The following is a 278,480-nucleotide window of genomic DNA, read 5'->3' as shown; positions in this document are numbered from 1 at the left end:
ATCACAACGCAGTACGTCGACACCAAGGACTATCAATGAGATAATAAAGCAGGCGAACATCACATATGGTTCCCTTCCAGATGAGGACTATTTTATCTGGGCACAACAAACAAGGACTCACGAACTTTGGACAGTGAACTGAAGAACGGTTTAAAGTGCAGTCATTTTAGTGAAGGAAGTGCAACAGCCAATCAGCGCGTGGGTTTCATGACCACAGTATGACAGCAGCCAATCAGCAAGTGGGTTCTGTGGAAGCAGCCATTGAGTACAGGAGCAGCCAATCAGCACGCAGGTGGACGCAGCCGACCGGGTTACACAACATGCATCACTGAGAAAATTACAACTTGCAGCAGCCGTGCAGACGACAAATCAAGATGATGACTGCAGCAGCAGCAGTAGCAGCAGCAGGTAACAAGTGAATAAGAATAAGGTAATTTCATAGCAAAAGCCGTTTTATATTAAGTGATATATAATGAGTAGCATTAACAAACAAGACTGTGATCAGAGACAATGGACAACAGGGTAGTGGTGTGACTGAAACCAAAGCTGTAAAGTTTTTAAATGAACAGAAAGACCTAATTGGGACTGGTTCTGTAGATGATAGTGGCTTTAAATTAGACATGAATGTAACTTTGAATGATAGGGATGAAAGTCCTACTGTAGATGAAATGATAAAAGCATCATCTGCAGTGTACGGTGGGGTGAGCGAAATGGGCGAAAACAGTATTGAAGTGAATGAAATCCTTAAGGTTAAGGGGGAGGAATCTAGTAACAAAAGTCAGCAAGGGCAACTTTTTACGGCAGATGGAAAATTGGAAGCGATGTTAAAGCAAATTGTGTGTATGAAAGAAGACATTAGTAGTATTATAACTGACATGACTAGCTTAAAGGATGAGCTGAAGAAAGAAATTAAAAAGGAAATTAAGGTAGTTAGTGCTGGTCTTTCAGAGTTAAATAAGAAGGTTGAGACAGTAGGGACAGATTGTGATGAAAAGATAAAGAAAATAGTACAAAATAATAATGAGGAATTACCATTAATGAGTAGTAAATGTGTAGCAGAGAGAAAGAAACTTCGCGATGACTATAGTTGGAGAGTAGAGGCTTCTGAAAAACAGTGTAGAGATGAAGTCAAAGCAGACAGGAAATTTTGTGCTGAAAACAGGGCTAAACTTGAGAACCAAATTGATCAGATGAAAAATTATTTTGAGACGGAGGTAGAAACCAAGTGTGCAGTAGTAGTAGAGGAAAAACTGGTAAAAGTAAATAAAAATGTAGATTCAAAATTGACTGAAATGGAGAAAAAGATGGAAGAGGTATAAAATCTAAAGCATAGAGTATTTAGTGTCCCAAACAGTCCTCCATTTGTTAATTGTAAGAAATTTAATAATTTTGAAGCATATGGGGAAGTGCATCTACTGGATTTCATTAGGGAATTTAATGATTTGCCTGAAACATGGAATGACAAAGAGAAAATGTCATTTGTGAGAGGTTTTTTGAAAGGGGATGATTATGGAAGGGCAGCTTAGGTAGCTGGTAGCTGTACTTTGTGGCAAAGCTTCGAGAAAGAATTTTTAGATGAATATTGGTCCAAAGAGAAGCAGCAGAGAATTTTGAGTGTATTGGGGAGGGGAGAGATTTGACTGTAGGGAGGGTACTGTGAAAGGTTTCTATCACCTTTGGATACACAAACTGAAATATTTGGACAAAGAGCTAGGTAGTGAATCAACAATTAAGGGTTTAGAAACTAAGTTGCCTCAGAAAGTTAGAGAATTGCTTGTACCTCCCCCTAGGGGTAATATTAGTGATTTTTTTTTAAATTATGTTGATCAAGTAGAGAGAGTGAAGCTCTCAGTGGAAGATTGTAGAGGGAATTTTGATGACAATAATCAATCAGGGAGAGAATTTCAGGTAAATAGGATGAACAGGACTAATCATAGTAGGCATTCAAGGAGTGGTTGGGTGGAGGATAGCTGGAATGGGCACGGAAATGGTAGGAGAAATTCAAGGAACAGAAATGGAGAAGATGATTTTAATTCTGGATCAAACCATTTAAACTAGATAATGTTCCAGTTTTGACTTGCACTAGAGCAGGTAGTGATGAAGAGCCACTTGCATATAAATGTGCTGTAATCACAGATAAGGGTAATGTAAATGATAATAGTAAGATGAGTGTAATTACTAATTCTAGTGAGATGTTGAATGGTGGTGTTGGTAACAATGTGTGTCCCATGAAAGGAGAGGAGGAACTTTCTATAATAAAATCCAGTTGATGAAACAGTGTGTGTTGCTGTTCCTCAGGATGTCCAAAGTGTCAAAATGGATGGTAAATTTTTAAGAGAACATAAGGAATTGAGGTTTTTGCCTTGTGGTCTAATACTGGAAACAAGAATCAGCTAATTAGACAAGTATTTGAGGGCAATGAAAGTGACAGTGGGTATGATTCTGACATTAGTTGTAATGATGATAGCAATGACGAATCCAGTAGTGACCAGGACGAGGTATTTGAATTTATAATTGATAATGATGGCAATGTGTTGAGTAAAGAAAGAATAAAGGAGGATAATGTTAGGCCTAATGAAGAGTTAGAGTTTGAGAGTGGTAATGACAAAGAGGACCTTGCTGTATGTCATTTGACTGTGTCTTATAATTATTTTGGTAAGTAGGACAATAGTTTTTCCAGGGAAAGGACTAATGAGGTTTTGTTGTATGAAGAAGATCACATGGTAAGTAATAAGGAAGTGTGACACCCTGTAATAACAGCAAGTGTACAAGGTATACATGTTAAGTATTCACTGAACAGTGGTAGTGATTTGAATGGAATTTCACAGGCATTTTTTGAATTTATTAAGACAAAGAGGGTATTGTAGTGATGCATGTTTCCGGAATAAAAATTATTGTTGCTACTGGTAAGCTGTCAAAGAGTGTGAAACAAGAGGTACTATTGGCAGGACAGCTGTTGGAGTGCAATGTCTTGGTGATTCAAAATCTCAGCATTGATGTAATATTTGGAACTAATTTCTTGTGCAAATAGCAAATAGGGGGTTCAAAATTTTTCGTTGGAGTCATTATGCGGCGATAATGCTTACGCCAGCTATCTGTCTCGTTTTTCATGTTTCCTGAGGCAGTCAAACTACTCCTATTGTATCAGTAGTTTATAAGTGAATCAGAAACATTTTATCTCCAACTTTCATTTGATTTTGTACAGCAGGATACTTTAGTATAGGAATATTTTAGAGAATAATGTTGAGTTAGTTATAAGTAATGCAATCATAAGAGGATGGAAGAAAGTAAATTGGTACCATGGTTAAAGAATTTCTGTCAAACAAAGAGGTAAGGTATACAATAAATGAAAAGTGTCAGCATATGTAGAGGAGAAGGTGTAGATTATGTGAGAACTACAATTAACATCTGAAGTAATCAGTTCATGGGTGCAGCAGCAGAGACAATATGCTGTAAAAATTATCTTGAATATTAGATCTTAATATTATTTGTGGTATAATAGAAGTGTTTGTGTTCAGTGCTGTCAGTATATGGAGACACCCATATAAGAATCATGGTACAGACTCTTCTAACATTACGGAAATAGAACTTTAAACATAGTTGCCTGGAGTAATGTGTGTGGAAAGAATAAGCAAGAGTTGTATGTGTATTGCCCTTCAGGCTAGAATCTCAAGCTATTTGATGGAATACAGTGAGATAATGGTTTTTCTGAGTGATAATTTTGTCTGATTGGTAATGAGAGTTAAGTTTGCCTTAGCATAAGGATCTGTTAGTGTGGAGTGTTTATCAGTAGAATCAATGTTGCATTAGATAAGCAGAGCAGGTGTTTATTTATTAGATAATAAAATAAAGAATAATGTTAGGGTCTTAATGGTTAGTGAGCCTGTCTCTGCAGCAGGCATATTTTTTTGAGAATGCACTTCACTAGCTAACGAGGTAAGAAATGTAAGTAAAATAATGGGGCTGACAGACATGATTTATGAAAAAGATACCTGTGTACAACAAATGTGGTGTAACTGTATTGAGGATCTAAATTTTGAACTAGGCAACATTGGGTACTTTGTATGTTGTGCAATTCATGACACTGCAGCTGGGAGTGAGAACTTAACAGAAAGAACAATATTTTAGAGAGTTACAAGTCATATAATGCTGCATCATTGGATCTATAGGTTATCTGAAAACTTCTGTTTGTATTTGGGAGGAATTATGAGCTTAAAGTGGAAAAGAAAATTTGTGGTAAGGCCTTATTGGACCAAACTACTGAAGTCATCAGTCCCTAAGCCTACACACTACTTAATCTAACTTACTCTATGAACAACACACACGCCCATGCCCGAGGGAGGACTCGAACCTGTGACGGTTAAAGTGCTAATACTGGAAGGAAGAAAAGTAATTTTACTGATTAACTGGTGACTGTGGCACTAGAGTGATGTGACTATTCTGACAGTTAAACTATTTGGTAACATTTTGTGAGGATTTAATTTTCTGATTGAATGAGAGTAGTGCTCAGAGTTGAGTAGAGAAGTGGGGCAATGATTTGGTACAACTTCCATCCCCTTAATTTTGAGTTGAGTAGTAATTAAGTTATGTGATGGTGACTCTATTCTTTTTTTCATAATGTAATGATTAGTAAATCCATGGTACTGCACATCTTGAGTATTAATGATTTTGCAAGCAGGAAAGAAACCCAGATCTTCCAAATTTAACCAGTTTCAGTCAGAGTTACAACCTAGTGTAATGTTTTGTAGTGTAATGTGTACTTGATTTGAAAATTTTTTTTAGTTCCCATCTTTCGTACTATAGTCAATTTTAGTGGTAATTATTGTAATGTTATGAGAACTATATTATGTATTTATTTATAAAGTAATGATTATCATTTTTAGGTTGAAACATTTTTCCTTATACTTAGTGTACTAAAGTAAGGTATTTTGTCTAATTTTTCATGAACTGTAATGGAGGAGAACCATCTCCAAGGGAACTCATAGCAGTGCATTTCCTTACTAACAGCCACTTGGACCTGTTGAAGGCGTGGTCAACTTGGTGAGAAAGTGTGTTACAGCTCATTGAAAAAGTGAAAGTGCTCGTGCAAAATACTAAACATTGAGCAAATGAAATTTTTTACCTGAAAGTAAACTGTAATGCACAGTGTAATGTAACTTTTTGCAACCCATATTTTTTTAAGCAAGACAGGACTTGTATACAGTGATATGCATCTTAGAATTTAATCCTTGTTTATCCAAAAAGGACATCACTTATGATGAAGATGCCTAAATTTTATTAAAAATATAACTAATGTATATTTCGTGCCATTGTAGAATACAATATGTGTAAACATTTTGTATGGGATTTTCCTATGGCCAGTGCATATAAGTAGGAATTTAAAACACATATGTACTATAGTTTTGATAAGATTTCTTATGTAATTTTTTGTATGTAGATTGTTAAACCCAATTTCTGGGTCAATTATGGTCGTTGAATTGCCCAGTTAGCTATTTGCAATATCTGTCTGGTCAATCCAGTGAGGGGATGATGTGATGAAACAAGCTGGGATCTTTTTACTTCGTCTCTTGTTTTGCCATCTGCCTCCTTAAATTCATTTTTTTTACTAATTACCATTAACATTCATAAGTATAATCTGCATTTTCAGAAAAGAGAAAGGTTGGCCCTCAGTTTTAAAGAATATAACACCAGATCTAATTTTGTGCTTAGTTTTATGCACGTAATTGATTTTCTAATTTTTTTGACTATTCCTAGTTAATATCTTTCATTATAGGGTGAAATCGGTAATTGTTTCATGACTTGAATTCTATTGTTTACTTACATTCAAATATAAATTCTGTAATAGTGATAAACATTTGGAAAAATAATCAGTGAGATTCTTAAACTATTTATTTATTTATTCATGTCAGAAGCATTTACAATGTATAAAATAATGGACAATATTTACATGTCTTGTGTATATATATTTACAAGACAATTATTTACACTTTTGCCGCCCCGAAGTTAGCAACCTCTATTGCATTTGGCGTTGCGTGTAGCAGGTCTTCTGTTGGGCATGTTGCGGGACATTGGGTACACTGGAGCAGGTGGAAGGTCATCTGTGTTGCTCTGCACTCATAGAGTGGCGGCTCCTCTGGGAAACCCCATTTAGTCTAATTGCTCTTACATTTTGTGATACCCGAGCGTAGTGTGTTGAGGGATCTCCATGTACTCCAATTCTCTGTGGAAAAGGAAATTTGTGGTAAGGCCTTATTGGACCAAACTACTGAAGTCATCAGTCCCTATGCCTACACACTACGTAATCTAACTTACTCTTCCGCTTGGTGTAATCCATGCCACAGTACTGGTAAGCCTTGCATGCCATAATTCAATTCGGCATTGCTGTGGTGCCCAACTAGAGCCTTGGTAGATCTGAGGAAGCTCTTTCTGGATTTTAGTCGTCGATTTTTATTTGGCTCTGTTTGAAAACATGTTAGCAAAGCCAGCTCTTAATTAATTCCAAAGTAATTTCCAGTTTTGTCAAAAGTATTGTTTGTAAAACTAAGTGGTTATCACAAAAGAATAGCTGAGAGATGACACACTTAATACTGAATACACATTTATTGGTCACTCGTATATATAACAGAGAATGGCTGTTACACATCTAAGTTCACACGAGAACAATTAATCCAAAGAAGGAAGGTGCCAAAGGTAGGGCTCTCTGTGTCAGAGACGCCACAGAGCTGCCCCCCACCCCCTCTGCCCCGGTATCCCGGTAGTGTGGAGCACATTGAAGGGAAGCCTCATGAGATGAAGTTGTAATCTTGGTGCCAATGCGGCGGTTGTAGGCAGTGACCGGCACAGGAAGTGGGGGGGGGGGGGGGGGGGGGGGGGGGTGGCAGTTCTGCAGCCCGGTTGTTCCAACGGCTGCATGTGAGAGGTGACGGGGGCAGAGATGAATCGGCTGAAGGCAAGACAGCTGCATCGGGAGGTAGATGATCGTTGAGGGATCATGCAAGTTTAAGTCTGTTGACTGTGGCTGTCTGTGGAGGTGGATGACGAATGTGTTGGTACTGAGACGTAGCACATGGTGAGGGCCCAAATAGGACAGCTGAAGCGCTGCCCGCATAGTATCGTGTCACAGTGTAACAAAGTCACATGTAGCTAGGTCCTTGTGGACAAACACAGGGAAGGGTGGTGTGGGGTCGGGGCGGGGGGGGTGCGGAGGTGTACGACCTGTGTGCGGACGCACTCAACCAGGGCAGGAAGATCCTCGGATGAGGTGGAAGGTGAATCCTCAACAAATTCGGCAGGGAGAAGGAGAAGCTAACCGTACAGAACCTCTGCGAGTGAGGCATTAAGCTCTTCTTTATGACCAGAGGAAATACCCAGCAGGACCCACAGGAGGGTCTTCGTGGCACATTAGGGTGACCTTGAGTGTGCGGTGCCACTGCTTGGCGAGGCCGTTCGACTGTGGGTAGTATTCTGTGGTATGAAACTTGGTGCCGCCGCAGAGTTCACAGTCGTGCGAAGAGTGTGGACTCAAATTGAAATCTCTGGTTGGCGGTGAGAGATAGGGAACAGCCGAAGCGAGCAACCCACGCCGAGAGGAAGGAATGGGCAATGGTCTCAGCTGTGATGTCAGAAAGGGGGACCGCATCGACCCAGTGGGTCATACGGTCGATGATCAATAATATCTACATCTACATCTACACTCCGCGAGCCACCTTACGGTGTGTGGCGGAGGGTACTTATTGTACCACTATCTGATCCCCCCTTCCCTGTTCCATTCACGAATTGTGCGTGGGAAGAACGACTGCTTGTAAGTCTCCGTATTTGCTCTAATTTCTCGGATCTTTTCGTTGTGATCATTACGCGAGATATATGTGGGCCATAGTAATATGTTGCCCATCTCTTCCCGGAATGTGCTCTCTCGTAATTTCGATAATAAACCTCTCCGTATTGCGTAACGCCTTTCTTGAAGTGTCCGCCACTGGAGCTTGTTCAGCATCTCCGTAACGCTCTCGCGCTGACTAAATGTCCCCATGACGAATCGCGCTGCTTTTCGCTGGATCATGTCTATCTCTTCTATTAATCCAACCTGGTAAGGGTCCCATACTGATGAGCAATACTCAAGAATCGGACGAACAAGCGTTTTGTAAGCTACTTCTTTCGTCGATGAGTCACATTTTCTTAGAATTCTTCCTATGAATCTCAACCTGGCGCCTGCTTTTCCCACTATTTGTTTTATGTGATCATTCCACTTCAGATCGCTCCGGATAGTAACTCCTAAGTATTTTACGGTCGTTACCGCTTCCAATGATTTACCACCTATGGCATAATCGTACTGGAATGGATTTCTGCCCCTATGTATGCGCATTATATTACATTTATCTACGTTTAGGGAAAGCTGCCAGCTGTCGCACCATGCATTAATCCTCTGCAGGTCCTCCTGGAGTACGTACGAGTCTTCTGATGTTGCTACTTTCTTGTAGACAACCGTGTCATCTGCAAATAGCCTCACGGAGCTACCGATGTTGTCAACTAAGTCATTTATGTATATTGTAAACAATAAAGGTCCTATCACGCTTCCCTGCGGTACTCCCGAAATTACCTCTACATCTGCAGATTTTGAACCGTTAAGAATGACATGTTGTGTTCTTTCTTCTAGGAAATCCTGAATCCAATCACAAACCTGGTCCGATATTCCGTAAGCTCGTATTTTTTTCACTAAACGTAAGTGCGGAACCGTATCAAATGCCTTCCTGAAGTCCAGGAATACGGCATCAATCTGCTCGCCAGTGTCTACGGCACTGTGAATTTCTTGGGCAAATAGGGCGAGCTGAGTTTCACATGATCTCTGTTTGCGGAATCCATGTTGGTTATGATGAAGGAGATTTGTATTATCTAAGAACGTCATAATACGAGAACACAAAACATGTTCCATTATTCTACAACAGATTGACGTAAGCGAAATAGGCCTATAATTATTCGCATCTGATTTATGACCCTTCTTGAAAATGGGAACGACCTGCGCTTTCTTCCAGTCGCTAGGTACTTTACGTTCTTCCAGCGATCTACGATAAATTGCTGATAGAAAGGGGGCAAGTTCTTTAGCATAATCACTGTAGAATCTTAAGGGTATCTCGTCTGGTCCGGATGCTTTTCCGCTACTAAGTGACAGCAGTTGTTTTTCAATTCCGATATCGTTTATTTCAATATTTTCCATTTTGGCGTCCGTGCGACGGCTGAAGTCAGGGACCGTGTTACGATTTTCCGCAGTGAAACAGTTTCGGAACACTGAATTCAGTATTTCTGCCTTTCTTCGGTCGTCCTCTGTTTCGGTGCCATCGTGGTCAACGAGTGACTGAATAGGGGATTTAGATCCGCTTACCGATTTTACATATGACCAAAACTTTTTAGGGTAGCCCTTGGACGGGGGGAAAGGGACCAACAACGTTGATATGGATGTGCCGGAAAAGTCCCCTCGGGATGTCAGACTTGCCCAGAGGAGGTTGAGCATGCCTGCCAACCTTGCTGCGCTGGCATGGAACGCACGCACAGCTCCAAGTGCAACAGTCATGCTTCACGCCAGGCCAGATGAAGCACTCTGTAACCAACTGCCTCGTGGCTAGCGTCGCAGGGTGAGCTAAGCCAAACAAGGCGATAAAGACCCTATGACGAAGGGTAGCAGGTACCAGGGGGCAAAGTGTGCCTGTAGAGGTGTCACAAAGGACAGGGATCACCGAACCAGGTAGTATATGGGGCTGGTTAGAGAACAATGAGCTGTTGTCTGATTTTATTCACTGTATATCACCGCTGTCAGCTTGTAGTCGGGCGAGTTCCTCCAGATTCAGCGGTGTGGTTAGCACGCAGATGCAGGAAAGGTAGTCTGCCACAATGTACTCCGTGCCGCGGATATAGCATGTGTTGGAAGATTGCTGATAGGTGTAGTCCATATGGCGGAAATGCCCGGGTGAAAGGTCCTTAGCTGGATTAGAAATAGTGTTCATGAGTGGCTTGTGAGCAGTATAAATTGTGAAGGGTCACCCCCCAAGGTAATTACAAAAATGTTTAATCACCTTGTACACAGCGAGTAGCTCACGGTCAAATGCTGACCACTTGCACTGGTGCTTAGTCAGTTTCTTGGAAAAGAAGTGGAGGGGTTGGGTGGAGTCGGTGGTGTGCTGCTGTAAAACAGTGCCCACAGCTGAGTCACTGGCATCAGTCGTGATCAAGTCACAAACCTCAGGGTCAGGCTGGGCGAGTGTGACGGCTTTGGTGAGGGAAGTTTTAAGGTTACCAAAAGTGTCGAGCATTGGTTAGGTCCAACTTCCGTTTCCCAGTAGTGTTTTTGCCGGAGAGAGCGTCGATGAGGGCCATTTGGACAGAGGCAGGCTGAGGAATACGGTGGTGGTAAAAGTTTGTCATACCCAGAAAATGATGGAGCTGAGCATAATCATCAGGGAGAGGGAGTTAAAGTATGATTTTGACACAAGAACTCATCGGTTGGAGGTGTTTGGCAGAGACTAAATGGTTGAGGAAGGTAACGGATGTGGAACACAGTTGAGATTTATCATGGTTGATCACCACGACATTGGCAGCAAGGGCCGAGTGAACTGCATCAAGATGAACTTGATTCTCCTCAGTGGGGGAAGAAAAGCTAAGGATATTGTCTAAGTAAGCATAGGCAAAAGGCAGAGGGAACAAAATGGAATCGATGAACCACTGCCATGTCTGCGCAACATTTTTCAATCCATAAGGCATGTAACAGTATTCAAATAGGCCGAAGAGCGTGATGATGGCCATTTTGGAATATCCAGTGAATGCGTAGCAATCTGGTGACACGCTTTGAAACAATCCAATATGGAGAAAAAGGTAGAACCATGAAGCAACTGCATGAAATCTTGGATATGTAGAGTAGGGTAGCTGTCGATAATGGTGTGGTCATTACAGGATCTGTAGTCCCCACACATACATAAGGTGCCATCCTTTTTGGCAACAAGGTGAATATGGAAAGAACAGTTGCTATTGGAGGGGCGGAAGACGCCTGAAGCCAACAGATCCTGAATGACCTCCTTGGTGCACAGAAGTTCGGAAGCATTAAGGCACCTGCCCTTATAATGAACTGGTGGGCCACCGGTGGTGCGAATCTTATTTGATGGCTGATAATTGCATAGAGAAGTTGGCATGAGGGGTCAATAAAGTATCCACAAGCAATGTTGGTTCACTGATGATGATGAACCGGAACAATGTAGGTGGGGCATCAGCTGCAGCCAGTGACCTGAAGGTGCGACACAGGAGTGAAGCGGCGTGAAGAATCAGAAGAGGCGCATGCAGGTGCATCTTGGAAATTCATCGTGGTGGAGTGCTTGATGCTGGAGCAGGTTGGTGAGAAGACTCTGTACGGGCGTGTGTTGGGCCGCATCCCTATGGGGCTTCAGATAGGTGATGTATAGTATGTCGTGCATGTGACAATTCAGCAGAGGCAGAGGCAATGCGGATGTGTAAGTCATCATTCTGTGTGCGGAGTTCATCAATCTAGGAGTGCACGTATGACAGATCAGGAAGCCACGGTGTTATGCGCTCGACCAGGGAAGCACACGTGGAAAGCGTAGCCAAGGAGGGAGAGAGCGAAGTGGTGCTGAACTCGAGTGTGCACGGAACTATAGAACCACACGCGGAGTGCGGCGGCCTGCAGATGTGGTGAAAGTTCATAATGGTGTAGAAAATCCAACCCGATCACAGGTTCATCCATGTTGGCAGCGTGGAAGATCCAAGAGAAGGTGTGAACCGGTGAGAGATGAAGCGACATCTTGATGGAGTCATGGACCACAGTGGGAGAATGGTTGGCGGCAATCAAGGCGAGGGTACAGGGGGATAGCGCATCGACAGCATGCTTGGCCGGTATGATGCTAACGTCAGTGCCAGTGTCGACAAGAAAGCAGATGTTGGTTGGGATAGCTGTGGCATAGGGGCGTTGCGCCGCTGAAGCAAGTGGTGCAGCATCGGAAGATAGGCGCCATGAAGGTACATGGTGCCTAAACGCGCCAGCCAGCCTCATTTGGGTAGGCGCAGGGCACACGGCAGTTGCGGGTGGCTTCCCTGTAAGTAGCACAGAACCAGAACAGCAGGTAGGCTGATTGACAGGCCGGCGCGGTGCAGGCAGGGGTTGTGGCTGACTGCGACGGGGCCGGTAGCCGATTGGGTCGCTACTCAGGCGAAGTCAGCAGATGTCGGTAGCCCGCTGGCATCCTGTAGGCCCCTAGGTGGCTGTTCCAGATGGGCAGCGTAGGCGCTGAGGCGAGTGTGCCGGCCTGTGTAACAGGGTGCAGAACCAGAGGCACAGGTGTGCCAGCTGAGTAGGATGGTGCAGATGTCATTCGTGAGAGGTGGCGTCGGTGCCGAATGATGGCATAAGCCCGATCCACCATGCTTAATCGAACCTTGAGAGGGTCAGCGACATGAGACAGTAGATGAAGCTGCGTATCCGAAAGCATTTTGACCATCCACAGCATCCATAGGGCAACGTCAGGCAGTGCTTGGTTCTCGATTAGAGCATGTAGATGCCTCCAAAGTTGTGAAGGGATGCGGTCATCAAGATGCTCCTCATGAATAATGAGATGGATCATCTCCACCAAAAGACAGGAAAGGCACTCGATAAGCAGTGATTTGGCCGTCAAATATTTATGCGAGGTGGGTGGTGAGAGGAGGAAGTCCCTGATGAGGTCCATATGTGCATGGAGATGGCTCTCCAGGCAGACAAAACAGGCACAGGCTTTGGAAATGCCATGGATGTCCAGGAGGTATTTTTCTCCATATTGGATTGTTTCAAAGCATGTCGCCTAATTCCTATGCATCCACTGGATATTCCGAAGATGGCCATCATCACTCTTCGGCCTATTTGAATACTGTTACATGCTTTATGGAGTGAAAAATGCTGCACAGACATGGCAGTGGTTCATTGATTCCATTTTGCTCCCTCTGCCTTTTGCATACACTTACTTACTAAAGCGAATCAAGTTTTTTGATTGTCTTTTTGCAATGCAGGTAGCTTAAGGAACCTGGCTGGTTACTCTTGTTGAGGCAGCACCGACAGGTAGAGATCGGTGCGGGCAGAGGACACCTCCGAGCCAAAAGTGCGGTAGCGGTGAGTCACCCGAGGTCTGGGTGGGGAGGTGGTTGCAAGCAGCACACAATACCGAGTGGACGGAGGAGGCGACGTGCATATAAGCCGGCGAGCTGTGTCCAGTCGGCAGGCCTGACGAGGAGCATTACGTGGGTGTAACAACTGGTGCCGTAGCAATAGTGGGCGGGGGGCAGTCGTAGTGGAGCTATGGTGCGGTGGACCTGGTAACTGGCATGGGCGGAACAGCCGGAGCTGTTAAGAAAGCGAGCAAAGGTGGTCGTGGTGCAACCATGGTGTGACGGTTGTGGAAACCGGCACAGTCAAGGCAACCGGCATTGCCGAAATGGCATGCAGGGGGAGGGAGCAGCGACATTATGTAAATGAGAATGTGCTATCCCGTGCATAGAAATGTTCGATTCACACTTCTGGAAATTTGGTGGCATGTCAAGCCATCCCAAAGGTAACGACGAACATGAAGGATAAACCACAATGTCTTTAACTGGAAGGTCCTCCATGTTATGGTTAGGCGGTGGGCACTGTCTATGTTATTGCTGTTGTCGTGCTGCTGTACTAGGCAGCGGCCATGTTAGAATGGGTAAGGTTAGATGACCAGGCATAAATAACTGTTCACTTTTAACCAAGTTCGAAGGAGGTACACCTGTCCACTCATGGTCCCAAGTGGCAGAGTTGTACCAAAAGTCACAGGTAGAACCATTGTGGCATAAATAATGCAGTCCGGCATGCAATGTGAGTGAGTGACAAAAACAAGCACAAATAACGCTGGATGAGACGTCAACGGTGTCGGGGTCACCTCTGTGGTTATCACGGGAGATTAGCTGACAGATAACACACTTAATATTGAATACACGTTTAATGGTCACTCATACATACAGGGTGAATCTAAATTTGCACACTCAGGCTTGGCAGTCCGATTCCTCACATGCCAGCAATAAAAAAAAGGTATGTCACAAAATTTTGTCCAGCTAATACATCCGGCAGGAAAAGGATGTTAAAGCGTGGCAATCTGGCAACACTAACCACAAGTATAGTAACTCACTCTGTCAGCTCGCGTATGTCGCGCTGTACAGTGGGTGCAGTGGATATAGTTTTGGATTAGCATGCAGGAGGTCAAGGCTTCGATCCTGGGTTGGGGCACATTTTTTTATCTGCTAATTTCATTCTGACATTTCATACTGTAATATACACAGTTTCTTAGTTCACATGTATCCTAAATTTACAACATTTTGTATCACTGAACACAACAAATATGAAGTTACACAAATAAGAAATAGCCAGTTGAAACAAATGATCTGTCATAGGACAGAATAACTACAAAAACATTCAGTTTTGAGATGCTAAAGATGATAGCACAGTGCAATAACACAACATCTACTTGTCATTTATACTACATGTAATATGATCGCTCAGACGTCGCACATCAGCAACCAGTGATGGTAATAATGCCCATATTAATGACAATATGACCTTCATAAGAGAATACGTTGTCCTCAGAACAATAGATGCTCAAAGCGACCTCCCTGCATGTCCAAACGTTGCCCAAAAGCCAGATCATACAGCTCTGGACCCTTCACACCAAAGCTGCGCCTACAGTAACGAGCAACATGAACACGCACTACCAATTCTTCCATATTCTTTGGCGGAGTAGAGTACACATGCTCCTTCAGGTGTCCCCACAGGAAGAAATCCACGGTATTTAAGACAGGTGAATGCGGTGACCATACAATTGGACCTCAACATCTGAGCCATTTCCTTATAAATGTTCTGTCCAAATACAGTCACACATTAATTCCAGACTGTGGAGGTGCACCATCATGTTGGAACCATATCCTCTGCCGAACATAAGGTGGAACATCTTCCAGCGCATCAGGCAGATAATTTGAGAGGAATCTGTGATACCTTCATGCAGTCAACTGGTCAGGGAACATGTTGGGGCCCAAGACCTGCCATCCAATATTCTGGCCCAGATGTTGATACCGAAGTGAACTTGATAGCTACGATCGTGGGTTACGTGCGGTTTTACCTCACACCAATGGTGGGCCTTGTGCATATTGAAGACACCCTCACGGCTGACTACTGCTTCATCCGACAATATTACGGTGTTCACAAAGTCATCGTTGGCTTCCTATGTTGTTGGAACCATTCTCAGAATTGCATCCACTGATGGCGATCTGCAAAATGCAGGTCTTGCATGAAAGCATAATGATAGGGGTGCAGTCCATGCTATTGCAGCATTTTAACGGCTGTGCGCTGTGAGATACATAGTTGCCCTAATATGCTATGTGTTACATGTACTTCGCTGGGGTTCTTGGTGTATGACCTCAAGAATAGCTTCCTCAGTAGCTGGAGTTCGACAAGTCTGTGGTAGACCTCTGCCACGTGATTGTGGAAGGAGAGAACGTGACTCCCAAAAGTGCAGCTCCAGATGACGAAACACACATTTAGCTGGATGGCGTCGGCGAGGTAGCATATTTACGAGTTGCAACACCAGCCCAGTTATCAAATGCACCAAGGACCAGAAGCATATTCACATATTCATCGTTTATGTGTGCCATACGTCTGCCACACTGGATTAGAGGTTTACAATGAGAAAATTCAATACGTGTACGCATGTATGTTGGAGTCTGTCACAGGCGCGTTACTCCACTTGCAACTGCTCCCTGTCTGGTGGCCAGCGCATACAGAATAAACATGTCATCAACACTGCACGCTGCTGCACCTAATGTGCATTACCCCTCTGACAGATATTATTCTGCATGATTCATCCCGACACCGCTAATTGTGAAATGTTCAGTTTCGAATTACACTGTTTCCCTAACAGTAATAGACGATTGAATAATAACAACAATAGCAATTCTTTGAGATAAGTACTGAACAGCATGTGTTAATGTGTTACTGGACTCAATGTTGAAAGGCACAATTAGTGGGACCATAGTGATAACACATACAAATAGTAACTGAGTTTGGTCATTATTTGCAAAGCATGTTGCTAGTCCTACTGGTAACATAGGCCCTAATGAAATGTCATGCACCTCAATGAGGCAAGTCTATGGGACCATTGGAGAAGGGTACAAAAAACAAGAGGTTTCGCATCTAGTAGCTGAAGTGGTGCGAAAAAATTCTTGCCTATGGTGTGGAAAGGGCTTCTTTCAAAGTTGATCAGTCTTCCATTTCTTCGATTGTAGTATGTAAGTGCAAATGTTTTCTAGAGGACCTGCTGCAATCACTGTTGACAATTAAGATGCCAGATACCGTACAACCTGGACTACATTTACCAAATCAAAAACATATGCCTCAACCCAGGATCGAACCATTGACCACCTGCTTGCTAACCCAAAATGCTATCCACTGCACGAACTGTACAGCACACGTAATGTGAGCTGACAGAGCTAGTTACCATACATATGGTTACGGTGTTGCCAGATTGCCACTCTTTAACGTCCTTTTTTTTGTCAAACGTACTAGCCGGACGAATTTTGCGAGAGACATGTTTCTGTCACTAGCATGTGAGGAAGCGCACTGCGAAGCCCGAGTGCACGAATTCTGCTTCATCCTGTATAACAACGAATGGATATTACACATCTGTGCGCCAAAAGTTCACGCAAAAACAACTAGTCCAAAGAAGGAAGGTGCCAAAGATAGGGCACCACGCCAGAGATGCCACAACTATATCTGTTAATTTCATCAGTTAAACAAATAATTTGGCGTAACACTCGTGGTAGAAGAAACTGTTAAAAAGAACCAATTTTTCAATGTATTCAGTTAATTTAATGAGTTGATGTTTTAATTGTAATTTCTGTATATTTAACATCAAACAATGTATAGTTTCAGTACCTATTATTGTGATTATTTATAAAGGCCCAATTTTGGGTCCCAAGACAGTCAGTCCATGGCCGATTTTCAGACAAGGAACCCATATTGGTTAGATCCACAACAATGCATCAACTTAACTCTGAAATAAGTATAACACAAATTGGCTGTGTGTTAAAACAATGGCAATGTCTGTTCTGTATGTACCACATTATTCTCCAAGAACTGTGAACTGTGTGGTATGGTTTTTACTGCCTATAGGTATCAGCATACTGCTACAATAGTTACTGTTTAATATTTGCCTGCAACCTATTAATGAGGCTTATCAAAAATTGCCAATAGTTAACTGGCCATATTAACTGTGTGTATTGTAGGGTTGTGAACAGTGAAAGTAGAGAACTGTAAAACGCAACTGTATACCTGTCAGCTACATTATTTACAGTAATCAGTGTCGTACTTCAACCTCCTCCTCCCCCCCCCCCACCCCCCCCCCCCCATTTTTCAGCCCGAATCACAATGCAGTATGTCGACACCAAGGACTGTCAACGAGATGATAAAGCAGGCAAACATCACAAGCAGACAACTCTTCTATTGTTACATGATCCAGTCACCCTATTTTCAGATCCTCAGGGAACAAAAATATAGATTGTTAGTTACCGTAAAGATAACACTATAAGTTGCAAATAGGCACAATTGAAAGACAGTTACATGTAACCTTTTGGCCACAACCATCATCAGGAAAAGAGAAATACTCATCATTCATACACCTGAGGAGGAAGTTCGTGTTGGTTACAACAAACACTACTCCCATTTTACAGTAGTTCATATATTCACCTCTTTACACAAGGAAGGCTTACACTGAATAACTTGGCGGAACTGCACAAAGATAATGTTTAGCTTAGTTCAAAGACGATACTCAGATCAATACTGGTGTTCACCTCATTGGCACTACGTAGCCCCCCCCCCCCCCCCCCCGGCAGTACGGAGTACTCTTGAGTGGCCGGAGGGGGGGAGGGGGGGTGATATGGCGTCGGCAGGGGTGGTCCGTGGGAGCCGGACCACGGTCAGCTCGACAGCGTCGTCAGGGAGCTGTGTCGGTAGATGTTGTGAAGGAAGGTTCGGCCACCGAACCTGGAAGTCATTGAAGCGAGCCGGGCGTCATACTGGGCATGCTGGTCATGCGGCGACAGGTGGGCCGGCAGTTTGCGGGTGGAATGGAGCAATGACGATGATGTCTCCGGTGGGTGTGGCGAACACATGAAGCATGTCCAGGTTGACATCGGGCGAGAGGAGAACACATTTCACCAGGTGGCAGGGAATGGCGGAGGTTGTCATGAGCCCCGGATGAGGGGAAACAGACGACAAACAGTGTATCATCGCGTAGTATTATAGAGATGTTGTGGATTATGCCCGGGGGGACAGGCACAAACACCTCGAATGAGAGCACGTTCAAGATGGGGGGGGGGGGGGGCGGCATGAGAAACCTCGACAGGGTGAGGCAGGCAACGGGGGAGAGCTCGAAGGGACTGATGAAGAGCCCGGCAGCGAGGGCGTGAATCATAGGTAAGCTCGACGTGGGGAGCATGGGGACACTCGACGGAGTGTGTAAGTCCAACATGGAGGGAGTGGTCGGAGCGTCGTGAGCCACAACAGTGAGTGGCGTGGTTGTGGCCTGAAGGGGGGTAGAAGCGGGCTCGACATGAGCAGGCTTAAGTCTGTTGAGAGAGACTGTAACAGCTGAATCTTTTATCTGGATGACATAGGTGTTGGCTGAGCACCGGAGAACTTGGTACGGGCTGGTATATGGAGGTTGGAGGGGAGCACGGACAGTGTCATCTCGGAGCATGATGTACTTGCAATTGTTCAGAGATTTCGGGACGTGAACCTTAGGGCGGGAATGGCTGGTGGGTGGAGGGATGTGGAGGTTGATGAAGTGGCGTCTTACGCGGTCCACGAAGGAAGGTAAGTCAGACTGAGGAAGAGAAGCAGTAGGGCTCACAAGTTCGACAGGGAGAACAATGTTCTGGCCGTATATGAACTCGGCTATTGTGCCTTTGAGGTCTTCCTTATACATCGCACAAATGCCGAGTAGCACAAGGGGAAGGGCCTCCGTCCATAGAGTCGCGGCATCGAAGAGCCGCCTTGAAAGTGTGGTGCTAGCGCTCAACTAACCCGTTACTTTGCGGGTGATATGCTGTGGTATGGGTGCGCCGGATGCCACAAATGTTACAAGTCTCGTTGAACAGGGCCGACTCAAATTGTCTGCCCTGGTCAGTCGTGATGATAGCTGGACACCCGAAACGTGATACCCATGACTTGACGAAAGCTCGAGCAGCGGTTTATGCCGTGATATTGGGGAGGGGCAGCTTCTACCCAGCGAGTTGTTCGGTCGATATACGAGAGAACATAACGAAAGTCATTAGAGGGGGGGGACAGGGCCGACAATGTCAATATGAATATGCTGGAAACGCCCAGGAGGGATTTAAAAGGCGCCAAGGGGGGATGAAGTGTGCTTGTGTACTTCGCAGCGTTGGCACGCGACGCACGAGTGTGTCCATTGCTGGCAGTCCTTGTTGACATTTTTCCACACAAAGCGCTCCACTATGAGGTGGGCGGACACACGAACACCGGGCTGGGCTAAATTATGCAGTGCGTTGAAGACAGCTCGACGGAGCATGGTTGGGATGAGGGGGCATAACGTGCCCATACTGTCGTCGCACCAGATCTCGCCAGAAATGCCAGGGAAGGTGGTACGGACGAAGTGTAGTAAAGAGGTAGAGTCTGAAATCATGTTTTGCGTGTCCTTGTCGGCGGGTTGGTGGTTAGGCAGTTCAGAGAGGTCTAACAGCGAATAAACGGCGTCGGCTCGTGAAAGGAAATCAGCAACTATATTGGCAGCACCCTTTATGTGTCTGACATCAGTGGTGAACTGAGATATGAAGTCCATATATCTGAAGTGGCGAGGAGGCGGTTCAGCTGGCGGGTTTGTAATGGCTGCAGCCAGGGGTTTGTGGTCTGTTAAAATATAGAAAGGGCGTCCCTCAATGTCAGTCTTAAAATGTTTGATCGCTTCGTAGACCGCGAGCAACTCCCTGTCAGACACGGAATATTTCCGTTGTCCATTGGTGAGCTTGCGCGAGAAGAATTGCAGAGGCGAAGCTTGGTCATCAACTATATGGCTAAGGACAACGACGATGGCAGTATCACTCGCATCTGTGGTGATGAAAAGCTGCGCATTGGGATGAGGATGTGCGATGGTGCAAGTCTCGGCAAGAAGAATTTTGAGAACAGTGAAAGAGGCCGTCATAGCAGGGGTCCATGGAATGGGCCAAGATCCAGAAGTGTTAGTGCCTGCCAAGGCGTCCGTCAGTGGAGCCTGAATCTCTGCAGCCTGAGGTAGATGTCGGCAGTGATAATTAACCGTCCCCAGAAAGCGCTGGAGCTCTTTGAATGACGAAGGTCTGGGTAGGTTTAGTATTGTTTGTACTTTCTCAGGGGGCAGTGAAATGCCGTCGGCAGAGATCCAAAAACCAAGAAAAGTGACAGCGGGTTGATGTAGCTGCAATTTGTTCCTGGTTGGTCAGATGCCTGCTGCCGCAAGTGTGTTCATAACAGTTTGCACATGTCGAATGTTGTCCTCGAAGGAGGAGCTGAACACAAGAATGTCATCAAGATATGCAAAGCAGAATTTTAGTTCGAATAGCACTTCGTTGATGAAGCGTTGCCAGGTCTGGGTTGCATTTTTCAGACCGAAGGGCATGAATCGAAACTGAAATAACCCGATTGGGGTGGTGATTGCTGTCTTCTCGTTGTCTTCAGGAGCCATGGGGATTTGGTGGTAGGCCCGTTTGCAATCAGTGACAGAGAACGTGCTCGCACCTGCAAGGGAACTGGTAAAGTCGGCAATGTTGGGTATGGGGTAGGTGTCCATAATTGTTCGTGCGTTTAGTCGACGGTAGTCTCCGCACATGCACCAGGACCTGTCTTTCTTGGATGTCATATGAATGGGTGTAGACCAGCTACTGGCAGAGGGTTCAATGACGCCGGAGCTTAGAAGCTCGGGACAAAGTCGACGTGATTTACTGGAGATCGGGGGGCCTGGCGTGAGGCGAAGCTTGCGAACCATGCCGTTGGTGACGACGGAAATGTTGCAGGCGGCACAGGAGGTGGTTTGTTTACAATGTATGGTGGGCAGGGCAGGCAAGGCGTAGTCGTGGTGTTCGGAGCCACTTGGCGGATACGACAGGAGCCGAGGCGGCGAAGTGTCCCAGGAGTCAACGTGACAAGATAGCCGGCCCAAAGCAGTGGCACCATGGTTGGGTGAGCTCGATAGAGCTTGTGAAGCATTAATGAGTCCATTGTCTGAGGGTGCGGCCCGTGGCAGCATGGTCGCGGGCGAAACGCTTGGCGTGAGTGCACTGTTTGTGTTGTCAGTGGCAGTCACACGGCGGTGCGCAGGAGCCAAAGTTCCATTGTTTGAGGTGCTGTCCGCGAGGGGTGGTGTAGGAGCTGTCAGTTCAGGAACACGTGACACTGGTCGCGATTGCACACTTGTGTCCGGCCAAGTGTCAAACGCTACCGTGTTAGGAGGGTGGGGCCCTGTGGAACTGTCATTACACATTATGGCAGTCTTGATAGCACAGTTGCGAGGGGTAGCGGGAGGTAAACACACGGAAGCTCGATTGCTGGGATTGCAAGCAGATTCGGTGCACTTACTGACCTTGCTTTGTCCTTGTTGTAGTGTCTGTAATTCCTTTGCTGCATCGGTGAGCTGGAGCTGTGTTTTGTGGAGCCGGAGGGAGAGCTCGAAGTTTTCCTTGCGTAGGTGAGCAACGTGTTCAAGCTTGACAAGGCACTTATGCGTGGTTTCTTGTAATGTCGTTGACAGAGACAAGCATGTACGGATGAGATGAGCCTGGACCGATGTGTCACGGGGTGGGTTGCTCGATGGAGCACAGGGGAAGTGAGTCTTGGACGGATGGTGAAACACAGTGTTTCGCACTAGGTCTGGTAAAAGTTTGTGGTGTCGCAAGAAGTCAATGCCTAGTATAGGTTCGTCAATTTTGCACACTAAAAAAGTTCACTCGAGTTTGCAGAGAGTGAGACGATGTGTGAGTTTGAACCCGAGCTTGCAGTGAAGTATGATGAGGGCAGATGTTCGACGATGCTAAGGGTGTGGGCAGCAGTGAAACATCGGCGCCTGTGTCCACTAGGAGAAGGTGTCCCAACAAAATGTCTTTAATGTAAAGTCGTCCACAATTATCCGGTCGTTCCCGGACAGAATGGAGCACTGGGGGGTGCCTTTCATGTTGTGCACAAGAGGCAGCACCCGAACCTACCTGCGATTGGCGTTTGGGAAGTAGCAGGGTGCTGCCTCACTAAACCATGTTTGGAAGTAACAGTACGGGTAGTGCGGTTGCATTTCCTGCAGAAAGTTCGTTGACAGTGGCGGTGGCCGAGGTTTGGCAGCCGCAGCAGGTTCGGTTGCAGGAGGGGGCGTGACCGTGGGAAGAGCCGGTGACGTCCCAGTTGCTTGTTTAGTGCTTTCCGGGGCGAGCAGAACAGTCGGCACAGTATGGCCCTGGCCACGTCCGGCCGCAGGGCAATGAGCCTGAACCTGAGACTTCTCAGGTAGGCAGTGGCTGGCGAACTGGAGCTGTGATGCATCGTGTAGCTTGTCAGCAATCGTCATTCTTTGGTCGACAGGTTCAGGAGGCCTTTGAGCCAGAGCAAAGCCGGTGTGAGGAGATAGTTTATCTGAGCAGATGGCGAGGAGATCTGTGTCAGATACTAGATCAGTGCTGACTGGGGCACGTAGCCGTCTCCAGAGCTGGGAAGGTTTGTCGTTGCCTAGTTGCTTGACGTGGAGCACTTGCCGTATTGCTGCCTCAGTTGAGCATGCAAGCCGACGTAGAACTGTCTCTTTGGCTGGAGTGTACCGGGTAGATGAGTCCTGGGCGTCGACCAGGTCAGCAATCAAGTCCTCCCGGTTGTGCAGATGGGTGATGAGGCAAAGAAACCTTGTTGACTCGTTGAGTTTGTAATGGTCGAACACTTCGTCCACAATTTTGAACCAGGTTGTAGCTCTGTCGGACAGTGGCAGCATCGGTAAGTGTTGTAGAATGTTCGGAAGAACAGGTTGAGTTGAGTTCGTTGGGGCACTGCCTGAATCGAGCTGTTGTTGCTGTAGTATTCCAGAAGAGTGTGCCTCCAGAGGATGTGGCAACGATGGCTGTTCGGGTGGCAGCGTGAAGGTGACACGTTGTGGTTGAGTGCGATCCGTCGTGACACGGAAGGCCGACGCGGGTGAGACACCGTAATGCGTCGATTGCGGTTTTGGAAGCTCAACACGTTGCGGGTGTGCTCGAATTGACGCATTGCGGAAGACCGTCGTGGATGAAGCACCGAGATGTGCCAAGAATGGTAGCGGAAGCTTGACTGGAGCCGGCGCATGGGTGACAAGTGAAAAAAAGTTCAAAGTTTTGTCCGCAGAAATCTCGACGTTTGATCAGGGCCAGGGCCGCCTGTGTTGCAGGGAGGCTGCGGAGGTGCAGGCTGTCCAGAAGCACAGTGTGGGAAATTATGTCGAATGTAGGATGGAATGTGTGAATGTTCACTGTTCATAGTCACTTCACTCAAAACGGTGTGCGGATAAGGTGAATGTTGTGGCACAAAACACTGAGCATTGCAGTGGGACAGAGGTGGAAGTCAGGCACAGATAACAAGTTATTGTTCGTGTTGCAGTCCGAGGTATCGAAGTAGGAAGGCATGTGCTGATGCTGAACCAAGGCAGGCGCAGGCGTGGTCAGATGCTGAGGAGGTTGACCTGTGAACGAAGCATTTCCGGCCAAGTGGCAGGTATCCGCGTGGTGCAGCACGGATTGCGGCATAGCAAATCGTTGTCCTGGCGGTGGTATGTTGTCCAACGAAGCATTTGCAGAAATCGGCATTGGTCCCGCACTGCACGGAGATCCGTAAGAGGTAACTGCACAGACGATGAGGGAGGGCACATGTGGAGGGAACAAAGGCGTTCGATAGCCAGAGTCATGCACACTCCTAACCTCACTTATTGTTGTAGGCTCGAAAACGTCCGGCAAAATCGGCGTAATCGTCGAGTGAGAGGCATCGTGTTACAGTCCTGGCGGGTGTACATCGCTCGCAACACGATGCATATTGATCACAAAATCCGGCGTTAGGCGTTGGGCCGAAGTCATTGTTTGAATGTTGTGTTGAGTAATACCTGCGAAAATAACCGACGCGGAGGCCGCGGACACAGTAAAATGGCAAAAACGGAAGATTTTACAACTCGGGGTCACCAGTGAGGAGGAAGTTCGGCTCGGTTACACCAAACAACACTCCCATTTTACAGTAGTTCATTTATTCACCTCTTTACACAAGCAAGGCTTACACAGAACTAAATTGGCGGAACTGCACAAAGATAATGTTTAGCTTAGTTCAAAGACGATACTCAGATCGATACTGGTGTTGACCTCATCGGCGCCACACATACAAGCAAGCCCACCTCACACACACACACACACACACGCACACACACACACACACACACACACACACACACACACACACACACACACATGGCCGTCACTCCAGCACTGCATGTCAAAATCCAGCTATCACGAGGTTGGTAACAGCACTCTGGAGGGGGTGGGGAAGAGGAAGGGATAGTACCGTGCAGGTGGGGAAAGAGAGGAGCACTATCTGGCAGAGTATGCAGGGACTAGAAGACCAACAGGCACAGCATCAGGAGGTTGTGGGGCAGGGAGGTGGGAAAACGGAGAGGAGCAGGGAAGACGGGTGTGTGCATTACCAGAGGGTGGCAAACAAATAGTGTAGGAGATGGGAATGGGGAGGAATGATTGGATAAAAATGGTGAGAACTATTGAGTGGAGGATGTGGAGACAGTGTGCTACCGTAGGTTGAAGCTGGGATAATTATGGGAGTGGAGAAAGAAAGCTGGTGGTGGAGGGGAGGATCCTGATGGCTGGGGTAGTGAAGCAGCCATTCATATCAAGGATGTTATGTTCTGCTGTTTGTTGTGGTGCAGGCTGGTCTACTTTGCTCTTTGCACAGTTTTATGCTGGCTTTTCATCATGGTGGACAGTTGGTTGGTAGTCATACCAGTATAAAAAGCTGTGCAATGATTGCAGTAGAGCTGGTAAATGACATGATTGCTTTCACAGATGGCCTGGCCCCTGATAGGGTAGGATAAACTTGTGACAGAATTGGAATAGAAAGTGCTGGGTGGATGGACTGGGCAGGTCTTGCACCTTGGTCTTCCACAGGGATATGATCGTTGTGGCAAGGTGTTGGTACTGGGAGTGATGTAGGGATGGACTAGGATGTTGCAGAGTTTAGGTGGGTAACAGAACGCCACTTTGAGAGGGTTTGGATGGACCTCAGGTAGGATGTCCCTCATTTCAGGGCATGATGATAGATCATCAAAGCCCTGGCAAAGGACATGGTTCAGTTGTTCCAGCGCAGGGTGGTACTGGGTGATGAAGAGACTCTCCTTTGTGGTTGGTTCTTGGGGGTTTGTGGGAGGATTGGGGGTTCTGAGAGGACATGGCATGGGAGATATGTTTGCAGACTAGGTCTGGGGGATACTGCCTATCTGTGAAGGCCTTGGTGAGAGCCTCAGCTTCCTGGGCAAGAGAATTCTTTCGTTTGCAGATATGCTGTGCTCGGGTAGCCAGGCTGTATGGGAGGAATTTTTTGGGGTGAAAGGGATGAGAGCTGCCAAAATGCAGGTACTGTTGTTGGTTGGTGAATTTAATGTGAACAGAGGTGTGAGATAGAGCCACTAAGGAAGAGGAGGACAACATCTCGGAAGGTGGCAAGTTGGGTTGAGAAGGACCACGTGAATGGGAGAGAAGGTGTTGAGATAGTTGATGACTGATGATAGGGTATCCTGGCCCTGAGTCCAGACCATGAAGATATTATTGATGAACCTGAACCAGACTAGGGGTTTGGGAGGCTTGGAAGGTCTCCTCTAGATAGCCCATGAACAGTTTGACATAGGAGGGTGCCATGTGGATGCCCGTGACTGTGCTGCAGATTTGTTTGTATACTTTGCCTTCAGAGGAGAATTAGTTGTGGTTTATGATAAAATTAGGTTGTAGGATGCCCCTCGATAGATCAGTGGTGCACTACACACAGGAAACTGCTACATGGGTAGCACAGTACTTGTGGCATGCACATGGGGTTTTTTTGGTTTAGGTTCCTCCCTACGGGAAACAAATCGGTGGCCTGAAAAATTACCAGTTCACCACACTGATGTGGGTGTGCCAAAAAAAATTGTTAGTTTGCCTAAACAGGTCATTCCAAAGGATCTAAATATGCTAAACCTCATGTTAGTAAATGGTTGAAGTGTCTGTAGCAAAATCCCCGAGTTACTCTCTAAAATAAACTGTAGCAATGCCAATATTGTATTAGGTACCAAAAGCTGGTTGAAACCAGACATAGATAGCAGTGAAATTGGAGAATGTTTAGGAAGGATAGGACTGATGCTATGGGAGGTGGTGTGTTATTGCAGTTAAAAGCTTTTATTGCAGTTAAAAGCTGTTTAAATGCAGTTGAGATCCATACTGGGTCGGACTGTGAAATAGTCTGGATAAAGCTGTCAATCAGACAAGGATTAACCATTGTATTAGGATGTTTTTGTAGACCATCAGCATCTGCAGCAAACATCGCAGAATGTTTCAGGGAATGTCTTGAGTACATAGGAAATAAATATCCAAATTATCCGTTAGTTATGGGTGGAGACTTTAATCTGGCATTCATTGACTGGGAAAATTACACGTTTATCACAGGGGACAGAAGCAAAGACTTGTGTGAAGTTATTCTAGGAGCGCTCTCAAGATACAACTTTGAGCAATTGGTTAGAAAACCAACTAGTGATGGGAGCAGATTAGATATCTTTGCAACAAACAGACCTGTTCTTTTTGAGGAAGTTAACCTAGAAGAAGGTATTAGGGACCATAATGTCGTTGTGGCTTTCATGTCAGTGGAAGTTGCAAAAAAAAACAAAGAAACAGCATAGTGTTTTCTTGTTTGGGAACGCAAATAAAAGTGTCATTAATGAATATCTTCATAGTCAGCTCCAAGCATTCACCGTGGGTCACAAAGATATTGAGCATCTTTGGTCAGAATTTAAAGGTATTGTCCATCACGTGCTAGAGAAGTATGTGCCTAGGAAAAATATAGGGGAGGGAAAAGATCCACCTTGCTACAACAAACATATTAGGAAGTTGCTGAGAAAGCAGAGAATTTCGTGCAGTAGTTTTAAATGTAGTCACTGCCCCACTGACAAACAGAAATTATGCGAAATGAAAGCAGCTGTCAAAAGGTCAAAGAGAGATTCTTTTAATGAATTTGAAAGCAATATTTTATCTGCAGATTCTAAAATTAACCCCAAAAAATTTTGGTCTTATGTAAAATATATGAACGCAACAAATAATTAAATACCTTTTCTTGCTGACAGTACGGGTAATGTAACGGATGATGATAAACAAAAGTAAATAATTACTATTAAAAACAGTCTTGATCACAATTTATTTTATAAGGTGACCGGTTTCGACCACTACTGTGGTCATCTTCAGACCTACAAGATGTATACAAAGCATTAATTAGAGGGCTACATGCATTAATGAAAATACATAGAGTTATACGGCTATAAAACGTTGAATTACCATTGAGTGGAAACCCCTCTCTGTTGGAGAATCACAACTGGAGAAACCAGTGCACGTCTTACTTTATATAATGGAGTTATATATATCAGCTACAGATTATTGTAGCTTACTCTTTTCGTTTCAATAAAGACAAGTTGCTGCTCAATAATACATCGTCTGACGCCACAACTTCATTGGAAAGAAGCCTGCTGCCACATCTTTGCATTGGCGTTTGTCCTCACCATGGCAACCACTAGTTCAACTATCGACTCTACAACAACTTCAGTGGAAATAGCTTGCTCCTTCATCTTTGTAACGGCGTCTAACTTCACCATAGCAACCAGTGGTTTCAAATGGTTCACTGACAGGCCACGAGAGGGCAACCCATGTACTGCCAAACTGAAGTTCATTTTCCTACATTTTTAAATATTTTTAACGCTTTGTAATTGACAATAGCTGTTAAATAAGCAAAGTTTAATGTATATTTATTTTTAATTCTTGACAATGTTCTTTTAACTAAGAAATTTTAAATTGTAATTCGACTTATAACTCATTGGTTAATAATGACATCATGCAGTCAGAAGTGGGTGGAGCCTCCATTATATAAAGTAAGACGTGCACTGGTTTCTCCAGTTGTGATTCTCCAACAGAGAGGGGTTTCCACTCAATGGTAATTCAACGTTTTATAGCCGTATAACTCTATGTATTTTCATTAATGCATGTAGCCCTCTAATTAATGCTTTATATACATCTTGTAGGTCTGAAGATGACCACAGTAGTGGTCGAAACCGGTCACCTTATAAAATAAATTGTGATCAAGACTGTTTTTAATAGTAATTATTTACAATTCTATTGATCACTGCTGTTCCCATAATGCATTCAAAAGATAAACAAAAGGCCGAAATTCTAAACCTAGCTTTCAAAAACTCATTTACGTTAGAAGACTGCAGGCACCATTCCCCCTTTCAATTATCGAACAAATGTAAGGATGACTGACATAGTGTTTAGTGTATCTAGGATTGTAAAGCAGTTAAGATCCTTAGACGCCAGGAAGGCATCTGGCCCACACTGTATCCCCGTAAGGTTATATGTTGACTATGCTACAAATATAGGACCATTCTTATCCATCATCTATCAGAGGTCACTGGTACAGTGGAAAATTCCACAGGACTGGAAGAAGGCCCAGTCACAGCAATCTATAAAAAGAGTAGAAAATCGGATGCACATAATTACCGGCCAATTTCACTGACATCGATTTTTTTTGTAGAATCATGGAACATATTTTGTGTTCAGACATAATGACCTTTCTAGACCCCGAGAAGCTCATCTGCAGAAACCAGCATGGTTTTAGGAAACAGCGGTCATGCAAGACACAGCTGGCCCTCTTTGTGCGTGTTATACAACAGGCTCTAGATACCGGCTCTCAGGTTGATGCCATATTTCTTGACTTTAAAAAGGTGTTCGACTCAGTTCCGCACTGTTGCTTGCTACAAAAAGTGTGCACTTACAGTCTGTCCGATGACATATGCAGTTGGATAAAAAGTTTTCTAACAGACAGAGAGCAGTATGTTGTCCTGAATAGGGTGACTTCAACAGAAACAAGCGTAACTTCAGGTGTGCCCCAGGGCAGCATAATAGGTCCACTGCTTTTTACGATTTACATAAACGATCTGGTTGATGGTATTGACAGCAGCATTAGACTGTTTGCCGATGATGCTGTAGTCTACAGGAAAGTAGTATCGCACCTAAGTTGTGAACGAATTAATGAGGATTTGCAGAAAATAAATGCGTAGTGTAATGACTGGCAGTTACCTCTCATATTAGCAAGTGTAACCTACTGCATATAACAAGACAAAAATTCCCATTAATGTACAAGGACAAAATAAATGCCCAGTCTTTGGAAGCAGTAACATCTGTCAAGTATCTGGGTGTGACTATTCGAAATGATCTCAAATGGAATGATCAGATTACACAAGCAACGGGTGAGGAGAACTCCAGATTGTGGTGTATTGGTAGAATCCTGAAGCGATGCAGTCCTTCAACAAAGGAAATTGCTTACAATATGTTAGTTCGTCCAGTATTAGAGTATTGTTTGTCTGTATGGGACCCTTACCAATTGGGTCTGATTCAAGAGATTGAGAAGGTCCAAAGAAGAGCGGCAAGATTCGTGACTGGTTCATTTAGCCATCGTGAGAGCGTTACAAATCTCATAGAAAGTTTGACGTGGGACACACTTGCACACTTGCAGATAGATGACACACTAAACAGAAGGGGCTTTTCACTAAATTCTGAAATCCGATCTTCGTCGAGGATGTAGAGCATATATTATTACCACCAACTTTCAAATTGTGCAATGATCACCATTCAAAGATAAGCGAAATTAGAGCTTGTACTGAGGCATTCAGACAGTTGTTTTTTCACTCGCGCGATCCGTGAGTGGAACCAGGGGGGCAAATATGACTTTGGCGCAAATTTTGCCCTCCACCACACACTGCTTAGTGGCTAGCAGAGTATATATGTAGATGTAGATCTTTCATGAAATCCTTGCCATCAATTTAGCCTCACCATCCTTTCCCAGATTCCTTACTCAGAACACCAACTTTCAACAGCCATAGACAACCTCAAAACTAGTCCTGACCCAATCATCCTTCCTACAAACAGCTGTTGTTATCAATCACACTGACTATCTGGCAGAAGGCCTCTGCCAATTATCTGACCCCTCCACCTATAAACTCTGCCCAAGTGATCCCATCCCAGAAGTCCAACACGAACTCCAATCCCTGCTTAAAGCAATAGACTCTTCCCAGAACATCTCCCCTGAATCCATTTCCCTCCTCACCCCTATGACATCCTACACTCCCATATTCCACATGCTCCCCAACAATTCTGCACACCCCATTGTGGCTGGTTATCGTTTGTGGCTGGTTATCGTGCCCACACTGAAAGAATTTTGGCCTTCGTTGACCAACACCTCCAACTAATTGCCTGTAATATAGCCACTGATGTCAAAGATGCCAACTATTTCTTTCACCGAATGTCCACCATCTCCACCCCTTTACCTCCTGGATCCATACTCATCATTGTTGATGTTATCTCCCTATACACCAACATCCTTCATGCCCATGGTCTTATCACTATTGAACACTACCTTTTGCAACATCCTTCAGAGTCCAAATCCAACACCTCATTCCTTGTACACCTTACTATGTTTATCGTAACCCACAACTACTACTCCTTTGAAGGGAAGGTGTACAAAAATATTGTAACACAGCCATGGCTACCTGTATGGCACACTCCTATGCCAACCAGTTCTAGAGGAGACCTCCAAGCCTACCAAACCGCCAAACCTGTAGCTTGGTTCAGGTTCATTGATGATATCTTCGTGATCTCGACTCAGGACCAAGACACCCTGTCATTATTCCTTCATAATCTCAACACCTTCTCTCCCATCCACTTCACCTCGTCCTCCTCAACCCAACTTGCCACCTTACCAGATGTTGACCTCCTCCTCTCTGTTGGCTCTATCCCACACCTCTGTCCATATTAAACCCTCCAACCACCAACCTGCATTTTGACAGCTGTCATCTCATTCTCACCAAAAAATCCCTTCCATACAGCCTGGCTACCCGGGGACTGCATACTTGCAGTGACAAGAACTTCCTTGCCCAGGATGCTGAGCATCACACCAAGGCCTTTACAGATAGCCAATAGCCCCCAGACCTAGTCTGCAAACAGATCTCCCATGCCAATTCCCCCTTGCACCTCCAATCCTCCCACCACCCCCAAGAACCATCCACAAATGAGTGCTCCCTTCATCACCCAATACCACTCTGGACTGGAACGGCTGAACCACATCCTTCACCAGGGCTTTGATTATCTATCATCATGGTCTGAATGAGATTCTTCCCTTAATGTCCAACACAACACAACTTGCACAACTGAATTGACTAATAGTTTGTTCACTCAATTCTGAATATTTGAACAAACATCTTAAATGTACTTGGAAAGTCTTCCAGATTAAACACCACACATACATTTCTTCCGTAATTCTGAAATGGCATCAAAGGCTAGACTCTATAGTGGAAACAAAAATTAAATTCTGAAACACCGCTAGTCCACCCGTCTTTAATGCTGAGTTCTTGTATGAGTACAGGTGATGTCAAGTTAAATTTCCATACTACAATCCCTGAAATGTCCTGCTCCAGACCCATCTAGCTGGTAGTATCTGGTGTCTGGTAGTGTGATGTCTTGGTCAGAGGAGTGGCAGTGAACAATGGACTAGATGATGACAGCTGTAGTGGCTGCTGCTCTGGTGGTGATTATCAGTTCCAGGCAAGCAATGTAAATCTTTCTCTTGCTTCAGTGAGAGCTTAAGTCCTTGCTTTGTGGGGGATTGCTTCATTTTGATTGGCTGTAGAGCTGGACCATGGAAACAGAATGTAGTGCCGATCTGCTCGTGGAAGTTCTAGCTGTATGCAATGATTGTGGTGTTGGCGTGTCTGCCAGAGTTGCCCTCTGCTGGCTTCCCTGCTGGCTTTCTTGCCCTGCCACAGTACGAGCGGAGCCATGTGCATTTAATATTGTGGCCAGCTGACATTTGGCCACTGGCACTCCATAATAGGCACACTATAGCAGTTCCCACCCCTTCTAAAGTGTTGTTCCCTTTCCTTCTCAACCTCCAAAACATCATAGTCCATCTCTATGCCACTCCCAATCCCAGTCCTTTGCCAGAAGGATCCTATCCCTGTGGAAGACCCAGGTGCGCAAGGCCTGCCCAATTCACCCACCCAGCACTCCCTGTTCTAGTCCTGTCAATGGTTTGTCCTATCCCTGAGGAACTGGGTCACATGTGAAAGCAGCCATGACATTTACCAGATCTGCTGCAGTCATTGCACACCTTTTTATATTAGTGTGACTACCAACGAACTGTCCACCTGGATGAATGGCCACAACCAAACTGTGGCTAAGAATAAAGTATGAGGTCTGTTAAAAAAATTCCAGAACATTCTTAATTTCATGTCAGCTGTGTGTTGGGGCAAAATGCTGTTGCTGCATTTAATGTGCAACTGCCAGAAGTTTCATTGTTGTATGTCTGTTATCTATTTTTCAGTTCTTTATTGAGTAGAACATTGCATCCCACATTTTGCATATTTTGAGATGGCGGAGTTAGAGGAGCAACATGTTTTCATTAAATTTTGCACGAAAGTCAAGAAAACCTGTACAGAGACACACCAAATGATGCAGGAAGCCTACAGTGATGAATGCTTAAGCTGTACTCAATGTTACAAATGGTTGAGACAGTTTAAAAATGGTTCAGATGGAAGTTAAAGATGACCCTCATTCAGGACGCCCTTCGACATCTACTGACAACATTCATATCAGGAACATCAATGAAATTTTGCATGTTAATTGAAGACTGACTGTCCGAGAGATTGCAGAAGAGTGTAACATTTCAGTTGGATCATATCATGAAATTTGGACGCAGCATCGTGGAATGCACTGTGTTGCCACCAAATTTGTCCCACAGCTCATGAGTGAAGACCAGAAAGATCTTTGTGAAGAGCTTTTGGATCATGCAAATGAGAATGAGTTGTTGCTTAAGAGCATCATAACTGATGACGAGACACGGGTGTAGGGTTATGATGTTGTGACCAAGTTTCAATTTATACAATGGGACGGGAAAGGTTCTTCAAGACCAAAAAATGCCCATCAGGTCAAGTAAAAATGTCAAAGCCATGTTGATGTTTTTTTTTTTACTTTGAAGGATTAGTTCTTCATGAATTCATGTCACAGGGACAAACTCTTAATCAATGGTGCTATCAGGAGATGATGTGACACCTGCAAGAAAATGCGAGAAGGAAATGTCTTATGTCCTTAAATGTGGCGAGACAATTCATAGCTATTGCATCACAATAATGCACTCACACATTCAGCCCTGTTGGTAGCTGACTACTGCACAAAAAACAAAATCTCTGTGCTGCCTAATCCTCTGTACTCTCCAGTCCTGGCCCCTGCGTTGTTTTTGTTTTATTTCCACAATTGAAAACCCCGTTGAGAGGACAAAGATTTTCGATGATAGACAAGATAAAAAAAATTTGCAGACAGTGCTTCATGCAATCTAGCAAGAGGCATACCAAGACTGCTTCCTGAAGTGGAAACAGCATTGGGAGCAGCTCTTTAACTGTGGAGGAGAATATTTTGAAGGAGAACATGCAAAATAGGTAAATGGGAAGTGCAGAAAAATTTTGTGGACAAAGTTCTGGAATTTTTTGAACAGACCTTTTAGATCATCTTGTGGCTTAACATGCAACTAAACATATCCTTGATTTTGATGGCTGCTTCACTACTGGAGCCATCTGGGTCCTCCCCTCCACCACCAGCTTTTCTGAACTGAACTGCACATATGTCCTTACAAGACATCCTCTGCTCCCATAATAATCCCAGCCTCAACCTATGGTGACATATTGCCCCCACACCATCCACCCAACAGTTTCCACCCCTCTGTCCTATCACTTCCTCCCCATTCCTGTCTCGTGCACTCTTTGTTTGCCAACCTCTGCCAACACATCTGCCCATCTTTTCCCACTTCCCCTGTCAGAGTTGGCAGTCATGTGTGCATGAGATGTGCTTGTCTGTGACAGACAGCTTATGTGTAATTGTCATTTAACTGTCCCCATCTGCAACTTAGGGTGTTATCTTTATGGTAAGTAGTAATCTATTTTTTCTTACATTGTTGATATTCCTACCTGGAATTTCCATTGTTTGAAAGCCCAAATTTGGCAATTCCCAAAAAGAACAATAAAGAGATGTTAGATGTAAAGATGTGAAATGATGCAAAAGTTGAACATTTGCCTCCCTAACCATAGTCAAACCCCAGTCTTTATTAATGAATAGCAAATTTATGAAACACAGATCCAGGATGTCCAAATGTAACACAGAATACTCAAAGAACTAGCATGTACTATGAGGAACCTGATCTTGTCTCCCCCTCCTGATCCCCTCTTCCGTATCCAATACTCTCCACCTCCTCACAAAAACTGAAAGATGCTGGAAAAACTATGGGTGAAATATTAGAATGACTCCTAGCAGTTACTTCAAAAAGAGAAAAAATATCATAGGCACTGAAGTGTGCATTCGTACACACGTAGTAAGAAATGTTACAAAGTTACCACAAACACCTTCATACAAGTATATGCTACTATGGTCCTGGTGGGAAGAGAAAAGCTGGAAGCACAGTTGCCAGTATTCAGCATGAAAGTGCAGTGGGCCAGCGATTGGCAGGGTAGAGAGCTGGGTGACAGACATTCCCCTCCCACCCTTTGGCAACATGGCAGCGATGGCTACAGAGCTTAATAATGGTGCATGGTTCATTGCAGCATTTTTGTTGGCAGCATTCTATTGAGCGAGGTGTTCCTTGCTCAGTTTCTTTTCTTTCCTACCATTCACTAGCAGTGTTTGCCTCCTTACACAATCACACACAAACAGATTTTTGACATTATCAAGATAAAGCAAAATGCACAAATGTTATTTGTAAAATATCAAATTATGATTTACCTTAATTTTTGTGTGGGAGAATGGAAACCCAAAGATCTTATCACGACCATACAGCTGCTGCTGCTGTCCTCATTGTCTGATATAGAAATTACAGTATTTTGTAGGGGTTCCTCTCTTACACCTTCTTCTCTTTACCATGTAATCTCTTTACCCACATGGTTCACAATGTTCTTCCAATTTTCTGGAGTTATTTATGTGACAGTTTCATTTACCATTTTCTCTGTGTCTCACAACGTAAATGTTTAGTTTTGCTCCACAAGAATGTATTTTATTTTGTTTCATGATGTCAGCTTTTATTTGAGTCCAGACAAGTTAGATAGCATTGTAATGGCAGTGGTATGTTGAAAGGCATAAAACTTTGTGACCTTAATTCTCAGCTAATGTCTCAATTACATACTACATCTTCTGTGGCTCACATTGTTTCACTAATTCCAAAAGTTCTGCTTTTTGCATATTCTGTTCAGAGCCTATTATATTATATTATATCTCTCCCCCCATGAACCATGGACCTTGCCGTTGGTGGGGAGGCTTGCGTGCCTCAGCAATACAGATAGCCGTACCGTAGGTGCAACCGCAACGGAGGGGTATCTGTTGAGAGGACAGACAAACGTGTGGTTCCTGAAGAGGGGCAGCAGCCTTTTCAGTAGTTGCAAGGGCAACAGTCTGGATGATTGACTGATCTGGCCTTGTAACAATAACCAAAACGGCCTTGCTGTGCTGGTACTGCAAACGGCTGAAAGCAAGGCGAAACTACGGCCGTAATTTTTCCCGAGGGCATGCAGCTTTACTGTATGATTAAATGATGATGGCGTCCTCTTGGGTAAAATATTCCGGAGGTAAAATAGTCCCCCATTCGGGTCTCCGGACAGGGACTACTCAAGAGGATGTCGTTATCAGGAGAAAGAAAACTGGCGTTCTACGGATCAGAGCGTGGTATGTCAGATCCCTTATTCGGGCAGATAGGTTAGAAAATTTAAAAAGGGAAATGGATAGGTCAAAGTTAGATATAGTGGGAATTAGTGAAGTTTGGTGGCAGGAGGAACAAGACTTCTGGTCAGGTGACTACAAGGTTATAGACACAAAATCAAATAGGGGTAATGCAGGAGTAGGTTTAATAATGAATAAAAAAAATAGGAGTAAGGGAAAGCTACTACAAACAGCATAGTGAATGCATTATTGTGGCCAAGATACACAAAGCCCACACCTACTAGAGTAGAACAAGTTTATATGCCAACTACCTCTGCAGATGACGAAGAAATTGAAGAAATGTATGATGCAATAAAAGAAATTATTCAGATAGTGAAAGGAGGTGAAAATTTAATAGTCATGGGTGACTGGATTCGATAGTAGGAAAAGGAAGAGAAGGAAACGTAGTAGGTGAATATGGATTGGGGGGAAGAAATGAAAGAGGAAGCCGCCTGATAGAATTTTGCACAGAGCACAACTTAATCATAGCTAACACTCGGTTCAAGAATCATAAAAGGAGGTTGTATACATGGAAGAAGCCTGGAGATACTGCCAGGTTTCAGATAGATTATATAATGGTAAGACAGAGATTTAGGAACCAGGTTTTAAATTGTAAGACATTTCCAGGGGCAGATGTGGACTCTTACCACAATCTATTGGTTATGAGCTGTAGATTAAAACTGAAGAAACTGCAAAAAGGTGGGAATTTAAGGAGATGGGACCTGGATAAACTGACTAAACCAGAGGTTGTACAGAGTTTCAGGAAGAGCATAAGGGAACAATTGACAAGAATGGGGGAAAGAAATACAGTAGAAGAAGAATGGGTAGCTTTGAGGGATGAAGTAGTGAAGGCAGCAGAGGATCAAGTAGGTAAAAAGACGAGGGCTAGTAGAAATCCTTGGGCGACAGAAGAAATACTGAATTTAATTGATGAAAGGAGAAAATATAAAAATGCAGTAAATGAAGCAGGCAAAAAGGAATACAAACGTCTCAAAAATGAGATCAACAGGAAGTGCAAAATGGCTAAGCAGGGATGGCTAGAGGACAAACGTAAGGATGTAGAGGCTTATCTCACTAGGGGTAAGATAGATACAGCCTACAGGAAAATTAAAGAGACCTTTGGAGAAAAGAGAGCCACTTGTATGGATATCAAGAGCTCAGATGGAAACCCAGTGCTAAGCAAAGAGGGGAAAGCAGAAAGGTGGAAGGAGTATATAGAGGGTCCATACAAGGACGATGTACTTGAGGACAATATTATGGAAATGGAAGAGGATGTAGATGAAGATGAAATGGGAGATATGATTCTGCATGAAGAGTTTGACAGAGCACTGAAAGACCTGAGTAGAAACAAGGCACCTGGAGTAGACAACATTCCATTGGAACTACTGACGCCCTGACAAAACTCTACCATCTGGTGAGCAAGATGTATGAAACACGCGAAATACCCTCAGACTTCAAGAAGAATATAATAATTCCAATCCCAAAGAAAGCAGGTGTTGACAGATGTGAAAATTACCGAACTATCAGTTTAATAAGTCACAGCTGCAAAATACTAACGCGAATTCTTTACAGACAAATGGAAAAATTAGTAGAAGCCGACCTCGGGGAAGATCAGTTTGGATTCCGTAGAAATGTTGGAACACATTGTAAAAAGCTTTTTCTAAGTCTACAATGCTGGAAACATATGTTTCACTTTCCATAACCTATCTTCCAAGATAAGTTTTAGGGTCAGTATGGCTTCTAACAGGTTTTCCATTTATTTGTAAAAAATTCATGTTAGTATTTTGCAACCATGACTTATTAAACTGATAGTTTGCCAGTTTTCATACCTGTCAATACCTGCTTTTTTTGGGATCGGAATTATCATATTCTTCTTGAAGCCTGAAGGTATTTCATCTGTCTCATACATCTTGCTCACCAGATGGAAGAATTTTGTCATGGCTGGCTCTCCCAAGGCTGTCAGTAGTTCTAATGTAATGTTGTCTACTCCTGGGGCCTTGTTTCAACTTAGTTCTTTCAGTGCTCTGTCAAATTCTTCATTCAGTATCATATCTCCCATTTCATCTACATCCTCTTTCACGTCTTCATCTACATCCTCTTCCATTTCCATAATACTGCCCCCCCAAGTACAGGGTGATTATAATTAAACTTCCAAACCGCTGTAGAAATAACACCACTGATCAGAACAATGTCAAATTGCAATGGAATATTATCATCGTAGGGGGAAAATGTAAGGCAGAAGTAAAATAAATAGTTACAAAATGTAGCAACAGATGGCACTGTAAGCATCGTAATTTAATAGTGGTCAACTACAAATGTCAAATGAATGGTACAACAATGCCTAAAGTGTATGTTCGACATTAAACAAAATTGTGCTACTCAGTGTGCATGGGTGATTGATTGATTTCTTTATTAATCCATGTAACAATTTACATTGTGTGGTGTACAGGTTTGACACTGTTAGTTACGAAAGCCCATCCACCACGGCAAGGTCATATCACATCGGATGGAAAAAATCAGTTTTTAATTGTCCTGAGGCCGAATTGGCGTAAAAAGAATCACTCACATCAATTTTTAATTGTCCTGAGGCCAAAAACCGCATCATCATAATTTTTTTGCTATATTAGCATCTCCTTTACCTCTCCATTTTCTGTGATCCATTGCTTCCTTCTGAAGGCTGCTGTATGTTGTACCATCCATCATATCATCCAGTATCTGAAATCTCTTCCTTCCTCACTTCCTTTTCTTTTCTACATAACCCCAAAAACTGATTTTATCAGTTTGTCATTCTTTTGTAATACATGCCCAATCCAATTTCTTTTTCTTCTTTTTATTACATCTAGTAACTGTCTTTTCTCTCCCACTCTTCTCAGTACCTCTTCATTTTTTACTCTGTCCATCCAACTTATTCTTTCCATCCCCCGCCATGTCCACATCTCAAAAGCCTCCAGTCTTTCTCTGCCTTTCTTCCTCAAAGACCATGTTTCAGTGCCATACAGAAGAACACTCAATACAAAACATTTCTTGAGTCTTCTTCTCAGTTCTCTGTCCAGACTGCTGCATAAAATGCTCCTTTGCCTATAAAAATGCCTCTTTTGCCATTACTATCCATTTTTAATTCTATGCTGCACTCCCAGTCGGTGTCTGTCCTGCTTCCAAGAACTTAAAATTATGCACCTGTTCTAATATTTCTCCACTCAGCATAATTTTTATTTCTTTATTTCCTCCTAGTGCCAATACTTTTGTTTTCTTTATGTTCATTTTCATTCCATAATTTTTTCCGTTAGCTTCAATGGTGTCCACTAAATCCTGTAATTCTTTTTCCCCTGTGGCTAGTAAGGATCATGTCATCAGAAAACCTCAAACACCCTACTCTTCTTCCTCCAATTTCCTCTCCTTTGTCATCTAATGAGCATTGGTCAATCATATTTTTCAAGTAGAGGTTGAAAAGGGTAGGCGATAAAACAGCATTCTTGTCTTACACCTTTTCCTAGTCAAATCCAGTTTGTCCTTTCTCCTCTCACTTTAACCGAGGCTTTCTGATTAAGATGTAATGAATTTACAAGTCTTCTGGTTTTCCAGTCCACTCTCTTTTTCCTATTATAGTCACCAGCTTGTCCAAGCCACATTGTCAAATGCCTTTTCTAGACTGATGAAGCACATATACGAGGTGTGGCTAGAAAAAACCGGACTAGTACTGGTGAAACAATAAAACGAATGCAATAAGGCTGAAAGTCGCGTGGCCTGTCACGTGACTCTCGCTCTGCCTACTGCTCGAGTTTCATCTGCCTCCTGCACTCAGTCTGCCCGTGGCGTCTGTTTTAAGTAGTTGACGTTTTGTCTGTGCGTCGGAAAATGTTGAGTGTACAGAAAGAACAGCGTGTTAACATCAAATTTTGTTTCAAACTAGGAAAATCTGCAAGTGAAACGTTTGTAATGTTACAACAAGTGTACGGCGATGATTGTTTATCGCGAACACAAGTGTTTGAGTGGTTTAAACGATTTAAAGATGGCCGCGAAGACACCAGTGATGACACTCGCACTGGCAGACCATTGTCAGCAAAAACTGATGCAAACATTGAAAAAATCGGTAAACTTGTTCGACAAGATCGCCGTTTAACAATCAGAGCAGTGTCTGAGTTAACAGGAGTTGACAAGGAAAGTGTTAGGCAGATTCTTCATGAAAGTTTCAACATGAACAAAGTGTGTTCAAAAATGGTTCCAAAGTGTCTCACAATTGAACAGAAGGAACGCCGAAGAATGATTTGTTCTGACATCCTGGAAAACATTGAAAGTGATCCCACCTTCTTACAAAATGTTATTACTTGCGATGAATCGTGGTTTTTTACTTACGATCCCGAAACTAAACGCCAATCGATGTATTGGAAAACTCCTGGTTCTCCACGACAAAAAAAAGCACGAATGTCAAAATCGAAATTCAAGGCAATGATGATTGTTTTTTTTGACATCAAAGGGATTGTGCACATTGATTGCGTACTGGAGGGACAAACAGTGAATCAGCATTACTACATTAGCGTCCTGGCTACTCTACGTGAGCGAGTATGGAGAAAACGGAACGATTTGTGGAGAAAAAAGTCATTGATCCTTCACCAAGACAATGCCCCAGCTCACAGTGCGTTGTCAGTGAAGACGTTTTTGGCAAAACACAACATTCCCATCTTAGATCATCCACCCTACTCATCTGATTTGGCCCCCTGTGACTTTTTTCTTTTCCCTAAAGTCAAGTCAGCTTTGAAAGGAACTAGATTTGAGACTGTTGAAGCAGTAAAAGAAAAAGCAACGGAAGTAATGTATGGACTTACCGAAAATGATCTGCAGCATTGCTATGAACAGTGGAAAATTCGTATGGAGCGGTGTAGAGACCGAGGAGGAGAGTACATTGAAGGAGATAACATGAAATTGTAAATAATTGTAAATAAATGTTTTTTCCAGCATCAGTCCGGTTCTTTTCTAGCCGCACCTCGTAGAGGTATCTTCCTTTTTCAATAAACCTTTCTCCCAAGATTCATAGGAGCCCTATTGCACCCCTGGCGCCTGTATTCCATCTAAAGCCAAACTACCGCTCGCCAAGATTCTCCTCCATTACTTTTTCAAGTCTCTTATTAACTGTTCTTAACATAACTTTCGCTGCATTTGAAATGAGGCTGATTGTCCCGTGCTCACTGCATTTCTTGGTTCCTTGTTTTTTCAGTAATAGAAGCATTACTGTTGTCAGAAAGTCCTCACGCCATTCACCACTGTTGTATATTTTATTACATAACCTCAATATTTCTCTTATTCCATCTTGGTTCAAGCATTTTAATATTTCTCCCGGTATCATACCTGTACCTACTGCTTTGCCATTTTTCATTGCAGCTATGACAGACTTCTTCCATTACGATGGTTGGTCCTTTCTTGTCATCACTTACACTGTTGAGTGATTAAAGTTCCAGAGTTTCTGGTTTGCGATCTGTGTCATATCGCTCTTTTAGATATTGTTCCCACCTCTGGAGGACATTGTCATGATCTTCGTATACTACCTCTTCGTCTTTACTCAAAATTTCCTTAGTAGCACTTCCTGCTCTGTTATGATCTCATGTCATAGTCTTTACTCTGTTGTAGAGTAAGTTGTATCTTCCCTTCCTGTCACGTTCTTTAATTGCATCACATTCCTCTTTTATCTATTTTTTTCCTAGCCTGCTCTGTTTCTCTTCGCAGTTCATTATTTAACCTTCAGTACATCTTTCTTGCATCTTCAGTGTTCTTGTTTTTAAATTTTCTTCTCTCCTCCATCTTGGAAATCATTTATTTTGTGACCCATGTATTTTTTACCCTTTTCCCCTTTTACATATCCTATATTTTGCTGTCCTGCTTTAATGATTCCTTCTTTCAGCATATTCTAGTACTCGTTGGTTTTTTGTCTCGTAATGTTTTAGAAACTCAAGTGACAGCACTTCTGTAATTTGTTCTTTGTTGGATCTTATCCGCTCTAGATCCCACTTTTTGGCCATGGTCGCCTTGTTCAGTTTTTTCATTCTTATTTCTATTTCTGCTATAAGTAAGTTGTGGTCGCTATTAATATCTGCACCTGGTAATGTGTGCACCTTCTTGATTCCATTCCTGTATTTTTCTTCTACCAGTATAAAATCAATTTGGTTTCTTTATTTATCCCCTAGTGATTTCCAAGTGTAGAGCCTCCTCTTGTGGTTCCCACTATCAGGTGCCTTTCCCTGCAGAAGTCAATTAGCCATTCACTTCCATCATTTCTCTTTCCAAGACCACGACTGCCTACTGTGTTTCCTTCTTTCCCTTTTCCCACCATGCCGCTCCAGTCTCCCGTTACTATTTTGCAGTATTTTTTATTTTTGTCCCTTATTGTCTCTATTACATTGTACGTTTCCTCTACAATTTAGTCATCCTGTTCTGAAGTTGACATATACACCTGGACAATCAGTAAATCTTTTTGTGCTTCTTACAACCTTACACCAATAACATGGTCATTTGCATAGTCCACATATTCCACACATTTAGCCAATTCCTTTGTCATAATCATTCCTACTTCTTTCATTCCTTTTACTTCTTCTCCTGTATAGTAGAATACATACTCATGTGACTGTAACTCTCCACATTCTTCCATCTTACCTCAGCAACTCCTGGTTTTCCAGTTTTCCTGCTTGTAGCAGAATTCTGACATTCCAGGTATCAATTCTCATTTTGATTTTTTGCCTCCTTTCAAGCTGGTCCCCCGTGCAGAGATCCAAAGGGGGTACTGTTTTACCTCCAGATACCGATTTAACATGAGAGGAAGCGATTTTTGTGCATAAAATGGAGACTGCGTTATGCAGGAAAGATAATTTGCGGTGGTATTCCGTTGCCTTCCACAGTTCTGGAAGCCACCCTAACTCAGGATACAGATGCCTTTCACAGCCACCCACTCTGGGTCAGACACTGGATGAGAAGTATAGGTTGGGAAATGAAAGAACCCTAGTCCTCAAAACCTAATAATGTCAGGGTCAGAAAAGAACAAGAGTTGGCCGAGCATGGCCAGATAGGAAAGATAAAAGAAACTGCATAAAAAGCATCAATCACATCGGTTTTTAATTGTCAGAAGGCCAAAAACTGCATAAAAAGCATCAATCAGCTCGGTTTCTAATTGTCATAAGGCCAAAAATGACCTTAAAAGCATCACTCACATTGGTTTTTAAGTGTCCTGAGGCCAAAAACTACACAAAAATAATCAACCTCATCAGTTTTTAATTGTCCTGAGGCCAAAAACTACACAAAAATAATCAACCTCATCAGTTTTTAATTGTCCTGAGGCCAAAAACTGCAGAAAATCATCAGTCAAATCAAATCAGATTAATTTCCGTGTCACTGGCGCAAAACATGTTCAATATGTTGCCCACCGTTTTCTGCAACAAGTTGAAATCAAGAAACAGCATGTTCCACAACTAATCGAAGTGTTTCCAGGGTCACGTTCAGAATGCGTTGCACAATGTGTACCTTCAATGCAGCTAAGTTTGCATTCAGAACACTGAACACAACATCTTTCAGATAGCCCCACAGCTAGAAGTCACACAGATTAAGATGAGGTGATCGGGACAGCAGGGCTGCAGGGAAATGATGACTGATAATTCTAGCATTTCCGAAATGATGCTTTGACAGCTGCTTAACTGGATTTGCAATGTGTGGAGGTGTGCCATCTTTCATAAAAATGATTCCATCCAGACTGTTGGAGAGCTGGAATGATGTGGTTGTGCTAAAGGCACTCATACCGCTTACCAGTGACAGTGCAGGTAACAGGACTGGAAGCACCTGTATCTTCGAAAAAATATGGCCCTATGATAAATGATGCCGCAAACCTGCACCACACAGTGACGTGTTCAGGATGAAGTGGTAATGGTTGATTCATGTGTGGATTTTCTGTTGCCCATATTCGACAATTTTGTGTATTGGCATATCCTGTCAGATGGAAGTGAGCTTCATCTGTCCACAAAATCTTCCCCGGCCAATTCTGAAGCAAGAAATTCTGAAACAAAGGTCTCTCTTGCAGGCAGGTCCACAGGTAGCAACTCGTGCTCATGGGTAATTTTGAATGGATAGCAAAGAAGGGTGTTTCATAGGATTTTAAGCACCATTCTCAAGGGTATGTCCAATGTTTGGGCAATTCTCTGTGCACTACATGTTTGCACACTACCATTTGTCTCCTCCTGCATTGCTGTGGCCACTGCTTCCAGTGATGTCAAATCAGTTCTCTCCCACCCTGTACCAAGTTGCACACCAAATGAACCCATCTTTTTGAATTTCTGAATGATTTTCTCCAGATACATGGCAGTCATCAGACCAACACCTTTTTTCAAACCCTTCAGTGTCCGGAACTACTGCAGTGTGACATGAGCACAGTCATCATTCTTGTAACACAGCTTTACAAGCATCATCATTCTTGTAAGACAGCTTTACAAGCAAAGTGCGATCCTGCATCGAGACAGTCATGGCGAACGTCACAGACGCAAAAGGAAGAAAAGCCATGTACCTGGCGTGTTTATAACAACTTCAATGGGTCGTGCTCATAACAGACATTTTCATTTACATTTTCTGACACATACACCGCCATCTATTGATCAATTTTCACACTTTTTTTTCCTTCTACCATACGTTTTCCCCCTTGTCCGATAGTATTCCGTTGCAGTTTGACATCATTCTGACCAGTAGTGTTATTTCTACTGCATTTTAAAAGGTTAACTTAAATTATAATCACCCTGTACATCGCCCTTGTTTGGATCCTCTGAATACTACTTCCATGTTTCTGCTTTCCATTCTCTGTGTAGGATTGGTTTTCCATCTGAGCTTTTGATATTCATGGAGCTGGTTCTCTTTTCTCTGAAGGTCTCTTTAATTTTCCTATAGGCAATATCTATCTTACCCCTAGTAATACATGCTTCTACATCCTTACATTTATCCTGTAGCCATCCCTGCTTAGCCATTTTGCACTTCCTGTCAATCTCTTTTTTGAGATGATTGTATTCCTTTTCGCCTGCTTCATTTACTGCATTTTTATATTTTCTTCTTTCATCAATTAAATTCAATACCTCCTCTGTTACCCAAGGATTTCTACTGGCCCTAATCTTTTTACCTACTTGATCCTCTGCTGCCTTCAGTATTTCATCTCTCAAAGGTACCCATTCTTCCTCTTCTACTGTGTTTCTTTCCTCTGTTGTTGTCAACCGTTCCCTAATGCGCTCTCTGAAACTCTCTACAACCTCAGGTTCTTTCAGTTTATCCAGGTCCCATCTCCTTCTATCTTTTTGCGGTTTCTTCAGTTTTAATCTACAGTTCATAACCAATAAATTGAAGTCAGAGTCCACATATGCCCCTGGAAATATCTTACAATTTAAAACCTGTTTCCTAAATATCTGTCTTACCATTATATAATCTGTCTGAAACCTTCCAGTTTCTCCAGGCATCTTCTGTGTATGCAACCTTCTTTCATGATTCTTAAACCAAGTGTTAGCTATGATTAAGTTGTGCTCTGTGCAAAATTCAGGCGGCTTTCTTTTTCATTCCTTACCCCCAGTCCATATTCACTTCCTACTTTTCCTTCTCTTCTTTTCCTACAATCGAATTCCAGTCCCCCTTGACTATCAAATTTTCATCTCCCTTAACTATCTGAATTATTTCTTTTATCACATCATACATTTCTCCAATCTCATCATTATCATCTGTGGAGCTATCTGGCATATAAACTTGTACTGCTGTAGTAGGTGTGGTCTTTGTGTCCATCTTGGCTACAGTTATGCATTCACTATGCTTTTCATAGTAGCTTACCTGCCTCCCCCCTTTTTTTATTCACTATTAAACCTACTCCTGCATTACTGTTATTTGATTTTTTACTTACAACCCTGTATTCACCTACCCAGAAGTCTTGATCCTCCTGACAACGAACTTCACTAATTCCCTCTATATCTAATTTTAACCTATCCATTTCCCTTTTTAAATTTTCTGACCTACCTGCCCAATTAAGGGATCTGATATTCCACGCTCTGATCCATAGAATGCCAGTTTTGTTTTTCTTGATAATGATGTCGTCCTGAATAGTCCTAACATCCTCCCGAGTAGGCCCCACCCGGAGATCCGAATGGGGGACTATTTTACCCAAGAGGACACCATCATCATTTAACCATACAGTAAAACTGCATGCCCTTGGGAAAAATTACAGTTGTTGTTTCCCCTTGCTTTCAGCCATTGGCAGTACCACCACAACAAGGCCATTTTGGTTGATGTTACAGGGCCATATCAGTCAGTCATCCAGACTGTTTCCCCTGCTACTACTGCAAAGGCTGCTGCCCCTCTTCAGGAATCATACATTTGTCTGGCCTTTCAACGGATACCCCTCTGTTGTGGTTGCATCTTTGGTATGGCTATCTGTTTCCTGAGGCACGCAAGCCTCCCCACCAACAGCAAGTCCATGGTTCATAGGGGGGACCTGTTCCATACATCTGCCATTATCACCTATTGCAGACCTGTCACAGGCATCTCTTATTTCATCAAAGGATGAAAGCAGTCATGAGGTTTACAAATTAAACTGCAACCACTGTGCTGCTTTGTATGGGCATGACAACTAACAAGCTATCTATCTGCATGAATGGCCATCACAGAACTGTGGCCAAGAGACAGTAGGATCCCCCAGTTACTGAACATGCTGCTAACATGATACGCTTCACTTCAAAGACTGCTTCACACCCTGTACAATCTGGATCCTTCCTACCGACACTAGCTTTTCTGAATTATGCAGGTGGAAACTCTCCCTTCATTCCTGTAACCGCCATCTCGGTCTTCCATCTTCATTAGTTGCTGCCTTCCCTCTCTCTACACCTTTCCCCTGCACCCACTCCAGCACTACAAATTCCACGAACACACCTACAGTCTCTCTCTCTCTCTCTCTCTCTTTCTTCCCCCCCCCCCCCCCCCCCCACGCCCCAGCACAGCCACTTGACTCTGCAGCTAGCAGCCCATCATGTCCCCACCAAGTCCCTGAATGCTCTTCTATAAGCAGCCTTGCCCTGTTTCCTTCCCCACCACCCACTCTATGCCATCAGACGTAGGCACAGTCCACAGTTTTGTCTGAATGTTTGTCAGTCTTTTCATTGTGCCTGTCTGCAGGTCAGTGGCTCATCTATGTGGTGAGTAGGAATCTATTCTTTCCATAATATTGTTGAATAGCACATCTGTCACTTTTAGTCACTGTGTGGCTGTGTTGTCTGTAGTCTACAGAAAATGTCCACTCACCTTTAAGTGACTTCTCCTGCATGCAGTGGCTCTTGTTCCAGGGCCGATGCATTTTTCCTAGCTGGGGGCGATGATTTAAAGCGAGTGCACAAATACCCCACAGGTACTTTCATCTCACCTCTTAAGACACATCACCCCTCAAGATGACAGCAAAACCGTGCATAATGGATGCAATTTCCTCGATATTAAATCACCATGTTGTTTTATAGTTCACAAGTGTCATATGTCATCAATATAGACATAGGGTTAAACGTCACTCTTCTTGGATGGTATTCCTTCTCATCCTGTATGGTAAGTCTCCCCTGACCCATGGTTCTGGGTGACTGCCCCAAAATCTACCCCTTTTTCCAGACCTCTCCAGTACTTCTCTTTCACCCTTCTTCTTTTCCCTTCTACCCTTCTGCCTGAAGAAGGAGCCAGTGGCTCCAAAAGCTTGCTAATCACAACATCCTTTTTTATGTGTGTGTTCTTCCATTGCTTGGTGAGTAGATTTTTTTATGCATCCAGTTAAATTACTTTTGAGATGATATGTAACACCATATTTTCCCTCCTCAGTTGAATGATCTCAGAACAAGTTCATAGGCTAACTGTTTCCATAATCAATAGTCTTGATTATTGGTTTGTTTTATCAGCTATCTAGATACGGCATTTCTCTTAATTACAAATAAATCAATCATTTATAGGGATTCTATATATCCACCCAATGTTTTTCTAACGTAATTTACATCCGAACTCAGTGTGTATCCCTTCTTTTATTTAATTTATATTTTAACGTCATCAATTATCATAACTTTTTCTCCTCCAAGCAATTGCAGCATAGTTTACCTAATGCTCTCTTATTAGCTAAGGATAAGATTATAATAACTTGTTATACCTTTTTGGTCTAAATAACCATACAGGTGGAGTTACATTTTGAGTACTGAATAATCTTTAGTGCTTCTTGCAGTTGGTATACTGTGGTATTTTAAGACATGCTTTGGTGAGGATCAACGGTTGACAGCATTTGTAAGAGTGAGAATTTTGGTGTTATCACCTTGATCACATAAAGAATATAAACCTACAGTAGCTAAACTCCAACCTCAAGATGAACTATGCTCCAAAGAACTGAATGACTGCTGAAGTCAAATGGTTACTCTAGAAGCAACCACTGAGTTTCCACTGTAATGTAGTGGAGTTAGGCTTGCTCTGTCATAGGGTGCTATACTTGGGTTGACTGTCTTTCACACACTTGGTTGTGAAACTAAAATTGCCCGTACCTCTCTTAATCAAACGTCCTCCAGTGGATTGCTTGGGCCACCAGTTACACCTAACAGTAAACAGCCAAGAGAGCTTGCAGGACTAATAAAACTACTCCAATATTGGATGTTCTCCATTGACACTGCAAAAGCCAAACCAACAGTATAACAACATTTGGTGAATAATCATTTACAGTTTGACACAATACCAGTTATGCCAGCATATGTATTGCCTCATGCCATCTATCTCGAATTTTAAAAATTCCGAATGCCTTAGATTCAACTGTGTGTTTTAGATTTGTGTGCCTGTTAGTGTTACTTCTGTTGCTCCCATGTCAGTGCTTGGTAAACAGAGGCTCTTCTTTGGTATAAAGTATTGTTGATGTTGTGTTCAAAGCTGATACGGATATACTTACTTTCTAACAATTTATTTTATGTGATCTGGCTTTTGACTAGCAGAGAATGTAGACAAAATCATTCAACATTAAGGTTATTTTAGCAACATTGGAAGTGTAATTATCATTGTGGTCATTTACTAAGTAGTGTGATACAGCAGTTAACATCCAAGACATATATTCAGAAGATATGGTTTACAAATCTCCATTTGAAAGTCCATTTCTAGGCTTTTTGTGATTTCCTCAACTCATTTAAAGTGAATTCTGGATAAAAAGTTAATGCTGGGTAGGATAGTTCTTTCAATTAAGTGCGGTTAGTTCAGTTGGTAAAAGCACTTCACACAAAAGCCCAGGGATTAGGTTTCGATTCCCACTCCAGCACACTGGTTTATTCTGTTGGGAAGTTTCAAAACAAATGTTTTTGATGGTGATGATCTGTGTAGATAATGACAATGTGACTCAACACTTGAACTCATTACAGCAAAAATCCATCCTCTCAGAACTTGGAATTCTCAGAATATCTAAGAGTTTTATAGTAAAATGACTGAATCTTCATTTGGCAAGAATGTTTTCAAAAATATTACCATAGGAGTCTTGAGCATAGAGCAGTGAAAAGCATACTAAGACAATACTCAGGAACATTCTTAAAATTCACAGCTTATTACTGTAATGACACAAATATGAATAAAAATACTTTGATTGGAGGTGAGCATTGCATTGCTTGTTTGTGATTGTTACATAAACAGTTAAGAAAAAACAGATATAATTGACTTATGAATTGTACAATGTATTTCATTATAATAGATTTTTCAAGAATGGATTTGAAAGAAGGGTTGGATTAAACAAAGTTTCTCCATCATTGTTTTTGATGGTTAAGGATCAGACAGTGGGCTAAGCATGATCATCCAGCAACTGAGGATTATGAGCACTAAAGATGTCCAAACCATGAGAATGGAGCAAAAGTTCACTATACTGTACTCAGTTACCGCAATGAAAGTTACGTGAGATCACTAATATTACAAAGATCTTCACTGACCACTTTCTGCAAAATTTACATACAAGTTTTGGCTGTGACATTTTTCCTCTACAGTTAGACAGGACACCACTTTAAGGTATTTAGACTTGTTTAATGTAATCCACTAAATCCTCCAGTATTTCACAACAGCAGAAGAAATATGCAGCTCTCATTACATGCAAAGGATCATTTGAAACAAAGGATGACGAAAGGAGAAACTGCATCAAAGAAAGCAAAAATGTATCCACTGGGAAACAAAGTAATGGCCCTAATTTCTGTGATTCTTGAGCTTCAGAGCCTTCTGATAACTCCCTTAAGTGCATGCAGAACCATCATCCTCAAATATAAGAGTTCACTGCTGAGAGAACTGAGTAATTTATTGAGGCTTATCTTTCACAGTTTGTGAAGGAGAAAGTTCTCTTTTGTCTTGATAATGTGCTATCACACGTCTCAGACTGTTGTTACATTCAATGGGTTTCACTTTCTGTAGTTACTTTTTGTCCCAAAACATTAAAAATGTTTTTTGGATGAAGTCCCCCATTAGATGTTGTTGCTTAAGCTTATTTTGCACTAGAGGATTAAATAATATTTTAATTAAGAAGTTAGAAAACCATAAAACTAAATATATTCTATAAGGACACTATGTTGGAAAAACAGCATCTATCCCTTAACACAAGAACTATGGAACTTTTTATATACCTGAAACCACAGCAGCGATGAAATTGACTGCAATGGTAAATCTATCCTTTTTCTATTTTTATGCTATGTTAATTGGATGGGAAAAGTTTTGTTCATGAAAAGAACATTCAAAGTGAAGTCTCACATTAATTCCATATATAGTTATCATTTTTATATGCGAATAATTTCATTTCAGAGTAATGATGTGATAGAAACTAAGACTGGGTTTTCTTAGCGGTCCTGAAAGCAAAAGATGCATTACCTTAAAATTGCTTCCATACATTTTCCACACACAGGTTTATTAGAAGTGTTATATGTCAGTTGTCTTATTCTTGCATTTTAACACTCTGGACTGCACTTCATCACAGAAATTTCTTACAGTGGTGCTTTTGACATTATTACTGTTTTTGGTATTGCTCTTCTTGATCAGTTCACTGTACTCACTCTAAGCTTATACTCTTACCTTCCAGTATTTTAACCAGATGCAAAGATGTGAAACAATTATCTGCTGTCACACATTCCTTCAGCTTCCAAGGAATGGTGCCATGTGCTTCATGACAGTACATTTGAAAATGGTTGGATTCTCTAGTCAATTTACTCCTTAAGAAAGCAAACTTGTCTGTTTTGAGTCTTTTGGATTTTTGTGCTTGATATCTAAGTTTAAAACTTTCCTAAAAAACCTCTAAAGCAAACAAATACTGAGACCTGAGTAACAAAGTTCACCTCTAGCAGAATAAATTACATTATACTTAGTAAACATATTAAGTTAAAAGACAGTGTCATGTGCAGAAATATTGATTTTCAACACTTTGGCCACAAATGTCAGTACACAAGTATCTCAGATATGACAAAAGTTGTGGAAAATAAATTATTTCTAAAGGATCATAACATCAGTGCCGTAAAAATAGTGACTGAGGATTAGGATCTGATTTATCAGGCTAAAGGGTCAGAAAACAAATTAGCCAAATTCTATCATATTACGCTAAGACATTTTGCTTTTGCTGCCCATAACCAAGATGTATAAAATCCAGGTTGCCACTTCCAGCAAATAAGATTAAACTCGGGTAAAATATTGAGGACCTGGGTGTGCTACAAGAGTCAACAAAGCTGCAGAATTTCAGGGATAAGTGTAATGAATCCAGAAAAAAAATCTTTCAGAAAGAGCTTATAAATCTAAGAAAACAGATGTACAGGAATGAAATAGCTCTATCAGCCAACATAGCCAAGACTTCATGGAATGTAATAAATAAATTTTGCAAAGTCATTCCAAAACCAGGAACTGAAACTGTAAACACTAGATGTGAAGGAAACACAGTTTAAGATCTAATAAAGTATGCAGTGTTTTAGTAAATATTTTATATTTGCAGCTGTCAATCCAGTTAATACCACAAATGTAAGTGTTAAAGCAAAGCTCTGCCCCATGCAAGAGTCATCTTGTGAATTCCAAGAAATGAGTAAACAGGAAATAGGCATGATAATAAATTACTTAAAGAGTAAGTACTCATCAGGTGGTGTAGTGTTGTGATTAAAGATGTAGTTAAAATAATTACTCATCTGATTAACTATAGTATCAGAGAACACACTTTTATAAAATACAGTGAAGTGTAGCACAGTTAAACCAGGGCACAAAAAAGGATCCAAGGAAGAGGTTTCAAACTTTAGGCCCATAAGTTTTAATACGCATCTGCCGTACAGTATTTGAAGTTGTACTGCTGACACAACTTATTGACTACTCCTATTTCTCAAAAACTAAGTTACAAACAGAAACACAACATGGCTTCCTAAAAGATCACAACACTATCACAGCAATTACGGAGTTCCTTCATAAAGTGTGTGGTGGTATCTTTGATCAAGAGGAGTTTCTTCATAAAGAGTATGGCGGTGTCTTTCATCAATGAATGTAAACACATGGCATATTTCTAGACCCTGTTAGCCTACAATTTGGTAAACCATGATTTACTCTTAAGTAAACTTGAGGCATACATTGTACATGCCATACCCACGTAACTGCTGACTACATACCTAGCTAATCGTAAGCAGTGTACAAAGCTGCATTACAAAGTAAATGAGGTCATAAACTTCCAGTCCAGATGAGAAACAGTCACACAAGCTGTATCCAGGGCTCACTTCTGGGCATTTCCCCCTTCCTAGTGTAAATAAATTATATAGAGCCACCTCTCAACTCCCAATTGCTAAACTACTTAGACGATGCCTCACAACTATTTGTTGGCAAACAAAATGATGAGCTAACATTGGCAGCAAATTTGAGGGTCTAGGTCAAATAACTACTTATTTCCATGATCAGGGTTTGAAGATTAATCTCAGTAAATCTCAATTAATTGACTTTTAAACTCGCAAATTCACACTAAACTTCTGTCACTAACATAGGCAAAATTGAAGCAATAGAAACAGATGAATATCAATTTCTAGATATATACCCAGATGAAAATCTACAATAAATAAACAATATCAGTTTTATATGTAATCGAATCAGTAGTTCACTAACCTAATTAGCCAATCATCAAAAGTAGTCTCTAATAAGACATTATAAGCAATTTATTATAGGACAATTTTTGCACTGATTAATTCTGGGATAGAGACATGGGACTGTGCTGCTGACATACATAAGAACAGAATACTAACCCCCACAGGAAAGAGCGGTCAGGAGTATCCATGGACTAGGGTACAGAGACCCCTGCAGGGAAATTTCCGTACATAACACATGACCACAGTTTACTTGTTGTATCTTTACAAATTAATTACATTTTTTGTGACACATCAAAACAATGCAACGAAGTGCTCTGATATGCATGTCTACAATATAAAAAAGGAAAGACTGCTTTTATAGACAAACAACTAAACTAAAAACAATATGTGATGGTCCATGCATTGATGTCCAGATATGTTATTACAAACTGCCTAGTTCTTTGTCACAAAGGGAACTGAAATAATTCCTGATAGATAAGTGCATATACTCCCTGAATGAATATTAATATTAAACTAAATTGAAATCTTTTTATATTCTGTTCTGTAAAATCTGAATATACATAATAATTATGGTGTATCACACAATTTTGTGGTCTTATTAAGTACACTGATGTCTGTATTATGCATATATAAAATGTATGTATTCTCTGTTTGTACAAAACATGTAAAAAAATTGCTATGGAGTTTGCAAAAGCCATCAGTTGGTGGCTCCATGCAAAAAATACAATAAATAAATAAGCTACTGCTCAACAGTTCATGTATACAATGAATTCTTTTCTAGGCACATTAAATTGTACTGTATGAGGAATTTTCCATTATGATTATGACAATTTAATTACTAAATGTTACTTTCTTTGCATATTTTAAAAATATGAGATGATTTTCCTGTGCATAATATGATTCAAATAAGAAAATATGTAGAAAATAATTTCATATTATATTGGAAAGACAGTCACAGTAAATGCTATGACTACTGGTAGAAAACACGTACAATGAAAGGTAAATCATAATTTTGCTTTATAAAAGCAAAATTGCTACAATTAACAATGTGAGAAATGAACATGTGTAACAAATCAAGACAGAAAAATCTCGCATCACTGGAAATATTTTAAAAATAGTTTTAGTTAAAAAATGAGAAATTTGTGATATATTTACACTCTATATACAATGACTGGAATTCAGTGAAATGTCTCATTTTATACTGATTATTTCCCACATATGTCCTCACATTTAGTACATTATCACAGACTATAATTTAACTTCTTAAAATGTGCACCCAACACTTCCTGTAAGGCCTACTAATGAAAGACTTCTGTTTCATAACGCATTAGTTTTATGGGATTTCACTGGTTACTGCCAATGTAAAGAATCACATGTTTCTCCTGCAAAACTCCCAGTCACATTTAGTTTCTTGCGGTGTCATCTGCTGTTGAGTTTCAACATACATACTGCAATCATTGTTTGCACTCACTATCCTGTTCTCTGGTGTAGTTTTGTCCTCTTTGCCGTTGTATTGACCGCCCTTAACTGAAGGTGATCGGATTGTAGGAACTGTTGCCAAAAGACCTGCAATGCATAGATTACACATACCAAGTTCAGACATCAGTTCTCTGCAATAAGCTTCCCTTCAGCTGTAAACAGTTTCCCCTCATGCAAACTGTTTACAGCCAAAGTTTCAAATAACTAATACAAAAATATCACTTCTTTAAAAAGTATTTTTTATAAAAATATTAACAATTCTAGAATGAGGAAAAATTATTCTATAATCTTTAAGCAGTGAGTATTAAGACTTTGCTGATGAGCGAATCATTTATTCATTTTTGGTTAATGGTTAGATTTGTCTCATATTATTGGCATTTTAATAGACCTCAATTTCACCTGCATATGATCAAACTGAGGCTGCCTTATCGTGTAAGTATACCTACTTTCTCCTAATGGTCACATATGCGTTTTTTTTTTTTTTTTTTTTTTTTTTTTTCCTTTTGGGGTTGGGGGGGGGGGGGGGTGAAGATTATAGTATTGGACTACAACTAACTGCTCTTCAGTTTACAAGCTATTATCCTGGTATCTATGGCTGTTATTACTTCCAAAATGCTTCTAATGTATTTTTAAAGCTACATTAGACATTCTACTTAACTGTATCTCTGTTACACAAAATTGTTAAGGCTTTCGTGGCCACTTGTTGACAAACTGCCTATTGGCTTCTGTCTCGGGTTCTTCGGCCGACGCTCATCTAATGATTTTTCTGACGTTTTGCCAGCACGAGTGGCTGGCATTGTCAAAGCTTCACCCTCCATTGCCGGTGGTGAACTGGAGCCGAGTTCGCGGCCGCAGACTATATGTACCTGGTGCACCAACGTCTGAGGGCTTCTCTGCAGTCATGTCCGGTGCGGTTCTCCTCTTGCTACCCGCGACGGTCATTCGCTGCAGTACGGGAAGCCAGGATCCGTTTACCTTAAGGCTTTCCTCTTTCTTGTTGAAACTGTTCGCGTGTTTTTGTATTTCTACAGCTTCTCTGAACAAGCGCGTGTGATAGTGCTTCTCTACAGCCAGAACTTCCGTGTCAGCGAATTTTATTACGTGGTCAGCCTCATTCAGTGCGTGTTCTGCCACGGCCGATTTCTCCACCTGCCCCAACCTGCAATGTCGCTTATGCTCTTTGATCCTGGTGTTAATTGATCGTCCAGTCATTCCGACATACACTTTTCCGCATGTGCATGGTATACGGTATGTTCCCGACATTGCAAGTGGGTCTCTTTTCTCTTTGATCTTCCTTGTCGGTTTGAAAATCGTCTTTACACCATGTTTGTGCAATGGTGAAAACCTGGGACACAGCGCGTATCGTAAACCAACTAACATGGACCAATACCTGCACAAACTGTCAAACCACCACCCAAGCCAGAAAAGAGGCATGATTAGTACACTCGTAACTAGAGCAGGATGAATATGTGAGCCGCAACACCTCAAACGAGAAATGCAACACCTGGAAACTGTTCTGAGGAGCAATGGGTACTCCACAAATTATATTAGAAGTGTAACAGAGCCAAACACTCAGCGAAGTAAGGAACCAGAAAAATAAATGTCGGGTATGGCCTTTCTGCCATACATTCCCAGAGTGATGGACAGAATCGGCCGTAAAGACGATTTTCAAACCGACAAGGAAGATCAAAGAGTGTCTTAGATCGGTAAAGGAGAAAAGAGACCCACCTGCAAAGTTGGGAATATACCGTATACCAAGCACATGCGGAAAAGTTTATGTTGAAACGACTGGACGATCGGTTAACACCAGGATCAAAGAGCATACGCGACATTGCAGGTTGGCGCAGGTGGAGAAATCGGTCGTGGCAGAGCACGCACTGAATGACACCGACCACGTAATAAAATTCGCCGACACGGAAGTTCTGGCTGTAGAGAAGCACTATCACATGCGCTTGTTCAGAGAAGCTGTAGAAATACAAAAATATGCGAGCAGTTTCAACAAGAAAGAGGAAAGCCTTAAGGTAAATGGATCCTGGCTTCCCGTACTGCAGCGAATGACCGTCGCGGGTAGCAAGAGGAGAACCGCACTGGAAATGACCGCAGAGAAGCCTTCGGACGTTGGCGCACCAGGTACATATAGTCTGCGGCCGCGAACTCGACTCCAGTTCACCGGAGGGTGAAGCTTTGACATTGCCAGCCACTCGTGCTGGTGAAACGTCAGAAAAATCATTAGATGAAAGTCGGCCGAAGAACCCGAGACAGAAGCCAATAGGCAGTTTGTATTTCTGTTGATGTGCCTGATTTTTGTAGATCTAAATAGTTTACTTAATTATAAGTGGTATATTATGTCTTATTTCCAAGTAAGTAAAGCATACAAGATTATAACAGATCCCAAAGACAAGATGTGGGCTTGTTGGTGGTAACAAGCAGACAGGTGATAATGAGGTGGTTGACAGAAACCACTACACTACAATACTTCACTCTACATTACACTACATTACAACCATTGCATCTTCCATCCCAAGCACTGGAACACTCAACTGACACAATAAGTGAGATTGGCAGATACATATTAGCAGCAAAGTTTAGCCTCCAGGAAGTACCTGAACACAATTACAAAGTACATTACAATAGCTGTATTCCATGAATCTTGTCGACAGGGTTCTCTGAGATGTGGAAAGAAGGCAAAGACATACATGTAATTTAAGTGTGTAAGTGCAATGCAGTGAAATAGTGCAGAGGTACAATACAGTGAAATGACTCAATATTACAAAAGACTAGTATATTAATGTGCTAATATCAATTTAAAATAACTCAAAACATCACATTTGAGAATTTCTGTGAAGACACTTCTCAGTGGTACAGAGTGAGTTGTCCAACAAGAAGTTCCTTAATTGAGTCTTAAACTTCACCATATTATGTGATACATGACATTTGATGTGCTCTAATAGGCAGTTGATTACATGTTTGCTCATGTATCTGACTCCTTTGTGTACTAATGTTAACTCTTTGAAATCTTTGTAGAGGCTGGGTTTTGTCTTTGTGTTATATTCACACTTTTCATATTTTTTTTATATATATAAGGAACTGGTAAAATACCAAGTTCTTTTAAGCAATTTCTGCAGGATATTCTAGAATGATCTCTGTATACAGTTTTATAACATGCTTCTGCATTCTGAAGTAATGTTCCTAAAAGTTGAGTTTCTAGACAAAATTATTCCATTACTAATCAGGAACAGAAGTAGGCAAAATAAAATAGTTTCTATGTTTATTAAATCACCAATACCATTGATCATGCATATTGCAAACTTCGCTTAACTAAGGCCCCCCATTAATTCTTGTCAGTGAGTTTTCCAATTAAAATTGTGATCTATCTCCAGTCTCAAAAACCAACACCTTCTACTTCTTGTATTTCATTATTTCAGAATACTCTTTTTATAGCTCGACATGTCTGTGACAAATACGGAACTGCATGTACTGAGTTTCATCAAAATTCAGTGACAGTTTATTTGCTCTGAAGTACCTTCGATGATTTCGAATATTTTGTTAGCTGCCTTTTCAGTAAGAGGATTGATACTACTTTTTATTCCCATACTTCTATCATCTGCAAAAGTAGAAAATTTGTGTGTTCTGAAACTATGAATGGAAGATCATTTATAAATATCAGAAACAAGAGAGAACCTCAAATAGAAACCTGTGGTACATTATGTCTGACAACTCTGAAAGTCTATTATGTGGTTGACTTGGGACTGATACACACTGCTTTCTGTCTCAGATAAGATAAAAATTATGAACCTCTGTTGAAATGTTTTGTTGTCATAACAGACATGTACAGCCACATTTGTGAGAGATGTAAACACAACAGCCAATCAATATACAAGTCAGCATTTCTGAATTTTCAAAGAAAAAAAACATAGCAGATTAAAGAGAAATCCAATAAAGAAAGAAAACCTTTCTTCCAATGACACCACATACTGAGAACCATAGTTCAAAGTACAGGCTTCAGGTGACTAATATTTTTACAGACAGACACCAAATAGGGAGGAAACACAAAGACACAAGAACATTACGACAGTCATAGAAAATGAAATAGAGAGTATGATCATGTAGTGTGTCCACTTCTGTAGCTGAGTGGCCAGTGGACTGACATGCAGGGGCCCCGAGTTTCATCCCCCTGTACTATCAGGAATCTTTCCTTGGTGGGAGGACCGTAATGAGGACCCTACATCACATGATGCCAACTGCGAAGCTACATGAATGAGAGGTAGTGGCACCAAGCTCTGCTGAACTGACGACAGGCAAGAGAGCAGTGTGCTGACTCTCATGCCCCTCTATACAACATCCACTTCATGCCATGGAGTAGATGATGGTATGGTAGTCAGTTGGTTCTGATAGACCCATCTGTGGTCAGAATGGCAGTGCTAATCTTGCTAAGCATCATGTAGAGTTATGATGAACAATACTCAATTGCCATGCACCTGACAAACATTGTTAGTGATTAGTAATGAAAACTTCATAGAGACACCTTAAACACATTAGAGCAAGGTGAAGACTGGAACATGAGATGCAACAACAGAAATAAAATGGAGACAGGTACTAAGGAGAGGAAGAGTCAGTCTGGTTTATAAGGATATAAAATACAATGCAGGTGTCTGGTACATGAGCATCGGAACACACACTGCTCAGTTATGTAAGTCTCAAGGGAACAGTGTTAGCAAAACCACCAATTTAATATAGTTTTTCTTATGGAATCACATCCCTACTTGAAGGGTGTAGTGGAGATTCACAATGTGTTTAACTAACTTTGGCAAGCTCACAGTAGGGAAAAAGAGCAAGGTCAAGGTGGTACAGTGGTCAAATATAATGGACCTGCATTTAAGGGGAAGGATGAAAAGCTCCTCCTTTCAGATGAATTTCCCTGTAAATCGCTAGGAAACACAGTGGAAATCCTTAAGGTAGGATGGATATTGCTTTGGTCAGAGTGGATGCTTCTGGCATTTAGCTGACCAAGTAGCCTCTTACTGATTTTGTGTAACATTTGCACAATATCTTATAGTTATTGGATAACTTAAAATTAGTTTACTACAGCAGTTTCATTTGATAATGTGAAACAACAAGTGGCCAACAACCATGAAGGGTCTTCTTTACAATGTCACCTATAAAACTCTCTCTTTGTCCCTGTGAGTATTTATTAATTAATTAATTTATTTTTGGTGTGCCACACAGGTAAATCCAAAATAATTCTTCTATTTATATAATTACCATTTTTTGTAGCTGTTCTTTTATTTTAGTGCGATGCCAAATTAATCCATATACTATGAGCAAAGAAATTATATATCAGAGGTTTACATGAATGTGGTGATGGAGCAGAGATGGTTAGAAATGTGCACTGATATCAAACTACTGCAAGTCTGCCAGTCCCATTTAAACTGAAAAATATAGCATTTAACTTGTACTGCCACAGTTCCACCTTAATTTTTATATCAGATGTTGAACCTTAATTATTGTTCCTTTCTTTTAATTTTTATTGCCATGGCTCTTATTTTACTGCTTTTAATAATCCGGTGAGTTCAAATCCCTGCCTGATGAAATATCCGACAGCAGTAAATTTCTGTTTTTGATCATTTTTTAGTAATAACTTAAGAAAGAAATGCAAGTTATAATTTAGGTGCAGTACAAAAATGATTTTCTTTAGAAAATTACTACGAATTCTACTCTTGAAAAATTAATACAATTAAAAATTGAAATAATTAGTTTGTCAGTGTCTGCTGCAAGTTGCATACATTTATTCACATGATCTCTTATGAAAGCAGATGCACAGAAATCTCCTTGCAACAAATAAAAGTAAAGTAGATGTCAATAGAGCTTCAGGGTGGTTTGTGAATGGATTAAAATCTCTTCAATATACACTGAGTAGTTATAAGTTATGGGAAGGCCAAGGGATATTATAAATGCTCATCATTTGCTGAAGCCTAGGCAGTGCATTTGTCTCCATGCTGTTGTGATAAAGATAGATTCCTGATGCCACAATTCAAACTGGCTGTGATCTCATTAACATAACATTATCGATCACCTGATATGGCTCCAAATAGATGACATGAAGTCAATCAGTCAAACACCTGTAGTCACCCTAGCTAGTGGTTTACATACACTGATGGGAAAAAAAATCACAACACCAAAAAATAATTAATGTTGAATAACAAAATTTCAGGAATAAATTTGTCTAGGTGACATATTTAAATGATTGACATTTCAAGATCACAGATTAATGCAAGTGTGAGATAAGCCACTGCAAATGTGACATGCTGGCACATTAATAATTGGTATAACTGCTAAAATGTTGAAAGCAGGCATGGAAATATACATGCATTGTGTTGCATGGGTGGCCATAAATCAGTTTGTAGGATGGAGTTCTACATCTGTTGCGCTTGGTCAGTTAATACAGGCATTGTTAATGCTGTCTGTGGATGATGCTGGAGTAGTCGTCCGATGATGTCCCATACATGCTCGATTGGGGACAGATTTGGTGAAGCAGGACAAGGCAATATGATGACACTCTGTAGAACATGCTAGGTATATGGACAATATTTGCATTCGGTGTGGGGCTCTGGCACATCATACTCCATCTGCACCAGCAATTTGAGCAGCAGTTGCCACACAGTGCCACAACGAACTGTTACAATTCAACTACTTCAAGGACAGTTCCGAACCAGACACCCTGTAGTGTGCATTCCACTGAACCCAAGATACTACCATTTGTGATAGAGAACATCCTCCTGACAAAATATGGGGAAATTGTTTTTCATGTATCAACAAATCCAAATACATGATGGCAACATACAGTACAGTCAAAGACTGTAGGTCTCACAAAAATACTTTTTGTGATAGCAGTATTCCACATAAAGACAACATATTGGTGCAAGCTAAACAAGAATATGATGCCACGATGAGCCATTATATCAAGACTACTGTGGCCAAAAGAATCTTGCATTTGTCAACCTTGCTTTGCTGTGAGAAAGGACACATTACAGAAATCAGCTGGATGCAAATGACCATGAGCTCTTGGCTGCTCATCTGCAACTGATGGACTCACCCTCAGCCTTAGGCTGGAACTTAACTGATCTGGCCACAGTAGAGCCTCAAAAGTCTCTTGGAAGATATCCACAACAGAAAAAATATTCAGTTGACCTTTGCAACCACAACATGGCGCACAACATAATTCATTAAAACGCTCCATACATTAGCTTTATCAAAACAATGAACGGTGTGGAACATGCAGTTTACAAGATGCTAAGATGACAATGAAATTTGCTGTAAAATGAGCCGGATCCTTTCAAAATCCATACAACCAGCTCTCAACTTGACAGGGGCTGAGAGCAACAAGTCTCTCTACACTATTCAATAATCCTCCATTGTCATCCAACCAGCTAACAAGAGCATAATTTTGGAAAAAGTTGAATATGACCTGAAGATCCAGTTGGTACTGGAAAAGGTCGTCTATCACAAATTGCCATATAACCAAATCTCATGGATAATGTGAGAGACACTAGAGCTACTAACTGGTGATCACTGGAAGAGTATGTTATTAAGAATTTTCTCCCTCACATCTTGCTAGTGTCTTTACTTAAAATGTGGGCTACTGTACATGACATATAGAATATGGGTGATTTTATCAGCCATATTAAGCATCTGCTCTCTTAGAAACTGATATTGTGATCAGCTCTGATGTGTTCCCATCAAACACCTGATATGGTGGATCTGTTCAAGCATACCCTGAAATTGTCTTATTTTCATAAGGCAGAAAGTACGAGTCATTCAATCAGATGTGCAGTGTTCTAATGGAGCCCCTGTTACCTCCAACTGTAGCTAACCTGTTGATAGAAAACTTTCAGGATATTGCCCTGGACACAAACTGCATTGTTTTCATTGCTATGTCAACAGCACGTACATTGTTTTTCCCCCCGAGGGCTTGAAAAATTGGCAGAGTTTCTGGAACACATCAATAGCATCCATGACCACATCAGGTACATGATGGAGGTTGAAAAAGATTTGTGCCTTGCCCAGCCGTGACATTCTTGTCTACCAAAAACCCAATGGATGCCTCAGCTATGACTTAAACAAAAAATCCATTCATACGGACTGGTATTTTCATGTTTTAGCTATCACTACCTGGTCCAGAAGCACATTGTTCTGAGGACATTGGTTGATTGAGCAAAAGCCATCTCTGGTGTCAAAAGCTTCTCATAAGAACTGAACCATTTACAAAAAGTCTTTTATGAGAACAGCTACAACAACAAATAAATACTACAAGCAATTCCACAAATTATACACAAGCAGACCATGATCAAGTAGAGGAATAAAAACTGGTATTTTTGCCTTTCTTTGATTCAGCTCCTGTAAAGGCATAAAATCAAGGCAATCTTCAGGCCTTTAACTAAAATACACCAAATCGTGAAGGCTGTGAGAGACAATGTATGCCACAGGCCTGCTGGCATGCAATATACCAGTCAACTGCAAACAATCGGGCATACCATACGCATGACAGAAAAAATACCAGGATGAGCATGAGAGGTGTCTGTGACTACACTGTCCAGGGAAATCTTTTTCTGGGATAGTGCAATAAAAGAAGCTATACAATATGGAACACAGCCCTTGTTAGATTACAGTGGGTGTAGCAGATGCAGGCAGAAAACATTGCCTTATAAGACAATGGACTGAGCACCAGTAACACCACAGCTAGTACAGCAGCTGAGGGACATTTGGCCAGAAACTTGTGCATGTGTAACCACTTGATTGAGCATGAACCCTGAGAATATTTATTGAAGCTCATTTTTGTTCATTGGAGTCTGTACAAAATAAATGCACGATGAAAATTTCCAAGTAGTTATTAATAACTAATGATATATTGTATGAGTGTTAAGTTGCACATTAGAACATAAAATTAACTCCCCCCCCGTCTCTCTCTCTCTCTCTCTCTCTCTCTCTCTCTCTCTCTGTGTGTGTGTGTGTGTGTGTGTGTGTGTGTGTGTGTGTGTGGTGACTCTGAAAGGGCAGATTATTACTAGGCAGAACCTGTGAATGGTTATCTTGAAAACAGTAAGGCTGGTCAAATCTACACGTGCTACAGTCATAAGCCTTTACGGAAAGAGGTAGAAGAACAGTAGAACTACCAATAGGTGCTAAATGGTTGGACACCTACAACTCTTCACAGAACATGAGGTTCAGAGGCTTGTCTGCTCTGTAAACTAGGATAGATGGTGATTGTGGCATCTCTGCTGAAAGAGCGTAGTGCTGGTGCACATACGAGTGTTTCGGAGCAAACCATTCACAGCACACTATTGACCATGGAGCTCTGCAGCAGACCCCCCCCCCCTCCCCCCCTCCAAGTGTTTACATGCTGATACGACGACATCATCAATTATGACTACAACGGACTGAGTACCAGTAACACCACAGCGATGGGAAACACATCAGCTCTTCAGCTGAAACACAGTTTTTGCTAGAATATATTGCTGGTCATCTCCAAAAACACTATCATCGAGGTGAACGGTGGCCCAAACGTGCAGTGCAACACAGACATAGGCTGGTGGGAGCAGTATTATGCAACGGGAGATATTCTCCTATGTTTGCGTGGGACCTGTGATAGTAATCGAAAACATGCTGTCAGCTGCAAACCACCTGCATCCCTCATGTTTGAAGTCTTCCCCAATGGCGATGTCATCTTTCAGTAATATATTTGCCCATGCCTCAGAGCCAGAACCATGCTATAGTGGTTTGAGAAGCATTCGCTGACCAAATACACCTGATATAAATCGTGGGGAACCCATCTGGATCATTATTGTGTGCCATCACCACATCCGCTAATCAGCAGCCCATTATTTACATGAATCACTGTGACTTGTGTGTGGACATCTAATGCCACATGCCTCCACATGCCTACCAACAAACTGTTGGATCCCTGATACACAGAAATAGTGATGTACTTTGTTCCAAAGACGTATAACAAGCTATTAAGCAGGTGGTCATAATGTTTTGGCTCATCAGTATAGATCCATCACCACTCTTTTAGCAGATTCTAAAGGGAACCTCCCCATCGCACCCCCCTCAGATTTAGTTATAAGTTGGCACAGTGGATAGGCCTTGATAAACTGAACACAGATCAATTGAGAAAACAGGAAGAAGTTGTGTGGAGCTGTGAAAAAATAAGCAAAATATACAAACGGAGTAGTCCATGGGCGACATAAGCAACATAATGGACAATGCGAGCTTAGGAGCGCCGTGGTCCCTTGGTAGCGTGAGCAGCTGCAGAACGAGAGGTTCTTGGTTCAAGTCTTCCCTCGACTGAAAATTTTACTTTCTTTATTTTTGCTTAGTTATTATCTGTCCGTTCGTTCATTGACATCTCTGTTCACTGTAATAAGTTTAGTGTCTGTGTTTTGTGACCGCATCGCAAAACCGTGCGATTAGTAGACGAAAGGACGTGCCTCTCCAATGGGAACAGAAAACATTTGATCGCAAGGTCATAGGTCAACCGATTCCTGCACAGGAAAACACATCTGATATATTCTATACGACACTGGTGACGGCGTGTGCGTCACATGACAGGAATATGTTGTCGACCCACCTAACTTGTACACTTGGCGAATGGGTAAAAAGATTCTTCTACCTTGCCCGATTTAGGTTTTCTTGTGGATGTGATAATCACTCCCAAAAAAGTGATGAAAACATAAGAGTTTGTCACATAAACTGAAAATAAAGAATTAAACTTTTCACTCGATGGAAGATTTGAACCAAGGACCTTACGTTCCGCAGCTGCTCACGTTACCACGAGACCACGGCGCTCCTGCCTCCCCATCCTCCTTAATGTTGCCTATCTTGCCTTGAACTACTCAGTTTGTATATTTTGCTTATTTTTTCATAGTTCCACACAACTTCTTCCTGTTTTCTCGATTGATCTGTGTTCAGTTTTTCAAGGCCTATCCACTGTGCCAACTTATAACTAAATCTGAGGGGGATGCGATGGGGAGGTTCCCTTGTAAGAACTATATGAGAACAGGAAATCAGAGATCTATTGAACTGATTAAGAGACAAGGTGTCTCTAACAGCTGTAGTCTCAGTCTGGTACTTTTTCTAAAATATGTTGATTGGAAAATTAAGGCATGTAGCATTATAGTTACAAAGCTGACCACCAAAAATTATGAGATGGAACTGGCTAAATAGACCAGCTTGGAGTTTCTGCAATACCTGATGATAGTAGTCTCTACTTAACAATACCTCCAACATAACCTCAATGTTTGGATGGAAGTATTTAAGAATAAAGGAATGTAGGTAAATATCTGAAAAAGCAAAGCTATGATTATAAATAAAAAGGATGAAAGGCATAACATTATATGATTTAATGACTTGGGAACCCACAGCTTACATACATGATAGAAATACTTTTTTTTTTTTTAAACTATTAAAATCTACTAATAAAACTTTTTAGTAGCTTCATTAGCTGTTCACAGGTATAGGATCAAACACAACTCATAGCATCTTCAGATGTACACATATGTGAATAAATGTAATACGAATTAGAAGATATAATAATGGTAAAAATAAGGCAATTAACCAGAAAGACACCAGAACAAATACTCAATTAACTAATTTAACATTGTTTTGTTAAAAATACATGGTTTCGAACCTTCAGGTGGCATTCGAATTGCAGAACTGCCTAAATTTGATGGTTACAAGATGAAACAATCAAAATTTCAGTGGGTAGTAGGCACAGGTAGTGCACATGAGCACTGCAAGCCACAAGTATGGACCTACACCCAAAGGGGTTGAAATAAGACCCCAGAGAAAAAATTTTTGGAATAAACCCATTTTTGGAGATAAAAATATAATGACTCACCAGTGATGAAAAAATCAACAAATTCCCACAAATGCCACATGATGAAGATGTGACTATGCATGAAGTAGCTAGGAAGGCCAGGCCACCCAAAAGTCCAGCTGATGTAGTATTATTGAAATTCCCAGCACACACTGTGCCAAGAGAAGCGGCCAACAAGCATTATGGAAAATGTCACTGGAGCATGCAAAGATGGAGGCAGAAGAAACACTATTATGTACCAGCCAAAGGCTGCAAACTGTTGCAAAATAAATTAAGGAGGAACAAGTCAGTGAGAAACATAGCAAATACGTAGAGGGCAATTACAGGGCGCAAGTACTACACAAAAACTTCCTGTGATAAAATATGAGTAATATAAAGATTAAACAGTGACCTATAGAAATTGTTACAATAGCAACAAAACTGATTAGGAGAACATATTAAATGAAGACTAGTAACTTTTGCATAGCCTGTCCACATATGTATACGTACTACCTATGTCTGATATCATGTTATGAGTGCAGAATGGTTACTTGTCTCAGTTTAATGTTCCAAATGGGTTTTGTTGCTACTGTAACTATTTATAGGTCATTATATTACTATTGTTTTATAACAGGAAGTTTTTGTATGGAACTTTTAGTTTTAATTTTATCTTAGTGACTCTTACTGCACAACCTGTAAATGCCATTTGTTGTATTACTTGATGTCTCATTCCTCCTCAATTTATTTTGTAGCAGTTCCCAGCCTTCAGTTGGTATGTAATTGTGTTTCTTCCCTCTCCAGCTTAGCAACTTCTCATGACATGTTTCCAAACTTCTTGTTGGCTGCACTGCGTGCGGTTGTTTCAATAACACTATGTCAACTGGGCTTTTGGGTGGCCTAGCCTTCATACTTCAGGCAATGTCATATCTCTACCAAGTGGCTTTTGTGGACATTTTTTGGGTTTTCATTATTCATGCTGAATTTCCTCAAAAAGAGAGATATATCAAAAGGCACAAAAGTAGCAGTACATAGATGAACTTATGTCTTGACTTTGATCTATGATTGTGAATCTTAGACAATTTTGTTGTTGTTGTTCCGGTCTGAAGACTTACTTGATGCAGGTCTCCGCACTACTCTATTGTGTGTGAGCTGCTGCTTCTCTGCAGAACTACTGCAACCAATATCCATATGAGTCACTGAATCACTTACTGCACTCAAGCCTTTGTCAACCTCTATGATTTTTACTCCCCCCCCCCCCCCCCCCCTCCACAGACCATTCTTCCATCACTATACTGACTAGTCCTTGTTGCTTCAGGATGTGTCCTATTAACCATTATCTTCTTTTAGTCAAACTGTGCCATAAGTTTCTTTTTCCGCCAGTTTGATTTAGTACCTCCTCACTAGTTATTCGATCTACCCATCTAATTTTCAGATTCTTCTGTAGCACCACATTTCAAATGCTCTTTTATTCTTATTGTCTGCACTCTTGATCATCCACTTTCTGCTTCCAAAAATGACTACAGTCCATACAAATGCCATCAGAAATGACTTTCTAAGATTTAAATTTATATTTGATATTAACAAATATCAGTTTTTTAGAAATGCTTTTCTTGCTACTGTCACTCTGCATATTATACTCTTTCCCCTTTGGCCATCATCATTTATTTTTCTGCCCATATAGCAAAACACACCTACTACTTTCAGCGTCTCCTTTCCTAATCTAATTCTGTCACAATCAACTGATTTAATGTGACTATTTCCCACAACCCATGTTTTACTTTTGTTGACATTCATCTTACAACCTCTTATCCATCCCATTCAATTGCTCTTCCAAGTCCTTTGTCAACTCTGATAAAATTTCAATATTACTGACAAACCTCAAAGTTTTTAGTATTGGATAGATAGTAAACAAATAAAAAGTCAGTAGTAGAAATGAGACACCACTGCAAAATAAACAAGACAAGGGCAAACATCATCTGAAACACAGTGATTTGGGAAAATTTAATGCAGTGCCTGCACAGATGAATATCCAATAGTAAAAACATAAGTGGCTTGGACACATCCAGAAAATTTCAAAAGACAGCATGCCAGTGTTAGTGTGGGGGGGTAAAGGTGAATGGCGAACGACTGGCAAGGACGGCCAAGAAAAACATGGGAAAATGGAATCAAAGAAGTGCTGAGAGGCAGTAACCATGGCTACAGACAGAAAGAGACAGAGATATCTCGTATTCTGTACAATGTGAAGTAGTTGAGGACCAGGTAAAGTAAGTATTACACATATGTTCAGAAAAAACAGAACACCTTGCACAACTAGAGATAGGATGGTCATATTCATAGGACATGCACATTAATGTCTTTTGCAGAAATGATTAACATTTCAGTCACCTCAGTTGTATGGCCATCCATGCTGCATTCACCTGGTTCCAGAGTTCATCTGTTGTGTTTGGCACTAGATCACAGTGCTGCACCCATCATTTCACCATATCCAACACATTTTCAATTTGTGACAAGTCTGGCAATCTGGTGGGACAGGCCAAAAGGCTGACATCCTATGACACCAATAAGGCACATGTTCATGCAGCAACAAGTGGTCATGCATTGTCTTGATGAAAAATAGTACCTGGGGTGGTGTGCAGAAAGGGTATGGCTACAGGTTGCAGAATGTCATTCATTCACATAGGTCACAGTACCCTGGACATGTGCCAACTGTGATTTGTGGTTGTACCGAATAGCACCCCACACCACAAGGCCTTGAGCTGGTGCTGTATGTCTTGTGTGAATGCAGTCACTGTGATGCTGCTCCCCCTGTCTGCAACGACCCAAAATACGGCCATCATTTTCAAACAAACAGAACCTTCCATATACCATGGCTGTCTAACATGTTTCCGCATATTTTTAAGAGGCAGGCAGAGAAGTGGACAATGTGCATGAAACCCATGTCATAATAAACAGTAACAGACTGTCACATCTGATAGTGTACAATGTGTTACACTATTCCACTGTTGTGCCAGACCCAAGGAAGACACAGATCTGTTCTGCAATGCCATTCAGATGAGGTGTAGATTACATCTTCATGGGGGGGTTCTGGGTGGTGTGACCTGACCCATCTTGTCGTGTTCTTCGGCCTTCTGTGAACCATTCTGCACACACCCATTACACTGCTGAAACACTTTGTCCCATATCAGCAGCATTTTCCTCGATGGATGCACCACATTCTCTCATGCCAATAATGTCCCAGCTTTCAAACTCACTGGTTTGATAGTATGGTTTGCACTTACGACTGCGAGGCATCCTGCATGTCTGCTCATTGCATACCAATCCATTACCTTCCGTTTAGAGCAGCAACAAGAGCTGCAGGCACGTTTTACCAGTAGGTGGTGTTGTGCTGCGATATTGATGTTGACCTGGAACCCACATGACTCAAATGCTAATCACTTCTGCAGAGCATACTAATGTACATGTCCCGTGAATATGAACGTCCTATAGCTAGTTGTTCAAGGTGTTCTCTTTTTTCTGAGCACGAGTGTATAATCTAATGCATTAACATAGTACTACTACAGAAAATTATTGGTTCCATTACAAATAGTGGTGCGTGACAGACCATTGATAACTGTACAAATTGAGCATTGAGCATTATATAGACACAAAACCAAGTAGCACTGACCAGGATATAAACACACAAGGGAGGGGGAGATGATGTGTTCCATCATATTACTATTATTACTTTTAGTTTAAACAATGCATGATTTAGACATGAAGACATGTCAACTTTAAGTAACAATAATGACTTTAGTAAAGAGTAAAAACAAACTGACAAACAAGCCATGAATCAAAAAGACATTCACCCCTCTTTGAACCAAACTCTACGAAGTACACAGCTTATTACTAGTTCCTTATTCGGGGAAAGTGACAACTGACACGAAAAACTGGTAATTTAGTACCTAAAACACATAAAACCAATCATTCTGGCTCTCCAATTGTAGCAAACTTCAAAGTTCCAACCAGTGCATACCGTTTCTAACACATAATGCTTGTAAATGCGGAAACCATTCAAAATAGCGTATCTGTTCATATGAAATTTTTCGCTTCAAATACTGACCATTCCTCCTTGGACACCTTGAATATGAAGTGGTAAATTATAGATAGTCACTTTATTAACTGTTTTTTCAAAAGTAATAGAGACAGTCATGAAACACAGGGTAACAAATTACCTTGAACAGTTCAATCTTTTGTCTGTAAATAGACAAGCTTTTTACAGAGGAATGAGTACAGTCACTTATTACTCAGTTCCCTAAAAATATTGATAGAAACAACAGTGTAATAGGAATAAACTTGGTCTTATTGAAGGCATTCAGTACTGGCAAACATGATATTTTACCACATAAATTAGAGGCTATTGTTATATGTGTAGTTGTTAGAAACCAAAGTGCTGTTTACAAATCTGATATTCAGACTGCACCAAGAGAGGTACAACAGAACAGTGTTGTAGGACCTCTCTTTTTACTTATTCATGTAAATGACATTAAGATTTAAATCTGTGGTATTTACAGAACTCAGTTTGCTGATGACACAAATGTTATTGTAACTGGTATAAAAGTATTCCCAACATCTGCAGCCAGAGTTCTGGAATATATACAAAACTGGTTTGGAATGAATAAGTTAACCTTGAATCTTTCAAGAACTAATAATATTCATTACAAAAAACAAACTCACATCATAACATGGACTGCAGAATTCAAACTACACAAATTGAGAGGGTAGCTGTCACCAAATTTTTAAATGTGCATATTTACAAAAATTTGTACTGGGAAGTCCATAGCCTCTACTTCACTAACAAACAAAGTTCTGCTTGCTTTGCATTACAAGTAATTAGTATTGTGTGTATTAGACAGTGTAGCAGTACTGCCTACTTTGCATACATTCATTCTGTTATTACCTATGACCTCACAGTCTGGTGTCATAATAAGACACACATGGAACCGAGCTGTTAGAATAATTATAAACAGTTCAACACTAACACCCTCCAAACAATTATTTCAACAGCTAAATATTCTATCCTTGTCATGCCTCTATATACAAAAAGGTGTAATTTATATAAAAAGGCACACTAAGAATTTCAGAACTAACTCAGATCTTCTTCTCACAGTTCAAGACTGTGAAATGACATCCATATACAAAGAGAAAACAAGGCTTCAGCATAAAAGCAAACTGTCAGGTTACTAGTGTTCACAAACTTCCAGCATAGATTTAAAAAATTTAAAAATTCTTCATTTAAGGTAGCAGTACTCAAAATTTTAGCTGGTTAGTTAATTAGTTACAAGTTCTATGGATAATTTTGCACGATAGATCATAATGATGTGGAATGAGTCATAATAAGACAAACCTGGAAAAGAGCTGTCAGAATAATTACCAACAGATCAACTGTTGTTCTACTTGCAGTAAACAAACTGCAACAAATTTGTAGCAAATAACTATATTCATTTACTTATATATCAATAGTGTTTCTAGTCAAATGCTTCCTATAATGTGAACAGATGTTTTGAACGAAAGTGATACAAATGAGATTTTATTTTTACATAAATATCTACTATGTATTCTGTATAAAATACCTTTTTCATACAATCTAAAATCCAGGTTGGAATAATGGCAGTATTATAAAAAGGATAGATTGCTACTCACCATACAGTGGAGATGTTGAGTTGCAGATAGGCACAACAAAAAAGACTGTCAAACAAGTAAGCTTCTGGGCAAAAGAAATTTTACACACACACACACACACACACACACACACACACACTTTCCGATGAAGGCCCTTCACACACACACACACACACACACACACACACACACACACACACACACACACACTCTTTCCGATGAAGGCCCTTCTGCTCAGAAGCTTACTCGTTTGACAGTCTTTCCGTTATGCCAATTTGTGACTCAATATCTCTGCTATATGGTGAGCAGGAATCTAGGCTTTTCATAATAATAGCTTTTTCACACATTTCTATAATTCATTACAGTTGTATATGTTATTTTGAATGTGTTATTGTGTATGGCACTATGCATCCTTGTATTATGCGGGGGACTATACACCCTTGTCTCCTTTACGCTGTGAGTTTTCTCACAAAATTCATGCAATGTATATAGTCTCTGGTTCAATAAACTACTACTACTACTACTACTACTACTACTACTACATACCATGGTCATAATACAAGAAGGAAGGCTGACCACCACTGTGATCTCAAAAATCTAACTCGAGGTACATGAAGAAGATGAACATTATTCCAGTATTACAATATTTAAATCATTGTCAGAATCAAAGGTCTACTTAGTAATAGCAGCACATTGTTTAAAAATAAATCAAAGATGTATTTACTTGATAAAACTTTTCATTCACTAGATGAATTTTAACAGAAAGGCACATACTTTTACTGTTTGCTTGTTATGTACTGTACAACAAGTGCTAATTATTATGTCTTCTTTTCACTTTACTTCTGTTTTGTTCTAGTTTTATGTCTTTATTTTCTCCACAACTGTTTTTGTAATATGCTCTATATAACCTGTACTTGTATATCCTTTAACTCATTCCATATCCTAGCGTCTCAAACCCTAAAAGGATCTACAGAATATGTATACAGATAAAAATAAAATAAAATCACAATAGATCCAGATGATGTTTCAATAAATCTGTTTAATGTTCTCCCATGAGGTGCACTGAGCAAGGTGGCGCAGTAGTCAGAACACTGGACTTGAATTCGGGACGACAATGGTTCAAACCAGCATCCTACCATCCAGATTTAGGTTTTCCATGATTTCCCTAGATCAACCAGGCAAATACCAGGGGCATTCATTTGAAAAAGGGCACAGTCACATTCCTTTCCCATCCTCAACACAATCTGAGCTTATGCTCCATCTCTAATGACATCAATGTCAATGGAATGTTAAACCCAATCTTCCTCCCTTCTCTCTCCCCACAAGGTGCATGCATTTATTGAGATGAACCAAGATGGAAGTAAATGAAATAAAATTCAACTTGTGAGAAATAACTGTCAATCAAATTTTATGAAAATAGTGATTCACAGTCTGCGAAGAAGCTCACGTGAAACAACACTGTTCTCAGGCACTGCAAACTTTTGACAGTAAATGACAAAAAGGACAGAAACTGTCAATATTTAAAGTGATAAATTTGTGAGATAATGGAAAATTCGAACAATAAAGTGTTATAACTGTGAACATACTAATAGGAGATTCTTGGGACGCTCTGCATATGATTCATAAAACCTCAACCTCAATTTTTTTAGACATAAGATTTTTATTTTGGTAAATTACGCTAAAAGATAATACCAAAACGTGTGATTTGTAATGCCATCCGAACAGGCCTTGGAAGGCCCAATGGTATCAACCAACCACCATGTCATCCTCAGTCCATGGGCATCACTGGATGCGGATATGGAGGGCATGTGGTCAGCACACCATTCTCTGCTGTTGTCAGTTTTCATGGCTGGTGTCACTACTTCTCAATCTAGTAGCTCCTCACATCGTCTCTCAGGGGCTGAATACACCCTGTTTGCCAATAGAGCTCAGCAGAGCCTGACAGTCACCCATCCAATTGCTAGTCAAGACAACAGTGCTTAACTTGGGTGATATGATGGGAATCGGAGTTACCACTGCGACAAGACTGTAGGCTATGAATACTAGCAGTGGAAGTAAAAAGATCTTGTAACAATTATGTCACCAATATTCAATGTCCTTGTAGTTACAAATATGGCTGAAGTCAATCTTTTTAAGGTCTGTAAGGTATGAGGTGAGACTAATATCTACATTTGTAACATTTAAGAATTTTGTGCAGTACTCTCTTTGTATCTGTTTACTATTGTGGAAAATAGGTATCTCCTACGGGCTTCTGTGATCAGCATAACGCTGAAGAATGTATGTTTGGCTCAAGTTTATTGGTAGTGAATTTACTTTGAACAAAGTAAGTTTGTTGGCATCACCTCTGTGTCAGTGGAGAATTTGTTGTCCCTTATAATACTAGTGTCAGCAGCAAACATTGTAAACTCACAAGTTTAATAGATGAAAATTAAAAGGTACTAGTTGTTAAATGTTTTTTGGCTTTGCTGCAAACGTCACAGAATTCTCGCAAATATTCCTGCATTTAGATATATATCCCTGTTTGGTTTCAACTATAACAAATAAAAATAATTTATATTATTGTATATAAATAAGTGTATAACATATGTAATAAAATGTACACACCACTTGCAGATTAAGCCTTAGGCCTGTTCCGACTGACCAGCTGCTGCCTACAAGGCACTACGAGGAGCAACCTATGATTATATTATGTGTAATGGAAATAATTTTTCCAATATAGAATAGCACTTATAGTCCCAGTAAAGCAACAAAATAAAGCAAATAGAAACTGACCCTATGAGAGAATCAGAGATGGGCTGCTGCTCTGTGGTGACAGTTGTCACCTCAGCTTGCCTATATCTGATGTGATTATCTACAACAAAGTGATAAAGTGAGACATTGAACAAATTTTGGAATTAGTATTAACTGTATCATGTAACTGTGTAATCAACAGCAACTGGTCTATATGTAAATAACAAGTTATACTTTCAGTCATGTAGTTAATTAGAGACACATTAAGTCCTCAAGTAACTACAGTAGCAGAAATTACCAATATCAAGAATACAATGTTCAATGAATGCTTAAGTGTTGGCAAAGTAAAGAGGAAGTTTCTATTAAGTGATTAAATTATAAGAAATTGGTATCAATCCACTAACTGGACAGTTTTCAGTACATATCCCTCATTAATCCGGATGGTACATGGAAGGCCTGTGAGATAAGTCTGACATCAATACCAGACTTTTACACAATAGGGTATCTAGTCAGTGACTGGTACTCACCAGTCAGAGGATGAGAAATCCTGGACAAACAGAATTAAAATTCTGGGATGGAAACAGTGGTTTTTGTTTTAAAGAGTGGTTATAAAATTTCAAGGTGGTTTTTAAAAATTATACTTCGCTAATTTGTTTGAAAGCCTATATTTCAGCCAGTAACTGAATCTGTGCAAAATGTCACAGGCATAGCCATCCACTCTTCAGTTACGTCTGCATATACAGATTTAAGAAGTAATGGACTATGTTGTTTATGTAAACTGTTAATTAAGGTGCAGTGCAGAAAACATAGTGCAGCTCATACAGTTGTGTCAAATTAAGGAAATCCGACACATTGCAGCACAATTGACAGCTTTCAACTGCATATCACAAATGGTTGTAGGCAAAAAACAGTATCCATCTATAGAGCTATGAAGAGGCATTACCATAGCGATGTTTGCAAAATAACATTGTAGAGACATGGAGCAGCCGTGCTCATTATAGACACATGGGGTACCTGTGCTCAGCTACCTAAACTGTCCGGGATCATGTTTCTTAATTTGGATACTGTACTTATACATTTCTACATTATGCATATTTCTTTGTACGAGTGTCACAATTTCAAACATGATTCAATGAATACACAGAAATGAAATTTTTTCAGTGCTTCACTACAAACACAGTTAATTTTCTTGTTTTCATATCTAATAAATAAATAAATAAAATAAAAATTAAAAAAAAAACAGGAAAATTTAATTCCTGGGCAATGCTGGGTTTGGCAGCTAGTACTAATAAAAGTGTCAGAATTGATTCCATGCTAGTTTAGATGAAGAAAGATAACAAAGAAATAGCTATTAAGTTAGCCCAATGCAGCACAGCATAATCTGTAGAGTCTATAATCTTCTGGCTTTTTCACAATGAAAAACATTTTACAGAATGAATATAACAGTACATACTGCAGTAATTACAGTATATGCTTCTCCCATGACAACATGTCATCTATTATCAAAATATGAAGAAAATAGTTTGGGGAAATGATTGTTCATATTCAGCCACTTGATTGTAATTTTCCTGCTTTTTAAAATTTATATAATTTCATGGTTCTACTCTGTTGTACACCAAAAGAGAAACTATTAAAAGTGATTTCCTCTTATCATCCTGTTATCATAAAAGTTATTCCTTTTCTTGTTTTGCACCATGATTCACAATGAAGTAACCTCAGATGAACAAGATCTGATGTTCAGTTAAGAAAATCTTACTACGCCAAGGCACAAGCTATCTAGAGCTGGAAGCTCATAAAAAGTAAATGTCCTCAGACTCGTAGATAAATTATTACTTTTTGCTCAACCAATTCATTAAAATTTTTAAAAATAAAACTGTATAAGAGGGTGCACTCAATCCATTTTACAGGGCAGGAGCATGTGGAGGAACTGCAGCTGAGGTTTAAAAGAATAGTTGACCATGCACTGGATAGGTATGTACCCAGTAGAAAGAGTTCATTATGGGAATGAACCTCCGTGATATACGATCACTGTAAAAAAACTTCTAAAGAAACAGATATTACTGCAAATAGATGTCAAACAAAATGTAGGACTCTAGATAGAGAGATGCTGAATGAAATGTGTTTGGCTGTCAAGAGAGCAATGCATGATATGTTCAATGACTACTGTAGCAGCATATTGTCAAGTGATCTTTCACAGAACCCAAAGAAATTCTGGTTGTATGTAAAGGCTGATAGTGACACCAAAGTTTGTGTCCCATCCCTAGTGAATGAGACAAGAAACGGAATTGAAGACAGCAAAGCAAAAACTGAAATGCTTATCCATCATAGACCCTTCAAAGAAAAAACCCTGCCCAGTTCTTGGAAAGAGGCACAGGTCATACCTGTCTACAAGAAGGGTAGTAGAAGTGATTCACAAAACTACCATCCCATATCTTTAACATTGATTTGTTGTAAAATCTTAGGACATATTCTGAGCTCACCTCCTCAGTGCCAACTAGCATTGATTTCAAAAACATCAATAAAATAAAACCCAACTCGCGCTTTTCTCACATGACAAACTGAAAACTTTGGATCAAGGCAATCACATAGATGTTGTGTTTCTTGCTTTCCGAAAAACTTTTGTCTCAGTACTGTAACTACTCTTATTTTCATACGTATGGTCATATGGGGCATCAAATTAAATTCGTAACTGGATTGAGGGCTTTTTGGTAGGGAGGACACAACATGTCATCTTGGATGGAGAGTCTTTGTCAGATGTAGAAATAACTTCAGGTGTGTGCCACAGAAGTATGTTGGAACCCTTGCTGCTCATGTTGCATATTAATGACCTTGCAGACAATATTAATAGTAAACTCAAGCTTTTTGCAGATGACACAACTGTCTATAATGAAGTTCTATCTGAAAGAAGCTGCATAAATATTCAGTCAGATCTTGATAAGATTTCAAAGTGATGCAGAGATTGGCAACTTGCTTTAAATATTCAGAAATGTAAAATTTAACACTTCAAAAAATTAAAAAAATGGTATCCTATGACTATAATATCAGTAAGTCACTGTTGGAATCAGGCAACTCATAGAAATACCTGGGGGTAACACTTTTTAGGGATGTGAAATGGAATGATCACATAGGTTCAGTCATGGGTAAAGCAGGTGGTAGACTTAAGTTTATTGTTAGAATAGTGGAGAAGTGCAATCAATCTACAAAGGAGATTGCTTATAAATCACTCATGCAACCCGTTCTATAACATTACTCAATTGTGTGGGACCCATACCAGACACGTCTAACAGGGGATACTGAACATATACAGAGAAGGGCAGCATAAGTGGTCACAGGTTTGTTTAACCCATGGGAGAGTGTCACAGAGATACTGAAGGAACTGAACTGGAAGGCTCTTGATGATAGAAGGCAAAGAGTTTGGCTTTACAAATGTCTGCTTGTGTCTGTGTATGTGCGGATGGATAAGTGTGTGTGTGTGTGTGTGCGAGTGTATACCTGTCCTTTTCCCCCTAAGGTAAGTCTTTCCGCTCCCAGGATTGGAATGACTCCTTACCCTCTCCCTTAAAACCTACATCCTTTCGTCTTTCCCTCTCCTTCCCTCTTTCCTGATGAAGCAACCGTTGGTTGCGAAAGCTTGAATTTTGTGTGTATGTTTGTGTGTCTATCAACCTGCCAGCACTTTCGTTTGGCAAGTCACATCATCTTTGTTCTTAGGTATATTTTTCCTACGTGGAATGTTTCTCTCTATTATATTTATATCAAAGATAAAATAATATTATGATATCCATTTATTGACTTAGGTTTTTAAAGTTTTAAATATCATCACTGCTTGGCATAGCCTACTATTGTGCTCCAGTATGAAGCCAGTTTCATGGTAAAGTTTATAAATTAGTTCTAAAAAGTAAGCTTTAGTTGTGAGAAGGGTAAATAACTCACAGAAATGTTTGATACAGCACTGAATGGAGTATATCTTCAAGTTTTATTCCCCCCTAACACTATTGATCCCCTACATTCCCATAGTTGGAAAATGTGAATGAGTTATTCCAATAGTCATCATGGAGTCATATTACTGTGCAGAGCATGCACAGTGTTGTTTATGGTTTCATGAATCCAAATCTGCAACCACAGAGACAGTTCCAGACTAAATAGCACAAACCACCAAAGACAAACTGTTATTAATTGGTACAATCGTTTCACTGAAACTGATTGTGTATCACATAGGATGCTGCATCAGGGTCAGCCAGCAGTCTCTGATGCAGCAATTGAACAAGTCTGTGCAGTCTTACATTCATAGTCCAGGTAAATCAATGAGACGTACTAGCTTAGAACTGAAAATGTCTAGTGTTCAGTGTAGAAGGTATTATGGAAATGCCTATTATTCAGACCCTACAAATTGGAACTGTTGCATACTTTAAGAGAAAGCGACAAAGAAAAAGAGCTAAATTTTGTGTAGAAAATTTTAACAAACTGCATACAAAATGCATACTGATGATAATTTTCTTAATAAAATTGTGTTTAGTGATGAAGTCACCTTCCATACCTGCAATAAAGTGAATCGGCATAATGTTCAGATACAGAGTGAGCAGAAACTATGTCACATAATTGAACATGTATGAGATTCACTTAAGTCCTATTGTTTTTTGCTGAGTCAACTGTAACTGGCATAGCATACCTGGACATAGTTGAACATTATCTAATACCTCAGTTACAACAGGATATGGGCATAGAAACAATTTTCCAGCAACATGGCGCACCACCACAACGATATCCTGACCACCACGATCGCCTTATTTAATCTCAATGGATTTTTGTATATGGGGTTACATTAAAGACAGAGTATTTATTCCCCTGCTTCTGGGAAATGTTGATGAACTATGATAATGGATAACACAAGCAGTTGCCACCATACATCAAGACTAGCTTCAGAGAATTTAGCAGGAAACTGATTACAGTTGGGACATTGATCATGTTACAAAAGGCAGCCACATTGAACACTTGTAAATAAAACTTCAATGTATACTGCATACAGTGCTGTATCAAACATTTCTTTAAGTTCTTTACCGTTTTCACATTTAAAGTTTACTTTTGTAAAACTATTTACACATGAACTGTATAAGTTGTGAATAAGGATTCCTTCCTCACATTACAGGGATTCACTAATAAATATGTTTTCTAAATTACTACAACAATTGTAGGACTAACCAATATCAAGATTTCTCCTTGGTATGTTTCTTTAGTCCTGTGGATGCTGTAGTAGGGTAGAAAGTATATTTATTACTGTACTGGCTTCATAGAAGATTAGAAGTGCTGAAATATTAAATTAAATAGTATGCATGAGATTTTGGAACTGCATAGAGAGTGACATAACAAGCCAAATCATGGTAAACATAACTGTTTGGGGAATGGCAAGTGAAGATGACACATTCTACTGTGAGTTGGAGATGAAGCACAGTGAAATTTATAGACCATTTAAGGGCTATGCATTCAGAAATCAGATATTTGAAAACAGGGTGGGCTCTTGCAATCCATGAACTACAAACAACAGATAGCCACATTGATAGGCAACTCAGAAGGAGAGGAAACACTAGAGCAAATATAACAAAAAACTGACATATAAAAACATGGCAGCAGAAGGGAGGTAGAAAGTGAAAAGATACTGACCAGAATCATAAAGGAAAATGATAGATTACTAATAATATCATTTCAGAAGTATGGACAGTGACGAAATACTTAAAAAGCAAATGAAGACCTGTTAAGAATATCTTCATACCAAAACTATGGCTATCTGATCTAGGCACACTTATTAAATGGAAAACACTTTTAAATTAATTTAGTCATGAACATACATTAATAACAATGTGTTCAGAGAATTGCAGATGACAGAATACCAAAAAGGACAATTAAAAGAAGGTTTCATTGCAACAGAAGAAATGAGTGGTCACAGGTAAGAGGATGTGCTGACTGAGACTCACTAGATGAGACATGTGAGGACACACAATAGAGCAAAGAACAGATACAAAACAGAATTGAATTGAATGAAATTTTATTGTCGTTTAGCTATTACAGCAATTGACAAAGTCAAGTTACATACCAGGTGATCAAAAAGTGTGTCAATTTTTACCTCTCTATCTACATTATTCTGTGGTTTATTAGGTTTTCAAATTTATACTGACTTTTTGATCACTCGGTATATGCAAGTTATACAGCATATATACATGGGTTGACGATCAATATGTCACTATTGGTTTTCCATAAAAGACAATATTTAAAATCAAATAATATGAAAACATTGCATCATAAATTACTCAGTTAAAGAAATTATGCTGTACTCTCCAAACCGATACCACTATGATATTTTACAGTCATAAAATTCCTGAAGTGAGTAGCAAGGATTTGCAGCTAACCAACTGAATAATTTGTCTTTAAATAAATCAAATGGTGCTTCTACCCATTCTAGTGGCAGTTTGTCAAACATCTTCATACCCACCACTTCGTAGCTGTTCAGTGACTTGGATAATCTGTAGTAAGGTATGTCAAGATGGCTACTATTTCTGGTTCCATGAGAGTGTACATCTCTTCTATGCTAGTATTCTGATAAGTTGCTCTTTATATGCAATAGGGCAGTGTAAATATACATGTTTATGACAGATAATATTTTTAAGTTGATAAACAGTGGTTTGCAGTGGGCCAGTTTATCACTGTTTGTGATAATTGGTATTACTTTCTTCTGAAGTACCAAAATGCCCTGAAGGTGTGAGCTATTGCCCCATATTAAAAGCCCATAAGATATAATGCTTTGAAAAAAAGCAAAGTAGGCCGATCTTACATAGGCCGCAGGTACATGGTTTTTTAAATTCCTTAACAAATTCACCACTCTAGATAGCCTTGCACTAATGTATTTAATATGTGGCTCCCAAGTCAATTCACTATCTATAACAATACCTAAGAACTTAACACTATCCATGAAGTCTGCTACTGGCAGATCTCTTAAACTAAATACAATCTTTTGAGTTTTACTCTCATTAAGCAGGAACCCATTAGCTCGAAACCAGACTGATGCTTGTGATGTTGTGTCATTTGCCACAGTTTGGAGCAAATCCATGTCTGAGCTGATATTGAAAAAAAGTGGTATCATCTGCATAGAGAATGGAGTGAGTATTTATGTAAGATGGTAGATCGTTTGTCATTAGGATAAATAGCAGAGGTCCTAATACTGAGCCTTGTGGCACACCGCACTTAACTTCAGCTAGCTGTGATCTCTGTTTACCAATACAAACAATTTGTTTACAGTTGTCAACTCCACTGTTTGTGATTCCGTAATAAACTAGCTAGTTGATGAGTGAAATATGCTCCACACAATCGAAGACTTTGCTAAGATCACAAAAGGTAGCCTGAGCAAAATTTTTTCCTTCATAAGCATTAAACACTTTTTAAATCAGGGAGTCAATGTCATGGACTGTGAATTTGCTCTTCCTAAAGCCAAATTGTACCACAGTAATAATGTTATTACATGTCAGATAATCACACAACTGGGAGCTGATGGTGGATTCCAAAACTTTAGATAAAATAGGTGTCAGAGATACTGGGCAATAGCGGCAAATTGCTGAGAAAAACAATGTATGGCAAGGACTGCTAAACAAAGGTAAAAGAAGAATGAGTGTCCCACATGCTGAGAGAAAACTTACTTCGCAGTAAACATTTTCCTGTTTTCTGATATAAACTTCAGAGGGCTTCTTCCTTCCCTTATTTACCTACGTCCCTGACTATTTGTTGCTCCCAATGAAGATCCTATTTTTATAGATCCCTAGTTCAGATACAATCTTTGCTTTTCAGATCCAATTTTTGCTTTTCCTGTTTATATGCATATCAGCTTCATTCCAGTGTTTTTGTTTCGACAACTCCGGAGCAAGCACCTTTCCATAACTTCTGCACTTTGAAATAAAATAAAATAGACGCTTTATTTTGTACCAGACATAACTATCACGTTCTGCAGCGCAGAAGGTGTCAGTCCATTTGCTTAAGTTTCAAACAATGGCTCAAATAAAAGATCATTTCTATACACGATGATATTCTTACTCTTCATTTATATGCAGAGGCTGCAGAAAGTGGCACATTGCCATAAGAGAATGCAATGTCACATTCAGGCACAGTGAAATGATACCGACAATTTGACAGAAGCCACAAACAAGTGGGTGATGCTGATCAGGATGTCCAGATCCTGCACCATGCAATTTCCATCTTTTCACACCAGTACTATGACCTTGTTCTGTGCTCAACAGGTTTAAATCCATTTACCAATATTTTTGGTATCCTGAAAGAACGCCGGGGGGTGGGGGGGGGGTGGGGGGGTGGGGGGAGGTTGAGAAGAGATTTTCCAGTGATGAGGATGTTCACACAGCAGCGACAAATTAAGTGACTGGTAGTTCTGACCACTGTTTACAGACAGCTCATCATTATGTTCAAAAATAGTGTCATTTATCTCTGTCACTTTGAAATGTAGTGGAGCACTCAATGAAGGTTGCTTCTCCTGCCATAATAAAGTGTAAATTACTTTTTGAAGTCCCTCTTTATATCATATTATCATTTGCTTTGACTGCGAAGTAGTTCCAATTCTTTGTTGTGGCCCAGAATTCAGGACATGAGGAATCAAGCTTGAAAATAAAGCACAAGGATATAATATGGTAGTACTAATTTTTTAATGAAATAAAAATAAAAATTATTTCATTCATTTGTTCACTCATCGTCTTACACAAATCCCATCATGAAGGAGCATCTTTAAGGATGTGGAATGTGTCAAATTTTACGTTAATTGGCAGAAGCAACCACTGCAGGCTACATCTATACCTTATACTGATAGCAAGTTATGACTACTGCTAGTCAGCTCACATTGATAGCTGTATATATAGTAACAGAAAGTACTGGTGGAATTTAAATAATTTAGGGAGTAAATGTAACAATGGATTGAACAATAGAGGAGTTAAGTCATCAAAAGGTACACAAAAAAGCCTGAAGATTCTGCTAGCTTTGGGACAAAACCTTTTTTAGTACTATAGAGTGCTTGTGCATATGTGAGCGTGTGCCCCCCCACCCCGCTCTCTCCACACACACACACACACACATCATTTAAAGCCAGTTCTTGAAACTTTTAAGTAGGCTGTTTTGGGATAGTTTATGTCTATCTTCAAGAGTCTGCCAATTCAGTTTCTTCAGCATCTCTGTGAGACTTTCCCATGGGTCAGATAAACCTGGGAACATTCGTGCTGTCCCTTTCTGTATACACTGAATATTCCCTGTTAGCCCTGTTTGGTATGGGTCCCACACACCTGAACAGTATCCTAGGATGGCTCACACAGGTGATTTGTAGACTGATTATATTTCCCCAGTATTATGTCAATGAACTGAAGTGTACCACCCATTGTATGCATGGCTGAGTGTACGTGCACATTCCGTTTCATACTCCTACAAAGTGTTGCGCCCAGATATTTGTATGAGTTAACCGACCCCAGCTGTGGCTCGTCAATACAGTAGTTCTAAATACCATGTTTTTTGTTTTGTTTTTGTTTTATGAAGTGGACAATTTTACATTTCTGAACATTTAAAGCAAGTTGTCAATTTTCACAGCACTTTGAAATCTTATCAAGGTCTGGCTGAATGTTTATGCAGCTTCTTTCAGACTGCACTTCATTGTTGATAGCTGCATCACATACAGAAAGTCTGAGGTTATTATTAATATTGTCTACAAGGTCTTTAAACTACAAGGGGCACAACACACTTCCCTGGTGAGCATCCAAAGGTACTTCTACATATGTTGTTGACTGTCCATTCAAAAACTTGCTGCACCCTCCCTACCAAAAAATCCTCAATCCAGTCACAAATACTCCATGTGATCATACTTTTGATAACAAGTGTAGCTGTGGTAATGAGTCAAATGCTTTTCGGAAATAAAGAAATTCTGCAACTGCCTGTCTACCTCAATCCAAAGCTTTCAGTATGTTATATGAAAACAAGTGAGAAGTGGTTTCACAGGTCAATGTTTTCAGAATCCATGCTGGTTGGCACGGAGAATGTTATTCTCTTCAAGGTACCTCAATATGTTTGAGCTTGTAATGTATTCTAAGATTCTGTAACTAATGAATGTAAAGGATGTTGGACAGTAGATTTGTCAGTCAGTTCTACTACCCTTCTTATACAGGCTGTGACCTGTGCTTTCTTCCAATTACTGGGCACATTTTTTGTTCAAAGGCTCAACAACAGATTGTTGTTAACAGAGGGGCTAATTCAGCTGGAAATTCAGTATGGAATCTGACAGTGATTTCTTCAAGTCTAGCAGATTTCTTCAATTTTAATGATTTCAGATGTTTCTCAACATCACTGACACTAACATTCATTTCACTCATCTTTCCAGCTGTACAAGGATTAAACTGGTGAAACTCTACTGGGTTTTCCTTTCTAAAGCAGTACTTGAAAACAGAGTTAAGCATTTCTGCTACTGCTTTGCTACTCTATGTTTCAGTTTCTCTTTCATCTATGAGTAATTGACATTAACTCTGGTGCCAACAACAGCCTTTACGTGTGACAAGAATTCCTTTGGGTTTTGTGAAAGATTGTTTAGCAATATTCTTCCATGATAGTCACTGAAGGCTCCATGCACTGCTATCTTGACAGCCAAATGTGTTTCCTTTAGCATCTCTCTATCTACAGCCCTAAGATTTGTTATACTTATTAAGCAGTAGTCCCTGTTTCTTTAGAAATTTTCTACAGTGATTGTATATCATGGAGATTCCCTTCATTTATGAACTATTCTTTTGGGTATGAGTCTACCCAGTGCATGGTCAACTATTCTTTTAACTTTTGAGACAAAATACTACTGTTTTATCTAGTTTGTTGAACAGATACATCTTTCTTCTTGTATTAGTTGCCCTTTGTATGAGGGCTATTCAGAAATTAAGGAACAGTCAGGTGAGAAATGGTGAAAATCAAAACTGTTTTATTTGGAACAGTAAGCTACACCTTCCAGCTATTTCTCTACGAAGTTGCCACTCCTACTTAAGACATCTGTCATAGCATTGTATCAACTTTCCAATGTTCTCAATACAGAAGGCAGCCTCCTGTGCTTTCAGACAATTTTCTATACTGAACTACAGCTTGTTGTCTGTGCCAAAATGTTGTGTTCACAGTCAGCCATTCATAGGAGCAGAGATGAAAATCAAGGGAGCCAAGCCCAGGCTGTATGACAGGTGATCAAACACTTCCCACCATAAACATTGCAGGAGCATCTTCATTGCCCCTGCAGTGTGCAGCCGAGAAGTGACATGAAGATGAAATTCGTGCCAGTTACGTTATGTGGGGTTGCATGAAATTGGGTGAAATTGCCTGGCAGGCATCCATACTTAGCAAAGACACTATTTTCTAGGCGTCTTATGTGCTCACTGTGTGCTCAGAACTGAGAAGAGCACCATGATGCTATCTAGGCCCGTACTAGAGACACTGTCCAACACTTCTGTACAAAGTTTCATCACATTTTCATTGTGGTTTCCATTTTGCAACCGATCATTCTTTACTTTCCAAATAGACTTTGTACTTTGGTAATCATTGTTGCCAGAACTGCCTCATGGTCACTGATACCATTTTTGATGTGGGCATCCTCAAAGAGGTCAGGTCTATTTGTTACCATTAGATCTAATATATTTCCATCGTGAGAGGATTCCAAACTATCTGTTATAAGCAGTTTTCAGTAGAGGAATTTAGTAACATTTCACAGAATCCCCTGTCAAGCCCATCACTGAAAAAACTGTAATTTTACCAACTGATCATTGGATTTTAAAGACTCCACCAATAATTACAGTATCATTGGGGAACTTATCTACTATCGAACTGAAGTCTTCTCTAAAGTTTTCAGATACATCAGAAAGTGAGTCTGGTGATCAACAGAAGAATCAAATTACAATTTTACACCCACTGCTGCTAGTAGTCTTGCCTAAACAGAACCCTCGAAGTCTCTCTCTCTCTCTCTCTCTCTCTCTCTCTCTCTCTCTCTCTCTCTCTCTCTCTCTCTTTCATGACAACATGGTGAATGATCTTGCCTATGTATATTGCAGATAAACCTGACACAAACTAAACTTTGTAAGAAATTAACTGTTTGTAAATGCATTTTGGATGGGTTTTGTTGATGTAGTAGTTCATTTCTAAGAGAAAACTGCCAGTGTCAGTGTAAACACAATATGCCATGTACTTGATGAGAATAACAATATTTCTACTCTTGTTTGTCCAAACAATGCAGTAGCTTATGTTGTTTATGTACTACAACTAGTTAGAATGATAACTTCCAGATGATTACAGAGAGATTATCATCTTTTCAATTACAGATGAAAGTAATAAACAGTAAAATATGAGAATGCAAAACAAAATATGTCTCAAAATCAATGATAAATAAACAAATAACATAACAAAATAAAGATTCTGGGGATACATTATTCAGGTTAGTGAAAGGACATACTGGAGAGTTTTGAATACGACAAAAGATTACTCATAAAAACTAAGAAAGTTGTTTCACATTTAGCAAGCTTGATAGAAAAGTACTTATTATATTGATATGAATCTAGGTGCATCCCTTTCCTAGGAAGATATGTAGGATTTTTGAGAAGATATTGATGACATGTTGGATAAATCTTTTGCTCACCTAAAACCTTACACGCGCTTGAAGTAATATCTTCCTTGCCTGCAAAATTGTTGAAAAATTTCATTTAAAACAGTGGTTGATCTGCTGCCATGAAAATTTTGCTGAAATGTAGAGGAAAAATGGCTGAGATTAAAAAAGTGATTAAAAACAGAAAATAATGAATCTTTCTGCAAACCTTTCTTTAATCTCATTTCATTTTGTATCTAGTTCCTTCAGTAACTAACACAATATGGTTCATATTGAATTACCATAAATACAATGTAAGTCTAGTTGCTGCAGCAGAGATTTTCGATGTGTTATTGAAAACTTCTATTTTTTCAGTGTACTGTATGGCAAAACTGCATGTAACAGTACTCAACCCTCACCTGCATGTTATTTAAATATTTTATAAAATCCCCAATTAGATTTAATCATCGTTCATGGTTACTCTTATAGTGTCCAACCAGTCCATTGTTACTTTTATGAATTTGTGATTATGAGCGAAATAATACAACATATGATACTAAAATGGTACAGTAGTTTATTTCCTTTTGTTGCTGAATCACATCTTGTGCAGTTAACCTTACACACCCTTCAACATTTTGGTGTTCTATGATACAAATCTACAAATGTTTTCAAAAGTAATTATAGTTCAGAAATAAAAGTTACAATATATGCTAGATAACTGCTATGTAACTGAAACTCCGTACACTATCAGAAACATTGTTGTCTTCCTTGTGGTCCTTAAAAAATGAGAAAAGAAAGAAAATAGATTAAATGAAGGAGCTACCGATGTGAAAGGACATAATTTAAAAGAGCACTTGAAACATAGCAAGTTGTATCTATTCCTGTTTCTGTTGTTATACTCCTGTTAATAATTATTTTTTTCTTAGTGTTTAAGCTGATTGTACTTCTGTAAGTAGGGCATCTGCCAAGTACATATTCAAAATGATTAATTTCTTATTTATGTAGTATTTCATTTAATTTCATAAATTGTATCAGAATTTACCAACTGCTAATGATAGAGGTATATTTAATTTACTGAAAACCATGTTAATTACTATAAATCAGTAATCAAAGTAATTACAACATATAAGGGGCATTCAAATGAAACCTAGTCACAAGTGTAAAGTAACGGTAATGATTTTATTAACTCAAAAATGTAGTTATACACAGTACACATACTCAAAAATAGTCACCAAAACTGTTGGCACTTTTATCGCATTGTGACACTAACTGGTCGATTCTATCCTTGGAGAAGCTAGCAGGCTGCTGTCGGATCCAGGCCTGGACCCAGTCACACACTTCATTGTCCTTTGTGAATCAATGTCCACGAATAGCTTGTTTTAGACATCCAAACATATGAAAGTCAAACAGTGAAAGTTTGGAACTGTACGGTGGATGTTCCAGCATTTCCCACCGAAACTGCTGCAATGTCATCTTCACTACATTGGCCATGTGTGGGCGGGCATTATCATGTAGGAGGATAACACCATTGGACAACATGCCTCGGCATTATGACTTGATGGTTCATCTAAGGTTCTGTAAAGTGGCTTGATAAAGCTGGGCATTGATGGCGGTTCCCCATTCCAGGAACTCAGCAGGCAGTGGGAGACATCATGACCTTACCAGAACTGGTGTGCATGGCCTTTGATTTCCTTGGAGGTGGTGAAGTCGCAGGTTTCCACTACTTGCTCTGATGCTTGCTTTCCAGTTCAAAATGTTGACACCATATTTCGTCACCTGTGACCATACGCGACAGAATGCCTTATTGTTCCTCATGATAATGTTGAAAATGACTCAAAGACAGTGCCATTCAAGTATTGTGCTGTTCAGCGGTCAGATAGGGGGGAACCCACTGCGCACGTATTTTTCAAAAGTTCAAGTGTTGATACATTGTGGTGTGGGCAGTGCCCATGCTAATACCTAGTAACCAATGGATCTCATCCACAGTGATTCTGCAGTTGTCCAAGACTGAAGCATTCACTTACACAACCACTTCGGATGTGATGACACAATGAGCCTGTCCACGACAAGTATCGTCTTCCAGTGACTTGCGCCTCTCAAGGAATCATTTGCGCCATCACACAACACTTGAAAAACTCAGACTGTACTCATCACACACAGCCTTCATCCGTCGATACATTCCACAGCCTCCAACTCCCTCCACTGCCAAAAATTGAACCACTCCTCATTGTTCTTGCTTATTACTCACCTGCATGTTCAGTAGTGGACGATAACTTCTGTAACCACATTTTCTTCGTCGTGAAACCACAGTGGCTCTATGCAACATCAAATGGTGCGCACACATCAGCCTCTCTACCAATAGATGGCGCCATCATACCCACAGTTACATGGTGCCATCTTACGTGTAAGGCAAAAGTAGATGCAATGACCAGGTTTCATTTGAGTGAACCTCATATAATGGTGAAATTCATGTGAGGTAATCAGCAGTTCTGAGTAAATTGACACCACTCATTAGAAAGTTCTCATTTCATTCTTTCTTGTGTCTTGTTTCTATTTTCTAAAAACTAATTAACTTACAAGATATTCTTAGTTAAAGAGCATTCACACCCAAATTTACTTTTACCAGCTGAGCCATTATGCTTGTCATATTCCAGGATTTTACTTTATATTTTTATTGCTCCACTCTTCCTGAGCCAGATAATGCCCTTCATCATTCAATTAAAACAAAATTTTCAATGTGGCAACTTTACACAAAAACAGATAATCCACCGCAGAGGCATATAGTGTGCTAATCATATAATACTGAAAATTTTTATACTTATCTATCTCGCTATCTTCTAGTTGAAGCAAATCACTGCTGCGACATACAGTCATCTTCAATATTAAATTTTCACCCTCAAGCTTTATAAAGTATAATGTGACAACTGTTATTTGTGCAAATGTTTAAAACATCTGATACAACTGTACAGTTACTTATTGACTGAAGTCTTTACACTACCAGGTTTCAGGGACTCAGCTCCATCTTCAGGAGTATCTATAAATAGTAGGTCGAAGTGTACATGTCAAAGCTAACTTACAAGCCAACTCATTTGCCATACAAGGCTCATCAGACTGAATACCGAAATCTGCCCCTGCAACAACCACTTTTCAACTGTAGTTGTCGTAAGTCACCCTCATCCTGAAAGGGCCGGCGAGAGGCCACAGAGTGAAAGGACCAAGTGAATAAATAGTTAGTGCTGTCGTTGGAAGGCAGCAAGCACATAAAAATATAACAAATACTCACACAGAACTAATGTGTCCCACTTGCCAACAGAAAGAGAAATTGTCTCACAATGAGAAGAATGTATTAACAGTTGTGGAAATTATTTTTGAGATCATAAACAGTTTACTTACTTTTCTTCCACATGTCTTGTTTTTATTTGACTGCCCCTAATAGTAACAAAATTAGTTAAAACAATGCGTACTGGTGAAATCTGTGTGAGCTAATCAGTAGTTCTGACAGAATTGACACCTCTTGTTAGAAAGTCCTCATTTCATTCTTTCTAGTGACCTCTTTCAGTTTTGCAAACACTAATTAACTTAAAAAATGTTCATAATTAAAGATCAGACACACCATTATGCTTGTTAGATTCCAGGATTTGACTTTATGTTTTTTTGGTCTAAATTTTCTAAACCAGATAACAAGCTTCATTTTTCAGTTAAGCCTTTATCTAAAAGTTTACACAAATTAACACAATTTTAAACAAGGCAACTTTACCTATGCTAATGAAATAGTACTGTGAACTTTTATGAAGTGTGACAATGAAGTGATGAGACTGTTTTCCTCCTCCATAGGGTGGCAACCATGCAACCTGCTACTGCAGGCAGTGTGTGATGTTTGCCTTTCCCCACCACAGCCACAAGTGGCATGCACCTACAATGTTTCAATCAGGAGTAGTGGCTTGAAGAATGAAGTCCTGTGTTTGCTCCTCATCACAACAATGACAACTTAACACATTGTGCAGCAGTGTCCCAGCTCTTCATGTGTGAAACTCAGTGAGAATGCTGCTGTAACATATGTGAAGTTTCAGCAGGCTTTTGCTTTTGGAAATGAGGTTTTATCAAGGGCAAATGTGTTTTGTTGGTACAAAATGTTTTCTGAAAGTAGAAACAATGCTGAAGATCAACAACGCATTGGGTGATCATCAACAGCATGAACAGGTGGCAATACAGCCAGAGTGAATGGACTTGTTTCAATTGATGGAAGATAAACTCTGAAAAAGATTGCAAATGAAGTGAACATTAGCTGAGCAAAACTGTTTACTTGAAATTGACTGGAAATCTGGGAATAAGAAAACTTCATGCCAAAATGGTTCCCAAAAATCTCACACAGCAACAAAAAAATCAACAGAGGATTGTGGCTGCTGATCAGTTGGAGCAAGTGGAACTGAACCCAGAATTACTGAACCAATTTGCCACTTGTGATTAAAGTTAGTTTTTCCAGTGTGATACTGAAATAAAACATCAAAGGTCGCAATGGTGTTTGAAGGAACTGCCAAGACCAAAGAAGCTGGTCATGTTGAAGTCAAAGGTGAAATGTATGCTTGTGTGTTTCTTTGTTTCCATTGGCATTGGCATATGAGTGGTTACCTTCAGACCACACAGTAAATCAATATTACTACCAATCAATTCTTAAAAGGTTTCAAAAAAGGGCCCTTCATGATAATGCACCATCCCACACTGCATTGTCTGTTAGACAATTTTTGGAGTCAAAGTTCATTGTGTGGCTTGTGTGATTTTTTTAATTCCCAAAACTGACATCAGTTGCTAAAGGACACCATTTTGGAACAGCACAGGAGATCCAAACAGCTTTAACTAGGGCTTTTACTGGTATATCAGAAGTTGAGTTCGAGAGATGCTACCAACATTGGAAACACCAGTGGAGCAATTGTGTGCAGATACAAGAGAATTACTCTGAAGGTGATATAGCATAGTTGGTTAAAAACGTAAGTAAAGCTGTTTTTCTAACCAGTTTCATTATTTTACTGTTGTATTTTGGTTACTTTTCTAACCAGCTATCTTTTACTTAAAGCTAATCATTGTCAGAACCTGTAAGTCATCTATATTACAAAATTTTCATCTTGCAGTTTTATAAACTGCAATGTAATTATCAAGATTACAAAATACCATTACGCCAGACTTTATATAATACCCCCAACCCAAAAATCTTCAGTCTGCTCCCAGTAATCACACAAGTAAGACCTACACACAACAAATCTGTCGCCAGCATATGTACAGTCAACATCATTTGTTAAATATCTCTATAAACTTTTGCAGTCAATACACATATGAACTGTGTCTGCCTGTCTGCACTTTAAGTACCTTTACTGTTTTGAAAGTGATTGTTGACTCATACCAAGAACTGTGCATAACTGACTATTGTTCAAAGAACTGTGATCTGTGGTAGATTAATGTTTACAAAACTTGTTGCCACTGAAATTATCAAGAAACGTAAGCACTAGCTTGGTGTTGATAGTATGTAAACAGTAATGTAAGGTTCAATGTCAAATTTGAAAAATGCGAAATCATGAAAAATTTTGCTCAAATGTCACTGAACTGTATGATCACCAACAAAAGAAATTTCAGATTATGGAACTATAATTCTGCATGTGCCAAAGAGGAACTTCAAACTACAACCAGGTTAGTACATATAAAAATTCTTAGTGTTTTGACACACTAAATAACCTCTACATCCTTCTGTTAATTCTGGAATTTTTCTGTTTTTTTTTTTTGTTAACTTTCCAAACACAAAAGTGGCTTTGTGGCTTTGTAACACCTGAGTTTCACTGCCTTTCATATGTCTTAATTTGTCTCATAACTGCCAAATTAACCAAGTAGCTCTGTTTACTATGAAATGTAATATGTATTCATTTTCTGAAACCCTTTAGTCCAGCTTACAGTACTATCTAGCAAACATAAAAAGTGCCATCAGTTAGGAAAAAAATAAAAAACAGAAACAATGGTCTACATCTTCATCTACATCATATTCCACTAGCCATCTGATCAGTGCGTGGCAAAGGGTACTTCTGGTACTACTAACTGATCCCCCTTACCCTGTTCCACTCATGAATGGCGCACAGGGACAATAATTGTTGGTAAGCGTCTGTACTGGCTCTGAGTTCTCGAATTTTCTTGTCATGGTCATTATGCAAGATGTATGTGGAAGGAAGTAATAAGTTGTCAGGGCTCTCTCGAAATTTCAACAGTAAACCTCTTCATGGAGCATAACACCTCTCTAGTAACACCCATCAATGGACTTTGTTGAGCATCTCAGTAACACTCTTTTGCAGAGTAAATGACCCCATGACAAAATGCACCACTCTTCCACTGAATCTTCTCTATCTCTCCAATCAGTCCTATCTGGTAAGGATCCCATACTGATGAACAATATTAAAAAGTCAGTCAAACAAGGCCTTATAAGCCACTTCTTTGTGGATGAGTTACACTTCCTTAAGATTCTTCCTCAGTCTGACATTTGCTTTGCCTATTATTTGTTTTATGTTGTCATTCTACTTAAGGTCACTTTGGATAGTTACTCCTTGATATTTTATGGTAGGATTGTTTCCAGCAGTTTGTCACTGATAGGCAGTTGTAAAATAGTGGATGTCTTTCCCCATGTATGCACAATACCTTACATTTATTTACATTTAGGGTCAACTGCCACAGCCTGCTGCATTCACATTCCTCAGCAGGTCATTCTGCAAATTGATAATGTCTTCTGGCACAGCTACTTAGTTATAAACAGCTACATCATCTACAAACAGCCTTAAAGAGCATCCAATGTTTTTTTAGATTATTTATATACATTGTGAGCAGTAACGAACCTATCACACTTCCTTGGAGTACTCCAGAAATTACCTTTCCAAGTGTCAATTTTTTTCCATTAAGAGTGACATGTTGAGTTCTATCTGCAAGGAAGTCTTGAATCCAGTCGCAAAACAGGTCCAGTACTCAATAATCTCATACTGTGTCCCACCCCCCCATCCTTCCCTGTCTGGCAGTGTGGGACTGTGTCAGATGCCTTTCTGAAGTCAACGAACACAGCATCAACCTATCAACCTCAGTGCTGTGGTCTACATTGGTCTGGATCTCATGGAGAAACAGAGTGAACTGAGTTTTGTTTGTGGAGTCCATGATGATTTTTATACACGAGATTTTCGTTCTCCGAGAAAGTCATAATTCTTTAGCATAAAAGATGTTGCATAATTCTACAACATATCAACGTCAAAAATTTAGGTTTATAACTGTTTCTGTATACCCATGGGATTATGAAACAGACAAGAAAAATAAAGGTTGGAGGGATGAAAGAGATGATGAAATGCAGAAGAAGAGGAGCGAACAAAAGAAGATGATTAAGGTAGTGGTGGGGATTACAAAATCAGGTCCCTGTGCTGGCAAATTTTAGTTTGAGACAATGAAGCTATGTTTTTTGCAGGAAACTAAATGGTTACTCATGGTTTCAGTGAGTAATTCTTGTCTGATGTATTTTGTAACAGTGAAATTGAGATTGAGGAAACAATTATGTGAAAATGTTATTTCTTTTTGTTAACAGTTATTGCCACAACAGGCAAATGCCTAATGGTTGAAGTGTAGAGGAAGCAAATTAATAGAGTCATTTTGGACCAAAACAGGTGTTTCAGATTACTGACTGTGTAAAGTGATCTATACAGTAAGAATTTACGGAACAATAAAAGAGTGCAAGTGCTATCATTAACACTTTTGGTGAAATTTAAAAATCATCCAGGAATTAATATTAAATTCAAAATATCACTTAACAGATTTTTTTCACTATTAGAAGTAAATTTCATAATAAATTATTAAAAAGTATGTAATTAAACTTTATAAAAGTCTACAAATCAGTAAAGGAATTTATATGTCCTACAAGTTAAAATAAGAAATTTTTATAATGACTAGGACAAGTTAGTATGCCATGAATTTGCAGAAACATAGAAATTAGTGCAATCTATTAAGAAACATGGCTAAAGAGCAAAATCTAATACATTAATAATGCAAATTAAAAATCTGATTTGCATCTTATGTAATGAAATGAGAGACAAGAGAACAACTCATTAAGCAGGAAAATATCTCCATTAAAACGAGTTGGTTTTTTTTTTTTCCTTCACTTGGGGAGGGGATGGTAAGGTGCTACTAATGTCAACCACATGTAATTATCTTTTATTCTATACAGAATGTGATGAATTTTTTCCCCCAGAAAAAACCTGTGTTACTATTATAATCAGTCCTAAACTGGAACCAACAACTTTTTTTTTTGCAGGGGGGGGGATTCTTTCAACCTAGAGGTAACTACATTTCTATACAGCACAGAATCTATAATACTGAGTGACTATCTAGGAGCCCAGAACCTGGTACCAGTTGAATGTTGCCTATGTTATGGCTTCTAGGGCAAAAAAATTTTGTTTAACTATCAACCAAATTTAAGAACTTATAATGCTGTCATAATCTACTCATACATCACTGAACATATCTGCAAAATTGTATCACCGTATGACACACAGTTCAGGAGCTATGAAGTTATAGACATTTACATGTGTGAAAAACTGCCTTCTGCTTAAAATGGTGTGCAGTAAAACTTCTACATCAGGCATGACATTTTAATTTGTTACTTCTTTATTACTAACTCCATTCGGAACACATTTTGCAGGCAGTAGCTATTTATATCACTGAATGTACCTGCAAAATTATATTATTGCAAAATGGAGTGCAAATTACCCAGGCTATATTCATCCAGTGTTTCACACTGAGAACACTTAGTGACTTCCAACAAACTTTACGCATGATTTTAAACACTTTCTAATTTTTTTCCTCACTTAGGTGCTGAATGTCAATTACTTAACATCCCCCCCACAGCCTCCCGACGCTGCACCCGGCAGCCTTGTCTTGTCACCAACTAGTCCCTGCATGCTCTGCCAGGCAGTGCTTACTTCTCTCCCCCCACCTGACCCTTGTATCCCTCCCTCTTCCCCTCTACTCCGGGCTGTTGCTTCTGTTTGACGCAGTTGCATTCTGACCAGAGTGACCAAAGATAGTAGTCATGTGTGCATGAGGTGTGCTTCCTTGTGTGAAAGTGTGTGTGTTTCCTTTCCAAGATGGATTTGGCAGAAAGCTCAGAGTGTAACAATCTTTTCATTGTGCCTGTCTGCAACTCAACATGTCATCCTTATGGTGAGTAGCAATCTATTCTTTTCATAACATAGTTGACATTGCAACCTGGATTTTCCATTGTTTAATTTAACACATTAACTCATTTGTAAAGTAATCAGACATGTATGAATAATCAAGCTCTTTATCATTCCCGCTTCAAGTCAATGCCATGAAATGAGTAAGATGGCATATTTTGCCATTTTCCATCCATCAACTGCTTGTCACAGGGTAACGTGAGATGATTCTTCAATTAACAGTAAGAAAAAAAACCTTTGTTGTCAAAAATCCTTAAGTTGTAGGGCCCTCTTTAGGAAGTAGGCATATTAAAAATGAATTCACTACAAATACTTTCATAACACACTTATTGATATGAGGTACAGCAGTTTGAAGACCATAAAATGGTAACACTACGAAGGGAAAAATGCTTTCATCACTTTTCTGTAAAGCTGGCTTTGATTCAGATAGGGCCCAATTATATATGCTCATGTTAAAAATCTGCCCACTTCCCTACTGTCAAATAACACCCAACATAGAAGAACGGTGCTTTTAAAACACCACCTTTTTTGCTTCCTATATGACCTACTGCACAAAATTATTTATGTTACAATAATTGCCACAATTGGCTTCCAAGTTCATTTCTACTCATACAAAATATAAACTTTATGCTATTCCTTCTGTAGGCTTCATATAATGTGAATGATTTATGGAAAAGGAACTAACTGACAGAGAAGAATAATGCAGCATACAATGGACCAGAAGACATCCAGGGAAATGGGAATCAACTTTATGACAGTCCACATACTCAGGAACTTGCAGTGCCACTACTAAAGTTGTATGCTATAGCAATGGAATTCACCAACAATAAAAAAGTAAGAAATTATCATAACATAAGCATCAATTATATAAACTGATCACAATCATTAAGAATTTGCCCCCTGGGATATCACATATGAAGCAGAGACCTGTTCTTGACATTGCAGGAAAAATGTACAATAATTCGTGGAAACACAGCTTTTTTGTAAATGTCTTTTCCTTACAATTATTCTGGGTCAGGGACTTGAGTCACATTACGAAAGAATAGTAAGTTTCTGATTCTCTTTAAACCTCATTTTCTTTACTTTTTTTAAATTTATCATTGTCTCACCCAAGACTCCCCCAGTTCCATACGTAGTAACCAGAAGAGTAGTAGCTACCATCCACATTACATTAATCTTCTCCACAAATTTAAACTGCCAACAAAGCCCAACAGTACAGCTTGGTTTTGTATAATTTGAACAGATGGTCCCAGTTTTAGCATTTCTGTTGTTGCTGATACAGTTTTCAAGAACCAGATTCAAATGACTAATAATCACTGGATATTTTTCTTTTCATTTCTTTCCCTCTGAATAATGCTGCCTGCCTGTTGTTTGTAACTGGTGTCCTATAAATACAATTTAACTTAATAAGGTAAATGTTTTAAAAAAATGGTTCAAATGGCTCTGAGCACTTTGGGAGTTAACATCTGAGGTCATCAGTCCCCTAGAACTTAGAACTACTTAAACCTAACGACATCACACACATCCATGCCTGAGGCAGGATTTGAACCTGCGACCGTAGCGGTCGCGCGGTTCCAGACTGAAGCGCCTAGAACTGCTCGGCCACACCGGCCGTCGGTAAATGTTACTTTCACTTCTAAATTTAATAACATTTATGTGAACTAGCTGCAGGTATGTGGTCAATCTTACAGACACCCTGGGAATTATACATAAATGTTACCAAACAAAGTGTGGAACAATGGTTCCTGAAGTAAAAATTGTTCAAGTAAGGATGTATGTCATATATCAAACACTATTTTTAACAAAACATTATTGATATTGATAATGATGTAATGTAAATCTGTGAATAAACAACTGCTTCTTGATAAATGTCTTGTGATCATGACAATAAACAACTTACCACCCTATCACGTGACATCAACTTCTGCACAAATATGTGGGTTAAAGGAAGTGACAATGTTTTGGGATAATTCACACAGGACATAGTGCAAGCATGTACTGGTGCACAAAAAACAGAATTGCTCACTAAGTTAATATTTTTTATAGTTCTGTTGGTATGAGGAACTACTCACAAGAAATTATCACACTGTCACAAACTATTACCCGCTGCAAGTGCAACCACTTTGCCACTGAACATGGGCCCTCACACAAGCAAGCACCAACATTGTCCACACAATAGTTTGGTGGGGGTGGAGGGGCGCAAATCGAGGAGATATGAAGTATTTTTAATATTTTGGAAGGTGAATGGCAGTTAGTAAAAGGCAACCACTGAAATCACAGCATTTGTCACAGCACAGGCTAGCACTGATGGCACTACACAACTCGTCACTCAGGAGACCACTGAAACTGCAGCACCATGAAGCTCTGTCAGGCACCTGTGTGTAGCTATATACTGTTACAGTTAAGTTTCAGCAGAGTGAACACAATAGATTTACACTACTGTTGGTAGGAATTGTATGCAGCACTGACAAACTCTATCATGGGGTTCCTGTATTTCTGCTTTTATGTCAGCTGTCTCACCCGCATACTAGTCATGCACTGCTGTCATCGCTGCTGTAAGCCTGCAGATTGGCCAAGGCTATTAGCAGCCCTGCATTGCGACCTGTGCTGTTAAGTCCACACCATCGCCAAAAGATGGCAGTACCGTGGCTGGCTGTATTTGGCTGTCATGGATGGTAGTCACCACACAGACACCTCCCCAGGAATAGCAGAGCACTGAAGCAAATTGAGCTGGTAAGCACAATTGTCACCCAGAGCAGGACTGACTGTCTTGAATCGATGGCCATGCTGACTGGGGAGGTGGTGGTAGCAGTGGTGTTGGCGGCAGTGGTGGTGGTGGTGGTGGTGGTGGGGTGGTGGTGGGGGTGGTCGGCCATCTGAGAGGGGTGTGTAGGGGCAGGCTCAGGTGGGAAGATGTGGCCAGCTTAACACTGTCCAGTGGCGCTGTATATTCCCACTGATGGCAAACTCCAGTGTATGGTAACCATGTCCAACAATTATGTGAGAACTGGAGTATGGAGATTGACGATCAGGTCTGACCTCTTCACACCGGACCATTATCTGTGTGGCAGTAGACAAATGTGTACGAATGAATGAAGGTGAGGTGCCATGCTTAGAGCTGGCTCAAGAAAGGATGTGTGCAATGTCGGAGTGCAGCCCATCCAGGAAGGCTGGTACATCAGAGACAGAAGTGGCAGCAGGGAGCTTGACAAATTCTCCAGGTATCTGAAGGGGCAAAGGGGTTTACCACAGACCAGTTCCATCACTGAGGCATTGAGCTCCACCTTAAAGGTGGTGCACAGGCTGAGAGGCTGAGAAGGACAATAGGGAGTACAATATCTCATGCTGTGTTGTGACAAAGTAGAGCAGTCTTCAAAGTTTGATGCTATCGCCTGATTATACCATTGCTGGCTTGTTGGTATGAGGTGGTGATAAGTGCCACAGAGTCAGGCAAGCTTGTTGGACTGCTGGGATCAAATTACCTTCTGCGATCTGTGGTGATCTGGAATGGGAAACCGCTGGCCATGTGAGGTGGGGAGTGGACTGACATTGTCAATGTGGATCTTGGTAAACCTCCCTGTATTCTAAGGGAAATCACCAAGGGGAGCATAAAAATGCTGGCCAACCTTACTATGCTGACAAGCAACACAACAGCAAGACCCAGCTGCGGCAGTCTGAGCAGATACCAAGCCACACATAGTGATGGATAACAAGCATTGTAGTGGCCTTAATGCACAGGTCTTGGATGCCGACAAAGGTCTGCCAGTGGAAAGCAGCTGGTAGGAAAGCTTGTGGCTTGCCAATGGAGGTGTCACACAATAGTTTTGTGTCTATGCCAAGGATAGAGACAAGTTTCAGTCTGAGGCCAGTGTTTGGGTCATGGGGTCCAGCTCCATATTGACCTCTTCTGCTGCAGTGAGTGTGGTAAAACCAGTGATCACGGTGACTTGTGACATATGATCGGTAACACTACTTTCCATTCCTGAGACATGCCAAACGTCTGCACTGAACTGAGCAGTATATTCCAATACAAAGAACTGGGTTGGTGGGCAGAAACAGTCTGTCTGCTGGAAGGCTTATATCAGGGGTTTGTGGCTGGCAAATATCATAAAGTTCCTAGCCTTCAGTAATTGGCGAAAGTAGCAGATCATCTCATCTCATAGAAGGCAAGGGACTCCACTTACGTTGTATAGGCATGAGCTTCTTTGAAAACAAGGCCAACGGTTGTCAGGAACCAATGAAGAGGTGCTGAAAGACTATGCTTAAGACTGCTGTCTGGCATCAACCACCAGTGCCAGCACGGCATCATGTGCTGGGTGAGACAGAAACGCCCTGTGGCAAGGCTGTTTCGGCAGCAGTGATGGCGATTCCTATTTGATTCATCCAAGGAAAGAGATCGTTGCTCTCAGTGTTAGGATCAGCAAGAACATCTACCAGTGGCTTTTGAATGGAGGTTGTGCAGGGGACATAATGATGGTACAAGCATCCTGAGGAACCAGTGAAGTTCTTGGAAAGTTCTTGGGTGCTGAGTTTCACAAATAGTCTGAATTTCTTCAGGAAGGGGGAGTGATACTGTCTGCACAAATCTGGTGGTCCAGGAATGTCACCTTGGAGGCACTGAAGATGAATTTGGAGGGATTAATGATAACCCTGAAGTCATTTATCTTTTGAAACACTGTTGACAGGTGTTCATGGTGTTGCTATGGTGAAGAATAAAACACCAGGTCTTTGAGATAGGCAAAGGAAAAGGGTAGGTCATGTAGCACACTGTGGATGAATTGCTGCCATGTCTGTGCAGCTTTTCGGAGACAAAATGTCACATTAAGTGATTCAAAGACGCCAAAGGGCATGCTGTTGGCTGTCTTCCACGGCAAGTGTTGTCAGCATGGGTGCCTTCAAGCAGTCGATGGACTCACCACCAAAGCACCACTGAGGACATGACTGAAATGGTGAAGGTTTAGGACCAGTTACCTGTCCAGGATGGTGTGATGCATTCAGAGCACGACAGTTGCTGCAGGTTAGCAGGATGAAGCCTTCTTCAATGTGAGGCGGGGAGCAGAGGGCCAGGGTTTGTATGAATGGTGAATGATGCCATCCCAAAGCACAGCCTTAAATTCAACTTTGGCTGCAGCAAGCCACTGGATGGCTAGGCGTGATACAGATGTGATGGACTATGCTATACTTTACCTCTTGTAGAACTCCAGGTGGCATGTGATGGCTGGGAAATGGTCAAGAAGGTCTTGGTACTGCCCTGTGTCAATGGCACGGATGAGCTTCAGCACAGAGTTCTGCACAACATGGCGGAACTCCTTGTCAATGAGATGAGAGCTGGCAATGTCAGGGAGGAGTTAAAATGTGCTACTAGATCAGCACCAATGATTGGCACTGTGACATTTGTGCAGTGGATTGCCAACTGAAGGTGCGGTGCTGTCCTAGGTTCAACTGCATCAGGTAGATACCATAGTTAGCAAAGGACAAGCTGTTGGCAGCTGGCAGCCAAAATGACATCGTTGGTCAACACCCAGGAATCAGAAAGTCAACATGTGTGGATAGGCAAACAGATTGGAACCAGAGTCTATAAGTAAAAGCATGCAAGACCAGTCGGAGATGAAGAAGTGCTTTGAAGTAGCATGGCATCCATGTGTGCTCACTTGCAGATGCCATGGTGATTGTGTGGTTGCATGGTGGGTAAAAGTGGGAACCTTGCTAATCAAAGTTAATCTTCGGCATGTTGATGGTCCCAGTTGTGCTGGCAAAGGCATGGTGACTGGGTACAAAGTGCAGATACTTGCACCAAAGGGTGCAAATCCACTGTACTGTATCTCAGTGTAGTCGTTGTGTTTGAGGCAGCAGCAACAAGTGTTGGGGTAGAACATAGGGCCGCAGTGAGGGACCATAGTGTCAGCAAGGGCTGCTAATTGCTGCAGCAAAAGTGACTGCTGAGTTACAAGGATTGCAAGTGCCTTGCTGGGCATCCAGTTCAGCCTGGGCAGCCAGTTCAGCTAAAGCACACAGAGCAGTTTGTCTGGAACTGTGATGCTGTCGACCATGCTATGGAGGTGGTACAGGAGCTATGATGGAGTCCTGTCACCACTGTTGTTGCCAGAAATCAGCCAATGTATGCTCACAGCTGGAGATATGGAGAGGTGGCATATGAGTTCCCTCTTGAGGCACTGGTGTGGCTCATTGGGTGGTGTCACGTGATGATGTTGGCAACATTGGCGGTGTAGCACTGGTCAAGCTGGCCGACAACATAAGAGTGTTTCGTATGTTCTGACATTAAGCCATTGTAATGGAAGATGGTGTCAAACTGCATGAGCCAGAGCACGGCATAGGTCGGCCAAAAAGGTGGTAGTCACAAGGCAATTGATCTGTGCCAACCAGGTATCATCACTTTGGCATGTTATGGCACATAAAAGACACAACTGCTGACTAAGTTAATGTTTATTAATAGCTCTGTTGGTACAAGAAAATAGTCACAGAAACGGTCACATGGTCACAAAACATTATCCGTCACAGGGGTGACCACTTCGTCACTGAAAATGTCCCGCTGGATGAGCAACCACTCAAACCACTCAGGAGATCGTCATGACTACTGGCATATTCTATCGCACAGGGACCTCTGAAGACACTATACAATCCGTTGCTCAGGTGACCATTTAAATCATGGTGTATGCCATCGCACAAGTGACCACTGACATCACCACACAATCCACTGTTTGAATGACCATTGAAATCATGTATGTGTGTGTGTGTGTGTGTGTGTGTGTGTGTGTGTGTGTGTGTGTGTGTGTGTGTGATTATTTATGGGTCCAATGAAGATTCAGCAGGCAGAACACGTTAGATTTCACTGCTACATGATTGTGCTGAGCTCCTAAAACTGAGAATGACACTGTATGTTTGCATGTTGGCTAAGACCAGCACTGTATTGTGGACTGTGCTGTAATTTTGCATCTTGGGCAACAGATAGTGGTATTGTGGTGGCTATGCTTCACAATCATAGCTGATAGGCACCAGCAGTATAATTGAAAAGCTCACACAGCTAACTTGACTGATGATCTCATTATTGCTAAGTGGAATATACACGTCAGGATACAGTACTGATAAGTGGAGTGGTATTTAAATTATGATGATGGTATGTGCATTTATTAAGTGTGATGTATCCGTGGGGGCCATACACAAAAAATAAACTGTACCAGAAAACACTCCACGTTGAAATAAGATACTGATTGAGTAGGACTGAAAGCCAGATAGAAGGAAAATAATTGTCTTTAAATGATGTATAAGCTTTGTTCTTTTCATAAGAAAACATATCATTTTTGGCCATTACTACATCAGTTATTGAGACCATAATGGATATCTATTGCTTTTCTGCAAACTAATTGTATATTTCTGGAAGCTGTTTCCATTCTCAAAATTTCAGATCTTCTGGGAAATTTTACTGTACTGCACATTGTGCTGTAACTGTCTTAATAAATATTAGACATCTCATTTCTGTATGGCAGAGTTGAAGTAGAGTCTATTAGTGTAAACTTGTCACTATTGTTACAAGCTGTGCTGCAATGCTAAGAATATGTTTTCACTAGATCTGAAGGATGCTTGTTGTGTCATTTATAGGCTAGGATACCCTTAAAAAGATTTCATTTCAAACTATTTTTACAAATTTCACTATACTGCCACAGCAATAAAAGGAGAACACACATAAATCTGGCCAGTCTTCAAAATTGAAAAAGTCAAGTCTATAATAATTTCTTTTTAAAAATCATAGTTCCAGAGCTGTACAGCTGAGTGATTGTGTTAATGCATTACTTTTTTCAGCCCTGAAAGTTTGTTAGACTGAGAAGACCTTGAACCAAACATGCAGCTACTCTTCTCAAGAACTGTTATTTTGGAAAAGGATTAAGTTGACCCCATAATAAACAAGCAAAGTATTATCTGTACCTTGAAAGTATCACACTCCATCAAGCACGAGAACAGAGTTAGCTGTCAATTTATATGTGGCACTACTGAAACTCATACAACATTTCTCACCTGCTGCAAAGAAGAGTGCCACAAATTCTGAAACATGCTTTAGTGAAACATGAATAGGTGTACCTCACTCACAATGTTGTGGTCCATACAATTTGGCATATATTATAAAGCAAATTGAACACCATTTGAAAATCTCTGGGCAGCTGTGTTAGTTATTTATTATAATTAAGTGTTAGTGAGTAATAATTAACGCTGATCTATAATAAATATTATGAAATATAATGCCTTTTAGATAGCACACTATTTTAAAGAAAACTTCAGTCTTAAGAATCCAAGATCCTTTCTGTACCTGCATATAAGGTTACCATCATTTTGAATTACTCAATCAAGCGTGTAAAAACAGAAAATAAAAACAAAAAAGGCCGTAAAGTTGATCACAAACAGAAAAATGTGGTATTTGGACCAAAGAAAACAACTTCCAAAGGGTTGGCATAAGCTGACTTCATAAAGCTTTAAATACACATATTTAAGGCTGAAAGTAGAATAAGGAAGAAAATAACACAAAGTTTGTACAAAAACAGCAATTAAGACTGGTACAAAGGCAATCACAATTGTCTCTCTAATGCAACAACATGTAATGCAGATGTTACTTCTTAAATGAATTTTGTCAAATTGTGCAACAAATGAATATGAAATAAAGCACTGGTTGAAATGACAGTGAAGAGGATGTTTGCTTTATTTACATGTTGGCCCTGAAAAATAATTTGTATTTTCTCAACAGTGCGTTACAGATGCTGTGAATGTCACAGTATAGAAAAAAGAAAGAGCAAAATATTTATCCATTGCAGTCTCGCAATGTCGTGCATTAACAAGTACAATGCAGAGCAATACAATCTACTCACTTGTCCCTATTTTCTAATTTATCAGTACCATGTGACAGGTTGGAAGAACTTACTTTGTCCAGATTGACGCAAGAATTGCCTTACGTGATGAGGTTATTTGTCTTTCAGAGAATATATTAAAGCAACCATTACAAATTATATTCCAATGGACAAATTCTATTAACAGAAGTACAGTTCATTTAACTGTGCATATGTCAGCTGCATGACAATTTAAGGCCTCAACAACACAATGGTGTAGCTCTTCTTCAAATGCATAGTGTGCCTACCAGTTATTGTATTCACATCGTGACATTAAGTTCAAAATAGAGAAGCACCACTTTCAATTATTAATCATTCCTAAAAAACTAAACTAAACTCCTCCTGAACAGGCCATGAAGGCCCAATGGTACTGACAGGCCGCCGTGTCATCCACAGCCCGCAGGCATCACAAGGATGTGGATATGGAGGGGCATGTGGTCAGCACACCACTCTCCCGGCCATATGTCAGTTTCCGAGACTGGAGCCCCTACTTCTAAATCAAGCAGTTCCTCAGTTTGCCTCACAAGAGCTGACTTCACCCTGCTTGCCAACAGTGCTCGGCAGACCAGATGGTCACCCATCCAAGTGCTAGCCCAACCTGACAGCACTTAACTTCGGTGATCTGATGGGAACCAGTGTTACCACTGCGGCAAGGCATTGGAATCATTCCTAACGGTTACAAAAAAACTTGTCCAAATCATTTCTTAGAAATAAAGTGTTTCATGTTACATCTTGTTGCTGTAATAATTATTATTATTGTATGAATTACCTACCATTTAAATATTGTTTAATTGAGGTGAAGAAGTAGAGGTGCAAGATCACCTTTTCTGGTGAATGACTTTGCTCACACAACAGCATGACTGCAGAGAGACTCTCCTGCAAGATTTGCTTTGTTCCTTAGAGCTGGTAAGCACAAACTTCAGAATATATTGTATATTTTCTTTATAATTTACTGATTTATCTATATACTGACTTTTGACCAATCACTCAAGTTTAACTCCATTTATTTATACACCTGTTTTTTACACCATATCTTCTACCCAGCAATTTCTGCATTCTGTGTTCTAAATTCTTGCAACAGATACTGCATCTGCAGGGATTGTCACAGGTCTAAATTGGTGTCTTCTGCTTAGATGACAAAAAATTGTTATGCTTATTTCACAGTAAGATTACTGAAGAAAATTTTCCATTGCAAAATGACCCAACAAGAAAGACAACAACACCTATCACAATATTAAAACTTCAGTTAATATTTACAAAAAATAAGGAAGGAAACAAGCAACGAGGGCAAAAAGGATATCACTATATTCTTTTCAGTTTAGGGAAACCCTAAAAACCTTGAACTGGCATTGCTATTAAGGAGTAATTCACTGGCTTAACCTCGGTTGCTGTGTAATTTATATTTACACAATATTCAGTGTCTCTAAAGGTTATTCCGAAATATCTATAACAATAGCAGGATGTCCTACACATTCTTCAGCTTATAAAGAGCATGAATGTGTCCATACTACTAGATTTTGAAAAGTACTAGTTTTTAGCTAACATTTAGTGACATTACTGATATGTATAAACATTTACTTCTTGTGATAAAGAAAGTACTTTGTTTTAAGGATTTTTTTCCCCAATGCACATAAAAAAGGGAGTTAGAGCCAATATCAAGTGATTCTCTTTCTTTCAGTTTTTGGACAGTGCAGAACTGAATGTGTGGCCTTACCTAAAAGACAAAAAGCTGTCAGGATGTACAAAAACCAGTATGACCAATGAGGTTGCAATAAAAATCCATGATGATGTACTTTATGATCTAAATTTGGCTTCCTGTGTACTTGAACTGTTCAGGAATGATCAAATGAATGCAGATTCATATCAAGTGGTGATGTTAAAAGTGAGATAGATGCTTATTCTGCACAGTTGGACAAATAGTATCTTTATGAGGATGATAAAAAATTGGAAAGTCATTGGAACAAATCTGTTGTCTCTCAAATTTTGTGTTTTATATACCAAGCTGAATACTTTTCAAAAGTAATTCTCAAATACATAAGTACAAAAAGACTCACTGTGATGTATCTGAAAACAGCTTGTTGAACTTCATCATTAAATTAAGATCATCTGTCATCTGTGTGCCCTGCAGTAGTCAGAGCAGATAAAATCACTGGAAGCATCTGAATGGGTAAGTGGACAACATCCCCGATAGATATCAAGGCTTCACAATAGTAATCAGTTTGAAATGGATATAGGTTGCAGTTGTAGTAACACTGTTCACGTTTACGTCGCACTTCACTTAACGTAGACCGGGACTGTGTCCTATGCATGCCTGATGTTAACTGACTGGGCATGGCCCGTGCTGCCTGAGTTGTTGTTGTTGTTGTCACGCTGGCAGAGGTCGCGTCCGAATTCTTGCATGCCCTCTGGTGGATGGGACTCTACTTGCAGCAACTACCGTCCGTGATGCGCCGTACCAATGTGCGCCTCCTGCGATCTTTCTGGTGGCTACTGCACTCCTCCTCCTTCGGGGGGGTGAAGCCACTGTGAACCACTGCGTTGGAAGGTGGAGCTTCGGGCAGGAGCGATGACTTCCACATCCATTGGAAGGCCGGAGTCGAGGGGATCTGCCAACCCTCGAGCCGGAACCTTCGAATACGGCTGGAAGTGACCCACACGAAGAGGCCCCCGTCGTCCCACCACCGGAGTCCGGGACAGAACGGGCGACAAGCTGTCGAACTCCGGATCCCGTTCCACCTCGGGAGAGACAAGACCCAGTGGCGGTGGCGATGGGGAAGGGACGACCACAGGTGAACCAGCCTCCTGAGAAACCGGGCCTGCGAGGGGGGCCGTTCTCGCTGGGGCATCTCGCACGATGGCGATACTGGGCTGGAGCTACTGGAGGCTGCCAAGTCTGAGAACCATTGCAGTGCGGCAGAGTCACAGCGGGGAGAGGCGGTAACATCCCCTGGGAAACCAACACGGGTGCCGGCAATGGGGAAGCCGGTGTCCGAGAGGTTGGAGGGTGGGTGCCCAAACGTGGACGTAGCTGATTTTGGTGACGACGTACCACCCGGTCCCCCGCCTGCAAGGTATAGAGCCGGCGGCCATTCCTGCGCAAGACCACTGCCGGTATCCAACATGGACTGCGACCAAACCCACGTGCCCAGACCGGCATACCCAGTGGAAAGCCAGGTACTCCGTTTTGCGAAGACTGGCGAGGACCAGGCCAGAGGAGGTGCAGCAGAGTCCTAGGTTGGCGCCCATGGAGGAGCTCTGCAGGGCTGCGGTCTCCCATTGGTGTGGTCTGGTATGCCGTCAGGAAAAACGTCAACACCTCCTCCGCAGGAAAGTTGTGCACATACTTTTTCATCTGCGTCTTAAATGTGTGCACCATGCGCTCGGCTTCCCCATTCGATTGGGGATGGAAGGGGGGAGAGCAAACGTGCCGAATACCGAAGCACCTACAAAAATCCTGGAAGGTCTGCGAAACAAACTGCAGTCCATTGTCCGAGACCAGGGTGATTGGCAGACCTTCCACAGAAAAGATTTTTGCTAGTGCCTGGATTGCAACTTCTGAAGTGGTTGAGTAGCAGCGAACCACATATGGGAATCGGGAATAAGCATCAATGACAATGAGCCAAAAGCCATTGTGAAACAGGCCCGCAAAATCGATGTGAACACGTTCCCATGCGTGGGTTGCCGGCGGCCATGAAGAGAATGCTGCCCTGCAAGCCAAGGTTTTAGTACGGGAAACACCCCAGTGTCCCGCATGTAATAACGTGAGGACCTCCCATCGTAAACTTGCAGGAACAACCACACGAGGAGCTGTATCATCAGTAGCCAGAAGGAGAACTCTGCCCAAGACCGAGAGGCGGTCTCGTAGAACAAAATAATTACGAAGAGGGTCTCGTAGAACAAAATAATTACGAAGAGGGTATGAGGCCCGGCCTGGAGAGCGGGATGACCACCCCTGCTGAATGAGGCGAACTACCTGCCGGAGAACCGGGTCAGCTGCCGTTTCCCTGGCGACTCGAGAACTAGTGATCGGGAAGCCGTCAACCGCTTGGCGGGATGCCACATCCAAATGAAAACACATAATCTCCTCTCGATCGAACGTAGGATCCGGGTCCACTGGAAGACGGGAAAGAGCGTCGGCGTTGGCATGCTGTCCGGTAGGGCCAAAATGAATGTCATAATGGTACTTAGAGAGGAACAAGGCCCAGCGCTGAAGTCTGTGGGCCACCCTATCCGGAATCTGAGAGTCAGGGCCAAATAACAATATTAACGGCTTATGGTCAGTGATTAACTGAAACTTCATGCCATACAAGAAAGGGTGAAACTTGGTAACAGCGTAGACAATGGCCAAAGCCTCTTTTTCCACCTGGGAGTAATGGGCCTGTGTGGGACTAAGAGTTTTAGACGCAAACGCCAGTGGTTGCTTGGAACCATCTGCGTTGCGATGGGCCAGGACCGCCCCCACCCCATACTGCGAAGCATCGGTAGCCACGACCAATGGCTGATGGGGGACAAAAGTAGCCAAACAAGGCGCTGATGTGAGGAGGCCCTTCAACGAGGTGAACACTCGCTCGCATGCAGGCGACCAATCAAAAGGAACACCCTTGCGCAGAAGGCAGTACAGGGGGCGGGCTACGGTGGAAGCCCTGGGAATGGACCGGTAGTAATAGGCTATCTTGCCTAAAAAAGCTTGTAACTCTTTCAGCGAAGCGGGCCGAGGAAGGTCGACGATACCTTGGACCAAACTTCCTAGTGGCTGGATGCCGTGCCGAGAGATGGTGTAGCCCACATACTCAATGGACAGTTGGAAGAAGTTTGACTTATGCAGGTTGCAACGCAAGCCCACAGACCTGAATTTGAGAAAGAGGGTGCGAAGGTTGTGCAAGTGTTCCTTCGTGCTGCAGCCTGTGACAATTATGTCATCCAGGTAATTAATACAATGAGGGATTGTCGACATGACGTGCTCAAGATAACGCTGGAATATCGCCGGGGCACTGGATATTCCGAAGGCCAACCACTGGTATTGGTAAAGGCCAAACAGGGTGTTGACGACCGCCAGCCGTTTGGAGTCCTCATCAAGTGGTATCTGATGATAAGCCTCCGAAAGATCGATTTTCGAAAAATATTGGCCTCCCGCCATGGCGGAGAACAATTCATCAGCACGAGGCAAAGGATAGGTGTCCACCACCAATTGGGAAATAATGGTGGCCTTGAAATCGCCACAAAGACGTAATTTTCCCAAGGGCTTCCTTACAATAATGAGAGGCGAAGCCCACTCATTAGAAGAAATGGGAAGAACAACCCCTAGGGCTGTCAGCCGGTCTAGCTCTTCCTTTACCTGAGGGCGGAGAGCCAAGGGGACCTGCGTCACGCGTAGAAAATGCGGGCGAGCCGACGCCTTCAACGTTAAGTGAGCTTCAAAATCTGAAACACGCCCCAGGCCCTCCTCAAAGATATCGGGAAAGTCTGAGATCAAAGATTCCAATGATTGATAGGGAACGTCTTCGGAGACCAACTGTATGGTGTCAGCAATAGAAAAACCGAAAGCTTGAAAGGCATCCAGGCCAAAAAGGTTAGTGGAGCTCGCATCACTGACAACAATAAAAGTAATAGGCCGAGTGACTGATTTGTAAGTCACGTCGGTAGTGCATTGACCCAGTAGGGGAATGAACTGTTTACCATAACCGTGTAGACGCCGATAAACTGGCGCCAACGGGGGCGATCCAAGGTCGGAATAAGTTTGGGCATTCAACAACGAAACTGCCGCGCCCGTATCTACTTGCAGTTGTAACCGGCGCGACAGAACCAACACCTCGATAAAGAGTTTGCGTGCCGATGCGTCGGGAGCCTGGCCCCATGAAACTTCCTGAATGTCAACGTCCATGTCCTCTGTACCTCCTTCCTTCGACTCTTTTGAGGCTGAGCGGCAAACTTTAGCAATGTGTCCTTTTTTATTACATTTGCGACAAACGGCCGAACGCTGGGGGCACTCTGACCGATCATGATGTATATAGCACGACGCACAGGATGGCAACGGGGGCCGGCGGCCGGAATTTCGTTTACGCGCTGTGCGGGAGCGGCCTTAACGGCCGGATTGTACCGCTCGCACGTCGTCCACCCCGGACACAGTGGACGCGGCCACGCCGCCCTGAACTGCCGCGACGTCGCACCACGCTTCCAGCTGTTGACCTGTGGCGTGAGAGACTTCATACGATTGAGCAATGGACAGGACTTCCTCAAGGGAAGGGTCTTCTAACTGCCGGGCCCGTTGCCGGACCTCCCTATCAGGGGCCGAACGAACAATGACGTCACGTACCATAACGTGGGCATACGACTCTCGCGACTGCTCCGTGACAAAATGACACTTGCGACTAAGACCGTGCAGGGTAGCGGCCCACGCCTGGTAAGACTGATGGGGCTGTTTCTTGCATTGATAGAACTCGACCCTAGCCGCCACAACATGCGTGCAGTGGCGATAATATGAAGACAGCAATGAACACAATGTGTCAAAAGACAAGGACGAGGGTTCCTGCAATGGCGCTAGCTGCCGCAAAACTTGATACAGCGAGGGAGATATCCAAGGCAAGAAGAGAGCACGACATACCTCCGCATCGGCAACATGAAACACCTGGAAATGCTGCCAAAGGCGATGTTCATATGCGTCCCAATCCTCCGCCGTCTTGTCATACGGGGGAAAGGGGGGAGGGAATGGCGCTGGAGCAGACGGTGTGGAGAGCAACGCCGGAAGCACTTGTTTCATGGTGGCCATGAGCTCCGTCTGCTGCTCAACCAAAACCCGCACTAAATCCTCCATGCCATGGAGAAGCTGCGAAACCAGAACAACGACGCAATACGCGAAAGAACGACCCTACTCGTCGCCAATTGTGTAGTAACACTGTTCACGTTTACGTCGCACTTCACTTAGCGTAGACCGGGACTGTGTCCTATGCATGCTCGATGTTAACTGACTGGGCACGGTCCGTGCTGCCTGAGTTGTTGTTGTTGTTGTTACGCCGGCAGAGGTCACGTCCGAATTCTCGCGTGCCCTCTGGTGGACGGGACTCTACTTGCGGCAACTACCGTCCGTGACACGCCGTGCTGATTTGTGCCTCCCGCGATCTTTCTGGTGGCTACTACAGCAGTGGTGACAGAGAGATGTAGAGGCTTGCACTAAATAGATTACTGATGATAGCTTAATCAAACCACCCTATGAGAGTAACAAACAGCCCATAACATGCAGCAAATGCTGGTCTCAAGAGAAGAATGGCAGGTTAATGAAGCAACAAAACAACAGTTCAAAGCCCACAGGAATTTACTGTCTCAGAAAGTTATTTCTATGAAGGTCGTAGTATCAGCTGTTGTTTACATGTATTTAATTTATTTAATTTTGCATGATTGGTCAATTTCTCTTTTAGGTTTAATGCTTGCACATATGTGCTCACTTTCAGAACTGCCATATCCACTGCCAAATAATAAGATATATTATGACATGTTGGCACCTACAGCACTTAAGAATGACCTGTAAGGCCAAATTGGCCAATAATGCAAAATTAAATAAAGTGAATACACATAAACAACAGCTGAGGTGAAACCACAACTACAACCTTCAACAAATATATGGCTGTGGTACAGACATGAAGAAAATTATTGTTCTTTCTATGATTTTCTCTGATCTAACACAGTTCTGGATTTCTTTAAAAAAACTTGAGTTTTGCTTCTCCCTTGTCATAGTTGTATGGTACATAATGGATGCCAGCTAGGGAGGAGCAGGAAGAGGCTGAGAAAAACAAGACAGAAGCTGGTTTCCTATGCTACAGTACAATACTTGATCGAGACTCTCATACTAGTGTATGTGTAATCTTCAGTCACTTATCTGTGTTTCACTCTAACACTTTATGTTTCATACTGTCTAAATTTCTCATAGAGTTGTTCAGCTCATTGACACTGATTCAATTCAACAACTGATCACTTTATATGCATATCTTCAATATTATGTGTATTTTAGCTGTGACAAACAACACTTTTTGCACAGACTGTAAATCACTTGTTCACCAATGATGACAACAGCCTTCCCCCTGTCACCTTGAGTTAAGATGATCATCGTTTACCTCAAAACATTTCAAATACAACATATGACTACACTTGAGATAGTATGTACAAAAAGAAGTTAATTTTCTCCCATTTCCTACACAATTATGAAAATACAGCACTATAAATATAAGGTATAACTATCTTACACTATCTTACTAACTGAACTGGCCTTCCTGTACTCAAAGACAAATCTACAGATTTCTAATGAATACATCACTATATTGTACTTATAATAATATCATGGAAAAATGCAGACAGCTAGGGTGGTGGGAGCTAGTACTAAACCGAGCTACACATTTCTCAAGCACAACATTATGTAAAATACTGATCCAAATTTAAAAGTTAGTTCACAGTCTATAACTGGTATTACAGCTCACCTGGACCTCGATATTTGCTTAACTGTTGATACACTTGCTTCATTCGTTCTATGTTTATTCGACTTGCGTATTGGTGGTCCACTACAGGCAAAGGAAACTCCTTCCCAATGATGCACTTCGCTGTTATCTGTACTGATTCAGGGGCTTTCCAAGGTTCATGGATATACCGTGTTGGAAAGTTCTTCAAAATGGGCAGGTACTTCCTGTTTGCAACATGAAAAAAAAATTGATTTTACGAGATGATTCAACATTCATTTAAACACAGACTATATGCAACTTTAACAACAAATATACGAAGATATGCTATGTCATAATCATAATATTTCAATACCTTATGAAGTCCCCATTTGGATCTGCCTTGCGACCAAACCGGACAGGACAATAACAATGGAAGAACTGCTGAAAGAAGGATGAGCAAGACAGCCACATCCACATTCCAGCATTAACAGACCAGTCAGCATCAAGCAGTAGTTCATCAAACACCTGTACAATAAGATAATTCTGTAATGCATTAAATGCTTCCAACAAGAGAATGTGGATATTACTGACCATAGAAAAATGTGTCTTGATGACAGTAAATATGTTGTATATTCCATAAATCATAGTGAGGAGATTATGAGAAAGTTGAAAACATCAGAAAAACAAAATGCAGGGTGCATATTTTATGCAAGAATTGATATATTTAGATTTACTCTTCATTCTGCAGATCCAAAGTGAAGTGTTGTTTAAGATGTGGAGGAGTCAAGCTATACCTTAACAGACAGCAGCAACTTCTGCAGACTACTGTTGTAAAGTATGCAATCAATAAATTACGATTAGTGCTAGATTTTCTAACTATGGGAATTAATTCTAGATTATTTTAGAGGTGTAAGAGCTACTTTGAAGTAAAAAACTCACTGTTCCTCTTCTTATATTACCTATCTGCTTTTTTTAATTGAATATTTAAAACAGCATTTCTGTACCCTTACAAAGAACACTATCAGCTGTCAGTATACTGGATATGTCAAGATCTGTTTAATGCCAGCATTAGAGTTAAATTATAATTACTTCCTTGTGTTTTGATATTCTGATAAATTTTAGAAGGAAGCACACTAATAATGTAATCATTTATCTTGTTACTTTAATATATGGCAATTTTCAATTTTATCCCTGACATCTGATTGCAACCTGTTTAGACTTGTACTAAAACATAAAATTCTGTTGTGAACAGTAAATATGGGTGCATAGTCTACACAAATTATTTTACTCTTAGTGTTGTGGTTGTGAATGGCAACAGTTCAACTTAAATTCACTCTTATTACTGTACATTACCATAGAATGAATACAGTATTTTTAAGAGTTTACCAAATTGCCCCAGAAGATAAGGTTTCAGTCATTAATGAGTGGAACAATGCAAATTGGACTAGCAATTCTGTTTTTAGATCAATGCAATGACAGGGATTTCTAAGTGCACAGCAGGCAGGACTCAGAATTTTAGCTAACTTATCCCTTTGTGGTCTCAGCTCTCTGAGACTGCAGATGTGTGTGCAAGTTGCATTTATGTGTGTGTGTGTGTGTGTGTGTAGTTGTGTCTAATGCTGACAAAGGCCTTAATGGTCGAAAGCTTTAACTGTGTGACTCTTTATATTGTGCCTATCGTGACTCAGCATCTCCACTATATGGTGAGTAACAACTTTCCTTCTCTGGTATTGTTACATTCCATCCTGGATTTTCCATTGTTTGATTTATCCCTTTGTTTGTGCCATCTCAGTTTATTATCTATCTGCAGGCTCTCAAATAATTTTTTGCTGCTGCTTCTTTGTGACTGGTGGAAGAAATCTTGTGTTTGCTTTGCATCCATATTCTCTCTTTCTTCTTTTCAGTAAACATAAATGTAGAATGATTAATTAGTTTAGTGAATAACTTAGTCCACATCAACCTATTTCGTGATGCACCATTTATTTTACCAAACCTGATACAAAAACTTGGGTGCACCTCTCTTTGCATCTGCTCAGTTTCACAACTCCTAGGGGAAGACAAATAACATCTGCCTCTCCCACTTTTCTTTTATTTCAAGGCAAATGAAAATGAGATGGCAACACAGAAAAAATGCTATTGTGTGCACCTAACTGATAATAAAGAATTCTTGACAAGAAAAATAAAGACAAGAACGTTACATATGTCGCAGCTATGAGAGATATCATATATTTATAGGCTTAGGAACTTCACATATGGAGCCTCATCTAGTGTATGCCTATTGATGTTTATTTCTTGAACCAGTAAATTTATTTATTTATTTATTTTTTAATTGAATAATATGTGCCTTCAACAAACAAAATATTTTTTTCAGAATCCTCTGATATCCCAGATAAGTCATTTACATATGGCAAGAACAGGAGTGGACCAAGCACCAAAGGTTACAGTGGTGGTACCATATGTTAATGTGAAGCTTCATTTTCCCTTGTTAAGATATGATTCTGTCCAGAGTTTCAGGAAAGGTACATCAATTCATCAACTAGTTTCAAAGCAGAACTCAAGGGTGGCACAACCAAGTTAGCACAATATTTTAATTCTTTAACTGAAGCATGCAGCTTTACTGTATGGATAAATGATGATGGCGTCCTCTTGGGTAAAATATTCCGGAGGTAAAATAGTCCCCCATTCGGATCTCCGGGTGGGGACTACTCAGGAGGACATCGTTATCAGAAGAAAGAAAACTGGCGTTCTACGGATCGGAGTGTGGAATGTCAGATCCCTTAATCGGGCAGGTAGGTTAGAAAATTTAAAAAGGGAAATGGATAGGTTAAAGTTAGATACAGTGGGAACTAGCGAAGTTCGGTCGCAGGAGGAACAAGACTTTTGGTCAGGTGAATACAGGGTTATAAATACAAAATCAAATAGGTGTAATGCAGGAGTTGGTTTAATAATGAATAAAAAAATGGGAGTTCGGGTAAGCTACTACAAACAACATTACTGTGGCCAAGATAGAAATGAAGCCCATGCCTATGACACTAGTACAAGTCTATATGCCAACTAGCTCTGCAGATGACAAAAAAATTGAAGAAATGTATGATGCAATAAAAGGAATTATTCAGACAGTGAAAGGAGGTGAAAATTTAATTGTCATGGGTCACTGGATTCATAGTAGGAAAAGGAAGAGAAGGAAACGTAGTAGGTGAATATGGATTGGGGGGAAGAAATGAAAGAAGAAGCCGCCTGATAGAATTTTGCACAGAGCACAACTTATAGCTAACTCTCAGTTCAAGAATCATAAAAGGAGGTTGTATACATGGAAGAAGCCTGGAGATACTGCCAGGTTTCAGATAGATTATATAATGGTAAGACAGAGATTTAGGAACCAGGTTTTAAATTGTGAAACATTTCCAGGGGCAGATGTGGACTCTGACCACAATCTATTGGTTATGAGCTGTAGATTAAAACTGAAGAAACTGCAAAAAGGTGGGAATTTAAGGAGATGGGACCTGGATAAACCGACTAAACCAGAGGTTGTACAGAGTTTCAGGAAGAGCATAAGGGAATTATTGACAAGAATGGGGGAAAGAAATACAGTAGAAGAAGAATGGGTAGCTTTGAGGGACGAAGTAGTGAAGGCAGCAGAGGATCAAGTAGGTAAAAAGACGAGGGCTAGTAGAAATCCTTGGGCGACAGAAGAAATACTGAATTTAATTGATGAAAGGAGAAAATATAAAAATGCAGTAAATGAAGCAGGCAAAAAGGAATACAAACGTCTCAAAAATGAGATCGACAGGAAGTGCAAAATGGCTAAGCAGGGATGGCTAGAGGACAAATGTAAGGATGTAGAGGCTTATCTCACTAGGGGTAAGATAGATACTGCCTACAGGAAAATTAAATAGACCTTTGGAGAAAAGAGAACCACTTGTATTAATATCAAGAGCTCAGATGGAAATCCAGTTCTAAGCAAAGAAGGGAAATCAGAAAGGTGGAAGGAGTATATAGAGGGACTATACAAGGGCGATGTACTTGAGGACAATATTATGGAAATGGAAGAGGAGGTAGATGAAGATGAAATGGGAGATATGATACTGGGTGAAGAATTTGATAGAGCACTGAAAGACCTAAGTCGAAACAAGGCCCCAGGAGTAGCCAACCTTCCATTAGAACTACTGACAGCCTTGGGAGACCCAGTCCTGACAAAACTCTACCATCTGGTGAGCAAAATGTATGAGACAGGCGATATACCCTCAGACTTCAAGAAGAATATAATAATTCCAATCCCAAAGAAAGCAGGCATTGACAGATGTGAAAATTACTGAACTATCAGTTTAATAAGTCACAGCTGCAAAATACTAACGTGAATTCTTTACAGACGAATGGAAAAACTGGTAGAAGCCGACCTCAGGGAAGATCAGTTTGGATTCCGTAGAAATATGGGAATACGTGAGGCAATACTGACCCTACGACTTATCTTAGAAGCTAGATTAAGAAAAGGCAAACCTATGTTTCTAGCATTTGTAGGCTTGGAGAAAGCTTTTGACAATGTTGACTAGAACACTCTCTTTCAAATTCTGAAGGTGGCAGGGGTAAACTACAGGGAGCGAAAGGCTATTTACAATTTGTCAGAAACCAGATGGCAGTTATAAGAGTCGAGAGACATGAAAGGGAAGCAGCGGTTGGGAAGGGAGTGAGACAGGGCTGTAGTCTCTCCCCGATGTTATCCAATCTGTATATTGAGCAAGCAGTAAAGGAAACAAAAGAAAAATTCGGAGTAGGTATTAAAATCCATGGAGAAGAAATAAAAACTTTAAGGTTCGCCGATGACATTGTAATTCTGTCAGAGACAGCAAAGGACTTGGAAGAGCAGTTGAACGGAATGGACAGTGTCTTGAAAGGAGGATATAAGATGAACATCAACAAAAGCAAAACGAGGATAATGGAATGTAGTCAAATTAAGTCGGGTGATGCTGAGGGAATTAGATTAGGAAATGAGACACTTAAAGTAGTAAAGGAGTTTTGCTATTTGGGGAGCAAAATAACTGATGATGGTCGAAGTAGAGAGGATATAAAATGTAGACTGGCAATGGCACGGAAAGCGTTTCTGAAGAAGAGAAATTTATTAACATCGAGTATAGATTTAAGTGTCAGGAAGTCGTTTCTGAAAGTATTTGTATGGAGTGTAGCCATGTATGGAAGTGAAACATGGACGATAAATAGTTTGGACAAGAAGAGAATAGAAGCTTTTGAAATGTGGTGCTACTAAAGAATGCTGAAGATTAAATGGGTAGATCACATAACTAATGAGGAGGTATTGAATAGGATAGGGGAGAAGAGGAGTTTGTGGCACAACTTGACAAGAAGAAGGGATCGGTTGGTTGGACATGCTCTGAGGCATCAAGGGATCACCAATTTAGTATTGGAGGGCAGCGTGGAGGGTAAAATTCGTAGAGGGAGACCAAGAGATGAATACACTAAACAGATTCAGAAGGATGTAGGCTGCAGTACGTATTGGGAGGTGAAGAAGCTTGCACAGGATACAGTAGCATGGAGAGCTGCATCAAACCAGTCTCAGGACTGAAGACCACAACAACAACTGAAATACTATCATAGCCAGAAGAAAGACTCCTTTTGAGTAACCTAATGATTTTTGTGATGTCTTTTACAATTGATTTGGCAAAACTGATGTCTACTGGTGAAATATGCAATGCCTGTCACATAATTCCAATGAAACTGCTTTCAGTGGTGCCTTTTTTGTCCCTGTGTTCTCATCTGTTGGTGGGAAGAATTTATTGAATTTAATGACCAATAGATATTACATGAATGAAACAGCACTGACCTATTAAGTAATTCATTAAGAAATTCAGAGAAAACGTGAGGTTTATCTCACATTCTAAACCATTTTTCCTCTATAAATCCAATTTTTATGTCCTCTTTTTCTCACTGAACTGAACATCAGTTATAACAATTATTGTTTTGAAATACATACCTTCATGCCTTCTTCCCATGAAATCCACAAATCTCCTCGTGTAAGGAAACACGCCACAGCATGCCTAGCTAAATAATGTATCCAACCTTCTTCACGCAACTGGATCATTATAGCATCAATCCACGGATAACCTGTTTGGCCCTGAAATATTAAGTAATAATTATTTCACAAAAGTGTAACAATGATGTGATGTTAACTTATTTTGCAATATTATTTTGTAGCACATGACAAAATATTTTTGCTTGCAGTTTTTCCAATAATGTGTCATCCTGGATAGAATATAAGCAATCTTATTAGATACAGAAGAAGCACTGTAGCCTACAGTGAAAGAGCACATAAATAAGATAATGATGGTCATAGTCGTTAAGCATTTCTTCACTTTGATCTGAATACACACACACACACACACACACACACACACACAAGCACGATACAAAGTAGGCCTACCAGAATTCTACATCATGAATTTCCATTTCATCTGACAGGGCAGTCAATTACAAATTAAAAACTGTAGTTCAGCAGAAATAACTTTAGACTGTTTTTAAAAAGGATTTCATTTTTCTCCAGTTTTATGTAGTCAGGCAGGTTGCTGTAAATTGTATTTCACTATAGGACACTTCTTTTAACAGGAAGATATTTTGTATTTTGTATTATGGTCTGGGAGATGTGAATGTATTTCATCAGCTTCAGGATTCATGATTGTGATCAGAGATGTTTTGTTAAGAAACATCAGAAGTTCCTGCATATTCTCTTACAATGGATATTAATACTTATTGTTATATACGCTGTCCCCACAAACCATGAACAATGACGACGTGGGATGACTTGTGTGCCTCTGCGATACAGATAGCTATAGAGCAGGTGCAACAACGTATGATGAGTATTTGTTTGTAGCCATTATAAACAGTAACTATCAAAATTTGTAAACAAATTTATAAATACTTTTTAGTTTGTGTATTATATTTTGCTTCAATGGTGCAATGATGTTTAATGACATTTGTAATCCATGTATTGCTTGTAAATTCCTAAATTACTTGATATTTCATTGTTTATATTGGTGCAGTGGCTACATTAATTTTAATAAAGATGCTTCTCCCCATCCCTGATATGTCCCCTTCTCCTCATACCCTCTCATGAGTATGCACTTTTTTTTATGTTATTGGTCCTTACCCTTATGACTTCCACTATGATGCTCCTGCCTTCCCCCTCCTGTTCTCCTTTCATCCCCTTCCCCACTGCCCATCAAATGAAATATACAATTTATTACGGATAACCAGAAAGTAAGGTTACAAGGCCCTTTGCTCTACCAGGGAACTGAATTTTTCATAGTTGGTGCCACTGTTGTGTATGGTAGAGTACACTGAAATGAATGTATGATAAGGGTCATCAAGAGCATTCTGATTCTCACTGTGGTGATGGTTAAAAATGAGTCCCACCAAATGCTAAATGTGTTCTGTAATATGCTACTTGAATGCGAAGTGCATGAGTGCCACGGTGATTCATCACAATTTTGTGTCAGTGAGTGGGGAGGGTATTATGTCATGGCAACATGTGACCAAATGGGTACAGCATTTCACTTTCCTGGAAGAACAGAAATTCATGATGAAGAGAGAAGTAGATGCCCGACCATGGTGAATAATGAACGGGTGCAAAATGTGAAAAGCATATTTGTTTTGATCACCACATGATCACTGATGACCTGCATGAACTGTGTCCTGAAGTTTCTTGAACCGTTTTTCATGGAGTCGTGATTGATCGACTAGAATATCATGAGCTCTGTGAACGATGAGTTCCGAACATGCTTACTGCAGAACGCAAAGTCAACAAAGTCTAGGATATGCATGAGAGTTTCTTGGTCATTTTGCAAGTGACAACGAGACTTTTCTCAGCTCCATAGTGATGTGGGAAGAAACATGAGTTCACTAACATATCTCAGAGAACAAGCAGCAATCAAAGCAGTGGTGCTACACTCAATCCCCTTCAACAAAAAAAACTTCAGAAGTCAGCAATCAGTTCAAAAAGTAATGGCTACCATTCTATGGGACAGAAAAGGGGTTCTGCATGTCAAATTCTTCCCAAGAGGTGAAACAGTCAACTCTGCATGATACGGTGAGACCTTTAAGAAACTCTGCAGAGCCATACACAAAGAGTTGCTGATTTCATTTCATTGAAATCTTTTAAACCACTCCAATCACAGTCCTGGTCTTGCACCTAACTTACACCTAGCAACTATCATTTATTTCCTAAATTGAAGGAATATGTGGGTGGAAAATACTTTTCCCACAATGAGGAGGTGCAAATCAAAATAGAGTTGGTGGGAGATATTTACAAAGCAGGAAATAAGAAGCTCATCCTGCAGTTGGCAAAAAGCATGAATGGTGATTATGTGAAAAGATGATGTAATACCTATGCTACTGCTCCAATATGTTTCATTGAAATATATGCATTTGTGTACATTTGAAAAATCTTGTAACACTACTTTCCCGATATCCCTTGTATAATTGTATTTTTATAGGTACAATTTGAATTATTGCATTTAATTTTACATTTAGGTCTCCATCCATATTTTCTTTATAATTTTCAAGTACTGTTTTGGTATCAATTTGCTCACTTATCTCTATGAATGCTTTTAACACCACTGCTATCATACAACCAGGCCCTCTTCTGGCATGTTTTGATAGTTATCCTTTGTAACAGTGACTCGTCATTAGTTGAGCAGCTGATGGTGAGGGCATACAAATGTGATGCTATACTTTGTATGAAGACATTTTGTATGATATGTGTTTTTATTTTTAAAGGTTTTTGTAACATCTGTACTCTTAATGGTTATTGAATGGTAGACTTGTGCTTTCATGAATTTGTATTTTACTTGGCTGGCATTTTAAAGATTGTCTACACCCAAGACATATCAAATATTGTTTGTAGAACAACAAGTGAACTGTTTATTTCCAGCAACCCATTCAGCAGTGATATAAGAAGTGCTCTGAAGTTGTGTATGCTCATTACCAATTTGGAAGAAAAAACATTTTATTGATAAAAGGTAAGTTTTTTTTTCTTTGTAAATATTACATTATGTTTTGATCACCTTTAGGTAGAGTTTCAGCACTTGGCTCAAAAACCAAAGAAAGCAGATGCAAATGAATGCTGCATTGTGCAGTGAGAAAATTCAGGGTTGTACACCAGGCAGTTTCAAGTGTGGAAACAATGCAAAAAGTGTCTTACTTCATAATTACTATTGATAACTTACAGTTCATTTGGCAGCTGAAATTTTGTAGAGAGCAATTTTGCAATGTAGTTAACAGTGGGAAAGAAATTGAATAGGTTGACATGACACGTCTGACCATATCCTTGTGAGGTTACCCATAGGTTTAGTCATTCGTGAAGTTTGCCAGTGCAGAAAAAACATGGTAACCCATCTTATTGTCCATGAGATAATTAGTACTTTTAATCATTTAGCCAGGCTTCTTGTAATCTTGATCTCACTCAATATATTCTGCATTCTGCTTAGCCATGCTTTTTCACCTATAAGCCACAGGAAATTTATGATTTTACTCCCTACTAAGACCCCTCATAAGATCTATAAGCACAGCATATTGTAGGTACTTTCAGGGTACAAAGTCATTCACAAATGGGCTCAAATTTGCAGATGATAAATATGATGACATATTAATCTAAAGAAGGTATGGTACCACACATTTGGAAAGAAAGTCCAATGTAGATTTACAAATGTACAGAAAGGCAAATAAATAGTAAAACAATGCTTACTGTGGCCCACTTGGCAAGTGCTTCTGGATTCCTGTCCCATGGAATTTGTACACATATTGGGTTTCCATACATTTTATCAAAATATGGATTTTTTGTTGCTGCACAGTAAAAAAATTCCCGCCATAACAGCTGTCCATGTAAAGAAAGAGGCGGGCATGCCTTTTTTATCTGGAACACATTGAATAAACAATAACATCTGTGAGAAAATATTTAAAAAAGTTATGAAAGAATGCACACTGAAATAACTATCCAATTTTTTGCACAATTGTTATAAAAAGTATTTTGCATTTGACTCTGAGTTCACATTTAACTATCAGCTAATATGTCAGTTAGCTAATGGTTAAAACAATTTCTCAGTTCAAATCATATATAATATGTCAAAAACACTGTCAACAGAGCCCTGATTAAGCAATTAGAATAAAAAAGCCCTACTCAGAAGCTATAACCAATGTCTACGAAACAACAAATAATAACTGTAGAAATTGGAAGTACCACTATGTGCTTACCTTTTTGTAAAGATCAGTAAGCTGGTAATAGAAAAGCCTCGTAGACAAACAGCCAAATCTTAAATATGGACTGAGACCTGTTTGACTGGCAAGCAATGACTGTGATGTCATTCTAGGTCTTCCAAAGGATGCCACCCATGCCTTTCTTTCGAGGTGCCTTTCCAGCCTCGCAAGTGCCTCAGATTCTCCTCCCTGCCACACAGGAGGCATCAAGCCATCAGTATCAAAACCTAATATAGAAAAAAAGAAATAATTAATAGTGTAAAATACATTATTACGACAAACAATATAAAATCCAGGATGGATTACTGATGATATTATGAAAAGGACAGATTGTTGCTCACCATATAGTGGAGATGTTGAGGAGAAAGGAAAGAGGAGAAGGAGATTAGTGTTTAATGTGCCATTGACAATGAGGCCATAAGAGATGGAGCACAAGCTCAGATTAGGGAAGGATGGAGAAGGAAAGCAGCTGTGCCCTTTTGAAGGAACCATCCTGGAAATTGCCTTAAGTGATTTAGGGAAATCATGGAAAACCTAAATCAGGATGGCTGGATGCAGGTTTGAACTACTGTCCTCCCAAAATCAAGTCCAATGTGCTAACCACTGCGCTACCCTGCTTGGTGAGATATTGAGTCACAGACAGGTGCAACAAAAAGACTGCCAAACATGTGATCTTTTGTCCAAAAGTAATTCTTCTAAAATAGACAAAACATTCACACACACACACACACATATACGCATTTTGTCTTCTTTACAAGAAGGCCTTTTTGGCCAAAAGTTCACTTGTTTTTGTTGTGCCTGCCTGTAACTCAACATCTCCACTAAATTATTATAATAAATATAAAATTTACATTGTACCTTCAAGTTTCCAACTGGGAAACAAAAACAGTTCTTGCATTTAAATGAGTACGGTAACACCACTTTGTATCATAGGAGATTTTGTAAGTTTTCTAAAAATGATGTGTGATATCTGCATGGAATAATTTTCCCACAATGCACAACAAATTTAATGCTCAAAGTGACTAATTAACATCCATTATATTGCATGAATACTAACTTCTAATGGAATCATTAATGTTTCCTCTACCAACCTCCCAACAAAAAAGCGAATAAGAATAAATAAAACAAAAAAGAGTAATACATCAAATCAATAAGCAAGAAATTCCATGTTGAAATACTGCCCTCTCCCTCTTTTTCTATGGTTTCCCAGCAGTCCCAAGATGTACCAAGGCTACGATAAACTGGTGATGGAAAACATAGGGTTATCCACAAACTGCTCTGTACACCAAATCTAGAAAACATTTTGAAAAAATATAACCACAAATGGGGAATGACCCTCAAATAAAGAACACCTTTAACTGTCAGTCAGCAGCGATAAAACTCCCATGTGGCACTATGTTGCTGAAAAATCTGTGGAACTAAATTCCCAGTTGGTCACACTTACCCACAGCTGAGTCAAGATTTCTGCACACTCATCACTTGTAAACCATAGTACTGAACAGGTGTAGTCATTGTTATTCCATCCTAATCCATCCCTTAGGAAGGAAGGATTATCCCAGGTATAAAAAGGAGGAAAAGTGGGGGGGGGGGGGGGGGGCGTGCCACCCCTTTTAACAGACTAATGGTCTTCTACTCCTACCAGCTCACTCCTCAAATCTAGAGGCCAGGCAAGGGAGCTCTTCACTTTGTCTTGACACTATAAAGAGAGAAGCAGAATGGAGTCACGGGCAAGGAAACAGTGACACTTCCACCATTTGGGGTCTCATGACCCAGAACTACTTACTTGCACATCTCCATCCATACTTGTAGGTACCATTCCTCAAGGTAAGTGCGTCTCCATATTCACTGCCATGATTCACTTCATAGAGTCCCATGCAATAGCCCGAAGCTACTACAAAATCCTCAGAAACAGGTCTACAACATCTTAAATTCTTTCGACAATGCTTACTCTAGAAAATATACGGGGTGACTTTTTAACAATATTGTGAAAAGGATCGACTGCTACTCACCATAATGATGACACACTGAGCTGCAGACAGGTACACCCAAAAGACTGTTACACATTGAGCTTTCATCCAAAGCCTTCTTCAGAAAGGGAAACACATACACATTCACACAAACAAGCACACCTCATGCAGATATGACTGATGTCTCTGGCCGCTTCAGACAGATCCGCCCCGAGTGGCCAGAGGTAGTGGTTATGCAGGCATGCGATGTGCTTACTTGTGGTTTGCTTTCCGGAGAAGGCTTTGGTCGAAAGCTCAGTGTCTAACAGGCTTTTTGTTGTGACTATCTGCAACTTAACATGTCATCTTTAGGGTGAGTAGCAATCTATCCTTTTCATAATATTGTTGATATTCCTTTCCAGGGTGACTTTTTGATGCATACAGGAGTGTCACTTGTAGAAGTGCACTTAATTTGCAAAAAAATATTCCTCTTCCAGTTTCTGTTTGTCCTATTGTTTAGCCAATAATTAATATCAAAGCTTTTTGTTTATAGGAACAACCTTCAGAAACTGCCTGTGGTCACATCAGGCACCAGGGTGATGTTACTGTAACAAGCAGCTGTGTAGGACACTTCTTGGATGAGTTGACAATATGTAACAAATACACATAAGGAAAAGTATGCCACATTCATTCATGGCACTCAGAAAGTAGTTCTTCTGGCTGTGTCATGCAGTAATAAAAGTTTCCACAGTTGTGACACTCTTTCACTTGGATCATTACTGAAAGTTTTCTTGTATCATGCAACCAATGTGGTTCATTTACATGAATGAGTTTCACGAACTCTTTATATTATGCTCATTTTAGAAACAAAATATTTAGTTTTCCATTGATCCAACTTGTTGCTTTCAAGCTACAGAAAAACAACAAATGTAAATGTTAGTGTGTGTGAACTGCGGTATATAATTTTTCAATTCCTTTCAGCGTTATCTGTATGGAATTAAATAAAATATGTCTGCTTGTGTCTGTATGTGTGGATGGATATGTGCGTGTGTGCGAGTGTATACCTGTCCTTTTTTCCCCCTAAGGTAAGTCTTTCCGCTCCCGGGATTGGAATGACTCCTTACCCTCTCCTTTAAAACCCACTTCCTTTCGTCTTCCCCTCTCCTTACCTCTTTCCTGATGAGGCAACAGTTTGTTGCGAAAGCTTGAATTTTGTGTGTGTGTTTGTGTTTGTTTGTGTGTCTATCGACCTGCCAGCGCTTTTGTTCGGTAAGTCACCTCATCTTTGTTTTTATATAGAATTAAATTTTCCTTAACACATTCAAAAGTTATCCTGTATATTTGCTTGTCTAGCCATGTTGAAGATTCCAGTTGATTCCACAATATTTTGATAGCTGATTTAGTTGTCTTCATCACACAATGAGAGCAATTGCTTTAGAATTTCCTACTGCTCAACTCCAAGCACTCTCGTAGAAACTGAGGTACTGAGCATGGTTAATTAATTAATTCATTCATTCATTTGTCCATACTTCATGTTCCATACATCACTTCATGAAAGAGAATCTTCATAGGTGTGAAATGGACCAGCTTATACACTATCGAAGACAAATTGTTTTTAAAGATGGCATTAATAATTAACTGTTGTTAAACTCCCATAAATTAGTTGTGCACATAACAAACTGTTAAAAAATGGTTGCTTCTGTCTCAATTAGTTTCATTAAAAAGCTTCTGCTTATAGCTTATCATTTTCATACAACAGTTATCAACATTTGTAGCAACATAAATTTGTTTACAGTGAATATTGCTACTTTTCATGCAATGAACAGAAGTATTAAATCCTAATACCACACTTGCAGTACCTGATAAACCTGACTAGGTCAGTCGTAGAAAGATTGTGCACAACAATGTAATTGTTTTACTTCACATCTTGAAAGTATCTGTAGTCCATTAAAGGCATTAGTCTGGAATCTTAATCTCAGCAGCTAGTCCTTGTTACAGCCAAACATTTCCAATTACCTTCTGACTAGCATCTGAATAGGTTTCAGTAATGTCTACGCATCCTAATCCTCTTCTTTCTTGTTTCATTTCTTTTTTTTTTTTTAATGACTCAGTTACTTTTTAAAAATCTGGTTCAATAATGTCAAACAATGGAAAATCCAGGATGAAATGTGACAATACCACAGAAGGAAATTTGCTACTCACCATATAGCGGAGATGCTGAGCCGCGATAGGCACAACAAAAAGATTCACACAAGTGTAGCTTTTGGCATACAGACCTTTGTCAGCAGTGGACACACATACACACATGCACACACACACTCATGCAAACGCAACTTGCACACACGTCTGCACTCAGAGAGCTGAAACCACACTGCGAGCAGCAGCACCAGTGCATGATGGGAGTGGCGACTGGGTAGGGGTAAGGAGGTGGCTTGGGCGGGGAGGGGGAGGGATAGTATGGTGGGAGTAGCGGACAGTGAAGTGTTGCAGTTTAGATGGAGGGCAGGAGTGAATGTGCGGAGGGGGGAAGTGGTAAGTAGCGGAAAGGAGAGAAATAAAAAGAAATTAAAAGATGGTGTGGCGGTGAAATGACGGCTGTGTAGTGTTGGAATGGGAACAGGGAGGGGGCTGGATGGGTAAGGACAGTGACTAATGAAGGTTGAGGCCAGGAGGGTTACGGGAATGTAGGATGTATTGCAGGGAAAGTTCCCACCTGTGCATTTCAGAAAAGCTGGTGTTGGTTGGAAGGATCCATATGGCACAGGCTGTGAAGCAGTCATTGAGATGAGGGATATCATGTTTGGAACATTGAGATGAGGGATATTATGTTTGGAACATGATATCCCTCATCTCAATGACTGCTTCACAGCCTGTGCCATATGGATCCTTCCCACCAACAGCAGCTTTTCTGAATTGCACGGGTGTGAACTTTCCCTGCAATACATCCTACATTCCCGTAACCCTCCTGGCCTCAACCTTCATTAGTCACTGTCCTTACCCATCCAGCCCCCTCCCTGTTCCCATTCCAACACTACACAGCCGTCATTTCACCGCCACACCATCTTTTAATTTCTTTTTATTTCTCTCCTTTCCGCTACTTACCACTTCCCCCCTCCACACATTCTCTCCTGCCCTCCATCTAAACTGCAACACTTCACTGTCCGCTACTCCCACCAAACTGTCCCTCCCCCTTCCCGCCCCAGCCACCTCCTTACCCCTACCCAGTCGCCACTCCCATCATGCACTGGTGCTGCTGCTCGCAGTGTGGTTTCAGCTCTCTGAGTGCAGACGTGTGTGCAAGTTGCGTTTGCATGAGTGTGTGTGTGTGTGTGTGTGTGTGTGTGTGTGTGTGTGTGTGTGTGTGTGTGTGTGCGTGTGTGTGTGAGTGTCTGCTGCTGACAAAGGCCTTTATGGCTGAAAGCTACAATTGTGTGAATCTTTTTGTTGTGCCCGTCGCGACTCAGCGTCTCTGCTATATGGTGAGTAGCAACTTTCTTTCTCTGGTATTGGTTCAATAATGTTTTTAATTTGTGTGCCAGTCAGTAATGTCCAAGTTATCTCTCTGCAGTGCTCTTCTTTGTTGCATATGTTGTTAATATTCAATCCTTGCTTTCATAATGAATAGTTCATTAATAGGGATAGCAACAGTTTTACATGACTGAAAATCTAGCAAACCATTCATGCATCATGATCCAAACATTCCAACACAAAGAACAAACTAACACTTGAAAAATGCAAAGGCCTCAAATACATGTTTGAACATTAAAAACACCACACACATATTCTATCATATTCTTAACTAGAAATGTAAAAGAGGTCTAAACAAAAAAAGTTTTACTGGCATTCAACATACGAGAAGATCGATAAGATAAGTCTCTTTCTTATCAGTTAGGGATGACTAAGTTGAGACAATGGGAAGAAGAAATACTGGAGCTAACACCCCTTTCCATGCATACACACACACACACACACACACACACACACACACACACACGTAAAAGATTATGTATATATCCAATGTGCAGTGCCTTCATTACAACTTGCATGCCAATTCTGCAGAGTAAAGAAAAAAACACATTTAAGGTACTTAGCCAATTTACTGTAACAATTAAAACTTTAATAACAATGTTACCTAATTCCTCTAAGGTAGGAACACCAAATCGTTCATCATGGTCATCAGAAATAGGGGTAAATTTATCTTTCACACATGCTGGTGTGATACTGGGTTCAGCTGGAGGTGGTGAGTCCATGGAAGCCACTATATTTTGAAACTGGTGGTAAGTTAAAGGTGCTTTCCCTCCATTTTTTTCAATGATCCTGTAAAAACATATATTACATCAATCTACAAGTGCAAAAAAGGGATTTTACTTTAACACAATGTTTCTGGTAAGGTGATAAACCAGAATTTGAAATGATCCCAAAAGTGGGCAATCCTGGGAGCAGGAGAAAAGTGATGGTGCTTCAGAACTGATGGCAGCTAGAACATAAGAAAAACTAGAACTGATGTGGAGCTTGTAGAAAGTTGTTCTTCCCAGAAATGGAACAGGGAAGGGGAAAATAATAGTGGTAGTGGATGTATTCTCCATCACACCCTGTAAGTTGGCTTGAGGAGCATAGAGGTACATGTATAAGATTATATACAAGATGATATACAGACTGTAATATCCCCTGTAACATTTTAGTTGTAAGAAGATTTATAGAGAAAAGTAAAGTGAAAACAGAACTGAAAAGGGGGTGGGGGGAGAAGATTATAAGAGAAGATTAGACAGGGGGTAATAAGAATAGGGGCACCATTCTAGGTGAGGAGGAAGATCTGTTATTTTCTTAAGAAAGACGCAAGGGGTAAAGATCTAAGTGGCAGAACAGTGGAGTAAAGCGATAGCAAAATGTAAATTGCAGTGTTGCAACAATGAACACAGCTGGAACAATGTAGCCACAGAGGTCTGTGTGTGCGAGTGTGTGTGTGTTTTTGGTACCAGTTAGTTCTGAAGAAGGACGTCATCCAAAAGCTTAGCAACATTTTCAGTCTTGCTTATGACTCTATCGACTACCAAGTGCCTGAACTACACAGTGAGTTGCTTACCTTTACTCCTTACATTACTTAAGTGAATCAAATTATAGATAAGGAATGCATGGAAGGAAGAGGTATGTTAGAAGCTGAGAGAGACCAGTAAATTAATGCAGAGTCATATTAGTGGTAATAATTTCTACAGATTTTGCCAAGGTAGAGATGGTAAGTTAATTTCTGCAGATGTTGTCAAACTGGTGATAACTTCATTTTATCATCTACATTTTGTAAGTTTCTCTGAAGTTCTGAAGCAAATATTTAACTACTCTTATTACACAAGAATCAGTCTATCACTTTTGTACGTCATAAATTCCATTAGCACATTGAAATACAGTATGCAAAACAATGAAAAGAATGTAGTCTTAAGAAGACAAGCTGGTGCACTGTGAGGTAATTGAGAACAGTGGAAAATAGATAACGTGTATGAAAGCAATGAGAAGCACAAGGTAGTAGGAAGACATGTAAGGTCAGTACCAGTATGGAAGGCAAACTGAGCAGAAACAGAAAGGAAGGAAGTGTTAAATGGAATTTAGTACTTGTCTGAAAAACTGTTTTCATTTGCTGGAATGATCACTTGGATTGGGCTTTTGAAGGGACAATCATACTTTCAGCATCTGTTTTTCATTTCTCTGCTCTCCTGTTATGTGCTTTCATAGATATACAAATATTTCTTCACTGCATTAAAATATACAATAGTCTGCCATCAGAAATAAAAAAAAAACAGTAAGGCCCTGACTGAATTTAATAAAAAATTAAAATCATTCCTACTTGATCATTGTTTCTACAGTGCAAGTGAATTTCTGCTCCACATGGGTGGAAAGAAACATAAACAAATTGCAGCAAAGAATTTTGTCAAGAGTAAAACATTAATGCAAGTATGTGCCAAAATCTTGCATCTATATCATCTGCTACTAAGCAAATTAAGTGCAGAAAGAATATTCAACCAGGTACTGTTGTGTATATGTGTGAGAGGAATAAAACACTAAAATACAAATGTGTAACTGAGTATGTAATTTGTGTATTCATAAATTTGTGTGTTCATAACTTCTCAGAAAATATGTATGTACGCTCATGTTTGTGTAAACTTTCGGCATATTACTTCATGCCAGCAATTATCATAATGTCCAACATCAAATGTATGTTTATGCATCACCATGTGCATGTCATGCACAGTATTGATTCAGAGGACAATAAATATATAAATAAATAGACAAACATGCATAAAATAACACTTAGCTACTGTTAATAATAATCAAAGTGTTTCTACTTTTGCTTAGAAGGCTACAAATGATTGTCTTATACAATTACCAAAAAGACCATTACTGTGAAAAAATCTAATTTTAAGAGAAATTTTGTCAGTTTATCTTAAAAGTTTCAACAATAATCACAAATATTACGCATAGTGACAGAAAAATCAGTAGCACCAAAGAACAAAATATAATAACTGAAACAACTCTGACAACTAAATTAATGAATCACAAAATTTACTCACGTATCAAGACTGTACAGTGTGTGTGAAGCTATGGAAATTACTGAGATTCCCATTTCTCTACACATTGCCATTATGTTCTGATCACGCACTTTTCCAAATGGTTCAGGATCTTCCTCAAAGGTCAAGTTTGTTGTCCCCCATTCCTGCTAAAAAGATTAGCATCTCTGTTTTATTCATCCTTCACATCAAGAAAAATTTTCATCTTTATTAAATTTTTGTAGAATACTGACCACTAATAAATCACATTAAAACACCAGGTCACTCACTATATATTGTAATCATCACTAATTCTAATTGTGAGGAAAATCTTTGTTTCTACAGGCTTTACTTTCGAGTTCCAGGGACTTTATACACACAATGGTTAACTTACTCTTAAATACAAAACTTATCTGCCCTTCTCTGTTATTTCAAATTCAGTTATACAGCATAACAGAAATCTTTTACTGACAATTACATTCCATCTGAAAACAGAGTGAAAGTAAATTACTGTACTTGTGAATGATGCAACAACCATTCCCCAAACTCATTCACTCCTGCTCGCCCCTCCCTCTCCTCTCTCTCTCTCTCTCTCTCTCTCTCTCTCTCTCACACACACACACACACACACACACACACACACACACACACACACACACACAATTGTCTTAAATATGAGCAGTTAGTTCAAGTGTCTGATCTAAATCACAGGAAAGACATTAATTTGTTTGTGTTGACTTTTTAGTTGTGTTACTCGATAAATTACAGATGAACAGATGTCTATTGATGGCTTTTTTAAGACTTATAGTGCTCCTTATAATTAACAATACCACAAGTCATCAAAAATACACATTATTTAGCTCACAAATAAACAAAACTATTGCTCCTGTAGAACAGGTAAGTACAAAAAAAGACAAAACACTTTGGCTCTTGAGCTACTGGAGTAATAGTCAAGTAGGAGACAGCTATTAAAACGGAGTACACACAGTGGGGAAAACATGCTCAAATTATTTGAAAGGAATAACTTCTTTTGTATTTTGATCTGTTACTTCCTGTAATTTCTCTCTCCATTATACTCATTCTTGCTGATCACCGCTGAACACCCCCCCCCCCCCCCCCCCCTGCCCTCTTCATGTCTAGTTAAATTATTTTGCACCCTGAAAAAAGTAGTTATTCCTTTTAAAAACTTGAGGTCTGCTCTCTCTCTCTCTCTCTCTCTCTCTCTATCTCCTCCCCCCTCCCCTGTCACTCCAACTCTTTTTCCCAGTTCTATTAACTCTGCTCCACAGTTTCAGTTATTCCACAACAGTGTTGGTGGTAGTAGTAGTACTGGTAGTTTTGTTCATCAATCAGCCACTTTTGCAAGTCTATTGGACATTTCATGGTGTTATGGTTGAAGAAAAAATGACACAATTCAAATATGCATGCATTTACATTTGTTCACAGCCAATCACTTTTACAATGATACTGTAGATTTCACAACATTATGGCTGACAAACAAAAAACATAATTCAGATATACATGCATTTACATACTTATAGGTCTTGCTTGACAAGAATGCGACTTGTAGACATCCATGGTCTTACAGCAGAAAATATTCCAGCATTTGCTTAAAGTAATTTAGGGATATCAGGAAAACCTAAACCAGGTCACCTGGATGGGGATTAGCAACTCCATCCTCCTGAATGCAAGGCCGGTCTGTAAAAACTGCACAAACTAAACTTACAGAATTTTGCCAAAGGAATGGTAGTGATGTTGCACTAGGCCTATGTTATGGTGAATAAATGGCAATATTTCTTTGTTTTCTACCCCCAGTGTAGTAACAAATCATACTGATATCTAAATATAAAATAATTATGAAAAGAATAAATACCACCTATGACAAAATAGGACAAAGGTTCACATCACTCTGTGTGTCTGTCTCCCTCTTTTTAAAGGCAGAGAAGTTTGTCATTGGAAGCAATAAAGTGCTTTTTGTTCATAGATCCTTCATTATCCGATATCTTTCATTACAAAAAAGCACACAAAACCAGCAGCATATTTTATATTACTATAAAAGAAGAGATGTAAAAACCATAAAGGTATTTGAAAAGCTATACTGTGTCTTCTGATTGCTATAAAAGCAAATGAATTTTAAATTCTCAGAACCATATTCCCAGTAGACAAACATAATATGTTTTTGTATGGTATTCCAAGATCCAAGTAGGTGGTGACACAGTACCTAACTATATAATTTATATAAAACAAATAAAATAAAAATATCACAAACAATTTATATGAAAAGTTTGTAACTGTGAAAAAGTGGAAAGAGAAAATTAAGGAATACCATAAGGCATTTTGGTCATGAACCAAAGGAAATGTAACCTGCATTTGCATATGGTGGTTGACAATCAGTTAGTCACAGTTATCTAAATTGCATTAGCAATGCAACCAGACTTTGATGAGCTTGTGAGCAAATACAGACAGCTCCACCTTTCACACTATATCAAGTGACTGTAATTGTTTATACTCACATTTGCACTTGCTTTTGTCTCAGGTTGTTATGTATTCATTTAGATTAGGCATACACAGCGGGAGGTGGGAGGGGAATAATCAGCTGTAACCCCTCCACCTACATAAGCCAGAGGTCTTCCTCTGAAAGACCATATTTTCTTTTTCTGATTGTGAGTTTCTGTAGTATACCATATCTAGTTGATATCTGATATCCTACAACCCAATCCCCCCCCCCCCCCCCCCAAATCCTACTTTTCTAGGATGAAGCTGCCTCCCTGAAAGGTTCATTTGCTGGGTGTATGGAGGGAGGGGGCAGGGGCATTATCTAGCATGAGCTGCTCCTCCATGCTAGTGCTGTGTAACTCCTGTAGCTCATGGTTTCTGCTCATAATGAACTGTTAAGCGGTTTTAACAGATACAGATTGAAGAAACAAGCCAGCAGTCATCCTACAGGAAGTCAACTATATCTTGAGGAAATGCAACCACTGTTCAGGTATAAATTGCATATTTCAACAAAAATTTGTTTGTCATTGCACATACCAGTTCCAAATTTGATTAGATAGATTAAATCTCTATTCCCAAACCTCAACCCCTCAGTAAATGACTCTGTAAATTCATAACAGATTTAAAGTGCAAACCTTTAATAGTATAAAATAAGATATGCTGAAAAGAAAATTACATGCCATAAACTTTCATAGTATAAAATAAGATAAGCTGAAAAGAAAATTACATGCCATCCTCATGCAAAATTGTTATTAGTCAGTCACAGAACATTTAGATAATGATAAAGCTAGAGTACTGCAATAAACTTGTAATGACAGTTGTAAACTAAAATTATTTTCATTTTTCATATTGATGAAACTCAAGTAAATTAAATCAGTGATTTTTGTAGACCTATGTATGTAATATTACTAAACAATATCATACTTTTATTGTTTTGTCAACATTTTATATTCCACAGATGACTAATGAATGGTTGAAGGATATATCAGTGAGAAATTGCTTAGCAATTGTATCAGTGAATAAATATTTGTCACAGTAGTGTCTATTACCTTACCCTATCCTATGTTATCCTTTAATTTTCTTTCCTTCATTCCAAGCAGCAAAAAATTGAATTTTTGCCACAAGAATGAAACAATATACCTGGCACTTTTAAGCTTTTAATAACAGCATGGAAATAACTTGCCTTAAACAATTTTGGAAGGGCATCAGCTGGCTGCCCTCTAATGACGAACAGTCGAGAATTGAGCTTCCGCAAGCTAGAATCGAGGTCTTCAAGACACTGGAGCAGAAACCTGAAAAATAAAATGAAAAAGTCTAGTACAGCAATCTGAAAAACTAAAATAATTAGCGGGAAATATATTCTAAAACGTAGGAATATCTGTGGACCAAGCATAGTGTACTGCACGTATCACCAACATCCCACCAGAATTGTCATCTAGGACACTAATAGAACTCTACTTGTTTACATTTTGCACTAAGTGTAAGACCAAGCAATTAATATTATATGTATTTGTCCTGTATTTACGTATTTATTTATTTATACTTGCACAGAAGATTGACTTACTGTTTTTATACTTCATGAAGCGAGCAACTACCGGAAGGAGGGCTCATTGAAGAAACTCTGCGGTGTGCAACAATCATTCTACATGTTTATATTGTTAACATAATTTGTACTGTAAAACAGAGAACAGCCACGTGTGTACGAATACTAACTAGATTTGCCGAACTTTTCTGGGAGATTGTGTGTTTGGATGCGCAACAGTGAGCTCACGCAGGCTTACGAACTATTTGTGTGCGGGCAGTCTCGACCAGTGTCATGTCACGGTGGAAAGTATCACCATTTTCAAATCCGATTACAAAAATGCTCTTCATGCACAATTTAGAACAGAAACCGCAGGAATAACGACTGACATACGGCACAAATGATTTTAATACTGGTCATTTCGTGCTTGTGCACGGAAAAATGCGAAACAATTGCCGTCTTTCTAGACATTAAGTGTGAATAACTTCTGGTAAGTATAACTGTTTATGCTTTTACTAAATGAGATCAGGTATCTCACTCACGCGAGTGTGCTTTACTCATCTGCCATCAAAATGTTGTAAACTGTCTGATATTAACGTACCAAGAAAGCAGGTGTTGACAGATATGAAAATTACCGAAATATCAGTTTTATAAGTCCCAGCTGCAAAAAACTAACACGGATTCTTTACAGACGAATGGAAAAACTGGTAGAAGCCGACCTCGGGGAAGATCAGTTTGGATTTCGTAGAAATTTTGGAACACGTGAGGCAATACTGACCTTACGACTTATCTTAGAAGAAAGATTAAGGAAAGGCAAACCTACATTTCTAGCATTTGTAGACTTGGAGAAAGCTTTTGACAATGTTGACTGGAATACTCTCTTTCAAATTCTAAAGGTGGCAGGGGTGAAATGCAGGGAGCGAAGGGCTATTTACAATTTGTACAGAAACCAGATGGCAGTTATAAGAGTCGAGGGGCATGAAAGGGAAGCAGTGGTTGGGAAGGGAGTGAGACAGGGTTGTAGCCTCTCCCCGATGTTATTCAACATGTATATTGAGCAAGCAGTAGAGGAAACAAAAGAAAAATTCGGAGTAGGTATTAAAATCCATGAAGAAGAAATAAAAACTTTGAGGTTCGCCGATGACATTGTAATTCTGATAGAGACAGCAAAGGACTTGGAAGAGCAGTTGAACGGAATGGACAGTGTCTTGAAAGTAGGATATAAGATGAACATCAACAAAAGCAAAACGAGGATAATGGAACGTAGTCGAATTAAGCGGGTGATGCTGAGGAAATTAGATTAGGACATGAGACGCTTAACGTAGTAAAGGAGTTTTGCTATTTGGGGAGCAAAATAACTGATGATGGTCGAAGTAGAGAAGATATAAAATGTAGACTGTCAATGGCAAGGAAAGTGTTTCTGAAGAAGAGAAATTTGTTAACATCGAGTATAGATTTAAGGGTCAGGAAATCGATTCTGAAAGTATTTGTATGGGGTGTAGCCATGTATGGAAGTGAAACATGGACGGTAAATAGTTTGGACAAGGAGAGAATAGAAGCTTTCGAAATGTGGTGCTACAGAAAAATGCTGAAGATTAGATGGGTAGATCACATAACTAATGAGGAAGTATTGAATAGAATTGGGGAGAAGAGGAGTTTGTGGCACAACTTGACAAGAAAAAGGGACCAGTTGGTAGGACATGCCCTGAGGCATCAAGGGATCACAAATTTAGCATTGGAGGGCAGCGTGGAGGGTAAAAATCGTAGAGGGAAACCAAGAGATGAATACACTAAGCAGATTCAGAAGGATGTAGGTTGCAGTAAGTACTGGGAGATGAAGAAGCTTGCACAGGACAGGGTAGCATGGAGAGCTGCACCAAACCAGTCTCAGGACTGAAGACCATAACAACAACTGTGATTACTCTGTAACGGAAACGAGCGGTTAATGACGAACAAAATACTTTTCTGCAGCTCTGAATACTGAAATAGTTAACAATCGGAGATCTGCTTCAGTTTCTAAAAAGAAACGGACTAGACAATCAAACAGTAGTTTCCAAGTGGATGAAACGCATCATTTGCTCTGCCTATAAGTGATACTATGCGATCGGCTGCTTCACGTCATTAGACTTGTTACCCTTCTCCCGTCCCACTTATATATGTAACACGTCCGCTCAAACATTAGTGTTTCGCCAGTCCTTGCACAAGGCTTATAGTGAGCGTTTTAAAACGAAGGGTCACTTATAAATTACTTGTCAAACTAGAAGAAAATTTCCTATAATGATATGTCTGGAACAATGGCGCTCATACGCTAGTTTTTTTAAGGGGAGCCTATACTTGGGGGTATGTGGTATTTTTAATATTTTGGAAGACGAATGGGAGCCTGTAAGTAGCCATAAAAAGTTCCAATTCCGACCAAGCAAAAAACCTGCGTATTAACGACTTTTTAAAAATTCTTTTCTCGAAATAAAAACACCTGAATAAACTAGGTTTTTTTCCCTTTCGATGAGAACAAGGCCGCAAAGGTGGGGGGGGGGGGGGGATGGTCGCTGGCCACGGATATGGGCGCCCTTGGTTCGGAAATAAATACCAGTTGAGAATTGAGATATGGGCCGCTGAAGATCCGCAGTTCGCATGCTGCATTTTATTTACAGATGAGGAACGATTCACAAGAGATGACACAGTAAATTACAACACGCACGTGTGGGCAAAACCAAATCCTTGGAAATCACGGGCATGAGGCATCAGGGTCGTTTCAGTATCAACGCAACGTATGGGCAGGAATTGTCAACGACATACACATTGGGATGGGGCCACATACGTTACCAAACAGATTAGCCTGTGCTGTGTATCACGATTTCTGAGCCATGTACTGCAAACAATATCGATAGCAGAAACGGAATTTTGGCGTGGAAGAAGAAGACCCGAGTACATACATGTTTGGCCAGAAGAGCGCAATATGGAAGGCCTACTGAAATAAGTTATTTGACGAGATATTTGAGGCGAAGTCCTTAGGCGATAAAAGACTGAATGAGGTAACATAATCTATGAAGCGAAGTCCTTAGACAGGAAACGATAAATTAGATGATAGAATTAATGAAGCAAAGGGTTAGACAGTAAAGGATAAATAAGGTGGCATAATAAATTAAGCAAGGTTCTTCGGTAATAAAAGGGCAACAATTGAAGCAGAGGGAAAAAAAGAAAGAGGGAGCGGCTTGTGTTGGAGACTACGCTACGTCATGAGGAGCCAATGGCTTTCTACCCTCTCCTCTCACTCTTTGAAAGATTTCTGGAGAATAACGAATCAAGATATCCAATGAGGCGGTGTGAAGCCTACGACGCCGCGTCATGTCAGGGACTAGTGGGATCGAAGGCGAAGGCGGACAAAATGCTAGGAACTGGGGTCTAGGATCACAGAAACATGTAGAAAGAAGTCGGCAGAAGTGAGATAGTAAACAGTAGCAGTTCGAGTTACAACCTGGAGTTAGATAGCTTCAAGGCTCTTCAGATCTTAGATTTACACGAGGATTTCAGTTAGCAGTCGGAATAGCGATAAGCAGTCACTGTCTCTGCATAAGGAACTGACTTTAATGTGGAGGCACCTCACTTAGAAAAGTCACTCCGCAAATTGAGATTCAGAATAAACTTGAAGGTTAATTGCACATTCTGAATGGTTATTCTCCTCAAATCATCTATATCCATCTCAGGGAATTCACGCCTGACAATCAAATCTCCCTCTCACTCAGGTCAACAGACTGAATTTCCTTCGACAGGAACACCTGTCGCTCAGTCCCTGGCAAAATCCACGCTCGGGACTCGACAATGAAACAGTACCTCACTGTAACGTTTCGTGGTTCAGGAGGTCCGGTCCCATGGCCATCCCCTTCACCAGACCTAAAGTAGTTGAATTTCTGGCTATAGGGACTTTAAAAAGGCTCAGCGAATGCTCAACGCATCAACAATGTGCGGACTTTACAGGAACGTGTGACCAATGCATGTGACGAAATACGAATATACACTCCTGGAAATTGAAATAAGAACACCGTGAATTCATTGTCCCAGGAAGGGGAAACTTGATTGACACATTCCTGGGGTCAGATACATCACATGATCACACTGACAGAACCACAGGCACATAGACACAGGCAACAGAGCATGCACAATGTCGGCACTAGTACAGTGTATATCCACCTTTCGCAGCAATGCAGGCTGCTATTCTCCCATGGAGACGATCGTAGAGATGCTGGATGTAGTCCTGTGGAACGGCTTGCCATGCCATTTCCACCTGGCGCCTCAGTTGGACCAGCGTTCGTGCTGGACGTGCAGACCGCGTGAGACGACGCTTCATCCAGTCCCAAACATGCTCAATGGGGGACAGATCCGGAGATCTTGCTGGCCAGGGTAGTTGACTTACACCTTCTAGAGCACGTTGGGTGGCACGGGATACATGCGGACGTGCATTGTCCTGTTGGAACAGCAAGTTCCCTTGCCGGTCTAGGAATGGTAGAACGATGGGTTCGATGACGGTTTGGATGTACCGTGCACTATTCAGTGTCCCCTCGACGATCACCAGTGGTGTACGGCCAGTGTAGGAGATCGCTCCCCACACCATGATGCCGGGTGTTGGCCCTGTGTGCCTCGGTCGTATGCAGTCCTGATTGTGGCGCTCACCTGCACTGCGCCAAACACGCATACGACCATCATTGGCACCAAGGCAGAAGCGACTCTCATCGCTGAAGACGACACGTCTCCATTCGTCCCTCCATTCACGCCTGTCGCGACACCACTGGAGGCGGGCTGCACGATGTTGGGGCGTGAGCGGAAGACGGCCTAACGGTGTGCGGGACCGTAGCCCAGCTTCATGGAGACGGTTGCGAATGGTCCTCGCCGATACCCCAGGAGCAACAGTGTCCCTAATTTGCTGGGAAGTGGCGGTGCGGTCCCCTACGGCACTGCGTAGGATCCTACGGTCTTGGCGTGCATCCGTGCGTCGCTGCGGTCCGGTCCCAGGTCGACGGGCACGTGCACCTTCCGCCGACCACTGGCGACAACATCGATGTACTGTGGAGACCTCACGCCCCACGTGTTGAGCAATTCGGCGGTACGTCCACCCGGTCTCCCGCATGCCCACTATACGCCCTCGCTCAAAGTCCGTCAACTGCACATACGGTTCACGCCCACGCTGTCGCGGCATGCTACCAGTGTTAAAGACTGCGATGGAGCTCCGTATGCCACGGCAAGCTGGCTGACACTGACGGCGGCGGTGCACAAATGCTGCGCAGCTAGCGCCATTCGACGGCCAACACCGCGGTTCCTGGTGTGTCCGCTGTGCCGTGCGTGTGATCATTGCTTGTACAGCCCTCTCGCAGTGTCCGGAGCAAGTATGGTGGGTCTGACACACCGGTGTCAATGTGTTCTTTTTTCCATTTCCAGGAGTGTATTTCTAAGGGTGCGTGATTCTCTGAGAAGATGGACTGAAATACATTGGTGTCTAAAATTAAAGCAACAAACCGCGCTATTTCCCCCCGTCGTGTGTCTAATTCATGACATAATCATACCAACTGTCAACCAGATGTCCGTACGATCGTGTTATGCACGGAAGATGGAATTCCGGTCAACTGACAACCATGCCAACGATGACGTCAGGGCACTTATGAAACAAGGTAGTAACTCCACATCTACAGGGTGTTTCAAAAATGACCGGTATATTTGGAACGGCAATAAAAACTAAACGAGCAGCGATAGAAATACACCGTTTGTTGCAATATGCTTGAGACAACAGTACATTTTCAGGCGGACAAACTTTTGAAATTACAGTAGTTACAATTTTCAACAACAGATGGCGCTGCAAGTGATGTGAAAGATATAGAAGACAACGCAGTCTGTGGGTGCGCCATTCTGTACGTCGTCTTTCTGCTGTAAGCATGTGCTGTTCACAACGTGCAAGTGTGCTGTAGACAACATGGTTTATTCCTTAGAACAGAGGATTTTTCTGGTGTTGGAATTCCACCGCCTAGAACACAGTGTTGTTGCAACAAGACGAAGTTTTCAACGGAGGTTTAATGTAACCAAAGGACCGAAAAGCGATACAATAAAGGATCTGTTTGAAAAATTTCAACGGACTGGGAACGTGACGGATGAACGTGCTGGAAAGGTAGGGAGACCGCATATGGCAACCACAGAGGGCAACGCGCAGCTAGTGCAGCAGGTGATCCAACAGCGGCCTCGGGTTTCCGTTCGCCGTGTTGCAGCTGCGGTCCAAATGACGCCAACGTCCACGTATCGTCTCATGTGCCAGAGTTTACACCTGTATCCATACAAAATTCAAACGCGGCAACCCCTCAGCGCCGCTACCATTGCTGCACGAGAGACATTCGCTAACGATATAGTGCACAGGATTGATGACGGCGATATGCATGTGGGCAGCATTTGGTTTACTGACGAAGCTTATTTTTACCTGGACGGCTTCGTCAATAAACAGAACTGGCGCATATGGGGAACCGAAAAGCCCCATGTTGCAGTCCCATCGTCCCTGCATCCTCAAAAAGTAATGGTCTGGGCCGCCATGTCTTCCAAAGGAATCATTGGCCCATTTTTCAGATCCGAAACGATTACTGCATCGCGCTATCTGGACATTCTTCGTGAATTTGTGGCGGTACAAACTGTCTTAGACGACACTGCGAACACCTCGTGGTTTATGCAAGATGGTGCCCAGCCACATCGCACGGCCGACGTCTTTAATTTCCTGAATGAATATTTCGATGATAGTGTGATTGCTTTGGGCTATCCGAAACATACAGGAGGCGGAGTGGATTGGCCTCCCTATTCGCCAGACATGAACCCCTGTGACTTCTTTCTGTGGGGACACTTGAAAGACCAGGTGTACCGCCAGAATCCAGAAACAATTGAACAGCTGAAGCAGTACATCTCATCTGCATGTGAAGCCATTCCGCCAGACACGTTGTCAAAGGTTTCGGGTAATTTCATTCAGAGACTACGCCATATTATTGCTACGCATGGTGGATATGTGGAAAATATCGTACTATAGAGTTTCCCAGACCGCAGCGCCATCTGTTGTTGAAAATTGTAACTACTGTAATTTCGAAAGTTTGTCTGCCTGAAAATGTACTGTTGTCCCAAGCATATTGCAACAAACGGTGTATTTCTATCGCTGCTCGTTTAGTTTTTATTGCCGTTTCAAATATACCGGTCATTTTTAAACACCCTGTACAATCACTGTGTACACAGTCACAAAATGGTTCTGAGCACTATGGGACTTAACATCTGAGGTCATCAGTCCCCTAGAACTTAGAACTACTTAAACCTAAGTAAGGACGACACACACATCCATGCCCGAGGCAGGATTCGAACTTGCGACCGTAGCGGTCACACAGTCACAGACGGTGCGTTATGACACAGAGAAGATACCTACCAGACTCTCGTAGTGGAGAGCCATAGAAAGAAAGAAAGCAGGGCAGTCGCAAACTGATATGGCCCGATGGCTTAATGCGAATCTTCTGTTGTTTCTCGGATGTGGCGTCAGTTCATAGAGACTGAAACTGTATATCGAAGCATCGATCACGTATGATTTCTGAAGAGAGGAGCGTTATTTGGCTGTAAGGGCACGACAATACCGCCTGAGTACTGCAAGGCAACTGGCGTGTGAGCTCGCACCGTCTACTGGACGTGTTGTATCGACACAAACGGCGTGCACAAGGCTTTGGCAGAGTGGCCTTTATTGTCGGAGACCTGCTGCATCTACCGCTGACACATCTTCACAGAAACGAACGTCTAGAGTGGAGTCATCGACATTCCACCTGGACGGTCGAAGAGTGGGCCAATGTTATTTTCACAGAAGAGTCTTGGTTTACTCTGGAGAGTGATTCTCGCTCAATTCGCATCTGGAGGGAACGTAGAACTTCGGGACCCAAACATTGTGGAAAGAGACCGATGTTGAGGAGGATCCCTAATGGTGTGGGCAGGTATTATGTTGACCACTCGGACCCCTCTTCATGAAACTGTACAGGTGAATCGGCAAGGTTTAGCTGCTGTCAGGTATCAGACGAGATCTTGGGAGCTCATCTGCGATTGTTGCGAGGTGCTGTGGGCCCAAGCTTCGTATTGATGGATGATAATGCTCGATCTCATGGAGCACGGGTGGTTCTTCTTCAGCTGCTCTTTCTCGTCTTTTGTCGTCTCTGACAGAATTACTATAAAGTTATTACACGAAATAAAAAAGAATCGCTGTCATAATTCAGCAGCTATAAATATTAAAAATTACTCGTATACATCAGACAGTTCGCCACACTGCTAAAACTGCATTTCGATGTACAGGGCGTCGAGAAACAGTCTGAAAAGCTTGTGAGGCCTTTGCAGCATAGGTTAATGATTATTAAGAAAATGCTTGATACGTTGAGTTGTTTCCGAGTTAATAAGTATTGAAGTTGGCCAATCAAGCCGTTGCACGCGAATTCAAGTGGTCCGCCAGATACCGTTTGTGTCAGTTGTTCCCACAGAGTAGGCGCTAGCGCACGGGACTGCTCAGCCTTTAGTTCGAGATTGATCATTACTACCGTCCCACGTCCGATTTTCGTATCGCGTTCTTGTTCGGTTTTAGGAAACCAAACGAAGAACATGTTTGGCGACACCTACTCTGGCGGGCCGCATAAATTTCGGCGCGCAACGGTCTGATTGGCTAACTTCAATGTTAATTTACTCGGAAACGGCACAAAGTATAGATTTTTCTCTTCGCAACTATTTCTGAGCACAAGCCACCCTGCAGCACCCTTACAAGCTTTTCAGACTGTTTCTGACAACCCTGTAACTAGTCGTTGTGGATATGTTTGTGTTGGCCTGTCTTATCTGAGTCATCCCGTAATTCCGAGAAGAATATGAAACGTCAGTTAGAAAAAACTGAAAATCTAGAACGCTGATGCGAAGCAACACGTGAATGGCACAGACCAGAAAATCGGTCAAATGCTTACCCCGCCATTAACTGTACAGTCTACAGGATGGTTGTAATTAAACTTCCGCTGTTTGAGAGGGGCCCCATGAGAAACCAGTGGTCGTAGGACAATGAAATGTAATTCATCCACGAAAGAAGTAGCTTACAAGGCGCTTGTTCGCCCGATTCCTGAGAAGTGTTCATCTATTTGGGATCCCTATCAGGTAGGTCTGATAGAGGAGATAGAGAAGATCCAACGAAGAGCGGCGCGTGTAGTCACGGGATCGTTTAGCTGACGAGAGAGCGTTTCGGAAATGCTAAACACTGACAGACGTTACAAGAGAGGCGTTGTGCATCACGGAAAGATTTGTTATTGAAATTTCGGGACAGCACTTTTCAGGAGGAGTCGGACAACATATTACTTCCCCTCACATACGTCGCAAGTACTGATCACGAGGAGAAAATACGAGAAATTAGAGCCAATACAGAGGCTTGCCGACAATCATTCTTCCTACGCACTATTTGCGACTGGAACAGAGTTGGAGGGATCACATAATGGTACCAAAAGATTGCTCTACGCTGTCCGAAACAACGGCGGATCATGGAATGTTCAGATACCGTGGCACATCTCGTTCACTGCTTTAAGATCACACATTGCTTCCACTATTCTCAGCCGTGGAAACAATAATGTCTTCAACAATTTGTGGCGCAGTTGGCCGTAAACCATCCCAGGAGTAGTTCGCAAAACGCCAGTTAATTCCAACGTATAGATCATGTGTTGGCCGGCCGAGGTGGCCGAGCGGTTCTAGGCGCTACAGTCTGGGACCGCGCGACCGCTACGGTCGCAGGTTTGAATCCTTCCTCGGGCATGGATGTATGTGATGTCCTTAGGTTAGTTAGGTTTAAGTAGTTCTAAGTTCTAGGGGACTGATGACCTCAGAAGTTAAGTCCCATAGTGCTCAAACCCATTTGAACCATCATGTCATGAAAAAGCAGTTTTACGAGTAAAAAAGCCCTGCTGACTTTGCCAAGACCCGTGTAACTGTTAATGGGCACTCATGTGTTTCAACCAGTGGCGGATACGTAAAACCCTCAAGGAGGAGGGCGCTAAAGATATCTTGAGCTACCTTTACTTTTACCGTAATAAAAAATAATCAAGTCACATGCAAAGTTTGTGAAAGTTTTATTTAAACTGATTATACACATACACAAGACAATGCCATCTTATGGTATAAGAAAGTTAAAATTGTGGTTATCCTCCTTAAATGATGATTTTTATGCTCCTATTCTTCCTGGCAAATTGCTTAATTACATCGTCAATAGGACAACCAATGTCAGGTGGAGTGTTCAAAAAGAGATCCATTAAGTCGATCCTCCTTCATTGTCGACCTCCGCCATGTCTTTGTACGCCGCAATGTTGAAAAACTTCTTTCTACTATAGCAACAGATGCAGGTAGACAACCAAATATTTTGTACAGCGTGTGCAAAATAGGACAGTCAGATCTAGGACAAACAGACAACTTGTAACGTCCCCACAGAAAATACCCTCTACCACGCACCAATTAATCATGGTCAATCAAACCATCCACATTCATTCACTTTGGAAAAGTATCTGACCTGATTTTCTCGTAACATATGCGGCGACAGCTAGACGACGCAGAAGTATTTTCTAGCGCGTTTATTCTTTGAAATAACAGAATGCATATATGAATTCTCCATGGTTGTTAGAGTGGTAACTAGGACAGCTTCTGGAGTAGGGATTGAGGAATTGACGTATTTCTGAGAGATACATAATCTGATTTTCTTCTCGCTAAATCGAGCGAATTAACTTGTGTGCCACTAGCGGTTTGTTTGAATAGAAAGAGAGTGTAAACGGAAAATAATTAAGACGTGGAATCACTGGAGATCTGGACATGTAATGGAGATGGATTTAATACACAGTTTCCTTCATAAATAAGGTTTGTGACTTTTTGTTCCGGAGTGAATGAACGAATGAGTTTTTTTCTGATGATGATCACGTTGATCACGTTGGCCCTGTAATTAGTGGGGAAGTTTCAGCTGTGTCGAAGAGAGCCTGCAATCACTGAGTCTGTGTTAAATCGTCCAAAAAGGCTTCGTACACATCTGGAATTCGCAATCTTTCGTAAAAGGAACAAATTGTCCACACGATTGATTCTCCCGACTGAATACAGTGTTTAACAGTAATAATAAATGTAAAGATCTTTTACAGCAAGCCAGCCGCTGATTACCAAGACGAAGGACTCCAACAAAGATCCTATTTGGCTGATTTCACGTAATGAAATATTATAATAAAAACTGTACATAGATAAAGGAGAGAAAGAGAGAGAGCGAATGAAAATAGAGATAATATTAATAATCCTCCATTAGTATAACTTTTCGCCTGTCGTATCACGGTTCAGCCAAGACACGGGAGGCCCTTACATTACTGTATAGATTTATGTGTGAAGGTGAAAGGGTCTTAAAGCCAACAGATACACGTCTATACAGACAAGACATTACACAAAGTTAGCGGCTAGCTGCATTCATCATCTATTCATAGAGAAAGAGACAACTTTAATATTATCATGTTAAAAACGCTTGCATGACAGACTCACGTTTCAGCTAAATGGGTTGAATCTAAATACATCAAAGACTCACGTGATGCAGTTCAAAACCAAACAGTCAAAATGTGAGCAGATTAAGATTGTACACAACAACCATGGTATAGAAGAAGTTGACTCAATCAAATTCTTAGGTTTAAACGTAGATAAAAATTTGAGCTGACTGGCTCACATTGAATACTTGGCAAAAAAAGTGAGCAGCTTTGAATTTTGCAATGCACATATTATCAACTTCAAATGACATGGACACACGAAAAGTGGCATATATAAGCTACTTCGTATCCATTATTAGGTATGGTATTGTTTTTTGGGGTAACTCGACAAACATAGTGGGGATACTAAAAATAAAGAAAAAAAATCATTCCAAATATGTGCACTGCAAATCACAAAGAACCATGTCGACCATTATTTAGAAAACTTAAAATATTAACTCTTCCATCCTTATACATATATGAGATTATTATATTTTTGTACACCACACATGAATTATTTGAGGGAAACCAGTTTGTCCATTCACATGATAATAGAAACAAATAGAATTAAATGCTCCGCACCCACCGCCTCAGACTGTATGCCCAAGGACCTCAATACATGGGAATGAAAATTTGTAATAAATTAAAAGGGAACAAGTTGATGCAGATCAATTTAGGTTCACTGAAAAGAAAGCTATATGAGGTACTGACTCTGAAGTGTTATTACTCAGTGGATGAATTCATGCGGAACGAACTGGAAATCTGAGCTGGATACAATGTGTTACACATTCCAAGAAATATCCTTATACAGGGTGAAAAGTGTTTAAACCGACAAACTGTGGGACGCTGTAGGGGACATCAAAACAAATATTTTTCCCTAATGTCATTTTTTCCTATGAGGATTATTTAAACCGGTGGAGGCCGTATTACGCTCTTCAGTTGTTAGAGGCGGTATTAGGCTCTTCAGTTGTAGGCAACTGCTGTCCACCAGTGCAGTAGTGCAATGTCTCTGTTTACTAATGTAGCGATAGACCTGGAGTGAGTACACTGATATGGTTGGTGCGTACTACGTGGTGCACCACAACGGACGAGCTGCACAGCGGGTTTATCAACAACAATATCCTAATCGCCGTATCCCGCATCGTACGACCTTTGCTGCTGTGTACCAACGTCTGCGTGAGACCGGGTCATTTAGCAGATTACCTGGACAGGGACGCCGTCGCACGGTAAGAACGCTGCAAGTTGAGGAAGCTGTCTTGCAGCGTGTGGAGCGGGATCCTTGAATCAGCGCTCGTGAAATTGCGCCTAAGATGGGGACGAATCAGACGAATGTAAGAACAGTCCTTCGAGAGCAATTGTTATGTCCATTTCACTTACAGCATGTCCACAACCTGGAACCAGTTGATTATCCACCCAGAGCACAGTTTTCGCAGTGGTACCTGGAACTGTGTGAAATGCAACCTACACTTCCATCCTCTGTGTTGTTTACCGATGAAGCAACGTTCGGGGGTGATGGAGTCTTCAACATGCACAATTCGCATGTTTGGAGTGAGGATAACCCACATGCCACAGTTACTAGCGCTCACCAAGTGCGGTTCTTCGTTAATGTGTGGATCGGTGTTGTTGGGGACTGTTTAATTGGGCCGTATCTGCTACCTAATTGTTGTCTTTTGGTCGTAAAAAATGGAAAAGTGTTTGTTGGTTTAATTATCTACCGCCAGAGAAATCTTCCTCTACCGGTTTAAATACTCCTCATAGGAAAAAATGACTTTAGGGAAAAATATTTGTTTTGATGTCCCCTACAACCTCCCAGACCTTGTCGGTTTAAATACTTTTCACCCTGTAGTATTATTATTTATAATAGTGCTATTATTTATTAATGTAAAAATCATTGTAACTGTTTTATAAATTTCTGACATGTCTCCTGTACGCAAACCAAATGGATTGCAAATGTAAGCTATGAGATAAATAAAACACAATACACAATTAAGGGCGTCTATGCTCGTTTGCTTGTATTGAAAAATCTCTCCCATTAGTCTCTTTTTAATCACAAAGAGTGATACTTCTTCAAAGAACGGTAGTTCAGTTAAGTACTGGTTCAATTTATGTGCCACATCATTAACGTCATGTTTCAGTAGTTGTGAGGGCAAAAGTATATTGAATTTTAAATGATAAATATTTTCTACAGCAAAACTTTCTCTCATATCAGTCGTAACACGGTACCAGTACCGACGCCTAACGGCAAGTGATGATACTAACAGCCTAACACCGCTAACAACGGAAATCCCGCAGCGCACAGTCTGAACATAAATCCTATGAAGTTGGGAACTCTTGCGGTAAAATAGTTTTGCGTCTACACGGGCTCGAGTAGCCGAAGTTTAATTATAACCACCCGGTATACGCGGCGCTCGGCGAGGCCCGTGATCGGTGGCTTATAGCACGGCGGCGGGCGGCCCAAGACTCGCGCTGCACGTGGGGCCCGCGTGTCACGTTGGCCCACAGGCGCCCCGCTCAGCCGCACACCCACCCACGTTGCCCGCTGTGTGCGCCCGTGGCCACGCGCACCAACGCGCCCTCGCTTTATTTTCGATTTTCCTGTCAGCCGCACGGCCATGCGTTTTTCCTCTCGCTCTTCCCTGTAATCCAGTGGTTCCCAGTATTTGCGAAACCATTCCCTCTGGACGAGGTCGTATGCCATGCAATACCCTATACAAAGCCTGGGACCTAACTAAACATAAGACTGCAAGAATTAACATTCCTATTTTGAAAGAGAAAACTTATATAAAAATTATACACTACTGGCCATTAAAATTGCTACACCAAGAAGAAATGAAGATGATAAACGGGTATTCATTGGACAAATATATTATACTAGAACTGACATGTGATTACAGTTTCACGCAATTTGGGTGCATAGATCCTGATAAATCAGTACCCAGAACAACCACCTCTGGACGTAATAACGGCCTTGATACGCCTGGGCATTGAGTCAAACAGAGCTTAGATGGCGTGTACAGGTTCAGCTGCCCTTGCAGCTTCAACACGATACCACAGATCATCAAGAGTAGTGACTGGCGTATTGTGACGAGCCATTCGCTCGGTCACCATTGACCAGACGTTTTCAATTGGTGAGACATCTGGAAAATGTCGTGGCCAGGGGCAGCAGTCGAACATTTTCTCTATCCGGAAAGGGCCGTGCAGGACCTGCAACATGCGGCCGTGCATTATCCCTCTGAAATGTAGGGTTTCGCAGGGATCGAATGAAGGATAGAGCCACGGGTCGTAACACATCTGAAATGTAACGTCCACTGTTCAAAGTGCCGTCAATACGAACAAGAGGTGACCGAGACGTGTAACCGATGGCACCCCCTACCATCACGCCGGGTGATACGCCAGTATGGCGATGACGAATACACACTTCCAATGTGCGTTCACCGCGATGTCGCCAAACACGGATGCGACCATCATGATGCTGTAAAAAGAACCTGGATTCATCCGAAAAAATGACGTTTTGCCATTCGTGCATCCAGGTTCGTCGTTGAGTACACCATCGCAGGCGCTCCTGTCTGTGATGCAGCGTCAAGGGTAACCGCAGCCATGGTCTCCGAGCTGATAGTCCATGCTGCTGCAAACGTCGTCGAACTGTTGGTGCAGATGGTTGTTGTCTTGCAAACGTCCCCATCTGTTGACTCAGGGATCGAGACGTGGCTGCACGATCCGTTACAGCCTTGTGGATAAGATGCCTGTAACCTCGACTGCTAGTGTTAGGAGGCCGTTGGGATCCATCACGGCGTTCCGTATTACCCTCCTGAACCCACCGATTCCATATTCTGCTAACAGTCATTGGATCTCGACCAACGCGAGCAGCAATGTCACGATACGATAAATCGCAATCGCGATAGGCTACTATCTGACGTTTATCAAAGTCGGAAACGTGATGGTACGCATTTCTCCTCCTTACACGAAGCATCGCAACGTTTCACCAAGCAACGCCAGTCAACTGCTGTTTGTGTATGAGAAATCGGTTGGAAACTTTTCTCATGTCAGCATGTTGTAGGTGTCGCCACCGGCGCCATCCTTGTGTGAATGCTCTAAAAGCCAATCATTTGCATATCACAGCATCTTCTTCCTGTCGGTTAAATTTCGCGTCTGTAGCACGTCATCTTCGTGGTGTAGGAATTTTAATGGCCAGTAGTGTAGTTGCTGTTCAGATAATTGAAACTCACACGTTTTTAATCTTCGTATATCTATAATTAAAACGGACGACTTGGGACGCCAACTGGTATAATATATCTTAAAAATGACGTAATTCCTCCAGCTGTATTACGGTGTTGGTTTTATTGGCAACTACTTTCGATGTTGTTACAACATCATCTTCAGGCCCATGCTTGTTGACAGTAATCGTATGTGTCTAACACTAGTAGTCAGTGGTGAGATAGGCGTGTTCCATGGAACGTCACGGCCTGGACAGATGACTCCCGATTTCAGTTGTTAAGAGCTGATGGTAGTGTTCGAGTGCGGCGCAGCCCCACGAAGCTATGGACGTAAGTTATCAAAAGGCACAGTCCAAGCTGGTGGTGACTTCGTAATGATGTGGGCTGTGTTTACATGGAATGAACTGGATCCTCTGGTCCAACTGAATCGACCATTGACTGGAAATGGTTACGTTCGGCTACTTGGAGACCATTTGCAACTATTCACGAACTTCATGTTTCCGAACAGTGATGGAATTTTTGTGGATGACAGTGCGCCATGTCACCGGGCCACAATTATTCGCGATTGGTTTGAAGAAAGTTCTGGACAGTTCAAGCGAATAATTTGGCCACCCAGATCGCCCAGCATGAATCCCACTGAAATTTTACGGGACATAATCGAGAGGTCAGTTCGTGCACAAAATCCTGCACCGGCAACACTTTCGCAATTATGGACGATTATAGAGGCTGTAAGGTTGAATATTTCTGCAGGGGACTTCCAACGACTTGCTGAGTTTATGCCATGTCCAGTTGCTGCGCTAGGCCGGACTAGAGGACGCCTGACACAATATTAGGAGGCATTGCACGACTTTTGTCATATCAGTGTATATTGCAGTCTACCGAAATTTAGGCAATGTCGAATTTTGTAAACAAATTAGTTTAGAGTTGTCACTAAATCTTCATGGAACCCGTTTTCCTTTTACCCATTAGAAATTTTCTTTTTACCTATCAGGGGGTAATTATGCTCAAGTCGGGTGCCACTGCCGTAATCGAACATCGGCCTCTTCTATAACTCCCAAAATCGCACGTCGCGGGGCATCACTCACCAAATTACACAGCTGGGCGAAAGCACTGCATCTTTTCTGGAGAAATGTAACTTCAAAGCGGGCTAACTCAGCTGACAAACTTTCAGGGTCTGAGATGACATGCGCCCTGTGAACCAAGGTACGAAGTGCCCTTTCACGTTGAGCCAAATGGTTGCAACTATCCAGCTGAAACACAAATCAGTCTGAGTTGGCTTCCTATAAACATCAAGTCCCAACGTTCCATCCTCCTTTCTCTGATCACTATATCAAGGAAGAGAAGACAGCCTTCTTTTTCCACTCCATAGTGAAGTGAATATTGAGACGGATTGAATTGAGATATTCTAACAAGCTGAGCAAACTCTCGTCGCAATGAGACGAAATAACAAAAGCATCATCTACGTATGTTATAACGCATGCGGGTTTCATTGCCACCAATTCCAGAGCACGTTCCTCGAAGTCTTCCACAAACAAACTGGCAACAATAGGTGACAGAGGACTCCGCAACGAAACTCCATATGCCTGCTCATAAAACTGGTCACTGGATAAAAAGTAAATGATAGTCATTGTCGAAACAGATTATTTAATGCAACACCAAACCTAATGTAATTAAGCATGACGAATCGGTCGGAGGAACGGCAGTAAAAAGAGACAGGACATCAAAACTAACTAGAATATCAGTATCAATCAAACACCGTTCATTTGATCGGCATATGAGGGCTTCTGAATTTCTAATGTTATAGACACACTAACATACTAATGGGCTTAATACAGTAGAAAAGTGTTTTGGTACATGGTACGTCGGAGCACCTATAATACCGACAGTAGGTCTAAGACAAATCCATTTCGGAAGTCAGTATAATCTAGGTGGGACAGCACAGTAAGAGATAAGACAAGGGACTTCTTTGCAGGAGGATGTTTGTCTTCCTCTCAACCCTTTTTGTCGGGTCAGCACTGAGCCTAAACGGGCTACTCGTTTTGCCTATTTCATCCTCTGCTGCCTTCACTCTTTAATTTCTCAAAACTACCCATTAATCTTCTACTGTATTACTTTCCCCCATATGTGTAAATAGTTGCCTAAAGCTTCCTTTGAAACTCTCAACCTCAGGTTGTTTCAACTTAACCAGTCCAATCTCCTTCATTTCCTACTTTTTTGCAAGTTCTTTAGTTTTAATCTTCATAAACAATAAATAATGATCAAAATATGCACTTAGAAATATTCTACAATTTAAATTCTGGTCTGTCTTATCGTTATATAATTTATCTGAAACCTTCTGTTGTTCTCTAGGTCTCCTCCGATTTATAACTTTCCTTTATAATCTCAAACGAAGTGTTTGCAATTATTAAATTTGTGCTATGTACAACATTATACCAGGAGGCTTCCTCTTTCACCCCTTTCCCCCGGTCAGTGTTTTCAAGGTAGCAGTAAACGCAAATAAATATTCATTAACAGCCATGGTCTTAGTAAGGGAATACAGGCTTTCTGGGCGACTTACATTGATGAGATCTTCTCAGGTTATCAGCCGAATAGTGGCATCGGCAAGTCGCAACGTTTCGACTGGCTTACTGTTCGCTATCTTCAGGCAAAGTTTTCAGTTTCTGCGGCAACACGACGCCATGCGCGTCTCGGCTGATAACCCGAGAAGATGTCATCAGTGGTCATAATACTTAGCTACTATAATAGGTGACCAGCGAATCGCATTAACCGGCGAGTAAGTTACCTCCGATACTACTGTAGAAGCCGACGAGCAAGCGGAATCCCGCTGGACAAAAACTGAGGAAAGTCATTTGACACATGTGTAGCTAATTAGCGGATCATGTTAATAAGTGAGTAAATCGGAGCTTCCAATTAGTGCGATCTCTCTAGCGACAGTGCTATCATAGAAGGCGACGAGAAAACAGAGGAGGCGGGCATTAGACGGACGGCATTAACGCTCTATGTTCTAATATACTTTATTTCATGCGTGATACAGAGAAGCAGGTACGTTGAGGTTTATATAGTTTCGTAGATGCTAGCTCCACAAACGATGAAGAGACTGAATGATTGTATGATGAGATAATAGAAATTATTTAGACGGTTAAGGGAAGTGAAAATTTAATTGTGATGGGGTAACGTAATTCGATAACATGAAACGGAATAGAGAGGAAACGCTAGAAGAACAAGGAATGGGAAAAGGAATGAAAGAGACAGGTTTTTGCATAGAGCATAGTTTAATCGGAGCAAATATTTGATTTAAAATCAAGAAAGGGGGTTGTACACGCGAAAGACCCGAAGACACCGGAAGGTTTCAGATAGGTTATATAATGGTAAAACAAAGATTTCAAAACCAGATTTTAAAGTGAAAATATTCCCAGGAGCAGATAGCTGAGCAGCAATTGTTAGAAGACAAAAGCAAAGTTATAAAAGCATGCATAACTAGGGGAAAAGATACATAGCACACATAGGAAAATTAAAGAGATCTTAGGATAAAAGAGTAGCATCTATATGAACTTCAACAGTACATATGAGAAGTCAGTACTAAGCAAGGAAGGAAAAGTTCACATGTGAAAGAAATATAGAGACGGGCTGTACAAGGGAAGTGGACTTGAAATCAGTATTACAGAAAAGGAAGAGCAAGTGTATGAAGATGAGGTGGGTGATACGATATTTCGAGGAGGATTTGACACAGCACTGAAAGACATAGGTCGTCACACGAGCCTTGGAGTAGATAATATTCCCTCAGACTTATTGAGAACCTTGAGGCGAGCCTGATATGAAAACAATATTTCACGTAGTGCTGAAGACACATGAGACTCGAGAAATAGCCTGAGACTTCAAGAAGACAGTAATAATTCCAATTGCAAAGATGGCAGATGCTGACAACTGTGAATATTACAAGATTTTCAATTTTAAAACTCATGGTTGCAAAATAGTGGCGCGAGTTATTTACAGAAGAATGGAAAGATTGGTAGGAGCCAACCTCGAGGAAGATCAGTTTGTTTCCGGAGAAATGTAGCAACTGACTAAGCAATACCTAACCAGCGATTTGTATTAGAAGATACGTTAAAGAAAGACAAATATATGTTTATGGCACTTATAGATTTAGAGAAAGCGTTTGACATTGTTGTCTCGAATACACTCTCTGAAATAAGTACATGGAGTGAAACGTTATCTGCAAATTGTACAGAAACCAGACTGTAGTTGTATTAGTCGGGCGACATGTAATAGAAGCATTGGTTGAGAAGGGAGTGAGACAGGATTGTAGTCTATTCCCAAAGTTATTCAGTCCGTACATTGACCAAGCAGCAAAGAAGCCAACGGAGAAATTTGCAAAGGGAATTAAAGTTCAGACAAGAAATAAAATATTTTCGGTTTGCCGACGACATTGTAATTCTGTCAGGCACCCCAAAGGACATGTAAGAGCAGCTAAACAGAATGGATAGTATATTGAAAAAATGTTGTAAAATTAACACCAACAAGTGCTATGGTATGTAGTAGAATTAAATCAGGCTGCACTCGTGGAATTAGATTTGGGAGTGAGACACTACAATCAGTAGATGAGATTTGCTATTTGGGCGCCAAAATAATTGATGATGGCAGAAGTAGAGAGGATATAAAATGCAGACTAGCAGTAGCAAGAAAATAGTTTCTGAGAATGGGTCCACCTTGAGATTTCTCTTTCGTATTACACACGAATTTGTGTTATCTTTTTCAGTTGTACGCGAAATATTTTGACCTTCTTTATAAATTTTCAACTACGTTCTTGGAAAATTACCTAAAATTTAACTGCTTACCGGAGAGTTTACTCCATGTCTAACACACAACTCTGACAGTTAAATTGTCTTACGTTTCACACATCAGTATAAATTTAGACGATGTTTTTTGGTGTTTCTGTCAAACACTTTTCGATAGAACGTGAAATAATTTGTGAATTTTAGAATGAAAATGTTTCATTACTAAACTAGAAACATAACAAATTTAATTTTTCCATCATTTCCACCCGGTATAATAGACAGCACATTTTATTGATGCTGGAACAGTAGTTCAGTTCTTTCTGCTTTCACTAAAAGCTTTCGAAGATCTCAGGAACTACCTTAAGCGGAAATGAACTGTTCTTTTAATATTTATCACTGCAATAAGATTCTGAAATTTATTTCTGTTACAGAGGAATGTACGAGGGTTGGAACTTTAATGGTGGCAACTATTTATTTACAGCTCGTAAAAAATAGATACGTGTTTCAAAGTTTTACTGACCTTCTAAGTAGTCACCAGCATTGTGTATAGCTTGTTGCAAGCGATGTGGAAGTCGTAGGATACTCTTAGCAGTGCCATTTTTGTTGACAGTTCGAGCGGCGCGGTCTATTGCCCGACGAATTTTAACAGTTCTGAAAGCGAAGGGTATCCTACGACTTCCACATCGCTGGCAACGGATTATACACAATGCTGGTGACTACTCTTAAGGTCAGCAAAACTTCGAAACACGTATCTACTTTTTACGAGCTGTAAATAAATAGTTGCCACTATTAAAGCTCCAACTTATTTTAAAAGGAAAAAAAACATTCCCGCTAGCTATATTTAGATTTATTTTTAAAGACTCTAACAAGAACACTAGGAAAAAGCAACTGAAGTGTGAGGAGGACAGGGGCGAAGGCGCCAAACATGTCCCTTGTGTGGGAGAAGGTTCCCAAACCTCACTACATCTATGATTCGAGGAAGTGAAGCTACCCCGAGACTCACTGAAGCGGGCTGTTTGTGATCCTCTCTCGTTGGCAGTCTAAATGTTCAGCAGGTACAACGCATAGGCTCCAACTGAAACGGCGAGAAAACCCCGCCGCCGGAAAAATCGCTCCGTGATCGTCAGCCACTATGGCCACAAGTAACCTATAGTCATAATGTCTGCAATATTCTTTCACTTCATTGTTTCTTCGATGCACCAGTTAACAACAGTAGCGATAAGTGATAAGCCAGCCCTACACTTTTTGCTATCGGGAAAGAAGCTACGAAGGTCATGTTCTGATATCTCGTCATTGTCGTCGTCACTGCAGACGGAGTTCCAGCTCGAATCGGACATGGAAGAAGTACTTTATGTAAAGAAATATCCCGTCAGCCACGGTTAAAATGCTGTACATTGGTACAGCCGGACAGGGATTTAAACCCTGCTTCCCCTGAATCCAGGTCTCAGTTGTTTTAGCCACCGTACCGCCTCGTTCGGTATGATCACGAGCTAAAATACCTGTATATCGGAATTTCAAAATTTTCACTGTACTTCATATCCAGGGCCTTAACAAGGGAATGGCAAACGCATTACGTGATATGGGTCCTCATTAATTTAACAGGCGGAAAAAAATGAAGAAATGCGAAAGAAAGGGGGAAGAGATAGGGCGAAGTATGGGGACAGAAGGAATTGCATTAATAGTAGTAATAGTAGTAGTAGTAGTAGTAGAAGAAGAAGAAGAAGAAGAAGAAGAAGAAGCAGAAGAAGATGATAAGAACAAGTCGGAGGGCACTAAATAAGAATTAGGCGGAGATGCACGATAAACCATGAAGAGATGTGGACTGAACTGTTTTGAGCAACAATTCCTTAAGATCTGTCTGTGCATGGTCGTGCAGCGACTCTCGTTATGCCACGTGAGGACGTAGAGTACATTGCATTTGTTGCTTCATTTGTTTCGAATTTGCACTGATCTGCAATGAAACAATGAAAACAGGATGAGCCATGAAGCATTTGTTGACTTGAATAACAGAAATGATATGATTGTATGGCATTATTGTCTGGGAGAACCTGTCTGAGGCTGTTAAAGTCTTTCTATTTCACGCCACTTCGGCAACTTGTGCATCTTTGTGGTTAAGATGAGGGTATTATTAGAACAATACAAACACCCAGTTCCCGAGCGAAGCAAATCTCTGACCCAGCTGGGAATCAAAACCAGGACCCCATGATCTAGATGCATCGACGCTAAACACTGAGCACGAACTGCGTATTTCACTCCATTCCAAATTCGTGTTTATCTGAATAAACGTGTAAACAAGCTAAACAGCGCGAGCACATGCATCTTCATGACTACTCTGCAACTCAGACTTAAGTGTTTGGCAAAGGGTTCTTACAAGGGAACCTCCCCATCGCACCCCCCTCAGAATTAGTTATAATTTGGCACTGTGGATAGGCCTTGAAAAACTGAACACAGATCGATCGAGAAAACAGGAACTATGAAAAAATAAGCAAAATATACAAACTGAGTAGTCCATGCGCAAGATATGCAATATCAAGGCAAGTGTGAACAGAGGAACGACGTGGTCTCGTGGTTTGTGTGAGCAGCTGCGGAGTGAGAGGTCTTTGGTTCAAGCCTTCCTTCGGGTGAAAATTTTAATTTTTTATTTCCGGTTTACATGACAAACTCTTATGTTTTCATCACTTTCCGGTTTACATGACAAACTCTTATGTTTTCATCACTTTTTTTGGAGTGACTATCACATCCACAAGAAAACCTAAATCGGGCAAGGTAGAAGAATCTTTTTACCTATTCGCGAAGTGTATAAGTTAGGTGGGTCGACAACATATTCCTGTCATGTGACGCACATGCCGTCGCCAGTGTCGTATAGAATATATCAGATATGTTTTCCTGTGGAGGAATCGGTTGACCTATGACCTTGCGATCAAATGTTTTCAGTTCCCATTGGAGAGGCACGTCCTTTCGTCTACTAATCGCACAGTACTGCGGTGCGGCCGCAAAACACAGACACTAAACTTATTACAGTGAACAGAGACGTCAATGAACGAACGGACAGACCATAACTTTGCGAAAATAAAGAAAGTAAAAATTTCACGCGAGGGAAGACTTGAACCCAGGACCTTCCGCTCCGCAGCTGCTCACGCTACCCACGGGACCACGGCGCTCCTGAGTTCTCACTTTCCTTGATGTTGCACATCTTGAGCATGGGCTATTCAGTTTGTATATTTTGCTTATTTTTTCATAGTTCCACACAACTTCTTCCTGTTTTCTCGATTGATCTGTGTTCAGTTTTTCAAGGCCTATCCACTGTGCCATCTTATAACTAAATGTGAGGGGGGTGCGATGGGGAGGTTCCCTTGTTAGAACCATTTTCAGTCTATTTCTCGACAGTTCCATTGTCGAATAGCAAGTGGGAAAAATCAACACCTAAATCCCGTGCGAGCTCTGATTTTTCTTATTTTATTACAGTGAGCATTTTTCCCCTGTGTAGGTGTACGTCAACAAAATATTTTCGCATTCGGAGGAGGAAACTGGTGGGCACCTTCTAAGAGTACTGCCAGTAAAACTTAATCTTTGGTTCGCCTTCTCCATAACATTTTTTATGTGATGGTTCCAATTTAAGTTGTTCGTAATTGTAATCCCTATATATTTAGTTGAAGCGATAACCTCTCAATTTGTGCGATTTATCGCGTAACCAAAATTTAACGTGTTTTAGTACTCATGTGGAGGACCTCGCACTTTTTACTGTTTACCACTTTTTGCACCATATAGATATACTGTCTAAATCATTTTGCACCATTGATTTTGTTCTTCTGATTACTAGATGGTAAACTGCAGTGTCATTGTAAGCAATCAAACAGGGCTCCTGAGAACGTCTTCTAAATTGTTTATACAGGGTGTTAGGTGTATACTTGCAGATATTTTTGTTAGTGACTGAGGACAGTGCACTGAATAGCATTACATCAGTATTTACTGCATTTGAGGACTAATAAGTACAGCGATTAGTAGTACGTTTTTAGTTTGGTTAATACAACCAAGCACATGATTAATACAACCAACCACATGTGGCAAAAGTAAGCTATTAAATGCTTATTTTCTGCTGGGCGGCCCGCATCTCGTGGTCGTGCGGTAGCGTTCTCGCTTCCCACGCCCGGGTTCCCGGGTTCGATTCCCGGCGGAGTCAGGGATTTTCTCTGCCTCGTGATGGCTGGGTGTTGTGTGCTGTTCTTACAGAGTGTTTCAAAAATGACCGCTATATTTGAAACGGCAATAAAAACTAAACGAGCAGCGATAGAAATACATCGTTTGTTGCAATATGCTTGGGACAACAGTACATTTTCAGGCGGACAAACTTTCGAAATGACAGTAGTTACAATTTTCAACAACAGATGGCGCTGCAAGTGATGTGAAAGATATAGAAGACAACGCAGTCTGTGGGTGCGCCATTCTGTACGTCGTCTTTCTGCTGTAAGCGTGTGCTGTTCACAACGTGCAAGTGTGCTGTAGACAACATGGTTTATTCCTTAGAACAGAGGATTTTTCTGGTGTTGGAATTCCACCGCCTAGAACACAGTGTTGTTGCAACAAGACGAAGTTTTCAACGGAGGTTTAATGTAACCAAAGGACCGAAAAGCGATACAATAAAGGATCTGTTTGAAAAATTTCAACGGACTGGGAACGTGACGGATGAACATGCTGGAAAGGTGGGGCGACCGCGTACGGCAACCACAGAGGGCAACGCGCAGCTAGTGCAGCAGGTGATCCAACAGCGGCCTCGGGTTTCCGTTCGCCGTGTTGCAGCTGCGGTCCAAATGACGCCAACGTCCACGTATCGTCTCATGCGCCACAGTTTACACCTCTATCCATACAAAATTCAAACGCGGCAACCCCTCAGCGCCGCTACCATTGCTGCACGAGAGACATTCGCTAACGATATAGTGCACAGGATTGATGACGGCGATATGCATGTGGGCAGCATTTGGTTTACTGACGAAGCTTATTTTTACCTGGACGGCTTCGTCAATAAACAGAACTGGCGCATATGGGGAACCGAAAAGCCCCATGTTGCAGTCCCATCGTCCCCGCATCCTCAAAAAGTACTGGTCTGGGCCGCCATTTCGTCCAAAGGAATCATTGGCCCATTTTTTTTTATCCGAAACGATTACTGCATCACGCTATCTGGACATTCTTCGTGAATTTGTGGCGGTACAAACTGTCTTAGACGACACTGCGAACACCTCGTGGTTTATGCAAGATGGTGCCCGGCCACATCGCACGGCCAACGTCTTTAATTTCCTGAATGAATATTTCGATGATCGTGTGATTGCTTTGGGCTATCCGAAACATACAGGAGGCGGCGTGGATTGGCCTCGCTATTCGCCAGACATGAACCCCTGTGACTTCTTTCTGTGGGGACACTTGAAAGACCAGGTGTACCGCCAGAATCCAGAAACAATTGAACAGCTGAAGCAGTACATCTCATCTGCATGTGAAGCCATTCCGCCAGACACGTTGTCAAAGGTTTCGGGTAATTTCATTCAGAGACTACGCCATATTATTGCTACGCATGGTGGATATGTGGAAAATATCGTACTATAGAGTTTCCCAGACCGCAGCGCCATCTGTTGTTGAAAATTGTAACTACTGTAATTTCGAAAGTTTGTCTGCCTGAAAATGTACTGTTGTCCCAAGCATATTGCAACAAACGGTGTATTTCTATCGCTGCTCGTTTAGTTTTTATTGCCGTTTCAAATATACCGGTCATTTTTGAAACACCCTGTAGGTTAGTTCGGTTTAGGTAGTTCTAAGATCTAGGGGACTGATGACCATAGATGTTACGTCCCATAGTGCTCAGAGCCATTTGAACCATTTGATTTTTCTCCTGGGCAGCAGGTCAGGTGCTGAAATGTACTTGACAGGCGTAGCCCACTTTTGTGGTGCAGTTACGACCATGCAGAAAACATCAGGCAGTAAATTATGTGAGATGTTTGCAGGAAGACTGTTAGGCCTAGATAAAAAACAGCTAACGCACTAAAATAGGTACTCATTAAAGTACCAATGATCACAATATCTGCATTTACACTCCTAACAAACTGTACAGATTAAGAACAACAGGGAGACTATAACACTTCCTTGAGGAATCCAATACACGACATCTGTTTCATTAATAATTTCACGTCAATTAAATGGTTCAAATGGTTCTGAGCACTATGCGACTTGACTTCTGAGGTCATCAGTCGCCTAGAACTTAGAACTAATTAAACCTAACTAACCTAAGGACATCACACACATCCATGCCCGAGGCAGGATTCGAACCTGCGACCGTAGCGGTCGCTCGGTTCCAGACAGTAGCGCCTAGAACCGCACGGCCACTCTGGCCGGCTCCCGTCAATTACTGTGGCCTTCATGAAACAATCACGAAACTGGCGAGATGTTGATTGATGGGGAGAAGAGGGTGGCAAAGTTCGCCCTGGGGGCAGTGACTCGAGTTAAGCCACTGTTGCCACCCATTCTACTTTTATTCGACTTCATTCCTCTGTAGCGACAAATGTTACAAGAGTCTTCCTCGCCCGCCATAATTTTCCTCTCGAGTGTAAACAAGCGATCGAAATATCTACTGTGCCTGCTGAAATTACTGCCGTGTGATCACGAACAGAGTAGCATTTTAGTACTATTGAGACACTGCGACTCAGGATATTTTAGACGACAGTTTTCGTAGCATGCGTGTGCCGTAAGACGTTTTCTCGGGCCTGTTGCTTCGCCCGGCTGTGAGCACAGCAGGGCCGAGTTGACGTGGCAGGCCCCACCTGCCACCTACCGGCGTTCAAGTGCCGAGCCGCTCAATAACTCAGCGGCCCAGGCGATCAGAGTTGTCGTAGCCACAGCAGCCGATCGAGAAGCGATACGCCGATGGCGGCCGTGTATTACGCTTGACGGCACGTCAGCATCAGGTGCCTTTCTCACAGGAGGCTGGATAGCGAATGCGCAAAAAAGTAAAAGAAATTCCGAAAAAAATCAACTTTTCACTATTCCCGTAAAAGATAAATTTTCAGTGTCGTTCAATTAAATTCATAATTAAAAACTACTTAAGTTTTGCAACTCCGCGTTTATTGTATACCATCCTGCGTACATAACTATTGCTGCTTGTAGATGGCACTATATCGAAGACTGTGGGTTGACTCTGGCAGTATTTACCCCCTGACGGGTAGAATGAAATTTTCTGAAGAGTAAAAACAGAAAGGTTCCGTCAAGAAACTAAATTGTTTTTTAATGATAGTTACCGTTATCACTATTTCGTAACACTGTAATACTGATTACATAAGATACCAATAATATTAATATTTTTTTTCAAATTCCAGCATTCATGCATGACACACCGTGGTGGGGATTATAACTTGCGACAAGAATGTATGGACATCTTTTCCTCACATAATACACCCATTACAGTCATACTTTGTACTTTCTACCATGCCCATGGTACAAAAACTCAGGCATATACATATACACTGACGGAAAAAAAACTCACAAAACCAAAAAAATAATTAATGCAAAGTAATGAAATTTTGTGAATACGTTTGCCTACATAACATATGTAAGTTATTGAATTTGCAAGATCACAGGTTAATGTAAGAGCGAAATAAGCCACTGCAAATGTGAAATGATAATACATTAACAATTGGTGTAACCGCCAGAGGGTTGAATGCAAGCATGCAAACGTGCATGCACTATGTTGCACTGGTGCCTGATGTCAGTTTGTAAGATGGAGTCCCACGCCTGTTACACTTGCTCGGTCAATACAGGGACGGTTAATGCTGGTTGTGGATGACGCTGGAACTATCGTCCGATGATGTCCCATATGTGATCGTGATGTCACGCATGTGCTCGAATGGAGACAGATCTGGTGATCGAGTAGCCCAAGGCAACAAGTCGATACTCTGTACAGCATGTTAGCTTATTATACGGTGAGCGTTATCCTGTTATCTACATCTACATCTACATCTATACTCCGCAAGCCACCTGACGGTGTGTGGCGGAGGGTACCTTGAGTTCCTCTATCGGTTCTCCCTTCTATTCCAGTCTCGTATTGTTCGTGGAAAGAAAGATTGTCGGTATGCCTCTGTGTGGGCTCTAATCTCTCTGATTTTATCCTCGTGGTCTCTTCGCGAGATATACGTAGGAGGGAGCAATATACTGCCTGACTCCTCGGTGTAGGTATGTTCTCGAAACTTCAACAAAAGCCCGTACCGAGCTACTGAGCGTTTCTCTTGCAGAGTCTTCCACTGGAGTTTATCTATCATCTCCGTAACGCTTTCGCGATTACTAAATGATCCTGTAACGAAGCGCGCTGCTCTCCGTTGGATCTTCTCTATCTCTTCTATCAACCCTATCTGGTACGGATCCCACACCGGTCAGCAGTATTCAAGCAGTGGGCGAACAAGTGTACTGTAACCTACTTCCTGTGTTTTCGGACTGCATTTCCTTAGGATTCTTCCAATGAATCTCACTCTGGCATCTGCTTTACCGACGATAAATTTTATATGGTCATTCCATTTTAAATCACTCCTAATGCCTACTCCCAGACAATTTATGGAGTTAACTGCTTCCAGTTGTTGACCTGCTATATTGTAGCTAAATGATAAAGGATCGTTCTTTCTATGTATTCGCAGCACATTACACTTGTCTACATTGAGATTCAATTGCCATTCCCTGGACCATGCGTCAATTCGTTGCAGATCCTCCTGCATTTCAGTACAATTTTCCATTGTTACAACCTCACGCTATACTGCACCATCATCCGCAAAAAGCCTCAGTGAACTTCCGATGTTATCCACAAGATCATTTATATATGTTGTGAATAGCAACGGTCTTTCGACACTCCCCTGTGGCACACCTGAAATCACTCTTACTTAGGAAGACTTCTCTCCATTGATAATGACATGCTGCGTTCTGTTATCTAGGAACTCTTCAATCTAATCACACAATTGGTCTGATATTCCATAAACTCTTACTTTGTTCATTAAACGACTGTGGGGAACTGTATCAAACGCCTTGCGGAAGTCAAGAAACACGGCATCTACCTGGGAACCCGTGTCTATGGCCCTCCGAGTCTCGTGGACGAATAGCGAGACTTGGGTTTCACACGACCGTCTTTTTCGAAACCCGTACTGATTCCTACAGAGTAGATTTCTAGTCTCCAGAAAAGTCGTTATACTCGAGCATAACACTTGTTCCAAAATTCTACGACTGATCGACGTTAAAGATAAAGGTCTATAGTTCTGCACTCTGTCCGACGTCCCTTCTTGAAAACGGGGATGACCTGTGTCCTTTTCCAATCTTTTGGAACGCTACGCTCTTCTAGAGACCTACGGTACACCGCTGCAAGAAGGGGGGCGACTTCCTTCGCGTACTCTGTGTAAAATCGAACTGGTATCCCACCAGGTCCAGCGGCGTTTCCTCTTCTGAGCGGTTTTAATTGTTTTGCTATCTCTCTGTCATCTATTTCGATATCTACCTTTTTGTCGTCTGTGCAACAATCTAGAGTAGGAACTACAGTGCAGTCTTCCTCTGTGAAACAGCTTTGGAAAAAGACATTTAGTATTTCGGGCTTTAGTCTGTCATCGTTTGTTTCAGTACCATTTTGGTCACAGAGTGCCGTTGCTGCTTAATAATGTGAGGTTGAATTCTTAACGTATCTGTGCTTTTTTGTTTGCCCACAGGAACGTATCTGTGCTTTATTGTTTGCCCACAGGCAGATGAAACATTCAAAAAAGATGACTTTGATGGCGTTGCTGCGGCGTACATGCAGAGTATGGCGCGACTTCGACGCGGGTATATAGGCACCGACATGTAGGCAGGGGATTACTGTGGTATTCGTGTTTTTCCGACGTGCGGGCGATAAATGCGGAAAAGTCAACTATGGCGACGTTATTACCGAATTCGTCCAGAGCCAACGTGCTGCTATTCTTTTCTCGGCTGCCGAAGGACAAACGCCAGTATAGATCAACTGGAGAGCGAAGAATGTGTATGGGGTAGCACCCCTGTCAAAGACCACCGACGTCGAATAGAGCGCCATCTTCATGATAGTGCACGTCTCCACATCGCATGTTTTGTAGCACAGAAGTTACGCTAACTCCACTGGGAGATACTCGAGCACCTGCCCTAAAGACCTGATCTCTCTCCACGCTGTTTTCACGCCTTTGGCCCCTTAACAAAAAAGCCTTGGAGGGTCGATGATTGCTGTCGGACTAAAACGTGCACCACACAATTACGGTCATATGAAGATAGTAACTAAAATGGCTCTAAATGGCTCTGAGCACTATGCGACTCAACTTCTGAGGTCATCAGTCGCCTAGAACTTAGAACTAATTAAACCTAACTAACCTTAGGACATCACACACATCCATGCCCGAGGCAGGATTCGAACCTGCGACCGTAGCGGTCACGCGGTTCCAGACTGAAGCGCCTTTAACCGCACGGCCACACCGGCCGGCAAGATAGTAACTGCTCTCGAAAGAACAGATACCATTGATGACCGTGCAGCTTCTCTACAATAAATGATAGTTAATTGAAACCCTCAGCTGCCGACAGGTGTTGTTGATATACCTCGATGGGGACAGCTGAAAACATGTGCCCCGACTGGGACTCGAACTCGGGATCTCCTGCTTACATGGCAGATGCTCTATCCATATGAGCCACCGAGGACACAGATGAATAGCGCGACTGCAAGGACTTAACCCTTGCACGCTTCCCGTGAGACCCGCATTCCCAACTGTCCACAAGGTATATCAACAACATCTGTCGGCAGCTGACGGTTTCAATTACTTATCAGTTACGGACTTCTTCAAGCACCAGGACACGGTGTTTTACTAAACGGGTATCTTCAGTAGGTTGATTGCGTCGATACTCACGGCGATTTTGCCTGATTGGCATCCCGATCAACGATCGGTAGTTTCATTTTCTTTCGTAGTTAATTTAATATTCTTGAATACTGCTACACTCTTTTATAATCTGCTTTTAGCACATGTGCGAGTGATCGTATCAGCTTCTGTTGCCAACATTCGTGTAACATCGTATGGACGAAATACGCACGGATACAGGCAACATGCAGGAGCAAGGTGAAGTAGTGAGTTAGGCAGTGAGCGGAACTCCAAGGTCTCTTTTTGTGCATTAAAAGAAACGTGTAAACAGGCACTTAAATAATGAGGCTGCCTGCAGTGTAGAGACTGCAACAGCTCGCCAACACTGTCGCAAAGGGAAGCAACAGTGGAGAGATTGATGACACTCGTAAAATTGCTTCGCTCGAGTCCCGCTTATCTCGGGCTCACTGCCAGCGCCGAGCTATCTTGTAAACTGGTGCAGTAAGTATTCTGTTATGGAACAGTGACAAACAGCCGGAAATATACTGTAACTGCCAACAGGTCTCACTTCGAGGAGCCCACCGGCTGCATCTGAAACAGGTCACTTAAGTGACATCTCTGCAACCTTTTATCCTTCTAGTGATTCGCACTTTGCTCGATAATAGGCAAAATTTAGCTACATTACTGCCCTTATTGCTGCCTCTGTGCATTGCAGATAACAATCAGCGACGTACTTCCTCATGACTTCTCCTCTCTTCCTGCCTGTTCCCCAGGTATTCTAACACCCCTCGTCTTACCTTTGCCATGTCATCGACAGGAAATGAAACGAAGGAAATGTGGAGTCACTGGTTCGAATGAAATTATACATAGGGAGGATATATATAAATTCTGGTAATTGGATATAAGCAAAGCAACGAGGGCTTGTACTGCGCTGCTCAAAACAAATAGCCGCGCCTGATTAGCCGAGAGGTCTCAGGCGCTGCAGTCATGGACTGTGCGGCTGGTCCCGGCGGAGGTTCGAGTCCTCCCTCGGGCATGGGTGTGTGTGTTCGTTCTTAGGATAATTTAGGTTAAGTAGTGTGTAAGCTTAGGGACTGATGACCTTAGCAGTTTCGCAGGTTCGAATCCTGCCTCGGGCATGGATGTGTGTGATGTCCTTAGGCTACTTAGGTTTAACTAGTTCTAAGTTCTAGGGGACTAATGACCTCAGAAGTTGAGTCCCATAGTGCTCAGAGCCATTTGAACCATTTTTGAACCTTAGCAGTTAATTCCAATAAGATTTCACACACACACACACACACACACACACACACACACACTCAAAACTAATAGGGGAACATGACTTTGGGAGTCAGCCGTACTCTATTGAGCAATCATTGGAGGCTGGATATTTTATCAAATCATACTTTTATCTTTGACAAATTAACTACACAGCAATAACAAAATATTATAATTCCTCGATCATTTACATAAAAAGAACTGAAATGTCCGACAGGTGCCGAAAACAAAGTGGGAACAATAATTCATCCTGTCATTATAGGTGCTTTTCATTGGACTCTGAGAGCTTCAAATACATCTACGTGCGCCATGAGCGTTTATCACTATCTGACACCTACATGGCATGCTCCTTATATGTCTATGGAGGGTCACCCTGTGGTATCCGTTCCCATTCTTCGGTGAGAGCCCAAGAAAGTTCTTGGGAGATTCTTTGGTGGAACAGAACGACCATGAAAACGTTTGTCAAGCAAGAGGTCCCCGCAGATGCCCGTCACATAGGCCCTGGGATCAGAAGGAATTCAGGGCCACCACTGTACGCAGCAGCCACCACATCGTCCAACAGGGTCAGTTCGATGTACTGCCTGGCGGTTAGGCGACCATGGGCAACGACCAGATCCGACTGGTTGTCAACACAAAAGCCTTCCCACAACATTACAGAACCTCGGTAATCTGTCGATTTCTTGAAGTTGCCAGTTGACTTGGAGACGATTGAACCGAAGGCGAACCGCAAGATAGTGCCGTGTCAAGTGGGGTTCTTGAACATCTACATCTACATTTATACTCCGCAAGCCACCCAACAGTGTGTGGCGGAGGGCACTTTACGTGCCACTGTCATTACCTCCCTTTTATGTTCCAGTCGCTTATGGTTCGCGGGAAGAACGACTGTCTGAAAGCCTTCGTGTGCGCTCGAATCTCACTAATTTTACACTCGTGATCTCCTCGGGAGGTATAAGTAGGGGGAAGCAATATATTCGATACCTCATCCAGAAACGCACCCTCTCGAAACCTGGCGAGCAAGCTACACCGCGATGCAGAGCGCCTCTCTTGCAGAGTCTGCCACTTGAGTTTGCTAAACATCTCCGTAACGCTATCACGCTTACCAAATAACCCTGTGACGAAACGCGCCGCTCTTCTTTGGATCTTCTCTATCTCCTCCGTCAACCCGATCTGGTACGGATCCCACACTGATGAGCAATGCTCAAGTATAGCTCGAACGAGTGTTTTGTAAGCCACCTCCTTTGTTGATGGACTACATTTTCTAAGCACTCTCCCAAAGAATCTCAACCTGGTACCCGCCTTACCAACAATTAATTTTATGTGATCATTCCACTTCAAATCGTTCCGCACGCATACTCCCAGATATTTTACAGAAGTAACTGCTACCAGCGTTTGTTCCGCTATCGTATAATCATACAATAAAGAATCCTTCTTTCTATGTATTTGCAATACATTACATTTGTCTATGTGAAGGGTCAGTTGCCACTCCCTGCACCAAGTCCCTATCCGCTGCAGATCTTCCTGCATTTCGCTACAATTTTCTAATTCTGCAACTTTCCTGTATAGTACAGCATCATCAGCGAAAAGCCGCATGGAACTTCCGACACTATCTACTACGTACGTACGGTCCTTTCTCTTAACTTGTTCATTCCAGTCTGATCGGGCACAGCGGCTGCAGTGGCCCTTCTGAGATCGTCTTGCAGTGCTCTGGCGGTATCCGTTCGACGCAGCAGTGCATAGATGCTCAGATATCGGTCTTCACATGGGGTTGCAATGCGTCGGCGACCTTGTCCAAGTCGTCTCTCTCCTTGTAACGAGACCACAACCTACAGATGACCCATGGAGAGGCATTGGCATCTGCACCAACATGAACGAAAGTCCATCCTTTTTGGATCAAACAGACCGCACTTGTAACTTGCACTGCATTAAGATGTCGCATTGCATGTGCTTGATTGAATACAACGTCCACAACAGACAAATGTCATCTGTGTATCTCACTACGAAACACTGAAACGCCGGTACGCGGTTCCTTCTGAGAAATCACCTGACACAGCCAACAGATGGAGAGTGATTTTAATTGTTGCCTATATTGAAAGCGAAGACCTCAAGCCGTGCAAAAAGACCTATACCGTCTGTATCAAAATAGATTTAACATACCGCACATTGATACACATATTCCCCTAATTCTTTTGAACAGTGTGTTTACTTACGATTTCCTAAAAGGTTTTAGTGCGATCTTCAGCATGATAAATGAAATATGTGCATATTGATCGTCGTTTAAGCTAATCATTTTTGTAAACGGACCAAATGAAATGGCGCTGTTGATGAAATGCAGATTTTCGTAATATAAGGTAGCCTCGGTTGCGGACATCATCATTATTTCTTAGCTTCCAATACTTTCGATAAATCATTTCTGACTAAAGTCATTTAAGGTGGTGAAGAAATATGCAATGTCCTTTAAATGCTAGACAAGCGCAATGGCTAAGTGCATTGCCGTCTTGAAAGACGCCACCGCTGTTTAGAGAAGTATTCAGTACAAGTACATCGAGAACAAATCGGGAATCCGGAAAGTAGTCGTCCGTTCCTTTACAGAGTTGGGTTCGGTGGTTTTTGGGGATATTTTACCAGACAGTGAGGTCATCGGTCTCATAGGATTAGGGAAGGGCGGGGAAGGAAGTCGGCCGTGCCCTTTCAAGGAACTATCCCAGCATTTGCCTGGAGCTATTCAGGGAAATCACGATGGCCAGACGCGGGATTGAACCGTCGTCCTCCCGAAATCGTGTCCAGTGTGCTAGCCACTGTGCCACCTCGCTCGGTCCCTTTACAGACATTTTAGGTCAAAGTTGTTACCATGTAAACATATCCCGACATCATACTACCGCCATACAGATCAGAGCAATGCACGATTGATGCGGCTGAAGGCAGTGACCATTCCTGCCGGTCCATCTTTCTGGTTTGTTTAGGTTAGGTTTATATGATGTGTGGTATGGCGACTAGAATATCCAAGGGTCCCGTCAAGCTTGAAGAACCAAGCCTTGTAACCAAAGGAAACACTTTCAGTGAAGTGAAAGTTCGTTTTAAAGAGAGTCTAGATGACTGTGCCCTGTAAGGCGACATGGTAACACAGCAGGCCCAGTAAACTGGTTATATAACATACCACAGCACACATTAACAGAGAAACGCTCTTGAAAATATGCCTCCATAAAGGCATGTGCGTTTTCGCCTCCGCCCTGGAGTACAGATTCTTTATTCATAGCCGCGCGGGATTAGCCGAGCAGTCGAGGCGCTGCAGTCATAGACTGTGCGGCTGGTCCCGGCGGAGGTTCGAGTCCTCCCTCGGGCATGGGTGTGTGTGTTTGTCCTTAGGACAATTTAGGTTAAGTAGTGTGTAAGCTCAGGGACTGATGACCTTAGCAGTTAAGTCCCATAGAATTTCACACACATCTGAACATTTGATTCATAACAAAATTCTCACATACTTGTAATTTTCTTGATTCTGCAAAACCTCTCGTTTAGCCAACTGTAGAGTTATGTGTTTGATCGCAATGAAATAATATAAGGTGGCGCACGAAAAACCGGTCCAGAATAAAGTCTGCTCGCCAATTACGCAGGATTTGTTGACCTCTACGAGCAGAACAGATAAACGTGTAATAATTAGGCAGTGAAGAAGTAACTAATAAGCCAATGCAAACAACAACTTCGAAGCAATAGATGATGACTGGTACGCGACAATGAGCAGTCTAGTACTCTGGGCCGATTTTTCGTGCACCACCCTCTACCACTGAAATAATATTGTGGAAGTTATCATATTCTCTTTGCAAAATGTGACACCAGCCACTCGACTATGGAACGTGGATTTCATTCGGTTGTAAGTCAGTCTGCCTTCCATAACAATGAACTTGATCTTTTACCTCGGATTTAAGAAAAAAAAGAGGAAAATGGCCACTCGTGTGTGGCCGGCCGATGTGGCCGAGCGACCGCTACGGTCGTAGGTTAGAATCCTGCCTCGGGCATGGATGTGTGTGATGTCCTTAGGTTAGTTAGGCTTCAAATGGCTCTGAGCACTATGGGACTTAACTTCTGAGATCATCAGTCCCCTAGAACTTAGAACTACTTAAACCTAACTAACCTAAGGACATCACACACATCCATGCCCGAGGCAGGATTCGAACCTGCGACCGTAGCGGTCGCGCGGTTCCAGACTGTAGCGCCTAGAACCGCTCGGCCACTCCGGCCGGCAGGTTAGTTAGGTTAAAGTAGTTCTAAGTTCTAGGGGACTGATGACCTCAGAAGTTTGTCCCATAGTGGTCAGAGCCATTTGAACTCGTGTGTGCCGTGCCGACTTCCTTTGCATGTGTAATAAAAAAATCATGCCTTTTTACAAGTATTTCGTCTGCTGTTTATCGATATAGTGAAGTAAACTGATATGCCGTTTTGTTACCTGAAAAGATGTATTACATACCACGTAATTTTATGTAATTTACGTAATTATAAATTACATTTAATTACCGTTCATGGACGCTGAATAGAATACGAAAAGAACCAGAATTCAGAGGTCAAAAAATAAATGAAACAGATCTACAATAGACGTGCGCAGCGAACGAAACGAACAACTCTATACCGAACGATGAGCAGTCGGCATTGGAACCGCGACGAGTGGCCACGCGAAGGAGGACGAGTCCGGCCGAGCGAGGCCGAGACAGATGGGAACGGGACCGAGGCTGGAACAAGACCGGCCGACGTGCCGTTGCGGGAACTAGACCGAACGTTTCCCGTTCCCGGGGACTATAAGTAGAAAGCCGCGACCGAAGTGAACTATGAAAGACCGTTCCTTAGAATTCGTACATTGCTCGTTCCGTTCATCTCGATGAACCGTTCCTTTGGACCCGTTAGTTCGCGAAAGACCCATCTCTACTGAGTACTGTACAAGTCTTATGCAGTTTAGTGAAAACATGAATGACATTTGTGAGTATTAGATGGGAAATGTTGTGTACTAAGCAAGAGGCACATAACAAATATCGGTTAGAGGCCACCATCACAGAGTTATAAAAAGGTGTCTCACACTTCAGTTTCGTGCAGCAGCCTCCAGATGATGCTCATAAATGCAGACCTCTTCCTGCTTCCGCACCTTTTCTCCAGCGCGTCGTATACGTCTGCCGATAGTACGGACAGCAGTCGTATGGAGCACTGTCAAATGTGTTTACATTGCTTTCGCCTCATACTGGCGGACATGTAAATCCTTCCGCTGACAGGTACCAAAACACGACGCGCTGCAGACTTTCAAATATTTACGAACCCGCAATTAGACAGTTCAGTCCAGCCTCCAGTCAGCTCAGTACAATACTGACTACCTTCGAACTTGTCGCTATTTATGGAGATCATGGACCACTAATAGACTGTCTGCAACATTACATTCACTTAGAGCGGTAATATCATAGACTGCCAAAACAGCTATGTTATTGCTATAAGACATCAAGGCCACGCAGCAAAGTTAAGTAGCATTTTGAGACATACTCTTAATTAATGTTATTAGTGATTTCTTATCGTGTTGCCACGTCTCTGTTATAGTCATACAAGTGTTTAATAATCATTGCTCTGATGACTACCTTTACGGAACTGTACCTGGGAATCTTTTTCTACTATCATGAATGTTTGCGCCGGACTAATAATAGCTGTAGTTACTACATTCAAAATAGGAACCAGACCAAAAATTTTGCATTCCACGTTCATTTGTGATAACTACAAAGATACTTCGTACTCAAGTTAGTAGCGGTTTGCAATCACACATCCAGAAGTATCTCACAAAAGGCTCATTTGAGGTTTCATGTTTACTGGAACATTTTTGCTTCTCATATCGCGTATTTCAACCCGTGGCAGTTTTCGCTGTCAAATATTGTACACCCTGTATAATTTCGTATAGAACCATCAGAAGAGAGAGCAACACTGGAGGTATGTTCCATCTGGTTCGCATTCGGTGCACCACTTCTGTGCCACCTGTTATTATTTATTGACGTAAAAGAAAACGAGCCGGCCGCTGTGGCCAAGCGGTTCTAGACGCTTCAGTCCAGAACCGCGCTGCTGCTACGGTCGCAGGTTCAAATGGCTCTGAGCACTATGGGACTTAACTTCTGAGGTCATCAGTCCCCTAGAACTTAGAATACTTAAACCTAACTAACATAAGGACATCACACACATCCATGCCCGAGGCAGGATTCGAACCTGCGACCGTAGCGGTAGCGCGGTTCCAGACTGTAGCGCCTAGAACCGCTAGGCCACTCCGGCCGGCCGGTCGCAGGTTCGAATCCTGCCTCGGGCATAGCTGTGTGATGTCCTTAGGTTAGTTATGTTTAAGTAGTTCTAAGTCTAGGGGACTGATGACCTCGGACGTTAATTCCCATAGTGCTTAGAGCCATTTGAACCATTTGAAAAGAAAACGATAAACGTAGCCAATTAGTTCACTATGCTCGACTTCGGGTTTATCACCAGTCAGACCTCTTCAAGCGACCCAAATTTGCTTTCTGTAGCTAGCCTATTGACAAAAGGACTTTTTATCGATGCCAAATGTGTTTCATGCGCCCACTGAGATTTCTCGGCGCTGCGCCTGTTGTACCAAAAGCCGCTTGGGCCACTTAGAATGTTTTACGCCAAAGCCACTGAAGTTCTATTTTCCGGTCTCCGTATCGTGTAAGCTTATTCATCTGTTGTTCGTTTAGACTTCCGTCGCCTGCAATAGCAATGTCGATCCATACTTCATTTCTCTCCACGATTGTGTTCCAGCGTTCAGTGAGCGTATAGGGAAGTCCCACAGTAGTTTGCTTTCTTCATTTTCGGCGATATTGTCTCGTCTTTGATCCCATCAGCTGTTCTCTACTGGTTGACGACATTACTGACAAGATCCAATGTATCACGAGATTGTACCTCTGTTTGCAATCCGTCTGTGCGGTTCTTTTTACAACAGCTCACTCTGCACTGTGGACCTTTTGATGATTTCTAACCTCTGGCTTTAATAACGTTCTTCCTTATGGTCTGCTTCTGTACTGCCTGACAGAACCGCTCTGTTTTATTTTCGGTTCCACTGATCAGCCACAACCTGGCTTTTTCAGTGTCTACTTTGACTTCTATCTTCTCCATGACTGCGATAGGTTTGTTAAAATGGGTAAACCTTCAGGTCAGAGGCGTATCGCAAACTGGGATTTCAATCCATTTAGTATAATTATATGCCGCTTACGACGTGAGTTTAGTAAGGCGCTAACGGGGCATTCTGTTCCGCACTCTTTAGCACTTCCTATGTCGTCCATTTGATGACGGGACAAGTGGAGGGACTCATACCTTCTTATACCAGAAAGAGATATTCAGTACAGAGAAACAGACTGAGACTGTGCCACTGCTTGTCGTATGACAATCCAGACGGATATTGTGGGCAAAATAATGTAACATAAAAACCTTCATTAAGAGGAAACATTTATTTTCTACTCTCGTTCTATTTTCTTCTTTCCCTCAATTGCGCTTTACTTTCAGACAGCGGCGTACACCACACCGTGGCGGTCTGAGAACACACCAACAGTATCCACACTCACATTCCAGCTTGGGGACCTGATCCATGAGCTCGATACGCCTCTGAGCTGAAGTTTTACCCATTTTAACAAACTTACCGCAGTCTTGGAGAAGACAGAAGTCAAAGTTTTACTGCATGAGCAGTGAAAACATAGAAGGAATAAATTTTTTTTCCTTTCATTGTTTTGTATATATGTGTGTGTAGCGGGGTCCGTCAGCTTCAAATACCTTCTCTCTAAAATTACTCAGCAGGGTTCTTCGAAATGATTGTCTTCTTCCCTCCAGAGATTCCCACTTGAACTTCCGAAACATACCCGTAACACTTGCATGCTGAACGAGTCTACCGGTACCAAATCTACCAGCCCCTCTCTGAATTGCTTCGATCTCTTCTTTCAGTCCGACCTGGTGCAGATACCAAACACTCGAGCAGTACTCAAGAATAGGTCGCACTAGCGTTGTATATGCTGTCTCCTTTACAGACGAACTACACTTTCTAAAATTCTCCCAATAAACCGAAGTCGACCATTCGTCTTCCCTACCACAATCGTCACAACCCAGTGCACTTCGTATCGCTTCGCAACGTTACGCCCAGGTATTTAAACAACGTGACTGTGTCAAGCGGGACACTTCTAATGCTGTATCCGAATATTACAGGTTTATTTTTCCTATTCATCCACATTAACTTACATTATTCTACATTAAGAGCCAGCTACCATTCATTACACGAACTAGATATTTTGCCTAATCATCTTGCATCAACCTAATCACTTATCTTCGACATCTTCCTGTACACCACAGCATCATCAGCGAACAACCACAGACTGATGCGCACCCTGTCTGTCAGATCATTTATGCATATACAAAATACACTACTGGCCATTAAAATTGCTACACCACGAAGATGACGTGCTACAGACGCGAAATTTAACCGACAGGAAAAAGATGCTGTGATATGCAAATGATTAGCTGTTCAGAGCACTCACACAAGGTTGGCGCCGGTGGCGACACCAACAACGTGCTGACATGAGGAAGGTTTCCAACCGATTTCTCATACACAAACAGCGGTTGACCGGCGTTGCCTGGTGAAACGTTGTTGTGATGCCTCGTGTAAGGAGAAGAAATGCGTACCATCACGTTTCCGACTTTGGTAAAGGTCGGATTGTAGCCTATCGCGATTGCGGTTTATAGTATCGCGACATTGCTGCTCGCGTTGCTCGAGATCCAATAACTGTTAGCAGAATATGGAATCGGTGGGTTCAGGAGGGTAATAAGGAACGCTTTGCTGGATCCTAACGGCCTCGTATCACTAGCAGTCGAGGTGACAAGCATCTTATCCGCATGGCTGAAACGGATCGTGCAGCCACGTCTCGATCCCTGAGTCAACAGATGGGGACGTTTGCAAGACAAGAACCATCTGCACGAACAGTTCGACGACGTTTGCAACAGCATGGACTGTCAGCTCAGAGACCATGGCTACGGATACCATTGACGTTCCATGACAGAGAGGAGTGCCTGCGATGGTGTACTCAACGACGAACCTGGGTGCACGAATGGCGAAACGTCATTTTTTCGGATGAATCCAGGTTCTGTTTACAGCATCATGACTGTCGCATCCGTGTTTGGCGACATCGCGGTGTACGTACATTGGACATTGGAAACGTGTATTCGTCATCGCCATACTGGCGGGTCACCCGGCTTGATGGTATGGGGTGTCATTGGTTACACGTCTCTGTCACCTCTTGTTCGCATTGACGTCACTTTGAACAGCGGACGTTACATTTCAGATGTGTTACGACCCGTGGCTCTACCCTTCATTCGATCCCTGCGAAACCCTACATTTCAGCAGGATAATGCACGACCGCATGTTGCAGGTCCTGCATGGACCTTTCTGGATACAGAAAATGTTCGACTGCTGCACTGGCCAGCACATTCTCCAGTTCTCTCACCAACTGAAAACGTCTGGTCAATGGTGGCTGAGCAACTGGCTCGTCACAATACACCAGTTACTACTCTTGATGAACTGTGGTATCGTGTTGATGCTGCATGGGCAGTTGTACCTGTACACGCCATCCAAGCTCTGTTTGACTCAATGCCCAGACGTATCAAGGCCGTTATTACGGCCAGAGGTGGTTGTTCTGGGTACTGGTTTCTCAGGATCTATGCATCCAAATTGCGTGAAAATGTAATCACATGTCAGTTCTAGTATAATATATTTGTCCATGAATACCCGTTTATCATCTGCATTTCTTCTTGGTGTAGCAATGTTAATGGCCAGTAGTGTAGCAACGGTCCTATCACACTTCCCTGGGGCACTGCTGACGTTATCCCTGTCTCCGATGAACACTCGACGTTGAGGGCCACATACTAGGTTTAATAAGTCTTCGAGCCAGTCACATATCTAGGGGCCTGTTCCATATGCACGTACCGTCGTTAACAGTCTGCAGTGCCGAATGCTTTTCGGAAATCTAGAAATATGGAATCTGCGCTTTTTTCCAGTCGCTTGGTACTATGCTCTGGTTGAGAGATACACGATAAATGCAAACTAAGTAAGGGGAAAATGACATAGAGTACTCTTTGTAAAACCGAATTGGGCTTCCATCCGGATCTGACGACTTATTTGTTTTAAACTGTTTCTGTTGTTTCTCTACGCCAGAGATACTTATTGAATGTCATCCATACGAGACTTTTGTGCGTGGTCAAACGGCGGTACGGTTGTACGATTCTCCTGCGTCAGCGTTTACTACGTCCAGAGACAAAGGGCAAAGCAAGCAGTAAAAACATGTGAATTCATCGCTGCCGAGAAAGGCGAAGATCCAACCATCATTGAGTAGGATGATGCTGTTTTTTGGGACAGTCGTGGTATTGTGCCGATAAATTAAAGCGTGGTGGTAAGTTGCCCAACGGGGTTTTCCTGCTCTACAACACCCCGAAGCATTCTGCAAGGACATGGATATGCTGCTTCTTTCGGCTATTAAGTCGGCTTCACCCCCGTATTCTTCTCATACGGAATCCATTGACTTCGTCCTCTTTCCTCGTACAAAGAAACCATTGCTTGATAGGCATTTTCAGAACGACCACTTAGTGATTTTCTTGGTGTAGCGTTCCCTATGCAGCCAAAATTCATCCTCTTACAACCTAGGTATCCATTGTTGTGAACTACGTATCGCATTGTAGGGTAACTATCAGAGGAGGAGCTAGTTTTATGGGTGCAGCTTAGTTTTCCTGAGGTGATGATAACACATCTTACTCAGTTGTTTCGAGCATCGTAATAGGTTAGGAAATGTAGGGCGATAGGACAATTTCGTTAAACGTAATTCACGTAATTATTGCACTTGCAGAATCATTATGGAACTTTGGTTTATGCATGTTTATACAAACTGCAAAATCTTCTTTCATTACTTTTCTTGTCCGAACGGGTTTCCCCATATTTGTGCCATTTTCAGTGTGGTCATATGTTACTGAGGAATGAAACTGCACCATGTTTTACAGGTAATTCATAGGTGAAAAACAAGGCATTTTTAATGCATTGTAATCTTTTACCTTAATTTCTATTAGGTTATGCTTTGTAAGAGCCTCATTAAATGGTCAGATAACTTGTCATCTGCAACAACGTTTTCTCTGACGGTAGTTGGAGACATTTAGCTTTAGGTTAGGTTAGTGTTGTTTTAACGTCCCGTCGACAACGAGGTCATTAGAGGCGGAGCGCAAGCTCGGGTTAGGGAAGGATGGGGAAGGAAATCGGCCGTGCCCTTTCAAAGGAACCATCCCGGCATTTGCCTGAAACGATTTAGGGAAATCACGGAAAACCTAAATCAGGATGGCTGGAGACGGGACTGAACCGTCGTCCTCCCGAATGCGAGTCCAGTGTGCTAATCACTGCGCCACCTCGCTCGGTGAGAAATTTAGCGATAGCATATTGGGACTACGAACGGCTTAACAACGTTATCCATTACGGCTATGTTGAGATTGTTAGTTGCAAAGGAAAAAAATATACATAATTCTGCGTCACTTATAAAGTTCTTACTTGAACCACTGCGCGTTTCGAACGTTAAGCCATAATCATCAGGTGGAAGAGAATTTTTACGTAGAGGTCACTACTTGCAGTAGTATGTAAGTTGGCCATGACGTTTGGTGCAAAGAGAACAATACATTTACTGCATACTCGCGTAATGTTCTCATTGTATCTGAATCACACGGTGTTATGGTTCGATCACAAAGAAGTCACCGATCACAACTTTCTATGATTAATGAGCTGCACAGTGAGAAGCCAACATGATTTTCCAACAGGTGGAAGCAGCATGAAGTAGTATCTCTTACGATAAAATCCGATGCCTCTGTGATATCATGCATGCACTACTGCACACCTTTCTTGTAACTAGAGGAGGCTACACGACTTACTTAAATTTTGTTCTTCGTGACATTCTGACTAGAGATGATGGATACTACGATAACAAAATACAGTGCGCAAACTTTAATTATTTAGCGTATGCATGTATATATCGAATTCACAGTAATATTTACATAATGAGGTACAACGGGAATATGCAAGAGCTCTGGTACCAGTTGATCTTACAGAGTTATGTCAAGAGAGAGTATCCATTCTAAAAGGAGACATTGATGATATCCCTCCAGTCTCCACTGAAACATCTCTTGAGACAGCTCTCTAAATGAGATCAATGGAGTGCTCTGAAGCTTCAGAGTCACTTAATAGCGTGTCAGTGAGTACCCATTTGTACAGGAAGGACTTAGTTCTTCTGTGTCCACATCACCTGACACCAGGTTCTTCTAGGAATCTGCAAGTCCGATATGTGGTGTCTCGAGGTCATGACTACGTACGCTGCTGTTGTTTTTCCATATCTTCTTCAACGCATCTTCATTCTTCAGTGATTGCATCTCATGAGCTGTCCAGAATGTTTTCTCAGACTTGTGACGCATGCTGGGTGGACTGAGCAAAGTTTGCTGGACAGGTAGCCTTTGAGAAAACTCTTAATTCCCACTCTCGGATCAATGCTTGTTGTCGTCTCAAATGTGGTGGAACGATGTTACTGAGAGCAGACCGCCAAGATAGAGGAGTTGATCTCAAGATGCCTATTATGATTCTCATGGCTTCGTTCAGATGACCAACCAGCTTACTGACATTCACAGTCTTGTACCACACTGGAGCGCAATATTCAGCCACAGAATATACAGGAGACAAGGCGGCTGCGCGAAGCTCCAGCCAGTTTGCGGGTTATCTTGTTCCTGGTCTTTAACTTTTCTGAATGTGACGTGGTCGAATGGCAGTGGTCGATCCGATGTGAATCTCAGATTCCAAGGGGGAGGGTTATTCTTAACTGTTTTCTTATGGAAGATGACATTTAGCGACTGGTCTGCTAAGCGGTTGTTAATGTGAAAAGCTTTCACTACAGTTTTTGTAGGGTTAGGGCACAATAACCAATTTCTATAATAATCACAAAGTACTTCCGGGTCTGTAGTCGAATTAAATCGGATGATTCTGAGACAATTAGATAAGGTAATGAGACGCTTAAAGTAGTAAATGAGTTTTCTATTGGGGGAGCAAAATAACTAATGATGGTCGAAGTAGAGAGGATATAAAATGTAGACTGGCAATGGCAAGGAAAGCGTTTCTGAAGAAGAGAAATTTGTTAACATTGAGTATAGATTTAAGTGTCAGGGAGTCGTTTCTGAAAGTATTTGATGGAGTGTAGCCATGTATGGAAGTGAAACGTAGACGATAAATAGTTTAGACAAGAAGAGAATAGAAGCTTTCGAAATAAGGTGCTACAGAAGAATGCTGAAGATTAGATGGGTAGATCACATAACTAATGAGGAGGTATTGAATAGAATTGGGGAGAAGAGAAATTTGTGGCACAACTTGACTAGAAGAAGTGATCGGTTGGTAGGACATATACTGAGGCATCAAGGGATCACCGATTTAGTATTGGAGGGCAACGTGGAAGGTAAAAATCGTAGAGGGAGACCAAGAGATGAATAAACTAAACAGATTCAGAAGGATGTAGGTTGCAGTAGGTACTGTGAGATGAAGAAGCTTGCACAGGATAGAGTAGCATGGAGAGCTGCATCAAACCAGTCTCTGGACTGAAGACCACAACAACAACAACTTTCAGGTCTAGTGTGAGCACATTTTCTCCATCCTCTAGGTGCTTGCTTCGAAATGCAATCTGCTTAGAAGAATTTCTTGGAAATAGTTTCTGGCATGTCATTTATATACAGGTTGAACAACAGTGGAGTCAGGACAGATCCTTGTGGTAAACTGTTCTGTATGTGACTTGCTCGTTTTGGCTTAATGTGTGAATATAACATCATTCATATGGGATCATTATTACAATATTTTAATTTTTCATTGGGATCATTATTACAAATTTTTTAATTTTTCTTTTACCACTAGTGAAGATATTAAAAATAAAATACATTCTTTTCTTGGGAACGTTCAAACATGAGTCTGTTTTATCATGTGCAAGAAACCATAAATTTGCAGCAAATTGTAGTAATCAACAGGAACTGACGTGATATACTCAGACATTAGGCATAGATTGTTACGATCTGTTTCAGCTGTTCTGCATTCTCTTGTGCAAAAGTTACAAGTGTAGCTGAAACGTCATACTGGTTTCGTCATAACTGAATTGCTTGGCCTTCGTGCAAGTTACATCATCGTAAATGTGTTTCAGAAAAGAAATATGAGTGACGGACTGCTAAGCATGTTGCGTTCGGAAATTTCATCACATTGGTTGGAGCACCGTGCTCATCTTCAAGAGAGGCAGAGTTCAGATCGCCGTCCGGTTATCTTTATGCATCGAACAAACTTCGAAATAAAAGAAGAAGTTTTAATTCACTAAACAAGAAGATTTTAGTTAAACATTATTATTTATATTTATTTATTCTCTACAAAAATGAATACATCGTGAAGAAAACAATTCCATTCAGAAAATTTGTTTTCTTTAACAAAAAATGAAAAACAAAAGCAAAAAGGCAGCATGCATAGTTTTCCGTGGTTTCCCTAACATCACACCAGACGAATGGCGATATTATTCCTCCCATACGGCCAATTCCTTTGCCCATCCAGTAACAAGGTGTGTTATCGTTTCTAATGATCCCGCCGCTCTCAAAGATAAGTTCAAGTCGGATATTCCTGTAACAAGAGAAAATACGAAACCAGCAAAAATTAGTCAACTGATAATGTTTTTATATGTAACAATTTTCGGGGGTAATCCCGTCTTCAGACGGAGTTGCACGTTATTAACGCAACTATGTTCGTCTATCATGAAATGCCAGTGTCATTTTGTTTAAGGGGACCATACCCTACCTATCTAACCCATGTTAATTTAGGCAAGTATTTGACCCATTTCTGAAAAAAACTATTTGATGCAGGACCTTAATATTTTTACTGTATGTTACATGATGCTAATAGAGTCAACGGTACTAAAATCTACTTTATCCATTTTATAGTTTTTAAGAAATACTTTTTTAAATTTATTAACAAAAAATATTAAGTTTTTTCTAGAAAATATTTTTTTGTGAACTTTCTAATGGGGGAATATTAATTAATGTAGTACCAGAGGTGGTTTTTTATGTTATGCAGTGTCCCTGAAAATTTCATTCATTTATCTATGATAGTTTCTGATATAATGGGGCATATGTACTGAAAATTTTAGTTTGCGGGAAATTGACTTTAAAGAAAAAACTTTTGAAATTTGTTGCTTACAGTTAATTAAAACTGTCCTGCTGCATATGATGGCCCTTCTGTGGCCTCTAGCAGGTCTTCCAGCTTCTTTTTCACCTTCCTGGATGTTTGTCTTGCTTTCTTGGCCATATTAGATGCAGACCGGTCTGCATCGGCTATCCTCATTTAATGACAATGTTGCAGCCCAGTGATCATATTTTCACCAGGATTAATTCCCAGCTTTATCAGTACCCAATACTTTCCAATATTACCACAACTGAATGTAATAACAGCATCATGAACTCCTAGTTTCATTGTATGCATGCCTACAAATATAATTTTAGGAAAGCGGTTCCAAATTATGCTGTTGAAATATTCATTTGGGTTCTGTGTTTGCCCATGCAGACATTTCCTTAGAAGGTCAGGATGAGCCAAGTCTCTGAAAATAGGTTTAATTGCTGTAATAACAGCAGCAGGAAGAGAATGCTGGTGAGAATAAGATTCTCCAGTTGCCTGAGTCCTATTGTATTTGCACCACGAATTTTCTCCTGATGGACACAATCCATGACACGGCTTATCATCAGTAGAGGACTTAAGGAAGAATATGGCCCAAACATCTCTCTTCATTGCCTCCAGATTTTCTTTACTTCTCCTAACTGCCTGCCCATAGTATACCCGCAAGTTTTCTATAACAACTACTCGCAATCAAACTTGAACAAAACTAACCGCGTGTTTGAAAGCGTGTTGTTTACAAACAGCAGAAACAAAATAATACCGACCGTTGCATTCCAAGGATAGCCAACACACTCGGGAGTAAAAAAAAAATCCCTAACGTGCAATGTAGGGGATATAAAGATCTAAAATATACGCAGAAAAGTGGGTGACAGAAAAGTGGGCGTGGCACATAACCACACGTGGTAGGAAAATGCTCTTTAAAAGCCCGAAAAAAAATTTTTTCAGAAAAATCCTTTTCAGAGTACTCAAATAAATCCTTAATCTATCGAACTATAATGAAAAACTAAAATCGATTTTTTTCGACCTGAACACGGTGTGGTCCCCTTAAAAATTATCCACCGCCACCTAAAGATGTATTTAGATCTAAAATTAGTTAAACATGAATATTTCGTCCACTCTAAGAACTGTATCTGGTAGCAGTTCATTTTTTCTTTTCCTGTATTTCTATATAGTCACAGAGTTTCCAATCACTCGTGAATGGAAAATATCTCCAAACTGAATTTTCGCTCAGCAGCGGAGTGCATGCTGATTTGAAACTTTCCAGCTGATGAAAATTGTGTGCCGGGCTGGCACTCGAATCTGGGACATTTCTCTTTCGCCAGAAAGTGCTCTACATACTGAGATACCCAAGCACGACTCATGACCCGTCCCAAGAGATGCAATTTCTCCAGTGCCTTTTTTCCTATCTTGCAAACTGGCAGAAGTAAAGCTGTGAGGACGGATCGCGAGTACTGCTTGGGTAGGTGAGCTCGTAGAGCACCTGCTGGCAAAAGGGAAAAGTCGCTGCTTCGAGTCCCAGGACGGCACACAGTTCTAATCTGTTACAAAGTTTTAAATCAGTGTTCACTCCGCTACAGTTTGAAGCCATTTTCCCGCAATATCCTATCTTCCAGGAGAGCTAGTCCCACTAGGTATACAGAAGAACTAGTGTGAGCTTGGAAAGCAGGAGAAGTAGTACCGCCCGAAGTAAAGCTGTGAACGTGAGTCGTGCTTGGATAGCTCAGTCGACAGAGCACTCGCTCGCGAAAGGGAAAGGTCCCAGGTTCGAGACTGTTTTATTCAGCCACGAAGTTTCAATAAAAATTATGTTTAGAGTATCTGATTACTGGCAGATAATAGATTCTAGCCAGAGCAAGAAGTCAAGCATCCCTCCGTGGTCCACTCGAAGTTTAGAGGGAAGTTAAACCTCCAGTCTGAAACATCGCAATGCTGCCCACTGCAAGACAAAACATCAATCGGCTTGAAACCCACTATTCTCTGGGCACCAACTCTCATCAAACGAATGGATCTTTGTTCCCCATTTCCTATTGGCTACTGCTGCGTGTGGACGCGTCACTGGCACCACTTGGCCACAGATAGGAGTTAAGTGGTTTGCAACGCAGTTATAATTCAGCATGTACACAACGAACGTTCGACAGCGACTAACCGGCCTTAAAAATATAACTGGTACTTTGGCTGTATGGCGTCCAATATTTAATGATTACTTCAATACTCTACCTGACTATAGCCCTTAAGCAGTCAAACTAATATTTCTCTCAAATATTATTTCTACTGACGGCCAAAGTAATAAATTTATTTGAAGCTGAATTGCGAAAAAACACTGGTACTTTTATGTTATGGTTTTAAATCAGCTGGGCAACGGCCTTGCCGCACTGGATACACCGGTTCCCGTCACGTCACGGAAGTTAAGCGCTGTCGGGTGTGGCCGGCACTTGGATGGGTGACCATCTGGGTCGCCATGCGTTGTTGCCGTTTTTCGGGGTGCACTCAGCCTCGTGATGCCAACTGACGAGCTACTATACCGGCTCCGGTCACAGAAAACTATCGTAACGACCGGGAGAGCGGTGTGGTGACCACAAGTCCCTCCTATCCGCATCCTCAGTTGAGGATGACACGGCGGTCGGATGGTCCCGATGGGCCACTTGTGGTCTGAAGACGGAGTGATTTAAATCAGCTGTTCACAGTAACGAAATCTACCAGTTAATAAGGATAAAGCGAATTTTCAATACGTGGGTATTCTGCCTTTCATTCAATAACGTAAAATTTAAGTAATGAATGAGGCAATAATATTAATATTGCAAAAAAGAAAGCGCAGTTCCTCGAATTTTAAACAGAAACAACCGAAACGACACTACTTGGTTTCACGAGAGTTACAGGGTAGTAATGTAAGGGAGATTGTCGGGCGTCAAACAATGTTGTCATGTACTTCCACAGCTTGGACTCATAGGCGATTTAAATTTGTCTCTACATGCAGATGATATTTTTCTCTCAACTAGGTGACTCCCAAACTAAAATGTCTATCAGATCAACAAATTACATTTGCGCAAATCAAATACCATCAATTTGTTGCTCAAAGTATTTCAAATTTTGTGAACAGTGCAGGTACAGAGATTTCATATTTTACAGAATGTAACTGCACGATGCTTTTCAAGACCCCATGGTTCTGTATTCGAGATTCTACATCAACATATCTGCATTAACACAACAGAAGGTGCAAGCAGTTATGGTTATATTAATAAGTTAATACACCCGTACTGCTTCGTGTTGTGTAAAGATTACGCTTTGATTTGCGTCATCAAGTTTCTACATACTGAGGAGCTACTTGATTGAGAAGTAGCGGCTCTGGTCACGAAAACTGACAACGGTCAGGAGACCGGTGTACTGACCACATGCCCCTCCATATCCGCATCCAGTGACGCCTATCGGATGAGGTTGAAACGGCGGTCGGTCCCGTTGGCCCTTCCGAGGCCTGTTCGGACGGAGAGTTTTAGTGTAGTCCTATTAAACACAAACAATATCCAATCTTTCCCGATGCTCTATTTACTTTAGATGACTCTCGGCGCTGTTGCCGACCGTCGAAAAATGATTTCAAAAAAATGATTCAAATGGCTCTGAGCACTATGGGACTTAACATCTGAGGTCATCAGTCCCCTAGAACTTAGAACTACTTAAACATAACTAACCTAAGGACATCACAATCATCCATGCTCGAAGCAGGATTCGAACCTGTGACCGTAGCGGTCGCGCGGTACCAGACTGATAGCGCCTAGAACCGCTCGGCCACACCGGACGGCGCGAAATGATTTATGTGGGTTATGTACAGACGGACGCTTCTCCTGCTAGAAACTCCACGTGATACACGAATCGTACCTAATATTCTGGAAATTTTGCCAGGTTTTGGCTTAGCTGGTCTTGCTACTGATCGACGAAGTCAAGAAAGGCGAAAACAGTCGTCGCTTATCGCCGAAGATACCGCCGGTCACGAGACGTTGGCAGCTGACAGACATGACGCAACGACGCGTCGGCCTGCGGCACGTAAATAGCAGTACAGAGTCAAACATGCTAAATCAGCAGGTTTGATCACAGTCAAGTGTTTGAACGGCGGCAGCTTTACAGCTGCGTTCAGAGCGGGTTCTGCAGCTATGTTTGCAACCAAAAATGTGAAGAATTTGCGGTACCCAAAGCCATTACTGACTGCCCCTTTTTAGTGCAAATTATGTAAGGCCAAAATAATCATTACAAGGAGAATCATCAAAATTGCTGAAGCCATCTTAAAATAGCAGCGATCAGAATTCAGCAGAAGAAGGAGCTGTACTGATAACGTAATTAGTTTAAAGCAAGTTATTGAAAGACACAAGGAGTACACTAAGTAAATAATCTGCGTTGACTGCATTGTATCTTTTGATCTTGCTAAAAGAAGCAAGCTCTTCCAGGTGCTTGACAATATGGGTTTCTCTAGACATTTCATAGAAGCCATACAAATATGTAACAAGATCACATACATATTCACTATGACACAGAACTGGAGCGCTATGCCGCTGATAAAACAAAACACAATTACGACACTCCGATGTTTCATTAAGAAGAAGTAGGTCTTGTACAATAGCTGGTGCGGGAAGCACGTATATTTTATTAACTGGTACACCGCCATATTTGATGTTATATAAGAACACTGCGAGTTGCAATCTCACTAGGCACTCGACTCTGTAAAGATTCTATATTTATGAAAGTAAGTTGAATTATTTAACTGTAGGCTTATTCGTTGAATATATCTGATTTAACTAACTGTGTAAACTTTTTTATGTTTAGTAGACAGTCACCTCTGTACAACGTATTGACATGGCTGGCAAATTAGTCTAATATTGAGATTTTGAGTCCGCACCTACCGCAGCAGTCTTTGGAAACGATTTAAATGCGAGGTCCGATTATTTGAGTTACATTTCACGGTCAACTACGAATAACATTGCATTTACGTAAAATCCATTGTCAAGCGTCTGATACCAAATAATTAAACGTCCACGTTCTAGATAAGCAAATATTAATTGCAACCAATCACTATCATACATATACAATAATTAATATTTTATTTTATAAAAGGGCAGTGCATTGGTGGAGCTATCGTTTGTACTCTGGTGATTCAAAAGAAAAAGTTTCCGACCTGACTACGGCCGCACGAAGGGTATTAACAGACTTTGGACGTGGAATGGTAGGCACATGCGGCAATCCATTTCGGAAACCATTAAGGAATTCAGTATTCCGAGATCACCAGTGTCAAGAGTGTGCCGAGAATACCAAAATTCAGACATTTCCTCTCAACACGGGCAGCACAGTGGCCGATGGCATCGATTAAACGACAGAGGGCAGCGGCGTCTGCGTAGAGAGGTCACTGCTAACAGACAAGCAACAATGCGTGAAATAACCGCAGAAATCAATGCGAGACGTAAGACGAACGTATCCGCTGGGACAGTACGGCGAAATTTGTCGTTAATGAGACCAGTGCGGTGAAATTTGGCGTTAACGAGCTATGGCGCATACGACCGATGCGAGTGCCTTTGTTAACAGCACGACATCACATGCAGCGCTTCTCCTGGGCTCGTGACCATATCGGTTGGACCCTAGACGATTGGCCGGCCGCGGTGGTCGAGCGGTTCTAGGCGCTGCACTCTGGAACCGCGCGACTGCTACGGTCGCAGGTTAGAATCCTGCCTCGGGCATGGATGTGTGTGATGTCTTTAGGTTAGTTATGTATAAGTAGTTCTAAGTTCTAGGCCGGCCGAGGTGGCCGAGCGGTTCTAGGCGCTACAGTCTGCAACCGTGCGACCGCTACGGTCGCAGGTTCGAATCCTGCCTCGGGCATGGATGTGTGTGATGTCCTTAGGTTAGTTAGGTTTAAATAGTTCTAAGTTCTAGGGGACTGATGGCCTCAGAAATTAAGTCCCACAGTGCTCAGAGCCATTTGAACCATTTTCTAAGTTCTAGGGGACTGATGACCTCAAATGGTAAGTCCCAAAGTGCTCCGAGACATTTGAACCTAGACTATTGGAAAACGGTGGCCAAGTCAGATGAGTCCCAATTTCAGTTAGTAATAGCTGATGGTAGGGATCGAGTGCTGTGCAGATACCACGAAGCCTTGGATGCAAGCTGTCAACAAGGCACTGCGGAAACTGGTGGTGGCTCTCTAATGGTGTAGGCTGTGTTAACACACTGGTCCTTTGGTCCAGCTGACTGGGAATGGCCCAGCTACTTGGAAGTCATTTGCAGCTATCCAACGACGGAATTTTTATGGATGACAGCACCCCATTTCAACGGGCCACAACTGTTCGCGACTGGTTTGAGTAATACTCTAAATAGTTCGAACGAATGATTTGGCCACCCAGATCGCCCGACATGAATCTCATCGAACAATTGTGGGACTTAATAGAGAGGTCAGTTTGTGTAAAAAAAAACCTGAACCGGCAACACTTTCAAATTATGGACGGCTTTAGAGGCAGCATGACAAGAGTATTTCTGCAGGTAGAGGCAGCATGACAAGAGTATTTCTTCAGGGGACTTTCAACGAGTTGATGAGTCCATGCGGCGTCGAGTTGCTGCAATACGCTGGGCAGAACGAGGTCCGACACGATGTTAGGAGTTTTCAATGACATTTGTCACTTCAGTGTAAGGCGTGTAATGCAAACTAATAATCTACTAACAAACGAACTTAGAACGTGTAGTTCACAACTGACAGACGAGGAGAAACGGTGGTTAATGCTCAGAGACATCATAAACAGAGATCTAGATAAATACACAACCAACTAATAAAAGACAGACAAGACTCACCATGTTGAATGGTAGTATTCGGAAAATGCGGTGTAAACAAAGACAGATACTCTCTCGCTAGAAAACAGAATGTACAGAAACTGTTAGAAAAAAAACATTGTGATTCTATTTCCTTGTCAGTGTGGTATCGATACCTACGATGCCACTGCTTAGGTTGGCACTACGACAAGACACAGACGACAGCGCCCTCTAGCCGGTGCTGTCGGGTCTACGAGCTCCGCGACTGCTTCAGCCCATTTCATCAGGTGCAGACAGCCAGGACACTTCGCTTTGACCAAGCGGTTCTAGGCGCTACAGTCCGGAACCGCGCGACCGCTACGGTCGCAGGTTCGAATCCTGCTTCGGGCATGGATGTGTGTGATGTCCTTAGGTTAGTTAGGTTGAAGTAGTTCTAAGTTCTAGGGGACTTATGACCTCAGCAGTTGAGTCCCATAGTGCTCAGAGCCATTTGAACCATTTGAACACTTCGCTTCAACTTCGTACCACTTTGCAAGTTATACGTTTGCTTATGTTATCCGCTAGTAAAGGTGCTTAAACCGTATTTGCAGTACCGAGAGATTAGTACCTTTTCCTGTTCCTTACCCACGCGCCGCCTCCTAGGCGGGATACAAAAGTCAGGTGTTATGAGGAAGCGAATAGGCCCTCGGAAGTGGCGGCGTCTGTGAGAGCCTCGTACAATAGCCTGTTGTCCGGTCGTGACTGCGGCGTGGAGCGCTCGCGACGTTGAGGCGTATAGGGGCAACGGAGACTGCACGCTTGCCCGAATCTCGTACATCAAGACGAGTTATGCGAGAAAAAATGGTTCAAATGGCTCTGAACACTATGGGACTTAACATCTGAGGTCATCAGTCCCCTAGAACTTAGAACTACCTAAACTAACCTAAGGGCATCACACACATCCATGCCCGAGGCAGGATTCGAACCTGCGACCGTAGCGGTCGCGCGGTTCCAGACTGAAGCGCCTAGAACCGCTCGGCCAATGCGGCCGGCAGTTATGCGAAAAGCATACGGTCATTTCCACAGTCAGATCTTGTCAAAATTCCGTTTCAAAAAATCCTAGAAAATTCTGGTCATAAGTAGTCGTAAATTAAATTATCGGTTCTAAACCTTCTAAATAGTGCCTCTTACATCAGTCTAGCGCTGAAACTGATCAGTCTACCGCTGAAACTGAAGACGACAGGACACCGAGAATATCTCGAGCAACAAATATTCCCGTGTGACTGGAAATCTGCGGAGGATAGTCCTATTAACAAGCATGGGTACAGAAAAACCAAGTCACTCGTATGTGGAAAAACAGCTTGCTTTATTTGCACACTACATTTTGTAAATAGTAAATGCATGTACACACATAGACCATGTCATCTTAACTTTCTGAAAGGCGTTTCTCACTGCATCACCTAGGTAAAGAGGGCAACCAAGTTTACATCCTGGGTCACTAGTATCTACCATATCGACTATCATTTCTTCTTCTACAGCGTCATGAGACAAGTTTTCCCCTTGTAGAGGCCTTCTCTGTACCCTTTCCACCTACCCACTCTCTCCTCTCCGTTTAACAATCCAATTGCCATTAAACGCTTTAATGTTTCCGACCTTGCTTTTAACTTCCCCGAAAGTTGTTTTGATTTTCTGTATGCTGAATCATTCCTCCCTACGACCATTTATTGAGAACAACGTCTGGTGGGTTTCGTGTTCCCGTTGGTGTTTAACGTCCTATCATTTCGCCCTAGTCCATTTAGATTTTTACTGCTACAATTACGTTCGTGGTGTCACTTCACATATGTTGCATTGTGGTTAGCGACTTTGCTTCTGAAAGTGGCCCGCACGCCCACATCTATAAGGGGTGGTCAAAAAGATCCCACTTGAGGGCGTTGCTGCAGCGTATATGCAACGTAGCGCGACCCTGATGCGGGTGTATAAGGACCTACGTGTAGTATGATTTAGGGAAATCACGGAAAACCTAAATCAGGATGGCCGGACGCGGGATTGAACCGTCGTCCTCCCAAATGCGAGTCCAGTGTGCTAACCACCGCGCCACCTCGCTCGGTGGTAAATACGGAAACGTGATCTATGGCGACTTTATTACCAAATGCATCCAAACGGGACCAACGTGCTGTTGGTTTTTTCTTGGCTGCAACAATGGTAGACATCCACTGGAGAACGGAGAATGTACATGGGGCATCATGACTGCCCCAATGCTTCAGCGATTTTGCCTGATTGGCATACCGATTCTGTACTGTACAACCTTCGAACGGAAAATTTTTGATCAAGAAATGGTTCAAATGGCTCTGAGCACTATGGGACTTAACTGCTGTGGTCATCAGTCCCCTAGAACTTAGAACTACTTAAACCTAACTAACCTAAGGACATCACACACATCCATGCCCGAGGAAGGATTCCAACCTGCGACCGTAGCGAATTTTTGATCAACCCTTACATAACACCTTACGTCTGCAGACAAGACACCTCTTTTGTCTCGTACCCAAGCCACGTCTATTTCTTCCAGCGCCGTGTCTAATGTAATAGCAGCAGTAAGGTCCTTTGGGTTTTCTGTATGCACAGTCCTTGACATATAGGGTATGCATACAATGCTCTTCGTTCTACTTCCTGAAGAATAACTCTGTTTGTCTCGTCATTCTCCGACAACTCATAGGTACGAGTCATAAATTATCCCAATCGAGAAAAGTTTCCACCCATTCATTTCGCTCTGCTGCACTCCACTGAGCTGCTTACAAAAGAACCTCACACTACACAGTTTCTTATGGCACTACACGAACCCTGTCTTAAGCTGCTGAATGTACATACAAAGTCCCCATGATACATCAAGTAGGGCTTTCCTTCACCTGTCACACTAGTGATCGGAAAAACCTAATGAAAACAATCAATTCAATCGGTTGTAGTTTTACACATCAATTGCATTATTATTTATTCATTCTTTCCAAGTGAAACTACTCTATGGGAGCAATCAAATGAAACAGTCGTCACATTCTGTCGTATTTTTTCATATCTTTTCAAATGAAACCTGTTTAGCTTTCTTCAGGAAGCAGAAGGAAGAGCATTGGCTGCATTCCTGAATGACCTTCTACCATAGTAGGGTGCATATACAAAACACAAAGGATTTTCCTGCCGCTAGCAGTGTAGCCACATATCTAGAAGAAATAGATATAGTGGCAGGAGTACAAGAAAAATGGGATGTTTTATCTGCAGACGTAAGGTGTTACCGATGTGGGTGTGCGGAGGCACATTCAGTGGCAGTGTTGCCAGCTACAACGCAACAAATGCGGAGAGGCTGGGCACTGGGAAAATTACTGTAGAAGTAAAAAGCGGCATGGGCAAGGACGAAATAATAACACCAACCGAAACTCCAAATCCACTAGCTGGCGTTCCCAATACGTTCCAATGCTATGAAGACATTTGCAGAAGCGGATTGTTAGTCAAGTGGTGTAACAGATGGTAGAGAGGATAAGTTATTATTAGTCACAGGACCCATGTGTCTGTGGCAAGTCAGGACCTCTTGGGTAAGAGGACTCTGTAGTCTCTCCGTTATAGATTATGTGCGTACAGGAAATAATGATGTGACATCGCTAGGTTCAGCAGTGCTTGGGTATCACTTTGGAGCAAAAGAATTCCGAGGGAGTATGGTAATTTTGCCCCATGTAGCTGAAGGGTATTGCACAATCCTAGGGTTACATTTCTTAAATAAGCATCATGCAAAAAAGTTCTCTCACAACGTACCATGGAACTCAGTGGGGTTTTGTTCTGACTGGAGGAAACTGTTGCCAACAACACTCTGTCGGAAGGTTCTCCTGTCATAAAGGCTGAACCAATTAAACTGCATACAAAGTCATTTAAATTCAATTTGCGTGATAAAAGTGCCGCAAGGCATAGAAATATATTGCTATGGATGAGTGTAGGTGCAGAATTACAAACCAGTCTCTTATGTGTACTAGAACTGTTGCAGATCAATGGTCAACCAGATGAACTTGATGTTTTATTCACAAAGTGTTGTACGTGTATAAGAAGAAGATGGTAAACATATTGTTCCTGCCAAAGCGGATAAATCTGGCATCCATGAAGTGATTTCGGCAAAAGGATTTTTAGTTGTCAGTTAGTACATCCTGGATGAGAACAACTTAGACAAATCAAGTATGGTCCTTAATCTTAACCAAAGTGCAGTGCAGCGCATTACATGCAAAAGTTTAGCATTTGGAAAGAGAAGACAGGATAGACATGGAGAAGTCTTCAGCAGAATTCAAGGACCTATTCATTCCCTCCGAAATATTGTCAGCAGAATCCATAAGACATAATAGAATTCCAACAGGAGACAAATCACCTGTATGCCAGAAACCTTGTAGAATGTTCCATCACATACAGCCAATAATGGAACAGTTTTTTAACCAGCAATTAAATGATAGCATAACAGAAGAAATTACTTGTCGCTGGGAAGCATCAGTCATTATCGTATCCAAAATGTCGTCAAACAATACAAAAAAAGTTTAGGTTCTGCTGTGATTATCGCTACTCGAACGCTAGAACTATTATGGATTCATATCCAACAGCAAATATTATCGAGATCCTGGATAATCTGGATTAGTGCAAATACTTTTCTATATATACTAGTAAATGAAAAATGGTTAACATCAATTAAAAGTAATGACAGTCGACTGGCCAAAAACTGTTGGCAGCCTATTGGTGCCATTGCCAATATTGGCGAATGCTCTTTGGTTTAAAGAATGTACCTGCTCTATTTCAATGGTTTCTGGATGGATTCCAAGAAGTTCAAAGCCATGTCAATGCACTGTGTACCAGAGTGACACAATTGTATTTTCGAAGGGTATGAAGGAATTTCCACAGTAATTGAAGTTTTTAAAAGGTATTCTGCACGCCTGATCGAGTATCGTGGAGTGTCATTTTGCATTAACAGAAGTGATCTACATGGGACATGTGATTAGCCAAGATGGTGTAAAAATTGATGTGAGATTAATAAATGCAGTTCACCAGCACCAGAGGGGAGTTAAGAGCGTCAGTCTTCCTTGGGATTAGCTAACATGCGAAATTTGTTGTGGGATCATAGGATATTACAAGACTACTGACACAATTATAAAAGAAGGGTGTAATGTATCAATGACTGGCAGACTGTCAAGTTGCGTTTGAAAAATTGCAGGTGGCACTAACAACTAGTCTGTGTTAATATCCCCAGAAACTACACATCATGAGATCTGAATAAGGCTGTGACAAATTACTGGATCAGTGAAAACGAAATTTTAGGTTTTTTATGTGATATCACTTACTTCAAATGTTGCCTAGAAAGAAAGAAATTTGGTATTAGCAGACCGCACACAGTTAAAACGGTTGTTAAGTCTAAATGATCCATCAAGCAGGCTGACTCAGTGGACATTGAAACTGAGTGAATCCGGATGTAACGTGATTCGCAAACCGGGTAATAAACATGGCAACACACATCGACTGAGCAGGAAGACTGGCGTAATATGAGCGCTTGGTCATGGCCTTGAGAGATGGCAGAAGGCACAAACCGCTGACATAATCTGCGGGGCATTCAGAACACTGCTTCAGTTTGCCATTGACAATAGATTGTTCTGTAGTATGGGCAACACATCACAGTGTCTGCTGTGCCAAGAGATAAAGTGTTGAAGCACATGATCATGTGTTACCTGGACACACAAGACACACGCCAACGTGTCGCAGTGTGGCCAAGTATTATTGATGGAGGACACAGAAATGATATATTGACCAGAATGTGAAGAATTGTGTGCCATGTGAACAATGTGCAGACTTAAGTCATCAGCAAATACCGTTTTACACGTTACCAGAGACAACCAAGCCATTTAAGCTGTTTGGGTGAACATCTTACACTTTTTTAGCCAGACAACACATACCAGGTGATCAAAAAGTCAGTATAAATTTGAAAACTGAATAAATCACGGAATAATGTAGACAGAGAGGTACAAATTGACACACATGCTTGGAATGACATGGGGTTTTATTAGAACCAAAAAATTACAAAAGTTCAAAAAATGTCCGACAGATGGTGCTTCATCTGATCAGAATAGCAATAATTAGCATAACAAAGTAAGACAAAGCAAAGATGATGTTCTTTACAGGAAATGCCCAATATGTCCACCCTAATTCCTCAACAATAGCTGTAGTCGAGGAATAATGTTGTGAACAGCACTGTAAAGCATGTCCGGAGTTATGGTGAGGCATTGGCGTCGGATGTTGTCTTTCAGCATCCCTAGAGATGTCGGCCGTTCACGATACACCTGCGACTTCAGGTAACCCCAAAGCCAATAATCGCACGAACTGAGGTCTGGGGACCTGGGAGGCCAAGCATGACGAAAGTGGCGGCTGAGCACACGATCATCACCAAACGACGCGCGCAAGAGATCTTCTACGCGTCTAGCAATATGGGGTGGAGCGCCATCCTGCATCAACATCGTACGTTCCAGTAGGTGTTTATCAGCCAGGCTGGGCATGATGCGATTCTGTAACATATCGGCGTACCTCTCACCCGTCACGGTAGCAGTTACAAAACCAGAATCACGCATTTCCTCGAAGAGAAAAGGCCCGATAACGGTAGATGTGGTAAATCCAACCCACACCGTGACTTTCTCGTCGTGCAATGGAGTTTACACGACAGTTCTAGGATTTTCGGTAGCCGAAATTCTGCAGCTGTGGGCGTTGACAGACCCTCGGAGCGTGAAATAAGCTTCGTCGGTCCACAACACGTTACTCAACCAATCGTCATCTTCCGCCATCTTTTGAAACGCCCACACCGCAAATGCCCTCCGCTTCACTAAATCGCCAGGTAACAGTTCATGAATCCGATGGATTTTGTACGGATAGCATCGGAGGGTACGCCTCAGTGCCAACCAAGCAGTAGTGTATGGAATGCCGGTGCGACGTGCGACTGCACGAGCGCTGACCTCCCCGTGCATAAATGAACCCGATACAGTCTCCATTTCTTCCTGAACTGTCTCAGCAGCATTACGCCTTGTGCTCGGTCGGCCGCTACGAGGTCTATCGTCTAAACAACCCGTGGCGTCGATCTTCGAAATCATTCTCGCCACAGCTGCATTTGTCAATGGACCTTTACCCGTCCGAATCCCCTTCCTATGGCGATAGGATCGTAACGCTGAACTAGTACATTCCCCATTCTGATAATACAGCTTCACTAAAAGCGCCTTTTCAGGTAACGTCAACATGCTGCGACTGCTGGCACATCTGATTCTCTCTCTCTCATTACAGCTCCTTTTAAACACGATTGACATGCACAGTCACTGACGTTTAGCTGTCCAGCGCCATCTGTCGGACATTTTGTGAGCTCTGCTTTTTTTTGTTCTAATAAAACCCTATGTCATTCCAAGCATGTGTGTCAATTTTTACCTCTCTATCTACATCATTCCGTGGTTTATTAAGTTTTCAAATTTATAGTGACTTTTTGATCACCTGGTATATTCTATCAGAGATCTTTACTCGAGATATGTTGCAATGATTGCCATTCCAAATCAGCTAGCAAGCACAGTTCCGCATATGATGGTGCATAACTGATCGTTGAAGTTTGGCGTCTTTGAGACTATAGTCATGGCTCAAGGCCCCAACTTCTTGTCAAATGGAATGAAACAGGGGAGTCACCTGTTAAGTATCTATAAACTGTGAATTAGATCATTGCACCCACAGGCTAACGAGAGGAATAAACTCATTCACCAAGGGATCAGTAAGATGCTTAGCTATTACAGTATTAGTTACCATAATGACTGGGCTCTTTACTTATAAGTCATGACGGCATGTAATTGAAGGGTGGATAATAGCATTGGTCTCTCGCCATATGAAGTAGTGTATGAGATTATTAAGAAAGATCGGAAAAAATGGACAACTTTCACAGAACATCACTAGAACATTGCAGGATGTATGGAAGTGGTCACAGAAGGTGAATACTTGGGCACTCGAATGTCAGGAGAAAATGGGATGATGTAGTGATAAACTACCAGAATATCAGATTGGCCAATGGATGAAATTAACTAAATACGCAGAAAGGTAAGATGGAGAAATTTATCACATGGTATCAGGGACCATACCAAGTTGTCGAAATGACACTGCCAGTAAATGTTAAATTGCAAACTGCAACAAACAAGAACAACTATTGTCAAAGTGGGCCATATTTGCCCTTTAAATATGTTCCAAATGCCTTCCCGCAGGTACCAGCACCACTGCCTGAGAAGAAAGTAAGGGGCTAAGCGAGGGGTAAGGATATGGAAGCTCTCGCAAAATGCCATATGCATTGAGGTCGCGAATAAAGATAGGTAGGCTACCATGTGTATTGAGGGTATTCATTATAAGTGATTAGTTATGTAGGATGTAAGGGATGCATGGGAAATGTAGTGGAAGGTTATGTTTTGTTCATATGTTTTTTCTTGATTTGGCTTTGGTTATTGTTTGTTAATATGCTGAAATTTATTTTATTTTCGTGTATTTTGTAGCCACAGGCATGACACAGAGTTTATTTTGCAAGAAATGATGTATGACCAAGGTGTGTTAACATAACAGAATAATTTATATATTCATAATGTGTATGTTGATGGATCACAAACATCCAGTCTTTCCCGGAAGGTGAGGGGGAGGGTGAGTGATTGTGGCTTCCTTTCCCCAGGTGACGTCACCATCAAGAACGACCGTAATGCATGTCATACTTCTGTGAGTACTACACCCCTTCAGTGGTTAACAGGTAGGCATCTTGCAGAAGCAACTGGAAGTGGGGGTAATGTTCTGCAGGCAGGAGGATATCATCCTACCCAGCCACGTTTGGACGACTGACATGCAATGCATGGCAAGTGAGGAACGAAGTACAGAGGCTGGAGGAGTCATTCACTGAGTTACAGCTTGAGGTTGCTGACATTCTAGAAGTTGCTGACTGGGGCTTCTGCAAGAAGACGTTGTGACACCACTACAGTAACACCACGACTGTGGAGCTGCTGACATAAAGAGAAAAATGGAGCAATGATGCCACGGTTGCTCCTCGACTTGGAGGGCATAATCGCTACCACTACCATTTCAGAAACAACAGTAGACCAGGCCAGTATATACAGTGCCAAATTTAGACAGTTTCAGTGATTGCCAGCCGCGAGGGGAGAGCCGTGCCAGTCTTGAGTTAAGATGAGTCAGCAAGCCACCACTGCCAGACACTGTCTCCGGTAACTGCAGGCCGCCAACTGCCCTATGTCTGAATGGTGTCGACTTGTCACAGTTCCACCGGCTCCCATCCACCATCTGGATGACCGTCACGTCCTGTTGGCTGCCTTCCTGGTGGCCTGCAGTTCGTGCATGGGTCATCAAGCTGCCCAGCCTTCACCGCCTTTATGGGCAAATACTGTCGTTCTTCACCGCTCTGGGAGGGCACACGCTGCTGCTATTAACCATCGCTCTGTGCAGGTACGCATCAACACCATCGTCCATCCTGAAGACCACAGTCTCATCCCCCCTGTCCCATTCGACTTCATGCTGAGCGACGAGGGCAGCCAGGTTCTGCGAGCTTTGGGCACTGTCGTAATCAGGCCACTCCACTCCATGCCATTTCTGAATCAGGGCTATAGACACGGTGCTGACATCATCACGTTACCGGTTGCCACCAAGGCCTGAGTGGGAAGACTCAATGGTCCATTTGCTAGGCTGCTGCTCACACTAGGACGCTTTGCTAGTCGAGGCAAGCCTATGTCATGGCGGGCACTGGTTGCATTCTCAGTACTATCTTCGCTGCTGTAGCTTGTTTTGAAATAAAGGGATTTTATTAGCCTGTACTGTTTACATGACGTAACACCACCTAACGCCTGCCACCACACCACTGCAGCCAAGCCCAGGGCGGTGAACTGAAGACATTCTGAACTACCTCAGCCAGCATTACTCACAGTTGCGGTTGTCATCCTGGCTGCTACAGAGCAGTTATTCACTGTGAATCACGGATACTGAGTTTCTACAACTGTGGCAGCAGCAGCTGCAGCTGAAACAGAAACAACTGCAGCAACAACAAGACAAGCAGTTGGAATCCCAACACCAACAGGAATTGTTGTTACAACCACCACGAAACCAACAACATTCTGCAGCTGCAGGATCACTCCCTCCCCCTCAATCATTCACTTGCTTCGAGAAAGCAAGCGAGGGTTATGAGGTCTGTTTATTTTGTTTTGTCCTTCACTGCAAGGCAAGTCAAATAGCTGACGCTGAATACCAGAGTGCACTCTTTCTTTCTTTTAGAGCTAAATTCAACGAATTTGTGGAAAAACTACGCCCACTCTCGGTTCCCTGTAGTTCGAGCTTTCTTGATGTTTATGGTTTGCCGACGAAATATTACGGTCTCCAAACTCACCTGGTTGAAACTACGCTCAAATACAGTCAATGTATAGTAACATAAACAAACCTAAACAACACGTGCTGCTGCCTTACAAAGCTTAGCTTGCAAGTGTGATTTTTCCTGTATAGAGTATGGTACATCCTAAGCGGAATCATTAATTTGTGATGTACTTATACGAATAGCTGCTAATTACTGATAGATAAAATGGGGCGAAGGCTTTAGAGTCGTCTGATCCAACCCTGGGCGATGTGTTAAAAATTGCCAAAACTTACGACGTCACAGCATCAGTGTACGCATTTCATGATATTTCTGGTGTCCACTTTCTTGGCAGTAGCAGTCGCCATTATGGTCTAAGATCAACTGATGATAAACAAACGACTTCGTGAGCCCCTCCGTTATCGATCACAGAAACTGCTTGTTTGTTCCACCGTCTCCGCCAGTGCGAGTGATCAAAAAGTGTGTTCTCCCTACTGCGAATACGATGCAAAACTTTCATTACCTTTACTCCTATATCCCTCATGGAGCCAACCTCTCCTCTCCCTTCTCTCTCTCCGACCCAGTGTCGCCGGAAATTGACGTTTTGGTTCCCGTTATAAACAAAACACTGCAGAAATTACAATTTTATCATCGCAATCGATACAGAAGCCTTTATTTATCTGGTGTTGCATTCACCTAAAGGTTACTTACTGACGGCGACGACGAAATACGAAGAAAAATCGGCATTTTCAGCAGCGAGCTGTGCCCCGCTGACTTCCCTGCAGATAATGAGACTCTGAAGTCAGAGTAGTGCGGCAAAGGGGCCGTACTCGCTCTCTTGCTGGAAACATAAAGAATTCTTCGTCTTCCTCAGTCACAAAAAACTACAAATCTGAATTCTAGTTTATGGTAACAAACCACCGGCGTACCCAGGAGATGTGCTTGGGAGGGGAGCACTCAGTTTCATGGAGGGAAGCGAAATTTCTTATTAAAACAAAACAAAGATGTTGGAAAACTATGTTTATTAATTATGAAACATACTAGTGTTGCCACTTTACAACGCGTATGGAGCGAGAGGAAAATGGCTATAAGCTTCGGTACGAGCGCTAGATTGTATCTTATTCTCATGACTCCACGCGAGGTATAGGACTGAGGCAGTACGACTGTCGCACAGTATTTCGAGAATACTTTACATTCACTCAACATGACTTCACAAGAACAATATCGTCTTCCATTTCCACATAAATTCTATGAGCGTCACTGCCACACTTCCGCACTGGCTACATTGATCTTTTACGATCCTAGAAGCGCGCTTCTAAACTTGTTCGGCACCTACTGTCACCTCTACTCGGTAAAAACTCGAAACTCGAGAATAATATCAAGATTTAGTCGCAATGGAGCCCAGTTACTGGTCTCCTTTAGACATGTACCACGCTTTCCAAGAAGCCTTACAACAAATCTCTGTCCCATTCGCCTTCCCTAATGTTCATCCCACGTTTTCGAACCATTTAACATCGCTTCGTAGCATTACGGCCAAGTATTTGAACTATATGCTGTGGGACGAAGTTTGCAACTAATTTTGTAATTAAATACTACAATACTTTGTAATATCCACAGCTTGTGTTTATAATATATTAATTCTATCCCCTAGTTTTATCGCAGTAAAAAATGAAGGCCTAAATAAAACACAATACAGAGTTTAACATTACGCAGCTAAACGAAGAAAATAGTCACTGTCTCTGAAAGCGGTCAATGGCCGTAATCAAGTGCTGATAACGATTAGAACAAGAACTTACTGTGCAAACTGTTATCAGCAGAAGATTTCTGCGTGCAGAGGCACAGTGATAATACGTAGAGACTTCACACAACAAACGTTGGGTAAGCACTCTAGGACGGCCAATTTGTCTGCCTACAATCACGTAATCTAATGAATAAACATTCAGGCCCCTCCGCACAGTATTGCTTATTGACGAGTTTACGCGTGTAGAGTAGCAGGCAGTGCCAAGCTGTGATCGCTTGTTATGTGGTCCTTTTTAGGTTCTAACTAGCCAGTAAACCCTCGTTCACCTTAAAAGGACTACGGGGCAGCGGACGGTGATTCTGTTGGATCGGTCTGGACTCTAGACGGCCGTACATCCCGCACGAAACTCAACGTGACCTTGAAACCCGCTATCTCTGCGCTCTGCTGCAGCTTCACGTGCCGCACTCGTCACACGCTATCTTGACTCCTACGCTGTGCAAGGCAGTTACCTAAATGATCCTTACAACACGTCGTAAAAACACATCTCGCAAACGTGCATCAAAAGCATCGCTTCAACTACAAGAAGACATAAAAAAAGGCGAAAAAAATCTCATTTCTAAAGATTTTCAAGACCTAGTTTAAATGTACATCGTGAAGCGCAAACAAATGCATGCTCAACACAAACGTAGCTAGGGCGAACGGTGCATAAAGTGGTGTTAAAATGAGATGAGAGCTGTCGTGGGATACCTCCTAATATCGTGTCGCATCTCATCCGTGCGGTCTAGGGCACCCTACCGTGGTTCGCGCCGCTTTTCCCCCGTCGGAGGTTCGAGTCCTTCCTCGGGCATGGGTGTTTGTGTTGCCCTTAGCGTAAATTAGTTTAATTTAGATTAAGTTGTGTGTAAGCCTAGGGACCTATGACGTCAGCAGTTTGGTCCCATAGAACTTACCTCAATTTCCCCCCCCCCCCCCCCCCTCTTGCTCGGGGTAGTGGCATGGACTCGACAAGTCCCCCGTAGAAGTATTTAGCCATACTGCCTCTATAGCCGTCCATAATTGCGGAAGTGTTGGCGATGCAGGATTTTATGTCCCATAAATTTCCGATGGGTTTCATGTCGGGCGATCTGGATGGCCACATCATTCGCTCGAATTGTCCAGAATGTTCTTCAAACCACAATTGTGGCCCGTTAACATAACGCACTGTCATTCATAAAAATTACATCGTTGTTTAGGAACATGAAGTGCATGAATGGCTGTAAGTGGTCTCCGAGTAGCCGAACTTAACCATTTCTATAAAATTACCAAATATGCAGCAACCAGTCGCAAAATCATGTTCTATTTATTCACTTCTGCAAATCGATTTCAACTGATTAACAGCCATCATCGGTGCTTTCAACCATTATGTTCCCTGAGTAGTAATACTGTCTTAAGCAGAGGTCAAACAAAGTTTTGATCCCTGCTTAAGACAGTATTACTACTCAGGGCAAATATTGGTTGAAAGCACCGATGATGGCTGTTTATCTGTTGAAATCGATTTGCAGAAGTGAATAAATAAAACATGATTTTGCGACTGGTTGCTGCATATAAGGTAATTTTATGGTTTACGGTGGCTGCACGACTTGGGAACAACATGGAGCCCAACATTCTTAACCATTTCCAGTCATTTGGACCAGAGGTTCCAGCCTATCCCATGCAAATGCAGCCAACATCATTGTGGAGCCATCACCACCTAGCACAGTGCCTTGTTGACAACTTAGGTCCATAGCTTGTGGGGTCTGCGCCATACTCGAACCCTACCATCAGCTATTACCAACTGTAATCGGGCTCATCTGAGAAGGCCAAGGTTTTGCAGTAGTCTAAGGTCCAACCGATACAGTCACAAGCTCAGGAAAGGTGCTGCAGGCGATACCGAACTATTAGAAAAGACACCCGCGTCGATCGTCTGCTGCCATAGCCCATTAATGCCAACGCACTGTCACAACGTCGTACGTCCGACATTGATTTCTGCGGTTATCTCACGAAAAGCTGCTTGCCTGTTAGCACTAAAACTCTACACAAACGCTGCTGCTATCGATCGTTAAGTGAAGACCGTCGGCTACTGTGTTGACCGTGGTGAGAAGTAATGTCCGAAATTTGGTATTCTCGGCACAATCTTGAGGCTGTGGATCTCGGAATATTGAATTCCCTAACGATTTCCGAAATGGAATGTACCCATGCGTCTAGCTCCAGCTACAATAACGCGTTCGAAGTCTGTTGATTACCATCATGCGGCCATAATCACGTCGGTAACCCTCTAGACATGAAGTACAGAACTCTTGTGTTGCAGTTGGTCACACTGTTACGAAGAGTGCTTCACGCGCTGTGTAAACAAGCGCACGCCGCGCTGAGGCGCTCAGTCTTGGCTTGGCAACCGTTGGGAATGGTGCTCCTGTTGGATGTTACCGCCAAGTGCGAATTGCGCGCAGTTACTCGGTTTTTGAACGCTAAGGGCACTGCGCCGACTGAAATCCGTCGCCAATTGACGGAAGTGTATGGTGAGTCGTCCATGGACGTCAAAAATGTTCGTAAGTGGTGTAGAGAGTTTGCACCTGGTCGGACCGAAATTCACGACGAACAAAGGAGCGGGAAAAAGTCAATTTCTGAGGAGACAGTGTTGAAGGTTGAGCAAAGCATGCGTGAAGATCGGCGGATCACCCTGAATGATCTCTGCACGTTGGTTCCTGAGGTTTCCCGAAGCACCGCTCACAGAATTTTAACGGAGACCTTAAATTACCGGAGGGTGTGCGCAAGATGGGTGCCACGCATGCTGACTGAGGACCACATGCGGCAACGAGCTGATGCTTCCCGCGCTTTTCTTCACCGCCTTGCGGCCGAACAGGACAACTTTCTGGACTCAATTGTTACGGGTGACGTGACGGAACCTGGGCATACCACTGTACACCTGAGACCAAACAACAATCACGCCAGTGGCGGCCTCCTTTTTCGCCAAAGCCGCGGAAATTCAAACAAACACAGTCTGCCGGGAAAGTCATGACAAACGTTTGTTGTTTTTTTTTTTTTTTTTTTTTTTTTTTTTTTTTTTGGGGGGGGGGGGAATCGGAAAGGGGTATTGTTGGTCGACTTTATGCCCACTGGGACCACAATTAACGCTGACAGGTACTGTGAGACTCTGAAAAAACTCAAACGGGCAATTCAGAACCGGAGAAGAGGAATGTTGAGCAAGGGCGTACACATTCTCCATGCTAACGCTCGCCCACACATCGCTCGGCATACCATTGCTCTCCTGCAACAGTTTCAGTGGAACATAATCACCCACCCACCCTATAGTCTTGACTTGGCGCCCAGTGACTATTAACTGTTCCCTAAGATAAAAGAACATTTGGCCGGAAAGCGATTCAGCTTCGACGACGAGGTGAAAGAAGAGATTTATAACTTTCTGAACAGCATGGCGGAGAGCTGGTATGACATGGGCATACAAAAACTGCCACAGCGTCTACAAAAATGCATCGACAGAAATGGTGATTCTGTCGAAAAATGACTAAATGTTCAAGCTGTAAAGTGATCTAAACCATTGTAGAAATAAAAGGGTCTATGTACTTATAAAAAATGGGAGACCTTACTTTTGGGATTACACTCGTACCTTGTGTACGCGATACCATCGCCATCTGTATATGTGTGTGTTGCTATCCCACGACTTTTGTCGCCTCAGTGTAATAGCCAATGCACAGGTGCTGAGTTCGAGGAAAAATGTGTTTTGGCTGTAAAATAGCAGCTATTTATAGGACGGATTCAATAGTTCTGTAATAATTGATTTCTTCTCGTCTCAGCGATGCGAATTCTCGAAAGCAATCCCATGCTGCCGTCCAAACGCCTTGTTGACGCACGGGGAAGCGCTACTGCCGGGGAAACAAATTGGCAGGTTCAAGGCAGGTATCTGTTGTGATATATTAGTTCAAATGATTCAAATGGCTCTGAGCACTATGGGACTTAACTTCTGAGGTCATCAGTCCCCTAGACTTAGAGCTCCTTAAACCTAACTAACCTAAGGACATCACACACGTCCATGCCCGAGGCAGGATTCGAACCTGCGACCGTGCGGTCGCGCGGTTCCAGACTGTAGCGCCTAGAACCGCTCGGTCACCCCGGCCGGCGATATATTAGTCAAACAGTTTCTGAGAAGAGACGCCAGTATCGCTTAACTCATGAGATAGGGTTAAAAACGTGGACGTAACTGATTACTGCCCAGTAACAATCAGAAATATACATGTAAGTTACGGGGAGAGACGGATAATATACAGTATTTACGAGCCCCAATGAGAATGAGTGACCAAGAGAGAAGTTCTCGGATTAAAAAGGGTGTAAGGCAGGGATACAGTCTGTTCAATCAGTATATCGAAGAATTTATCAAGGAAATAAAAAGTACAGGAATACGGTTAAAAGTCAGGATGAAACTATATTAATGATAAGGTTCGCTGATTGCATTTTTATACTTTGTGGTATGTGAGGAACAATCACAGGACCTTTCATTGACCTGAAGAGTCCTAATGAGCACAAAATATGGACTGAGAGAAAAGCAAAGAAGACGAAGGTAATGGGGAGTATGAGAAACGAGATTAGCGATAAAATTGGGGGCAGCGTAGTAGAAGTAAAGGAGCTGTGTTACCTTGCAATAAGGAGGATATGAGAAGCAGCCTAGCACAGACAAGAGGAGATTCCTTGCTAACAAAGGTATACTAATTCCAAAAATAACACTTAATTTGAAGCCGGCCCGGAGTGGGCGAGCGGTTCTAGGCGCTACAGTCTGGAACCGCGCGACCGCTAAGGTCGCAGGTTCGAATCCTGCCTCGGGCATGGATGTGTGTGATGTCCTTAGGTTAGTTAGGCTTAAGTAGTTCTAAGTTCTATGGGACTGATGAACTCAGAGGTTAAGTCCCATAGTGCTCAGAACCAGTTGAACTTAATTTGAAGCCGTAAATTTCTGAAAATGTACATCATAAGTACAGCAGTGTATGGACGTGGGTCATCAAAAAAATAGGAAAGGGCCGAAGCTTTTAAGATGTTGTACTGAAGAATTACAAAAATTAAATGGCCTAATAATAAATGATAAGTTTCCCTGTACAATCTGGGAGGAAATGTTGTAAACACTGATTAGAGCACTGAGAAAAATCCCACAATTTGCCTACTGGGTTCCAAATACGCAACTCGAACAACTCTTACTCAACCTCCAACTGGCTCTTTGCCACGTCCACTGTAATCTCAGCAAAGACAACGTCTCATAACAAGACGTCAAAGATGTTAAAGTCACAAAAGTCAGAACAAAATCAAACGCTCCAGTTTCCTAGGAAGCAACACTGTTTATTCTTATTCAAATAAACCTCGTCTCATCGCCGGCCAGAGTATCCGAGCGGTTCTAGGCGCTACAGTCTGGATCCGCGCGACCGCTACGGTCGCAGGTTCGAATCCTGCCTCGGGCATGGACGTGTGTGATGTCCATAGGTTAGTTAGGTTTAAGTAGTTCTAAGTTCTAGGGGACTGATGACCTCAGAAGTTAAGTCCCATAGTGCTCAGAGCCAAACCTCGCCTAATCATCTTCTTCAATAATGACCCTCTCCAGCTATTACCCACCCATCTGATACAAAACTGTCACCAAATAATAGCGACAGCTCATGAGGAACTATTGTACTGTTGACTTTGAGAGGTACAACAGCCGATCAGTAATTACTACCGCAAAGCTGCCTATGTATCATCATGAATCTTCAGGACTAGTAGTAGCTTCGCGTGCACCCTGACGACTATTACTGTTCAAAATGCATATACAGGGCGTATCGAAACTCCGCCGACAAACTTCATCGATGGTATTTTCGGGCCTGGTTGCTAGGATTATAGCAGCCGCGGAAGTAGACGCCAAACTCCTGGAATTTTTGAGCGTATAAGAACGTCGACGGTGCGTCGCTGTACACCCTGCCGTGATCATGGTGGACTTCTAAGGGAAGAGTTTTGCATTTGTTACATGCTATACCACACACTGAAAGAACCTAGTTGTCACATTGTAATAAAAGTGTATGTGTGTTGTCTGAGGGTCGTTGCATCACTCTGTGTTTTGTGTACGTTTGGATTATTGCATATTACAGGCTTCTTCACTGTTGTGAAAGTATTTTCGCAGGAAAAAGTGCGATTGTGGTAACAAACCGAATAAATCATAATTATTTGGGAATGCAGGCTATTTCGGCGAATTTCGATGATGAAGTCTTCTCGGCTTTTCAGCTGAGTCAAGGCGTCGTTCTGTGGTAAAGTTTCGACAAATTTCCTACTCGTAATCTTCATGCTATGTTTTGGATTCATGCCCATTTCGTATCTTTACAGCCGTTGGATCGCAGGCTCCTCTGCCTCGTCCGCAACGGCTGGGACAATCGCGCGCTTCCCGAAGGGGGGGGGGGGGGGGGGAGAGGACTCCCAGCATGTTGGAGTGTCCTGGCGTTGCGTCCTGGAACTGCCTGTTAATTCCATCCGCTGCCTTCGCCCCTTTCACATCCCCTGAATATGACGAGTAGGAAACTTGTCGAAACGTCGCTGAATGGGCCTTGACTGATAAACCAAGAAGACTTCAGCATCAAATCATAATTACATTATTACTCCATAACAACTCGCGGGAGAACGTGGGTTCCTAACATCAAAATACTCGCAAGATATCCCTGAGCAACCTCTGGAACTTTGTCGGTAGATTTCTTGTTCACCCTGTACATAAAGAATCCTGGCCTATCCTAATAGTGTTAAATTTGCTAATTTCACGAGCCATTTTCTCAATAACTACTCCATGCAACTTAAAGAAACTTTTGCAGCTTAATCATACATTCTTCGCATACCTTGTCATCAAGTTAGTTTGACGTTTCTATTCTAGGACTTAATACAGAATTTTTGCTGTTGTATTTTTTATTACATTAAAATTCACATTTTAATAGAAACAACAAGTAAAATGAGGTAGCGCTGATAGTCTTTATCATCTTCTACCCTATCTGAATGCATCCTCTTCAGATCTTTCCTCGTTGAAAGCTTTTTGAGGATGTAGTTCAGCCTAGTCGACTGGTTCCTTTGTTCATTTATCCCATTCTTGCGTGGGTATTCCAACCAGTCTTCACTCCCAGCTCCTCTAAGAGCTTCCGTCTACCAGTATTACCGTACTTTAATGTGATAACAACATCATACACACCAAGCTTCAATGTATGGTAGCCTACAAATACATTTTAGGTACTCTTGTGCACACGACATTGTTCAATGCCTCAGTCAAATCTTGTGTTTTTCCTGTCCGACATTTCTTAAATAGATCTAGATTTGCGAAATCTCCAAAAGCTGGCTTTATAGCCAACGTAACATGCAGAATTCTTGTGGATGAACTTATATGAAGTTCCCCCAGATGATTCAGCTGTTTTATAGACAACTGTTTGGAAATGTAACACCAGCACCGACAGCCGTTATCAGAATGAAATTTATTCCACCGATTACGGACACAACACTACACAAATGATTATCATTGCAGACCTGCGACTGAGGAAATTCAGTAGGAGTAGCGCCACTACATTGCTGCAATCAGAGCTGCTATATGTCGTGGCATGGAATCAAAGAGCGACTGGATAGACATCTGGGGAATACTCTGCCACGCGGTTTGTACTCGCGTCTACAAATCAACTGTGGCTGCAGGAGGACCTGAATGAACAAGTTGCGGTCAACCATATCCCAGACATGTTCGATAGGCGTCACGTCAGGCGAACAGGCAGGCCATGAGAGCAGTGGCATCAAGCATTCTTTGAAGAAGGCTTGCACATTCATCGATACACGCGGCCGGTGTTTGCCCAGCTGAAATATGGCATACGGAACGGCCATCTGAAGGGGCAGTGCCTCGGGCTGTAAAACTTCCCTGATGTAGCGGAAGCTGTTTAGATCGCCCTCAAGGTGTAGAAGGGGATGATAATACGTGTTGTAGGCAATGGCGCCCCAAACCGTCACACTTGGCGGCTATACTGCTCAACAATACAGTCTACGCGATTGCGTTCAGCAGGGCGGAGTCGAAAGCGTATGCGGCCATCACTGTGGGACAAGCTGATGCGCGCATTACATTTTGCCACTCAGCACGCCAGTGTCGGCGTTCACAAGCTCATTGCAGTTTGCGGCATTGGTGGATTCTGGTTAACGGAAGCCGACGCAACGGCATGCAGTCACCAGTCCAGTCCTCAAAAGACGGCATCGAACCGTCGAAGCTGACATGTCCACACCTGTTGCACTGCTCCATCGCGCCTACAGTGCGGACAAAGTCCTGTCCGTTACGGCCAAGCGGACAATGGCGGTAATCTCGCGGTGTGGTCGCACTCTGGGGCGCCCGCAGGGGGGGGGGGGGGGGGGGGGCAGTGGGGGCAATTGCCCCTAGTGAGAATTCAATACCTGAACTTTGTGGCTCAGTTATGTATGATTTAAAATACCTGTAAAATTACCACTAAAATAACCGGAAAATATCGATAAAATTACGTAAAAATGATATAAAACATATGTAAACAGAATTAAAGGATGAACTAGAGCAATGAAAAACTTTAAAGGAGAATCGAACTAAAATTAAAAAATGATGATAAATTTAAAAATTGTGTGATTTTCTTTAAGAAATATCGTTCGTTGAAGATGTGCAAAATTGTTATATATCCGTCTTACAGCTACTGCCTACGAAGTATCTTCATTTTTATTTCTACACCCACACGTGGTGGATATTAACAACAACAAGTGAGGCCACAATGGGAATAATCAGATGAACCAGCAGTTTATTGTTAACTTTTACAAATGCATTCTTGAGCAATATTTAAGCGTTTTTCCTGAAGGCACGTCCATTGTTCGTTCTTTACATAATAAAAGAATCAGTTGTGTCATAAAGGGACGTTAAACACAAACGTAAAAAAATGATATCTTCCTTGAAAAATAATCTACGATACAGTATCTATATGACGAAAAATACAAAATTAAAGATAAATATCTATAGCCGGAATATTCGAGGTTTTAGTAAATGTAAACAATGCATATCTGATAAGGAAAGACCGTTTACATGTTAAAAACTCTGGGCATTACTAATAAGCTATAAGAAAATAAAGCGAATCTGCCGATCGACAAACTACTACATGTGTACGTGGTCCCATTAAGAATGGTACCCATGGTGAGAGTTCCATCTCGAAAATGCTCACTTACAGGGTACTAAAATGCCACCCTCTCTGTTCCCACCTCACTAGGTACAAACCTTTTCATAAACCTCAACTGGCAACACAATACAGTTGCACAACAAAACACACTCGGCAAAATTTTGTTCTTTCAAATTTCAAATAATGGTTAACAATTGTCAGACGCTAATTTAAATTAGCGTATTGTATTATGTTCCTTTTCGTTTGCTGAAGAAGTGTTCGAGGGTACTGGGTGGCCACTAATATCGCTACTTGTCTGTAGAAGTAGGCAATATTCGTCATTGGAACTACTGTCAACGAACGTGATCTAGCAGGGTGTGGCGTGAGCTACCTTCATTTCCGGAATGTTCTAGATGAGTCTTGCTGTGTTCTAATAGGAACATATCGCATAAATATTTCCACATCCATCGCAAGAAACAATTATTAGTGGTAAGAAAACAATGTATTGGCAGAATACGGTTCAGAAACATAAAATCTGGGGAATATATATATATATATATATATATATATATATATATATATAGGGTGTTACAAAAAGGTACGGCCAAACTTTCAGGAAACATTCCTTACACACAAATAAAGAAAAGATGTTATGTGGACATGTGTCCGGAAACGCTTAATTTCCATGTTAGAGCTCATTTTAGTTTCGTCCACCTACGCTCAATGGAACACGTTATCATGATTTCATACGGGATACTCTACCTCTTCTGCTTGAACATGCGCCTTTACAAGTACGAAACAACATGTGGTTCATGCGCGATGGAGCTCCTGCACATTTCAGTCGAAGTGTTCGTACGCTTCTAAACAACAGATTCGGTGACCGATGGATTGGTAGAGGCGGACCAATTCCATGGCCTCCACGCTCTCCTGATCTCAACCCTCTTGACTTTCATTTATGGGGGCATTTGAAAGCTCTTGTCTACGCAACCCCGGTACCAAATGTAGAGACTCTTCGTGTTCGTATTGTGGACGGCTGTGATACAATACGCCATTCTCCAGGGCTGCATCAGCGCATCAGGGATTCCATGCGACGGAGGGTGGATGTATGTATCCTCGCTAACGGAGGACATTTTGAACATTTCCTGTAACAAAGTGTTTGAAGTCACGCTGGTACGTTCTGTTGCTGTGTGTTTTCATTCCATGATTAATGTCATTTGAAGCGAAGTAATAAAATGAGCTCTAACATGGAAAGTAAGCGTTTCCGGACACATGTCCACATAACATATTTTCTTTCTTTGTGTGTGAGGAATGTTTCCCGAAAGTTTGGCCGTACCTTTTTGTAACACCCTATATATATATATATATATATATATATATATATATATATATATGGTGAAAATGTTTTGCCCCTACTGACAAGGGAACCTCCCCATCGCACCCCCCTCAGATTCAGTTATAAGTTGGCACAGTGGATAGGTTTGAAAAACTAAATACAGATCACTCGAGAAAACAGGTAGAAGTTGTGTGGAACTATGAAAAAATAAGCAAAATATACAAACTGAGTAATCCATGTGCAAGATAGGCAACATCAAGAATAATGTGAGCTCAGGAGCGCCGTGGTCCTGTGGTTAGCGTGAGCAGCTGCGAAATGAAAGGTCATTGGTTCAAGTCTTCCCTGGGGTGAAAAGTTTACTTTCTATAATTTCGAAAAGTTATGACCTGTCCGTTCGTTCATTGACGTATCTGTTCACTGAAATAAGTTTAGTGTCTCAAAACCGTGCGATTAATAGACGAAAGGACGTGCCTCTGCAATGGGAACCGAAAACATTGGATCGCAAGGTCATAGGTCAACCGATTCCTCCACAGGAAAACACGTCTGATATATTCTATACGACACTGGTGACGGCATGTGGGTCACATGATAGGAATCTGTTGTCGACCCACCTAACTTGTACACTTGGCGAATGGGTAAAAAGATTCTTCTACCTTGCCCGATTTAGGTTTTCTTGTGGATGTCATAATCACTCAAAAAAAGTTATGAAAACATAAGCGTTTGAGACATAAACTGAAAATAAAACGGTAAACTTTTCACCCGACGGTAGGCTTGAACCAAAGACCTCTCGTTCCGTAGCTGCTCACGCTAACCACAGGACCACGGTACTCATGGGCTTACTCTATCCTTGTTGTTGCATATCATGCGCATGGACTACTCAGTTTATATATTTTGCTTGTTTTTTCATAGTTCCATACTTACTTCTTCATGTTTTCTCGATTGATCTGTGTTCAGTTTTTCAAGGCCTATCCACTGTGCCAACTTATAAGTAAATCTGAGGGGGGTCCGATGGGGAGGTTCCCTTGTGAGACAAAAACCTGCGGGCGCCCCTGGTCGCACTGTCATCCAGAACCGTCTCTGCGCCGTGTATGGCCTTCCTCCCTCCATTTTTCCCTATAGGCCTGGTGAAGCAGTATGCCCGGTACGAGCTGAAATGTCACGGAACGACAAATCCGCCTCCCGGTGCCCAATTATTCTGCCCGTTCAAACGCAGTCACATTCCGAACTTCCAACCTGTGTTGTCGGTGAGGCAAGAGTGGCACGTTGCGTTTCCACTGCGTACGACGGCTCCGTACCAACTAAGCGTTGCATAACATTAACCTGTCCGACCAGACAGAAGAGGGCGCTGCTGGGCCTATGTGCACACCACCTCTGTCAGTGAAACCACTGTTCAACACGTCCTCTTATCCCTGTGTTTTGGAGACCATTTCTTCTGAGTGTTTCACTTTTTACATACAGTAGTATATTTATACCTCTCGTCTAGACGAAGAGTGTGCACCGATTTGTCTTTCTTTTATGTAGAAACGTTGCCCACACAGCCTTTATCGTGTCATCTAAGTTATTTTCCGAGCTTGTTATGACTTCCGAGAGTTGACTGATGGAAATGTCTAGTAGACGACTCCTAATAGTCTTGTCATCAAACAGTGATGTCAACAACCCCTGCTCCTACATTATATCAAGGATATCGCATGCACAACGTAAACAAGAATCACAACTGTTATGCCAGTCCTACCAACATATGCAGAAAGGTTTCCACTAGAATTTAAATCATACTACCGAATTCTAGACCCTGTGATTCGTGATATATTTTTAACTGACCAATAGTTTATGCAATCTTAAAAATTTCCGATCAACAACTTACATTAAATTTACTTCTAGTCAGCCAAATTTAAGAAATTGTACGACAAATTCCAAACATTATTCCTGCTTCAAACCAAAGATTAAAATTTTTCAACAAACCATTAATAGTCCCCTTCAAGAAACGTAATTCATCCACGAAATAGGTGTCTTGCGAAACATTCGTTTCACAGACGCTAGAGTCTGAGGCCCTTACCAAACTGGTGTAATGCAGAGGTGGTTTTGAAAATTACAACATTAGAAGGCATAGTAAACAACGAAATTTACCTTATAGAACGTATACAGTATAGTAGGTAGACTAGATGATTATATTTATAGGTGACTGCAGTGAGCATACAGGCCCGAAACTTGTTGTACCGCGCTCCCACCGTACAGACGTTTATATTCATAAAAAATGAAATAAAAAATAAAAAGTGATCCAAGTATGACGAGCCCTGATAATGGCACACGACTCCCTGAGCACTATGCGACTTAACTTCTGAGGTCATCAGTCGCCTAGAACTTAGAACTACTTAAACCTAACTAACCTAAGGGCATCACACACATCCATGCCCGAGGCAGGATTCGAACCTGCGACCGGAGCGGTCGTTCGGTTCCAGACTGTAGCGCCTAGAACCGCACGGCCACTCCGGCCGGCTATCAAGAACAACCTATACGATGTGGACTGGCGGGAACAGTAGTCTATAACTGCGTTAAGTAAAGGGAAGTCTCAAGGCACCAGAGATCTAAATTCAATGTAGACACATAAAAAAAAATCGAATGTAGACAGGTAAAATGAGCTACTCGACACAGAATGTACAAGTAGAAACTATTCAAATCATCCGCTGCAGTGGATTTGAGATTACTGCTGAATGCATTCTCTATAGGTTTCATTTTGCTTCCTTTTTTTTTTATAAATCACCCCATTGCAATCTGAGAGAGAAATCACGATGATATTCTCGTTCCTTTCGGCACAAAGGATAGCTTTCGTTTTAATTCTTTAGTTCGTCCGGCATGTGCCACTTAGTTTCCTTTCCTTGAGCGTCCCACCAAAAGATAACCTATGATTATTTTACTGAATATGTGACGCAAGTTTATGACAACAATAATACGTCGATATATCCCAGGTACGTTTCGTTGGTCCTGTGAATTCAAACGCCGTGCGCTAGCAGCAGATGGCCTGAGTATGTTTCCGGCAACAACTACTTCGGCCTTCCTACGTTTCTTACAAAATCTTCAGTATGACTGTAAAATTAATTTGTGACCTGAACTGTCTGGAGAGATTAGTTCTATTTTCAATGACTCGTTATACTATTCCTATAGAGTTGACGTTAATGATAATTTAGTATATTTTGTAATTATGAAGTGCAGTCATCACGTTGCGAAAAAGAAGCTAACTTCGATATTTATTCAAAGAGCCAGGCATTAGAATGAAGTGTCACTTGTGTCGAGAGACAGACTCAATTAGAGGCGTCTCCACAACAAATATCAAGTAAATAATAGGCAGCCCCACAATCATCTAGAAAAAAGAAAGAATAAAGAAAACCTGAAAACTATTCCAATGAAATTTTACGGAAAAATGTCCCAACAAATAGAAAAGTGTTTGAATAAATCTAAGGTTAGATGTGGTTTTCCAGTTAACAACACTCTGAAACTCCGTGTAAAACATAGTTTGAGTAAAGACTCTGATAAATTTGACGGTTCTGGGGTTTACAAAATCATTTGTAGTAGTTGTGACAAATTTTACATCGGTCAAACTGGCCGCTCTTTTAAAATTTAGATTCAGGGATCATTTGCAAGCACATAACAAAACTGCATTAGGAATGCATTTAGCAGAACCCGGCCACACTGTAGGTAATATCGAGAGTTGTATGCGTATTTTACACACAGCAGAGAGGGGTCGCGCTCTCGACTTATTGGAGATTTACAAAGCCAAAAAGCATGAGCCCACTACAGTACTCCAGGGACAAAGCGATTTTGTGCCCAACCCCGTACTTTGGTTTATTTGATAACATACTACGATAACCAAATAATGCCTCGCATATTTATACCTAGCGTTACTTGATGAGTATGTTAAGAACAGTAGGCATTTGCCTTACATCCGTACATTAGTCGCTCTAATCCTGTAACTGATTATCTCCTACCTATTCATGGAATGTATAGCCAGACTATATAATTTTATTTATTGACAGCTTATATGTTGTTTAAACGTTTTCTGTGGGAGAGATGTCACGGCGTATGTAAAGGCCTCTAGTGGTTAAGTTCTTACGATCGTCGCGCGCCTACATAACATCCTAGCGGCCGACCCAACAGGGAGCGCTGATCATTGATCTGTCTCTTTTTCAGTTTTTTTTCTTTATTGATTTTCAATTCCCCCCGAAAGGGGCGGGCTGGCAGCAGCTTACTACGCTGCTCTACAGCCTACAGACTTTTTTTAAATAAAGGAAGAAGAAAGAAACAAGGAAAAACAGGCGATAAAATGGTGATTTAAAGTGTAAAATGGCGTAAAATTGCGGAAAGTTCTTTTTCAGCTGTCATATAGACGTTTTATCTTTCATAAGCAATTTATAGGTTGCCACAGGCAATGTATTACGTATATTAATTGTTGACCGTAAATTCACCATAATAAAGGATCGGACCTATTCTCTTCATATATTTCCTTTTAATAATTTTATGTGGGTAACTGCATTCATCTTTTAATGTATCACAATTGGTTTCTATGATAGTCATCAATTTCAATAAGTCTGCTACATGCATTTTACCTAATGTGTTTTAATCAGATTATGTTTTTTGCGTAAATGATGACTCCATCTACGTAAGCCCACAATAGCGACATCTAGGGAGGATGTAGGCAAACAGATTTCTGGTTGCTACTGTACTTCAGTAGCCAGTTGCAATAATCACTATGTGGACGACGTGGCCTATTCTACACCTTATTGTACATCCATGTGACGATGCTGTGCTGATTATATTTATATGTTTTGACCTTAGGACTTGGTGTAAAAAAGGTACATTATACCTTATTTTATCTGCACATTTCCCTGGTTGTAAGACAGTATATCGTGATACATATTGCTGTTTTATGCTGAAAGACACACTGCTCACTAGATGTATATATTTATATGTTTTAGATCTGTGGGTGGTCATTACGGACTGAAACGGGTCATCGTCTAAAGAATTGATATTGTGATCAGAGACTCGAATAAAAAGCATTTGAAACATCAAAACATACTCGTACGTAATGACATTCAGTAATGAAAGTAACGAATACTTTTTAACGGATAGGTGTCTCGACATTACCAAATACGTAAGTTACAAAATTTAGTCGTTACTTTTTCATCACTAGTAATAACGTAACGTCCACAATAGCGACACTACTAGAAACGCACATGAAGATACACAGGAGGGGAATTATAAAACACGCGTTGCTCTCTAGTTTTGCGAGATGCGTTTCCTTCGTCACGACATTACGGCTAACGGGGTGATAACAGTTAGCAGGAACTGCAATTAACTTTTTCAAAAGACGAAAAAGGTTGAAGTTCATTCAGGCAGGAAAATAACAGACGCGGCGTTAGATGGGCCATTGTACGCTGGTTGTCGGGGCATTCTCGATGGCGTACCGTGGGAACTTGTTACGAAAAAAAAGAAGACACGGCGTGCCGGGAGAGGTTACGTTTGATGCAGTAACCAGCGGCGGTGACGAGTCGCTGTCAGTCCAGCGGTCGCTGACCGTGGGCGGCCATTGCGTAACGCAAGCGCGCGAGGAACGTGATGCCTGAAGTCTATCTGAGATGCACCCAGCTCCTGCGTCAGGCTCCGATGCACGATACAAGAGGAGGAAATGGTCACCCATTTAGCGTTTTGACCAGGGCCGGTTTAAAATAGCGTGAGGCCCATAGTCAGTAACTATGAGGGCGTGATGAAAAGAAATACCTCCGAATTTTTTCTATGAAAACTCTTGAAGCTTTTTAAATTAAACTTCATTAACATTATACCTATTCATGTCTTCATTTTTAGTTCCCAAAATAGTCATCCTGGCGAACAACACATTCCTCCTGCCGAGAGACCAGATTATTAATGCCGTCACTGTAGAACGTTTTGACGGAGCCACGGCCAGCTCTACTTACACCGCCTCGTCACTGTCAAAGTGAAGTCCTCGAAGGTGTTCTTCAAGTTCTGAAAAGACATGTAAATCGGATGGGGGCAAGTCGGAACTGAGGTGCTTTCAGTTTTCTGCGGGTCTCTCAAGTACAGACATAGCTACGTTTCGCACAGTCACGTTACACAATTCGGAGTCTAGAGGCAGAGGATTGCAATTTGCGTCGGCGAAGCGGGACAGTCGACCGAGTAATAAGTATGACATGTAATACCTCAACCGAAAATTCGGACGCATTACTTTTTTAGCTCACCCTCGCACTTTTTTAAATGCGTTATTTTACTTTCTTGTGCTATGTGAATATAACGTCCAATAAAATTTTATTTCATTAATTTAAGCACCATTAGATGATGTGGTCCTTTGACCATAGATGCATATAAATGGCGTTTCAGGAGGAGTAGCCAATATCTAGGAGTATTTCAACAAAGATAAAAAGTCAGGCGTGAGTTGCACAAGAAAACCTTTCATTGGTTCACTTTACCGGTTTCAACAGTTTAAACGGTCATCCTCAGAAGGCCGGCCGGAGTGGCCGAGCGGTTCTAGGCGCTACAGTCTGGAGCCGCGCGACCGCTACGGTCGCAGGTTCGAATCCTGCCTCGGCCATGGATATGTGTGATGTCCTTAGGTTAGTCAGCTTTAAGTAGTTCTAAGTTCTAGGGGACTGATGACCTCAGAAGTTAAGTCCCATAGTGCTCAGAGCCATTTGAACCATCCTCAGAAGGCTCAAATCATTGGTAAGACAATAAGAATCGAGCGGTAGCGTCTTCTTATTTTTACGCTGACAACGGCCTTGCCGCAGTGGTAATACCGCTTCCCATCAGATCACCGAAGTTAAGCGCTGTCGGGCTGGTCTAGCACTTGGATCGGTGACCATCCGGTCTGCCGAGTGCTGTTGGCAAGCGGGGTGCCCTTGTGAGGAAAACTGAGGAGCTACTTCATTGAGAAGCAGTGGCTCCGGTCTCGTAAACTGACATAAGGCGGGGAGAGTGGTGTGTTGACGACATGCCCCTCCACATCCGCATCCAGTGATGCCTGTGGGCTGAGGATGACACGGCGCCCGGCCTGTTCGGGTGGAATTTTAGTTTTCTATTTCGACGTTGGCTTACCAATGATTTGAGCCTATTTCTCTTCTGAAGAAGATAATTAAAACAGTTGAAAGCAGTAAAGTGAACCAAACAAAGATTCTCCTCTGCAGCTGACGACTGACTTGTTATCTTTGTTGAAATATTCTGCAGCTGTTCAGTAACAGCCATGACCAAAATCATAACTCAGGAATATGATGGGAACGATCATTCGAAGCAAAAAAGTCCAGTAAACATGAGCTCTAAGATGCTTACCTTAAGAGGTATATAGTATCATCGAACAAATCTCTTCTACTGGAAGCTCTTTGCTTTTCATATTTTGAGAGGAGCATTTAGAGTATGGACCAAAGCAACAAAAAATGTCCAGTAAACAAGGGTTTTCTGCATATGTCGTCCAATAGTTTGACACTATGATTAGGTAAAGACATTAACGTGTCATCATCAGTAACAACTAAATTCAAACTCGAAGTGCTGAGTGAAAGGGGGAAACTCCGCAGATCGAATAAAAATAAAAATAAAAAGCGGAAGAAATTTAAACCGCTAAACTACTGTCAGTTGCATTTAAGCCTGACTAGGGTTTAAGGCCGGTAACGTGAAATGTACAATATGCTAATCTTCCAGGTCTGTAGAGCCCTTACAGACGGCAGCTTAAACAGGGTAGATTTGTGCTTGATATCTGTTCCACAGTTTAAAGGCGCAGCAAGTAACTCGGTTGGAGAGAGAGTAACCGCGAACTTATAGAATGATTTATCTCAATGTGAACTCATTTACAGAGACGTCGGTAAGCTTGTAAATCCAGATGATCGAATTGGGAGTTTAAACTCAAAAACTCTCAAACAGGAGCAAGGGGACTAGCACGTTTGTTCCCGAGGCTGACCTTCATCCCAAGAACACAGCTTGCTTGGAAAAAAGTACAACATAGTCAATTATTTACGACTGAAACAAGTGAACCCCGAATGGAGACATGGCACACGACACAGGCAGAAGGCTTTTTGGCAGCAGTTTAAAGTTCAGGGCCGGCGCGGCAACGGAGCAACACAAAGAATTTTTACGAAAGGCTTATATATATATATATATATATATATATATATATATATGGCATGAGTACATATTTCTTTAGCATATATTTTACTTCAATGTGACGCATTTCAACATGTTTCGGTCGATCTAAGGTCAGACGTAGTTGTACGTTCGACGTATACTTTTTGTCCTTCGTTGAATTGTACTCGACACTGTAGTTCCTATGCACCAATAAGATCAATGAGGTGGCGACAAAAACACAAGAGGAAATAGCTTTCAATTAAAATTATGAAAGTTCATAAGAAAACCACACTCCTCAGCAGAGTTAGACATTCAGTCTGAAAACATTATCCGCGGTATGTTTCCTCTCAGGAGTCCTAGTAGGCTACGCAAGAGTACCGGAGTTCCTTTGTGGAGATTCGAAAGCGGTCTAGAGGTACTATCAGATCAAAGATGTGGGCCTTAAGCTTCCTTAGCGGGCGCAGTCACCACTCACTGACTTAAGTCCGTGTCAGGAAACTGATAAAAGAAAGCTGCATAGTTAATTAAAAACGTATTTCCCGACAGAATGCAAGAGACAGTGTAACAGCGTTCCTATTCTAGAGTGTCTCCAAAACGGATACAGGACTTGTTAAAATGCAGCTGACAAACCACTGGTGGCGTGATGAGAAATCTACCGTTTTAGGCCTTCGAATTTATGAAGGGAGGGCGGGCATTGCACAACGTAGTGAATCACTTAATACGGCCGTTCTGGATTTGGTACTGCAAGCGTTATAATTCTAATTATAATAACAGATCTGTCACATACCTACCTAAGTAAACGAAACTACAGTTTGGCGGTAAAATGTTTCCCTTTGTTCGTTAAACTACAAAAATAGTATTTGTTCTTTATCCCATGACACCTAATTGCTCAGTGACGACCATTTTTGATCTTGCTCTCATCAATCAACATCAGTGGACTGTCACTACTCTAGAAATGTCTTCGAAACTTCTTTATTTCAACACATCCCGCGCGCTACAGGTAAAATTACAATCTTTTAGTTTGCTTCTCATCAAAGCGGTCAACGGCATCACGAAACATCGCGTGCAGTTAAGCTCACAGTCCCAAATACAGCATCGTAATCGTCAGCTGTCACACTACTCACCGCTCCTGTCAGTCGTAAATCGGACGTGAATGAATTTGCTATCCCAGTAGCTTTCTTGATAATACAGCAGGATAGTTGTGACGAAATGAAGAATAATGTAAACTACCTATTATAAAAGCACGTCCTTACGCCAGTCGCAATTCTACCCAACTTTCTGATTCTACTGATAATGACGGAAACATGTTTGTGTTGAGAGTTGAAGCTGCCTCTCGCACAGCAATGGCGCCGCAAATTGTAAGTAAGAAATGCTTTGATACAACGATTTATTCATCGTAACAGATTCATCTTCAGATGGATACATTAATTGCTACATTAAACAAAATGTTACTTACTGTCGTCCCTCTCCCATGGTTTCATAATAGCTAACATTCATGGAATTCTACAGTATGATTCAAAAATATTCAACCGATTTCGCAGTAATATATCTTATCCGTGAATGAAGACAGAAATTTGGGGTGAATTTTGACTCATACATCGAAACTACAAGAGTTTACCAGGGCGCCAGTTCGTTACCCAAAGTGAGTCGGGTCGAGATGCCCACAACAAAATGGGTTTTGCGTTTCCCGTTTCAACAGATGCAATTCAGTTACAGCTGTAAGACATGATTTCCGCTGAGATTGTCGCAGAACACCTCCTACAAGAGGAAGGCGCGAACGGATTTCGCACTGCAACGCTTTAGAATGTCTTCATCTACGTGCCTCTCCTTACAACTTTAGATGAACTGTGGCGGCGCATGGCAACAGCAATGGATGCAATAACTCCACACATCCTCGTAAAAGTATGGGGCGAATTTGGCAATTGACTGAATGTTTGCTGTGCGTCAGGTAGGGGGCTCATTATATACTCTAAGATTCGGCCAGAAGAGCATCTGTGAAGTTTGGAAAGTAGGAGACGAGGTACTAGCGGAAGTAAAGCTGTGAGGACGGGGCGTGAGTCGTGCTTGGGTAGCTCAGATGGTAGAGCACTTGCCCGCGAAAGGCAAAGGTCCAGAGTTCGAGTCTCGGTGCGGCACACAGTTTTAATCTGCCAGGAAGTTTCATTGATAGAGTTGTTAGATGTCTTTCTGAGGATATCGTGCCAAATTCTGTCCAACTGCCGAGTTCGATCGTCAAAATCACGAGGTGGTTGGAGGGCTCTATCCATGGAGCTCCAAACGTTCTTAATTGAGGAGACATCCTGCGACCTTGCTGGCCAAGGTATGGTTTGGAAAGCTCGAAGACAGGTAGTAGAAACACTTGCCACGTGCGGGGGGACATTATCTTGCTGAAATGTGGGCCCAGGATGGCTTGCCATGAAGGGCAACAAACTGGGGCGTAGAATATCGTCGAAGTACCGCTGTGCTGTAACGGTGCCGCGGATGATAACCGAAGGGCTCCTGCTATGAAAACAAATGGCACCAAAGACCATCACTCCTGATTGTCGCGCTGTAGGGCGGCGACAATGAAGTTGGTACCCAATTGTTCTCCGGGGCGTCTCCAGACACGTCTTCGGCTAGAATCTCACTGAACGGAGTAGAATTGTCTTCAGTGACGAGTTCCAACAGATCTCCGATGACCAGTGAAGACCTGTCTGGAGACGCCCCAGACAGCGTGTTGGGATCCAACCCGACTATCTTCCGCCATATGGCCCGACAACCATGAGTGACGGTCTGGAGTGCCATTTCTTTTCATAGTAGGACCCCTCTGGTTGTTATCCACGGCAACCTTACAGCGATAAGCTGACGATGTTAGCCATGGTTTGTCGCCCTTAATGGAAATCCATCCGGGGCTTATATTTCAGCAAGGTAGTGCCCGCCCGCACACGGTGTGAGTTTCTGCTGCTTGTCTTCGTGATTACCTGTTACCTTGGCCAGCACGGTCGCCGGATCACTCCCCAATTGAGAACCTTTGGAGCACTATGGGCAGGGCCTTCCAACAATGTCTGGATTTTGACACTTTAATGCACCAATGGGGCACAATTTGGCACGATATCCCTCAGAGGGCCATCCATCAATTCTATCAACGAATGGCAAGCCGAGTAACTGCTTGCATTAAGGGCCACAGGTGGGCCAACGCATTACTGACTCGCTGAATTTGTGAAGCTCTTTCTCTTGAATACATCGTCCAATTTTTCTCAAATTATAATTATTTGTTTATCTGTACATGTACGTCACTCTTCCAGATTCCATACCATTCGGCCAATTCCTTCGTGGTGCGTCTTTTTTGTTTTGTTTTAGAGCGTACATTTGTGAATGGTAACATAACTTTGGTCCTAAAAACAATGTACTCCAAGATTGTATGTACATGCATGAAAAATATGTGTGGCAGTTAAATAAAAACGAGGCAGGTACAAAAAAGCAGCTCTTCTTCCGAAGCAAACAGAGGGTCACGTACTGCCAAGATTGTTTCGAGTACGCTGCAGAAGTTTCACTAGGAAACCCTTACACTTCTTCTGTACAGTCCCCATCTCTCCTCACGCGATTTCCATATCTTGGAGCCATGAAGGAAGACAATCATAGCCGTTGATTCGCTTCGGACAAAAAGGTGCACGTCTGCGTAGAATCATGCTTCTCTCCATCAAGGCACTGAACGTCTTGTCTCACAGTCGTACAAATGTATCAACAATTAAGGCAATTCCTTTTGAAATAATAAACTGTTTACTTACTTTTTTCTCTGTTTCGTTTTCATTGGACTGCCCCATATGTACAACCTCCTAAAACTGACTGGTTTACTGGTGAGATACAACTTAATAGTCCTATGACTAAGTTAAAGTTCACGCAAAGTTCTTCATTCATGGAGAAGATACAGTCTTGTGAAATCGGATGAACCTTTTGAAACAGCCTGCACATTCGCCACGGAAAAGCGAATTGAGTGCACATTGGACAGGAGCATTTAGAATGCCGGATAAGATTACAATGTCGTCATCATCGAGCTTCCAATCGGTATGTCGTTCTATGCGAACCTTGATCTATATACTTAATATATCTACGATACAGTCCGCAGCAGTGATAAATTTGTGTCATAACAGTTTTCCTCATTTCCCGCTGCAGACTGGAAATGAAAAAAATGGCGATGCAGAATATTAATCCACTGATACGAGACTTATCTATGATAAAGCTGCGTCCTATCAGTTAAAAGACTGCAGAACACTTAGTACTTCCCCAAATGCAACCGAAGACTTTTCATCTGGTTTAAGCTGCTCACCAACCGTACTGCACATATCATTGAAAAATGTGTAGACTATTAAATATTGTTAACATTGCTTTTTCACGGTGGTGGTGGTGGTGGGGGGGTTAACCACGCGGTCTAAGGTGCCTTGCCATGACTCGCGCGGCTCCCATGTGTGTGTGTGTGTGTGTGTGTGTGTGTGTGTGTGTGTGTTGTCCTTAGCGAAAGTTAGATTAAGAAGTGCGTAAGCTTAGGGACCGATGGCCTCAGCAGTTTGGTCCCATAGGAACTTACCACCACATGCTTTTTCCATTACACAGATAAATAAAAGTTCCGCTACTGTCAACAGACAGTCCTCCTCAGATAGGACTTCTCATCCCTTGGTTGCTTTCTTCGCAACTGAACCAAATTTTAGCATAATGAGCTTGCGACAAAATTAGGAGTGCAAGTTCGCCATGAGATTATTCGGAAATTTTACGGACAAGCTGCATTTGTTATTCCCTTGAGATAAGATATCTGCATCCGTATTTTGCAAATTACAGTGATGCGCACGACAGAGGGCACTTCATCGCTTATTATGGTTGCTTCCCATTCCTGTCACGTCTGGAGCGCGATAAAAATGACGGCTCAAACGCCCCTGTTCGGAATGTAATTACTCTTAACTTGTTCTCGCAGTCTATACGGAAGCGATATGTAGGAGGGTTGTGCTATACTAGATTCCTCAGTTAATAATGGTTCATTAAACGTTGTAAATGGTTTTCGCGCCTGCCAGTCCAGATTATTCAGCATTTCCGCGAGGCAAACAAACTTGTGACCATATGACCTGACCTTGTTGCTATATATTCAATATTTCCTGTTACTCCTATCTGTCACAGTTCTCACACACTTGAGCAATATTCCAGGATGAATCAAACAATTTCTTTTTAACAACCTCCTTTCTAGGCCGACTTCATTTTCACAGTTAATCTACCAGTAAGAAGAAATCACCTTCTTTACCTACGATTGAGCCTGTTGATAATATCCATTCACCCAGTTGCAACAAATGACGAGTTGGAATCGCATGAAGCTGCTATGGCATTTAAATCGTATGATGACATCAGTTTGCAGATGCGCCCTTCTTTATATGAATGTTTGAAATTTAATTTTTTTTTTTCAGACAACTTTCAACAGCATCGATATACTTAGGGAAATGCATGATAACACACTGTGCCATCTCACAATACATTTATTCATTGCCGGTTTCCATCATGGGCCATCTTCATAGTGGAAGAATACATGCTGTGACAGCATCACATGGCGTACATGCTATTTAACCAGGAACGTATATGCCATTGCTGACATGAAAACGTTAGAAAATTGGTATTTAACGCCATAATACAGGCTCAACGAAGCAGAAAACATCTTGAAAACAAGTAAGACCAGTAAGTGCATAGCACCATTATTAAGGCACAATCATGATTCTGTGCACTTACATGGTTTCATGTTTCTAATGTTGTTTTCTGCTTGGTTAAGCCTGAATTACGGCGTTAAGTATCAATTTTCTTACGGTTTCAAGCCAACAATTGCCTATACTGCCCTGGCTATACAGCAGGTATGCCATGTGAAGATGGTCCATGAACGAAACCGGTAATGAGTAAATGTATTGTAAGACAGCACAGTGTGTATCACGCAATTTGAAATTCAATTTCTAACCAAAATGGCTCCTAAATGTATCCTGAAACGAAGCACAGCCATGTGCGTCAGTGGTAGCTGATCTTAGTAAACAAACAACAAGGCGATGAGAGTAATTCGTGGTGATGATGAGGGGGTTTACAGAAGCTTGATGATATTATTTTCAACAGTGATATGGAAGTAATTTGTATATCAGTGATTCAGATTCTGAAGACCTGCAAGCAGTAGTTTACAGTGCCCTTCGACATAATTATGGAGTGGATGGCATATATAGACCTCCAAGACCAGATGACAGATCCCTTTCCAAACATGCGACGCACGATGAAGGGGTGTAGAAAGATGATATGTGTATTTTCAACTGCTTGTTTGTGTATCATAAGGTAAGTGGGAAGAAAAAATCTGCTACGATAACCTATGTGATCGTACTTTCGTTCGTATATCACTTCCGCTATTTGTCTTGTAGATGAGCATGACCTGCGATTTCTTCCAACCACTGGGCACAGTTTTTTGGTAGGAGAGATCTACAGTATATTATGGCTAAGAATGAGGGTAGCCCAGCTATAAATTTTGTGTAGAATCTGATAGTGATTCCTGCAGGTCCCAGTTCATAATTTCATTTGTATCTCAATCTCACTGACACAACTACTATCACTCACCTTCGAAGTGATGCAACAATTAAACTGAGGCGATACTCCTTCATCATCCTTTGAAAGGGAACACTTGAAAACGGAATATTCTTTCTACCCTCAATTTCCGTTTCTGTGTCATCATTGAATCTGGACCCTAACTCTGCTACCACTAGCAGTTTTGATATATTACCAGAATTTATAAACGTTTTTTGGGTAGCCTTTCGAGAAGATATTGCTACTGTCACAGAAAGTTTCGTTATTGCCCCTCTGGCAGCCAACGCGCCTTATTTGGCGTCCCTCTATGGACTTGCGTTTTGTTTTGTACCTATTGTGCAGCAGCCGCTGTTTCTTTAGAATTTCTTTACAGACACCACTCAGCGTTCCTCACATTATGAACTTATCTACTAGGTACGTACCCATCTAGTGCTTGATCAACAATTGTCCTGAACTGAGCTATCATACCTCTGGAGGCACCTGTCCAGTGCTCAATGTCTCAAATTCCTCTGTGAAATATGAAACTACTGGCTTTTTATCTAGTTCACTTAACATGTAGAATTACTATTTGTTTTAGTTGCCCTTTGTTCTTCAATAATATTTTTTGCTACATCTGCTTCAGAAACACTGCTAGCAGTCTCAATGCGGACATTGTAAAAGAGATAGGGTCTGTTTGTTGCCATTAACATCTAATAAATTTCTGTCATGAGTGGACTTTGCAAAGTTTTTACTTTTCTGTGAACACTTAAAAATGCAAATTCTTAAATTATTTCTGAATTTCGTTTCTTCTACACACTAATCCTAAGATATTCGCGATGGTTTGTTCCGCAAGTAAAGATCTGATATTCCCCTACAATGTCTTGAATCCCGTCATTTCTCATGTATTGAATCCAGTCATTTATCATGAGGAGTCGTACACCAACCAGAAGCATTTCTGGAGGCACATCGACATACACAATCGCCAACAATACTTTCAATTTTCAGAACAACCACTGCACAGTAAAATATTCATCAAGAGTACACGCTCACAGGCGGACATCATTTCATACATGAAACAATTTACCATATTTGAGAGAAATATCACACGTCAGTGATAAATAAACAGCCAAGGGAGATATTAATTACTAGAATTAAAAGCCCACGCTCGTTCTGTAAACCTTTTCTCACTGACAGCTTCGTACTATTGCCCCACCCTTTCGAGTGCGATATTATGTACACAATAACAAAAAAAATCTGCTGAGTTACAGAAGTACTATTACTGTGACAAAAGGTAGACGTGATAGTATCTTTCTTGGAATGTCTCTTGTGTTGCAACAATGACAAATGATGCTGCGTTACCTGGCGTAGCTCCCCACCTAGCCCCTCACTCGCGCTGTAGCGGACGCAAACATTAAACGGTGGGCGACTGGAGGTGATGACTAATCGCCACGGAGCGCCATTACTGAAATAAATTTTGAACACGAAGAAGTGACAGCCAACTGATAGGTGTCAACAGGACACCGTAAAAGGTACTTCGTACTTATTATCTTCCGGTATCCACTTACTGATCTGACAACTACTATTCGGTCGCTGTAACACTGAATGAATCCATTTCAACGACTGTTTCTAGTGATACAAAAAAAAAAAACATGTTGGTGGGTAAACAACTACAATATTAGGCACATCCTTTCAAACACAATTGCGTTTCTGAGCACAGACTTTCACTTCTTGTAATGGAATACACTTATGAAGGTCAAACCATCCAGCTTGAGCACTGGCGAACAACACACTTGCAAGGAAAATACACTGAGAAAAACCAACGGTTATCGCCAGTTACGTCACAAGAGAAGAAATGTTTATTACAGATTCACCATACGTATGCAAACTTAAATCTAGCATTCACACAGCTACAGCGAGGGAGAGAACTGAACAAAGCGTTACTGCATAAAATACAAATCAGGCAAACAAACAGAAGGCAAAAAGAGTTTATAAAACGGAGCATCTTAAGAACATGAAAATTAACTGTTGATGTCAGCACTCGAGAGAACTGAACAAAGCGTTACTGCATAAAATACAAATCAGGCAAACAAACAGAAGGCAAAAAGAGTTTATAAAACGGAGCATCTTAAGAACATGAAAATTAACTGTTGATGTCAGCACTCACCTCCACTTGTTAATGCCGACATTAGATGAACCCGCGAACCAAGGGTCCAGGATGAAAATACACCGAAATGTCGTCGCACCTATGAGTCCCGCACGCAGACTAGGGTTGTCATGTAGACGAAGTCCCCTTCTGAACCAATGCACGGTGTGTTCCTGAGTGGTTTTTGCACACATAGTTGATTTATCCCGGACACTGATTCACTGGATGCGAAGCGAAGCTCATCTTGGCATTCTTCACGAACGGCGGGCAGTTGTCGACGCTGCGTTTGCTCTAACAAAACTTGTGACGCGGGTCAGGGACACAGCTGCTCGCTGCCACACGTTGAACACTTCTCGAAACGTACGCGGTGGGCGCCCAGTGGCGGGCGAAGTCAGCACGCTGCGTGCAACGTGACATTGTACGTCAGCCGCTTCGCTATTGGAGCCAGTGGTCACGTGGTACGAGAAGTCACGTTGAGCTCGGCGTGGCCATCGACTGCGCGAGGCGGCGGAGGTGGGGGACAAGCGAGCGACGTGTGTTGCGAAGGTGTTTACCGCAGCCGTTAAAAATACGGAAACGGCACGTTTTGGCAGCGTCGCTCCTTCGATCTGTCGGCAGCGGCATCCGGTTAAACAAAAGAGAGCGCTGTCGCTCGTTGGTGATGCTGTTGTCTCGCAGATATCTCTCTACACCATTTCGAAAGATCAAGATGTATACCAAGGATCATCATTTCACTTAATGACACGAAATATACGCAGAGGAATAAGTAATTTATGCGACCAGATTGTTGTCGCCTCGTTAAATCTGATGCTCTCCATAGAAGATGTGGTTACGAAACGTTCTTTCCTGGACCGAAGAAAAAGCCTGAACCTCTGACCTTTCTGCTGCTGCCCGGGAATTAACACAAGGCTACGACAACAAGGTGAAATTTCTTAGCTTTCAAAGAGAGCTTAAACGTGGTTAACAGAACTCTTTGACTCGCAAGTTAACGGAAAATTGTTTTTTGGAGTCTTGGCGATTTTTGCATGAGAGTCAAATATTTCTAGTTGTGCGATACATATAATTTTTGCGGATCCTCATGTATATGCGTATAGTGTGATGAAGCAAAATCTTTTCAACTCAGGAATCGGTTCGGTAGAGTTTTCTAGCCGACATAGTTCGTGGTTTTCTCGCCTCTTTGCCTGATTTTGTGCGCAAGTATACACATTTTTATAGATATTTATTAAGAATCATTACGACTTTTGAGAAGGGCGACCAATCCAATGCATAAGAAACACTAGGTTATCAAATTTTCGAAAACTTTATTCACGTCTGAAAAATATCCATTTTAAGTCTGTGAATGGTGTAGCATGATTCAGTCAGAGATCAACTAGATTGAAATGTAAGAAAACGAAAAAAAATATTCAAAGCCAATCCTCTGTGATTTTCAAATTGATCTTGTGGCGAATTCCAGGTAAGCGCAGAAGATCATGATTGGGGGAGTGTAACGGGGAATTCAAGTAGGCTTGATGTCACCTAAATATAAACTAGATTTATCCTACCCAAGAAAATAAGAAAAGGACTAAAAATGCCTTGATACGACGTGGCGTAATTGGAGCTTAGTGTGAAAATACGGACTGACTCACGAAAAACCGGCCCCAAGTACTAGACTAATCATTGTCGTCCACCAATTGTCAACTATTGTTTCGAAGCTGTTGCGACGACCCAGTGTTGCCTGTCAGATTTTTTAAGAACAAACTCTGGCTTCTTTTTAATAGCGTTTAGCTGGCAAATGAGTGATTCGGCTGGGGTCCGAAAGTATGGCTTTCTTCACCATCATTTGTTTTCTTTTCTAGCTTTTTTTTCTTGACAACAGAGAAGCATTGAAATTAGGGTGACCATACGTCCCGATTAATCGGGATTGTCCCGTTATTTGACGCTCAAAAATTTGTCCCGACATTTTTTTTTAAAGAAGCAATTTGTCCCGATTTTCAAGGATTATTTTCACACATTTACAAAGTGGTTAAAATATTTTCTGAGTGTCGATTTTATAAGCTATCAATTGAAACTGATATTTCGTACGTTGGAACCCCCTGATAATGTACACTTAAGCACTACAATGGTTGCGTACTCTTATTTTCTTTGCTTTTGCTTGCCATTGTTGTCAGCACTCAGTGTCAGTATCGTGAAGTGCTAGCACGTCGTGGCGATGCCGAAACGAAAATCAATGTTTTCGGAAGAGCTTCAGAGGAAATTTCCTTGCTTCAATGCTACAGACAATGACTGTTCAGCAAAATGTATCATATGTAACTGTGCTGTATCCGTGTCTCATGGTGGTGCTGCAGATCTCAAGCATCACATGCAATCAGAGAAACACAGGAAGAATCTACGATCGGCAGGTTCCTCGCAAAAAATGACGAGATATTTTGTAACTTCAAATACACAGGAACAGAAAAACGTAGCTGCAGCATAAGGAACCATGTCATTCTGTGTTGTTAAACACCACCAAAGCTATCGTTCTAATGACTGCAGTGTTCAACTAAACAAAAAAATATTTTCCTGATTCTAAGATTGCAGAAAATGTTTCTTGTGGAAGAACAAAGTGTGAAGCAATTATCAACAATCTTATAGCTCCTAAATGTGGCTAAATGAAAAGGGCATTCTAGTAAACGGAAGCCTCTTATTTGATGAAATACTTAATATACAGTCATTTGTAAAACAACAAGTTGAAACAGACAGTGAACAATGGAATCAGTTGATGGCACATGAAAAATGGTGTAGGTTTTTCAGAACTTGCCAGTGTAATGAACAGTTCAGAGAATCGCTTAATATAGCGCAGTTCTTCTTTTCACTCCTTGCCCACAATGCAAATGTTGAAAGAGTTTTCAGCTTACTATCGTCACAGTTGACAGATGAGAGGAATAGATTTACGTTGAGGAGCGTTAAGTGTTATTCTACTGACCTGTTTAAACTTCAGTAAATACAGTTGCACTGACTTCTATTCATACCTATTAGGCAAACCTGAGTTGCTGAATGAAATTTCGTCTTCGAAGAAATATGATTGCAGTGTGGAATCCACAAAACCATAAATTCCTTGTGTTCACTTAGAACTTTTTTTTAGTGATTGTTACTGTGCGTCTTTCTACATTCTGTGTTATAAATGTTACATTTCTTAATAAGTAAATTTCTGAAAACTTGAAACGTACTTGTTTCCAGTCTTTCCATTCTTTGTTTGGTTTTGTACACACACACACACACACACACACACACACACACATACAAATATCAGTGAAGGCTATATTTGCAGAGGAAGAAGAAATGTTAGCATTAAAAGTGATATTTAACGAGAAATAAAAATTGTCCCACTTTTTGGCCAAGAAAATGTATGAAAGTCCCACTTTTGTCCGAAGAAAATATGGTCACCCTAATTGATATCCATGTTGATTAAAGGAAAATTTTTTGAATTGAACTAATATTTCAAAACTTATTTCAGTATCACATGAAAATGTTTTATTAGATCGAATTAAAAAGCACAAAAACGCAAACTAAAGCTATGTTGGCGTGTGTACTGGGCTCGTCAGCATACACATGGAAGACCGAAAACGTAATTACGAACAAGTAATAGCTGAGAGCCTTATTGGAAACGCTGTTGTAACACAGTTGACGTCAGCAAATTTTTATCGCAACCTCACAATAATGAAGGAAGCTGTTCGAAGTAAACCAGATTTTGATTTATGCAGGATGAATCACAATTCACAGTTGTAATAAACCATGAGTCAGCATCGGTCACAGAATTGGGAGAGGAGCACCGAGCTTCTATTCGGTGCAGTAGTTTGCTATGTGTACGAAATAATTTAACGTTACAGTGCTATATTGTGAAGTTTGTCCTGTAAGTACCTAGAAAAAACATTATTTATGTTTTCATTGTGAGAAAAAGATAGTTATGCGAAACAAACGATATGAAGATGTTTTTAAATTCATTTTCGTGCCAAAATATCGAGTTTCAAAACCGGGTAGATATTTCATGTGCATATCATAGAAATAAAAACTCAGATTGTTGTATCTGCATTCAAAGCACTAGTGCATCGAGAAGTCATTTCTCTAATGAGACGCACAAAGCACACCTCTAAATTTTTAGTATTTTGCCTGGCTATTAAAGCCCTTAAAATAAAACGCAGTACACGCCTTTAAGATATGATGCAAAATACCGTGTAAAAGTAGTTCCCTGAAGCTGTTTTAAACTGAATTACATACTTGACATGAGTAAATGTGAGTAAATTATTTTTCAAGATCTTGAATTTAAAATTAACGTAATGTCAGCGTTATTACATTTTGGCTTGCATGTGAATAAAATTTGATCAAATTGTTCTTCATACAGTTGGAGTTATCTAACAGTATCTATCTTGCTGAATTTTCGTATGTGTCTCTCCCACACTCAAATATCACACAAAGCTCAATTACTGTAAAAATAAAAGTGCGCAATAATACATCTTGTTCTTCAAAAAGCAATATACAGAATTTGGTAACCAGTGGCGTACTACAGAGTCAGTTGCAAACGCGAAAAAGAATCGAGCCTCGTCCGTTCGTACACTAGCTGTGATCGCTGACATTAAAGCAAGAATGATCCAGAGTCCAAAGAAGTCGGCACGTAAACTGCCGCCACAAGTGAACGTTTCGCGTAGGTCTTGGCAACGTGTTTAACACCATCCATGGATGAAGCCCTACAAAATGACATGTCTCCAGGAACTGAAGGAGAGGCAAAACTTGTGGATTGCACGTGCCTGTGTCAAACAACTGAGAATAGAAATGATGGATCCGCTGCTGTATTTTGTGGGTGATGATACCTAATTCCATCTGACAGGACATTTGAACTCCCAGAACAACTGGTCAACACGTAATCCCAATACGGTTAATGAGGAACATCTTCACGTGAAAAAATCGGAGTGCGGTGTTCTGTGTCAGCAAGTCGTATTGTGGCTTTCAACATGATGGGGCGGCTTGTGACACTTCACGCGAGTCAAGCTCAAGAATTCGTGAAATGTTCACCGAAGAAACAACTGTGAGCAAAGGATTAAGGCCACCTCGTTCGCTGCATCTAGCCTTTTGTTACTTTTATCTGTTGGCAGTCTACAGGGAAATGTGTACGCAAATAACCCATTAACGTTAGAAGGTTTGAAGGACAATGTTCGTAATGAAATTTTGAGAATTGATGCGCCAGAGTAGCGCAAAATGTATATTAACATGTTTGGGCGCAGACAGAAGTGCTTTGAAGCACAAGGATGTAATTTTCAGCACTTAATGTCACATAATGTAAAAGACAAAATGGTTCAAATGGCTCTGAGCACTATGGGACTAAACATCTGAGGTCATCAGCCCCTAGACTTAGAACTACTTAAACCTAAGGACATCACACAAATCCATGCCCGAGGCAGGACCGTAGCAGCAGCGCGGTTCCGGACTCAAGCGCCTAGAACCGCTCGGCTACAGCCGCCGGCAATATGCAAGACAGATCAGGTCAGTAAATATAGACCTTTGCATTAGCTTATTGGTTACGTCTTTATTATGTAATTATTGCATGTTTATCTATTTATTGTTGTACCTGCGCGTGGTGGGCAGCAATTAGTGCCTTAATTGGCGCCCAGTCTATGGTTCAAATGGCTCTGAGCACTATGTGACTTAACATCTGAGGTCATCAGTCCCCTAGAACTTAGAACTGCTTAAACCTAACTAACTTAAGGACATCACACACATCCATGCCGGAGGCAGGATTCGAACCTGCGACCGTAGCAGTCGCGCGGTTCCGGACTGAAGCGCCTACAATCGCTCGGCCACCTCGACCGGCTCGACCAGTCTATACAATTGTACCCTGCACAATAGCAACACCAAGAGGAGCTCAAGATCCTGAAACAAAATAAACGGGATGATATTAACGACATAGGAGACAATCTGCGTAGCCGTCTTAGATTGTTTGCAGATGATGCTGTCATTTCCCGTCTTGATAAGTCATCAGGTGAGCAAAACGACTTGCAAAATGATTTAGATAAGATATCAGTATGGTGCGAAAATTGGCAATTGACCCTGAATAAAGAAAAGTGTGAAGTTATTCACATGAGTACTAAAAGAAATCAGCTAAATTTCGATTACGCGATAAGTCACACAAATCTGAAGGCTGTAAATTCAAGTAAGAACTTATGGATTCATTGATTGAGTTTACATGGAATGCACTGTGTCCTCTGGTCCAGCTGAACCCATCATTGATTGTAAATTATTTTCGGCCACTTGGAGACCATATGCAACCATTCATGGACTTCATGTACCCAAACAACGATGGAATTTTTATGGATAACAATGCGCCGTGGCACCAGGCCACAATTGTTCGCGACTGGTTTGAAGAACATTCTGGACAATTCAGACGAAACATTTGAGCACTCAGACTGCCCGACATGAATCCCATGGAACATTTATGGGACATAATAGAGAGGTCAGTTCGTGCACAAAATCCTGCATTGGCAACACTTGCGTAGCTCTGGGCTGCTATAGCAGCAGCATGGCTGAACATCTGCACTACGCCGAGCCAAAGGAAGCCCCACAAGAGGCATCCCATGACGTTTGTCATTTCGGTGTACTGGGTGGAGCACGGAATGTGTTACCATTTTGTTTTTGAATATAAACTTTATTGTCAATACAATCTGAAAGAAACCTAGACTACAATGAAGAACCGTCCATGGAGATTTATTCTAACTCAGCACATGCTCAATATGTCCACCATTTCGTTTTCTAACTTCCTTCAAATGAACACTGAAGTTAGTGAGTACCCGAAGGCACATGTCTTCCGTAATTTCACTGCAAGCTTGAAGAATAAGCCTTCTGAGCTGCATTAAATTCCACAGCTTCTTGCTACTGCCTTGCCCTTCAACACGCAGTGGTTCATGCTAGATGGAGCAAGGCCACATACTGTGTTGGAGTTTTTACACGAGCATTTCGACATGCGGATCATTTCACTCAGGTTTCCAGGTCGCTTCAATGACGGACAAAATTGGCCCCCCAATAGTCCAGACCTCAATCCATGTGACGTTTTTCTTTGGGGGTACCTAAACGAAAAAATTTTCCCGAAACGTCCAAGTGATTTAATGGAGCTCAGAAGACTTATTCTTGAAGCTTGCAGTGAAATTACGGAAGATACGTGCCGTAGGGTAATCACTAATTTCAGTGTTCGTTTGAAGGAAGTTAGCAAACGAAATGGTGGACATCTTGAGCATGTGATGAGTTAGAACAAATCTCCATGGACGGCTCTTCATTGTAGTATATGTTCCTTTCAGATTGTATTGACAATAAAGTTTATATACAAAAACAAAATGGTAACACATTTCGTGCGCCACCCTGTACTGCCAAGCCCAATAACACAAACGAGTAAACTATAGTGTGATAGAAATGTTGTGCGAAGAATCAGTAATTAACAATCAAATGGTTCAAATGGCTCTGAGCACTATGGAACATAACCTCTGAGGTCATCAGTCCCCTTAGAACTTAGAACTACCTAAACCTAACTAACCTAATGACATCACACACATCCATGCCCGAGGCAGGATTCGAACCTGCGACCGTAGCGGTCGCGCGGTTCCAGTATGAAGAGCCTAGAACCGCTCGGCTACTCCGGCCGGCTTTTCTTTAATCGTATTGAGTATTGTCGAGATCAACATCGGGGATACGTAAGTAAAAGCGATGAAGATTATAAATGTAAACAAATAAGCAGTCAATAAAACTGACTGTAAATGATTTTATCTTCTGCAAATAGTTGTCTGTGCACCTGTCGAGTCAAACAAGTAATGTGGTTGCTGTGTCTTCGTGTCTTCTCATCTCGAAATTTAGAGATAAATACACACATCAAAAAAAAGTTTGCATCACCCCGGTTCCCATAACTTCTGAAGATACACGTTAACTGTGGATGTTTATCACAGACGCAGTTCCTTTGACTGCTCCGAGATGTCACTAAACCCACTCAAAGGTGTAATCAACTTTGCATGAGCAGCGCCAAAGACGGAGGGGGTCCGCTAGCCGATCAGTTCGACTCATTCCACCAGGAACCAGGTACACGGCTCGTGTTGTCTGTAGTTCAACCATGCCTAGACGGTCAATACCGCGGTTCGATCGCGTCCGCATTGTTACTTTGTGCCAGGAAGGGCCCTCAACAAGGAAAGTGTCCACGCGTCTTGGAGTGAACCAAAGCGATGTTGTTCGGATTGGCATCACGTTCTCTTCACCGATGAGTGTCGCATATGCCTTCAAACAGACAATCGTGGGAGACGTGTATGGAGGCAACCCGGTCAGGCTGAACGCCTTAGACACACTGTCCAGCGAGTGCAGCAGGTTCCCTGCTGTTTTGGGGTGGCATTATGTGGAGCCGACGTACGCCGCTGGTGGGCATGGAAGGCGCCGTAACGGCTGTACGATACGTGACCCATCCTCCGGCCGACAGTGCAACCATATCGGCAGCGTATTGTCGAGGCATTCGTCTTCATCGACGACAATTCGCGCCACCATCGTGCACATCTTGTGAATGACTTCCTTCAGGATAACGACATCGCTCGACTAGAGTGACCAGAATGTTCTCCAGACATGTACCCTATCGAATATGCTTGGGGTAGATTGAAAAGGTCGGTTTATGGACGACGTGACCCACCAACCACTCTGTGAGATCTACGCCGCATCGCCGTTGAGGAGTGGGACAATCTGGACCAACCGTGCCTTAATGAACTTGTGGATAGTATGCCACGACGAATACAGGAATGCATCAATGCAAGAGGACGTGATACTGGGTATTAGAGGTACTGGTGTGTACAATCTGGACCACCAGCTATGAAGGTCTCGCTGTATGGTGGTACAACATGCAATGTGTGGTTTTCATGAGCAATAAAAAGGGTGGAAGTGATGTTTATATTGATCTCCAATCCAATTTTCTGTACAGGTTCCGGAACTCTCGGAACCAAGGTGATGCAAAACTTCTTTTTTTGTGTGTGTATTTCTCCACGCAGACATAGATTTTAGACTGTCGGGCGAGGTTCTTGACATTTATATGTAGGGAAATTTCCAGTTTGACGTCCTCCCCCATTAGCTGAGTTGTCAGCGCGGCGGAATGCCATGCCAAGAGGCTCGGGTTCGATTCCCGTCTGGGGCAGGAGATTTTCTCCGCTCAAGGACTGGATGTTGTGTTGTCCTCATCATCATTTCATCCCCACCTCCGACACGAAGGTCGTCCAATGTGGCGTCGAATGCAATTAGTACTTGCCCACGGCAGCCGAACTTCCCCGAATGGGGGACTCCCGGCCCACAATGCCGTACGCTCAATTCCATTTCCAATTTGACGATTGTCTAACAGAGTTTGTCTTGTTGCCTGACGTAGCGGGAGCAGCCGTCGATGTCTATGTACTGAATGTTTGAACTCTGAATACCATGTTCTTTTAGGATTGGATTGTTGAATTCTTGCAACGTTTCGTCATCCGACAGGTGTCCCATATTCATCAAAAGTCTCTTTCGTTTACATTTTTCGATACACTCATACGTTACTTCTGAAAATCAAAGATATGACAGTTCATTTTCGAGTTGCAGGGCTGATGGTCTGGTCTTTCGAGGTGGTCCGCCAAACTTTTACAGCAGAAAGACTGAAAATGTCAAGGAAGAGAGATCTCAAGGACAAGAGAAAAATGTTTTAGAAAAATTCTTGAATGTGAAAACGAAACTTGTGGAGAAAGAAGCTTTGACGTAACAACAAAGGTACAAAAACACAGAAGGAATGGTAACAGCAATTAAAAAAGGTAACACATCTCTACAGTTTAAAATTTATGAAGAATACAGGTCAAGAAACGATTAGTATTTTCTGCTACTTTAACCAAAGGAAAACAGCGCCAAACTGATTATAGGAAGTGAGGACGGATCTCGCCAGATTAACAGTCGAAGAAGGGGACTAACTGAACATACTTGAATTTAGACCAAAGGTCAATTAGTTCATGATATTCAGGAGGCACAAAAAATCAAAAGAGAGGTCAGCGTGAGAATGATGAAACATTGGCTTTAAGTGAAGGAGAGAAAATACTACGCGAAGACTGTGAAATGGGAGATATAAAAGAAACGTGAAAGAATAATGAAATTAGATACAAAAATTTTTCGAGATACGGTGACGGTAAGTCTTTTCAGCAGTCGAGTACTATCCAAAGAAAAGGGCAAAGTAAGCGCTTAGTCTTCCACGGTTACTGCCAATTTGAGTAAAATCGATCTGCGATCCGGCGTCGTCATTGTGAAGCACTAAAAGCAGCTATAACACCGACGTTTCGACCGCCCTTTGATACGGTTCTCTTCATCATCATCATCATCATTTAAGACTGATTATGCCTTTCAGCGTTCAGTCTGGAGCATAGCCCCCTTATAAAATTCCTCCATGATCCCCTATTCAGTGCTAACATTGGTGCCTCTTCTGATGTTAAACCTATTACTTCAAAATCATTCTTAACCGAATCCAGGTACCTTCTCTTTGGTCTGCCCCGACTCCTCCTACCTCTACTGCTGAACCCATGAGTCTCTTGGGTAACCTTGCTTCTCCCATGCGTGTAACATGACCCCATCTAAGCCTCTTCGCCCTGACTGCTACATCTATAGAGTTCATTCCCAGGTTTTCTTTGATTTCCTCATTGTTGTCACCCTCTTGCCATTGTTCCCATCTACTAGTACCTGCAATCATCCTAGCTACTTTCATATCCGTAACCTCAGCATTATTGATAAGGTAACCTGAATCCACCCATACAACAAAGTTGGTCGAAAGATTGAAAGGTGCACAGATAACTTAGTCTTGGTACTGACTTCCTTCTTGCAGAAGAGAGTAGATCGTAGCTGAGCGCTCACTGCATTAGCTTTGCTACACATCGCTTCCAGTTCTTTCACTATGTTGCCATCCTGTGAGAATATGCATCCTAAGTACTTGAAACCGTCCACCTGTTCTAACTTTGTTCCTCCTATTTGGCACTCAATCCGTTTATATTTCTTTCCCACTGACATTACTTTCGTTTTGGAGATGCTAATCTTCATACTATAGTCCTTACATTTCTGATCTAGCTCTGAAATATTACTTTGCAAACTTTCAATCGAATCTGCCATCACAACTAAGTCATCCGCATATGCAAGACTGCTTATTTTGTGTTCACATATCTTAATCTCACCCAGCCAGTCTATTGTTTTCAACATATGATCCATAAATAATATGAACAACAGTGGATACAGGTTGCAGCCTTGTCTTACCCCTGAAACTACTCTGAACCATGAACTCAATTTACCGTCAACTCTAACTGCTGCCTGACTATCCATGTAAAGACCTTTAATTGCTTGCAAAAGTTTGCCTCCTATTCCATAATCTCGTAGAACAGACAATAACTTCCTCCTAGGAACCCGGTCACATGCCTTTTCTAGATCTATAATGCATAGATACAATTCCCTGTTCCACTCATAACACTTCTCCATTATTTGCCGTAAACTAAAGATCTGGTCCTGACAACGTCTAAGAGGCCTAAACCCACACTGATTTTCATCCGATTGGTCCTCAACTAATACTCGCACTTTCCTTTCAACAATACCTGAGAAGATTTTACCCACAACGCTGATTAGAGAGATACCTCTGTAGTTGTTACAATCTTTTCTGTTTCCATGTTTAAAGATTGGTGTAATTACTGCTTTTGTCCAGTCTGATGGAACCTGTACCGACTCCCAGGCCGTTTCAATTATCCTGTGTAGTCATTTAAGACCTGACATACCACTGTATTTGATGAGTTCCGACTTAATTTCATCCACCCCAACTGCTTTATTGCACTGCAATCTATTGACCATTTTCTCCACTTCCTCAAATGTGATCCTCTTTCCATCATCATTCCTATTCCATTCTACCTCGAAATCTGAAACATTACTGATCGTATTTTCACCTACATTGAGCAACTCTTCAAAATATTCCCTCCATCTGCCCAAGGCATCCACAGGATTCACCAGCAGTTTTCCTGACCTGTCCAAAATACTTGTCATTTCCTTCTTACCTCCCTTTCGAAGACTGCTAATTACACTCCAGAATGGTTTTCCAGCAGCTTGACCCAAAGTCTCCAACCTGTTTCCAAAGTCTTCCCAAGATTTCTTCTTGGATGCTGCAATTATCTGTTTGGCTTTGTTTCTTTCTTCAACATAACTTTCTCTGTCTACCTGAGTTCTAGTATGTAGCCATTTTTGATACGCCTTCTTTTTCCTTTTACAGGCTGCCTTGGCTGTGTCATTCCACCAAGCTGTTTGCTTCATCCTACTTTTACACACTACTGTTCCAAGACATTCTTTAGCCACTTCTAGTACTGTGTCCCTGAACCTTGTCCATTCCTTTCCCAATGACTGTAATTGACTACATTCGACTAACTGGTACCTTTCTGAGATCGTTGTTATGTACTTGTGCCTGATTCTCTTCAGGTAACAAAAAATCGCCTTAAAGCGGACCGCTGCAAATACAGGCTAAACGACGCTTTTATAATTGCATTTAGAGTAGCAGACGTTAAGTGGATAACATTTAACCGGGAAAGTACCTGGTTTCTTCTAAATCTGCAGGCTTTCGTGGCCGTTGTCACTGAAGTTAAAATTTGCTAGGTTTTTAGGCCGCGTCATGATTCTTCTAAAATGTTCGACGTTTCGACCCCTCTGCTGGGATCTTCCTCAGGAACTTTTGGTGTCCACTACTGCTAGAACACTGTCAGAGACAAGTGTCGCGTCCACTTATAAAGGGGGAATTTTCTGGCGTTCGTGCTGGAGAAGTGATAGTATTGGTTAAAATACATGTGGCTACCATTGGTGGGCCATAGTATAGGCTAATACAGAAGAAGGGGCGCTGGTAGCTCATCTCCTGTGGATACCATTGGCGGTCATCGTCATTGGATAGAACGGCGCTGTTCCACACTTATGCTGGAGAAGGGTTATTGGTTGAAATGCCTGCTACCGCTATTGGTTGGTCGTCATCAGTGGCTAGATTCGAAACGGACAGAGCAAGAGAGGGGGAATGTTTACCCAAAATATTATTGTCCGCCGAGGTGACTTGCAGCGCGTTGTTTATGCTGCTCACACACCGCGGCCCCGTATTTACTTCCTTGATGCCGGAAGCCTATAGCCGTCCTCTCTATTGAAATTAGATGCATTCTCAGAAATTTCAACCGCTTCTCGGACCTTTCTTCTATAAATGTTTGTTTCTTTAGCCAGTACACGTACGTTATTAAAATCGATGTCAGAGCCACAGTTCTCGTGATGTTCCGCTACTGCCGATTTTGCACTTTGATTTAGCAGCATGTGCCGTTCGTGTTCCTTAATGCATTCTTCAACAGTTCTTCCCGTTTCGCCTATATACATTTTTCCGCAGCCACATGACACTTGATAGACGCCTGCATTGTGGATGTAATCAGGTGCATCCGTTTTCCGTCGAAAAAAGTCTTTTATTTTGTTTTGAGTAAAGAAAGATGTCTGAATACCATTTTTCTTTAAAATTCCTAGATGGATTGGTATACAGAAGATCTGACAGCACTCTAGGTCACAGAGTGTACAGAAAGCCGACTGACACAAACAGGTATTTAGATGCCACTTCGCACCACCACCCAGCCCAGAAGCAAGCAGTACTCAACACTCTGTCTTCACGTGTCTTCCGTATCAGCGATGACGACAACGTAGAATCGGAGTTGAATTTTTTAAAGAGGACATTGAAGGCAAATGGGTATGATAGTTATTCAATCGACAGGACTTTTAGGCGGAATATTTATACCGCTAATACCGCTAATAAGAATGACGAGGAACCGCCTTCTCACTCCGTCAGGTTACCGTTCGTTTCTGGGGTCACTGACCGCATAAGCAGAATTTTAAAGAAAAATGATATTCAGACATCTTTCTTTAGTCAAAACAAAATAAAAGACTTTTTCTGACGGAAAACGGATGCACCTGGTTACATCCACAATGCAGGCGTCTATAAAGTGTCATGTAGCTGCGGCAAAATGTATATAGGCGAAACGGGAAGAACTGTTAAAGAACGCATTAAGGAACACGAACGGCACATGCGGCTAAATCAAAGTGCATAATCGGCAGTAGCGGAACATCACGAAAACTGTGGCTCTGACATCGATTTTAATAACATTCATGTACTGGCTAAGGAAACAAACATTTATAGAAGAAAGGTCCGAGAAGCAGTTGAAATTTCTAAGAATTCATCTAATTTCAATAGAGAGGACGGCTGTAGGCTTCCGGCATCGTGGCTCCCCGCCATCAAGGAAGTAAATACGCGGCCGCGGTGTGTGAGCGGCATAAACAACGCGCTGCAAGTCACCTCGGCGGACAATAATATTTTGGGTAAACATTCCCCCTCTCTTGCTCTGTCCGTTTCGAATCTAGCCACTGATGACGACCAACCAATAGCGGTAGGAGGCATTTCAACCAATAACCCTTCTCCAGCATAAGTGTGGAACAGCGCCGTTCTATCCAATGACGATGACCGCCAATGGTATCCACAGGTGATGAGCTAGCAGCGCCCCTTCTTCTGTATTAGCCTATACTATGGCCCACCAATGGTAGCCACATGTATTTTAACCAATACTATCACTTCTCCAGCACGAACGCCAGAAAATTCCCCATTTATAAGTGGACGCGACACTTGTCTCTGACCATCTCCGGCGGTTGCCGCCCTTCGATAGTGCGATTCCAGCGCTCATCGAAGTGCTAGGTGTAACAGGTGCCAGCCAGCCAGCCAGCCAGCCCAGCAGAGCCGCAGCGGTCCAGCAGCAGCAGCAGCAGCAGCAGCGGTCCAGCCACCCGCCGTCGCCGTCGCCGTCGCCGTCGCCGTCCGACCCCGGTCGTCCAACCCTGATCTTCGTCCGTCTGCGTCTTCGTCTGTTCCCAGTTTGTGTCCTTTCCTTTTCGTGCTGTGCGTTTTTTCTCCCTGTCGTCATGTCCGCCCCCACCACCACAGCCACCACTACCACCACCGCCATCGTCTATACATCCCCTTCCGCCGCCTCCACCACTATAACTTGGTGTGCCCAGTCACACCCCCCTCCTTCCATCCCACCTCTCCTCACTCTCCCTTCGCCCTCGCTCTTTGTCACACCCTCTCCCGCCTTTTCCTCTCGCTCCTCTCGTTCTGATACTTTCCCCCCACTCCCCCAGCCTGTCACTGCAGCTCCGGCTAGGGTGGTGGCCCGTCGGGCCACTGTCCACGCCCAGCTTTCCCCGTCGCCTTCGCCATCACCGCCACCACCGTCATCATCATCGCCGTTGCCGTCGCCTTCGCATTCACCGTCACCGTCACCATCTCCGGCGCCGACTGCTGCGTCCACGCCGGGACCTGTCCCTTCCCACCACCTCCCTATAGCTCCCGTCCCTCATATCACCACCCGCCCTTCTGCCGCCGTCAAACGCCCTAGTGGCACCCCCACCTCCTCCGCTCCCAAAAAGGCCCCGCCTCGACCTCCATCCCTCCCCCCCGGGTGCCATGGATTTCTCCCCACCTGGCCCTGCTCCCTCCTCCTCCTCCTCCTCCTCCTCCCCCCTGTTTATACAAGTATCTCCTGTCCCATCCCGATCCTTCCTTTCTCGAGGCCCAGAATCTCTCCCTCCTCCTCCGCCAACACTTCCCTGGTGCCCCATCTCTCTCCTTACTCCCCGCAGCCCAACCCTCCATACTGACATCCTCTCCCGCCTCCCCATCACCCGTTTTGGCCCCAACGCCTCCCTTACCCCTGCTCCTTCTCCATCTCCCCATCTCCTACCCGCCAACCCCAACCCCCGCGTCGCCCGCCGACCCTCACCGCCGTGATCACTCGGCTCAGTCCGTCGATCACGGAGGAGGAGGTGTTGGCGGAGCTCAAGGCCCATCCCACGCTGGAGGTGCGGGCGGTCCGCCGCATTTTCAACTCGGCCGGCCCCACCCGCCTTATGTGGGTTTTCTCTGAGGACGCCCTCTCCATTGACCGTTTCCTGAAGGAGGGTGCCCTCCTCTTCCACCAGTGGTACAAGGTCGACCCCTCCCGTTCCCCTCCTCAATCCCTGCGCTGCCAGAAGTGTCTGCGCTATAATGCACACCCAACAGCTGAGTGCCACGAGGCCCCCACCTGCCCGCATTGTCGGCAAGCGCACTTCCTCCGGCAGTGCCCTAACCTTCAATCCCCTCCCTCCTGTAATACCTGCAATCTCCCCCATCCCACCTACTCCCAAAAGTGTAAAGCCCGACCCCCTCCAACCACTCCTGAACTCACCGTACCTGTCCGTCCTCTGGACGCCCCCATCCCTCCTGGCAATTCCCTTCGTCCCCCCCCCCCCCCCCCCTTCGCTGAGGACATCATCAGGTTCCTCACCATCGTCCTCCAGAATGTTCATCCCTTTCAGCGCCCCCACACCCTCCAACAGATCTCCCTCGCCGCCCGTTCCATTTTCCACCTTAAAATGTACGCCACCTATTCCACCAACCAGGCCCATTTCACCTTCTCCCGTCTTGACACCCTCGTCTAAATCCCTGTCATGGCGCAACAGCATCGTATTCTTTTCAACAATATCCGCTCCCTTCCCACCAACAAGAACCTCTTCCTGCCCACCCTTGCTACCCACCGTGTGGATGCCTTCCTCCTCAATGAAACCTTCCTCCAACCCCACCACTCCATCCACGCCTCCCCCTATCTCCTCCACCGCTCCGATAATCCCCTCCGAGTTGCGCGTGGCGGAGTTGCCATTGGTCACCACCGCCAGATCCCCGTTCGGCTCCAACCTCTCCTTCCCGACCCCACCGAACACCTGATCCTTAGTCTCTTCTTCCCCGGCCTTACCATTACCTGTGCCACCATCTATGTCCACCCCAATGCCCCTCTTCCTTTCGACTTCCTCTCCCACATCGACCGTACCTTCTCCTCCTACGTGATCGCCGCCGACCTCAACATCCATAGTCGCTCTGCTGCCCAGTTACGGTGGTGGCATCGGTTCCTCTCCTCCCTTCAAGGCGACCTCATCCCCATCCCCCAGCACACCCGTCCCGAATCCAACTCCACTCCCTATGTTATTCTCTCCTCCCCCAACCTCCTTGGTCGCATTATGGTGGATGTCCTGGAGCCTATTGGTAGCGACCATCTCCCTGTCCTCCTCACCGTTTCAGACAGTCGTCGCCCCCGTCCCGACCCTCGTAATGCCCCTGGAATGCCTACCAGGATACCCTCTCCACCCAGGTCGATAGCCACCCTCTCGCCTACCGCCATCCCGATGATGTCACCCATGCCACCTCCTTTCTCCAGCAGACCTTGTCTGAGGCCGTGGAGGCCCACGTCAATACTGTTGCCATCCACCCCCACCGTCCTACCTTACCCCCACAGGCCGTCCTCCTCCTCCGTGAATCCCGCCGTCTCTACCGTGCCTTCCTCCGCACGCGTGACCCGGACACCCTACGACGCCACCGGCAACTCCGGCGACATATTCGTAATTTGCTCACATCTAAGAAACGCCGGGACTGGCGACAGACATGCACCCGTTTAAATGCTACCCTCCCTATAAACTCGTCCAAGTTCTGGTCCGCCTTCCGTCACCTTACCGGAACTAAGCCCTCCCCCTACTATCCTCTTCTCCATGATGATCACCCCTTCCCTGACGCCCTTAGTAAGGCCAATCACTTTGCCTCCTACCTGTCCGATGTGTTTTCCATCCCCGATGATCCCCGGCTCGATTACTCCCTCTTCCCAGATATCTGCGATCGAACTGACACCTCTGTCCCTCCCCTCGCTCCTGGTTTCCAGTACTTGGACAACATTGCACACACGGACCTCAATACTCCTATCACTACACAGGATCTCATTGCTACACTCTGCACAAAACGCAACACCGCTCCTGGTCACGATCGTGTCACCTACCGTCACCTTCGTGAAGCTCCTGTCTCTTTCCTCTCCACCCTGGCCAGGCTCTACAATGTAGTCCTGTCCACCGGTTACTACCCCGACCTCTGGAAAACCTCCCGTATCCTCATGTTCCTTAAACCTGGCAAACCGCCGTCCGCCGTCTCCTCCTACCGTCCCATCAGCCTTACCTCGGTCTTCAGCAAGGTCCTGGAATCTATCCTCACTTGACGCATCCACCAGCATCTCTACCAGCACCGCCTCCTTCCCGTTACCCAGTGTGGCTTTCAGCCGTCTTTCTCTTCCGACGATCTTCTCCTTCACCTCACTCATCTCCTTTCCGAACAGCTCAATTCCCGTCGCTCCGCAATCTTCCTCTCTCTTGACCTCGAACGCGCTTATGACCACGTATGGCATTTCGGTCTCCTCTTCAAGCTCCAAACCTTCGCCCTTCCCATTAACTACGTCTGTCTGATCGGTTCCTTTCTCTCCCGCCATCCTTCCTATGTCACCATCCATAACACAGATTCCTACACCTTTTTCCCCTCCGCCGGTGTGCCCCAAGGCTCCGTCCTCTCCTCCCCTCTGTACCTTTTGTACATGGCGGACATGCCGCCGCTGTCACCCCCCGTCCACCTTCTCCAGTTTGCCGATGACACCGCCTTCCTTGCCCTTGCCCCCACCCTGTAACGCTCCCAACGCCTTCTCCAATCCCATCTTGACCGGTTCACCGCTTGGTGCAACCAGTGGTTGCTCAAGGTCAATCCTTCCAAAACCCAGGCGATCATTGTAGGCAAAACTACCCCTTCCTTCCGCCTCCTTGATTTCTATCTCACCATCTATGGCCGTCCCATCGCCCTCACTCCCACCCTTAAGTACCTTGGCGTCACCCTCAACCGTCGCCTCTCTTGGACTCCCCATCTCCAGACAATCCAAGCCAAGGCACTTTCCCGACTCTGTCTCCTCAAGCTCCTTTCCGGCCGTACGTGGGGTCTGGACCCCTCCACAATCCTCCACACCTATACATCCCTCATCCGCCCTATCCTTTGTTATGCCCATCCAGCCTGGATCTCCGCCCCCCCTACCTTTTATAAATCCTTCCAAATCCTTGAACGCCATGCTCTCCACCTTGCCTATCACATCCGTCTCCCCTCCCCCACACGGATCCTGTATGATCTCATCCTCTTCCCCCACCTCCTCCTTTTCCTTGAAAGGATACGGATCCTGTACACCTCCCGTAAACTTGATCCTCCTCACCCGCTCGTCTCCCCGATCCTCTCCCACCCCCGCCCGCTGCCGCGCGTGTATTCCCACGTCCCGCCCGGTCTCCATCTCTCCACCCTCCTTACCCCCTCCCAAGGTGGCTTCCGCCAGCTCCCTCTCCCTGATGATGTCCTCATCCCCTCCATCTACCCCTCCTATCAACTTTGACCCTGCCCCGCCCCCCACTTCCGGTGTCCTTTCCTTTCGGCACCCTTCCTCCCATCTCTTCTCTTCCCTTCTTTTTCCTTTTCCCCGTCCCCTCCCTCCCCCCTCTTCCCCTGGGCTTCCTCTCCCCCTTCCTCCCTCCCCTCTATCTCCCCTGCCCGTGGCACCTCTGCTCTCCCCTCCCACTACCCTTCCTCCTCCTCCTCTCTTGGCAGGTCCCCGGACTCGCACACGCATAGTGAACATTCGCGTGCCAGATATCATCGCCTTCTGTGTCTCGTGTGTGTGACGTCGTTCAGTGTTTTTGGTGTCCGCCGTCCCACTACTACGTTCACTTGTGCCGTCGGATTCATCAGTGTTCTGTGCGCCGTGCCAACGTGTTTTCAGTGTTGTTATCGTCACGTGTGAACGACTCCGTGTTTTTTGTGTCTCTGTGACCTCTCTGTTTTGCCTGTCACTATGTTAATTATCATTCTCCATTCTTCTACTATTGTAAACACTATGGCTGAAGAGCGGCGTAGTGTGCCGCTGCCAGCCTACCTGATTTGTACAGGTATTAAAATAACAATAAAGTAAAAAAAAAAAATGTCTCTGACAGTGTTCTAGCAGTAGTGGACACCAAAAGATCCTGAGGAAGATCCCAGCAGAGGGGTCGAAACGTCGAACAATTTAGAAGAATCATGACGAGGCCTAATAACCCAGAAGATTTTAACTACGTGGTTTCTGCCTGCGAGAAGTTTTTAACCCAGCACTGGTGCTGAGTAAGCGTACAGCTGTTACGGACGGAAATTCTCCTCATAGAGCTCACTGTGACTTCGTGCGTCGTAATTACGTAGTTAATGCGTTACAAAGGAAAAATTGAGCGTAGCTAAATCCAGCGGCCGCTAAGATCACACAGCTGTGCTGGGCTCTTCGAAATGTTTAGTCGGGGTGATTCAAGGCATCTGTCGCGAAGACACGTGGAGAGGCACGACGCTTTAGAAAATGAACAGCTGCGATGGCTCTCTGACTCCAGTAGAAGCAATCAATTTAGACTGCTTTGATTTCCCTTAATCATTGTGGAGAAATGACGCTATTACGGACTTGGGTTCATATTCGGAACGTTGCCTATGCCATACCCTCTACAAACCCCTGACGTCTGAAACAAGAGTAGGAAACCGCTAAGTACACACTCACGAGCAACTGATTTTTTTTTCTGTTTACTCGCCTTCGTAGCCGTACAGCATTTTCTGAAATGCAACATTTCAACTCTCTGTGAAGTGCGTCAATGGATATTCATTCCTGTTAAGACACTATCGTCCTCGTGTCAACCATATTTATATATTTCATGTCAAAATTATTGAGATCTTTGGGAGAGGCAAACAGGACCAAACTATTGCATCTGATTCTGAGCAAAAAATTTCAAATGATCTTATGTACTTTTCTTGACCGATCTAGCATACAACTGTTTGAAAATCACGAGCGTCATTCGCATATCTTTCTTCACCAGCACTCACATGCGAATACAATCAAAGCTGTTGTGTTGGCAGAAGAGCCAACACCGTGTTACGAGAGGAGGCCGAAATGTACGCGTTTAGCTCACGCAGGCTGGCGTGAGGAGGGAAGGACTATACTGACGTGAGGTCTGGAACATGACCAGGAATTAGCATTCAGAAAGCGGACGTAATTAGTTTGATACTTAACTTTAATCCATTAATGATGAAAGTCGCTCTTGACGGTACATGATTCACAATATTATCTGTTCAGAAGACATAGTAACTGAATATGGCGCCTTGCTAGGTCGTAGCAAATGACGTAGGTGAAGGCTATGCTAAACTGTCGTCTCTGTAAATGAGAGCATATGTAGGCAGTGAACCATCGCTAACAAAGTCGGCTGTCCAACTGGGGCGAGTGCTAGGGAGTCTAGACTAGACCTGCCGTGTGGCGGCGCTCGGTCTTCAATCACTGATAGTGGCGACACGCGTGTCAGACGTATACTAACGGACCGCGGCCGATTTAAAGGCTACCACCTAGCAAGTGTGGTGTCTGGCGCTGACACCCCAAAGCGACGTTAGGCTACGTAGTGTTGCACACTTCACTTGCACTCGTATTTTACAAGCGTATGCTCATGACCAGTAACACAGCATCCATCTACAAGAGCTCCAAAATGTGTTGCAGTTAAACATCTCTCTTTGTGAAGAATGCACACAATAAAACAAAACATTCATCCTGCCCCCTTTGTTTTCATTAGTTTTCCTCGTTTCCTCGGAACTGTTAAGAACAAGACATTGTTCACATGACGTTTTTCGTCAAAACCACTAACACTATCACTCCTCAAAGCAGTACCTTTCCTCCTGTCTCATCCTTATATGAGGCAGTCGAAAACACCCTTAGACTTCAAAAATAATGTATTAATTCCCGTTTATTTTAAAAGATGAATTAAGGAAAGGCAAACCTACGTTCATAGCGTTTGTAGATTTAGAGAAAGGTTTTGACAGTGTTGACAGGACTAAACTCCTTGAAATTCAGAAAGTAGGGAAAATACAGGGTGAGAAGTGTTATTTACAACTTGTACAGAAAACAGACCGAATTTACATGAGTCGAACGACATGAAAAGGAAGCAATGGTTGAGAAGGAAGTATGACAACGTTGTAGCCTACCCCTGATGTTATTCAATCTACATATTGTTCTTCTGGTCTGAACTTGCTATCTATGGACGATCTTCGATTTTAATATGTATAAATTACTTTATTGTAAATCACTGACTTCTTTATGTAACTAACATGTGTTCTGCCTTTCACAGTGTTCTTCTGAAGATGGCCTAAAACTAAGCCGAAACCAATCATTTTAATAAAATACCTCGCCATCCCAACGTCGTGGCCTACCCTTGTAAGAGAAACTTTTAACCTGTTATTGTATCGGTCAGGCAGCTCTTTACAAAATAACATGACAACAATGCTATCGCCGATTTTTTAATTTAGACAGAGTATACAGTGTCAGCATTGTGAAACCATACATGCTGGGCAATCAGACTATAAGTTTAATGGATAACATGATACAGTTCGGTGATAGGGAATTTCAAAGAAAACCAGGTCTACTGAACTCTATTTTCCTAAGACCTTCAAAAACCGTAAATTATGTACAAAAACGTTCTAGAAAACTGACAGATGTACCTAAGAAAGCAAATGGAGTACTAAAAATCCGAAGCAGCTTGAAACATAAAACCATTATAACACCTATATTAGATTCTCAAAATAGCAGTAATGACGTTATTGACATTCAGCATAAAAGAGTGAATAATCGACCCCCTTACAGCATATATACTATGACGACCCCAATGAGCTAATAAGTTAGCTACGACTGTTCATGACATCAGCTGCTGCTGATAATACAGCTCATTCAAATGAGATTGTTTCAATAACTTCCGAGATTAGAGAGAGTGGTATTATCAAAAAAGTATGAGACAGTAGTCTGAGAACTAAACAAACCGGCATGCAAAACGTATTTTCATAGACAGTTTATGATTAAAGCTCTGGATAACTTGTGGCAAACAGATCTTGCAGATATGAGGGAATATTCACATGAGAATAACAGCTTCGAGTATGTTTTAATGGTCATTGATAAATAGTCTGAACATACCTGGGAATTACCTGAAAAAGTAAAAATGGGGAGAGATGTTGCGCAAGTGTTTGAGCAATTGCTGCAGCTGGTGACGAATCGGTGTCTGGTCAACCTTCAAATAGGTCATGGTGGAGAGTTTTACAACAGATATTTCAAGACTGATGGAACAGTATGGAATACACCACTAGTCAACCATCACCCACTTCAAGGCAAGTACCATGGAACATCTGAACAGAACAGTGTAAGCTCAAATATGGATGAGCTGTAATCTTCACAGTCCATACAAATGGACAGACATCCTCCAGGACCAAAGATAACACAATAAAGATGAGACCAATAGATGTTCGTGATAATGTACTCGTAGCTACAGTACACAATTGTATTCAAATGCTGGATTCACGCAAACAGAAACTTAATGTAGGTGATTTAGTACATATCTCAAAACACAACACAGCATTTGATAAATCTTGCAAAGAAAGGGTTCCAGAACTTTTATCTTAAGGGTTAGCAGCAGTACTGAAACTGCAGGATGCTTTTAATCAGAGGAACAACAGAAGAACTTGGAACCGCATCCGTTTCTCGTAGAACATGTCATAAGACGTCAAGGGAATAGAGCACAAAACAACTGGATCAACACCAACGATTTGCTATGTAATGGGGAGTGCAGACCACAACCACCTCAGTAGTGTAACATATGTGATAGGAGACACATTGGAGGATGTGGTGGTATTCTCAAAAAAATGATGGTCGAATTACACATTCTGAAATATAAGTACTGTAGCCTTACAACATAGCTTGAACTTAGTGAGAAAGGGATTGACCTGTTTGATGAGTTGTGTATGAACATGGCGTCCCATACACGGCAAATAAAGATCTCCCAGGATGTCAGACGGCAGATCGAATTTTAGCTGATAAAGACAAGGCAATACATGCAAGAAGGGTTACTGGTATTGCACAGCGGATTGCAGCATTTGCAACTGATAAAACCATGCATACTAAAATGAAGTTGGGCTTGGGTATGAATTTCAAGCAAGTTATGAAAGCAGCATTTCATGCACTAAGGAAAAAGAAGACAATGACGATGAAGAAGAAGAAGAAGAAGACGAAACAGGAATGTTTAAAAACCTGTATCTTGGCAGCTATGTATGCCGCTGAAAGTGCTCTGAAGCATAAAGGGGCGGTTAAAGCACTCAGGGTTCTGCCAATATCCAAGACATCAGATGGAATTAGTCCTTCCTTATTCCGGCCCTCGCGGGTCTGTGAGCATGTTGCTGCTCCCAGGGTCAGTGAGACAGACCGCAACAAGTGGAGCCTGTCAGGTTTGCGGGAGCTATTAGCCGCCTTCTACTCCTTGATGTTAGTTTGGATTTAGTATTATTCCTGAGTGAATTGCAACCAGCGGTATTTTCTGCCTTGTGGCCGCTAACACCCCAGTTACCTGCCCTGGAGGTTAGCATACTTTTCCGGCAGTTGAACTTTCTTCGTTGTGTTGATGCTGTCCAAAACATCATGTATTCGACAGCCTCTTGAATTGTACTGTGCATATGTTTTTGGAAGGTCTACCTTGCTTCTGGTGTTTCCTTCGGCCTTGAGTATGTTTCTGAAGACGTGGTGCTGTCCATCTCTTCGTCTTTGACTAAAAATATTCCATCGTTGTACCGGTGATCGGACGTTAGGCGGATTGGTTAGTCGGTCGGTTGGCGCTTAAGCTACCCCTAATGTGAGTTGCCATCCTGTTACGTGAGTACAACTCTTGGCTGCCTGTCTCACCGCTTACACAGCTATAGTTACTTCCTCAAGTCGATCCAGGGAGCACTGGCTGTGGATCACTCTATCTTATTTGGACAAGTTGTCATAATTGTTTAAAATTTACCCCAATGTTTTAACATGTTATTGCCTTCTCCACTTGTAATTCCGGCCTTCAGCCATCAATAGTTTGTAACACTTCTTTGGCCTTCTGCCGACAAATAATTTTCAATTTTCTCTTAATAAGGCCTGCAGCCATCACTATAGCCTATTACAGTTTGTTAAGATTGTTTTAAAAAGGTTTTAGTATTTTAACAAGCAACTGCCTTCCTTACTTGTAATTCAGGCCTTCAGCCATTGAGTATTGCGAAAATTGCTTGTGGCCTTCAGCCCCTAATTATTTTGAATCCGTTCTTAATTAGGCCTTCAGCTGTTAATTCTTTGTAACATTTCTTGTAGCCTTTAGCCGACTAATAATTTTCAGTCCTGTTTTAGTGAGGCCTTCAGCCATCTCTATAGCTTGTTACAAGTTATTAAGATTATTAGAAAGGGTTTTAGTATTTTTAAAGTGTAATTGTCCACCTTATTTGTAATTCAGGCCTTCAGCCGTTGTGTATTCTGAAATTGCTGCTGCCCTTCAACTGTTAATTGTTTGTAACATTGCTTGTGGCTTTCAGCTAACAAATAGTTTCAGTTCTGTCTTGATAAGGCCTTCAGCCGTCACTATAACTTGTTACAGTTATTAAGATTGTTAAAAGGGTTTTTGGTATTTTTTGACGTGTAATTGTCCACCTTATTGGTAATTCAGGTCTTCAGCCATTGTGTATTTTTGAAATTGCTTCTGGCCTTCAGCCGACGAATAATTTTGAACCTTCTTAATCAGGCCTTCAGCCGTTGATTGTCTGTAACACTGCTTGTGGCCTTCAGCTGACAATAACTTGCAATTCTTCTAATAAGGCTTTCAGTCGCCAGTGTAGTAAAATCTTTAAAAATGATTGTCGCGAGTTTTGTTTTTTAAAAATAAAGTATGTGTGTTTTCTGTGCAACCAACGGCAACTGATTAGACCCCGTTCACACCTTTCCTCCTTTCCGTAAGTCCCACGTATCAGTGGTAGCAGTGTGTGGTTGCGATTGTAATATGCCCATTAAGTTACCATTGGTTTGAATTGTAACATGATATCTGTCTTGCTATTTGTTGTTTTAGGTGCCTATATCTAATAGCGGTCAGACAGTGCCCCGGGATCGGCCTGTTGAGGAGGGATTACCTCATTTATGAGCTGGCGATAGGGCACCAGCCTATTGAGGGTAGTGTTCCGGACTTAGCAGCTCATTTGCGTGCTACCATTCTTCAGCCTGTTCACGTCACCCCGGATGTGTTTTTGTTTAAGGCCATTAGGGGCCTTGAGGACACCATAGGCTTTTTGGAGCGCACTCAACCTAGTGGCAGTCAGTTAGACAGGGCGCGGGCACAATTAATGCATGTTTTTGAGTAGGTGGCCAAACTTTTGTGCCCCTTCAATTCTGGTAGCTCCTTTTGGTTGGGCAGCTTCGAATAGTTCTTGACGTTGGTCATCTTGTGAGACTTAGCTCGGTACCGTCTTCAGTGCAGGGATGTTGGGTTGCCTATGGGCGTGGGTTCCTCTGCATGGTTGAAGTCCGAGTGGGTATCTCGCTTCTTTTGTTGCTGAGCTAGCAATGGTTTCTTGAACTGGTCATCTTGCGGGACTTAGGTCGGTCCTTTCCTGGTGCAGGGATGTTGAGTGGCCAGTGGGCAGGTGTTCCCTCTGCATAAATTTTCTCAGCATGTTATAGTCTTAGGTGGAGATTTCAATTTACCAGATATAGACTGGGACACTCAGATGTTTAGGACGGGTGGTAGGGACAGAGCATCGAGTGACATTATACTGAGTGCACTATCCGAAAATTACCTCGAGCAATTAAACAGAGAACCGACTCGTGGAGATAACATATTGGACCTACTGATAACAAACAGACCCGAACTTTTCGAATCTGTATGTACAGAGCAGGGAATCAGTGATCATAAGGCCGTTGCAGCATCCCTGAATATGGAAGTTATAGGAATATAAAAAAAGGGAGGAAGGTTTATCTGTTTAGCAAGAGTAATAGAAGGCAGATTTCAGACTACCTAACAGATCAAAACGAAAATTTCTGTTCCGACACTGACAATATTGAGTGTTTATGGAAAAAGTTCAAGGCAATCGTAAAATGCGTTTTAGACAGGTACGTGCCGAGTAAAACTGTGAGGGACGGGAAAAACCCACCGTGGTACAACAACAAAGTTAGGAAACTACTGCGAAAGCAAAGAGAGCTCCACTCCAAGTTTAAACGCAGCCAAAACCTCTCAGACAAACAGAAGCTAAACGATGTCAAAGTTAGCGTAAGGAGGGCTATGCGTGAAGCGTTCATTGAATTCGAAAGTAAAATTCTATGTACCGACTTGACAGAAAATCCTAGGAAGTTCTGGTCTTACGTTAAATCAGTAAGTGGCTCGAAACAGCATATCCAGACACTACGGGATGATGATGGCATTGAAACAGAGGATGACACGCGTAAAGCTGAAATACTAAACACCTTTTTCCAAAGCTGTTTCACAGAGGAAGACCGCACTGCAGTTCCTTCTCTAAATCCTCGCACAAACGAAAAAATGGCTGACATCGAAATAAGTGTCCAAGGAATAGAAAAGCAACTGGAATCACTCAATAGAGGAAAGTCCACTGGACCTGACGGGATACCAATTCGATTCTACACAGAGTACGCGAAAGAACTTGCCCCCCTTCTAACAGCCGTGTACCGCAAGTCTCTAGAGGAACGGAGGGTTCCAAATGATTGGAAAAGAGCACAGATAGTCCCAGTCTTCAAGAAGGGTCGTCGAGCAGATGCGCAAAACTATAGACCTATATCTCTTACGTCGATCTCTTGTAGAATTTTAGAACATGTTTTTTGCTCGCGTATCATGTCATTTCTGGAAACCCAGAATCTACTATGTAGGAATCAACATGGATTCCGGAAACAGCGATCGTGTGAGACCCAACTCGCCTTATTTGTTCATGAGACCCAGAAAATATTAGATACAGGCTCCCAGGTAGATGCTATTTTTCTTGACTTCCGGAAGGCGTTCGATACAGTTCCGCACTGTCGCCTGATAAACAAAGTAAGAGCCTACGGAATATCAGACCAGCTGTGTGGCTGGATTGAAGAGTTTTTAGCAAACAGAACACAGCATGTTGTTATCAATGGAGAGACGTCTACAGACGTTAAAGTAACCTCTGGCGTGCCACAGGGGAGTGTTATGGGACCATTGCTTTTCACAATATATATAAATGACTTAGTAGATAGTGTCGGAAGTTCCATGCGGCTTTTCGCGGATGATGCTGTAGTATACAGAGAAGTTGCTGCATTAGAAAATTGTAGCGAAATACAGGAAGATCTGCAGCGGATAGGCACTTGGTGCAGGGAGTGGCAACTGACCCTTAACATAGACAAATGTAATGTATTGCGAATACATAGAAAGAAGGATCCTTTATTGTATGATTATATGATAGCGGAACAAACACTGGTAGCAGTTACTTCTGTAAAATATCTGGGAGTATGCGTACGGAACGATTTGAAGTGGAATGATCATATAAAACTAATTGTTGGTAAGGCGGGTACCAGGTTGAGATTCATTGGGAGAGTGCTTAGAAAATGTAGTCCATCAACAAAGGAGGTGGCTTACAAAACACTCGTTCGACCTATACTTGAGTACTGCTCATCAGTGTGGGATCCGTACCAGGTCGGGTTGACGGAGGAGATAGAGAAGATCCAAAGAAGAGCGGCGCGTTTCGCCACTGGGTTATTTGGTAACCGTGATAGCGTTACGGAGATGTTTAATAAACTCAAGTGGCAGACTCTGCAAGAGAGGCGCTCTGCATCGCGGTGTAGCTTGCTCGCCAGGTTTCGAGAGGGTGCGTTTCTGGATGAGGTATCGAATATATTGCTTCCCCCTACTTATACTTCCCGAGGAGATCACGAATGTAAAATTAGAGAGATTAGAGCGCGCACGGAGGCTTTCAGACAGTCGTTCTTCCCGCGAACCATACGCGACTGGAACAGGAAAGGGAGGTAATGACAGTGGCACGTAAAGTGCCCTCCGCCACACACCGTTGGGTGGCTTGCGGAGTATCAATGTAGATGTAGATGTAGAGTTGGATCCGAGTGAGTGTCTCACTTGGGGCTTTCTCATGGCCATTATTTTTCGCCTTCCTTAAGGAGCTGCCAGTCGATTTCATACTGAGATCTGATTGTCTGTAAAATTGTTTGTGTTTTTGGGTTATTAGGTTGATAATAACCAAGTGCATCCTTATCAAACTAAATTGGTTAGGCTTCTCATTGGCATTCCCGGGTTGATGTCTGAGGGGGTGAGGTTGAGCCATGTGCGACTCGCGTTGATGCCGTTCATAGCTTGGCATCTCGTAATAGTGGTAGTGGCGTCTCGATTAATTCTTGTGTTATTGGTGCCACTGAGTTGCTAGTCTTGTTTGTCCGCGAGTGGCAACAGCAGTGGTTATCGATAGCCCGTACTGTGGTACTGTCTTTCGTGCCACGGCTAGTATTCCTGGGTCGTTCGGTGTGTCAGGCAGTTCGGGGCTTCGGACGGAGCAGCGAGCAGGTCCGCAGCGCGAGGGCAGGCCGGAATCACTGACAGTGTGCTGGCACTGTCGGATCGAGGGGCTGTAGCCGATGACCGAACCCAGGACGTTTGAAGTTGAGTAAACCGAATCCAGTACTGAAACCTCCACTGTTTGAGATCGCACTGTTGTTTGCGTGTTGCTGCTCCCAGGGTCGGTGAGACCAACCACAACAAGTGGAGTCTGTCAGGTTGGCAGAAGCTATTAGCTGCCTTCTACTCATTGCTGTTAGTTTGGATTTAGTATTATTCTTATTAGTGAAGTGCAACCAGCGGTATTTTCTGCCTTGTGACCGCTAATGCCCCAGTTACGTGCCCTGGAGGTTAGCGTACTTTTCCAGCAGTGGACCTTTCCTTGTCGTGTTGATGCTGTCCGACACAGCATGTATTCGACAGCCTTTTGAATTGTACTGTGCATATGTTTTTGGAAGGCCTACCTTGGTTCTAGTGTTTCCTTCTGCCTTGGGTATGTTTCTGAAGACGTGGTGCTGTCCGTCTCTTCGCCCTTGCCTAAAAATATCCCATCGTTGTACTGGTGATCGAACGTTAGGCAGATAGGTTAGTCGGTCGGTCGTCGCTTAAGCTACCCCTAGTGTGAGTTGCCATCCTGTTACGTGAGTTCAGCGCTTTTTAGGAGTGCTTCAGACTCTGGCACTTTGTTGCGATTGCTTCGACAGTTGACCACCAGCATTTTAGGCTCTCACCTGCGGGAGGCATTTCTTCCTTAGTCTGATAATTCTTAGTTTCCTACAGCTGTCTTTACCTGGACTGGATGGTGAGTCAGCCGGCCGCGGTGGCCGAGCGGTTCTAGGCGCTTCAGTCCTGAACCGCGCGACTGCTACAGTCGCAGGTTCGAATCCTGCCTCGGGCATGGATGTGTGTGATGTCCTTAGGTTAGTTGGGTTTAAGTAGTTCTAAGTTCTAGGGGACTGATGACCTCAGATGTTAAGTCCGATAGAGCTCAGAGCCATTTGATGGTGAGTCGCCTAATCTAAAAAAAAACCTTGTGTGCACCCCACACCTACCTGGGTAGCAGCCTATGATGTTCAGAGCACACGTGACCCATTTAGGGGTCCTCACAGTTCTCAACTACATGACAGAAGTCTAGAAAGTCGCAGCCTAGCTTGTCATTAAAATATTAATTATGTATTATTGTATGATAGTGATTGGTTGTAATTAATATTTGCGTGACGTTTAATTATTCGGTATCAGACGCTTGACAATGGCTTTTTCGTAAATGTAATGTTATTCGTAGTTGACCGTGAAATAAGACTCAAATAATCGGACTTCGTATTTAAATCGTTTCCAAAGACTGCTGCGGTAGGTGCGGACTCAAATCTAAATCTCAATATTAGAATAATTTGCCAGCCATGTCAATACGTCGTACAGAGGTGACTGTCTACTAAACATAAAAAGTTTACACAGTTAGTTAAATCAGATATATTCAACGAATAAGCCTACAGTTAAATAATTCTACTTACTTTCATAAATATAAATTCTTTACAGATTCGAGTGCCTAGTAAGATTGCAACTCGCAGTGATCTTATATAACATTAAATATGGCGGTGTGCGAGTCAATAAAATATACGTGCTTCCCGCACCACTTATCCAAGACCTCTCTCTCCTTAATCAAACATAAGAGTATCGTAATTGTGTTTTTGTTTTATCAGCGACACAGCGCTGCAGTTCTGTGCCATAGGCTTTATTTATTTCTCACAGATTAATTATTTAATTAAGATTTCGCTTTTCCGAGGAAACTCACGCACGGCATGCAAATGTGCCTTTATATTGCCCCCTGAATTGCGAGGCGAAAGGACACACCTGCAGGCGAGCAATTCACCTAAATGCACAAGAAAATCTAAGTTATCTACAACTATTTACATGACTTACATTATACTGTATATTATATACAAAATTTGAATGACGCGCGTGCGCCGAAAAAGTTCTTATGTTGGCAAAACAGAGTGCGCGCATGCGCAGAAGCGTCTGTGTAACTACGGCACTGCCGTTATTTCGTAAATTTAGATCACGCGGCACAGTATTGCAGTTCATATTGTTCGTGTGCGCGCGCATTTCTTAGTCGTTGCACAAAGAAAATATTCCACCAAGATTACATATGAAGACTACATTCTATGACAGGTAACTTAGTTTTAAAATTACAATATTTGTTATAATACAATACAACTTTAGATTGTTGAATGTTCTTAGTTACATAGCATTGCAATGAAATGCTTCAACGAAAAATGTTCTGTTGTTTCACGTGCGTTGACCTATACACATCGTGTCGTTATTACAGTTTATATTCATCTACTGCACAGTACTGTTTCACAGGTTAGTGTCGTCGTGGTAAAGTTTTTTGATCACAGTAACATCGCTGTATAACAACGTGATTGATACATAAGCATGTCCATTTCCTATTTCCATTATAGTCGTTGTGATGCAGTTCGTTGTGACAAAAAGCATTGTTTATTACAGATCAGACGTGACCCGTCGAGTAATTAGTCCATATGCAGTTCGTTTTCGATATTCCGTGGAAGCTTGGTTGCAGAACCTCGGACGGCACATAGCTGGCGTCGATCCTTGGACAGTCCAGGTAAGAGTGTCCGTCACATTTCGAGAACATTTCATTCCCTGAAGTTCCAATTTGTGTCCATTTAATCCAGTTAACATCTTGAAGTTGGGTACTGTAGTAATGTCACTAGACGATGCACGAATTATGCACTTCACATATTCAGTTTTTTTTTTTTTTTTTTTTTTTTTTAAATATAGCTCACCTAAATGTTCGTAGTTACTCATCGAAGAAATCGTTCATCGCGTTTACAAAGGTACGATGCATCATGAATGTCATTAACAGTTTCTTTCACATAGGTTTCTGCGTAGTTGCAGACTTAGTAATGTACGTTAATGTCCGTGAACAGTGGTTCACTACGCATTTTTTTTTTTTTTAAAGTTTTTCACATTTTGGCACTCGTTATCGTTCAAATTTTCACACAGTAACAGTTACATTATACATCAGTTAAAAAAAAACATAAGTAATCATACATATACACGTCACATATTTTCTTAGCATAAACATAATACAGTTACACATAAACATGTTTTCATCATTATTACATAGCTATAAATTATTACATTGTGTCACATTTGATTACATGGATTGCAGATATTTACGTCCTCTTTAACGGTTTTGCTGGGATTTTATCGATGTTTTTTTTTTTGATGTCATCTGAAATTAAGATAGGTTAGACACAACATTCATTAACATCAGTAGGCAAGACCAGGCGTTTTCACTACTCAATAAATATTCAAAATAAGAGACGGAAAGCTGTTAGATTCCTCGCGTTTTGTGCGTATGCGTATGGTGTCTGTGTGGCCTTGGTTACTGGTAGATGCTTTTCTTGCTGAGAGATGTGCGTCTAATCTATTTCTCGAAGTAAAAGATCGCTTCACAGATGACGTCTGTCGGTTCGTCAGGTGTCATACCAAGTCAGTGGTACCTACAGTCACAAATGTTCCGTGAAAAATTTATATATCATTCACTGCTACGTAATCATAAATTTTACTTTAATATTCAGTCTTCTCGGTGGTGCCGCGGCGTTGAAAGAAAAGTTCTTCTGTCTTCAACTGCGTCACTGGAACCGCTGAAATGAAAATTTCTATACTGCTTATTATCTGTGTTGTAGCAAACAGAGTTTTGCGAGTTGCTTAGCAATGTTTTCATGGGTATGACTTTGACATTATTTGGCATGAAATGCTCTAAGATCTCGGTGTGCGTGTAGCCCAATAATTTTGTTAGTTCTAGGATGTTGTAACAGATACGCACCAGGATGCGGTATGTTAACAATTATATAAGGTCCTTCATATAGCAGACGCCACTTAGCGTTGCGTCGTTTGAGTGCTACAGATTTATGATGAGTACGAAGTAGTACAAGCATTCCTACCTTGAATTTTTGTTTTCTTTTTATTATGTTTGTGTGATGTTTGTTTCGTATCTGTGCGTGATGTGTCAATGTAGTCAATACTTCTTTTATTTTCTGTTCAGGTGTGATTTCCTTGTCTGACAACTTAGGTAATGGTTCTATCCACTGATCGTTCTGTTTGCAATTGAACATGATCTCGTTAGGTGTGTAATTCGTATCGTAAATATTTAAGTTATTGTGTACGTCTTCGAAAAGACTTAGGTAGGACACCCAATTAGTATGTTTTGATGAAATATAGGTCCTCACGAATCGATTTAGTTCTCGGAAAAGTCTCTCAGTCGCGGTACATTGTGTACTAAACTTTGAAATAAATATACTTTTAATGTTATTGTCCTTCAAGAAATTTCTCCATTTGTACCCAGAGTAGTATGCTGCATTATCTGACAGAATTGCTTTAGGTTTTCCCACGTGCGTCAGGTAATCACTTGAGAATCTTCGTATTATAGCATTTGCAGAGGCGGATTTTAAAGCATAAAGTTTTACATGTTTAGAAAATATATCGTAAAAAGCTAAGATATATTTGACGCCTCCAGAGCTTGCTGGATGCGGTCCACTGATGTCAGTACACAGAATTTCCAGGGGTTTACTAGGTAAAATAGAATGTAAATCTGTTTTTGTGGATAAATTCTGAGGTTTTGATTTTTGACATATGACACATGTTTTTAGTTCCCTATAAATTTTTCTTCTCATATTGCTAAAATAACAGTATGTACCGAGCTTTGCCAAACACTTTTTCGTCCCATAATGACCCCAAACTAAGTGTGTGTGCCAAATTAAATTACGTTCAGACTCTTTGGGAATGCATACACACCAGTTAGTAGCATTTGGATGTCGGCGGTAAAATAACACATCATTGTGTTACTTGTAATACTTAGTCAAAGGATGGTTGTGTTTTTCTACCAGTAATGTTATTATCTTATACCAGTGAGGATCAGATTTTTGTAATTCAGCCATGTTTCTGCACATATCAATATAATATTGGTGATACTGCTTGTCTTGCATTAAGAGAATCCTGTAGTCATTTATATTTTCTAAGTCACTGTTGGTATCATTCATACCTTGTGGAAGTCTAGACAAAGTGTCTGCAATGGTGTTGTCCTTACCTCTTATGTACTTAATTTCAAAACAGTAGTTCTGAAGTGTAACTGCCCATCGTGATAGTCTAGGATGTACAAGTTTACAAGTTAACAAAAATGTCAGGGCCTGGTGATCGGTGTAAATTACTGTATGTTTTCCAAATAAATAATAATTGAATTTCTTGAATGCCCATACTATGGAAAGTGTTTCTAACTCAGTAGTGGAGTATGTACGCTCACATTCAGTTAGAGTGCGACTCGCAAACCCAATAATTCTTATCTGTTCCTCCTCTTTATTCTTTACAACTTGAAATAAGCAACAGCCCAAGCCAGTACGTGAAGCGTCACAAGTCATACAAAAATCTAAATTGAAATCTGGATGGCTCAAAATGTTAGCATTCACTAAAGCATGTTTAATTGTATTAAAGTCATTCTGGCACTGTTCCGACCAGATCCAAACTCGATTCTTTCTGAGTAGATTTAGCAGATGTTTACTGTTCAAAAGTGGTTGTGGCAAAAAACGTCTGAAAAATGAACATAGCCCAAGGAATGATTTTAACTGCTTTTTAGTTCGAGGGCTAGGAAAGTTTCTGATAGCATCTAATTTACTGGGATCCGGACGTATGCCCTGTGAATTAATGATATGTCCTAAATACTTTATCTCACTGCAACCAAATTTTGATTTTCTTAGGTTGGCTGTGACTCCAGCTTGTGCAAATTTTTTTAAAATTCTTTGAAGAGTGTCAACGTGTTCATTCCAAGATTGTGTAGCTATCAGTATATCATCTACATAGTGTGTGACTGTCTCAACTAAATCGTCGCCAAGCACGGTATCCAGGGCTGTAATGAATACCCCAGAGCTGACATTCAGTCCGAAGGGTAGAACACAAAACTGATAGGTTCGCCCCCCGAACATAAATGCAGTATATTTCCGAGAATCAGGAGTGATACCCACCTGCCAAAACGAATTAGCGAGATCTATTGTGGAAAAATATTTTGCATCTAGAAATTTCTGTAATTGCTCTTCTAAATTTTCAGGTTTTGTGTGAACCGGTAAAATTATTTCATTAATAGCTCGTGCGTCTAACACTAACCTAATGCTTCCATTTGATTTTTTGACAACAAGTAGAGGACTACAATAAGGTGAGGTGGATGGTTCAATGACCTTCCAGTCTAACATTTGTTTAAATTCTTGCCACACAGCAGGTCGTTGAGATAACGGTACGTTATATGTCTTATGGTAGAAGATCTTGTGAGGCTTAACTTCAATCTTGTACACATACGTGTTGATAACACCTAATCGTTTGGTAAAAACTTGTAAATATTTGGATAACACTTCCTGTAGTTTTATACGTTCATGTACACTGAGAGCTGTAGCTTCACTTATCTTATGATCAAGCAATGTTTTCAAGTCCATTAGCTCTGTGTCAGATGAGTGTGTTTGCATGTCTTGAATGTCTTTGTCAAGTACTAACTGAACCTTGTACCCTGTACAGTGTTTGTCATGCTTTAGAGTTCTCCTGTCCAAATCAATAATAATTACACTGCCTTTATCATTTAAAATACATTTACCTTTGGAGAAGTCTATAATGCAGTCCTTCTCGCTCATAATATCTATTCCTAATATGCAATTTGTCACAAGGTTTTGTACAACCAGGAATGGCCATTGTACGGTTCCATTACCTATTTTAACGTTTACAAAAACTTGCTTTGTAACCCTACATGACTTATTACCTAGAGCGGTAGTTATTTTACAGTTTTGGGCAGGAAACTCAGGCACAGGCTCCAATTCACACATCTTTTTATAGAAATTAAAAGACAAAACGCTCACAGCTGCACCTGTATCTAAGATAATAGTAGTTGGAATCCCACCTACTACACCAGTAGTAGATGCTAAAACAATTTCATTTGTGTTTAAACGACATTGTGTACTGTCTTGTAAAAGTTCATCTGATATATTGTCATTGTGGTTGTATCTTATAAATAAAACAGGTAGCTTTTGTTTAGAATTATTAGGCACATCAATATTTTGTTGTTCAATTGTGGTGTCAAATAACTGATTAACATTGAAGTCGCCCCCCAAGAATTCTTCAGCCACGACCTGGGGCAAAGTAGTGACTGTTTCTAGTTTGTTGGATTATCATTTGTACTAGGTACTGACACAAATTGGGGTTGTGCATCAGGTGTCATTTCTATTATATTCACATTCGGATATTGCCTATTATGATCTCCAAACTTTTGCGGTTGTTGTTGCTGTTGCGCATTATAACTTACCTGTCGGTCGTAAGGTATGCTCCAATTTTGTCCTGGTGGCTGCTGTGGTAAAGCAGTATTTGAATGATAGTATTGATCGCTACGAGTCCAGCCTTGATGCTGTCTTGGCTCGTAGTTATTATTATTTCTATTTCTGTTTGTGTTTTTGTTGTTACATTTGTATCCGTTGTTACCGTTGTTGTTATTACCGCGGTGCCTTTTGTATGGATTGCCGCATGAAGTGTTATTACTGTTGTAATTGTTGTTTGTATTGGAATACGCGTGTTGATTTTGATTTCCGTATTGAGACGGCATGTGAGTTTGCTGTTTTTGCTGTACCGCGTATCCAACTGTGGGCGCGCCAGAATTGTGTTGGCAAGCCTGCATGTTTTGCATACCACTAGTGTAAACATTGTGGCTGCTGTTTTGCCGCGCGAAGCGCTGATCTTCAAGTAACATGTCAACCGAATCTAAAGCTGTTAAAAAATAATCTGAATCGTCATCCGGGATATGTAGAAGTTTTTCCTTAATGTTGAAAGGCAATTTGGCCTCCAACGCTCGGAGTATATCACGCGTTGCGACTGGTTCGTCTAAAAAATGTCCCATGTTCAAGTATTTTTCAAAATATCTGCGTAAGTTACCATTTTTACTGTTAAAAGTTTCAGGTTCTAAAATTTGTCTTCTGAGTCGCTCCTGGACGGATTGCGACCAGAATTTGTTCAGAAAAGCACGCTCAAACTCACTGTACGTGGTACATACGTCAGCTTGACTGTATGCCCAGACAGCTGCATCGCCTTGGATGTAACCGACAATATATGAAATCTTTTTCCGGTCACTCCAAGTGCGTGGAAATGCGTTACTAAAAGATTTAAGAAAAATCACCGGATGAATGGTTCGTTTTTCTGGGATAAAAGCCTGAAATTGCCTGTGTTTTATTAAGCTTTCTTCTTCCTTTGCATTATGATATGGATTTGTTCCACTGTAATTACTGCAATGCTCAGCTGGCGAGTAATTACGATAATGTTGCTGTAGTTTACCATGATAATAGCTTGTGTTTGTGTTTGCACGTTGTGGTATGTGTTGTTGTCGTGGTGTGTTTTGTTCTTGTGTGTATGTTGTGTGCGGTATGTGTGCGTCACACTCGTATGTATATTGGTTTCTGAACTGTACATTTTGACTGATATTTTCGTTACATTCAGACTGTGGTTGATCGGTGAATTGTCTCATGGGTGCAGTGACGGATTGTACTGCATCACTAATCAGCTGTTTGTTATTAGTGATGTATTCCGCTACGGAGTCGTGCACAATTGTTGGTAAATTTTCACGTATGCATCTATCAAAATGTTTGTCTTTGTTCTCTACCCAATCATGAAATTCTTTATTAATATTTTGAAAATGAGCTGTGGCATCAGATTGTAAGATGTCAGTCAGGTGTTGTTCAACATCGTCAAATTTATTCTGCACGTCAGTAATTCGTTTTTCAAGGTTGTCGTGTACTGAAGGATATGTTTGAATTTGTTCAGTAAGAGCTTCACACGTGACATTAAGGTTTTTTAATTGTGTCTGTAAAAGTGCTACGTCTATGTAGTCTTTTCTTGTCTCGTATTAAGCTTGGAAAATTTCGTACTGAGTTCAGTCATCTGTTTGGTCAGTGTGGCGTCTATAAGTTCCACACGTTTACACAAAGTGTCATTACATGCCTTGATTGTTATGAGGTCAGATTTAATTTCGTCATTTTGTGTCTTTAAGGTTGCCATGTTTTCCGCGTTCTGTTTCATTAGCATTTGTAACATGTTGGCAATGTTTACTGTTTGCAAGGTCTCTGCCCCCGCCGCGTCATTAGACGTGACGTCATGTATTAACATGGGCTCTGACTGAGACTTTGAAATTTTTGTGGTGGACGGCCTATTGTCAAAACTTCCGTTAACACTTGCGTCAATATTTGATGAATCGTCACTACCGGTTGCTGTCGTAAAGTCATTTTCTAACACTTGTCTCTCGTCCGAGTCGGATTGCGTCTGAATAGTATGTCTTTGCTGTTCCATCTTTGCGTATTGTTTTCTAGTTATGACCATGCCACACGTGATATATATTTCAAGAAATTAATGTTTGACACTGGTTTTAAAATAAAATGCAGTTGAGCATGAATCGCTCGTAGCAACAATGGCTGTTTGTTAATTTAAAAATGTAAACTGAATATGGGATTATTGTTAATGGCTGCTGTCCATGTTACAACGTATCGTACAGAAGTCGGCCATATTGTACACTCGTGTATTGGTATTGTTGCAGAAGTTATTGTTTAAGGAAAAGTACTGAGAATGAAATTTATCACTGAAAACTGCTACGCGCGAAAGAAATACTACAGAATCTACTGAAGAGCTAATACACTGAATTATGCGTCTGGTCAAGCCTGCCAATGCAAAGATGCTGCGTCTTACCTTATTTTGCTGGAAGCTTCATTGCGTCTTCCCGCAAAATTTTAGAATTGGAAAATATCTTCAGATCTTTGTTATTTCTCATACATTTTGTCCAGGTCCAGAAAGTTGATTTTTCACATGAAACGAAGAGAACAATGTAACAAATGACAAAATAACAAGTCCGACACGCAGTCGCCAATATAAAATAAATAAAATAAAATAAAATAAAATATTAATTATGTATTATTGTATGATAGTGATTGGTTGTAATTAATATTTGCGTGACGTTTAATTATTCGGTATCAGACGCTTGACAATGGCTTTTTCGTAAATGTAATGTTATTCGTAGTTGACCGTGAAATAAGACTCAAATAATCGGACTTCGTATTTAAATCGTTTCCAAAGACTGCTGCGGTAGGTGCGGACTCAAATCTAAATCTCAATATTAGAATAATTTGCCAGCCATGTCAATACGTCGTACAGAGGTGACTGTCTACTAAACATAAAAAGTTTACACAGTTAGTTAAATCAGATATATTCAACGAATAAGCCTACAGTTAAATAATTCTACTTACTTTCATAAATATAAATTCTTTACAGATTCGAGTGCCTAGTAAGATTGCAACTCGCAGTGATCTTATATAACATTAAATATGGCGGTGTGCGAGTCAATAAAATATACGTGCTTCCCGCACCACTTATCCAAGACCTCTCTCTCCTTAATCAAACATAAGAGTATCGTAATTGTGTTTTTGTTTTATCAGCGACACAGCGCTGCAGTTCTGTGCCATAGGCTTTCTTTATTTCTCACAGATTAATTATTTAATTAAGATTTCGCGTTTCCGAGGAAACTCACGCACGGCATGCAAATGTGCCTTTATAGACAGCCTTTTGAATTGTACTGTGCATATGTTTTTGGAAGGCCTACCTTGGTTCTAGTGTTTCCTTCTGCCTTGGGTGTGTTTCTGAAGACGTGGTGCTGTCCGTCTCTTCGCCCTTGCCTAAAAATATCCCATCGTTGTACTGGTGATCGAACGTTAGGCAGATAGGTTAGTCGGTCGGTCGTCGCTTAAGCTACCCCTAGTGTGAGTTGCCATCCTGTTACGTGAGTTCAGCGCTTTTTAGGAGTGCTTCAGACTCTGGCACTTTGTTGCGATTGCTTCGACAGTTGACCACCAGCATTTTAGGCTCTCACCTGCGGGAGGCATTTCTTCCTTAGTCTGATAATTCTTAGTTTCCTACAGCTGTCTTTACCTGGACTGGATGGTGAGTCAGCCGGCCGCGGTGGCCGAGCGGTTCTAGGCGCTTCAGTCCTGAACCGCGCGACTGCTACAGTCGCAGGTTCGAATCCTGCCTCGGGCATGGATGTGTGTGATGTCCTTAGGTTAGTTGGGTTTAAGTAGTTCTAAGTTCTAGGGGACTGATGACCTCAGATGTTAAGTCCGATAGAGCTCAGAGCCATTTGATGGTGAGTCGCCTAATCTAAAAAAAAACCTTGTGTGCACCCCACACCTACCTGGGTAGCAGCCTATGATGTTCAGAGCACACGTGACCCATTTAGGGGTCCTCACAGTTCTCAACTACATGACAGAAGTCTAGAAAGTCGCAGCCTAGCTTGTCATACAACCTTCGAATTCTCTGGTTCAGTCACTCCGCACCGCTCAGAACCAGGGGGCCACTATCAGTTCTGGGGACTATGTTGCAAACTGTGAGCTTTGCTGAAAATCAATCTTCTATGTCAGTCGTACGATCCAAGTATGACCTCGGCACACAGACGACATGCATCGTTTGTTCCAGCGTGCGCCACAAACTGCAGTTGGCTGCATCCTTTTCCTCAGTGACTGCCTGAACAGAATTTTCGACATGTTCAATCAGACCTCCAGGAATACACAGTGAGAGCACCTGGTGTTTCTTCATGCCCCTGCTGCAATCCCTAAACGCCATACATTTAAATTGCTGACGATTAATAGATACCAATCCTTTTACATTAGCGTCCTCTTGACATGGTACAAAGCAGGTTTCCCCAAAACAGGTGAAATGAGTCCCACTGGCTCAGTTTTACTCAAAATTATCATCTTTAGCGATCAACTCGTAGTCGTGACGTGTATTTACGTGAATCTGATCATGAGACTTGAAGTTGTTTCTTGATTTCTGGTGTAAGAACCTTTACGTGGCCTCCCTGCTGTGTGAACAAAGTAAAGATATCATGAGCACAGACTATCCTGCTGATTATAATATATAAGTGGTTCTATGCAGAATGAATCCCAATTTGCATAATATTTTTCAAATATAATTGTAGTTAAGGAATGTATTAATTTTAATGGATATGTTCAGCTTCAGTCAGTTTGTAGCTCACTCTCTTTCATTCGTGTGGTTTAATGGGTGTGGAGAAGGAACTGTCTCTTTTAATCACTATTATGTGTGTAATCATTCTAACTACAGTGTAGGATTATTTTCCTGTTTGTTTGGTCTCCCAGTTTTCATATTCTTGCCTCTGAAGTCATTCATGCTGCTTTAGGTAATAGAATATTTGTTGTAAAGTTTAGTGCACAATAGTTACTTTTGTTCTTTATTTATCTGTCAGAAAGCACACTGGTGCAAGGCTACTGGCCGTGACATTCAAAGTTGAGAAGTAAATTTATTGGTTTTATGTAAAAGAATTTAACAATGGATATTATTGTTACTTAATTTAGAACGTGAGAGTGGTCAAGCGTTGATTATCTAAATATGTTAAAATGTAAAATAATTTAGAATAAGCTGTAGGCAATCAGATGGACAGCTTCAGAAAAGGGAACTGCCCTAGTCAGTTGAGCGAGGATATTCGGCGCGCGGTAAACGCGGCCGGGGACGGGCAAAGGGACAGTGCTGGTGCAGAGGCGAAAGCGGCCAGTTCTGCAGGAGACACCAAAGTGAACAGTTCGGATTGAGACACGAAAGCGGACCTTCGGTCTTAGGCAGCTAGGAAGTGAAACAACTTAGAAAATTTCGCGTTGTGTGATATCGCGGGACTTAGTCTCTGAGCAGTGAGCAGCCGCGCGCCTTATGTAAACTTTTTGCGTAGATAACTTGTATTTTGCGATGAGATTGTGAATGATCGAACTGTGTCAAATGGGTATGCGCTCGAGTGTAACAGTAACTCTAAATACGACCACTTTCGCTATTACACGACTGGCCATTGAAATTGCTAACCACGGAGATGACGTGCTACAGACGCGAAATTTACCCGACAGGTAAGATGCTGTGATATTCAAACCGCCGTTGGCGACACCTACAACGTGCTGACATGAGGACAGCTTCCAGCCGATTTCTCATACACAAACAGCAGTTGACTGGCGTTGCCTGGTGAAACGTTGTTGTGATGCCTCGTGTAAGGAGGAGAAATGCGTACCATCACGTTTCCGACTTTGATAAAGGTCGGATTGCAGCCTATCGCAATTGCGGTTTATCGTATCGCGAAATTGCTGCTCGCGTTGGTCGAGATCCAATGACTGTTAGCAGAATATGGAATCGGTGGGTTCAGGAGGGTAATACGGAACGCCGTGCTGGATCCCAACGGCCTCGTATCACTAGCAGTCGAGATGATAGGTATCTTATCCGCATGGATCGTGCAGCCGCGTCTCGATCCCTGAGTCAACATATGGGAACGTTTGCAAGAGAACAACCATCTGCACGAACAGTTCGACGACGTTTGCAGCAGCATGGACTATCAGCTCGGAGACCATGGCTGCGGTTACCCTCGACGCTGCATCACAGAAAGGGGCGCCTGCGATGGTGTACTCAACGACGAACCTGTGTGCACGAATGGGAAAACGTCATTTTTTCGGATGAATCCAGGTTCTGTTTACAGCATCATGATGGTCGCATCCGTGTTTGGCGACATCGCGGTGAACGCACATTGGAAACGTGTATTGCCGGCCGAAGTGGCCGTGCGGTTCTAAGCACTACAGTCTGGAGCCGAGTGACCGCTACGTTTGCAGGTTCGAATCCTGCCTCGGGCATGGATGTTTGTGATGTCCTTAGTTTTTTTTTTTTTTGGTCATCAGTCTACTGACTGGTTTGATGCGGCCCGCCACGAATTCCTTTCCTGTGCTAACCTCTTCATCTCAGAGTAGCACTTGCAACCTACGTCCTCAATTATTTGCTTGACGTATTCCAATCTCTGTCTTCCTCTACAGTTTTTGCCCTCCACAGCTCCCTCTAGTACCTCATGTCTTAGCAGATGTCCTATCATCCTGTCCCTTCTCCTTATCAGTGTTTTCCACATATTCCTTTCCTCTCCGATTCTGCGTAGAACCTCCTCATTCCTTACCTTATCAGTCCACCTAATTTTCAACATTCGTCTATAGCACCACATCTCAAATGCTTCGATTCTCTTCTGTTCCGGTTTTCCCACAGTCCATGTTTCACTACCATACAATGCTGTACTCCAGACGTACATCCTCAGAAATTTCTTCCTCAAATTAAGGCCGGTATTTGATATTAGTAGACTTCCCTTGGCCAGAAATGCCTTTTTTGCCATAGCGAGTCTGCTTTTGATGTCCTCCTTGCTCCGCCCGTCATTGGTTATTTAACTGCCTAGGTAGCAGAATTCCTTAACTTCATTGACTTCGTGACCATCAATCCTGATGTTAAGTTTCTCGCTGTTCTCATTTCTACTACTTCTCATTACCTTCATCTTTCTCCGATTTACTCTCAGACCATACTGTGTACTCATTAGACTGTTCATTCCGTTCAGCAGATCATTTAATTCTTCTTCACTTTCACTCAGGATAGCAATGTCATCAGCGAATCGTATCATTGATATCCTTTCACCTTGTATTTTAATTCCACTCCTGAACCTTTCTTTTATTTCCATCATTGCTTCCTCGATGTACAGATTGAAGAGTAGGGGCGAAAGGCTACAGCCTTGTCTTACACCCTTCTTAATACGAGCACTTCGTTCTTGATCGTCCACTCTTATTATTCCCTCTTGGTTGTTGTACATATTGTATATGACCCGTCTCTTTCTATAGCTTACCCCTACTTTTTTCAGAATCTCGAACAGCTTGCACCATTTTATATTGTCGAACGCTTTTTCCAGGTCGACAAATCCTATGAAAGTGTCTTGATTTTTCTTTAGCCTTGCTTCCATTATTAGCCGTAACGTCAGAATTGCCTCTCTCGTCCCTTTACTTTTCCTAAAGCCAAACTGATCGTCACCTAGCGCATTCTCAATTTTCTTTTCCATTCTTCTGTATATTATTCTTGTAAGCAGCTTCGATGCATGAGCTGTTAAGCTGATTGTGCGATAATTCTCGCACTTTTCAGCTCTTGCCATCTTCGGAATTGTGTGGATGATTAGGTTTAATTAGTTCTAAGTTCTAGGCGACTGATGACCTCAGAAGTTAAGTCGCATAGTGCTCAGAGCCATTTGAACCATTTTTGAAGCGTGTATTCGTCATCGCCATACTGGCGTAGCACTTGGCGTGATGGTATGGTGTGCCATTGGTTACACGTCTCGATCACCTCTTGTTCGCACTGACGGCACTTTGAACAGTGGACGTTACATTTGAGACGTGTTACGACCCGTGGCTCTACCCTTCATTCGATCCCTGCGAAACCCTACATTTCAGCAGGATAATGCACGACCGCATGTTGCAGGTCCTGTACGGAGCCTTTCTGGATACAGAAAATGTTCGACTGCTGCCCTGGCCAACACATGCTCCAGATCTCTCACCAACTGAAAACGTCTGGTCAATGGTGGCCGAGCAACTGGCTCGCCACAATCACGCCAGTCACTACTCTTGATGAACTGTGGTATCGTGTAGAAGCTGCATGGGCAGCTGTACCTGTGCACGTCATCCAAGCTCTGTTTGACTCAATGCCCAGGCGTATCTAGGCCGTTTTTACGGCCAGAGGTGGTTTTTCTGGGAACTTATTTCTCAGGATCTATGCACCCAAGTTGCGTGAAATTGTAATCACATGTCAGTTCTAGTATAATATATTTGTCCAATGAATACCCGTTTATTATCTGCATTTCTTCTTGGCGTAGCAATTTTAATGGCCAGTAGTGTAGTTTGAATAAACATTATTCTAACCGAATCGCAACTGTGTGGCCTACATCATTTATGGTTCGTTAATTTAGTTCCCGATATTAATATTACTGTTATTGTAACTTTATATTTTGCAAACTTACCATCAGCCAGACAATTTAACCAAAGGGTCACAAGTGTCTAATTTAGGGCGTGTAATGCGACACTTGCGGTTCAATTCCTAGACGAGTTTGAGCCAAGACATTTCGACGAAGAGGAACCGCATGTGAGCCCGAACGTCTATGGGATGTTATCTCGCATCTGACAGTTAACACATACGTAAGCATCCTGTCTGACCACCTGCATCCATTCATGTCCATTGTGCATTCCGACGGACTTGCGCAATTCCAGCAGGACAATGCGACACCCCACACATCCAGAATTGCTACAGAGTGGCTCCAGGAACACTCTTCTGAGTTGAAACACTTCTGCTGGCCACCAAACTCCCCAGACATGGGCATTATTCAGTAAACCCGGGATGCCTTGCAACATGCTGTTTAGAAGAGATCTCCACTCCCTCGTACTCTTACGGATTTATGGACAGTCCTGCAGGATTCATGGTGTCAGTTCCCTCCAGCACTGCTTCCGACATTAGTCAAGTCCATGCCATTTCATGTTGTGGCACTTCCGCGTGCTCGCGGAGGCGCTACACGTTATTAGGCAGGTGTAGCAGTTTCTTTGGCTCTTCAGTGTTTAACAATATTGTACTATGTTCATGAAATTTCAGACATTTAGCTCGGTCAGTCGGTGAGAAAATTACCTTCTACAACTTACGAATATGCTCACAATTTCTACAGAATTTGCAGGACACCTTTTCGATACAACTACTAACTCGCTACTGACAGGCTTCTGCTGGCACATACTGACAAGTATGAACTCTACTAGTGTTAACCTACGTTCATTTTCGCATTCACCTTAGTGCCAGATTCCAATCATCGTCAGGAACATGTTGCAGAAACCTTTGCAAGTGCTGCTGTCGCAAATCGTAACAACGAAGCAGGCAGCTTCTTCATGATCAAGCGACCGCCGCGCAACAAGCTGTGCATTTACATTCTGCCACTCTTTTCGCTCGCAGGTACACATCGAAATTCTTTAATTACTCCTTCGGGTGGATGCTTGGCGTTCAGTCGAACCTAGACAACGGTATGTCCACATCCTGTATCGGAAACACGGCGTGCAAAGCCGTTGGTGTGACCTGCGTTGCAAGAGCACTTTTTTGTCGCTTTGCTGACACCTCTTCCTCGAGAGCGGACCCTGTAGTTTGTGTGTTGCATAACTGCCGGCTAGCGTCCTGCTCTGTGTGGCGATCTCCGCAATTTCTGTGGTTACTCGTGTTTCCACACTGCTGACTCTCTCACCATACACGTGTCTCATCTCGCCCAGGTTACTAGCGACTTCCGCCTGTAATTTTTTTTTTCGCTGTCTCTGCACCAATCGCACACCTAACTTCTGCGATCTGACAATCAATCTTTTGATTGCTGAGTTTGAGCGTGGTTTCTAGCTTCCCAAATTGCGTCTGGTTGTGCTCACTCATCTCAGCGAATTATTCCGCAGTTGCTGCATTTCCCTTTTTTTAATTCGGCCTACAGCTCCACTGCGGTAGCACTTCCCTTGTTTTAGCGCAGCTAGCTGTTCAGAGTTTCAGTTCGGCTAAGTAAGCTGCTGTGGCGGCAATGCTTCGTTTAGTGGCGTTTGCTAACATTGCTAGGGTGCGATCGAGTGGACTCAGGCTCTCTACACTCTTACGGAAGCGCACTGTGCTCTTCCACTCACTCTCCAACTTTCTTCGACTGACTTGTCAGCTTCCATGTCTACAACTTCTCAGACCTCAGCCGCTTGGAACCCAAGAACACGAAACTAAAGTGATCCACAGTAAAAAGTGACGTAAACAAAACAAAGTCAAAGTCAGTGTGAGTAGCAGCAGACAGACGAATGGAAACATAAACCAAAACACTAAACAACAACAACTACACGTTCTAAAATTGCATCACAAGATAAGGGGGATAATGTGGATACAGACATATAAGCATACGAACTACATCAGGAATGGTGTGTGTGCGGATATATATATATATATATATACACTCCTGGAAATGCGGACACTGCGAGAGGGCTGTACAAGCAATGATCACACGCACGGCACAGCGGACACACCAGGAACCGCGGTGTTGGCCGTCGAATGGCGCTAGCTGCGCAGCATTTGTGCACCGCCGCCGTCAGTGTCAGCCAGTTTGCCGTGGCATACGGAGCTCCATCGCAGTCTTTAACACTGGTAGCATGCCGCGACAGCGTGGACGTGAACCGTATGTGCAGTTGACGGACTTTGAGCGAGGGCGTATAGTGGGCATGCGGGAGGCCGGGTGGACGTAC

General features: G+C 42.0%; 1 protein-coding gene across 7 annotated transcripts; it reads right to left on the bottom strand.

Annotated features, from left to right (window-relative positions):
* Positions 1 to 54,240: 54,240 nt before the first annotated feature.
* LOC124776369 (cryptochrome-1-like) lies at positions 54,241 to 231,364 on the bottom strand. 7 transcript variants are annotated; one of them, XM_047251326.1, is made up of 12 exons: positions 230,989 to 231,364; positions 136,549 to 136,657; positions 132,894 to 133,039; positions 130,466 to 130,650; positions 124,385 to 124,614; positions 123,879 to 124,046; positions 120,114 to 120,254; positions 114,504 to 114,655; positions 114,173 to 114,375; positions 87,635 to 87,673; positions 75,001 to 75,079; positions 54,619 to 54,806 (listed from the first exon to the last, which is right to left on the bottom strand). In XM_047251326.1, the coding sequence occupies exons 1-12, from the start codon at positions 231,159 to 231,161 to the stop codon at positions 54,764 to 54,766; spliced, it is 1,668 nt and encodes a 555-aa protein (XP_047107282.1). In that variant the 5' UTR covers positions 231,162 to 231,364; the 3' UTR covers positions 54,619 to 54,763. The 7 variants fall into 7 exon arrangements, 6 of the variants coding, with proteins under 6 accessions (XP_047107279.1, XP_047107280.1, XP_047107281.1 ...); XM_047251323.1 differs by lacking the exon at positions 75,001 to 75,079 and having other exon boundaries at positions 54,241 to 54,806; XM_047251324.1 differs by lacking the exon at positions 75,001 to 75,079 and having other exon boundaries at positions 54,241 to 54,806; positions 132,894 to 133,036.
* Positions 231,365 to 278,480: the final 47,116 nt, after the last annotated feature.

Source organism: Schistocerca piceifrons, chromosome 2 (genome assembly GCF_021461385.2).
Source record: "Schistocerca piceifrons isolate TAMUIC-IGC-003096 chromosome 2, iqSchPice1.1, whole genome shotgun sequence".
In the NCBI taxonomy this organism is placed as follows: Eukaryota; Metazoa; Arthropoda; class Insecta; order Orthoptera; family Acrididae; genus Schistocerca; species Schistocerca piceifrons.
This window is presented reverse-complemented; position numbering and strand designations above follow the sequence as displayed.

Excerpts from the sequence above, each read along its gene's own strand:
- LOC124776369 (XM_047251323.1), bottom strand. The coding sequence starts at position 231,161 with ATGTGTGCAAAAACCACTCAGGAACACACCGTGCATTGGTTCAGAAGG. Across the intron at positions 124,047-124,384 it reads TTACTGATCTTTACAAAAAG|ATAAAAAAGGCATGCCCGCC; the intron begins GTAAGCACATAG and ends AATGTGTTCCAG. Across the intron at positions 120,255-123,878 it reads CACTTGCCAAGTGGGCCACA|GGCCAAACAGGTTATCCGTG; the intron begins GTAAGCATTGTT and ends TTAATATTTCAG.